At 36.1% G+C, this 288,358-nt stretch overlaps 1 protein-coding gene across 8 annotated transcripts; it reads left to right on the top strand.

Annotated features, from left to right (window-relative positions):
- The first annotated feature begins 27,225 nt into the window (after positions 1-27,225).
- CHL1 (cell adhesion molecule L1 like) lies at positions 27,226-232,920 on the top strand. Of its 8 annotated transcripts, XM_087923698.1 has the most exons (28): positions 28,044-28,182; positions 137,420-137,495; positions 147,383-147,563; positions 153,418-153,523; positions 157,485-157,675; positions 166,718-166,840; positions 168,683-168,853; positions 173,088-173,129; positions 174,127-174,244; positions 177,039-177,220; positions 190,140-190,271; positions 192,192-192,338; positions 194,215-194,326; positions 199,869-200,020; positions 201,250-201,415; positions 206,257-206,381; positions 208,318-208,419; positions 208,650-208,847; positions 211,113-211,183; positions 212,462-212,681; positions 215,119-215,234; positions 215,526-215,730; positions 216,951-217,073; positions 218,222-218,401; positions 225,909-226,067; positions 227,561-227,692; positions 230,428-230,500; positions 232,486-232,920. In XM_087923698.1, exons 2-28 carry the CDS (start codon positions 137,487-137,489, stop codon positions 232,700-232,702), a joined length of 3,753 nt encoding a protein of 1,250 aa, XP_087779824.1. In that variant the 5' UTR covers positions 28,044-28,182; positions 137,420-137,486; the 3' UTR covers positions 232,703-232,920. The 8 variants fall into 8 exon arrangements, with proteins under 8 accessions (XP_087779823.1, XP_087779825.1, XP_087779819.1 ...); XM_087923699.1 differs by lacking the exons at positions 28,044-28,182; positions 137,420-137,495 and adding an exon at positions 27,247-27,386; XM_087923693.1 differs by lacking the exon at positions 137,420-137,495 and having other exon boundaries at positions 28,016-28,182.
- Positions 232,921-288,358: the final 55,438 nt, after the last annotated feature.

Consider the following 288,358-nt stretch of genomic DNA (forward strand, 5'->3'; position numbering starts at 1 on the left):
TTTGGTGGGCATGGCTTGGTGGGAGTGCTTTGCGCACATGCACACACTTTGCGTGCATGCGTGTGCCAAACACACACTTTGTGAAGGCACAGAGGCGTTTGCACAGGTGCAGAGGCATTCTAACTCACCTCCTGCAAGCCTGCATGATCCCAGTCACTTCAGCAGCTGCTGCACGGCATTCTTCTGTGCCGCTCAAAGCAGCTGTGCTTCGAAGTCAGCAGATAAAAGTGAGTATAGGATCCTGGGTGGGCTGGTGGGCCCAAAAGCAGAGCAGCGGAGAGAACTGGTTCGGTCTCCGCTGGTCATCACTACTACCGGCTTGCCAGAACCGGGCTGAACTGGTCGAATACCACCACTGCATTGAGGGTTATCTGTAGGAGGAAAATTCCATCATTACTTTTTCATTCTGTGAAGCAGCAAAGAAAGTAATTAAGGAAATATTTATTCAACATGCCTACTGGTTGTATGTCTATTTTAGTCCAGTCTCAATATCTAACCAAGATATGGATAGTTCACATATTTGCTAGGTCTGTGTTTTTCAGTAATGCACCAACTTGTATGTATTATTTATAATGTTTATTTAAGCTTTTCATTATCCCCTTGAAGCATAGATAAGTTTATATCTTCAAGGCTGAATTTCAGGATGACACACCAAAGGTGAACCTCAGCATAGGTCTAGGAACCTATACCTCTTTTAGCATCTTCTGGGGATTTAATGTCATCATGCCCCGAATAACATATGCAAGTAGAAAATTTCAAGAATCAGAACAGAATCAGCCAATTCCTCACATTTAGAGCGCCTATATTCTTAGGGTTATTTTTTATTTAATTATTCATTAAATTTGTATTTCACCCATCGTGTACCATGCAACTCTGAGCGACTTGGTATTTATAAGCATATGTTGTTCTTTTATCATTGCCAGTGAATAAAATTGTAGTAATTATCTTGGAGTTCAATAATCCTGTGATATGAGCAGTTTTGGAGATGGCAACATCTTTCTGAGATGATTTATAATGACAAGGAGTCAATAAATACCATGGCAAGCATGTAAAGCATGTTCTCTCTTTGGTAGGATCATGCATATTGAAGAGCCAGCTAGCAGGTTATGAGAAACACTTCATTCTATCTAGTATCATCCCCAAAGATGATGGCCATTAAACCAAGCAAAATATCAGGTTTTAGCTAGTTAGAATGATGAAAAAACCATGAAAAAGCCAAATAGCAAAAGAAATAGCAATAGCACTTATATATCACTGCACAGTACTTTATAGCCTTCCTTAAGTGGTTTACAGAGTCAGCATATTGCCCCCAACAACAATCTGAGTCTCCATTTTACCAACCTCAGAAGGATAGAAGCTCAAGTCAACCTTGAGCTGATGAGAATCGAACTGCCAAACTTCTGGCAGCTGGCAGTCAGCAGAAGTAGCCTGCAGTAATGCATTCTAACCACTGTACCAGCAAGCTAATATCTAGGCTTCACAAATCTGGATAAACACTAGATAACAGGACAGAGTTAGTTTTGTGTATCTCCAGAATTTTGTAATCCAGATCTGGTACACCTGGGCAAGGCACATAGTACATAGAAGAAGCCATAACATAACTAAATTACAGGTGAACAGGTTCAAAATGTCATCCAGAGCATACACAGGGGGTGATATATGTCAACTACAAGTTTTTCGCCAGCTGTACAAGTATCTAAACCAGGGCTGTCAAACTTGTGACCTGCGGGCTGGATGCGTCACATGCTGACTACACCCACATTTGGTTTAGTAAAAGGGAAAAAAGTCATGATGTATTATGTGGTGATGCCATGATGATGAGAATTTGACACCCTGGAACTAAACAGATGCTGAATAAAGCTCTTTAAGTTTGTGCTATCATTGAGATGTAAGATGAAAATAAGAATATTTCCAGAAAATGATAAAACCTTTCACAGCCAGTTAATGCAACAATTAGAATCTGTTCAGTTAATCATTGTAATTACTGATTGTAGAATAGAAATCTAGGAGTAGATACAGATACAGATAATCAGAGTTGGAAAGGATCTTGTAGGTCATCTAGTCCAACCCCCCACCCAAGCAGGAGACCCTACACCATTTCTGACAAATGGCAGTCCAATCTCTTCTTGAAAGTCTCAACTGATGGCGCTCCCACAACTTCTGAGGGCAAGCTGTTCCATTGGTTGATTGTTCTCACTGTCAGAAAGTCTCTCCTTGTTTCCAGGTTAAATCTCTCCTTGTTCAGTTTCCATCCATCATTCCTTGTCTGGCCTACAGGAGCTTTAGAAAATAGCTTGACACCTTCCTCTTTGTGGCAGCCCCTCAAATATTGGAAGACCACTATCATGTCTCCCCTGGTCCTTCTCTTTACTAGACTAGCCAAGCCCAGTTCCTGCAACCGTTCGTTGTATGTTTTAGCCTCCAGTCTCTTAATCATCCTGGTTGCTCTTCTTTGTACTATTTCTAGAGTCTCAACAACTTTTTTATAATCTGGTGACCAAAACTGGATGCAGTAGTCTAGGTGTGGTCTTACTAAGGCTTTATAGAGTGGTATTAGTACGTCCCTTGATCTTGATTGTATCCCTCTGTTAATACAACTTAGAATTGCATTAGCTTTTTTGGCTGCTGCTGCACACTGCTGGCTCATATTTAGCTGGTTGTCCACTAAGACTCCAAGATCCCTCTCACAGTTGCTGCTATTGAGCCTGGATTCATCCAGTGTATATGGGTACTTTTTGTTTTGTTTTTTGTCTAAGTGTAGGACTTTACTTTTCTCTATACTGAGTTTCATTTTATTAGATATGGCCCAGTGTTCTAGTCTGTCAAGATCCATCTGGATCTTGAGCCTATGTCCTTGGGTGTTAGCTATTCCTGCCAGCTTAGTATCATCTGCAGATTTGGTAAATTCCCCTTCTATTCCCTCATTTAAGTCGTTAATGAAGATATTGAAGAGTACTGGGCCTAAGACGGAACCTTGTGGCACTCCACTGCTTACTTCCCTCCATGTAGACTTAGACCCATTAAGGACTACTCGTTGAGAACGGTTTGCCAGACAGGTGCGAATCCATCTAGTGGTGGTGCTATCTATTCAACCTTTTTCTAGCTTACTAAGAAGTAGGTTGTAATCTACTTTATCGAATGCCTTGCTGAAATCTAAATATATGATGTCCACAGTATTTTGCTGGTCTACTAATTTAGTCACTGTGTTGAAGAATGAAGTAAGATTCGTTTGGCATGTTCTATTTTTAACAAACCCGTGCTGACTGCTAGTTATTACTTTACTTGTTTCTAGATGTTGGCAGATCTGGTTTTTTATTATCTTTTCCAGTATCTTCCCGGGTATTGATGTTAGGCTGATTGGTCTATAGTTTCCTGGGTCTGTTTTTTTTTTTCCTTTTTTGAAGATGGGAGCCACATCAGCTCTTTTCCAGCCCTCTGATAGTTCCCTGGTGCTCCAAGATTTTTTAAAATATATGGTACAGTGGTTCTGAGACGACCTCTGCCAGCTCCTTTAAAACTCTGGGATGTAATCCATCAGGCCCCGGTGATTTGTTTTCAGCAAGATCAGACAGGTGTTCTCTTACTATTTTTTTGCTTATTTTAACTTTTATTTCTGGTCTGTCTTTTACAGTTATGTTTTTGGTGGGTTGAGCTGTACTTTCTTTTTGCGTGAAGACAGAGGCAAAGAATGAGTTAAGCAGTTCTGCTTTTCTCTGTTGCCTCTTACTTCCTTGCCATCTTCTCTCTTTAGTGGATTGACTGTTTCCTTGATTATTTTCTTGTTATTTATATGTTGGAAAAAACTTTTTTTTTATTATCGTTGACTTTTGTTGCAAGTCTTTGTTCATTCTGAGCCTTTGCTTTCCTGACTTCGTCTTTGCAGATTCTGGCTATCTGCTGATATTCTGCCTTAGTTGTATGTCCTTCTTTCCATTTTCTGTACTTGTCCTTTTTTTCTTTCAATTTGCCAAAGAGATCTTTGTGTAGCCATGCTGGTTTCTTCTTGGATTTCTTGTTTTTCTTTCTCAGTGGTATTATGCTGGTCTGGGCTTCTATGATCATACTTTTCAGTTTCCCAAGATTCTTGAGTTGTTTTCCCCTTTAGGATTTTCATCCATGGAATCTTTCCCAAGTTCTCTCTGAGTTTATTGAAATCAGCTCTTTTAAAATCCAAGACTCTGGTGTCATTATGTTCTGTTGCTTGTGTTTGTGTTACACCGAATTCTAGTATGACATGGTCACTCTCACCCAAGGTTCCTGCAGTTTCAACTCCCTCTATCACTTCTTCTCTGTTTGTAGGAATTAAGTCCAGTATGGCTGTCCCTCTCATTTCACCCTCTACCTTTTGGACAACAAAGTTGTCAGCTAGGTTGGTAAGGAACTTATTTGATTTCTCACTTGGTGCAGAATTAGTTTTCCAATTGATATCAAGATAATTGAAGTCTCCCATTTCTATTGTTGTGTGTTTCCTGCATATGTTTGTTAGTTGGCTGGCAAAAAGGACATCTATTTTTTCTGCTTGATTGGGTGGCCTATAATACACACCTATGGCCATGTCATTCTTTTTTTCTTTTATATTGACCCATATGCATTCTAGGAGGTTTTCATCTTTGGTTTCATGCATTTCTGTAGCAATATAGTGGTCCTTACATACAGTGCAACTCCACCTCCTCTTTTATCGGTTCTGGTTTTTTTGAATAGTTTGTATCCTTCTACCAGTATATTCCAGTCATGCGTTTCGTCCCACCGAGTTTCTGTTATTCTAACTATATCATATTTACCTTCATGTATTTGTAGTTCGCGTTCACCCTGCTTATTTCCCAGACTTTATGCATTTGTATATAGGCACTTGAGATCTTTATGTCTGACACTGTGTTTCCTGGCTACATAACCTGTGTTGTGCCTGCCTGTCTCTACTTTCTTGCCATCTGTTTGATTAGTGCACATGGTATGGCACTCATTATTAAATGCTTGGTTTTGGTTGGCATCAAGGTTGATAATCTTACCTGAATCTATTTTGCATGCACTGGTATCCTTATCAGTTTTATGTTGCTGGGGTCAGATATGTTTTGAATCCATTAATTCTCTGTCCATTAATTAATCCATTAATTCTCTGAGTAGCAAAGCCTTTTTTGGATATCATTTCCATCTACAAAAAAAAAAAAAAAAAAAAAAAAAAATCTAGCAAAACCTAAGATGGCACACTATATCTTTTCAAGGACAATTTTATTGCATTCAAAATTGTTAGATATAGTAAAATGACAAGAATCACATCTATTAGTTTCCATAGTCATAAGACCTATAGCTTTTATTTTGGCAATGTTTTTTAAAATTATTATTATTATGATAAAGTAGCAAAATATGACATTATGGTTTCCAGTTTCTCAGAAGGAGAAAGCTGCTATGTTAGATCATTTTGTCCATGTTGATTTCAATTAGGATAATAGAGATGTTTTAGTTTTTTGTGAAGACAGCCATAAGCCTATCAAGTTGGATGCTAATTGTCTTGATTGCTGATCAGAGGGTAGATGTTGAGCATTTCCAGGCATTGCCCAATACTCTGTGATCAAGTATAATCACATATTTGACAAATGAATAACCTTTTACATCTAGAGTCATAACTGATAAAAGAGGTGCAAGGATTAAAATCAGATATTTTACATCTGTTCCATTATGGTACAGGGAAGTTGAGGGTTTTTTTCTCCCAAATTTTTGATACTCTTACACAACCCAGTTGAGTTTTGCATTCTCCTCTGACTGTTTAAAGCATATTTCCCCACATGGTGACCACAATACTTTAAATTCTCCCTCTTTCCCCCCTCTCTCCCAATATGTTGCAAAGTAGGAAAATCAGAGTGAAGGTACAAAGTTTCAATGAATATGAGAATGTTATTTTTGCATTGATGAAGCATCAACATTTCCTTAATACAAATTTTCCAATTTTGAAGAGTAGGAATACTTGCTCCCTCTGAATTTATACTTAAGACTGACAAACTCCCAGCCCAGAGGCTGGATGCATCATGTGCTGGCCATGCCCACCCCCAGTTTAACAAAGGGGGGAAAAGTCCTGATACATCACGTGACGCTGCCATTGATGATGTGAGTTTGATACCCCTGACTTAAGGCATCAAAGCAATGATGATATAAAGAGGAAGGAGGTGGAAAGAAATGGTTAATTAATGTCAAAAAACAGAACCTTGGAAGAAGGAGTAAGAGCATGTATGCAAACACCTGAGAAAGTAAAGGAGAAATGTGGGAACTAATGAATATACTTATTTAGAGAAAGGAGGAGGAGAAGGAGGAGGAAGAAAGAAGAAAGAATTTATTGCTTCCATCTGTACCTCTAGTGTCTTCTCTAGCAAGTACTTCATTGTTAGTCAGTCGGTGCCTCAAGGCTTTTACAGAATTTAACCAGTAGTTCAAGTGCTCATAGTCTAGATAGTACCTTAGAGCTAAGAATAACCCCAGCATTGGAGAATATTCCTAGCCATGCACTGTAAACATTACTGGGAAGATAAGCCATAAGGTGAATAACACATACATCTAGGAGAATAATTCATTGCAAAATTATTCCAGATTTTTGTGCAAACATTCTTATTAATTGCTTATCCATGAAGTCTTCAGCAACTGGGAGGATGGATAACATAAAATCCATTGGAAATACTACCTAACATTGTGCAGGTAAAAGATGCCCAGTGTAAATCATTCTTGCTGGTTTTTAATTACTTCACTCAACATTAAACCAGGATTGGGCAATTTTTCTTCAAGTCAGCAGTTGAATTATTTTAAAGCTATTTCAAGGCCCCAGGGTGGGTGGAGATAATGTGATAAGGTCAGTGAAAGTAGCAAATTCAAACCCTTTTGCTCCTTGAAAAAAAAAGGGGGGGAGTAGTAGTAGTCTGAAGGAAGGTCACCACAAAAAATGTGTTAGATGAGTACCTGAAAAATCAGCAACATGCTGCTAAATTTTGGTGACATTGTTTTTGGAGGAATCAATGAGCTGCAATATTGGACCCAAGAAACTGGATATGGGCCTATGGGAAATCCAATCTGAATTAGAGTAACTTTTGTAGTGTTAGTTATGATGCCCTCTATCACCTCTGCCAAATTGCAGCAGTCAAAGAAAAATGAACAATTTATCCACCATGCCACGATTGCTGGCCATTTGTCTAGCAGCTGGACTGCATGGCTACTATTATTATGATTATCTCTGTATTTTCCCATACTTTTAGAATCATTTGGTCTCAGCATCTACTGGTGTAGAATAGAATGGGAAAGCCTTTCTACACAATAAGCAGATTGTCTATGGAATTTCTCAGTCATCCATGTCATGGACAATAAGCAGGATGCTTTCCTTATCACTCTTTTGCATTTTTAGCTAAACTATTTCTAATTCAGTGCTACTGTATATCAGATGACAGGGTCAAATTTTAAATGAATGGATTTAAAAAATGCTGTTTTTCTAAAAAAAATGTTTTGCAATTCCCACTAGTAATCAGATCGGCATTTTGTACTATGATTCCAGGACTTTAAGTTAATGAAGTGACTCTTGGCTTCCTTTGGCTTCATTGCTTAATGCAGACAGCAGAAGAGAGCTTGTGCTCATCCAAATTAGAAGCAGACACACACATGCAGGTGCATTAACACACATATTCTCTTTCTCTCTATTTCCCTATCCCTCCCATCATCTCTCTCTCTCTCTCTCTCTCTCTCTCACACACACACACACACACACACACACACACACACCTCCTCACAATTCTGTACTGTCGTACTTGGTGGGAATAAAAATCCATCATGAACCCCTCAGGCAATCAATTTATGCCCTGAAGCATGATATTTGATTAACCATGTTATTATCTCAGCTTGCATAGCTACAAATGTTATACACAGGCATAAAATTATCCAGCATTTGAAATGCACATTTTTTAAAAAAAAAATCCTGGAGTGTTTGAATCTCTGACCTCATGAGACTCTATTCCAAGAAACACAGACATATCTATAATCAATCAAACTGTTATTTGTAAAGTACGTTAAACGGGGGCGGGGGAATGAAAGGTGTTTGTTACTATTTTACAACAGGTGCTCAATGTTTTCATGTTGTCAAATGATATCAAGAACATGCTGATATTCCAGATTGAACATTTCAATAATCCAGCCAGCAATCAGTTAAACAAAGGTTTGTGTATCAAAATGTTATTTTCAAAATATTGTGGTTTATACAAATGCTACTTCACTTCTCCATTATAGATCTGCAATGTTATTTAAAGATCAGAGCAGTTGACAGATGCTATTCATGGTTTTAATTCTACTTAGTCTCAACACAAATCTGGTAAGCGCTTCTCTTGGGTAGGTTTTTGAGGCTTTCAAGGACCACTTCACATACAAATTATGAGTACTTGGAGCTTGAGACCTACAGTTCTGTTTTAAGTGGCCCTGACTGCTGTGTCGTTGGGCAGAAAAAGAAGAAAAAACCATTATCAGCCTCATGCACCCGTCTAGATGAACCCACCCACTGGTAAATTAGAGCATTTTAAGCATTTTAAGTGTGGAATGGAATTATGAAATGAACAATAACTGATTGCTACAACCAAAGAAGTGACTCTGTATTAATTCTGCTAGTTTTTTCAACAGTGATGTAAACTATGTTGCAACTTTTCCTAGATACTGCCAGTGAAGGCCAGCAAAAGTCTAGCATATGCCATTGTCCCAGTAAATATTGTTTATATCCGAGTTTCATGCACAATATTTCTAACATATATATTAATGTAATGTTCCTTAAATATAGATTTTAAGTGGAATTTAGCCCCAATATGCTAATTTAAATGTAACCTTCTCCTGAAGAGGCTACATTTTATGTAACTTGCTTGGTTTTTCTAGCTGACAGTGACAAATGAGAGTGGACTTAATAACATTATATGTGCTGCAATTGAGTCTGTTTGGATGGCTCGTGGATATTTTTATGTAAAAGAAATTGGTGATGGATTATTGTTTATTCATTTTGCGTCCACTTATTTGAGGATATCTTCAGATATTTCTTTGAATATTTCCAGCTTCTCAACCAATTTTTTCAAAGGTAGAATTTTGCCTTTAGCAGTGATAATAATTTTGCTATTGAAAAATCCAGTGGAAAAAAGTTCCATTATAACATCTTTCCCTGGGCTTTAATGGAAGAGATTATTCTACAATGGAAAGATGATTGTGCAGTGCAAAACACATGTTGCTCTGGGCTACGTCATAAACAAATAAAAACAAAATCTAATCTCATAATGGCTTTTTTTTTTCAAGTAACTTTTCTTCTTTGAAATAACTATTTAATTTTTTATCAAATTGATTGAAAGAAAGTTTCTCTACCTGGCATTGTTTACTTCACTGTGATCTAAGCAGAACCTTTGACACAAATGCGTGACAAACAAAACATACCTGAATTATGATTGTAGAAATCAACACTACCACTACAGTTTTACTACAATGTTCATATACCTCTCAGTCTGCAAAGAGATGCAGTATGTTTTTTTTTATTTCAGATGGCTTAGTCTTGAAGCAGAAAAGATAAACAAGAAAGACACAACCTTTATTGTCTGTATCAAAAATCCTATTTGATTTCAATAGCTGCCCAGTACATGACTCTGAGTGGGATACATCACAAGACAATTAAAACTATTAAAACTGTATAAAATAAATACATATATAGCCAAATAAAGCTATTACTGTGGAGGTCAACTAGGCAACAGGGCCTTTAACACACTTGGGCTCCCAGTCCTGAATGCACAACCAAGCCGTCCTGGTCTTGCAAAAAGCCAACTGGGACAGGGTCATCCTGTTGTCTAAAGGGAAAATGTTCCAGAGTGGAGGAGTTATGGCAGAAAAGACACATCTGCTGGTTCCTGCCAGCTAACATTGCTTAACTGATGGGACACAGAGCATCCCTACCCACCTGACTGAATTGGATGGGTATAGGCCAGTGGTGGGATTCAGCCAGTTTGCACCAGTTCAGGAGAACCGGTTGTTAACTTTCTGAGCAATTTGGTGAACTGGTTGTTGAAAGACACCATTAGGGCACAGAACCAGTTATTAAATTATTTGAATCCCACCACTGGTATAGGCACCTGGGATAAGCTGGCCCCTTAGGTAACCTACATCATAAGAAAATTCTAACAAACAAGGACAAGCCACAAGCAATAATTCTTCCTTTAAGATCAGAGGTTTATTGTTTCTAATAATTTGGAACAAAAGAGAAAAAAGCAAGAGAGATAATAGCCAAGAACTCACATTAACAAACCATTGCAATGAGGTCCAATGATATAGCAGTTCCTAGCAAGGACTGCTGGAGAGACATGGTAACTCAGTGGCTAAGATGCTGAACTTGTTGATCAGAAAGGTCGGCAGTTCGGCGGTTTGAATCCCTAGCACCGCATAATGGAATGACCTTCCGTTACTTGTCCCAGCTTCTGCCAACCAAGCAGTTCAAAAAAATGTAAACATGCAAGTAGAAAAATAAGGACCACTTTGGTTGGAAGGTAACAGTGTTCCGTGCACCTTCAGCATTTAGTCATGCTGCCCACATGACCACGGAGACATCTTCGGATGTCTTTGGTTTTGTAATGGAAATAAGCATCGCCCACTAGAGCCAAAAACAATTAGTGTGTATGTGCGAGGGGAACCTTTACCTTTACCTTTAGCAAGGACTGCTATTGGGCAAAGGACCCCATTCTCATCTCAAGCCACATTTCTTATACTTTCTTTTTTATTGACGTATGCATTCCACAGTTTCACTTCCTTGTTCTTTCTTTCTTTCTTTCTTTCTTTCTTTCTTTCTTTCTTTCTTTCTTTCTTTCTTTCTTTCTTTCTTTCTTTCTTTCTTTCTTTCTTTCTTTCTTCTTTCTTTCTTACCATCACTTTCTGTAAAACCCGTGTTTGAGCCACATTTGAAGCTCTCAGCTATTTGTCACTCTCAGTTCCTCAGTTTCCTTCTTCCTGTTCTAAATGTATTCACATGAGTACATACTTTACAATAACATATCACACAAGTTAGCACATTAGACATATCTCTAGCACATATTGCAATTGTGTTAAGTTTAAAACTTTGGTTCATCAAGGCCCACAAGTCTCCACCTAGGCCTTACTTTTTAAACTATTACCATCTGGCAGATGGTACAGAATAATAAAAACAAGGACAAATAGGCTGAAAAACAGCTTCTATCCCAGGGCAGTAGCTCTTTTGAATTCTGCCGTATAGTCCAGTGTTGGTGTGGTGTCTGGGATTTTTGGTTCAATGTGTGAAGGGTGAAGGATGTGTGTTCATGTTTATTTTCATGGTCATGGTCATGATGTGCACTGAAGATAGTGTTTGATTTCATTGTATGAGGTGCAATGACAATAAAAGTAAACTAATCTATTATCTACAACTTTCCAATGGATATATTCCTCCTGTCTCACCTGGCTCCAAGAAGAGATTTAAATGTGATAACCAGTTGAATTGTACCTGGAAAAAAAATTGACAACCAATACAGCTTACAAAACAGTGATGTGACACATGTCAAATACCTGATACCCTTTACTACCTATGCAGCTGCATTCTGCACCAATTGAAGCTTTCAAATACTTATGAAGGACAGCCTGGTGCACATTGCAGTAGTCCAGATATTAAGGGGCTGTGAACAAAGTCTTCCAGTTCAATTGTCAAACAGGGGGTTGTAATGTGGGTGGCAAGCCATATTTAAAATGCCAGCCATGTTTACCACAAGATTTTAGATTGTTCCTTTTAAAGAAACAAAAAACTACTACTTTAGAACAAAATTGTGCTTTACAATTATTGTATAAAGCAAAATACTTATTATAATGATAAGGGATTGTTAGCAAGGTTTAGAAGGGAAAGTCGCCACTTCCTTCAGATTTTGTTTAAGTACAAGTAGTTCGATCATTTCTCAGATTTCAGGGAATGATGAAAATGAACAAATGCTACAGACAGTATAATCAAGCTGAATATGAGAGAAAAAGAAAGACACAAGAGAAAAACATGGGCAGTTTGCTGTACTGAAATAACTGTTTTTCTCTCTTTCTTGAATTTCCTGGAAATTAAAAGAATAATATTACATTTTGAAATTAACAATGATTGCCACAAATTTACTTAGCAGAGTTATAATAAATTCTACATTTATTCTACACTTCTTTAATAGTTCTCTCCTCATTTTCATAAACAATATATTTTGCTTACTATTAATTTACTATGAAAAACAGCATAATGCATAATCAAATGAGAAACAATTGGATCAAGAGGAAAACCAATAATAGAATAGTAGGATGCTGCTGGTATAACCACCAAAATAATAGAAACTCTACTAAATGAGTTTCAGTAGAGACTTTGGATTGGTTTAGAATATTTTGTTGGACTTAAAAGTGTTACTGTAACCTGTGTAGTATAGTAGCTGAGAATAGGGCAATTTGAGGGCTAATACAGAGCTCACATCAGAAATCTATGTACCTGCTATGGATAAGAGATCTTTTGCACATGATTTTGAGTATAGAGCTATCATGGCAATGTTTCCACCAATGCAGCTGGTCCTCACTTACTGACCATTCAATCAGAGACTATTTGAGGTTATGACTGCACTGAAAAAGGAAACTTACTACTGATCCTCAGAGTTCCAGCCATTACAGTAGCCCCACAGTCATGTGATTCAGGCATTTGGCAACCAACTTACTGTGGTTGCAATGTCCTGTAGTCATGTGATCACCATTTTCAACGAGGAAGACCACAGAGAATGCTGTTATCAGGGTTCAGCAAACACACACAATGGAATCAAAACTCCAAGGCAGGAATATTTCTCAAAGTATAGATTTATTAGGCATGTCATTTGGCACATCTGGAGAAAACCTGACTCTGGAAGACCCACTCAAATCAAAACCTCAAAGTTCAAAACCGCCAGGTCACACATCCATCACATCAACCAACCAGGTCGCAGCCACCATCCCGGTTGGTTTTGGTCCACACCTCTCCAATGCCTGCTAGAACGTCCTTGGCTCCCACAGGAAAGAATGTTGTTTTGGCTACACATCCCAAACTGTATCTATCTCTCCCCTCTCTTTCCCACAGCTCCAACTGGCCTTGCTGTGGCAGCCCTGAAGATGCTCCCAAAATGGCTTCAGCCCAAAATGACTTCAGGGCTGACAGTTGTAAGTCACTTCACTAAGTCACTCACACTCTCCCCCACTGGGCAGCAGCCATCCTGGTTCTTCTACACTTGTACCATGTGCTGCTACTACTTACCTGCCTCCTGCAATGCTTGTAGCTACCTGAGATCCACTTAATGACCTGCAATCCTCACTTAATCTTGGCAGTTGGGAGTGCCTGTATTGCTGTTGCTAAATGATGTAATCATGTGATGTTGTGCTTTACTTCTGCATCGCTTAGCCACAAAAATTGTGGTTCCACTCTTAATCAAAGGTTATCTGTAGCAGATCTTGACATTCTAGATGTGTATTAGAAGTTAACATTAAGGGCAGATGCAACCAGGCATAGCGAAGGTGACAAAGAAAATATCAGTTGTTGAAACAAACAGCAAATATTAATTCATTAGCTTGTTCAGATAGGTAAGATGTCTTCTGAACTTTCCTATATATGGACAGTCACTTGTCTGATATGGTATAGGACAGTGATGGCTAACCTTTTCAGCACTGAGTGCCCAAAGCACAAACATGCATGCACATCCCCCAAATGCAATATGTGCACATCCCCTGTGCATGTACCCTGAGCATGTGCCTCATGGCCTCCATGCATACACGTGTCCCCTGTCCCTGCGCATTCGTCCTGTGCATGCACCCTGCCCTTGCACATGCATAGCAGAGACTCAAAGACCAACTGGCCTGTAGGAGGCATGCATGTCATATGTGGCACAGCTGAGTTGGGGCAACAGCTTGCTTGCCTACATAAAAGGCTCTCCGTGCCACACTGGCATGCATAGCATAGGTTCACTATCACAAGTATAGGATCTCCTGCTTGAACAGAGGGTTGGGCTAGAAGACCTTGATGATCCCTTCCAGCTCTATTCTGATTGATTGATTGACTGTAATTTTGAAGTATTCATTGATTAGAATTACAGGAAGTTACAGGACTATTAGGTAGCTACATTTTATCTGTTAGGTGGTGAATGTAGTGGAAAAATTGATAACAGAGAGCAATGGAACAGCCCCTGCAGATAGCAATGCTTTTCTTGCTGCTAATCCAGATTAGAACGAGTAGCACCAGTATCATTGTCTGCTGTAGTCATCATTTTGAACCATATCACTTGGTGTCTCTGTTAACTAGGACTCTAGGAAGGATGTCAGATGGTGTGGTTGATTGGAAGGATAGATGAGATATAAGCAAAGCAGAGTCACCTTTATTTAAATCTCAGTTTACACTTTTTACAGCTCTATCAATCTTTTTTTAATATACCAATCTGTAGCTGGGTGTGCTGTTTTATTAGACAAAGTCTTAAAGCAATAGTAACATAATGCAAATCAGAAATACAGTAGTGCAGTGACCCAGCTTTTTTAGATACCTCTGATGATAAATAAAACAAACAGAAATGCAGGGACCTGTATAACAATCAGTAAATGGAAAATAGAAGCTGTTCAGACCATTTATTTTTGGTAGGCTCTAGCAAACCACATCAGTATTTCAATTTATTACAAGTGCTCCTGGAACAAAGAAACAACAAAGGCTTATCTTTTTCAAATTATAGAATCTGGAAGTAGTCTGGATCTGTTGCTAATGTTAAACAGAACTCTGTACATGGGCTATTTATAAATCACGGAGAAAAACAAACATAAATGTGATAGTCCTTATATTAGGAACAAGATGTTAATGTGCAACTAAGTAAGAAGCAAGCATCTATTTTCTAATTGGTGAGGTGCAGGCAGGGGTGGGATTCTACCAGTTCGCACCTATTCGCTAGAATCAGTTGTTAACATTCTAAGCAGTTCGGAGAACTGGTTATTAGAAGAAATTACTGGCCTAATCCTGTAAGGAAGGCAGGAAAGAAACATTCTGGTGTTGCTTACAGAAACTCCCTCTCCATTAACCCTTATTACATTCTTGGCAGGACTAGACTTCCTGTGTCAGGAACGCCTCTGGAGTTTTTTTCACCTCCTTTGAATGATCACCACTTTGAATGATCTCTCCACACAAGCAAAGTACCAACTTTGCTTGTGTGGAGAGATCATTCAAAGTTACAATGGCACTAAAAAAAGTGACTTATGACCGTTTTTCACATTTATGACTGTTGCAGCATCCCCACAGTCATGAAAGGCAAGGCGAGGAGATGCGTACCTTGACGTGAGTGATATTGAGTTGGCCACACCCAGCAATAACATGACTACCAAGCCATGCCCACCACCTAAGCCATGCCCACAGAACTGGTTGTTAAAAAATTGAATCCCATCCCTGGGTGCAGGCAACACTAGATTGGTTTGCAATGTAGTCTCTAGAGTAGGGATTAGCTTGCCTATAAATCCTACCTTGCTATTTTATATCAATTTTATAGAATAGAATAATGGAGTTGGAAAGGACCTCAGAGGTCTTCTAGTCCCCCGGTCAAGCAGTAAACCCTATGCCATTTCAGACAAATGTTTGTCCAATCTCTTCTTAAAGTCTTCCAGTATTGGAGCATTGACAACTTCTCGAGGCAAGTTGTTCTGCTGATTAATTGTTCTGTCAGGAAATTTCTCCCTAGTTCTTCTAGGGAGAGGTTGCTTCTCTCAATCAGTTTCCATCCATTGCTTCTTCTTCTGCCTTTCAGGTGCTTTGGAGAATAGCCTGACTCCCTTTTCTTTGTAGCAACCCCTGAGATATTGGAACACTGCTATCATGTCACTTCTAGTCCTTCCTTTCATTAAACTAGACACATACAATTCCAGCAACTGTTCTTTATACGCTTTAGCCTCCAGACCCCTAATCATCTTTGTTGCTCTTCTCTGCACTCTTTCTAGAGTCTCAACATCTTTATTACATCGTGGTGACCAAAACTGAATGCAGTAAATCTTACTAAAACATTATAAAGTGGTATTAACCCTTCATGTGATCTTGATTCTATCCCTCTGTTAATGCAACCTAGAACTGTGTTGGGTTTTTTGGCAGCTGCAGCACTCTGTTGGCTCATATTTCAGTGATTGTCTACTAGGACACTAAGATCCTTCTCACAGTTACTATTATTGAGTGAGGTACTACATATACTGTACCTGTGCATTTTAGTTTTTCTTGCCTAAATGTAGAACCTTACTTTTTTCACCTTTGAATTTCATTTTGTTAGATAGAGCCTAATGTTCAAGTCTGTCAAGATCCTTCTGTATCTCTAGCCTATCTTCTGGAGTGTTGGCTATTCCTGCCAGCTTGGTGTCGTCTGAAAATTTGATGAGTTCCCCATTTATCCCCTTGTCCAAATCATCTATGAAGATGTTGAAAAGTACTGGCCCTAAAACAATTATACTTGGCATGAAATTAGATTTGGCTTTGGCTGCTTGTGTCTTACGGCCTTGTAGAATATTCAAAAGATGAGGAAATGGATGAAGAATTTTTGGATGCTAGTGCAAAGATGGTGGTATGTGATCTGTAATGAAACCTAATTGGAAAAATCACAGCATATGAGGTGCTCTTACTCTCTTTGATATATGGAAATGAGACACATCAAGGTTATCAGAATGCACTGGAAATAGCTATCCAAAATCTCTATCTGGCAGAAATGACAGTGAGCCACCCTGATTGCGTACCAGGTTCCAAACTTGGCCGCACATCCCCACAGCTTGAATAGTAGTTTAGCCAGGCCATCCTACTGTACCACAAAAGTGTATACTATGGAATGAGTCCTTTTCTTATATTAGTTGGCCATGGGAAAGGAATATTCTTCAGTTTTGTTCCCACTTGGCAGAGCTTTCAGAAAGTTACCACCTTGTCAAGATAAGCAAGCTATCATTTTGGTCTAGTTCAGCCTGGCCTCTTTGCTTTCTTGTCAGCTTTTTTCCTTGTCAGCAATTTATTTATTTTTTTCCTGTAATGTTCAGAGAAGTTATTACAGAATGACCAACTCTTCCTATGATCTTCCCCAGAGGATGAGAAGGCTAGTTTGTTGTTTTTGCCCTCATCACAGAAGGTTTGTCCTTCCTTTGTCCATTTTTCCATGTCTGGTAGGAGTCCTTACGATCACCAGTATTCGCAGTCAGCTGCTAAATCACTCTTCTTCTGCGTCATGTACAATGCCACCGTTGAACTGCCTTGCATCTATGTAAGTCACCATGGCCTAACAGAGCTCATAGGAATAAGATGACATAATGGTAAGAAAAAAGAATTAGTCCCTTAGACTGTCTAAAAAAAAATCCTGATCAATGCTTAGGCTACCAATGGATCACAAAAATATGTTTGCTTTTTCTTTCATCTCCTGCTTGCTGGAGAATATAATGCAACACATTTTGGCTTTGATTCTGGGTTGTTGTTTTTTTATAGGCTCAGGTGTTGTTTTGGATAGAACTCCCTCTGTGATTCCTAATAATTGAAGGAAGACAGTAATAGCAAATCCCTCTTATCCTTCCAAGATCCAGTTATCCCAATGGACAGATGAGTCATCCATTGGGATATCAAATCTCCAGATGCACATACAGATGGCTGCCAAATTCTCTTTTGCCACTTTTTGATTATAAGACTTGTTGGTCTATTTTGACAGCTCCTTAAATGGAAAAATGCCATGGCTGATTGACCAGTCTTTCCGGGACACATAATGATCCTGATAGAAAGAAGGGAACAAATGCCCTATCAACTTTGAAGATAAAGCAAATAAATATGAAATGAAATGTATAAAAGCGTTAACAACCCTGCAATCTGCTCTGCTTCTGATTCCTCCTTGAGAGCAAGAAACATTCCAGTTTTAAATTCTCACAATTGCCCCTAATTAAATCACACACCCTTGAGAAATATCTTCGGCCTTCTCTTCTCTTGGAGTGGGGTCTCAAGTGATGGGAATAGGGAGCCTCAGACTGTCTGCAAATTGATTTCTCCATTTGCTCTCCCTTCACTAGTTCTAAGCTAATCAGTCCATTCCTTGACAATGTTGAATGGTTCCCTAATGGATATTTTTCCTAGTGAAGTGTCCAGTCTCATTTTAATTAGCTTTAGATAATGGACTCTCAATGACTTCCCCTGGGAGTCTGTGGCAAGGTTGTAAAAATCATGCAGTTTGTAAGTTTCTACCCTTTGCTTTGTGAACGTGCTTTCCCTTGACATGATATCATGTTACGACTCTTAGATTGAGTACTCAAAAAGATAGTGATATTCCTATTCAAAATTACTTCCTAAATCTAAAACAATGAACAGAAAAGTGTTAATCATCTTTGCCTGGCAATCGCATTCGTGGCTGAAACTAATAATCTATTATACAACCTGAAAGAGTTAAGCTGCGGACCACAAACCACCAGCTTTTAATAAAGCATATCTCATAATAATTACTGCTGACAATTGTTCTGATTATTCCTTCTCAACGATGTTAGTAGAGATTTAAGAAGATTTGGAATGAGCAGGCAAATTGACCAAGAGGAAGAAAAAAAATCCATCAAAATTTGGCCTTCCGGAAATTAATTTTGGATGCAGTCCCAAGCCATTAAAATCAAATTAGTTTTGCCTTTACTGTTAGTGGAAGGTGTGTGCATTAACAGTGTTTGTTTTATTTCATTACATACACATGGCTTTTGCTTGACTCTTTTTTAGTTAGGATTCAAAATATTACAGCAATCATTGCAAACAAAAAAACTATGTAGGAAGGAAGCAGAGAAGGCATTGCAAGGACAAAAGGACAGGGGGAAATGAAATAAACATGTGTAGACCAATATCCTTGATTTTTTTTTTAATTACAGCAAAGCCTATTCTGATTTTTAAGAAGAGATTGGAGAACCATTTGTTCTGCTATTTTGTTATGTTCTGTTTTCTTTCATGAGGATAAGTAACTTGTGAGCTTTTTATTTTTAATTGACAATGCTAAATTTTGTACCTGCTGTGTCAATTACAGAAAGTCCTTTGATTGTGCTGATCATGTCAAGTTAAGGGATGTCTTTAGGAAAATGGGAATCCTAGAACATTTCAATTTCTCCTGCAGAACCAATAAACTGGCCAAGAAATCACAGTTTGGATACAATAAAATGTAGAAAAACTGAGAGGTTGCATCAGCAAGAAAATGTTTATTGAACCTATCATCTCCTAAAATATATATTAAGGGAAACTGAATTTGAAGAAGTTGAGCATGCAGCATCCACTTAACAATTATAGTGATTTGCTTAACAACCAGGCAAGAAAGGCTATTAAATGGGCCTGCCTTGCTGAGCAATAGAAATTTGGAACTGTAAATATAATTCAAAGACTACCTGTAACCTGGTAGGCTAGTCTAGCCTAGCCCTTATTAGATGAACAATGAAGGCTGAGAAAATATATTTAGGTACTATGGCAGGCTTATAAAGATTAGAATCATACAGTCAATAGTTTTCTGTATAAGACTATATGGAAGTAAAGGTTGGAGATATGTGGAAGCAGGATAGACAGTATGGCATTTTTGAACTTAAGTTGAACTTAAGTTAATACACTTTATAATGCTTTGGTAAAACCACACTTGGAATACTGCATCCAGTTTTGGTAACCACAAAGTGAAAAAAAAGATGTTGAGACTCTAGAAAGAGTGCAGAGAAGAGCAACAAAGATGATTGGGGGACTGGAGGCTAAAACATATAAAGAATGGTTGCTGGAATTGGGTGTGTCTAATTTAATGAAAAGAAGAACTAGGGGTAACATGTTAGCAATGTTCGAATATCTTAGGGGTTGCCACAAAGAATAAGGAGTCAAGTTATTCTCCAAAGCACCTGAGGGCAAGACAAGAAGCAATGGATGAAACTAATCAAGGAGAGAAGCAACCTAGAACTAAGAAAAAAAATTCCTGATAGTTAGAACTATTAATCAATGGAAGATCTAGAAGATCCCTTCTAGAAGGGATCTAGAAGACCTCTAAGTTCCCTTCTGACTGTTCTGTTCTGTTCTATTCTAAATTTTGATGTTGGACAAGACTACTAAGAATACCAAGAAGATAAACAATAGTCCAACGTATCAATTTACAGGCATAAATGACCAGACACAAATTATCCTGTTGTAGACCCATTATGTTAAGGCCCAGCCTCTAATGCTGGGAAAACTGGAAGAAAAAGGAGAAGAGGATGGCCAGCAGAAAGGTGGGATGAACTCAGTTACAGTAGTGATGAGTGTATTGTTGGAAGATATGAAATATCAAATTAGAGATGGTAAACAAAATCTATTAATATGGTCATTAAAAATTAACACCAATCTAATACCATATAATCAGAAAATTCAAGAAGATACTATATTTATGTATATTTTGAAACAGCATGTAGATATAATATTGACCTGATATGTACCTACATTATGTAATTTATATTGTGTTTTAATCCTTTGTACTAGTAGTATTTAAATAAAAAATAAGAAGTAGGCATTACATTCAAGCTAGAATTGAGAAACTCTTCCAATATGATTTGAAAATTATTTTGAATATCTTTAAAGACATTATTGAAAAATGATATTAAATGTTTAGATTACCATTTATTGTTCAAGGTACTATGGGAAACCATATTTTATGGCCATTTTAAATACTCAGTAGTTCTTCACTTTAGCAAAATGTCATTTAATAAAAATAAATAAATAAGCATACCAGATTAAGGTCTTGAAATGAAAAGACAAGAGAAGGCAACACAATGCAGGACAACACACACACACACACACACACACACACAGAGAGAGAGAGAGAGAGAGAGAGAGAGAGAGAGAGAGAGAGAGAGCCTATGGATTAAGTAGTGATTCTCAACCATATTTACAGGGAATTAGAATATTCCCAAAAACTTTAATCAAAGCTTTAAAACTTTCTGTAACTAATAAACATAATAGCAAAATGTCTGTGAAATATAAAACATCCTTGGGAAAAGTGGCATCTTTAGATTTGTATCATGATGGCATCATGGTTATCTCTTAACCCAGAGTGATTGATGGGGCTTACAATATGAAAGTTAACAGATAACAGATAATCAGAGTTGGAAGGGACCTTGTAGGTCATCTAATCCAACCCCCTGCTCAAGCAGGAGACCCTACACCATTTCTGACAGATGGGAGTTCAATCTCTTCTTGAAAGTCTCAAGTGATGAAATTCCTACAACTTCTGAAGGCAAGCTATTCCACTGGTTGGTTGTTCTCACTGTCAGAAAGTTTCTCCTTATTTCCAGGTTAAATATCTCCTTGCTCAGTTTCCATCCATTATTACTTGTCTGGTATTCGGGTGCTTTAGAAAATGGCTTGACCCCTTCCTCTGCAGACCCTCAAAATTGGAATACTACTATCATGTCTCCCCTGGTCCTTCTCTTCAGTAAACTAGCCATGCCCAGTTCCAGTAACCGTTCTTCATATGTTTTAGTCCCCAGTCCCCTAATCATCCTGCTTATTCTTCTCTATACTTTTTCTAGAGTCTCAATATCATTTTTATAGTGTGGTGACCAAAACTGGATGCAGTATTCTAGCTGTGGTCTTACTAAGGCTTTATAGAGTGGTATTAGTACCTCACTTGATCTTGATTGTATCCATCTGTTAATGCAACTTAAGATTGTATTAGCATTTTTGGTTGCTGCTGCACACTGTGGCACTCCAAGATTCCTCTCACACACTAAGATTCCAAGATCCCTCCCACAGTTATTGCTATTGAGCCTGGTTTCACCTAGTCTATTTGTGTACTTTTGGTTTTTCTTGCCTAAGTGTAGGACTTTATTTTTCTCTGCATTGAATTTCATTTTGTTAGGTATGGCCTAGTGTTCTAGTCTGTCAAGATTCATCTTCTTGGGTGTTAGCTATTCCTGCTACCTTAGTATCATCTGCAATTTTGGTAAGTTCCCCTTCTATTCCCTCATCTATGTCATTAATGAAGATATTGAAGAGTACTGGGCCTAAGATGGAACCTTGTGGCACCCCACTATTTACTTCCCTCCATATAGACTTAGACCCATTAAGGACTACTCATTGAGTACGGTTTGTCAGCTGAAAGAGTCTAGAACAATTTAAAGTGGGATATGAATTACTAATAGCCTTTCTGTGCTACCCCATGATTGGAGAAAAGAGCTAGTTTTGAAGCATGAAGCCTTTTCTTATATAGGACCCAGTTTTTGAAATGCCTCGCCTGAACTTGGATATTTTGAATTGGCATTTTCAAATATAATTACTGAGATTTTCTAAATGCTGGATTCAGAATCAGTGCTAGGCATAGATCAAAAGGAAAACAACTGGGCTTTTATTTCACCTTTAGGAAAATTCTTCCATCCATGAAGGCACCACTGGTTCAACTTCTCTCAAGTAATTTCTACTTTCTCCAGGATCAGCAAAAGTAACAGATCCTGTTGCTAAATTTTTTATTCCCTTCCATCTGCCACCAGTCTATTTGTCTCTCTTTTCCTCTTTTCCATTTTGAACTAGATGAACACTCAGAGGAAGAGACAGCAGGAAACTATTTATATCAATCCTACTTCACATATATATTCAGAACGCATGACTTGCAGTTTCTATCCGGAATGAATTCTGAGCTGGGCAAAACTCCTATTGGGAAGGAAAGAGTAAAGTATAAATTGGTTAGCTTTTAAAAATAAAACCTAATACTATTTATTTATTTCATTTTCAAATTTATATAGCCACCCATCTCATAAGATACAATAATCCATATATAATAAAAAGTGGACAGTAGACTATAAAAAGTAGACTATAAAAAGAGATATAATGAAAAGCTACCTCATCAATAGATACTACAGTGCACTAATCAAGTATCAATGCAGTGATAGATGCTTTCACTGCCTACCATTGTCAGCTACTGCTACCATTTCTGGCTTTTACAAGCTGTCATGGCAATATGCTCATCACTCCCAAGGGTCTGCTGAATCATGGCACTGCTGGTGTAATTTCATCTGATTCCCTGATGAATAGATTTGCAATATATAACTGTGATGGTTTTATAGAAGACTCTGTTCTTCAATCTTCTTAACAATGATAGTAATAGTTATATCAAAACTTGAAATGGAAATGGTGAGCGAAGGAGTCTTAAAATGATTAACAGAATCAATTTTCAGTGATCATTACAATTAGATCACCACTGGTTACCTTGATCACAAGACCTTGAATGGGGTGATCCTAGGGTGAAAAATCTTCATTTTACTACCTGTTCTATCTTCTCTCTCTCTCTCTCTCTCTCTCTCTCTCTCTCTCTCCTTCCTTCCTTCCTTCCTTCCTTCCTTCCTTCCTTCCTTCCTTCCTTCCTTCCGCAGTTGTATGTCAATAACAGCCATTTTCCAGTACAAGCATAATAATTGTTGTCTTTTGTGAAAAACAGTTGGCTTCTTATGGTTCTTTCACTCTTCAACCTTGAGAAACAACAACATCATATTCAAGAAATTGTATCATTATTCACTTCAACTGCCCTATCTTTGAACCAAAAAAATAATAATGATCTGCCTATATAAAATTGCTTTGAAAATCCCTCAGGATATGACCAATTTCACTGCAAATTTCATAATGTTCTCCCAAGTGTTTTTCCCATGTTAGCTAATGAGAAGTTTTGCTTCGTTTTAGTCTAGGAAGCAAGGCAGGAATCAACATAATAACCCAGGAAAATTCTATAACCTAGTTCTCCGAATTGATCAAATGGTGTCTGAAGTCTGAATTTTACCAAACTGCTACTCCTAATGCAGAATTGGTCAATTAAGAAGCTACAATATCACTTACATTCTAATTTTACCTGGCCTACCATGATACCTCCCAGTGATCAGCCTATTGTGGGAAAAGGTGTGGTGCCCAGAATTCTGCTGTGTATCCCATTAGCAGCTTCCAATTAAGCAGCAGGGGGAAGTCCAACTTACAGTTCAGTCTCCTATTTGCTGCTGGTCAGATTATAGAACAGAGATAATGACACATGTTTGGGGAGTGTTGTGTCTGAATATGTGAAGAAATCAATCCTAAAATTATCATAACCCCCACTCTGCCTCATCTCTCAGTCGTGGCCAAGACCTCTGTCGCTGCTAGGATGTGCCTCCAGATTTCTTTGATATCCTTCAAAGGAAAACATGTTTTTCTAGGAAAAAATATGCCTATTACCACAACAAGATTACAGAAGGGGCAATGGGATTTCCACTTTCCATTTGTAACAATCTGGTTCTTCGCGGGTTTGCCACAACAGTTGTAGTAGCACCCTGCTAACTGCAAGGCAGTTTTGTGGCAATTTACATGGCAACACATCTGTCTTTACATGAGGGATATTTTCCTCTCTGCTTTTCAACAGCCCTTTGGAATTTTCTGCATTTTGTGTACCTTCGTTTTTGAACAGCTTTACTTGGGGCTGTCAAAATAATGTACAGGGGTTCTAGGAAAGGAGTTCAAAGGGACATGTTAACATAGCCTATATTGATAGCTTACAGAATTACAGAATTTTATAATGGTTTGGGATGTCTGAGCTTCATTGAAGCCATAGTGGCAATCAAATATATGACATGGTGGTATTCCAATATTTGAGGGGCTGCCATAAAGAAGAGGGTAAGTTATTCTCCAAAGCATCAGAGGGCAGGACAAGAAGCAATGGATGGAAATTAAACAAGGAGAGAAGCAACCTGGAATTAAGGAGAAACTTCCGAACAGTGAGAACAATTAACCAGTGGAATGTCTTGCCTTCAGAAGTTGTAGGTGTTTCATCACTGGAGGTTTTTAAGAAGAGACTGGACAGCCACCTGTCTGAAATGATATAGGATCTCCTGCTTGAACAGGAGGCTGGACTAGAAAGCCTTCAGGGTCCCTTCCAGCCCTATTCTATGTTATGTTAAATGTAATGAGCTTTTATGACTTCATGGAATAATAAGACTTCCTATGAACCCTATGACAATTCTTCAAAACCTACAAAAATGACCGATGCACAGTTATGATCACTTGGAAACTTCTCTTTTAAGTAGCTGACAATAAACATGGTACATGATGGAAACAAATTAGCAAACTTTGAAACCTCTGCCAATGGGAATTTGGAAGGACGATCCTGGTCATCCGAAGATGATATTTACAGGATATAAGCATGCTGTCTCACTTGGCTTAATGCTTTCTATTGGCCATTCAAGAAAAACCAGTAAATTCTAGAATTAAACTCACCAATCCAAATGCTATTTAATTAATTCAGACTAGAAACTCTACATTTATTTCCCTTCAGTTGTTTAAAAGAGTTGCTTAATGTTTCCTAAGAAAAAGAGGGCCCCAGGTTAAATATTTCTCATATATATATATATTTTTTTCTGAGGTTCTCGCGGGTATTTGTATGTGGATCTTTGGTTGTTCGGGTTTTCTCCCGCGTAAGATTCGAAGTATCTAGGCAACGTTTCGATGAAGTCTCATTCATCATCTTCAGGCTTCTGTCTCCGGCTCTGTGCTTCTCAGAGTGATGTGAGATTGCAGCTGCTTCTTCCTTTTAACTGCTAGTGGGGGTGGGACTTGATTGGGTGGGGGCTTGGCTGTGTTCTGATTGGGTGGGGGTGTGTTCTCATTGGTAGGGGGTTTGGCTGTGTTCTGATTGGTTGGGGGGTTGGCCGTGTTCTGATTGGTTGGAGGCATGTTCTGTTCAGGTGGGGGCTTGGTTGTGCTCAGGTAAGTCTTAGTTGCTGGGGGATTTGAGTTGGTGAGCTGTGATCTTGCTGTTTGGCTTCGAGTTCGTGGTCGTGCTGCATCTTCATAGTGGGTGTCGGTTTGCTTCATGTATGGCTCGGAGGGGTTTGAAGTGGGTAGTGATGCAGCTGCAGTGCAGCTTCTGGTCCATGGTCGTGTCTCATCTTCTGAGTGGGTGTGAGTCTGTTTTCTACATGGAAGTGTGGTGGTGGCATGTTGTGTGGCTCTCATGGGTGTGGGTCTGGTGTCCTTCTTCATGTTAGGTACTCGTCTGTTCATGAGGGCGGGATTCCAAATGGCTGGAAGGCGGGAGGTGTCATCTCGTTTGTTCATGCTGTGTGGGCGTTTTTCTATCTCTATGGCTTCTCTGATTATTCTGCTGTTGAAGTGTTCGGTTTTGGTGATAGTTCTGGTATTTTTAAAATCAATTTCATGTCCTGTGGCTTTGAGGTGTTGGACCAGGGAAGAGGTCATTTCTTCTTTTTTGATTGAGTTCTTATAAGAACTCAATAAATTATAATTATAATTATTATTATTATTATAATTATTATTATTATTATTATTATTATTATTATTATTATTATTATTATTATTATTATTATTATTATTATTATAAGGACTAGCCTACTGCTGTGCCAGAATGGTTTTTTCTTCATCCAGATTGGTCAGGAGTCTTGGTCTGAGTCAGAGAAGCCATAGAGATTGAAAAAAGATCTGAAAGCATGAATAGAAGAGATGATTCCACCAGACCGTCAATTATTTGGAAGCCTGCACTCACAAACAAAAAAATCTCCACACCACTAGCCAGGCAAACACCTGGGCAAAAACAGATCCCCACTGATACCTCCAGCTCAAAGACACTCCAACCAGGCACCCAGATGAAACATAGCTTCCTAATAAATGATAGCCGTCTATTTACTCGGAGCCAAGCTGCACTAAAAGCCTCCAATACAGGAACACAATGTTGCCAGCCAATCAAGACACAAAAAAAGCCACAAAACAGACAGAAGATATTAGAAACACCAATCAAGCAGAACACAGCAAACTCCAAGACCAATAAACACAGACCAAGACTCCCAACCAATCAGGATGAAGAAAAAACCATTTTGGCACAGCAGTAGGCTAGTCCCAAATTTAAAACTGAAAAAACTGTAAAAGTCTGACTCACAGACGAACACAATACAGAAGCCTGATGATGGCAGATAAGATTCTGCTGAAAGTTGCTTCTCCATTTCCCATTCTTTCATAATGTCTCTTCTACCCAATTCTAGTGAACTTCCTAAATAACCCTTCCTTCTGTCTCTGTTCCTCAAGTGTGCTCAGCTGGCAGGGTGTGGCAGATACCTGAACATAGTATGAAGCATGAGAACATGTCAGGACTGGACTTTTTGCAGTACATTTGGTTTAGGGCAGCTGGGGGAGGGAGAAGGAAGGCTGGCATTTCATGATTTCCATCACAAATAGCTTGAAAAAAAGAGGGAAAGGGTGTGTATTGGTTTGTGTGACTGGAAACCAGCTGTGCAAAAGGAAGCATCTCTGCACCTTTGATTCCTGGCCTTCTCTAAGCTGGCTTTTCATTTTCGGCACTGCTACAACAAACAGCTGTTCTGGAGGCGCACAATTCCCCTGCTCCCCCCCTCCCCACTTCAAGGTATGCCACTCTCCCTAAGGAGGTTCTTGTTGCTGTTGGTAACGCCCGGTGGGTTTGGTGCGGCTAGGATATTTCTGCCTGGGTGTGCACGTGTGAAAGGAAAGGCCTTCTTTTTACAGAATATTCACCCAATTCTCGACTGAGAAAGATGCGGCCTGTGTGTGACTTTTCTCTCCCTCCCCTATGCTGTTGGTTCTGCCTCTTGTTTGCCAACCACACACCCCACACCCCCTCCATCCCCCCCCCCAAAAAAAACCCCTCTAGCCTCAAATCTCTTATCCCCTCTCTGGGTCTTAACCCTTCGGAGTTCAGAAAATGGTCCTTAGGAAGGAGGAGAACGGGAGAGAATTGGGAAGGTTTCTCTCCCTCTCCTTTGATTCTTGGGGAACCTTTGGAAGGAGATCCTAGCTAGGTGTTTCTGATCCGGTAGATAGGTAAGTAGGTAGGTAGGTAGGTAAGCGTGTATGTGTGCGTATGTCTCAGCCTCTCGCTTTCTCCCCGTTGCATTTTTCTTTGAGAAAGCAACCACTCTGCGTGCGTGTGTGTGTCTGTGCGTGCGCGGGTGTATAAAGAGATTGACACCTGGATGAACTGGAAAGTCGGCAGGATATAAAGCCCTCTTCTCTCCACCCACCCATCGCTAGCCCGCGCGTCTACAGCTCTCAGGTGTCTGCCAGCTTCTAACCGGGGAAGAGCCTCCGAAGCGGCTCAGGCCAGGTCAGCCTGGGGGCTTAACAGACAAGTCGCCCGGGTCTGGAGGGGGATACGCCCCCACCAGCCCTTCTCCAATTTCCAGGTAAGCGTCCGGAGACGCCCTTTTCCAGGTAGCCAGGCTTCAAGCAAGTTCCTAGTATAGCAGAAGGCCGAGGGAAGGGGAAGCGAGGGAGAATTCCCAGGGAATTCAGCTCATTCCCCGCTTTCGGTGTCTCTCCAACCTCGCAGAGGCGGAGGGATGGCGGCGGGGGTGGGGGGGAGTGGGTTGGGTGCAAAGAAGGGAGGGAGAGGAGGAGGCTGTCTTTTTTTCCCCCCCTTCCCAGAGCACCCAGCAGCAGGCACAGCAGCAACAGCAGTTTGTGTATGTATGTGTGTGCGTGTATGCCTGCGCGTGTGCCCTATGTAGCTGAGAAAGATTTGGGGAGGTTTAGGGGCTCGTTGCCATGACTCCCTTGAAGCTCCGCCGAAGGAGATATTGATGCCAGTCACGGAGGGACCTTCCTCTTTTCCCCAGGCTTGAGATTTTTCATCCCCTTCTCCCTCTCTCTTTCTCCTCCCTTTTGCCATCCTCTTCTATTCCTAGCTCCCTCCCCTCTCGCGGGGGGGGGGGAAGCAAAAGTGATTAATTTAGCAAGCTGGGACGGGCTCCCGAGCGCTCTTGCCCTGAGCCGAATTCCGTTGCAAACTCCAACCGCTTCCTTGAGGCACCACACACACACACACACACGAGAGAGAGAGAGAGAGAGAGAGAGACGCTGGCACCCCTCTCCCGCGCGTGCCCCTCAACCCGGCAGCGTTGCGAACAGCTCCCTTCAACACACCCCTCAAGTAGCAAGGTAAGATGGAGAAGGGAGGAAGGGGGAGGAGGTGCCCCTTTTCGCACCTGGATGGAGGTGAAATCTACAATCTACTACAAGGAGCGTTTTGGGGTACAAGGGGGGCAGATTTGGTGGTCCCAAGGGCTGAGAGATGCGGTGAAGAAGAAAATGTAACAAAATTGGACAGGACCTTTTCCCTAACAAAAGGCGCCTGTGTAAACTGGAGAAAAACCTAAGATTCTCCTGATAATCCACCTGCTGAGCTGGAAGGAAATCCCTGTGGACCCAACACTACCACCCCGCCCCCAGTGAGAAAGCTTCCTCGCCACAGAGCCCGTTGTTTCCTCCCTATCGCAGCTCCCGATCCTTCTGAGCCCCCAAAAGTAGCGAGGGAACTCGCTTCCCCTCACCCCAACCGTGCACGGGAATGCGCTTGGGAATCTTTTGTGGTGATGGGGTGTGTTTGTGTGTGTGGTGTTTCCCCGCGCGCGACCGAAGGGATCCACGACAGAGCAACAGCAAAACAATATACGCCAGTTCGGATGTTAGGGAGAGTTGACACCTCAAATTCAAGGAAATATTGTTTGTACTTCCTTCTGTTTTAAGTTGCCGCCTATTCGAATGCTTTTTTATGATATAATCTAGCGGAGATCGGTGGATTATACGGTCTCAGAAGTGTTTGGGGAGGGAAGTGGGGGAACAAATCAGTGTGACATTGTTGTCTGGTTAAAGTTTATTTGTCACAGTCTTTTGAAAGTATTGGGTGGGTGTCTTTCTGAGCCTGAGGAATTACAAGGAACTAGTGTGAGTCTTTGAGGAGAATTTGCAATGCTGAATTTGAGGATTATTGATTATCTAATCCCCCCCCCCCCCTTCTAATAGCATTGTTAGTTGGATTTAATCAAGTTTACAAAAATTGAATTTGATTTCTAATGGAGAAAAGGGCTTACTTATGATTTTAAAACCCACGTTTTTATTATAGATGGATAAATGATGAATTGTAGAAAAACAAATATCAATTATTTAAGAACATGCAATTTGGAATAAATGAAGGGTAAATTAGATGCTGTGTTATGGAACTGGCATGAATAAGGGACATACCAAATTCCCATTAATGTTGAGGTAGTTTAAAGCATATCATGATCACAACACAAATTTAAATAGTTCCTCCTAGATGTCTATGGAGATTCTCCGTCAACCAGATCGTGGTTGTCCCAAAGATAAGTTTTCAAAAGACAACTGGACTTTCTTGCTTATTTCTTGAAAATGTTTCACTTCTCATCCAAGAAGCTTCTTCAGTTCTACTTCAGTTAGAACTGAAAAAGCTTCTTGGATGAGAAGTGAAATGTCTTCCAGGGGGGGAAATAAGAAAATCCAGTTGCCTTTTGGAAAAGCACCTTTGGGATAGTTCATCCCAATTGTTTCTGTCTTCCTATCTCCCTATTTCATAACAAGGTAACAAAGGCATAAAGAGTTATAATCTCACAGAACTACTCAATGGCCCTCTCCCCAAAACACCTAACTGCCTCTTAGCACATTGATGTTCAAAAGTAGGCTTTTGTAAACCTTTTAGGTTATAAACATTTTAAAGGAAAAATGGGATCATGCATTTAAATGAATTAAATATGATCTATGTCACAGAATTGAACTCCATCAGACTACATATAGATTAAGATTGACTTCAATGGGATTTAAATCTGACAGTATGAAAACAAATGCCCCATTGATGTCCAAAGAACAAAATGCAACTATTCAGTCTTCATATAACTAATCAGAACCTGCCACTGAATCTGTGATATAACAAAGTAGGTAAAGGACTCGGACAGAATGGATTTGGTTATAAAATATAAACTTCATCAGAATAGAACTATTATTTTTAAAATAATTGAATTTGGAGAAAATTGTTAACAAAACTTGATGTGTTGCATTAGATTCAAATGCAGTATATAACATTTGCATTGGAATGAATGCCTTCCTTTTTAAATTTCATGCATTAGGATTGGTATTGAAACTATCTTCTAATTGATGATGCACATCTGTGTGTGTTCAGTCTTCAAAAAGGTTAGAACAGATGTATATGTGCATGCAATATCTCTGTCAGAGCTGAGGGGATTTTCAATAATTACCCTGGAGTGTTCCTAGCTATGCATTTGACTTTTAACATTTTTAGTTGTGCTCTCTATTCCCATTCTTCCCCTCCTCCTCTTTTAATATTTATCAAGCAGTGGCCCTTTTCTGGATTTTTATTTTAAAACTGAGGATTGCCCCTTGGGCAATCAGGTTTCAATATGGACTTAAGCCCAATTCACCTCCCTCCCCCGCTCCCTCCCTCCCTCCCCTCCCATCTATCTATCTATCTATCTATCTATCTATCTATCTATCTATCTATCTATCTATCTATCTATCTATCTATCATCTACCTATCCCAAGAAAATTCTTGGAAGCAATATCTGCCTGCTATATTCTGTTCCACATGAGTTCATTTTTCCGGTATCCCATTCCAGTTAAGCCAAGTTCATAGGCCTTTATGCTGGTTCAAACTGTCCTCAACTCCAGCAGTGCTACATTAGTCTCTTGGGGTGATTTTTAAATATTCTTATGGTTGATATCTACAACATGCAATACACTTCCTATCCTTACTCTGTTGTTAGCCCGTTACCATCAGATATTCTCTCCTCCCACAAATCAGTTTCCTATAGGGTAAACTAAAGGCAAACATCTTTTAAATCTTATAAGGCATGATGGGGTATTTTTTTAGGTGTGTGTGTGTGTGTGTGTGTGTGTGTGTGTGTGTATGTAGAACCTTGGTGGCATAGTGGTTAGAGTGCTGTACTGCAGGCCACTTCTTCTGACTATCATCTGCCTGCAATTTGGCAGTTCAAACCTAACCAGGCTCAAGATTGACTCAGCCTTCCATCCTTCTGAAGTGGGTAAAATGAGGACCCGGATTGTTTGGGGGCAATATGCTGACTCTGTAAACGGCTTAGAGAGGACTGTAGAGCGGTATATAAGTCTAAGTGCTGTTGCTATGTGTTTTGACATGCATGAATCTTCCAGAGCCTTCCCAAATAGGTAGTTATTAAATCTTGGATTATTTTATTTTTTTTAAAAAAAAAATAGGCTTTAGTATTTGGAAAAAAGAAAGAAGTGGCAGAGGAGGGGAGAGAGGATATGGATTCTTAGAATATAATTTCTGCTCAATGGCTTCATTAAAAATTATGGGGTGAATGGATCTATTTTGGATGGAAGAATGTAAATTTTAAATGTTAATGGAAAGTGAAATATTCAGATATTAGCCTTGGATTGTTTTCCACAAAGGTATCTTTGTGTTTTGAATGTGTGTGCTTATTAATACTTTGGGTCTCACAATTACAAATACACAGATGTACCATGAGTCTTGATGGAGCATTTACACTCTCCAGAGGCAGATGAATGGAGCATGTAGAAGATTCCCTTTATAACAGAGGCTGTCAGAGTGATCTGTAAATGCTGTAAAATTAAATAAAGGGATAAATATTGATAAGAGAAAAACTTGTACATCTGTTCACCATTCTATACAGCATCCATTCAATGTTCCAGGCTTTCAACAGACTCCTTAGCATCTGTTATGGAGAAGGCTCCACTAAACTTACTAATGGCATTCAATCTCCAGACCCTTTATTATCTTTTAGTGACTTCATTTGGATGTTAATGACCAAAGCCATCCCTAAAATAAAATTGTAATAATGTCCAGGATGCTGAGCAACAGTACCCAGCATTTCTGAGTAGATTATAGGAGCAGGATTGCTGCAAATCAGTGCCAATAAATCCCATAGAAGCCAAATATTCTAGAAAAAATACCATGATGGATTGTATCAAATTTGCTGGGAAGGGTGTAGCAAAACTAATCAGGATGGAATATTAATTAATCAATTAATCAGAATAGAGCTGGAAGGGACCTTGGAGGTCTTATAGTCCAGTCCCCTGCTCAAGCAGGAGAAACTATACCATCTCAGACTGTCCAGTTTCTCCTTAAAAACATCCAGTGATGGAGTGATGGAGCTGTTCCACTGGTTAAATGTTTTCACTGTTTTAGGAAGTTTCTCTTTAATTCCAGGTTGCTTCTCTCCTTGATTAGTTTCCATCCATTGGATCTTGCCTTCTGGGGCTTTGTGGCAGCTCCTCAAATACTGGAATACTGCTATTGTGTCATCCCTAGTCTTCTTTATACTTTATCTGTTTTTTTTAAGCACAGATCATTGACTACAGTAACCAAGATGGTTTTACATTGCAATGTATGTGTAAATAATCTTCACCCGTAGAATACTGAAATTGGATTTCCAACATTAACCCCAGGATCTTGCTTAAAAATGCTCCTAGTAAAGTTGCTTAGACATTACTCTTGTCTGCCACCGACCCAGACAGTGCCCCTCTGGCAGTTTTTACTAAGCAGGATGAACTGAGCAAAGATCTAGCAAACAAGTGTATGTTCTCATCCCTCCAAACAACTTGTCCAATACTCCACCTCAGGGTGAACAAAATGAAACTCATCCATCAAAACTGGGCAAGCGTCTCCCTCAGTCCCCTCACTAGAATCCACTCTCAATGCAGAACTGTCAAAATGAATGAAAGTAATTTTAGCAGAAAAATGGTTTATAGACTCATCCCACTGAGTTGCCTAATTGAGGGATCCAGTGACCACAATCTCTTTCCTTCTCAAAACAACTCATACAGACATATCTGTGATGGTGGGGGAGGGGGCGGAATCTGGTTGTCATCCTGAAATATATGGGAATATGGGAAAAGTATAGGAGTTGTAGTTCAACAGAGGTCTACCGAACATTAGTCTGGAACCTTTGTATATGTGTGCACATGTACATATACATACAATATTCCCATACACTAACAGCATCGTTGCAGTAAGAACATATGGTGATAAGCTTCCTCCATTGCAGTGGTGGGATTCAAAAAAAAATATTACCGGTGGCTTGGTGGGCATGGCAGAGGAAGGATACTGCATAATCCCCATTCCTTCCCCACTCTGGGGGAAGGATACTGCAAAATCCCCAGTCCCTCCCCACCCCACTAACCTGCTTTCCAGCTCTGTTCTCCTGTGCAGGGCAACGAAACAAGATCCAGCCCATCATCTGGGACTCGGAAGGCAGAGAATAGATGGGGGCAGGACCAGTCAGAGGTGGTATTTGCTGGTTCTCCAAACTACTCAAAATTTCTGCTACCGGTTCTCCAGAACTGGTCAGAACCTGCTGAATACCACCTCTGTTCCATTGTTATAAAAGATTATTTATAAACTGTATTTGAAGCAACAGAGACAAAGAGGAATCTGTGGTCACTACCAATGTAAACATTCATCTTCTCAGAACTATTTATGAGCTCTAAAATTCACCTTTGAAAAGCATTGAAATATTTTTAGCATTCATCATCTTGAAATAGCATGGTCAGTTTGGAAGAAAAATGTTTTGGCTTACTTGTGTGTGTATTCACAAATACTCAGTAACATGTATAGGCTTCATTTTTCAAAGAATAACCTTTGACTGTTGCTGATTGCAGTTACACAATAACAGAACATTTACATGGCTTGTTGTAAAAGGTCTCATTTTTCTATCTGGTTTGCCCCAAATGGGATAGCTTAGGTAAATAGAATGAGGATGACTTTTGCTGCTATTTGCTGCTATCACTTTCTGTTTTCCATCCAGCCAGGGAGATAGAAGCAGGACTAAAATATCCAAATGTCTCCCCTCTTTGTGTGTGTGTTTGTGTGTGTGTGTGTGTGTGTGTGTGTGTGTGTGTGTGTGTAAATAAAAACAAAGAATTTAGGCAAGGCTCTGAACACATCCAAACTGAAACTCAAATTCTATTGCACTCTAGCTCATGGGTGTCAAACTTGATTTCCTTGAGGGCCACATCAGGATTGAGTTTGACCTCAGGGGGAAGGGCTGGGGGGGTGTTGCCAGGGTGGGTGTGGTCAGCTTGACAGCACTTGTTTCAGGGTACCAGTGGTGGCCTGAGTGCTCTGCCAGTGAAAATGGAGCTCATGTGGCCCTCCCAACCTCCATTTTCTCTGGCAGAGGCACTGCTGGCCAGTCCTTCACTGTTTCCAGGGTGGCCCCCCAGGCCAGATCTAAGCACCCTGTGGGCTGGATTCAGCCCACGGGCTTTGAGTTTGACACCCCTGCTCTAGGTGATTATTTGTAGCTCCTAGAAATTTGTATGTAATTAAGGTGCTGCTACCCAGCCTTTTCCTTGGGAGCTCACTTACAAAGCAAAGTGAATCATAATACCAAAGAACATTACATTGTTGGATGGATTCTGTTTATCTTATTACAAAATTGGCTTTAGCTAGTGTAAGTATCAATCCCACTAGATAGAACAGACCAGGAAATCAAGTTATCAGAAAGTTAGAACTACCTTTTGCCAATTGGCTATAATAACAGAATCAGTCAAGTTTGATTAAGCTGTACATCCCTCCCTCCGTCCCCATCTCACCCTTACTTCTATACCCCAGAGCAAGAGTGTCAAACTTGCATCATTGTGGCGGCATCAGGTGACGTATCACGACTGTTTCCCCCTTTGTTAAACCGGGCATGGGCATGGCCAGCATGTGCCACAAGTTTGACAGCCCTGCCCCAGAGAATCAGGAAGGTATCTATCTGAATTATTTCTGATTACTATCCTGTCTCTCAGAGCTTAAAAAAAGTTGCAGTCCTCTTTGCCCGGGTAACAGTATATTCGTGTATATTTCCTTACTCTCCACAGTAAGTAAAAAAAAAAGAATAAAATAGAAATTATTTTATGTTTCACTCAGATTTAGTTCTAACATGTAGACATTTCAATGCAGTTCAACTTCCTTAGGAGTAAGACATTTATCACCCCATAAATTCCATAAATCCAGTATAAATTCAATTACCTCTGTCCAGCTCAAAGCTTTGCATCCCCATAGCTCTTCAACAGCTACTGTTTCATTGCCTTACATATTAGCAATGCAAAAAAGGCACCCAAACATTTAAGAATTGGAGGGAGACGTAATAGGACCAACAACTACAAGAGAATTCTTAAGGAAGGCTTAAATGTCACACCAGTCCAGATGAATATTAGCTTCTATTCCATCTGTAGAGTAGGAGTATTAAAATAGTAAAACAATAGAATAAAATTGAGAGTAGCCTTTCAGAGTGAGATGGGCAACATATAAATTAAAAAAAATAAATAAAATAAAAAAAACTAAAATAATAAATACAGTAGCAAAAACATAATAAAAACCATGGACAGAAATTTGAATTTGTGAAGTTTTTACAGCTATTCCTAAAACTCAACAAGGTGAGAAATAAATTGATCTCTGGCAGTGAGCTGTTCCAAATGAGACCCTTGCTCAAGCAGGAGATCCTATATCATTTCAGACAAGTGACAATCCAAATTCTTCTTAAGAATCTCCAATGATGAAGCACCCACAACTTCTGAAGCCAAGTCTTATGAAAAGACTTAACTCATTGGAATCTAGATTACACTCCTTTATGAGGTGGGACCCAGGGGAAGTTTTCTTAAGAGTTGGCTCCTATAAATATACAGGTCCCAAGGCATGTAGTGATTGTAACAATGATAGTTTGAATAGCCCTTGATTTCTCTCAGTATTTTTTTGTATCTGCCATACAGAAACCGAAGCTCAGAAAAACATATCCAGGCAGAGGGTGAATCCCGGCACTATCAGTTAGTGAGAAGCTACATACAGGATTCTCACTAGCAATGTTTGTCCAAAGCATTGGACTGTGAAATGGTCAGCCACAATTTACTCGCAACATTTTTAATAGACTGTAGTCATGTGCAATACAAACCCATAAGACTGAATTAATTGAATATATCACAATAAGCTGAATTATTATGTGGATAACTCCCTCCTACAGATTCGGCCACTGAAGTGTCAAAATCAGGGTTTTTCCCCTCAATTCTAAAAGTTTCAAATTTGAAATCTTTTTCACAAGTTTCATTACCAAGCCACATATCCTCCTGACACTAGCCTAGTGTATCTGATTTTTGTTTCCTAAATTATTATAATTTCATTTTTTTTAATTTATAATAAATAAATATAATTTATTTCTGTTACTTTTAATCATCCTCTCTAATCTCAAAACATTGTTTTCAGTATTATTTCTTTCCACTAATGTTGTGTTATCTGTAAATCAGATAAACATTACTTCCGTCTTTTTATCAATGTCATTAATGAAAATGTAATGCACAGAAATCAGGACTAAATTTTCTACCATATTAAAGTTTGATTATGAATGACTATATAGGTCTATTCTACATTACCATCAAGAAATAATCACTGGCATATGACATAATAGGTTGAAAATAAAATCGAGTTATTAAAAATGTGATGCATCTTTTGATTAAGTAGTTTGCATTAAGCTGAAAGGAATTCAATTATTATGGACATTTAGAATGTGTACTTTTATAATTAAACTGAATTAGTAAAAGCCTAACTATATATTCCAGAAGTCCCCAAGATAAATATTCTATAAATAATACATTATTTGCAAGCATTGTATGTTTATTTAGCAGTTTGAATTGCAGCCATTTTGTTTGCTATTGAATGAATCAGCTGCCATTGGCTGGCAGGGAGAAATCAAATCCTAGTTATAAGGAGAATCAAGGACCTTGTGAATAATTTGCATAATGATTCCTTCTTTTTCTTCTATCCTTCTGCCCTGCCATCCCTCTCCTCCATGGGGCAGGACACACTATAACAAAGTAGCACTAATTGCTCTTGTTTATATCACATATGTTACATTGGTGTAATTAACTGTTGCTTTTTCTATTAGCATTGTTTTAAAGAATAGTAGATTAATGTACCATATTCATCAAAAAGCATTTACAAAGTTTATTGAATGTGTTATTGTATACATGAAGTTTTTGAGATTTTCAGAGTAACAAAAATGTATGTGGATTTTTCTACAAGGTGCTTTAGACCTTGATATATGACTTGAATTGATCACCAAGGAGTGACACTGGAACTATTAGTTGCTAAGCAACCTGGTTAATTCTGCAATTTTGTCTTTATTTCTCTAGCAAGTAAGATTTGTGTGTGTGTGTGTGTGTGTGTGTGTGTGTGTGTTTATTAAAAGAATACTTTTTTATCAGAACAAAAGACTCCAGTCATAATAATAACAACAGTGGGATGATATTACCAAAAAGATTTATGTGTCATACATCATAAGATTAAATACTTTTTGTTTCAGACCCAGAACATTCTGAATTTATTATATTTTTTTTATAATTTGCCATAAGTTATAGTTTCATATCTGTTCTTTTTGTATCAGCTGCCTAGAGAAAGACGCATAATAGTGGGAGAAATAGGTCCCTATGGGGGGAATTCATCTACTTAGTGCTTGAAATGTTTTGTTCATGCTGCCTTTATGTATGAGGTCCTGTTAAGTCATGTTGAGTTACATCATGAATAAATGAAACATAGCATGGAGCATGCCATTCAATGATTGCCCAGATTATAACGGCAGCTTGGCACAGCTTGAGTTCACAGGCATTGAAATCTCCACTGGATCGTCTCAACGATTGAAGCTGATTTCATCAATGGCATTCTTTGTCTTGCTTTCCCTGAAGGTGTTAATGATTAGGATTAGTGTAAAATTGCTTAACAGTAATGATATGATACAATGATGGAATTTAAAGAAACTCTTGGGATTTTTAAACAATCTTGCAATATGATTTATTTAGAAATGGAACTACATTATGACAGTGTAAAATAATGACACTGTACTAAATGTGAAATTAACACAGTTCTTTAGTATAGGTGATGAGCTAAATGTTTTAAATAAACATTTTAAAAGTCTACTATTTGCAGCTTCATTTTAAAACTGGCACAGTATGACCTTAAGTAGATCAATGCTGTCCAAACATGTGTACCTCAAGGTCAAAAGTACAGAGGAGGTAACTACAACATGCCGCATAGTCTTTATCCCTTACCTCTCTGAAGCCAAGATTATATAAAGGGATGGTAACATCATGAAATAAGTTTATTTTCAATCATTCACTTTGTATTAAAAATGGAAAAATGGGTTGTAGAAATATTTTAAACAATGAAGGAATGATTGTAAAAATTCTGTGCAATTTGATTGCTTGAAGCAACCAGCAGGTGTAGTTCAGAGGGGGAAAAGGGGCTAACAAACCATGAGTTATATGTTTTGTGAAGAAGAGATGTAATGGGACCTTCAGCTGCAAATAATAGTTCTTCACAGTTCTTCAGTAATGGGATTCTTTAAAAATTATTTATGCATTAAGAGAGAAAGGACATTATATATTTATACTGGAAATACCTTGCACACATCTGGAGTATCATTGAAAAGAATTCTACTTATTTCTGAGTAGACATAGGATTGCAAAAGGAAAGTTTGGAGTGGAATTGATACAAGTTTTTTTTTTAATTCTGCAAAGTTCCCAAAACATTTAGGCAATTCTGTTAAATGGGTGTAGCTTTAAGACAAATAAAAGAAAATGCTTGCAGTTTATTCATTTAAAGTAAGCAGTCCATGGAACCATGTTAGTCAAAAGAGTTTTGCCCTTTATCAGTGGAAATATATAAGATATTAACACTTTGGGAGGCATGTTCTACATCAGGGGTGTCAAACTCGTGGCCTGCAGGCTGGATACGCCACATGCTAGCCATACCAACCCCTAGTTTATCAAAGGGGAAAAAAGCTGTGATACGTCATGTGATGACATGTCATTCCAAGTTTGACACCCCTGTTCTACATTCACAAATCTCTCAATCCCACCCAAAATCATTCTAAGCATGGTAAAGACTCTATTGTTTGTAACCCTTCAAGCATTGCACAAACACTTTTTCTGTCATATTTACTAGGCAGACCTCAACTTGTATGAGCACGTTCGTGATGTTCTGTTTCAAGCAAGAGAGCCATAGAAACTCGCAATTGCAAATGAAACAAACAAAATGTTAAAAAGTTTTGATATTTATGTAGTTATTAACCAAGCACCTCTACATTATATTAAAGTAACCCAAATATCTTTAAAATCCCCAAGGGCATGTCACAACTTTTGAGCACCCCTAATGTTTGGAAATTGAAAGTTGAAAAATTTGACATGCTCTATGTTGCAGTATACGTCATCTATGACTCTGCAATCAGTAGAAGGAATGACCTTGAGGAACAGAGGCAAGAGTAACTACAAAGACAATGATCGGATAAAAGAAATCCAAGTCTGCACCAGAACTGTTATCTGAGAAAGTGTCTCAGACCAAACCCTCCCCAAGTTCTCACAAAGATAAAGGGAAGGGGGGAACAATTCAAACTTGCAAGATTCTGTTACTGCAACCTTATAATAAAAAGAAGTATTAGCCTGCATGACTTAGGCTTTCTAGTAAGAGCTGCCTTTGCAATTGGTGCAAGATGAGGTGGTCTGTGCACAGCACAACATAGCAAGTTACAGGGATCCTGCAACACTTGAAATAAAAATCTATCCTGATTGCCTACTGGACACAAAGCTGCTGATGTTGGCTTTTAAATGGCTCAGGACCTGGTCATGTAATGGATCTGTTCTCCTACGGTCAACATGTCCAGTTATTATTATTTTGCATATGGCAATGGTACAATTAGCCAGGAGACTACAGTGTTAGTACAAAATAGTTATTTGGTTGTCAAAGAGCACTAAGTCCATTTAGTTCACACTTACAACTATCTAGGGTGCACCGGGGAAGAACAAGCTCTGTACCAGAAAGATAATCAGAACCCTGTGGCATCATTTAGGACCTCCTCTCAGTTCAGCATCACTTCCAGGCAGGTCCAGCACTACCAGGGGTTTGACAGCCTGCACAAAACACCACTATGTTTCACACCAAAGTGGTGTAGCATGTAACATGTAGCATGCTTTCAAACTGCTAGGTGAGCAGAAACTGAGTCAAGTGACAGGAGCTCACCTTGCCATGCAGTGCTAGGATTCGAACTGCCAGAGCAAAGACAGCAAACCAACATCTTTAAGCCACTGAGCCACCATAACATGTCCAGTTCCTGACATCAACAGGGAAGCCCTTTCTGAAGGTCACTGGAGGCTTTCTAGAAGAGACTGGACTGCCATCTGTCAGAAATGGTGTAGGGTCTCCTGCTCGGGTGGGGAATTAGTCTAGGTGTCCTACAAGGTCCTTTGCAACTCTGTTAATCTGAATCTAATCTGAAGATTCCTTAATTGCCAGGTTACCTTTCCAGATTACTCCTATATAGCCTCATCCAATTTCCAAAAGGTCTGATTAGCCCCTACTTGAAAACTAGTAAAAATCTATCTCTCTTCACCTAGTTTTTACTCATTACTTGTAGTATTGATTTTAATTTTGCCCTGGCTTTCATTGTATTGTTCTTACCCTTACATTTTAAATCTGGTTTTAAATTGCTGTCGGCCATTTTTTCTGGTTATTTGAAAAGAAAAACAAGATGTAAAATTATTTCTTTTTTAAAAAATAGACATCCCGTATTAATTTAACAGCCTGTTTAGTCTGCATTTGTTACCATAGAAACCAACTAAATGCAAAATAGGCACCACCAAAATAGAGTTGAAAAATACTCTGATGTCCATATTCTCAATAATTGACAGTAAGAGCCATTTAACATTTGATAATATAATAAAATATATTCATGAATAGCCTCTGTAAATTTATCCAGTCCTCTTTTAAAGCCATGTAACTTTAAATTGGTTTATTGATGGCTATTGCTACATCTATAGTGGAATCATGCTTACATAACAATTTTTCTTGCCATAAATAATATGACTTTCAATAAATATGTTGGTTAGTTTTGATATAATCATTGGCAGCAATTAGTACTTCCCAGATAGCTATCATTTTCCAACCCATAGCAACCAGCCAGAGTTATTTCTACCATTAAGCCTCACTGGCCAAATAAGTAGGCTATGCTGATGTACTTGCAGTTGCCTGCCCAGCTATTTAGTCTCTGATTTCACAATCAATCTTATTCCTGAAGCCTGTTTTCTTGCAAAATGCCACTCCCATCCTCAAACATAGACTGCCTGAAAAAATTTGCCAATGAGAACTTAAAAGCTAAACTATTATCACCTGGGATGAATACTTTTTAAGAGCAATGATACATAGAAATCTTTGCGATTGTGAAGTCAAAATATAACTAAGTCTAACTAACTCAGCATATTTGCATATTGTAATGCAAATAATAGGGGAGCGTGGTAGCCTAGCAGTTAAGATGTGGTGCTTGTTGACAGAGAAGTGGGTAGTTTGAAATTCAAGTCTCATGTGACATGGTGAGCTCCTTTTCTGTCCATCTCCTGCTATCCTAGCAGTTGGAAAGCATGCAGATGCAAGTAGATAAACAGGTACCACTTAGAGCAGGGGTATCAAACTCAAGGCCCACAGGGGGCTTAGATCTGGCCTATGGGGCCACTCTGGAAACAGTGAAGGACTGGCCTGTAGTGCCTCTCCCAGCGAAAACGGAGCTCAGGAGGGCCTCTCCCAGGCTCTGTTTTTGGCCATGATGGCCTCTTGCAGCCTCTTGCAGTGGTCTGAGGGAAGTCCTGCCTTAGTGCTTGACCACTACAAGTGCCCTGACATGAATGATGTTGAGCTGGTCACACTTACCTCAGCCACGCACACCCTGGCCCCCTGAGGTCAAACACAACCCTGATGCAGCCCTCAATGAAATAAAATTTGACACCCCTTAGAGGGAAATAAACAGTGTTCCATGCACTCAGTGTATAATCATGATAGCCACAAGACCTGCAGAAGTGTCTTCTGACAATACTATCTCACTTGCCTACAAAACAGAGATGATGAACACCCCTAGAGTCAATCACAAGTGAGCAGGGGAAACCTTTACCTTTTTTAAAGTTCAATATTTTTTATGTTGTCATAGGCACCATTATTACCACCATTATTACAAATAGAAGCATTTCAAGATTATGGATTTCTGTTTTAGGGAAATAACTGTTCTACCCATCAGAGTTTGAAGCTGCATCTCCAATTTTAGCATGGCATTAATGAACAATTTTCCACTTTGTTTGAATTAATTTCAGCTTGTTCTCACTCATTCAATTTATTATTGGGTTTCAGCAAGAATGTGCTATTGATTTGGTGCTTGGAATTTAATGACAAGTATCAATAGAGCTGGGTGGCATCAATATAATGATGACATTCTAAATCTTTAAATGTCCTAAATAATCAGTATTGTGGGGAAATTAAATAGTTTCATAAAGGGCAAAATGGCTCATTATAAGGTACCATCAGTTAATAGATTATGGTTGTTGAACCGTCCCCCAATGCACTTTCTAGAAATGGGCCAGCTGCAATAAACAGAATCATTGAAAATAACTGTTCAAGACAAATTGGTCAATGATATTGAAAGCAGATCTATAATTGGTATTTATCTATCTATGTATTTGCTTATTGTTTTTTAAAGCTTCCTAATTGATTATTTAATTCAAATTTGCAGAACACATTGCTCAAGCCAGAAAGAGGTCATCTACCAATAAAACCAAAACTACTTTAAAATAAGTATCTTGAAAAGACATCTGAGCCTGAGGTCTAGTGTTGAAGATAGCAGACTAAAAAGCAGGAGATCATGAGTCCCATCTTAGCTATGAAAACAGGGTGATTTGGGGCTAGTCGCCCTCTCAAGCTCAACCCACCTCACAGGGCTGCTGTTGTGGGAAAAATAGGAGGAAGGTGTGTTGGATATTGTTTGCTGTCTTGAGGTATTTTAAAAATAATAATAATAAAAGCAGGTTACAAATAAATGAAAACAAACTTGTAAAGATTTGAATCTATTTAGCCAGAAATGGAACACTAGAGTTAAGTCTGTTGTTACAGTGATCTCACAATTGGCATTTAATAATTGCCTCTTTAGGCATGTCACCCCAAGGCAGCATCAAAAACCTACTTAATCAAGAAATTATGGGTGATTTGAATATGCAGAAAGGACAAGGATTGAATAGAGAAACAATTGCCCTGATTCCACCCACTGTGCCCACATACTCAAGATTTATAAGCTGAAGCCAATTCAAATTAGCAGGGCAAACAGGTCCCAGGTTTATATCACCGCAACCTATCCAACACTGGGATGCCAGTTAATTAAGATCTGATTGGTATAATTCATTCAGATTTACATAAATATTCTTAGACTGTGCTATTGACTGTTCCACAATAGAGAAAACAAGACCAGACTAGTTTGTCTGAAGACAGAAAAGTAACTACTCTTTGCTGTCTGTACTGCCATTAAATATTTAATCTGATTTCTCCTGAAATTTCCTCCATTTGTATTCAAGCTATCATTTATTAATAAATCAGGAGCTGATTTAACTCTGAAGAAGTTATGAATGATACAAGATCTAAATTTTCCTATGTGTATTTTTTTTAAAGCCCCTTTACCATTTTTGCAATATTTTCCTCCAGGGTGAAATATATCCTTATCCCTTTCCTGATTTTTAGATATTGCATAAGAGACTGTAAGTGTTAGAGAGAAATTAAGTGTAGTGGATCAATCTCAAAAATTATTCATGCTGCATATCTAAACACTATTTGTTTCAAGAGCTCAATGAGCTGCAAGACACGTGAGAAAAACAGTCATTCTATCATAGAGTTTTTTTAATTAAAAAAATCATGAAACATGCACTAAAATTAGGGGATCAGCATAAAAAATACTGCTGGCATCAGTATTTTTGTAAAAAGGTTACAACTAATAAAGTGTTGGTACATTCTCAGTTTAATCACCTGAAACCTCTTCCTGCATTTTCTATGTATCACGCATGTCTCTGGCTGATTTGAATAAATGTTGCATATTTATAAAACTGAGATCCATTGAACTTCCATGCATCAGCTATATAATGCTGTCATCCAGTATTAATTATTCGTGGAAAGTAATTGAAAAGTCATTCAAGAGCTCTTTTGCTTTTGCAAGTGCTGGCCACACAACAGCCTGTATCTTCTGACTTCCCCACTTGTTAAACAAGGCATTAAAAAAATCTTGAGAAATTGAGAGATTGTCAATTTTTGTGGGATATCCATGTTCAGAAAAAGAATGCTGAAATCTCATGATAAATAATAGAATTAAATTTGTGAAGGGTTGACATTTGCCATCTTGTGAAAAATGGGAGAAATTTTTAAAGCTGTTATTGTACAAGCTTGTATGAATGAATATCCATGGCATAAGGAAGTAGAGTTTGCATTAAACATTGGCAAATATGGTCCATTGAAGATGCATAAACAAAAAAACACAGTAAAGTATCATAAATATTAACAAATCAGAGTCCTTTTCTGGAATATAATTGAACAGTTTATTTGAGCAAAGTAGACTAAGTTAGAGGGACATATATTGCTGTGCATTTGCTTGGAAATTTATAGAAATAATTATTAGTTTTCAAACACAAGCAATCATGTATGTACTTGCTGGTAGATATGCAAGAAAGCTTGCATAAAAAAGAACAATGCGAACATGTTTGTAAACAAATTATCATTGAACAACTTTCATGATAATATTGTGAATTGTCACATGTAATGAATCATCATCATCATCATCATCATCATCAACTATCCACTGCAGGATGAAGGGCTCTTTCACATGTTTCCAACCATATGTGGGCCTGAGCTTTCTTTTGTCAATTGGACCTGCAATACTTGCTGATATCATTGATCTATCTTGTTTTAGGTCTCTTTAACATATATTTTTTATCAAGTGGAATCTTTTCTATGATTGCCTTGATCCACCTGCCATAAGTCTTTCTTGCTATGTGATCAGCTCATTTCTATTTCAATTCTTTTATTCTCTTGATGATATTATATACTTTTGTTTATTCTCTAATTCTTCTGCAGGTATTTCTATCTTGTCTTATAATGCTGAGTATATATCTTTCCATGGCTCTTTGCACTACTCTTAGCTTTTGTACTGATTAATATTCATGTTCATATTATGAATACAATCTTTTAAATGTAGGCTGTCCAATGATGGAACTAGAATCATGGTTCATTAATTGAATAGTTGTTTTAATGATGATTCCTCTGAATTGAAGGAGACTGATTAAAAACAGGATGTTAATATCTTAAGGAATTCTATCTGTATTGTGAGAGTCTTAGCTGAAAATGAAGTTGTTTTGAAATAACATTACTAAAATGGCGAGAAAAGAAAATGTCTATTTTTATTGCTGATTGAAAATCCCTTATGAACTTTTTGCATAAAACAGAAAAAAATGAATTTACAATTTTGATGATGAGACGATAGATTATGGAAAGAAGAGAGTTATGTTGTAACCATAGAGTAAGAAATAAATTTAGAATTCTCCTTACAATTGCAGTAAAGAAGAAACCTATGAAATGTGCTTGAAGGATCTTATGTTTAAGGAAGGGAGATATGATAGCAGTCTTCCAACACATAAAGGGATGTCACCAGAAAGAGGGTGTGGATCTATTCTCCAGAATACCCGGGGATCAAAAAAATCCAGTGGGAGGAAGTTTTCAGTGTGAAAGATCTAAACTTGAAATAAAGAGAAATTTCCTAATTGGGAAAGGTGTTTAGCAATGGAACAGCCTACCTCCTGGATAGCAATAGCAATAGCATTTAGACTTATATACCTCTTCATAGTGCTTTATGAAGCACTATAGCACTCTCTGCTACAGTGTCAGCATATAGCCACCAATAATCATTTGGGGTCCTCATTTTACCAACCTCAGAAGAATGGAAGGCTGAGTCAACCATGAGCTGGTCAAGATTGAACTCCTGGCAGTGAGTGGTTAGCTTGTAATACTGCCTTCTAATCACTGCACCACCAATGCTCTATCATGGAAAGTTTTCAAGAAAAGATAGTAAAGCCATTTGTATAGGATGTTACTCTTACATTGGTTATGGTGATGAAGTAGAAGACCTCACAGACCCATTTCAACTCTATAATTCTATCATTTATATTTTACATACACCATAATTTATTTCTGCAAATATTAAATCATCATAATGAAATATTAATTAATATTAAGATTTATGAATCTATGGATGTTTTTGCTGATATGTTTTTTCCTCTTTTTGATTTAACTGGTCTCTTATTTCTTCCTTCCTTCTTTGTAACTTGATTACATTTTGATGGAGTACTCTGAACCAAATAAAAGGCTGAATGCAGCCAATATGCTACAGATATGTTTTTTATTACATTTTTAATTCAGGACAATAACAAGATCAGATTACAAAGCTGTGATTGTACATGCCTAAGTGCTTGAATATAGGGGGGCTGCAATAAGGAGAATAAGTCAGAAAAGGCTGATCAGTGCTAAAATAAATTCAATCAACATTGCCAATTATATTACTACTGCATAACAATTGTTGCATTTTTCTCTGATTTACATTAATTAATCTGTGACTGGTCAAAGGAGGCAATTGGCCCCATTTCAAGTTGTTTTCCTGCCAAATATTTTGTTCAGAGAACTCCCTGCCACTGGCAGTGGAAGACCATAAATGCAAATGTTATCATGCTTTTGACAAATTTAGGATTTCATACTCAGTTGATCCTGATTTTAGTTTCATGTTCATTTAAAAATATATTGTACTACCCCTGATTATCATCTGTGGAATTTCATTATCCATACTGTCTGGTTCTGTATAGCAAGCAAGCCAAATCTCTGCGTATTCTATTGAATGTAATTTTCTCGGACTACCTGTCCCAATCAGAGATCATGTGCAGTGGCTCAGTTTCCTTTACAGCCCAGTAAGAAAGAAAAACATAAAAAAAATATGGTGAAATAGATAATCCTGATTTCTAGGAGGGAGGGTGTGCATTTCAGAGGAGCAAAAGACAGTGAAGTTTAGATTGTTTGGATGGGAGAAAAAGAGTCAAGACAGCTCCTCTCTAGGCATTCTCAGAGTATATGTTTAATGACAAAGGTGGTTTGCTTTAGTTTGGCAAGATTTTTGTCCTGTAGTTGAAGAACAATAAAAGAACCCAGAAGAACTTTTTTTTAAAACAAATTTTATTAATTTTTAAAGACATATGAAACATAAAACGTAAGAACATAAAACCTCTTTTCTGAAAGTTAATTGTCAATTTTAACAAAACGAATAAAATATTTTATACACCATTGACACATCTCCTTATAAACACATACATATCCTTTCAAGTTTCTCATTATTTCTCCCTTTACTTTTATTCAATTGTATTTCTTTTCTATATTTATCTATATTTTATATGTTTTTATTCACTATACTTATTTTTTCTTCTGACTTGCTTTATTCTCTTCTATCTTTTATTCTCAATTATCTTCTTTTAACATTCCTCCAAGGTTTTATTAACTCAATCAAACATAAACACACAAAAACACAAAACATAGAAACATAAGAAACATCTTTTCTGAAAGTTGTTTAGTCCCGGGTTACAACTCTTCGTACAGACACAAATTCAAATTCATATTCATTTTGTATACCATTCCATATCTTATTACCATTTTCAATTCTCTATATAGCTTCTCATCTCTTTTAAATTTTCTTAGTTTTCTTAGTTTCCAGCTATCCATTTATCTTTCTTCTTTAAACAAAACTTCTCCTGTACACTAATTGGAGTATGAAACCTTTATCTCTTCCCCCTACATTTATAATACTTAATATAAAATACATAGCTTACATTGAGATTCTGTTTGGTACATTCTAAAATTATACAATATTATCAATGCCAATACAAATCTATTCGTTAATATTAATATTCATTTATATCTTAAACACTTAACACATTACTTTTCAGTTAAATATCATACTTTTATGGGAACACCTATTTTCCATAGTTATTTCCCCCCCACATCACATATTTTAAATCATCATTTCATTAGAATGTTCCCCCTTCTCCTACTTCAAATCTCTCATTTAGTTCATTGCCTTCTTTTCCTTCACATAAAAATTCACTGGGATAACACAATCTAATCATTAATATTAATATTCATTTATATCTTAAACACTTTACCCATTTCAATTAAACATCATGCCTTTATGGGAACACTATGCTTTCCATAGTTATTCCCCCCCCCCACATCACATATTTTAAATCATTGTTTCATTGAAATGTACCCCCTTCTCCTACTCCAATTCTCCCATTTATTTCATTGCTTTCTTTTTCTTGACAAAAATTTCACTAAGTTACACTAAATATTTTATCACATTTTAAATTACATATTGTTTCCAATTTTCTAAGATTATTTCTAAGTACAAACATAAAAATACAATCTTATGTACCTTTCCAGAATCCCTTTTTCAATAAAGTTTACCCATTATCTCTAAAAACTTTTGTTTCTTTGCATCTTGCTCCCCACCATTGAGGCTTCTCATCCCTTCCTTTCTCCCTTGCTTATTCTTCTCCTTGCCCTCTTTACCCCCTTGTCTCTCCACCTCCCTTTTGTTCTTCTGCTTTCCTCCTTTCTGTTGTTTTCTAACATAGTATCCACTTTTCACCTTATTCTTCTCTTTTTTGGTTGTTTTTCCAGATCTTAAAGTCCCCTTTTCCTTTTCCTCTGTCGCCTTTCCTTCCCCAACTAAAGTCACTTATTCATCAAAAATGGCTTCTTCTTCCTGTTGCGCATCCTGTTGCACAGTCAGCTTTTCATAAGTACAAACTGCCATTTCTAAAAATTGAAAAAGAGTGCCAAAAGAATCCTTCCCTTCTTGTTCTTTTTTATATTTTGGGTATTCAAGTTTCAATCCATCCACAAGTGATGCCATTATAGAGAGAAAAAGTTTTTCCAAACAACCACCCAAGTGCTTTTAATCAAAGATAGTTCTCAAAAGTTCCAAAATCACCAAGCAATCCAAATAAGCTGTTTCTTTTAAGTACTTTCTCCTTCTCCACTTTCTCTTTCTGGGGTTAGTATTTAGTCACAAAGTTCCATTTAAAATATATCTTTTAGAAGTCTTATTAATGTTTAATAACTCTTTGAAATTCTAGGCAATTTTCTCCTTATTTTCAAATTCTGCTCCAATTTTTTTTTCCTCTCCCTTCCCACTCACAGCAAAAAAGGTTTTTTAAAAATGTTCAGAAATCCTTATCCCTTCAGCATTTAATTACTTCCAATGCAGGTTTTCCAATTTCTCTTATAGTTCCATCCGCTGTCACGTTAGGAAGGAGAATGAAAAACAAAAACAAAAAAACTTTCCCTTTTAGAATTCCATTCGCCGCTTGTAACTCTCTCTGGAAACAATTTATCTTTGGCAACTTTCAAATTCCAGGGTACTTTCTCTTACTTTATCCCGGTTAAAAACCACTTTCATGACTCTTCCAACTTTCTTCCTCCTGCACAATCTTGTCCAGCTGCAGGTTTCTTTGTGGCGGCCATTACTGACCACCGCTCCTCCACCTTGGGAAAAGGGGGTTTTGCCGGCTGGGGAGGGGGTCTGTGATACCCCCAAACCCCTATCCGGATCCCCCCTGTCTTCAGCTGCCTCTACGGGGCAGCTATATCCCCCAAATCCAAATGGATCGGGGGCACCTTGGCAGCGAGCGCAGCAGGGATCGCGTGGTATCGTGAATCCCTGCCACTGCCGAAGCCTTGCAAACCGGGTTTTTTTCTGAACCCAGAAGAACTTCAGTGTGTTGTTGTTGCTGGTTTTTGATGCCTGTCAAAATACTCTGAATAATAATGTATCACAAAGCTTTTATCTTCAAATTTTAAGTAGTATATTAGCAACCAAAAGGAGGAGGAGGAGGAGGAGGAGGAGGAGGAGGAGGAGGAGGAGGAGGAGGGGAAGGGATCTAAGGTTTGTCATGGTATCTCTGAAATTGATAGGATTTCTTTGGTTTATTCCCAGCAAGCAACATTTACCTTATACAGATTTTGAAACTAATGGTGTCTGGGGTATGGTAGCTTTTATACATAGCAATGTAGTTGTCTCCTTTATTATAGTGCAATAGAAAATATGAATATTGCTACCCTGCTTTGTAAAAAGAGTTTAGTGAACAATACCAATCTCACATCAAGATGAAAAAATAATCATCTTTATGTTGTAAATAAGCCTGTTTGTCTTTCAAAATAACAACAGTAAGCTTATAAAAAAATGTGTTTTTCATTATGATGTCAAGTTCACCACCGTTTGATATAGTCATCCAATTAAGTGATCAACAAAAAGTCATATTCTAAATTGATTCACTAATCATCAGCTATGGTAGAAACTTATCTTGTCTTCCATGCCCACATCTTTCTAAATTAGCTCAAATTAAGACATTTAATTAATTCTGTGTTGTATGTACACACACACACACACAGAGAGAATGCAAGAGAGAACAAGAGAGAGGGAGAGAAATTTAAAAACAAAACAGATAGCTGGATTTTTTCCCCTTCAGAATTGAATAACATTTATATATTATTTGTGTTTGAGGATTATAAATTGTAATATTCATGAATTGGGTATCCATGATTTAATGCTCATGTTCATAACAAAGACACATGAATGTCTAGACTAATATTATAGAAATGGCAGCCAAAGTTTCAGAGAGACATATGATAATCAATGAATAATTTATTTTAAAGTTATTGATGAGATCAGTTAGCACTGATCCATTTATTGTTCTCAAATAGAGTTTCAGTTGTCCTTTCGTTGTCCTTCCTCAAGAAAACCTTCCCATATTTTAAGTTGCAAATTAAGAGGGAAATCAAACAGAAATCTCTGATGAGCATTAGTCCATTATATGTCTGTTCTCTTGAGGAAGCAGAGAAATTAAAAACTGCTTGATGACTGACACACAACTAATGTTTAAGTTAGCCTCTAGTACTAATATCATTGATGCTTAGCAGAGATTTGGAACCAATTAGTCTGCTGAATAAGATATTTGGTCCATTGGGTAAGAATATGAAGGCCATTTATATACAGAAGTAGATTAGGGTGTCAGAAATGAAGAGTACCACTTATGAATTTGATGATCTGTGTCATTCTGATATTAGATTAATAATAGAGTTGTTATACAAGTTAGCAAAAATAGTGATATAAGATAACATTTCCACATTTTTTACTTGGGGTGTGCACTTTTCCTAACTGCTTTTGAGTGTTTTGTTTTGAAGATTAACATGATAATTGTTTTCTGGTTCACATGCCATTTTAGAAACTAATAATTTAAAATTAAGATTAATGGAAGTTGAAGGAGTTGAAGTCCATTTTGCTCAGATACATTTCCTTCTACCTATACATCTATAGGCCAGTATTGCTTGTTAAAATTTGTTGCAGATATGTATTACATAAATATATGAGTCACATTTGTTGATGGTAATTCTATAGGATTTTCCATTTTTATTCTCTGCCAAGGACAAGAATTCTTTCCACCTGGAAAGGAGTGGGAGGTAGGGAATGTGATATCCTTAAATTATAAGACTGATACTTTTGGATGTTGAAAAATCATGACTAGACAATCCTCCCAGATAGTATGTTCTGGAGACAGGGGAGCTTGGTTATTGATGGCTTAAAGATCCGGTTGATTTTAAGTCTCTTACTCTACACACTTACTCTACACACAAACTTTTACAGAAGTTGTCAGCAGCATGTAAATTGAATAACCCAACTCCATGAATTTCATGATAAAATAAACTACATGTTAATCTTTAGTTCTCTCGTACTCTAATTGTTCAGGATGTTTCAATTGCTGGCTTCCAAAGTATTGTCTTCCTTTGCATACTTTTCTGACCTTTTAGAAAGCCCTTTAGAATTCAGAATCTCTGGATGACAAGCCACTTTGTCTTTAAGGAGGGAACTAAGAGATTTTTCCCACTTGCACCTAATTGCAGCCCAAATATTCCTGGTAACTCTTTCTTTTGAAAAAAATGTGTCCACATGATGTCTGATCTCAGAGCCATAAGTGAGGCAACCTCATAGCCAATGGGTAGCATTCAAATTTGATAAATAAATATAATAAATGTTAAAAATGATGGTCATGATGTTGTTGACGATAATAAATTAAATTCATATGCCATCCAACTCCAAGTAAATTTGGGCTGGGAGATATCACTTTGCTCTGGATACACTCTGATGTGCTAGTGTAGCAATCAGATAACACCCAGGGGCTGGGGTCAGCATGCCACCTAATAGCCACTTGTTTATTTATTGTATTTCTCCACTACTCCTGGTGACTCTGATCAGATAGGCTGATGAAAGCACATCTTTGCCTCCAACCCCAGGTACTATCTTATAGAATCATGTTTTAAGCAGATCAGGAGAATATTGTTTTTTCCCCATGGGCCAGTGATATTTGAAAGGAGAAAAGTGAAACAAAGCAGATAAATCCATCATTCCTTTCCCCCAACTTCCCCTGCTTATTGGAAATAGCAACAGTTTTCAGTAGCAGCCTTCCTGGGTCAGAAATGGGGCAATCAGTTTTATGCCAGTTATTTGTCTGCCAATTAGGGGGTGTTACTCAGCCGAGGGAAGATCTCAATCATATCACAAAAATATATTTGCACGTTTATAGTCTATGCAGATTAACAAAGAATGAGATCATTCTGGAGAACTGAAAAATCACTGTTTATTGATAGATGTAGAGATGATACAGCTATACAGGGATAGAGATGATACAGCTATATAGAGATGATAGAGATAGAGCAGATAGAAATTACAGAGAGGGAAGAGAAAGAGCCATAGAGAGCTAGATAGAGATCAAAGAGACAGATGATAGTAGAGATATGGTGATGATAGAGATAAAGATACAGGTGATAGAGAAGATAAAGATAATAGAGATCAACTAATTTTTCTGTTCTCCAGAATATATACTATTTCTGCACCCTAAATTCATAATGTTAGAATATTTATTCAACATTAGAACAATATTTGATTACCTCTAAGCACACCGTCTTCTTTCTTTGTGGCAGTCAGTGATGTGGAAAATGACAGAGAAAATCAGTGATGGTAGTTAGCCTGTTTCTCAAATAATCCTCTAAGATCAGAGATGATAAGCCATTGTAATATACAGATCAAGATGATGATGGTTTAAATAAATAAATGAAATATTGGAAATGCAAACACAACCTTTCTTTTCTGTAATAATATTGAAATACATTGTTCAAAGAAATCAATATTATATTTTTCTATGAAAAAGAAACAGCTGTAATTGTTGAAAACTAAATGATAAAATGCATAAATAAAAATATAAAAAGTAGTATGGATAAATACAAGGTTCGTTACATAAAATATTGTTACATAAAGATTATCCTGCATTTATTTAATAATTAAAATAAATTCCAGATATATTCTGAATTTCCTATTCTGTTTGTATGTTCATTTTAAAGTTTATGTTCATTTCAAGTTCCTTTTTCTATAAATTAAACATTAAAAAAAATAAACTGAAAAATGATTATAATTCAAGAGTCATGGACTATATATATATGTATGTATGTATATGTGTGTTTGTGTGTATGTGTGTGTATGTATGTATGTATGTATGTATGTATGTATGGCATTCAGCTTTGTTCGGGTATTTTCCCACGTCATTGTAGTGGTGCTTTTAAAGTTATAGCAATGTTTCAGCAGAATCTCATCTGCCATCATCAGGCTTCTGTATAGTGTTCATCTGATGATGAACACTATACAGAAGTGTTCTGTTCATCTGATGATGAATACGATACAGAAGCCTGATGATGGCAGATGAGATTCTGCCGAAACATTGCTACAACTTTAAAAGCATAACTATAATGACGTGGGAAATACCCAAACAAAGCTGAATACCATAATAAATACCAAAACTTAAGAATGTGTGTATATATATATATATATATATATATATATATATATAGAATTTGTTTCGAGGTTCTGGGTATTTGTATGGATCTTTGGTTGTTCGGGTTTCTCCCGCGTATTATATATAGAGGCCTGATGATGATGAATGAGACTTCATCGAACGTTGCCTAGACACTTATACCGAACAACCAAAGATCCATATATATATATATATCAATCATAGATTTTCACGGGTACAGGTATGCAGGTTTTCCCATGTAAGATTGAGAGTATCTTGCCAACATTTCAATGAGGTCCCACTTGCCATCTTCAGGCTGGTGCTTTTGGCTTTGTGCTTGCGTGAGCAAAGGTATGGCACCAGGTATTCTTGAGAAAAAAAACACATTCACACATAAGCATAAAAAGAGCCTGTGACATAGTTGAAGCTAGAATTCCATTAAGAACAGTATTTTTCCCTTTGATACCAAGAAGTAGTTCTTGTTTCTTCTATTTTAAATTAATAATTGCTTTATTTGTTGTTCATATGTTGTAGTGGAGTTTTGACAATTAAATTGGGGGAAATGTTATTTTCAAAGATCCAAGATGTGAATAGACTCTCCAGGGATCTCATTAAAGTGCTTGCTCCCTAATAGTGTCTAGCACAACAGCCGCTGTTACCATAATCCCTCACAGTGTATTTTTCAGTTATGTTAGTTGACACAAAATTAACAGTCTAATTTTGCAAGCAACTGAGGCAAAGAATATTGATTTCTTTTTTTTTTTCCCTGCGTAAGCCTCATTTCATTTTAAGGTAAATTCTCAGTGCTCATCAGAATGCCTGATACAACTTGTGTTATGCTAAAGATCAGGTCTTGTTTTACATACAGTTTCTTATATACTTATATTTGGGCACATATATACCCAGAAACCCACATTTTTCTTATTTTCTTGCTGGAGATATTCACAACAGGACAACTGACAACTATGTGTTTCCTGGGCTTTTGCAGTTTCAACTACAGCTCTTGTTTCTGAGTCAAGCATTTATCTGTGTGCTTCTTTTGAAAAGCTTCTATTTAAATGTTGGATTTAACCAAGGGAAGGAAACAAGCAAGTCAAAGTCCATCAGGACTGTGATGGGATTGTAAAACAAATTATTTTAGGGTATAAACTATAAATAGTATGCTTCAGAACAATGGAAATACATGCCATTTATTATTTTATACTTAAGATTGGCATATTTTAGGATTTAGGAATAACACGAACCTAAGGATTCTCAGGTTGTTTACCTCTGGTTTGGACAGAGTGATCAACTACAAATAATAGGATTTAAACAGTAGAATGATTGCAGGAGAGCAATAATTAATACTGTATATAGCAACAAACTATAACATTTCAACTTAAATAACAAAAGAAAAACCCAACCACAAAAAACTTCACTCAAGACCAGACTTATCCATGCTGGAAAGAATCTGCTCCCGCAAACTCTGTGCAGAACTCAAAACAGTCTAGAGTCTAGACAATGGAGAAAAGGACCCATACATTGACTACAGAGCTGATTGCATTGAAAGAAAGTCACAGAACCCCCAAGTCCGCATCAAACCCCTCCCCATCCAATGCAACATCACTCAAAACTAGGCACACACACCCCTAACTACCTCTATTCCAACTACAACTGGCCTTAAATGCAAGCTACTCAAGAAGCCTTGTAAATAAAATACCTGAATTTCTCCTCTTACTAAATACAGCTAAATTCGACGTATTTGTCTGTGAAACATGGCTCAATGCATCTCTCCCTGACTCCATTACCACAGTAAGAGACTATCATGTTTACCGATCAGATCATGAAATCTGTAGAGGAAGTGGTGTTGCTATCTTCTATAAACAGTCCCTACATCTAAAAAACATCCAAGTTACCCAGTTACTATTCCTGAGACCATCATCTGTGAACTGTCCTTAAATATCACATTTTGGTTCTTACTATGTTACAGAGCCCCTGAATATGACATCGAACATGCAAACAAGCTAAATACACTACTAACATGGGCAGCATCCTGCCCACATGCTTTTATCTTTCTTGGTGACTTCAATCTACTTCATATTAACTGGACCCTTAACGTATGTACAACTGAACCCACACATGCAACCTTCTACAATGCAATACCAAATCTGGGACGAGAACAACTAGTAACCAACAACACTAGACTTAACAACTGCCTCGATCTCATCTTCTTCAATAGTTTGAATTCAATTTACAGAATACAAATTGAAGAACCCTTTTCCAATAGTGACCACAACATGATTGACTTTTGTCTCAACATACGTCCACACAAAAATCATCACAACGATGGAATCCCCAATTATAACTTCAGAAAAGGCAATTATGATCTTATAAACAACGATCTCTCATCCCTTGATTGGCAATTTCTATTCTCTGGATGCAATACTGTAGAAGACCATTACAACATATTTTTACTTGAAGTAAAAAGAGTCATCAAACTATATATGTACTATTAACAACTCCCAAAACCAGAAAAAACAAATTATTCAAAACAATAAGGAAGCTTCAACCCAAAAAGAAATCACTTTGGCGGAAAAACAAATCTGGTCACATTGCCAAATTCAAAAGCTGATACAAAAATTTATGCCACCAGATAAAAACTGAAAGCACCAATCATCACATTAAACAAGAAGAAAACCTTCTACGCACCAATTCCACCCATGCTTTCTACAATTTTCTAAACAACAAACTAAAAGACTCAAGGTCCATCCCACCCCTGAAAAGACCTAATGTTAAAGACTGCAATGATGACACTATTAAAGCCAACCTCTTTAACACATTCTTTGGCTCAGTATTTGTAAACAGCAATGGATCATGCCCAATATTTCCTAGTTGAACCACAGACAACTACAATGATCTAATACATATCGATTTTACAGAAGACAATGTTGAAAAAGCACAATGCAATCTAAAACCATCTCTATCTATTGGACCGGACGGAATATGTGCCTACTTGTTTAAAAAGCTATCCACTGCCATAGCCGAACCTCTAAGCATAATCTTCAAAAAATCTTTCAGGACCAGCTCCTTGCCAAAACTATGGTCACAAGCCACGGTCATCCCCATATTCAAAAAGGGAAACCCCAGCCTGGTTGAAAATTACAGACCAATCTCCTTATGCTGCATCACCCGTAAAGTCATGGAATCAATTATTAACTAATCCATTATCCTCCACTTAGAGACAAACAGCCTACTCTCTAATAAACAATTTTGTTTCAGAAAAAAAACTATCCTGCAAAAACATATGGTCTACACAATTCTATCAGGGCAAAGCAATAGACCCAATTTATATAGACTTCTGTAAAGCCTTTGATTCAGTGGTACATGACAAACTACTCTTAAAACTAGAAAGTCCAGAAGAAAGTCCAGAAATATTTCACAAGAAGAGTTCTCCACTCCTCTACTCGTTGCAGAATACCTTATGCCACCAGACTCGAAATTCTAGACTCAGAAAACCTAGAACTATGCCACCTTCGGTCTGATCTAAGTATAGTATATAAAATCATACATTGCAATGTCCTACCTGTCAATGAATACTTCAGCTTCAACCATAACAACACAAGAGCAAACAATAGATACAAACTCAAGGTTAATTGCACCAAACTTGATTGCAGGAAATACGACTTCAGCAACAGAATGATCAATGTCTGGACTACTCTACCTGACTCTGGTTTCTTCCCCAACCCCCCAAAACTTTAACCTTAGACTTTCTACTATTGACCTCACCCCTTTTCTGAGAGGTCTGTGCGGGGCGTGCATAAGCGCACCAATGTGCCTACCATCCCTGTCCTATTGTTTCTTTTATTTTTATTTTTTATTTTTCTTATATGTATCCATGTATTCATAACTATGTTTTTACTTATACCTATTATTTTGTAAGCAATTGACAAAATAAATAAAATAAACTTTTAATTGCCTCTGAATGGTTTAGTTATTCTATCATTACTTCAAATGGATTTTGATTGGTTTCCTTTGCAATTTTTTTATTTGCAATCAGGAACACCAATTTCTGGAATTTATAAGCATCCTTGTTTATTGGATTTATTGTATTGCATATGAAGTGAGACTCTTGTCTATTTAAGATTATTTCTATTCCATATTTTATTGTAAAAAATCTGAAACAGGTTTACAAAATCTGAAAGAAGAAAAATAGTACATTTAAAGATACATTAGAAGTTAATTGCTGGGAAGCAACACAAACATTAATAAAGATTGTCTGAAAAATGTCTAGGCCAGGGTTGAAGTCAGGGGTGTCAAACAAATATGTTGCCATCAATCAGCCAATTGCAGATTGCAACAAAGAAAGTAGAGAACCTCTCCTGACGTTGGTGCACATCTCAGACGCTGTTGTCATTGAAACCATCAGTTTAGATAATTTGGTTTGGAGTTGTTGAATAGTATGCATTTACATACCAGCATTTGTCTAAATCATGAACCTCAGGTAGTAGGAATCTTTTAGGAAGAGATAATTTGCATGCATTAAGAGTCAGTTTGTTCTCATCATCTCTGCATACTGCATACTGCACTAAATGCAGCTTCCCCGTGTCCTATTGGGAAATTCCACATATAGTGCATTGTTATAATCTAATATTGAGATTAGCAGTGCATGAATGATGGGGGGCAACCTATCCTCATTCATTAATCAGACAAAGAGCTGTGCTTGAGTCTAAGTCAATATAAATACAGCTTCTCTTCAGACTACTTATGGGAATATCCCTGAGAGAACAAGGGATGGGACCAACGGACTAAGCAGTATGGCCACTATTATTCTCTCCCCTCAGGCCTTCAGATAAACATCTAAATAGAGCCTGTGAAATACAGGGGAAAAGGAAGTTTCAGGGGAAAAGGGAACAACGTCTGCACTGTTTTCTGAGCAATGATATGAGCAATCCAGCATGACAACCTTAATGTGAGATGGAAACTCCCTTTAGATTTTGTTCATCAAAATACTAAATTGCTTATAGAAATACAGTTAAGCATCTGAAAATGATAGGAGAAAAAAATGGATAGCTGATATGAAGCTGCCTTTTTGACAGATTGCTGGGATATAATGTGATGCTGCAGAAAAAGAAAATATCTGTTTCTGAATGGGCTGAATAATTTTGGCTGTTTAACACAAGAGTAGCAAGCCAAGGAAATCTGGTAAAACAACCAAGTATGGGATAGAGCTTAGACAATGATAGCCCAAACCATAGCCCATCTGGTCTCCAACAACTGCCACATGGTTTTATGTCATATTAAACAGGATCAATGTTGGAAACAGAACAAGGCAAAGCTACATAAAACAGGTTTTTTATTCCTAATGCATTCAGAGTAGCAATTGTTCAGAACTGCAGGAAAGACAGTAAAATAAATTATTATTCATCTCTTTTTGGAATGATGTTGAAACTGCTTTTGAAACTGGACCCAGACAAGCTCTGACATTATACCAAGCTAGGTGGTTTGTAGACCATACAGATGATCTTTGCCATTTTGGCTCTAGCCCTCTGGATTTATTCCTACAAGATGCAGGCTTTGTCAAGAGGTTGTGTTCTTTTCACAAACTCTTTTGTTACTCTTAATTAAACCCATTGTTCTCAGTGAAAATGAAACTAATCAAATTTATTTATATTATGTAGGTTGAAATAAATGAAAAAGAATTTGTTTTACTTGACAGTAACAGTAGTTAGACTACTTAGACCAATTAAAATAATTTGTAATAAATTGAATAATTCAAAGTTATGATGAAAATCCTGCCCTCGTGTACTTGTGTCAATTAATGCAGGCACATAATTAATGGTATTTTGTCAAGAAGTTACAATGTATATTTTGTCACTTGCTGTCTTGTACTTTACTCCATACAGTAGAAATTCTCAATTCCTTTACACCATATTTTCAGAAGACTTAATTTTTGGTAATGATAAGTTGGAATGGTTTGCTAGGTTTTTAAATGGTGTCTTTTTAAACTCATGGTAATTGTGACAGAAATATCAAGAAATAATATTAGTCATAGAAATAAAGAAATAAGAATAAGGAAAACAAAACAAAAGAGAGGCATATTACAGTAGCATAATTTGGTAGAGTTGTTTACCCATAAATTATGAAAGTTTAAAACAGAGCTGTATTGTGCATGCTCAGTTAGATGTAGAGTTATTAAATATAAAATAGTACAAGTAGCAGAAATAGTAGTCTCTGTGAGCTAAAACAGGAGATCTCTATTATTTAAATACACAGTTACACCAGTGATGGGATTCAAATTTTTTTACTACGGGTTCTGTGGGTGTGGCTTGGTGAATATGGCAGGGGAAGGATACTGTAAAATCTCCAGTCAGAGGTGGTATTTGCCTGTTCTCTGAACTACTCAAAATTTCCGCTACCAGTTTTCCAGAACTGGTCAGAACCTGCTGAATACCACCTCTGAGTTACACCAAGAAGATTGATGATTATGGTCAGCTTAAGCTAATAAAACAATGGTAGAAGGACTACTTATTTGTGCTGATATCCCTATCTCTGAAGAATTTCTATTCCTTTAGGGAAAGTATGATTTAAAAAACTTGCTCAGTTTACATAATATATGCCTTGCATTTATAAAATAAGCAGTGGGATTCCTTGTTTACTACAGTAAATTTTATATCATGTTTAATCATAAAAGCTATATATTATCTTTTGTTAGTACTGATAACTAAGTGCACAATAAAAACATGTCACTCATTGACTTTAAAAAACTTGCTATTCATGTATTGGGAGAGGCCAAAGTTCTGTTTTTTCCCCTTAGTTCTTTTATGTTCATTCTACTCTAATGTGGTCATGCTGTGGACTTTAAAAAAAACCTATGTATTAAACAAGAGACTAGTTCAATACAATCTGATCAAAGGGCGGGGAAGAACAGAAGAGCAGAAAGCATGTGTATCTTGAAAACCCTGGGAGAGTGATAAACTAAGTTCAAAGGCTTTGCATTTAAATTCTTATATCATTTGTCTTGAGCATTTCTGGACTTGCCAAACCATAAACTATGATTTGTTAAATTGTAAGCTCCAAAAACAGGCAGATCTTAACTTTCCACTCTGAACCATTTTAGATTCTTACCTTTGTGGTACATAGGCACTTATTCCTATCCTTGTTGTACTAGAAGCATTTGTCAGGATTCCAAGTAATAGACACATAGCAAGCAAAACTCCAAGGCAGGTAGATTCCTCAAAGAATAGTGTTGTAGTTGAGCAATGAGAGGCTAGACCAGGGCATGGATGCAACAAGACTTTATTGAAGCAATAAAGGACTGAACGTGTTAGCCCTGCCTGGAGCAGGCTCACAGCGATCAGCGGCTGGCCGGACGCTGCAGCTGGCTTTTATAGCCGGCCGTCGAGGGAGGCCAGCCAATGAGGGGCAGCAAACGCCCCGCAGCATGAACGGACCTGGGTGGGGACTTTGGCAAGTTCCAGGGACATAACACCCTTCCCCCAGATGCGGGAACACGCATAGTCATTTAAATAAGCGGGCGGTCTGTGCTGGGCCCCGAGCGTCATAACTCCAGTGAGTTACCAAGTGTCTCAGAGTTCAAGGAACCCAGTGGGGTTGGTGATGGGTGCAGCCTCGCTCTGAGGTTTGCGCAGGAACCGGTGCAGTGCTTCTGGTCGGTGATGTCGTGGCCCGTCTGCTGGTTCAGGTGGCAGACCCATCGGGCAGTCCCGGTCTACTGCCTGCTCCCTTGGTCCAGGTGGTGGCGAAGAGATTCTGGCATGGTCTTCGATGAGAGTTTGGTGTGGCACCTGGGGTCGACCTGAGCCCACGATCCGGCGCTAGCGAAGGTACCCTGTCGCTTCCTTAGCTGGTCCAGGTGTCTTCTCCAGATGCGGCCATCTTCCAGCTGGACTCGGTACGACCTGGGGCGGTGATGGCTACTATCACTCCTGGAATCCACAGTGGGTCTCCGGCATAGTTCCTTGCAAAGACATGTTCCTGCAAGACAAAATCTCTGACCCCCATCATTGAAGCGAGAGGGGTGTCAGGGCAATGGTGAGGGTGGAGCCTATCCAACACAGTTCTTAGGCATCTACCCATCAGAAGTTCAGCAGGGGATTTGTTGGTGACCATGCAAGGGGTTGAGTGTTGGCTTAGCAAGAGCGGGAGAGTCTGTGATGCCAATCTTCTTTGCTGAATCTAGCTAACGCTTCTTTTGTGGATCTAACGGCTCTCTCCGCCAGTCCGTTGCTGGCAGGATGGAAGGGGCCGTGAAGATGTGTCGGATGCCAAGATTTGTGGCAAAACGGCTAAATTCTGTTGAGGCAAACTGGGGGCCATTATCCGAAACTATGGTATCTGGTAGCCCGTGTGTTACGAATAGGCGGGTCAGAGCCTTGGTAACTGCTTGTGTGGTGGTCGTGGATAGTTGGGCCACATCGATCCATTTAGAGTATGAATCTACGACCACCAAGAAGGTTTTGCCGTGTATTGGACCCGCTAAGTCAATGTGTAGCCTTGACCAAGGCGCGTTGGCGCTCTCCCACTTTGTGGGGGTGGTGACTGGAGGGGATGGTCTGGATTCCTGACAGGGTTGGCATGAGCTTACCCACTTGGCGATGTCGTCTTCCAAGCCAGGCCACCAGGCGTAGCTCCGAGCCAACGCCTTCATCCGGACGATGCCGGGTGGCCCTCGTTTAGTGCCTCTAAGACTGGTGTGCGAAGTGAGGCCGGAATGACAACCCGGTGCCCCACAACAGGCAGCCCTGTATGCTAGACAGTTCCTGTTGACGGGTCTTAAAAGGTGTGAATTCGGCTGCGGGTTAGAGCCCGGCCACCCCTCCTCACCCAGTCCAGTACCTGGGCGATGGTTTTGTCCGTCTTGGATTTGGTGGTGATGTCAAGGGCGGTGACAGGAAGGTCGAGCTCGGTGACATTGAAGATGGCATGGACTGGGCGGGTCTTCAGCTGGAGCTGGCAGGGGCAGCAGCTGAGGGCGTCTGCGTGGCTTAATGTTTTTCCTGTGCGGTGGATGAGCTTGTACGAATAAGCCGCCAGGAACAAGGTCCACCTCATCATTCTGGGAGACAACACTTGGGGAGTCTGCTTGTCTCCAGAAAGAAGACCCAGGAGAGGCTTGTGGTCCGTGATTAGCTCGAAGTTGTGGCCAAACAGGAATTCATGAAATTTCTTAACCCAGGCCACTGCGGCTAAAGCCTCCTTGTCGATTTGACTATAGTTACGCTCTGTCGCTGAGAGCGTTCTGGAAAAGAAAGCGATTGGTGCCTCGGAGCTGTTGGGTAGTCTATGGCTTAATACGGCACCAATCCCAAAAGGGGATGCATATCATGACTAGTACCAATGGAAGATGTGGGTCAAATTGAATAAGGACCGCGTCTGATGTGAGCAGTGATTTGACTGCTGTGAGCGGTGTCTTCCTTGTGTCCCCAGTGCCAAGGTGATTTTTATCTAAGAGCCTGTGTAAAGGCTCTGCTACTGATGCTTGTGAGGTAGAAATGATGCATAAAAGTTCAATAATCCCAAAAAGGCTTGTAGCTCGGCTTTAGTGGTTGGCGTGGGTGCCTCATGAATTGCCTTGACCTTGGATTCTAGGGGTGAATGCCTGAGGCGTCAATTCTATAGCCCAGAAAGTCCACCTGTCTAGTGGCAATGGCACATTTCTCCCTTTTTAATTTGAGGCCATGCTGTCTGAACCTGTCTAACACTGCTCTGACTCTCTGGAAGAGTTGGGGCCTGTCCCTGGCCGAGACCAATATGTCGTCAGTAGGGCACGACGCCAGGGAGGCCCTGTAGTATACACGCTCCATGAGGATTGGAAGATGCCCGGGGCAACACTTACGCCAAACTGGAGACGCTTGCACCGGAAGGCACCCCTGTGGGTCACAATGGTCTGCAGTTCGGCTGTTTGGTTGTCAACAGGGAACTGTTGATACACTTGTGACATGTCCAATTTGGCAAAAATGTTGCCAGGCTCAAAGGTATGCAATAAATGTTGAATGGCCGGGACTGGGCAACGCTAACTTGTAGAAAGCGGTTAATTGTGGTTTTGTAATCTGAACAAATTCTCAGGCTGCCATCCTTTTTAGGGGTGTGACAATTGGCGTCTCCCATTTGGCGAAGTCTGTCGGCTCAATGACCCCTTGCTTTAATAATTTATCGAGCTCTGCGTCCAGTTTAGGCCGAATGGCGAATGGGACTCTACGCGGTTTCAGCGGACTGGAACCTCTTGGGGGTCAACTGCAAATGAGATGGGGTACCATTATAACACCCTAACTCATCGCTGAATACGTCTGAGAAGTCAGTGAATAAGGAGTCAGTGTCAGAAGCTGAGACAGCATGGACTCCTGTTAACCCTAGGCCAGGTAGGGGAACCAATCAAGCCCCAGAAGACTAGGGAGGTTGCCGTTAACTACCACTAGAGGCAGGTGGCCTTTGAAAACTTTAAAATTAACAAGGAACTTGCCTTTGCCGAGTACTGGAATGTCCTTTCCTGATAATCCCTCAAGGTGATCTGGCACTTCTGGAGCTGGTTTCTGGATAGTCTGGGCTGGATTTTCTTGAGGGTGCTCCAAGAGATGATTGAGAGCGCTGACCCGTGTCAACCTCCATATGACAAGGTTTACCTTCTAATAAAATGGAGAGTGTTATTTTACTAATAGAGTGACTGGTGTGGTTAGCATGGTAGCAAGTGTGACAATTTAGTACTTGCCTTTGGGGCCCAGAATGGGAAAAGGAAGGAACCTTTTGTGCTGAGTTGTGCGCGGCCTGGCAGACTCTGGCGATGTGGCCTTTTTGTGGCAATTGTTACAGATGGCACCCTTGAATTTGCACGAAGCTCTCGAGTGAGGTCCGCCACAGGATAGGCACAGGATGATGTGTTTGGGTGCGCTGTTGGTTTCTTGCCTGGCTCCTGCCTGTGGTTGTTTGGCATGGGTGAGGCGGTGGATGTCTGTTTGATCGTTGGGATCATCTTCGTTGACTACCTCTTCTGAATGAACGGTGGCGCAGCTTTGTTTGGGAATGGGACCTTGAATTTCGGTGGCTGACTGGGTTGCCAGTTCTGCTGCCAAGGCTTCCTCGACGGCCTGGGAGAGGTTGGGGTCCTTCCTGGCGAGTAGTCGCCTTTGGAGGTGAAGGTCTTTGACCCCGCAGACGAGCTGGTCGAGGAGCATGTCATCTAGATAGTTCCCGAACCCGCAGTGGAGAGCTGCAGTCCTCAAGGCGGCCATATCGGTGACGGTTTCTTTTTCCGCTTGCTTCCTCATCCGGAAGGTGAAACGCCTCCACGATTTGTGATGGTCTGGGGAGTAATGATTGGTGAGAATCTCTAGCAATTCTGCCCAGGGACATTCTTTAACTCACGTGGAGCAACGAGTGCTGTGGCGGTATCAAAAGCAGCGGCTCCGCAATAACTGAGGAAGAATGACTTTTTCTGTGCTCCCCAGCATCAGCCAGACCAATAAGCGTCGATGTAGTGGTTAAAATGATTCTTGTATGACTCCCACTTTTCTTCATCCGGCGAAGGTGGGAAGGCTGGGTTGGAGTTCATGATGAGGACTTCTGCAAGTTATGCTGTTGTGAAATCTCTCTGGGACAACAAAATGGCACTTTGTGCTCTTGTCAGGCTAGTGACTACAGCTCTGGAGAGGCTCCACAGTACCTCTCTGCTCTCTCTCTGGGCTAACAGTTGTGGCTAAGCTGCAACGGCTGTTGGCAGCGTTTGAATTTCGCGCTCCTGGAGGCGTGGCGGTAATGGCTAGCGCCTCTGATAGCGCTTCAAATTTCGCGCGCCTGCGTAGCGTCAGTGACTCGGAATAACAGCACCGCGCTGTATTCCGGCAAGAAATCAAACGACAGCCGTTTGAATTTCGCGCTCTTTGTGTTGAGCGACTGCGCTCGCAGCGCTTCACTTTCCCCCTGTAGCTTGCTAACCAAGCGGCTACAGACACTTATTACTTTCGCTCTTGCTGACCGAGCTCTCCGGCGGCGCGGCTGCGGCTCAGCGGTTTTAGTGATTTCAGCTGTTGCGGATTGCCTCTGGTACCCATCCCATCCTCGTCGCCAGTGTTGTGGTTGAGCAATGAGAGGCTAGACCAGGGCATGGATGCAACAAGACTTTATTGAAGCAATAAAGGACTGAAGCGTGTTAGCCCTGCCTGGAGCAGGCTCACAGCGATCAGCGGCTGGCCGGACGCTGCAGCTGGCTTTTATAGCCGGCCGTCGAGGGAGGCCAGCCAATGAGGGGCAGCAAATGCCCCCGCAGCATGAACGGACCTGGGTGGGGACTTTGGCAAGTTCCAGGGACATAACAAATAGCTTTACCGGATATTTCATATTGGCACAGATCTGGTGGAAATAGACTCTGAAGATTCCTGCAGTTTTCACCTAATTAAAAGTAAAAGTTTATCACTTTCTCAAAACAATCAGTCACATGGTCCAATCACAGCTCCGTCTAGTTTCTGGTGACATCACACATCCTTCCTCTGACCAGGTGTGAGAATGTCCTTGGTTCTCAAAAGAAAGTATTTTATTTTGACTACAAAGTCCCAGTTATCCCCCTTCCCTATCTCTCAGCTCCAGTGTGGCCACACCGAAGCTCCAAAATGGTTCCAGATGGGCCAGCTTCAGGGTTGACAGCATAATCAGCATGTCTAAGGTTAAAACAACATATATTGAATGAAGCCATAATGTGATTTTTTAAGAAAAAGTAGTATGATATTTGAAATTATTTATTTTTGTCTTACAGATTGCAAATATGAAAACATTTCATGTTCAGACTAATTCAGCTGACCATGGGAAGAGTAGCTAAAAAGGGGGAAAAAAGTTTAAATAAATGATGTATTAGTGTAAAGTGTGAACATAGCTACAAGTAATGCAAAAGAGGGTCTATAGAATTATGTTTTTACAGCAGAATAAAGAGATTTAGCCAGGGACTTTGAGCTTGCTTCAACTTCTAGTTATGTGTAAAACCATACTAGAAAATCATTACTTGCTGAAGTGGTTTGGTTTTTCTTGGTATTTTTCAGTTAGTTCAGTTAAGAACAATCATGACCTGAATAAATTCAAAAGGTAAATTAGGTGACTGTGTAAATTGTAAAGTGATAAATATCTGTGACCATTAGAACAGATTTTTTCAAAGCTGTAAGTTTGCTCACTTATTTTTAAGGTAAGCAAACTTACAGCTTTATGTGTTTTAATGTTCCATTATCTTAATAAATATAATCCTTTTCACATAGTGAGCAATATATATATATATAAATAGTGAGCAATATATATATATATATATATATATATATATATATATATATATATATATATATATATATAGATCTTTGGTTGTTCGGGTTTTCTCGCGTAAGATTCAAAGTGTCTGAGCAGCGTTTCAATGAAGTCTCATTCATCATCATCAGGCCTCTGTCTTTGGCTCTTGCTTTTCATCACTCTGAAAAGCAAGGCCAAGACGAGGCTGATGATGATGAATGAGACTTCATCGCGTTGCCTAGACACTGAATCTTACTGCGGGGCAACCCAACAACAAGATCCACATACAAATACCCGAGAACCTCAGAAAACAATATATATATATATATATATATATATATATATATATATATATATATATATATATATATATATATATATATATATAGACAGATAGATAGATAAATAAACTGGCATTCATATATCAGCTTAGTACTGTCCATTGAGAGGAATCAAAACAGGCAAGATGGCAGTTTCCTCAAGATGATTTAAGATTGTCCCTTTATAAATGTGTACAATGTTGATGCACTATAAAAGGGACAAGGTGCCTTAACCTTTACCTTTTGGTTGTGACCCTATGGATGCTGCTGCACATATCCAAAGATAAGGTGATCAGGAAATGGATGCTGCTGGACATATCCAAAGATAAGCTGATCAGGAAATGTTAGCTATGCTGGCATTGCCTCCAGAATTTCATGCAATATTGGTATTGGAGAATGTGCATAGAAGGTATTACTGTACTCATGGTCCACTTTGGGATTTTTTAGAGCAATAGCAATAGCACTTAGACTTATATACCACTTTACAGCACTCTCTAAGTGGTTTCATGGTCAGCATAGTGCCCCCAACAATCTGTGTCCTCATTTTACAAACCTCAGAAAGATGGAAGGGTGAGTCAGCCTTGAGCCAGTGAGACCTGGACTGCCAAACTACTGACAGCAGAAATAGCCTGCAGTACTCCATTCTAATTACTGCGCCATCACAGTTCTATAGAAAAAGGTTTTATAAATTGGCCACTGAAGGATTGGAATATTGTATTGATAAGCCTTTGATACGATTCAGCACAACTCTTTTTATGTTCTTGGATTTGTGTGCAAAACATGGATGGGGCTATGACAGCAGGCAAGGGACTGGATCATTTTTCAAATAACATAAATGCTAATCCTGACTTTCTTGATTTGGAGTGGCACTGATCTTTTAATGCTTTGGCCTTTCCTAGGGATTATCTAATATCACAAAGACCAGCCATTGTATTCTTCTGCTGCCTCCCATATTCCTTGCTCTATTCTTTCTTGCAAATCCAACTTCTGAGAAGGAAGGATTTGTGAACCTTGGGAAAACCATGTAGTCTGAAATTCCCTTGTTTAGAATATAGTGGCTGATAAAGGGCTGTAATTTAGACTTATAATACAACCTGCCATTACTTCACAAAGAAAAATAATCAGTGAAGCTACTGATTTTGCTATAATGATAGCAAAAACTAAAAACAACAAAAACAACAGTAGAGGAATAGGTTTCATGGAAACAAAGTTTTATACAACTGTCATGTCCATTTTTTTCCCCATTAAATCAGGATGAAAGTTGTTGATTAAAATTTATTTTGGGATGTGACAAGCAGAGTCTTTTTTAAAGTAAATTTGAAGAAAAATAGTCTTAAATAATTTGTAGCAAGTATATGTATACATGTGTATATGTATGTGTGTGTGTGTATGAGATCCATTTGTGTGTTTGTGTGTCCTTGTCTTAATAACTAATTTGTATTTACATTTAGTTAATAACTAGTATATTTTTAAAGAAAACGTGTGTAAAAATGTTCTTCCCTTCAAAATAATCCAGGACTCATGTATTTCTCTATCTATTATTTTAGTTTATTATGGAATAAATACATATAAACTGTTCTCTGTCTTGGTACTTTGCATGAGACTGTGTGGGAACAAAAATGAATAATAATGAATGAATTATTCAGTACCCATAATTATCACTGGAGTAATTGATTTTTATCACAATTCTAAATTACTTGTCAGGCCAAAATGATAGTAAAACATAAGCTCTTAATCCATGACTGAAGTCAGGTTTGATTAAGGATTTTACTATTCATTCCTGGAAAACATTTTTCAAGAGTAGTACTATAGTAAGCATGTGCTTGTATCTAAATTCCGACGTTAAATATGTGCATGGACTTTTTCTCTACTTTTGCCTCTAATATATAGCATCCAAGTTTATTTGTCACAATTAATATATTTCCTTAGAACTGAAGTTTAAAATGTACAGCAAGAATATTCATACTATAATGAGATTATGGATGACAAAGCTTCAACATATTTTCTTTTTATTACTCTTAAAAGATGTGCCCTGCATATCCAATACCAATCAACAATTCCAGGCAACTTTCAGTCTAACACATAAAAACCACAGGGCTATAAATTCATACTTAAAATTACCATATAGAGACTACAGCTGCACAAAATAAAATAAAAGCTCTCCAGGAAAGCTGTTTTCTTCTCCGGTTAAGGTTTGAAAGAGGCTTGGTGTTTTTTGTTTTTTGTTTAAATTGAAAGCCTGGTAAAATACAAATGTTTAGTTTAGTTTTGGAATGAAAATCAGGTAGAAACAAGCAAGACCTCCTGCGATAGAATGATTACAAGTGAAGGTGATCCTACCAAAACAATTCTCTCTTTGACTGACATCCACAGGCAGTCCTCTACTTGCAACCATTTGTTTAGTGACCATTTGACGTGACAGTGGCATTGAAAAAAGTGACTTTTGACCCTTTTTTACACTTAAGACTGCTGTAGTATCCCCATGGTCACATGTTCAAGATTCAGATGCTTGGTAATTGGCATGTATTTATCATGGTTGCTGTCCCCCTGGCTCATGCAACCGTCTTCTGATAAGAAGTCAATGGGGAAGCCATACTCACTTAACTGTTTTATTAACTTAACAGCTGCAGTGATCACTTAACGACTGTAGCAAGAAAGCTCATAAAATGAAGCAAAACTCACTTAACAACTGTCTTGCTTAACAATGGAAATTTTGGGCTCAGTTTTCATCATAAATCAAGAATTATCTGTAATGTAATTCTCATAAGATACCAGGTAAGAGTATTCAGTGATTTTTCTCAATAAGGTGGTCAGGCAATCAAGAGATGTTTCATGTGTCACCCAAGTGGCTTTCTCGTCCTCCTTCCCCTCTCCCTCCTGTTGCCAGATCTCTGTTGGGAATGAATTTATACTGCATTACTTTTTTTCTCCAACTATTCAAAATATTCATATTTCTTCAAATATTCTTTATGTATCTGGAAATAATTGTATTCTTTACCAACTCGGGTTTTCTACCAAAGTTTCAAGTTCCTTAATCTGAATGAGGGTACATGAAAGAAGAGAAATCACCTTTGATCACTGCCAAAATCCAAACATGATATGAGCTATCTGAAGAATAGAAGCACCATGTAGCAGCCATACATTTTGAGAATGAAGAAGACCAACCCACTATAAATGAAAAGAATGTGTTGCTTCGAAGGTTGGGGATACAGATGGCCTTACTTGTCCTTTAGCCAGCTTTCTGGAGATTAATCTTGGTGGGGGCCAAGAAAAATAAATAATTCAAAATCAGGACAAAAGCAAAAATTGATTCCATTTAAATGTAATATTAACTAAATATAAATACTGCCCATCGTTTGCTTCATACGAACTATTACAGCTTGAGGGACATTTTTGTAGGACAAAATCAAATGCATTCAGGCCTTCATGCAGCTTTTCAGTCACATTGTAGATCTCTGACGCACTTCTTCCAGCCATCTTTACAGTAATTTCTTCATAATCAAAAATCACACATAAAATAATTTCTTACAGCATTAAGTTGCTAATACTGAATAATGGTTTTTTTAACCTCCTAGTTTCCCAAGTCCTTATATGCCTCCTCACAAAAGTTGCAACAGATACAAATATAATAACTTATTTCTCTTTTTATCCAATTGAACACAAAGGTCATTAGGATCACAGAAAGCACACAAGATATTTTATCTTTCTTCTCTTGTATATGCTCTATTTTCCCCTGATTGGAAGACTAAATATATTCAGGTTTTTCTCTTCGTCAGCCTGATTTTTATAGGGTCTTCCTATCCTTTCCCATTTAATCAGTTCTAGCTTAACCACTGTCCCCCCTCTCTATTTTTAAAAAGAGCCTATTGTTTATTAATCAACATTTCATTGTTCTTTCACACACTTAATGCACACGTTTCACTCACCAAAGCTCCCAGGTGAACATGAGGAAAATTTAAGTACCCAGGGAAAGAAATGTAGCAGTTAAATACATATGTGCATTCTGCCCTATTTCAAATCAGTGATTTTCTCTATGCCAGGGAACTGTTGTGGAAACCCTTAGTACAACAGTTTCATCAGAAATAAGAGGCAGCAGCCATTGATTCAGATAAGGGGGTATTCTTCAGGCTATTTACTTGAGAGAGTAAAGTATAGCAAGCAAATCAGACAACAAGATTTGAGTCAACAAGGTTGGAAAACACTATTTTCAATTTGTTATAGGAAAATGTGGATATTTCATGTAGGCTGAAGGTGGGTAGAAGATAACTTCATCCATTTTTCCCTCTAGGAATGCTTGGTGATCCATACTAAAGTCAATGGGGATATTGCCTTAATGGGTCTGCTTAAAACACTTTAAAGGTTTTTAACTCACTTGAAGTTGGATGGATTCATCCTGTCTCCAGTTCAAAATTCTTCACAGATTACTAGCTAGAATATGCAGTAAAGTATTCTCTAAAGGGCAAGAAATCATGTTAAATGTCAAAAAAGGGAGCTAAAGGTCAGTGTGGTGTAATGATTTTAAACGAGTGAAACTGATGAGTTCTGTCAAGTGTCCTTCTAGCCCAAGCGATGCAAAAACTGTATAAAACCTGATTTTTACCAGCTCTTTAAAAAGTGGTGAAACTCGTTCATCCATCCTTATCAAAATGCTTCACCATGTATTATTTTCTTCTAATTTTAAAAATAATTTAAATCTACATTATTGTCTCTATCTGCCATCATGTGCATCATTTTCCCTATCCCTGTCTCTTTCTCTCTGTGTGCATTTGAGTGGTAGAACATTAGACATTGTCATCCTAGAAATTGGGGTTGGATGAAGATCTTAATTAAATTGCACTTGAAAAGAATTTTGGGGAATGCTGCAGAAGTGGCTTGACTAACAAACATATAATTTGAACACCTCTGAACTTATTTGTATTTTAAAAAATGTTATTTTTATGCCTATGCATCCACTTACAATTTAACTTTTCTGCAGCTGTCATACCATTCTGAAAAAGTCACTGTACTTTTTGATATTCACGATTTATGTAAACAGGAGAGCAAAGCTCCAAGTATCTTGATTTGACAGCACAGAATCCAGTGTGATTCAGAAACAGCTGCTATCTAGAGGACGGGTGTCAAACTCTCAGAGACAAGTTGCCATCACGTGACATTTCATGAGGTTTTTTCCCCTTTATGGAGCTGGGGTGGGCATGGCCTACACATGACACATCTGACCCGTGGGCTGCCAGTTTGACACCCTAACAATAGCTGACTGACAGTATTCTGGGGAATTCTGGAAGCTGAAGTCCACATATCTTAAAGTTGCCAAGGTTGAAAAATACTCTTCTGGAATTATGCATGCTGAATCTTCTTTACAGAATAACAGAGTTTGGAGGGACCTTGGAGGTCTTCTGGTCTTGGCTATGGGTCCAAATATAAAGTAAGTTGGTTGATACTTGCTGATATTTGGTACATAAATAAGGAAATAGACAGCAACAAATATCTTTTCCAATATTATCACAGTCTTTCCTAATAAATTTGATGAGGATAATGCTATAATATAGTAAACTATATTTTGCTAAGTCATTCCATTGATTCATTTTATCCTGAGGGATTGACACAAGAATTAAGACATAGGATATGTGAAATTTAACCAACTGATTTTAGGCTGGAGTTATGCTAACCATGGAATTAAACCTAATGCTTTCAGTATAAAAAGCAGCTGCTACGCTATTAAACTTGGTGCAAGGGCTTAATGTGTTGCTTTACAACAATCACGCAAGGAAAGCCTGTACATTTTCAAAAGAGAAGACAAGTTACATTGAGATAAAATATCTTGCTTGAAACCAATCATTTAATAACAGACGGGGTTTCCAGTGACAAACTTGCTGATTCATATCTCAGTCTCTTCCAGCATCATATCTCTTGGGCTGTCATTGATTCCTGCATTATTGTTGAACCTCTGAGAATATAGCTTTTTTAATTATTCCATACACTGAATTAAATGGATAAAAAAGAAAAAAAAGCAATAGGTAGCCAAGATGGTGCATTATAGTATTTAAGGTGTGGGACTGATCTCATGGAGATCCAGATTAAGGTTTATCTTTAGCCATGGAGGACACTTGTTGACTTTGGAGCAAACACTCTTATGTGTACTTACTAACAGTAAATGGAATAAATGTTAAGCTCATTATATTATTTATTTATCATGGTTAGTAACCAAGTGTGTGTCCCAGTTTGAGAAATCCCAGTTTGAGAAATGAGAAAGAAGTCTTAATTACTGGAAGATTACTGCTAAACAATAGCAAATGAATGGCAATGCAAATGTTTTAAAAGAGGGATAAAAAAAGATTGTTAGTCCAGAAAAATATGAAAATCTACCTCCATATTTATTTTACTTCTACTGAAATTTTCAATACCTGGGAGAGTTGACTCACTTTTAATTAATTTGAATGGGGCTACAACATGACTATTCTGAATATGGCTTAAGAATAATATGGCAGGCAAAAAAGGTTCACATGTGAAGATTCAATTTAACTGATTTATTGCTAAAAACCTATGCATAGGAATCTTCTCCACTAATGGCCAACATCTAAGTTAGATAAGGGTGAAAGAGTGCTGGACTTTGTGGCAACATAGAGATTCTAGGTGGATCCCTCTTTTCATCTCTCTCCTGGCTCTGCCAGTACTTCTTCTACATCTATGCTTTATTTCAGTGAGATCATTGTAGTATGGTATTATCAAAACCCTTTCATTATCCAAGATTTCAGACAAGAGTCTTTTCTAGCCTTCCAGACAATGATGGGATTTATATATACAAAGAGATGTAGTATCTTTGAGCCACAATCATTTACCAGGTCTAGCTAGGATGAACATATTTAACAGATTAACAGAGTTGGAAGGGACCTTTTAGGTCATCTAGTCCAATCCCACCCCCCCCAAGCAAGAGAGCCTACACCATTTCTGATAAATGGCAGTCCAACTTCTTCTTGAAAGATTCCAGTGATGAAGCTCCTGCAACTTCTGAAGACAAGTTGTTCCATTGGTTGATTATTCTCACTGTCAGAAAATTTCTGCTTACTTTTAGGTTGAATCTCTCCTTAATCAGCTTCCTTGTCTGCCTTTGGGTGCCTTGGAAATAGCTTGACCCCCTCCTCTCTGTGACAACCCCTCAAATACTGGAACACTATTATGCTATTATGTCTCCTCTGGTCCTTCTCATCACTAAACTAGCCATACTGAGTACTTCTATAATTTGTTCCAATTAATAAGAGAAATTGCTTTTTTTGGCCAGATCTTCTTATAGGCAAAGCCTGGTAAGAATGCTATCCTAGTGTCATGGGTGTATTACCTGAAAAACTGCTTAATTTGTATAGTGTGGTAGAAGAACAGTGCTTATCTGCTATTAAAAACCAAAGGGAGGTTTTTAATAGTAGGGAAGAGAATGGCAAAACGTTATACCATAACCAATCCTTTAAGGGTCATTGACATCAATGAGACTCATAGATGGATAGTAGGCTGGAATTAATATTTTTCCTCATTATACAAGTGCTGATTGAGTATTGGTATCCCTTGAACTTCAGCTTGTAATAAAGCAAAAGCTATGAGTTGTAACTCTTCTGATTCATGTCAATATAATTAGTGGTTATGTTCTTTTGTTTTCAAAGTCCCACTGCCATAAATAAGTAGTGGACTTAAAAGCACACTTTAACAAACCCATTACAAGTTACTGTATCTTTATTTTATTTTTGCTAGCAGGCATGTAAGTGATTTAGGCTATGTCATTATCATGTTAATTAAGTTAAGGTAGATGGCTCCTATGCTTTGCCTGCAGGAATAAACTTTTAAAAGCAAGCAGATCTGGATAAAATCTAACCTAAGCAGACCTAATTTGACAAGCACACTCGGCAAGTGACCTACTCAGTTTGTACTCCAAGCCACTTAAATTTCAAATCTGATTTCAATTAGAAACCTCTAGAAAACTTTTAATGATGGGAAGCTTCTGTTTCATTCCACCTTATATATACTGTATATAAAAAATTCAAAGCTTTTGTCTTCTGGTACACTTTTGCAGCATTTGAAGTTTCTGCCTTCCTGGGACCATTACAGTAAAATGGAGGATCAGTAGCTATATTTTAGTTTTGGAATTAAAATGAAAACGTCCGTTCCTTCATGGACCTGAAGGCAAACCACAGTTTTAGAAAACCTATATCGTACTAGCCATGTGGGTGGCAGGATAGCTTAGTGTCTAAGATTCTGGGCTTGTCAGCTGGAAAGCCAGCAACCTGGGTTCAAACCCTGAGCACCACATGATAAGGTGAGCTCCCAGTACTCAACCCAGGTCCTGTGCACTCAACAGTTTGAAAGGATGGAAGTGACAGTAGATAAATAGGTACTGCATTATGTATTTTCACACTGGCCATATGATGATGGAAACATTTTTCAGACAACACAGGCTCCCTTGGCTGAAAATTGGAGATGAGCACTGCCCTCTTGAGTCAATCACAACTGTAAGGGGAAACCTTTAAACCTGTATTAGTCATGTAGTAGTTGCACTAAGTATTGCATTAAGGAGGCTCAGATTTACCTTAGTCCAAGAAACTTACCGGGTGACTATGGACCAGTTAAAGTCTACTCTAAAGTTCATTGGGAAAGTAAGAGAAATAGAATGTTAGATGGGTCACCATAAGGTCTTGGAGGAAATAAATTAACAAAATACAGTATTTAATAGGAGCTACCTAAACCTGAAGCTTCTGGACCAGTCAATTCCCTCCTCCTCCCAAAAAAATTAGATATGAGAGTTGGCACTGTATTACAATTTTTCAAAAAAATAACATAGTCTAAGGGTGAACTATAAATACAAAAATCAAGTATAGGCATTGCTCACATATGGTGGTCCATACTGTTGTATATGTTGGGTAAACTAGAAATCCACAGGATCCACCACAACAAGTAGATTTGCAACTAAAAAAACCATGTAAAGTAATTCATATAACTGTCTCCATAGCTGAAAATTTGGAAAAAAACGATTTTTCATTGTGGGTATGCATGAAATGAATATTTTTTGTTTTGTTTTGAACCCACACAAAAATCAAATCTCAGTTATGGAAAATAGAATATTTTGGGTTATTTGGACAATATTTGACCCAAACAAAATCTGAGTGACTTTACAGGATAATAATATAAGTTGATGCCATCAACCTATCCCTTTCTTACTTAGAATCTTTGAGCACAAAATATCACACTGACCCATATATCTTATTCTCCACTCTTTCCTCAGCTACTTGTATCATTGATGATGGTCCAACATAGGATATTTTACTGGCTTGCTTGCCTGCCCAAATCTTCCCAATGACCTACTGACAATGTCCTCAGTTTCTGTTTGCTCTTATTCTCTTCTCATCCTCATTACTGCTATCCAGAAAACTCTGGTTCAGTCCATATCAGGAAGAAAACTATAATTTTTATTCCACATGCAGACCAAAGTGCAACTAGTATTTTGATTTGAATACAGAATATCTAAAACTCTACTTTCTACTCTCTTAGAAATACCATAGCACACATGGAAAATTATATCCCCCACATTCCTTTCAGAAATCCGGGCTGATGTACTATATGTGGTTGCTTTCTTTCCAGGACCCTCTTCAAGAAAATTTTATTTACATGTTCATGATGTCAGAGGATCTCTAATTGCCTTGAGTGAGGCAGGTTTCCTCGCTCTAAGATACTAGCAAAATATATCCAAATGGATTATATACTGGTAGAGAAATTTCTTGTCCAAGAAAGTGACAACTTGTAATGAATGGCCTTGAATTATTTCAAGAAACGAATTTAAAATGAATGTCATTTTTGAAAGTTATTTGTGTTGCTTCAAGTGTTTCATTAAACTCATCTCTGTTCGTTTCCATTTCTGCCCATTGTAAGCCATCTTATCTGTTGTTCTTGCTTTTGAAAATAATGCTGACATTTGCATAAATTTTGCACATTTCAGCCAACATTTAGAAAGCAGCTTTGCCTAACATTATGGAATAGAATTGGAAAGTACAATAGAATCTAGTTCTACCTTCTCCGCAGGGGAAAACTTCTTAGTCTATCTCAGATGACTGCCCAATTTTTTCTTGAAAACCTCTGATGATGAGCACCCAGGACTTCAGGACAGGATATTCCCTTTCATAATAGCTCTTACTACTATGTATTAAAAAAGTCCTCCTAATTTCATTTTTGGATTTTTCTCTGTAAACCTCTTATTATTAGTTTTTGTCTTATTGTTAGGTGCTCTAGAAAATGAATCTATTCCACTTCTTGGTGACATCCTTACATATATTGTAAATTATTATCATGTCTTCTTGAACCTTCTCTTCTTTAAGTTAAATATGCTAATTTTCCTCCAGCCGTCCTTTGTAGAGTTTAGTCTCTCAGCTTTTTACTATTGTTGCTGCTTTTCTCTGCAAGATAGATTTTATTACATTATTTTTACCAAACTAAATATACTTTCTGCTTGCTGACTTTCAATATTTGATATTGCAGTGGATCAGTGAACTGCTATTGAGAAATTTAGAGTTTGAATTTTAAATGACAGCAGTTACTTCTAAAATGAAAAAAAAATGGAGATGCAGATACATTAAATTGAAAATGTTATTTTGCACTCTTTGCATGAAATCATTTAATATCATATTATTAATAAAATTACATGCTATAATAACTTTTCATCCTGATATATAGAAAAAGAATTTCTACTTTAAGAAATCCTAATACATAACTTGGAGATTTGGAAATGAGGGAAATAACTTAGTTCCTGACCATCTCTTCTTTTCCCTTAGCCAAACTTGATAAACTAATAATTCAAAGAGTGGATAGTTTCATTTGGGGCAGGAGATGCTGATCGGATGGCTTACCAGTTTTGAGATGCTGCATGGTTTGGACCTTTTTCTCCTGTAGCTTTATGTTTATATTAAGCTACTGTGATAGACCGTATGTTCGTGTAAGTGTAGTATCACGATACCCAGTTGATGGTTCTCGGTTGTGCTTTACTACCCTTGGCTTGCTAATAATGCTATAGAAGTCTTGTTATCTTGAGACTTTGACTGTCTGGACAAGATTAAAAGGGTGAAACTGAACCTGAAGCAATTTTTGATATCCTTGCTTATGGTTTTATTCTAGAATTCGGCTCATTGGGAGCTTCAATTTTCTAAGATGTGGCAGAGTTGGCAATAGTGAGCATGTCTCAGTATGCTCAAGTAATATCCTTGCTTCACAAGTTGCACTGATTTCCACTATATCCTTGAGCCAAGGTGGTGCAGTGGTTGGAGTGCAGTACTGCAGGCTAGTTCTGCTGATTGCTGGCTGCCTGCAATTTGACAGTTCAAATCTCACCAGGCTCAAGGTTCACTCAGCCTTCCATCCTTCCCAGATGAGTAAAATAAGGACCCAAATTGTTGGGGGCAGTATGACTCTGTAAAGCACTGTAAAACAGTATATAAGTCTATGTGCTATTGCTAGTATGCTTCTTGGTGTGATTCAAGGTGCTGGTTATAACCTACAAAGCATATATGGCATAGAGGCTGATTATATGAAGGACTGCCTAACTCCCATGATTTCTGCCTGGTTGGGAAGAGCTGACAAAAATGAATGCACTCCAGCTCCCTCTCCTCCCTCCCTCCCCCTCAATGAAACAATACCATCAATCAAGGACCCAGGAAACCCAAGCCTTATTTTTCAAATGTAATCATCCCATGTTTTTGGATACATAGTGATTTTTCATAAGTATATTTAAAATTTTAAGTTCATTTCTATTTTTTTTCCACCATGAAGCTCTCTAGCAGTTTATTAATGCCTGAATCGTCATAATACTTTAAAAATATGGAAATCTCATCAGCAAAGTGGGAACTGTATAATTATAGATTGCATTCATAATGCAAATGTTGGATGATACCAGTTTCTGAAGTTGACCTTGTTCGTCTTTTGTTCTTTTCTCTTTAGAGATGCATGCTCTTATTTTGTTGTTTATACAAGTCTGGTGTGCTGTCTTTTAGGTAGAATATGCTTTGGATAGGATAATAGCCATGGCATTAATAATGATTATTGAAATAATCCTATTTTGTGAACCTTCAGTGTTGTTTTTTTAAAAAGCTGTCCCATTATTGCTTAATCCTAGCAAGTCTTAACTTTCTCTTAGTTTTCTCTTCCTAAAAAAAGCATTTATCAACATAGGCTTTTAAATTTCTAAGTACAAAATCATGCTTTAATTGGAAACTTTGGAAGCACCATTGCCTGTTTCTTTCAAATCATCTGATTTGACTGTTTGTTTGTTTGCATTTTGCTAGAAGTGACTTTGTAAAAAAAAAAATGATGACTCCTATCTATGATGTTTCATGGGACATTTCATATACTGTCTTTATTTAATTGTACCTAGATATTTATTTCCCAAATAAATTAAATCATGATGGATAAGCTATTTGCGATAACGCAGTGGTTAGGATGAAGTATTGCTGTTTGATCCTGACAGGCTGAAGGTTCATTTAGTTTTCCATTCTTCTGAGGTCAGCAAAATGAGCACTCAGATTGTTGGGGGCAATATGTTGATTCTGTAAACCACTTAGAGCATAGGTGTCAAACTCAATTGTGTCACATGATGCATTGTGATGTATCATGACATTTTTTGACCTTGTGGAGCTGGGGTGGGTGTGACCTGCACATGACTAATCCGGCCCACGAGCCTCCAGTTTCACAGGCCTGATTTAGAGAATGACATAAAGCACTATGAAGTGGTATATAGGCAGGGGTGGGATCCGACAGGGTTAACTACCAGTTTGGTCATTTACGAGGTTCGGTGATTTACGATGTGCTTCCCTGTATGCTGCCGGCAGGCGCCTGTAAATCGTCATCAGCATGCTGTGTGCAGAGAAGCAGCCTTTCAAAAAGCCCCTTTTTCCTGCTTTTTTAACTGCAGCTGTGCCTCGCATGGCAGCTGAAGTTAAAAAAATCAGGAAATAAAGGTCAGGTAAAAGCCCAGGTGGGCATGTGGACAAAAACATCAGCAGACATAGAACCAGTTCTATGTCTGCTGCTCTTCAGAGCTACTGGTTCTACAGAGGTGGACAGAACCAATAGAAATCCACCCCTGTATTTAGGTCTAAGTACTACTGCTATTGCAATAATCAGTAGTTTCATACAGCATATAAATTCATGCATTTTACCAACTTAAGCAGACTCCTAATGGGAAACAATGCTATTGTAAGTGTCCTTTCTATGAGGAGGAATGATTATCTGGACTGTAATATCAGACTGAAATATGGATGCTTTAGTCTGAAAATGACACACTGTGAATCATTCTTATATCAATTTTATTTTATCATAAGACAGTTATTTTTGGTTTTGCACTAATGGATGGCAGTCATAAACTGCTGAGTTGGGGATTAACTCTCTTCCCATTTTCATAAGGCCCACCTCCCAAGGTACTGTTTTGCATCCCATATATTTTTAATTGCTTTCATTCTCTGTACTGTTGGGCTTAATGAAATGTATGTATGCATTCAAGCCTTCTTAATTTTACTAAGCACAACCTTGACACTTTTGCATTTATCTCCTGCATGATATTTGCCATGATTCACTTGCTAGTATCCAACCCTCTACATCAGCTTTGTAAGCATTTGATGAAACATAGACTCCACCTCAGTGAGTACATCAAAATTAATAAGATTGTCTTAACCTCATCTGCTGACTGATTTAACCCTTTGACCCTTTAGAAAATTGAAGATGCAGTGAAGTGGTTCTAATAAAAACAAGTGTGAATGCAAAACATGGAACTAAAGAAGAAACAGCAAATCTCCATTTAACAGCACAACACAATGACTTGACAGCACAACACACTCAGATTTGTGTGTAAACTGTGTCAATCACTGCAGATTTTCTATCATATGGAAGTGGTATATTATAACCAAGAGATAAAAACAAAAATATAAGGCTTTTTTTCTCCCAGATAGCAGGAGGTTTCATCTTAGTTTTGGAAAAGTGTGAATAAGCTGCTATTGTTTTTATTGCAAATTGATAAATGTAGCTCTGAGATGTGGGAATGGAATTCCTTCCAGTTGCTAAAACACCTCAGCCTAGCATTCTCCATATGGGTATTTTTTCAAGACAATAGATGCCCACAGCAATAATCAAAAAGCCCTTTTCTTTCCCTACCATGTCAGAATAATGCTAATGCATCATAAGGAATCTTTCTGCATCATCTGTTTTCTGTTTGTGAAATAATTAGTGAGTGCCCTTGACTTTAGCAAATAGGTAGTTTTTATATTGCCATGGACCAATATTTCCATATTAAGTGCAATCAGTCGATCTTTTGTGTTAGATAGCCAGCCAATTCTAATAGCTGGGAGACATAGAACCTAATTTCAGCAAAAAGCATTTTTCTATTTCAAGATTGCAAACCAAACTTTGTTGTAATGCTAATATACCACTGATCTTTTTCTCTAGCAAAAAAAAAAAAGTGGAGAGGTCTGATGTCCTTTAGAATTGCTACCAAATGCTCTACAGCTACTGAAATTATCACCAATTTAGGACTATTATAACAATCATTCTCCCATATTGGTTATAGTAAATATAAACAAAGAGTGCACAGCTTTTTTATTTATGTATTTTCATTGAAAAGCCAGGTCTCACTTAAGGTATGCAGCTATATGCATCCTAGTACTTAAGAACATTTATTGCTATGTAATGACTGAAAGATATTCACTAACATCTTTCCTTGCTGCTCAAGAATAATACAAAACATTAGTGGAAAATAATTGTTTTTTTCTCCTGTTAACTTAAGATAGTTAAGCATATTAAAGACTGAGCTGGAAAGGATGGTCATGGCATAAAGGAATGTGAATCAACTGGTTTATCAGTTGCTGTTAAAAGTTTTCATTAATGACTTCTGAGAACACATCACTGGGTATTAATAATAATTAATTATTTTAATAATAATTAATTAATTAATTATTAATAACACCATTGGTTCTAGTCCTGCCTTAGGCGTGAAAGCTGGCTGCATGACTGGGGAAAAGATTCTCAGTCTAGCCTATCTCTCTGAGTTGTTGTTTTGGAGAAAATAAAAAAAAAAGGAAGGCGTATTAGGTATGCTTGCCACCTTGATTTATTTAAAAATATTAATAAATATGGGATGAAAATAAATACAGTGCATTATATATATAAAACACACAATGAAGTGTAAAAGTTTTAAAATTTATGCTGCAATGAAATGCTTTTGTGTGTGTGCTGAATCTAAAAAAGATTGAAATTATACAAAAGCTTGCTCTTCTGGAGACCATCGTCTGTGAACTGTCCTTAAATGCCTCAATCAGCTTCTTACTTTGCTATCGAGCCCCTGACTATGATATAATTCATGCAAACAAGCTAACTTCACTACTGACATGGGCTGCCTCTTGCCCACACCCTCTTATTTTTCTTGGTGGCCTCAACTTACCTCTTATAAATTGGACACTAAATAAATGTACATCTGAACCCATTCATACAACCCTGTACAATGCTGTTACCACTGGGGCTGGATCAATTAGTATATAACAACAGCAGACTAAACAACTGCCTTGACCTCATCTTTTGCAACAGCTCAAACCAATTTATGGCCTACAAATACAGGAACCATTTTCAAACAGTGACCATAGCATGATTGACTTTTGTCTAAATTTACACCCACTCAAAGAGAATCATAATGATGGATCTCCAAAGTACAATTTTAAAAAAGCCAATTATGAACTTATAGCTGCCGACTTATTTCTTGATTGGCACATTCTGCTCTCTGGCTGTGACTCTACAGAAGAACATTATAATGCCTTCTTGCTTGAACTTGAAAGAGTCATTAAACTATATATTCCATTAATAAACCCACCCCCCAAAAGAAAAAGAAAAAACAATTTACCCAAAATAATAAGAAAACTTCAATCTAAAAAAAAATCCTTATGGCATAAAAACAAAACTAAATATGTAGCTAACTTTAAAAACTGATACAACACCTTATGCTGACAGATAAAGGCAGAATGCACCGATTACCACTGCAAGCAAGAGGAAAATCTTCTGTGCACGAAGTCCACCTTCTATTTCTACTTCTATAACTTTGTAAACACCAAAGTTAAAGACTCAAAAACCATCCCACCCCTAAAAGGTCCTAATGGGAAAGACTATAGCAATGAAGCCATTAAGGCAAACCTCTTCAACACATTCTTCAGTTCAGTCTTTGTAAACAGTAATGGCTCATGCCCCACATTTCCTAATCGAACGACAACTAACTGCAACAATCTACAAATTGACTTTACTGAAGATAATGTAGAAAATGCACTACACTATCGAAAACTATCCTTATTTATTGGCCCTCATGGCTTATGTGAATTCTTCTTAAAAAAGCTCTCCACTACCACAGCAGAACCCCTAAGCATAATATATGAGGTATCATTCAGAACCAGCTCTTTACCAAACCTATGGTCTTTAGCAACGGTCATCCCTATTTTCAGAAAAGGTGACCACTGCCTGGTTGAAAACTACAAACTAATCTCATTGTGTTGTGTTAGGTGCAAAGTTATGGAATCAATTAATCAATGCATTGCTTTCCACCTAGAGTCAAACAACTTACTCTCCAATAAACAATTTGGTTTTAGAAAAAAAATGTCCTTCAATTTGCAACTTCTATACTGCAAAAATATATGGACTACACTACTTGCTCAGGGTAAAGCAATAGATGTAATTTACATTGACTTCTGCAAAGCCTTTTATTCAGTGGCACATGACAACTACTATTAAAATTAAATTCTTACGGCATTTCCGGATCCTTTTTTTTTTGTGGGTGCAACTTAATGTGCTGATTATCACCTTTAAAGTCCTACATAGCACAAAACCAGGGTATTTGTGGGACTGCCTCTTCCTGAGGATTTCTACAAGAGCACACTTCAAGGGTGAACACATTTCAAGTTCTTTGTCATAAATGTTCCTATTTATTAGGAAATAGGAAGTGTATCTTCTCCATAGCAAATCTGCCTTCCGGATACTCTTCCTTTTGAAATCTGGCAGGCTCCCATCCTCCTTGCTTTCAAAAAATATCCTAAAGCACTATCTCTTCTCCCAAATAGTTGGCATAGGGTGAGGTTGGAACCCAGGGATTAAATAGCACACATAGGACAAGCTTTGGAATTTTCAGGATAGAAAATAATTAAATATTGACATGGGTGTTATGAAGGCAATAATATATAATATTGTTAGTAAAAAAAAAACACTGGACAGAAGCAGGTGGGGATTGTACCTTTGCATTTTTCTAAATTGCACTTTTCAAAAAATCTAGAAAGTTGCTGAATGAACTGTGAGCAGCCTAATTAATATCTAGAAGCTCTGAGTTCACTGAAAAATTCTTTGCCAGTTTTTTCTATTTTCATTTTGTTATAAATTCTGGAGAAGAAAACTGCAAAGGACACATGTTGAACTTCTTTGAAGGCTAATGAAAGCTATTGATCATCATGCACCTTTCATTTTTTGAAGAGAAGGAAAATGCTAATTTTGTTTATAGTCTGTGTTCCATCAAATATTCCTTAAAAAAATAAAATGCCTCGATTGTTTGCAGAGGATTCAGTAGGAAAAATACTTTGTTATCTCTACTGTGCATTAATCCCAAGTGGGATTAATGGCAAGCATCTTTAATGGTTTTCATATGGAAACACTGAGTGACATTTTCTTTCATTTGAATATTTAAGATGCTTTGATTGGAATTAGTGAATTACACATTTCTCAGGAAGCTTCATTTCATGTTTAAAAGCCATTAGATACGAATGTCCTATAATATAAATGCCATTGCCAAAAACTAAATGAAAGAAGGGCTAAGACACCACCAAATTTATTCAGCTGTGTTTAATGCTAGGTTTTTTTGTTTGAGTTGGGGTTTGGTTTTGGGATACTTTGCCACAATAGTTGCAAATTTGTCTTGACTGCTTTACAATGGTAGCATCTATTAAAGATGGTCTTAAATATCTTTTCACTCTGTTTCTTGCTTTTGAAAGTATAGTGAGAATATTGACATAGTACAAAATGATATGCAAATTGTACTATTGCCAATGTTTATTTCTTGTTCCCTAACAAGAATGAAAAGTGTTGTAAAATCTCTGGAGATTAGTTATGCTGTAAGTTACATTTCACATGCTACTCATTGTATATTCCATTTTCCAACCACTGCTAATGGAAACAATAACTGTAAAGTAATTTGAGCCCCCAATGGCTGTTCTTTATGTCTCTGAACTTTATTTTCCCAACTTCAGTCCCTGAAGAAGATACTTGGAAACATTATTGTCCTGTGAAATAATTGCCCACCTGCTAGCTGAAAAAGACATCAATACAATAATTAAAGACTCTATGGAATTTAAATTATCACCCCAAAGAAAAAGCATGAGTAACTATTCTTCTCTTATATGCAATCATATTGTGCCAAGGATGAAATATTCTATTATTTTTGACCTTTTCAGAAGTACTAATGCTGTGTGCCATTACCCGTTATAAGAGATTTGCCAGAGATTGGATAGGATCTGAATTTAGCCATGTTTAGAGGAGACAGATCCAAATTGAAGGAATTTAATTTGTCATGGCTAATTTATCTCATTGGTTTCAATGGGTTTCTTCCAAGCATGAATAAATCTAGATCCAACTCAAGGGAGCTTATTTTTCTACTTCCACTATATCTACACAAATTAGGTTGACATTATATTCTGAATGGTGTAGTACTTTCTTCAACATAATATTGGAAAAGGGAAACTGCAATAGTTGGCAGCTTGATAAAAAACTATTTACATTTTTTGTTGTGCCTAAAGTTGATCAAATCTACCTTACTTGGATTCCAATATTGGAATATAATGCCAATGTTTGAAATTTTCATATTAATTTCTTTAACCTTATAGATTTTGAAAATTTGAAAAGACATATAGAGAGATGAGTGCTATTATTTTCCTTTTGCTTCAGTCCCTCCCATCTGATTCAACTGGCAAGAACAGGAATAGCCCATAATTAATAAAGTGATCAATGACCATTTCTGGATGGTATGTGTTTACTTCACCACATATACTGAATAACCCAGGAGTTTTGTAATAATTATAGACCAGACTGAAAAATTTATTTACTGAAAAAGTGGGTATATCATATTTATAGATGATTTCAAGTCCCATTTCAATCATGAAATTTGGTACTGAGATTGGTTGGGTCATTTGCATTGCTGACCTATGCTAAAAACTGACACAAGGAAGTATAATTCTAGGCCACATGCTGCTTTTTAATATGATGTGACAATATGCTTTTGGACATTGGAGGGATTTTTGTATAGTTGATCTGCTCCTTCCACTGAGGCCAATTCAAAAAACACTGGAAACCACAGTCCAACCCCTATGATATCTACAGAATTTCATTAGCATGCTCAGTACTGTTGCTTTTTGACATACTAATTAACTAATCTAAACAATTGTAAGTAAGCAGTTGGGATATTTAAATATTTCCTACATAAATAGTCCCTACAAATAACAATTCCCTTCTTCTCCACTTGGGTCTTGAATGTGGATGCTGTCTATTGCCAGCCAGGTCCTTTCCTCCCTTGAATTTTGGATGAAGATGTGCTTTTTCTCGATCTTCATTTCTTATATTCAACGGAATTGGCAGTTTTCTTCTCCTTGCCTAGGAAATTGCTCTGTATATTCACAAAATTTCACCTTCCAACTTTTTCTCTCCAGCCATTCCATTTCATACAGTTTCTCTCAAAACTATGAAATGGGTGCTTTAGTCCAAAATAAGGAATTTGATATTTACTTTTTAGACACAGGGCCCTAAATAGTTTAGTCAGGGGTGGGATCCGACAGGGTTAACTACCAGTTCAGTCATTTATGAGGTTTGGTGATTTACAATGTGCTTCCCTGTAAATCGTCATCAGCATGCTGTGCGCAGAGAAGCAGCCTTTCAAAAGCCCCTTTTCCCTGCTTTTTTAACTGCAGCTGTGCCTCGCACAGCAGCTGAAGTTGGAAAAATCAGGAAATAAAGGTCAGGTAACAGCCCAGGTGGGCAGGTGGGCACAAACATCACCAGACATAGAACCGGTTCTATGTCTGCTGCTCTTCAGAGCTACCAGTTCTACAGAGGTAGACAGAACCGGTAGAAACCCACCCCTGGGTTTAGTGTCTGTAGAACTATCTTCCCTATTTGTGTAATTTTACAGGACAGGTACTTGAGACTTGTCTTTCTGACACAAAGGAAAGGCTTTCTACTGCATAATTTTTATGCTTTAGAATTTATTCCCTTGAGAGTTCTGTTTATCCATCCCATTCTCTCTCATAGAGGAAGTCTGCTTATATATTGCAAGGAAGATGGGCAGTTTCAAAATTTGATAAATAAATAAACATTTTTTGCCAGACTGTTAAATATTCATTGGGAAGTGATGTTAATACCTAGTTTAATTTTTAGTTTTAAATGTTATGTGTACTATACTGCAATTATTTTAAGTCACCTTGAATACAGTTCTAATTTGAAGAGAAAAAGGGAGATAGTTTGAACAAATGTTAAATAAAATTGATTTTTGTTCATTGCTGCCTAGAGTGAAACAAAATATACCCAGCTCCCTGATTTCAATTTCAGTGTAAATTGTAGCCAAGGTTGTATATTTTCAATACTTATCATAGAAAATTACAGATATATTTTTCTCTGGCATTAAAAGTGCAACCATAATAAATTGAATTACTAGTCATTTTCTATCCAGGCTGCCTTTATATTTGTTTAGATACCAAATGAGGGACATTGTACTGTTAACCAGCTTTTTAAGATGTTAGATTTACTTGCAACTGATTTTTTTTCACCTGGTGCTGGTTTGGGTTTTCAAAGCTAGTAGTGTGCAATTTCACTGCATTTTGGAATAAATCAATTATATAGAGCAAGGGTAAGGAAGTCAGCTATAGTTCACATTTGGCTAAAATAGGGAAAGGCTCTTGATGAAGCATAAGCTTGGTCTCAAAGATACTGTATTGATCCTTGATTCAAGTCCATGTGTATGAAGAATGTCAGAATTTAGCACTGCAAAAAATTCTGGATTCTAAAAACCTTAGGAACATAGTGGGATATTTGCTTGTCAGAATATACAATGTGACTGTATGGGCCCTTAGGCTAGTCTCATTAATGGATTCTTTAGAAGAGATTTAAAAAGTCACAATTCCCTATTTCAGGTCTGCTATCTTCATTAATTTAATTAACTTTTAGAGCTCTGTAAGGTTTACTGAGTTAAACCATGCAAAAATGATTGCACACTTAGGAGTTTTGTTGCTAATTTACTTAGGGGAACCACAATATATGATATGGCCATTAGGTGAGTTGCCTTTATAAAGTAAATTATATACATCCACAATGATTTCAGTTTGCTAATCTGTTATAGCTGGATTGAATTTTCAAAATGCCATTGAATATAATTCAGTGGAGAAAAACTATGGAGCAGGCACTTTTGGAGACAAAATGTTCCTCTGGGAAGATATTTCTATATGACATCAGAAATTCTTTTATGTTCTTACATTCACAATAGCAACTGGAACTACAAAGAGAATTTTTGTAAAATAATCTTGTTCAAACTAGGAAAATGGTCTCATATTCCAAGCATTGAAAAGGAATACAAGTTTGAGTGAAAGAGCCTACAATAAATTGGTGTATATGCAGTCATGTGTTTGTATGTCTTTAAAGATAGCTTTGTTTTTCAAGCTAATTTCTTTCCTACCTAGCTCATTCACTTTGGAAAATATTTTGATCTCCCAATCTCTCTTGGTTTCTTGGCTTTCCCTTTTTGTGTTTTATATGCAAATTCTCACATCCAGCTAAATGAATTCTAATTGTCCAAACCTTTTTATGTGACCCATGCTTTCCCTGACCAGAGCATGAACTCTGGAACAACCATTCATATTAAGATTCCTTCCCTGGCCATGTAAATCAAATGTGTTAAAAGCTTAGTAGCCCATTGTTAAACCTGCACAGCCTTTTGTTAGAAAAGCCTTGATTTCTATTAATACTAGTGCAGCGAGTTACAAATTGCTGCCTGAAGTGAAATGAATTTTCAGAAATCGCTGTTTTTTATGTCTTTCTTTCACTCCTTTGTAGTGTGTGTGTGTGTGTGAGAGAGAGAAATATTTCAGCAAATATTTGTGATTGTGTTTTAAGTCGTAACATCTAAATCTGCACTGAAAAATCAAACCAAGCATATTTCATGTTGAAGAATCGTGAGGCATCCACATTTGCTTTGTCTGTTAAGAGGGGGAAAAAAACAATTTGGTTAAAGATGTGCCTTTGGTGCCCTTGGTGACTTTCCTTGACCTTCATCTATCTATCTATCTATCTATCTATCTATCTATCTATCTATCTATCTATCTATCTATCTATCTATATATATATCATAATGACAGTAATAATAAATGAACAATGAAAGGCAAGAGAACTTTAAGCAAATGTACTCAGCCCTGAAAAATTGAATTTTATTTTTTAGGAATGACTGATGATCTGTATTTTTTGCATGCCACCTATTTCCAGTCCTACTTGAAGAATCTGGATGGGCATTACATAATGTATGCCAATTGCACTTAGGAAAAGCTTAGCAAGAGAATACTGTGAACACAAGACAATGCTCAAACATCTGAACAGCCTGTAGCAATCCCTATAGTGTCCAAAGAGATTTCTGCCAGAATGATCAAGGATCTTGGCAAGAAGGAGCTTTTTATATTGGGCTTAGGAAGGGAATCTCCATGTGATGGCTTTATTATAATTCAGAATCAGCTTCTGACTTCTGCAATACAGGTTGTCCATTGGTTGTGAGATGAGAACCAATTCATATTTCTCTGAAGCTGAAGCAAAGCTAGTTTCTTCTCTGCCCCCAACACTGCCACTCTACAGATTTGTAGAATTCAATTCAATTTTGTAGGTTGGTAAGAATGTTTTAACATAATCTTCAGGCACCTTTCATTAACAAGTAAATTTACTTTCTCTTTTCCTTGGAGTATGGATGAAGGGATTTTGGGTATTGCATGATCTGAGGTAGTCAAGGAATTGATTGAACAACGGTTATGCTCTCCTACTGATTATGTGATGATGAATAATGATTAAATCATGGGGATATCTGTGTGTTCCGAACAGTTTTTGATTAGTAGAACTAAAAATGATCATAAGTCCACTTTGAATTGTTTTGGAGGAATTGGAAAGCAGAAACAGTTGTGATGTGGAAGGGCCCTAAACCCACAAATTTATAAATATTTACTTAGGAATAAGTAGACCTTATTTAAGTAGTCATGTATATAATTATTTGATTCCAATCATTTCTAGTTTCATTCTTTTCTCAATAGTCCATCTGGTAATCAGCATTACTATTACAATTTTTTGCTATGTTCCCAGTTCCCTTTTCAAGTATGCAAAGTAGTTTGCTTGTTTGTCTGCTTTATATCCCACCTTCTGTTCAGGAGATCAAAGCAGTAGTTATACTGAAATATCAGAGATAAATCTTCCAATAATTTCATTTAAATATAACAGAGGCTTAAGGAAGGTTCATTATGTAGTCAGAACCTTATTTGTGAGAGTCATGTCACATAATTTCAGCTATGGCTAAGCTTCAAAATCCATACTAAAATCTGTTCTGGCATCTAAAGTGTAAGGCACCTGTCAGCAAAGTATTACTTTAGTCTGTAAGTTGGCAGGAAAGGGAGCTGGATTCTTCTTGCCTGCAATTCATAGGCTACAGGGCGGAGAGGGGGAAATAAAATTGCTAAAATTGAGCAGTGATGCTTTCACATTAAATAATCCCCGTTCCTTGATTCACCTGAATGATTAGAACTGGAACTGCGAATTCTGAGTGACATGCTTGTTCCGATAAGGAATATTTCCTATTTAGATTAGTGCAAAAGGGACCTGTAATACATTATTACTGTGTGAGGATACTTTATTTAGGATTCCAGCTATTTCTGCTTTCTTCTGGGATGTTTCCTTCTATTTTTTCATTCTGTTTCATTGTTTCCCAATGGTAAATTAGCAGAGCTTATGACTACTTAGAAAGTACAATCCTCCTCCTAACATTTAACAAACTTTTAGTGTGTATGCATGTGTGTGTGCATGTATGGACACACACCTATTGTATTTTCTTTGATCAAAAACTTAAGGCAGTGCAATATGAATATACACACTAGTTTTATACCACATTCAGCTCCATGCATAATCCATAATTCGTATTTAGCCTGGAAGCACATAACTATAGGGCAAATGTAAGTGTAAAATTAATTAATTATTCTTGCCTTCTTTAAAAATGTTAATTCAAAAGTTTAATTTATACATTTTAGTTTTTATATATTGTTTTATATTTTGATATTTTATTGTACAATGCCCAGAGTCCTTCTTTGAGAATGATGGCCTGTTCAGAAATGTGAAAAATGAATAAATAAAGTGAATAGCAATCTAACCTAGCTGTAGCTCTAAGAAATATATGTAAGCTGCTAAATGGACAATAGGTTTTTAGATATTTGAAATTCAACATATGATTTCTTTGTATAACTGTTATCAGCCTGAATAAATCCACTGCAGAGTGTTACCCTTTCATGAAAGCTAATAGACTACCACTTTAATCTAAAATAGGTTGGAAATAAGAAAATTCACCAAGCTGGTTTCCATGTCTGACAGAAAACTACAACCTGGGTCTCTTCACTCTCCACTCCTAGTCCAGCATCTTAACTCTTACATTTGATAGGCATGTGTAGAAGTATATTCATACATCTGTTTAGTTATAGCAATACTTTTAACACATTTTTATACACGTCACTGCATTTAACTCATTCCTACATACAGGTCTTTTGAAATTACTCCTGGGAATATCATTTTTACCCAAACTAGCAAACATTTCCTCTCCTTTAACATGTACAGTACTATTCAAACGCCGTAGTTTATCTCTGTCACAAGAAAAGGTCAGTCCACACTTATCTTAGCAGTTAGTCCTTTATGTCCTTGAATAGCTTTATGGCAGTTCTCACAATTCATTTGGTGGAAAATGTTCCCTAAAAAGTACATCATCTAGAGTATTAAAGAAATTTTCAAAGCAAATATTGCATTTTATATTACTCAGAATTATGCATTAACAGCATCAGATACAAATAATATCCGGCTACCTTGTACATTTGGCCTTACAATCCAGTCTGTGTTGTCTCAGGTTACACATGCTGAACATCAAGAAGAAACAGCACTATACTAGACTGGACATATATATGAATACTCCTTTTGCATTTTGAGAACGAATAGAAAAACAGAAATGAAAATTAGGAAAATACATTTCTGAAGTGAGTATTCCAGGTGAAAAAGTTTGATCACCAAAATACAACAAAATTTAAGGATGTGGTAGAATTTGGCACCAAAATGCAGGAAGGAGGAGTGAAAAGGCAAGTCAGCACTGAATCATTGGTATGTAGAAGGAGATGTAGAAGGGATCCTCCCTAAATCTTCACAGTATTTGTAACAAACGTGGGACTGGAACAACTAGTAACCAAGAATACTAGACTTAACAACTGCCTCAATCTCATCTTCTGCAATAGTTTGAATTCAATTTATGGAATACAAATTAAAGAAACCTTTTCCAACAGTGACTACAGCATGATTGACTTTTGTCTCAACATACATCCACACAGAAATCAACACAACGATGTAATCCCCAATTATAACTTCAAAAAAGGAAACTATGATCTTATAGATAATGATCTCATCCCTTGATTGGCAATTTCTATTCACTGGATGCAATACTGTAGAAGACCATTACAACATATTTTTACTTGAAGTCAAAAGAGTCATCAAACTATATGTACCAATAACAACTCCAAAACCCAGAAAAAACAGATTACCCGTAACAATAAGGAAACTTTAATTCAAAAACAGATCACTTTGGCGGAAAAACAAATCTGGTCACGTTGCCAACTTCAAAAGCCAATACAAAAAATTATGTCACCAGATAAAGACTGAATGCACCAATTATCATATTAAACAAGAGGAAAACCTTCTACGCACCAATTCCACCCATGAGTTCCACAATTTTGTAAACAACAAACTAAAAGACTCAAGGTCCATCCCCCACTCCGAAAGGACCTAATGGTAAAGACTGTGGTGGTCTCTCATGAAAAGAAGACACTTCGCAAAGTTGTCTTGGGATGAGAGCGCAGAGAGAACTCCAAAACCCTCTTTTATTAGAAGCAATCTTTGTTAACGTAGCAATTTTGTTAATGTCCTATCACAAACGCATTACATCACACAACATGCACTGATCATTCGCATAAAGCATACAAGGCTGCAGAGTTTAAGTTTGCTACAGCTCTGGTTAAGAAATGGCAACAATTTGTCTTTGCTCCTTGCTTCGTGTTCCAGCCAACTACCAGAAGGCTCCGTTGTCCTAGCACGTACACAAAGAACAAAGAATCATAATTCCCACATCTCCCGTTTTTCCTTTTTAAGAGACAGGGAGTGTTTTAGTCCCAACAACAGTCTTTGTCAGGCCCGTAGGCAAGAGTGCTGTGCATGCTGATGTTATCCACGGCGTTCGTGACTTCTTCAACCATCACAAACATCTTGTCCTCGTCTGGGTCGTCACAGGTTGGCTCTCCTATCTCATCTTCGGATGGCAGTGGTTCATATGTGTTAGTTATTTGTTGATTCCAGAGAGCCATTACCTGCGCAGTGGCTTTTTTCTCAGCCAAGAGGGATAAACTGTTAGAAATAGTGCATACAAAGATGGGTAATACACAAGGCAATACAACACATCCCGCAGCAATCATACCAATGAGCGCTACAATAGCTTGCAAACCAGGCAATTTTGGGAACCAGGATCCAAACATGATATTGTACCCCCTTAGATTCAGGTGAGTGAGTGTAGAAGTAAATGGGATTACATTTGTCAGTGGTACATGAAGTAGAGCTTGATTTAACAGTGGTATTAATATTTTGAGGGCCTCTTACTTGAGCAGAGTCAATAGGTGGGGTGTACCAGTAGTTGTAAACAGTGGTGGCCCCCACGTTAGTCCTGGACACCTTTTGAAAGAGATATTTCTTTTCCTGTAGATAAGATCTCTGCCAGCTGTGTGAGCCGCAGGTAACTCCTGCAGCGTTGTTAGGACCTTGACCTTTGCTGATGGCAAGGCAAGCATCAAAGCATACTGAGGTGTTGGTACCCCCCCCAAGTGATATTATGGGTTATGTACCCATTTTTTGTTTGACTGGTAGAGAACATTCCTGCAAGATCAGAACTGGAGCCACCTTTGTATGCATAGACATATAGGGATGCTGTAATGGGTCCCACTGCCTTGGGCTCATAGCACTGAATGCCTTCAGCAGTGTAACATCGCGCATATTGAGTGTTGTTATGCAGACAAGGGGAGACCGTCGTGGAGTTGCACTCAGGCTTCAAGGTAGGATAGATCAGGGTGGATTGGGTTTTCGTTCCGCTGCGAGTAGTTTTGATGCAGGCGTCGCAGGAGGATGGGGTGGCTGTCGTGTCAGCAGGAACGATGTGGAAACCCAGGAGGCAAATGATGAATGCAGTGGGCAGCTTCATGATGCTGATGTAGGCAAGGGTGGTTTGGGTAGAAAAGGCCTCACTTGTCATCTGGGGACCCAGGTGGTGGCGTTGTTGTAGGAAACAGCTGCGTACCCTCGTCCCCAGGTTATAAGTTCAGCTGGCCCATGCCATGTGGGATCTGGCAACTGTCGAAAGTAGACTGGAGGTCTAGGAGCATCCTTGGATAGAGAGCAAAAGTGTCGAGAGGCAGCAGAAGAAGCAGGTGTGCCAGACTCATTCAGGAAATTCAGTGTAAATAAGCACAAGTTAAGCTTGTTTTGCAGCGTGGGTAGCCCTGGGGTGAGTTTCCCCATCGAGTTTTGAACTTTGTCAAGAGCATTCTTTAGGGTCAGATTGGCTCTTTCTACTATGGCCTGCCCTTGAGAATTGTATGGAATGCCAAATTTGTGCAAAATGCCCCATTGTTTACAAAAGGTAGCAAAGTTGGTACTAGTATAGGCGGGGCCATTATCAGTTTTTAATTCCGAGGGCTTTCCTAGGCACGCAAATGACCGGATGCAGTGGTTAATGACATGTTTTGTGGTCTCTCCTCTTTGCGGGGAGGCCATGATGAACCCTGAGTATGTGTCCACTGAAACATGGGTATATTTCCATGGTGCAAAAGGCGCATACTGGGTTACATCCATTTGCCAAATTTGGCAGGCTTTTAAGCCTCTGGGATTTACTCCCATTGGCAGGGCAGGGGCTTGCTTGCTGCAAGTAGGGCATTGTTAAATAATTGCAGCAGCCTCTTGGGCGGTGATTTGAAATTCCTTCATAAGAGCCCTTTTCTTTTGATGAAAATAGTTATGACTGTCCCAAGGGGTTAGGGGGGAAAGAGAGAAAGCAGATAGAATAGTATCAGTGGATGCGGCTTGTGCAGAAAGGTTAAGAGCATTAATAGGGCTATTATATTGAGCTGCGGGAGCAGCAAAGGCACCCTCTCCTGCCAGTTCATTTGCAGTAAGATTCAGATTTTGAGCTGCCAATAGGCGACAATGATGGAGAAACTCCGATTGCCATACAACAAATTGAGTCCCTGTTAGAGTCATATGAAAAAGGCTATGCCAATCAGCTGGGATCATTATATGGGCGTTAGCCATCATTCTAAATAATCCCATCGTAAATGGAGCCTGAATACCATACATTTGTACAGCTTGTTTGATATCCTTGATTGATTTAACAGAGATGGGTTCCCAGTGCGGGACGTTTTGTTCCTGCGCGTTCTGCGCATAAACTAACGGGAACACCGATGGGCAGTCAGAGTGATCTAACTCACCAGTTCTAACTCCTGCAGCGATGGCGGCATGAACCGCACCCATAGGAGGGGGTAAGGCAGGAGAGGAAGGCACAGAAGGGAAAGCAAGAGAAGAAGAAGAGGGATTGGGTGAGGGGGGGTCAGGAGAAGGGGGAGGAGGTTTACCAACCTCATTTGCCTCCAGGTGGGGCAGTCGGTTTAAGAGACACAGGCGCCACAGCAGGGGGAAAGAGTTGTACAGCAGGATTCACATAGGGAGGGGCTCCAGAAAGGGGGCCAAGTAGGGGTTGCTCTAGAGAGAAGAGAGACTCAAAAACCACCCTCCAAGCAATTAATATAGATGAAGGGGCCCTAGGACTTGCATGAAGGTATTTTCCAATCTCCTTCCATACTGTAGTTTTGATACTGCCTTTAGCCGGATAAGAAGGGCAGTGTTGCCAAATGTATTCTAGGAGTTCCTCAATAGAGGTTTTTGGGAGGGGGGCATGAAGGGAGCCCCCCTTTTTAAAGGTAAAAAAAAATCATTTGGTCAATTCTCTGATTTCCTGAATGTGAGCTGCCTGCTCCTTAGAGAATCTACCACCCATTCTCACGAGGGATCCGTTGTTGCCAGCGATTCAAGTGGATGAGGTGCACCAAGTCTACTCCAGACGATGAGAATGGGTGTGCCAAAGACGTATCTCTTTTGAGTGGATCACGTCGGGGTCACCAGTTGTGGTGGTCTCTCATGAAAAGAAGACACTTCACAAAGTTGTCTTGGGATGAGAGCGCAGAGAGAACTCCAAAACCCTCTTTTATTAGAAGCAATCTTTGTTAACGTAGCAATTTTGTTAATGTCCTATCACAAACACATTACATCACACAACATGCACTGATCATTCGTATAAAGCATACAAGGCTGCAGAGTTTAAGTTTGCTACAGCTCTGGTTAAGAAATGGCAACAATTTGTCTTTGCTCCTTGCTTCGTGTTCCAGCCAACTACCAGAAGGCTCTGTTGCCCTAGCACGTACACAAAGAATCATAGTTCCCACAAAAGACGGCAACGATGACACTATTAAAGCCAACCTCTTTAACACATTCTTTGGCTCAGTATTTGTAAACAGCAATGGGTCATGTCCAGTATTTCCTAGTCAAACCACAGACAACTGCAATGATCTAATACATATCGATTTTACAGTAGACAATGTTGAAAAAGCACTATGCAATCTAAAACCATCTCTATCTATTGGACTGGACGGAATATGTGCCTACTTGTTTAAAAAGCTATCCACTGCCATAGCCGAACCTCTAAGCATAAACTTCAAAAAATCTTTCAGGACCAGCTCCTTGCCAAAACTATGGTCACAAGCTACTGTCATCCCCATCTTCAAAAAGGGAGAGCCCAGCCTAGTTGAAAATTACACACCAATCTCTTTATGCTGTGTCACCTGTAAAGTCATGGAATCAATTATTAACCAATCCATTATCCTCCACTTAGAGACAAACAACCTACCCTCTAATAAACAATTTGGTTTCAGAAAAAAACTATCCTGCAATCTGCAACTCTTACACTACAAAAACATATGGACTACATAACTCGATCAGAGCAAAGCAATAGATGCAATCTATATAGACTTCTGTAAAGCCTTTGATTCAGTGGTACACGACAAACTACTCCTAAAGCTAAAATTTTATGATATCTCTGGACACCTGCATAACTGGATAAAAGCATTCCTGTCAAACAGACAACAAATGGTCAAAATTGGGAGCGTCCTATCAAATTCTGTACCTGTCAACAGTGGTGTCCCCCAAGGCGGTGTTCTAGGACCAACTCTCTTCATACTCTACATAAATGACCTCTGTAATCATATTAAGAGCAACTGTGTTCTCTTCGCTGATGATGTAAAGCTATTCAACACCATAGACAATACTGCTACCCTTCAAAAAGATCTCGACTATGTATCAGAATGGTCAAACAAATGGCAACTTCAAATCTCTGTCAAATAAATGCTCTGTCTTACATATTGAAAAAAAAATCAGAAAATAAAATACAGGCTGAATTGTCAAGACCTTGTTGATGATCCAAACTCTGTCAAGGATCTTGGAGTACTCATCTCTAATGACCTAAGGGCTAAATCTCACTGTAACTACCTAGCCAAAAAGGTGTTAAGAGTTGTTAACCTAATCTTACATAGCTTTTTCTCTGGTAATATTACACTAATAAGTAGAGCATACAAAACATTTGCTAAACCAATACTTGAATACAGCTCATCAGTCTGGAACCCACATTACGCATCTGATATTAACACAGTTGAGAAAGTCCAGAAATATTTCACAAGAAGAGTTCTACACTCCTCTACTTGATGCAGAATACCTTATGCCACCAGACTTGAAATTCTAGACCTAGAAAACTAGAACCACACCGCCTTCGGTCCAATCTAAGTATAGTATATAAAATCATACATTGCAATGTCCTACCTGTCAATGAATACTTCAGCTTCAACCATAACAACACAAGAGCTCACAAAGATACAAACTCAAGGTTAATCACACCAAATTTGATTGCAGGAAATACGACTTCAGCAACAGAGTGGTCAATGTCTGGAATACTCTACCTGACTCTGTGGTTTCTTCCCCAACCCCCAAAAACTTTAACAGACTTTCTACTATTGACCTCACCCCTTTCCTAAGAGGTCTGTAGGGGGCGTGCATAAGCATACCAACGTGCCTACCATCCCTGTTCTATTGTTTCTTTTATTTTTCTTATATGTATCCATGAATTCATAACTATGTTTTTACTTATACCTGTTATCTTGTAAGCAATTGACAAACCAAATAAAATAAAAAATAAAAAGTGTACTTTAATGTGACAAGATTAATGTCAGATCAAGAACATCACAATGAATTGCTCAAAGCAGTTTCTTTCTTGCTGTTTGTGCCTATAGACAGGAGTCCTGCCAAACTAAAGCACACTCTGCATAACTATCAGATACATAGTATGAAAATTAGGGAGGATACTTCTACATACCAATGATTCAATGTTAATTTGCCTCTTCACTCAAAATCTCCTGCAAATGAGCAGCAGACTCCACCACAAATTATAAGAGATGGCTCCGAGGAAAACTGAATAAATATTTTCATAGCAAACTTCATCACAGACAAGTTAATATCAATAATTATCTTAATAATTATAAATTTAGTAACAAATTGAAGAGAAGCCTAAACTGAAGAGGTACGGTAGTATTATAATTTAGCAATCCAAAGAGTAGTAGAGAACAAGAGCATTTTACTGATTACTTTGTGTTTCATTAATAATTGACAATATATAAATTATATCTATAGATCTATATTTTTACTATATAAGTAAATTGTTTCCGTATTTATTTTCAGAGCAATTTTATTATTTCAGTAATATCCATTGTTGTCAAAGTCTGCTGGGCTTTTTGCTGACTGAAATGTTTGTTTTTATTTCAGTCATGTCTTCTATATCATTATATATCTCCATCACAAAAAAAGCTACATAGGCTAAATTTCTACATGTCCTGAAGATCCTCCAGGGAAATAGAGGCAAAATCTTGCTTTAAGCAGCAGGATATTTTTTATAGAAGTTATAACATTAGCTGAATTTGCACTACCTCTCCAGAGCATGAATTTCTCCAGACTTTAATCAACTAGTTTAGTTCTTCTGTAGCAATGAAAGGAAGCAATCTCTAGTTTAGGAGTGAAATATTGCAGATGGAATCTTTACAGAGATTCAACCAAGGGGTCACTTTTGCATTAGTCCACAAATCCAAATGCATTTCTGTTTTCATATATTTTACAAACTGAATTTATGTAACTGCCAATCCTAGTACATGACTATAAGCATTGGTATCTGCATTTTTCAAAATGTGGAAGCAGTTTGCAATTTCATAAAGTGATCACCGCTCCACAAAAAGAAACCCCAACCCCAAGCAAATTTGGTCCACTTTATGCAAATCAGTGGATATCTTCTAGAATACAGAAAGCAGGAAGTTTCTTTATTTTGCATAAATGTTTCTAGAAGTTTGAGATTCTAGATTGAAAAGAATCTTCTTGCCTTGTATGCCTCATGAGAGGAAAGTTGACCAATAGGAGACCTTCTATAGGAAGAGCCTTGTAGATAGCCTATTCAGTGATTTACAGGGCACCACTGGCAGCTAAACATTAAAACAAATTAGGTAGGGTTAGTCACCAATGACATATTTGCTTTTATAGCATTCATGAATAACTATCCTGTCTTTCTAATGTGAACTGAAGATGGGTCCAACCCCAACCCTTTGAACCTCATGTTGCACAAAATGTAAACAAAATAGATGAATAGTTTTTTAAGCCAAACATTTTCCTTCCAAATTTGCAAACTAATATAGAAAACATTTCATATAAAGGTATACGGATAAAAATTAGATGCTTTGAAAAATCATGGCTGAAATGACCTGACCTGATTGTAACTCAGCATTGACAACCTCATAAGTATACAAATAACAAATAGAACAAACCATGTATACTATCTAAGGTTTGCAACTCTTGCACCAATATTAAAATTCAGCTGTATTCACAAATGTCCTCTCCAAATGAGAAAACAAACCACCTATTTTAATAATAGATCATAGGATTTTCATAAAGGATTGAGGACATTTAAATCCTATTAATCCTTAATTGTCTGGCATCACTGATATAACAGGGATATTTAAAGCAAAATAACTTAAAATTAAAAATTCACCATCTTGATTTTTTCTCTACATATCTAGTTATTGACTAGATCAATGGTTCTCAAACATTTTGGTTTCAGTACTCCTTAAAATGATTGTGTGTTGCTTTTTGTGGGTTATACTACTAATATTTACTTATTAGTAATTAAAACTGAGAAAATCATTTACTTATTTGATTTCACAGATATCCTGATAGGTTCTTGTGATTCCCAGGGGTTCGCAGATCACATTGTTGTGGCCCATTGACTGCTAGCAGAGTTAGCAGCAGAGTCAGACAAGGAGGAGGTTAGGGGAGAGCCTGGGGCAGCTTTAGAGCCTTTGGAAGGATCTGATAAGGAAACAGCATCAGAGACAAAGGCAGAGTTTTCAGTCCTCTGGAGAAACATCAGAGACAAAGGCAGAGTTTTCTGTCCTCTGGAGAGACAGATGTCTCCAGGGCCTGAGCTGAGTAAGGGGGAGGAAGATGGAGCCCATACCAGATGTGCATATGCATAGAGAGGAAAGGAGAGGAAAGCAAAGGAAAGCAATAAGCCGGCTCTCAGGGAAAAGCAGACTTAGAAGCTAGCCAACTCCTCCCTGGCTGGGAAATAAATAGTAGGGGTTTGGGAGTTGTCTGTGACAACCATTTGTTTTCTAATGTACAGCAAGCAATTCAGATTCCTTGGTCAGAACCAGGTTTGTTGGGACTAATCACGTTTGGTTTTTATTTATCCATGTGAATAAAAGACTGCCCCTGCCCTGTTTTGAAAAGGGGCTTGTTTTACTTGCAAGTAAGCTGCTTATCATTACTTGTGAAGGCTGGGTCAGAATACGTACTTTGAGAACCATTGGATCAGAATAACATAATAAAAGCATTCATTATATAAGAATTGTAAAAGAGATATTTACATCAGGAATAATCACAATATGCCTTCAAAACAGAGAAGATAAAGTATGAGAATCTTATTACTGGGTATAAATCAATATATTTGTATTTAAGAAAGGGAGAAAATCTAATCAGATCAACACACATTTTCCAGGTGATTCCAGGTATGATTAGTCAGGTGTGATTTGGCAGGTATTTGACAGACATGCTGAGAAAATATTTTTTCATTAGTAAAATCCAGAATGTGTAATGTCTCTGGAGGATATTGGAAGAAATACTTTAATGTCAAGTAATTTCTCTATTAGATATTTTGGGCACCTAGTAAAGCCTATTTCTAGTCCATTTTGTTGTTCTCAAAGTTGTCTGATTCTGTGAATATTCTCAGTCATCCAGGTCATAGTTGTCTCACAGGTGCTTTTTGCTTCTCATCCAAGAAGCTTTGTCCATTCTGGCCAGAACTGATGAAGTTTCTTGAATGAGAAGCAAAATGTCTTCTCCTTTCTTCCTCAAGGGGAAAAAACGCAATCCAGTTGCCTTTTGAAAAAGTACCTTTGAGATAAGCTGTCTGATTCTGTTGCTTCTTTTTTCTTATGGCCTTGACAAGTATTGTGCTTCCTATTCACCCTTCCATTTTTCCATGGGCCATAGCTGAGAGAAGAAAAGATAAGTGAAAGAAATCTTCAGAGGATATTTTTATTTATTTACTTATTTATTAAACAAATTTATTTGGCCACCCAACTCACACATAAGTAACTTTACAGCATTAAAAATCATAAAATAAAACCCTATAGAAACATATAACCCATTGCTATTGTGTGCAATAGCAACATAATCAAATTAATTACTTGACCAACTCCATCTCTGTTTGGGATCCCGATATATTCTCCATGACATTACCCAGAAACAAAATAATATTTCTCTAAATCTTTTATAGAATCTGTTTTATTCAGATAATACCATGCTTTTTGCTGCTATGAGGTTTTAATGAAGATTTTTCTTATTGTTAAATATTGTGCAAGGAAATTCAAGGGGGAAAATGTGAAAAGAGGGAACAAACTTGGATCATATCCATACAAAGAGCTAACAATAAAGGAGACAGTTTTGTGAGGTTCATTTGCTGACATAAGCAAATGGGATCACAAAGTCAAGGTCCATTCCAAAGTGATTTTCTCTTTTTATTACCCATGGCTGCATTTGAATAGATAACCTTGAGATAAAATGATCCTATTTTTGCATTACTGATATTTCAGGCCATCAGGCCTTCAATGCTCCATGTAAAATCAATTTCCATATGATACTTCTTTGGATACAATAATTTCCTGAATTAATTAATATTAATAACAGCAATCATCTTGATGAATATACTCATTATTATCAGTGTACTTAAGTGTGTCATTTGTCTTATCATATTTCCACAGTTTTGCTTAATAGATAAAGATTTGATAGAAGAAAAAAATGGAGCTAAACTAATTAGATAACAAAGCTAGTTTTCTTTCACCTGGCTAGATGAATCATTTAAGACAATGGCAAAGAAACATGCCATCTAACAGTTTAAATAAATAAATCAGTAAATAAATAATAAAAAAGTAAGAAGGGAATATAATTCCCTCAAAGGATTATTTATTTCGAGTAAATTATAATTTGAAGTCCTGTTTCAATGATGAAATAAGCCTGAGTACAGACTATTGTGTAAAAATGTTTTAAAAGATGACTTAAAGCAAAATTAGTGTGAGTATGCAATATAGCTACATAAATCACCAGAGGGGAAAGGAAAAAAAATAATAATACGGGGAGACAGGAAAATTACATGTCCTGAGTGTAATGTCTTTTTGCCCCAAGGAAATAGAAAGCAGGTCAAATTAATAGAAAGTGGGGGTAAGACAGAAGGAATTTTAGAGTGCATTTATTCATATCCAAGCCTCTTCTAAATTCATAAATATTTCTTATGGAATAAAGAACATTATTAGAATCAAATCTTAGTCTGCAGCTTTTAAAAAAAATCCAGCAAGAAAAATACGCAGTCAAGAAATTTAAAATAAATAATACTCTACCATGCAGACATACGCTGAAGTAACTAACAGGTTATGTAGTAAACATCATCAATCATAGCTTTTCATAGAAATGGCTCACAAAGCCTGAATCTATAACCATCAAAGTCCAGTCACCAGCTTTAGACTAGAAAATGATTTGAATAAGCTAAAATTATATCAAAGCTAGATTTGATAAGCATAGAGCACTGACCACTTTCTGAACTATGTTACATTGTGGAAATTAAGCAATTTAAGGCCCACTGAGGTCAGTGGGGGAAGGAAGATTTGGACAACAAATTCTTTGTGTGTCCAATCACACTTGGCCAATAAAGTATTCTATTCTATTCTATTCTATTCTATTCTATTCTATTCTATTCTATTCTATTCTATTCTATTCTATTCTATTCTTCCAGCATTCTAGATATCAACCAAGTATCTTCTTAAAATGTATATTGCCAGGTCGTAATATTTTGTGATTATTATTATTATTGTTATCATCATCATCATCATCATCATCACAATTGTCATTGTCATCATTATAATCAAATTTATTTATTAAACCAATTTATATAACCACCGATCTCACAAGCAAGTGACTCTGGCAATGTACAACAATGCTAAAATAGTTAATAAATCCTTTAAATCCTTAAAAAGTATAAAAACAAGCTAAAACAAAGAGCAATAGACATTGCAATGTTAAAAATAGCAAATCCACTTCACTAATTTACCCATCCCTTAGAGCCTCAAGGCCTGCTGCTTATTCAGGTCTTGAGGAACCTCCAGAAACTCAACAGTGATGAGGCCAACCTCACTTCAATAGGCAGAAGATTCCATAGTATGGGCACCCCAGCCAAAAATGACTACCATTTAGGACCCACCAAATGTAGCTCCCTTGGCAATGTAACCTGTAACATGTGAGCTCTGCTTGGATCTGATAGAATGAGCAGATGAAATCAGGAAGAATCAGTCCCTCAAATAACCCACTCCTATACCATTAAGATATTACTTTTACACATGTCAGATTAGGTATGATTTCCAGTATGCTTAATGTGAATAATTATTTCTATCATCCAGTAGTATGATTTCTGTTCCTTAGGAACATACAACTCTTTAAAATGAAGCTGCAACATTTCTGACAATTGTAACTGTTAGTTCTCTCATTCTACCCTCCCCTTTCTGGCTCTTGTAAGAGGAATATGTAAGCTTTAAGTATAATATATGCAAATCCTTTAGCATTACCTGTGTTTGTTTTCCATCTGTCAATTGCCTGGAAAGGTAATGTGACATGGTGGTTAGAAAGATTGGTTACCTGTGATGTTATAATGGGCCATTATTTAGTAAACTGCTAATAGCTACATAAGAGATAAGTAAACAAGACAGCTGGAGTTAGGCCATTGGTCTATCTTTCTTTAAATTATCTGCAGAGAAAACAGTAGCTCCAGGGTATTAAGATAGGAAGCTTTTTCAGGCCTGGTTGGAGCTATCAGGAAATGAAACTTGATTGTCTTTAGCTTTAAGCTACAGTTGTTTCTCAGGTCTAATGAAGAATTATCCATAGGTTGTTCATTCTGCTCCTAAAGCTTTACTAAATAATTAGAAAAGTGGAAATGGTTATTTTTCCATTAATAAATGAAGATAGATACTTTTTTTGTGGGTAGGCCTTCTGCTGCCAAACTGTTTTCTAAATGTAATTCCAGGGGCAGGTTATTCAATACCTTTTGGGCAAATGTATTCAGTGATGTCTATTAACAAGATATCCAATATCTGAAAATGTCTTCTACAGACTCTGAATGCAGCTGAAAAACATCCCTAAAATGTGGAAAATCAGATTTTGGCCATGTGCTAGGATTCTGTAATAGGACAATAATTAGATTCTCATTGTTAATAATCTTTGATATAGAGGAGCAGTGCTGCTCTGATAAAAGCCATTTTAGTTCATGAAGTTAATCATTTGTTTTAGAAATCCTTCTGGCAGTTGTAAGATCTCAGAGTGATAAACCCCAAATACAATAGAAAATACAATACATAAGCTGTAAAAGAATAGATAAGATTTAAATAGCAAGAAATATCAAATACAAAGGAACAGATAAAGTATAGACAGTACAATAGACAACTCGTTTAAAAAAAACAGAGCCACAGAAATGTTACCACTGATATGAAAAGCAGCAGCAAGATTTTATCTAGTATTAGTCTTTAGAATGATAAATAAGATGGTTGTGTAAACATTTATTTGATGAAAGTTTGAAGTTTGTTTTGTAAAAGAGATGAAAATACAAGAAGTCAGTGTTAGAATATTACAAACTTTCTGTTTAATTTTATATGCGATTGTCACTTTCTAGAAAGTAATAATTAATTAGTAAACCTAATCTTACGAAGCTTCTCCTCTGGTAATAGAATTGCTAATTAGGGCATCCTAATGCTAGACTAATACTCAAATACAGACCAGTTGCTAGACCAATACTCGAATATAGCTCATCTGTCTGGAATCTGCACTGTATATTGGACATTAATACAATTGAGTGAGTCCAGAAGTATTTCATGAGAAGAGTACTACACTCCTCTGCTTGAAACACCCTACACCACCAGACTTGAAATTTTGGGCTAAGACAACCTAGAACTATGCCGCCTGCAGTTGGACTTAAGCATAGTACACAAAATTATCTGCTACAGTGTCCTACCAGCCAATGACTACTTTAGCTTCGACCACAACAATACAAGAGCACACAACAGATACAAACTCAATGTAAACCACTCCAGACTTAATTGTAGAAAGTACAACTTCAGCAACAAAGAAGTCAGTGCCTGGAATACACTACCTGACTCTGTTGTTACATCCTATTGTCACATCCTCAAATCCCCACTCCTTTAACCTTAAACTATCCACTATTGACCTCATCCCATTTCTAAGAGGTCTATAAGGGGCGTGCATAAGTGCACCATCGTGCCTACCATCCCTGTCCCATTGTCCCAATTTTTCCATACCTATTTCCTGTATTCATACTCATGTTTATTCTTATACCTATCAACTTGTAAGCAACTGACAAATCAAGTAAATTAAATTAAATTAAAATAATCCTTAATTATATGTTTTGTCGAGTCCTTGGTACTCTCTGAACTTGGTTGTTTGCTTGTTTATTTGTTTCACTATCCAACTAAATAACATTATAAGAGCACTGGCACTAATTTTAAAGTATTTGTTGTATGTTGCCCAAAATCACTTTATGTGAGATGTGCAGCTATATAAATTTGATAAAATAAATAAGTATGTAAATGAGAAGGTAAATAAATATACCTTTAATGAAATACATTCACTAAATGATATTTTCCTTTGGTGATAATAGGGTGAGATTATCCAAAAATAATATCCATTTAAAAAAACTTTTTAAAAATGTTAACTATGATTTTAGTTTATAGTAAAGTTATAAAAAGATTCAGCTATTTAAAATCAAGCATGGGGGCACCAATCTATAAGCCACTAACTGTTTTTCCCCCTGAAGGGAAGGCTTGGTAGACTTTCCTTCTTTCTTAGAGTTAATTCAATAGGGCAATCCATCAATTGTTTCCAGTGGCAATGGCATCTATCTGTATCAATACATATGCTGTTCCACTTGTTTTTCTTCCATTCAATCAAGTCTGATTCTCAGAAACTACTTGGCAATGTTTTTTAGAAGTAGTTTGCCTCTTCCTCCTTCCTAGGATTAAGAGAAAGTATCTGGCTCAAGATCACCCAATTGGCTACATCATGCCTAAGGCAGGACTAGAACTCATGGTCGTCCAATTTACAACCTGATAACTTAACCAATGCACCAAACTCATTCTCAGTTGTAGAAAGATAGCATTTCTATTCATTAAAATGGCTTGTTTTTCAGTTGTTCTCCTAGCTAAACATGCCCGTTAATATGTATATTAAAAATGTAAATTTAGTTACAAAACTAGTTATAGAGAAGAAAATATCTCATTATTTCTTATTACCATAATAATTGAAATGTTTGGATTTATTGCTTTGTTTGTATATAAACTTTGAACAAACTTTTATTTGAAATAACTTTAAAGCAATTGTGAATTTTGCTGATTGTCCAGTTATTAGAAACTTGCTGTCTTTGCTTCAATATATTTAGTCTTCCATTTCCCAGTATGGAATTATATTATATCTCCCATAAAAAAAACTTGTAAATATAAATATGTACCATAGAAACTTCCTTTATAGCTCTTTGAAAGTACAGCCTGAACAAATTTGTGCTTGGTGATTTCTGTGCGTGTATGTATGTGTGTGTTCATTGATTCTTAATGGCTAACTCTCATACACACACATGAAAGTAGAGAGGAGAGGTCATGATACTTTAGAAAGCCTAATTCCTGTTGAGTATTTTTATTCTGTAGTGACCAACTGGATGTTCAAGACATAAAGGAAATTTCAACTTTGCTCCTTTTTCTGTGTATTTATATTGCTAGTCAGCTGTCACTATGTTTTCATGTTTCATAATAATTTCATTTTCTAGTCATAAAAGTCAAGGATGAAAGGAAAACCTATCAGTTCTGTTTCACAGTAATTGTTGAAGGCAGTACAAAATATGGGAAAGCAACTCTATGTTTAGTTCACTCCCTTCTTCCTTCTCTTTCATTAGCTAGCAGAAACATGAAAGGAAAAGCTAAAAAGCTATCATCTCATGAGATAAATTTGATTAGATATTAAAGGGCTGTTATGAATAGCTTGGTCATAGTCACCATTTCTTTTGATTTTCACCATCTGCTCTGGCTGCAAAATCCCACTATTAACTGAATCAATGGTAAATCAGACTACAGATTCAAAGCACTCTGAGGTACAACAGAAAACACACATAAGGAGGTGTAATTCCAGCAGCCCTGAGTAAATCTGTTTTTAACAGGTTTCTACTTACATCTCTACTAAGAAAAAGAAAGTAGAATGAATATGCAAGGAGAAAGTGGTACCATAATTGTTCCCAATTATGAAGGTATAGTATCTTCAGAAGTTAAAGCAGTGTTGATGTGTATATGTTTATGGTGCACTATAAAGAACAAGAGATGCATTAAACATTCTTGAATTAAGATAGGATCTAGTGATTAAAGCAATGGTTGAAGATTTCTTTCTTTTTTTCAACTAGGTAAAACTTATTTTACTACTTATTCTTCAGGTTTGCATGTGCGTTTCCACCTCAGAACTATAGGAAATAATGAACACAAATTTCATTTATGTATTGGAAGAAGCTCTGATAAACAGGGAGGGAAGGAGGGAGAAAAGGAGGAAGGAAGTTTATGAAGGCCCATCCAATTTGTTGCACAGTCCTGGTTTATGTAATAACGGTAGTTGAGTCAGTTGTCAAATAAAATATACACTCACCATTGTTGGATCAGATTTTGAAGATATATAAACACACCAATAATTAGCATCTCAAGGTAATAGCTAGAAAAGTACACTGATGAAAGTATTGATCTGGCATAGGAAGGCCCAATTCAGGTCAAGCTCAGCCATGGAAGTTCATGAAATGATTTTGGGCCAATTCTCCTTGTCTCAGCTTTTAACCAACATAGATTTGTTGTTGTGGGGAAAAAATAGGAAGAAGGGTACACTGGCTTTGCTCCTAAACAAAAAGCAAGATTTGAATCTAACAAACCAATGCAATTGAGGTAGAAAATGGTTCGAAAATTTTTTATCTAAGGAAATAGCAACAGCATGCCATACTCTATTTATGTTTAAACATAGTATTAACCTTAAGATATTTATTTTAAGATTTATTTTAATTTTGAATTTCTAATTTCAGTTTTAATCGGTAGATATTTTCGATGACCTCTGATCTCCTTTGGATATGTCTCTAACACTATTATAAGGGGTCTTTGTAAACTGATGATTGTTGCCTTTGAGAATGCCATTCTCAAAAGGCAGTCACACATTTTGTCTAAGAAAATAATAATCCTCTTCTTTGAATTACCATTTTAATATACAGTCACTTTATCCAAAGTCACATTTACTAGGTCTTCCAGATAAAACACTGTACTTCTATTGTGTTACTTGGCAGTGAATGACATCATTTTCTTTCTTGAAGACCATTATAAATTTGAAAATATGTATATGATTTTGCTATTTGTCCTCTTAGCTGTATATCATTAGACAGATTTTTTTTAAATGCCCCTCTTTACTGTGAAGGGGAAATACATAATTAAATGCAACTAGTTCTAATCAGTGTGCATATCAATGCCCATCTAATTATGAATAATGCAAAAATTGCTTTGATATTCTGGATAATTGCTGGGCTGTATTGTCAAAAGTCCCACTTGCATTGTTGTGACATTGTATGACATGGATAAACCCCAGGTCTGTAATTGCATTTGGGGAAAAAAAATAATTCCTGAAAATAGAAGAACATGCATATTATTACAACAAAGTAGATAATGTAACCTTTCCATAATTATATAAGCTTATAGCTGTATAGCGTTTCCCTGAAAACTGTGTGAATATGTAGAATATAGGATGCAACATTATTAAGTTCTTATTATTAAGAACTTTAAATGCCTATCTGACAGTGTATTCATTCAAACCAAAACAACATGATTTAATTATTCACAATAACATTGTTTATCATCAGAGAATTAGAAAAAAAATTACATTTATTTCGGTATTCATGTAGATATTATGATCAAAGTTAATTTAAAATGGAAAATATATTTAGAGGGCTAGCAAATAGCCCCACCAGTCCAATATACCCAATACATAGAAAAATCTGCATCAAACAATAGGAAGGTGAAAAAATAAATAAAACACACTTTTTACAGTGAACATAGCAAGATTTCATAGACACAGATGTCCCCAAAATTGATAATTCAGTTGAAAAGCTTAATTCTTCCACATATTTTCTGCATTTAACACAGGCTCAAATCATACAGAATAATATAACTTTCTTTCAATATGCATTTCACTCTGAATATAGCAAGCATTTCAGATGATCAGTCTTGTGTTTCTTTGGCATTTATCTGCGTAACCAGTTATATCCCATAAGTATTGTTATGCAGATTGATTCAGAGTCAGTTGTTAAACATTTATACAGATATTTCTGGATTGTTGACAGTGCTAAATTTCTAATCACTTGTATACAAGATTAGATAACTGGAATTTAATTATTGTACTCTCCAATATTTGGGGTTATGAACAGTTGACAAGTAACTAATGGTCAATCCTTTGTGTGAGGATTTTGAATAAAACATGGATTTTTTTTTATTAGGAGTTAGCAAATATTTATTTCCACTTCTTAAGTTTGACTTTGATAAGCAGAGAAAACAGAGAATTGTAGGTTTCCAAAGAATCTTAGAGGTTGTCTAGTCCAAATCCCACTAGAACACAAAATGGAAGTAATCAGAACCCTACACTAGGCTGAAAGTGTGCTTACCAGCAAAGAAGGAAAAGAAAAAAAACTAAAAACATATAAAGGAAGACCTCAGAAGTTGTGGTTATCTCAACTGGACCTTCAGCAATCCAGGAAAAAGATCCAGCAGGAATTTGTCCATAACAGAGAAAGAAGAGAACAGCAAATAAAGCAACGTTCTTATTCTATACATTGCAAAAATATCTGAAAAGCTCAGGAGGCATAACATACGTGCATACTTTAAACCCAAGAATACACTAAGGCAGAAGCTTTTCCACCCTGAGGATAAAACACTCAGATATAAACTAAGTAATGTGGCATATGCTGTGTATATTCTGGAGCATGGTTTGAAAGAGGTGTCAAAGAGATCACCTATATTAAAATTGAAAAGCCCTCTCTCAATAGAAGGGGAGGGATACAACACACCCATCTCCTGTCTACAATACGGTCCTTTCAGCAGTCACAACCTAGTTGCACTGTAATTTAGCTGAAGCTGAGGGTTCAGATAAATCCCCTAGTGGCCTCAACAACTTTCTGAGTGCTAACAACCAGATTCTTCAACATAGTGACTAAATTAGTAGAGCAGCAAAACACTGTAGACATAATATATTTAGATTTCAGCAAGGCATTCAACAAAGTAGACCACAACCTACTTCTTAGTAAGCTAGAAAAAAGTAGAATAGATAGCACCACCACTAGATGGACTAGATGGACACCAGATGCAACTAGCTGGCAAACAGTACTCAACGAGTAGTCCTTAATGGGTCTAAGTCTACATGGAGGGAAGTAAGCAGAGAGGTGCCACAAGGTTCCATCTTAGGCCCAGTATTCTTCAATATCTTCATTAACAACTTAGATGAGGGAATAGAAGGGGAACTTATCAAATTTGCAGATGATACTAAGCTGGCAGGAATAACTAACACCCAAGAAGATAGGCTCAAGATCCAGATGGATCTTGACAGACTAGAACACTGGGCCGTATCTAACAAAATGAAATTCAATGTAAAGAAAAGTAAAGTCCTAAACTTAGGCAAGAAAAACCAAAAGTACACATATAGACTGGGTGAAACCAGGCTCAATAGCAGTATCTGTGGGAGGGATCTTGGAGTCTTAGTGGACACCAGCTAAATATGAGCAAGCAGTGTGCAGCAGTAGTCAAAAACGCTAATGCAATCCTAAATTGCGTTAACAGGGATACAATCAAGATCAAGGGAAATACTAATACCACTCTATAAAGCCTTAGTAAGACCACACCTACAGTACTGCATACAGTTTTGGTCACCACATTATAAGAAAGATGTTGAGATTCTAGAAAAAGTACAGAGAAGAGCAACCAGGATGATTAGGGGACTGGAGGCTAAAACATACAATGAACGATTGCAGGAACTGGGCTTGGCTAGTCTTGTGAAGAGAAGGACCAGGGGAGACATGATAGTAGTCTTCCAATATTTGAGGGGCTGCCACAGGGAGGAAGGGGTCAAGCTATTTTCTAAAGCACCTGTAGACCAGACAAGGAATAATGGATGCAAACTGAACAAGGAGAGATTTAACCTGGAAATAAGGAGAAACTTTCTGACAGATCAATCAACCAATGGAACACCTTGCCCTCAGAAGTTGTGGGAGCATCATCACTTGAGACTTTCAAGAAGAGATTGGACTGCCATTTGTCAGAAATGGTGTAGGGTCTCCTGCTTGGGTGGGGGTTGGACTAAATGATCTACAAGGTCCCTTCCAACTATGATTATTTGTTATCTGACTGCTAAGGAATATAAATCCTTTTATTCCACACCATTCAGCCAGAACTAAAGAAGCTTTTTGAATGGGAATGGAAACATTTTCAAGGAAAACAAAAGCAAGAAAGTCCAGTTGTATTTTGAAAACCACCTTTGGGACAATCATGACCTGGATGATTGAGAATTTCCATAGACATTTCTATGGGGTCTATTCCTTTTGAATAACTTGTAGTCTTTCAGTGTTCTTTGCATATTATGAGTATCATCCCAAAAGTTTCACTGATGTCTGTCCCATCATATTCATCTTCCTGAGTTAGACCTCCAGTTTTTATTGTTTATTTCCACACTCTTCCTCTGCTTTATTCAGCCCCCGTCTTTTACTGCATTATTTACTTCTGAGCCTTTGACACAGTCCCCATTTTGGTCTAGTTTAGTGCTCTGATACTTTTCTTCATAATTATTGGCAGATATTTCCTTCATGAAAGTAGAACGGGTCACTGTCACAGAATCTAAACCTTTATAAGTGACAGTTGCTGACTTCCTTGATCCTGTTTGTCTTTTATTATGGCCCCAAACTGGACAGCTGGTGTAAAAAATCATAATCTTTCTGAATTATTGTCAAGAAAACTGCAGGGCTAGTCTAGGCAGTTGTCAGGAGTTAAAAAAAAACTGAGTAGAAGGTCCCGCCCTCATATACTGTCAGACATAACTGAGAATAAGTCAGTTTAATTAAATAGAACACTACTTACGAGTGGACAATCAGTAGGGACCAGCAAAAGAAAAAGAAAAAAAAGATGAATTCTGAACTTATTGAAATTCAGAAATGATTTGTTAGCTATTGCCATATTTATAAAAATGACCTTAATATAAATATTACCAATCAATCAAAGTTTTAAAACTTGCCATTTTAAATGTTTAATCCTTTTAGTGTCTCTTATAGCTTCTCCTTTGTGTAATTTGTTAGCTGCTGCTTTCTCTTCAATTTCTGGGTAAGTTTCCTAAAATGCTAATTTGAGATCTAGATATGCAGCCTAGATGTAACAAAAGAAAATACTAATTTTTTTTTCTCATAATAAATTAGAAACCATTAATATGTAATCTGAGTTAAATATGTCAGTAAAGATTAGTGGTTTCATGTTTTTCAATGAGCTTTTATGTTTCTTTTAGACTTTCATTTACAATCACTAGTATTAATCAGTGAATCTCTCAAGAGATATCTTTGGCCAAATTAGTCTATAATCTGTAATAATTCTTTCTCTAGAGACTCTTATTATGAATGTTTTTGCTAAGTAGTATGCAAACTAGGTCTGTATTCTCATGGCATGAATTAACAATTGTAGGTGGTGTGACAGCTCCATTATACAGAATGTGGGCATGGTAAATTTTTAGATTTATGTTTTAGAGCTGAAAGACATTCTTTTCTTAAAAACACAATGCTTTTTCACAACTTGTGCTTTTTACTAGTGTTTTGTTTCCTTTAATTCTAAGGGTACACCATCAACATTATTCTTTTGGGAATCTTATAAAACAAATTTTTGAATAAGGCAAATCCACAGGCAACTTGAAGAACTCAGTAGAGATTTTTGTTTCTCAACAGAGAAAAACATCATTATATTCATTGTTTGATAAGCAGTTTCCAAAATATAACGAAGCTCACTAAAATTGTACAATAAAAATGAGAAGAATTTCAAATTTGAAACAAAAGAGGATAGAGGAAAGACTTAGTTTTTCAAAGTCTAAGTTTAATTTCAGAGTATCTTTGGTGATTAAGGTGGCAGATGGATGGATGGATGGATGGATGGATGGATGGATGGATGGATAGATAGATAGATAGATGAAGTGATGAGTGAGTGATAAAGTGATAGAGCAATAGATAGATAGATGATACATGGACTGATTTCTGGTGCTACATTATAGCCACCACTTCTTTGTTTTCCAACAAATTTTTCATTTTTACCAACCAGGCATCTGGTCTATGTAAGAATACATGCTGTTGTATTTAGTTGATGCAGGTTATTTTCCTAGCCACTAAATCTCTATTATGACAGATTACACTATACTTTACACTATACATTATACTTTTCTCCAACTTTTTCTGCTATGTCATCTGTCTTTTTATCCACACTACCACCAGAGATGCAATTTTATTCAACCCATTTTTGGGGAATTGCATTTTATTAGATTGGGGCTGTTGTAAGGTTCATTGTCTTTAGTTTGATCCACCTTATAACTGGTTTTCAGGATGCAGAATATGAGCAAGAAGAAGGACATATGACAAACACCTGAGAAGAACTTGGGCTACTTGGGAGTAGGTAGCATATACTTTGTGTTGTGCCAAATGGAAGTACAGCATAGTTCCTATATGGCTCAGTGCAATATTTCAGAATATGGATCCTTCTTTGCAAAATTTCAGCACATTGTTAAATTTTGGTACAAAGAGAAAATATTTTAATGCAGAGTCCTTGGTGCTCTTGCTTTCTGCTTGTTTGTCTGGTGTTAATCCTGGTTTATCAGGGTATTGATTGCGGGACATGACATGTTCAAGTCTTTTCTTTTTTTCTTAATTTTTTTTTATTATTGCTTGAATGGTCTATATGATTTATCTCATTGTATCTATTGATGGCTGATTTATCTTAATGCCAAGCTTCCAAGAACTCTGGGTGTTTTTGAATTTGGTTTGGATTGGATGCTCAGTTTCCAGTTAAAATGTGTAGAGTCTGTCCATTGGTTGTGAGATTAAGGACTTTAATTGTGATTTCTCACTGCTACTTGGTGTTTATGGATGTGCTTTGCTAGTCTTCTGACTGACTGTCATACCTAGCAGCTGCTATAGTCCTCATATTATAGATGACTCCTGTTTTTTCTTCTCACGCTATTGATTGTTTTGGTTTACTTAAGATGTTTTGGAGGACTTTAGTTTGTTTGTGTGATACAGTGATGCTATGTGTTGATTATGCTGTAGTGGATTGAGTGGTTAGACACTTTTTGATAAAGATTGGTGGTATGATTCTGGGGAAAGAATTGGTCAATGTTTAAAGTTCATCAAGGAAAAATGAAAAAGAAATATTGAATATTACAAACTATTATACAATACATCCAAATATAGATTTAAATACACATCCTATTGAAAAGAAAAAGGAAGACAGAGTCCTTGTTCATATCTATCAGATCAGTGTAAAAGTTGCAATGACCATTCATTTAAATATATTTTTTTTTCCAATCTTCTTTCTCTGAAGCTGCAGAAGAAACAGTAGGACTAATAAAAAAGAGGTAATATAATAAAAAACAAATCTGTGTTACTCTAAATATGATGATAATACGTAAGTTGTTGCATTCATTTTGTTGGCTAGGAGTATATTCCAAGTGCTAAATCACCTTTAATGGTTCTCACGCTCTCCAAGTTAACTCATACGCTGAGCAGAGAGTTAATTAATCTTTTTGCCAAGAGAATCCCCACTGCTATTGTCCAAGGTACTGCAGTGCATCAAGTTAATGGCTATTGAAGAATGACTTATGCATAGATCTCTAAGACACTGAGAATATTTCCACTTGCCAGTGTATGTTTTAGTTCATGCTTTGGTGCTTCCAAAAAACAGCTTTCATTCTTTTAAAAAGAATCTTTTAGGTAAAACTGCTTCATTCTTTCCTTGCAACATTTGCCAACCCAATACTATTATGCAATCCTTCTTTTTATTTATTTTTTTACATTCCTGAAAAGAGACTAGGAAGAAAATATGGCTCTGAGTTCATACAAAGAGAATCTGCAGCATTCTGAATGATACATAATTTCTACTTGCTAAACACCAGCTTCAGATATTTTGCGGGAAAGACTTTTTCAGATGAGGGGCCATTAGAGTTTGATGCACTACTCCTTTCCAATCAAGACAGGTTTATCATATCCAATCAAGAAATGGTAAATTCTCTATGTATTGCTTTGGCAGTGCAAGTGCTTTCATGTAATATTTGTCAGTCAGATATCACCGTCCAGACTGGCACTATTCAGATCCATTGACCATGTTTGCCTAGGAAGAAAAGGAGATTTGATTTCTATTTGTTTGGGAAGTGCCAGGTTACGGATAGTTGGTCTGGTGCTCTTCTATCAGAGCAGAATTCTCCATAAATAGCAGATTCTTATGCTATTATAGAATCCGGAATTTGTATATCATTGTGCTGCTGTATTTTTTTTTCTTTCGTCTATTAATAAATGAATGTAAAGATAAAATGAATGAATATCATCATCATCTGAATTGTATACCACCCAATTCCCAATGTTTCTAGACAGTTCACATTGGAAGGATTAAAAAAATATAATGACAAAAAAGAACAAGGGATAAATGATAGCGACCGCATCAATCGTGTTTACCATCCCTGTCCTATTGTTTCTTTTTATTTTTCTTATAAGTATCTATCTCATGTATTCAAAACTATGTTTATTCTTATACCTGTATCTTGTAAGCGATTGACAAATCAAATAAATACTAAATACTAGTGTCTTTCTTTTTCTTAAGAGGGAAATAATCCAGATAACATTCTTGGAACAATAAAATCATTTTATTTAGATGAACACAGAGATAGCAGCCCATAAAGTTTCCACCACATTTGTAATGGGCTTTGTGTAAAATTGAGCATCCAGAAAACAGAAGGAACGTGTATCAGATTATTCAGATGCTTTTTGATAGCACATTTAATGATTGTGTCACTTTGATAAAGAGGATAGTTTAAAAGCCCAAAGCCCAGAGAAAGGTGATAGAAGGAAGATTTATTGTTGATGTCCAAATGTTTGGGTTTTGCTTTTAGCCAATTTCTTCAAAAGAAACATTGATATTGCTGGGTTTGTGTAGGCTTTTGTTGAGGCTTATTTCATGGTAATCTTTCTAAAGAAGAATTAAAAAGTTAGATACACATAGCATTATAAAGATTATTAAGACCACAGTAATTCAATCATGCATTAACACAAATGACTTTCACCCCAATCAGTGTATTCTGAAATTATGTGATTATGTGTCTATAAATGAAATGACAAAGATAAGACATTTTTCAATTTTTAATTATAATGGGCTTACTTGTTGGAATGATTGGTGGAATTATGCAAGATAAAACATATACATACAATATGAGTTAGTTTAAAATAGTAATTATTAATACTATAATCTAAGTCCCCCACATTTCACTAAATCATTTTAGCTGACATTTTTCAAAGTATTTTAACAATTGCTGCTGTTTGTAGAAAAATTTTATTGCAGTGCAGAAAGAGAAAAAGTTTCAAAGATATAAAGGCATTGCTGGAAATGATACTGTTGAGAAGGAAAAGCAAATCCTTTTTTAGAATGCCAGACTTAATTTTGCCTTTCATGGGAATTCATGTATGTAAATATGTATGGATATGGATATAGATATGCAGATCACTAAAATTAAAATTGTTATTCTATCACAACTACTGAGCTAAAATGCACAAAGAATCATAATTACTTACAGGCTACAACAGAACTTTTGAGGGGGAAACATGAAATTATTTCACTCATAATACAGTATATTGTTATATAATTATCAGACAGTTTGTATCTGTTTTCTGTTACAGCCTGGTCATTAGATAAGTATTAAATATTCTCATGTAACATATGAAAGCTCAGATTCAATCCACCAATAGCCACTAAAGTCACAGGATGACTTTTGACCAATCACACTCTTTCATTCCAACATACTTTCCAGAGCTGTTGGCGGGGTAGGTGAAGGAAGAAGCATTGTATGTGCTACTTCGAGCTAAAAGAAAATTCAGGATATAAATCTAATGAAAAAAACTTATCATGGGACTGCTAGCTTAGAGCAACAGAAGCAAACTTTAGCATGTTGATGTCTCACCATCAGATGATAAAGGATAGTACCTCTATAGCTACAAAGAGATACCATTTCATTTTAAGAAATACATCTAGAAATCATAAGAGCTTTGGTTAGCCCAGTGGTTAAAATGCAGTATTGCAAGCTAACTCTGCCTCTGCCAGGGGTTCAATCCTAACCAGCTTGAGGTTGATTTAAACCTTCCATCCTTCCATGGTTGGCAAAAATAAGGCCACAGATTGCTGGGCACAATATGCTGACCTTGTGAACTGCTTAGAGAGGGCTGTAAAGCACTAAGAAGCAGTGTGTAGGTCTAAGGGCTATTGCTGTTGCTATATCTTAACAATGACATATAAGATAAAGAGGTTTCAATATTTTTTTCAGGCTGCTGGTATCATCTCTTCATGTACCAGAAATTGGTAATGGGGTAAAGATCATAACTTAATTGTATTCTACTTTGCTTGAAACTCTGGAAAATATACGGAGATGTCTTTTGTGATAACTTTGGATACTGTAAGTTAGGAAAGCTCAAATCCTGTAAAAGAATTTATACCACTTACTTTTTTTTTCAGTATAAAAACATCATATGCAATGTTTATAATCAGAAAGGAGGAATAAGGAATCCTTTCTGAACTGGATTGCATGCAGATGTTGGTTCCTAGTTACTCTGAAACCAAACCATTGTTCATGATGTTGCCTATAATATATGTAATAAGGAGTTGAGTGTATATGGTATTTGATCATTTAGTTTCCTTGTCCCTCCTGCAGAATCTTATAGACAACCACATTAATAAAAAAAATAGTACTATCTTTTAACAATACATAAAATCTTTTAATAAGGCCCACCCTTATCAACTCTTTCACAGGAGATTGTCAGGATGAACCATATTAAGAGACATTGTCATCACAAAACAGGCTTTAATCATTTTGGGATTCCTCCCAAAGTGGATTTGTTAGCTGCTCAGAGTTATTATTATTTATTTTATTTTATTTATTTATTAATTTGTCAAAAGCTTACAATACAAAAGAAACAAGAATAAACATAAATTTAAATACAAGAAATAGGAACTAATAATTGGGGACAATAGGACAGGGATTTTAGGCACGATTGTGCACTTATGCACACCCCTTACAGACCTCTTAGGAATGGGGTGAAGTCAATAGAGGTTAGTTTGAGGGTAAAGGAGTGGGGGTTTGAGCAGGTGACAACAGAATCAGGTAGTGAGTTCCAGACATTGACCACTCTGTTGCTGAAATCATACTTTCTGCAATTGAGATTGGATTGGTTTACATTTAGTTTATATATGTTGTGTGCTCTTGTGTTGTTGTGGTTAAAGCTGGAATATTCATTAACTGGTAAGATGATGTGACATGATTTTATGTACTATGCTTAAGTCCAATCTCAGTTGACACAGTTGTCGAAACCTAGAATTTCATGTCTGGTGGTGTAGGGTATTCTGTTGTGAACAGAGGAATGTGGTACCCTTCTATTAAAATACTTATGGACTCGCTCAATTGTGTACGTGTCAGATATACAGTGTGGATTTCGGACAGTAGAGCTGAATTCAAATACTGGTCTAGCAAAAGTTTTGAATGCCCTAGTTTCCAAATCAGTATTACCAGAGCAGAAGGTTCGTAAAATTAAATTTACAACTCTTAAAGCCTTTTTCGCAATACTGTTGCTGTGAGCTTTGGCACTTAGGTCATTCGATATGAGAACTCCAAGGTCCTTGACAAAGTGAGGGCATCAACAAGGTCATATCTGCCTAGCTTGTATTTGGTGTGTGTGTGTTTGTGTGTGTTATTTAAGTTTCTTCGGGTATTTTCCCACGTCTTAATATTTGTGCTTTTATTATAGTGACATTTTGGCAGAATCTCACCTGTCATCCTCAGGTTTGTGTAGTGGGTTCTTTTTAATCTTATGTGTCAGGCTTAGCACCTTTTTTTGTGTTTGAATTTAGTGCTGGCTTTCTGCTTTATTTGAATGGTTTTTTCCTCATCTTGATTGGCTGGAAGTCTAGGTCTGTTTTGATTGGTCTTCGAGTTGCTGTGTTCTTGATTGGTTGGAAACATTGTGTTTTGTGCATTGGGATTTCTTAGTGCAGCTTGGTTTCTTGTGAATGGCCAATAATTATTTATTAGGAAGCTAGGTTTTATTTGGGTAGCTGGCTGGGACGTGTTTGGGCTGGAGGTATTTGGGGGGTGGTGTTGTTTGTGTCCAGGTGCTTGCCTGGATTGTGGTATAGAGATTTGTTTTGTTTGTGAGTGCAGGGTTCCAGATGATTGATAGTCTGGTGGAGTTATCTCTTCTATTCATTCTATTAGGTCTTTTATCAATTTCTATGGCTTCTCTGATGATTCTGTAACCTGCGCATCATGCCCTGCCACATACATAGGACAAACCAATGTATGTATATGTATGTGTGTGTGTGTGTGTGTGTGTGTGTGTGTGTGTGTAGTATTTGGCTTTGTTCGGGTATTTTCTCACCTCATTATAGTTGTGCTTTTAAAGTTGTAGCAACGTTTCGGCAGAATCTCATCTGCCATCATCAGACTTCTGTATTGTGTTCGTCTGATGTTGTGCACTGTTCGTTTCATGTGTGGATGTGAGGGGGGAGGAGTTTGTTTCTGGCGTAAAAACCCACCATCTGACCAGGACTTATGAAAAACTTTTAAGTCCAAAGAGCTTCCATTTTATGTGACCTCGCATTCCTACGCAATTGCCAAGATCACAATTTAATTCCCATAAGCTTCCAATTGAAATTCCACACCAACATAGCAGCCACCAAATGCATTCTAAAAAAACAGAATTGGCCCTAATCAGAAATGAACTTCACACAAAAAGATTCCTCCTAGACTAAATCAACAAAGATCTCCTCACACTTCACCTCATACTCAGCAACAAAATTCACCCCGCACTTTAGGACAACTTGCTGTCTGGAGAGCCGAAACACAGACCACCCTCAAGACAGACACGCACACCAACAAACTCAGAAAACTACAACAACGCCAGAAACAAACTCCTCCCCCCTCACATCCACACATGAAACAAACAGTGCACAACATCTCAAACAAGATCCTCACCGAAGCCGAAACCAATGTCCTTTCGAAAGGATTCAACTTTGATGTCACTCCCAAACACATCCCCACAGAAACCATCATATGCGGAGTTGAAACCAGCCTGACCAAAACTAACCCTGATGATGCTAACAGAATCAGACTTGAAATCACCAACATCCGCTGCACCAGCAAACCACCCAAAAGCAACTTATCCAAAGAAGAACAAACTGCACTACTTTACCTGAAATAAGACACCAGCATAATAATCCTACCAGCAGACAAGTGCAACGCAACAGTGTTTATGAACTCATCTGACTACCAAACCAAGTTAACCAACCTACTCCAAGACCCCACATACAAACCCCTAAACACAGACCCCACCACCTACCTAGAAAAAATCACCAGATCCAAAATAAAAACCTCCCCCATCAGTGAAGAAATCCAGCAAAGAATCATACCCAGAGAGAAATCATCCAGATGCCCTAAGCTTTATGGTCTCCCCAAGATACACAAAGAAGGAACCCCACTTAGACCAATAGTCAGCTCCATAGGCTCACCTCTAGAAAACCTAGCCAAATTTCTTGCCAAACAAACTACAGCCCTATGCAGAATCCATCAATTCACACATAAGAAACTCATTCCAGTTCATTGAGATCATAAAGAAACAAAACTTACAGCCCAGTGACCTGCTAGTAAGCTTCGATACCATATCCCTCTTCACCCAAGTGCCTATAAAAGAAGCCTTGACAGCCATCCAAAACAAATACAACCCCCCAAGCACATTCTAGATCTGACCAACCCCTGCCTATCCAATACATACTTCACCTACAACAGACAAAAATACAAACAAATAGAAGGAGCACCCATGGGATCACCCCTCTCACCTGTCATCGCAAACCTCTACATGGAACACTTTGAAACACAAGCTCTAGAAAAATATGATCACAAACCCAAACTCTGGCTCAGATATGTAGATGACACCTTCATAATCTGGCCACATGGGAAAGAAAAACTGAACACACACACCTCAAAACTGAACACACACACCTGAACAGCCTACACCCAAAAGTACAATTCACCATGGAAACAGAAGCCAACAATCAACTTCCCTTCCTAGATGTCTTGGTATACAAAAAATCCAATGGCTCCCTAGGACACACCATCTACCAGAAGAAAACACATACAAACCACTATCTACATGCACTCTCACACCACCACCCAGCACAGATCAACTCCCATCTCCAGAACAAAATGCTTAGCCGACGAACAACACCTAAAAACCGAACTACACACTCTCACTATCATACTAACAGCCAATGGATTCCAAAGAAAGATTACCCACCTAATCCAAAAACAAACCCCAACCAAAATCCAAGACAGAAAACAAGAGAACAGCAAACACCTCCTCCCATATATAAAAACCACTACAGACAAAATCAGGAAGATCCTCCAAAAACACAACATTAAGACAGCATTCTGCACAAACAGAAAAATATCCACCATCCTAAGAAACCCTAAAGACAGAATTGAGTTAGAAAACCAAGGAGTATACGAAATCTCACGCACCGCCTGCCCCAACACATACATCGGACAAACCAACAGAAGAATTAGCGCATGCATTAAAGAACACAAGAACTCAATAAAAAAAGAACCGATTTCTTTCCTGGTCCAGCACCTCAAAGCCACAGGACATGAGATTGACTTTAAAAATACCAGAACTACTGCCAAAACTGAACACTTCAACAACAAAATAATCAGAGAAGCCATAGAGATAGAAAAACGCCCACACAGCATGAATAAATGAGATGATACCTCCCACCTACCAGTCATTTGGAAACCTGCCCTCATTAACAAATGAGTACCTAACATGAAGAATGACACCAGACCCACACCCACGAGGGCCACACAAGATGCTATCACCACACTTCCACATAGAAAACAGACTCACACCCACACAGATGATGAGACACGACCACGGACCAAAAGCCGTACCACAGGTACATCACTACCTGCTTCAAACTCCTCTGACCCATACATGAAGCGAACTGACGCCCAACATGAAGATGTGGCACAACCATGAACGCGAAGCCAAACAACAGGATCACAGCTCACCAGCTCAAATCCCCCGACAACTAAGACAAACCTGAGCACAGCCAAGCCCCCACCTGAACAGAACACACCCCCAGCCAATCAGAACACAGCCAAGCCCCCACCCAGTCAAGTCGCACTCCCACTGGCAGTTAAAAGGAAGAAGCAGCTGCAAGTTCACATTACCCCAAGAAGCACAAAGCCGAAGACACAAGCCTGAAGATGACGAATGAGATTTAGTCGAAATGTCACCAAAATACTTCCAATTTTACGCGGGAGAAAACCCGAATAACCAAATATCCATACACACACACACACACACACACACACACACACACACACACACATTCTTAAGTTTTCGCGGGTACTTACATGTATGGTATTCAGCTTTGTTCGGGTATTTTCCCACGTCATTGTGATTGTGCTTTTAAAGTTGTAGCAACATTTTGGCAGAATCTCATCTGCCATCATCAGGCTTCTGTATTGTGTCTGTCTGTGAGTCAGGCCCCCACAGTTGTTTCAGTTTTAAATTTTGGGCAGGCTATTGCTGTGCCAGAATGGTTTTTTCTTCATCCTGATTGGTTGGGAATCTTGGTCTGTGTTTATTGGTCTTGGAGTTTGCTGTGTTCTGCTTGATTGGTGTTTCTAATATTTTCTGTCTGTTTTGTGGCTCTTTTTGTATCTTGATTGGCTGGCAACATTGTGTTTCTTTATTGGAGGCCTTTTGTGCAGCTTGGCTCCAGGTAAATGGACAGCTATCATTTGTTAGGAAGCTAGGTTTCATCTGGGTGCCTGGTTGGGGTGTGTTTGAGCTGGAGGTGTCAAGGGGGATCTGTTTGTGCCCAGGTGTTTGCCTGGCTAGTGGTGTGGAGATTTTTTTGTTTGTGAGTGCAGGCTTCCAAATGATTGACAGTCTGGTGGAATCATCTCTTCTATTCATGCTTTCAGGTCTTTTTTCAATCTCTATGGCTTCTCTGATGATTCTTTGGCTAGGGTTTTCTATAGTGGCTAGGGTTTTGGTGCCATTGAAGTTGATACTATGACCTGTGGCTTTCATGTATTGGACTAGTGAGGAAGTGTGTTCCAGCTTTTTGACTGCATTTTTGTGTTCATCCAGGCGGGTACTTATTCTTCTATTGGTCTGTCCAATATATGTGGCCGGGCATGATGCACAGGGGACTTCGTATATGCCTCGGTTTTACAGGTCAATTTTATCTTTGGGGTTTCTAAGGATGGCTGCTATTTTTCTGTCTGTTTTGAAGGCAGTCTTGATGTGATGTCTGTGCAGTATCTTACTAATTTTGTCTGTAGTACCTCTTATGTAGGGCAGGGCAGCTGTTCCATAGGTCTGTTCATCTTCTGGGTCTCTATTATGTCTCAGTGTGTTTTTGTGGATCAAGCCGGTGAATTTGCTTTTGTGGAAGCTGTTGGCTGTCAGTACTTTAGTCAGGGTGCATAGTTCATTCTTTATGTGTGTCTTGTCTGCCAGGCATTTGGTTCTAGCAATTAGTGTTTTAGCCACGGAGTTTATCTGTGCTGGGTAGTAGTGGGATTGGGCATTGGGCATTGAGGTAGCGGTTAGTGTGTGTTTTCTTCTGGTATACGTTGTGTCCTAGTGTGCCATCTGTTTTTTTGTAGATTAGTACATCTAGGAATGGTAGTTGTTTGTTTCCATTTCCATGGTGAACTTGATTTTGGTGTGTGTGCTGTTTAGGTGTGTTAGGAAATTGTTTAGGTTTTCTTTTCCATGGGGCCGAATCACAAATGTGTCATCGATGTATCTTAACCAGTTTGGGTTTGTGGATGGAGCCCTGGCCAATGCCATCCACAACCCCCCCAAAAAAAAAAAAACACAACCACAATGACGTGGGAAAATGCCAGAACAAAGCTGAATATACATACATACATACATGCATACATACATACATACATACATACATACATACATACATACATACATATGTTGTGACTGGAAGGTTTGAGCCTGCTGTGAGCTTTGAGTCTGATGTATCAGAAGACACAGGTTCGAGTGATGAGGAAGGTTTGGCATTAGAATTGGAGCCTGCTCTAATGAGAGATGCAGACGAGAGCCAGGAGGATGAGGGAGTGTCAAAAACACCATCCTCTCCAGAACCTTCTACTTCAATCATGCCTCAGGTATCAGCAGCTGATGCACAGAACATACCAGAGTCCTTGAGTGATGACAAATGTTGGGTTGATGCAAGGACTAGACGCAGGTTGAGACATCAAGCACAATTTGAAAAGAAATGTCAAGTCAGAGACTAATTAGAGAGACTGACATGCTCCTTCAAGGAATATAAGGAGGCGTGCTAGTTAACTGTCCTTGTCCGGATCAAACTTTGTTAATTACTGCGCAGCTTTGAAGAAGCCTCTGTTCCTGTACCTGATTTATCTTGCAGCTCATTATCTTGGCTTGAAGACAGTTTCTGGGAAAGCTGCCAACGACGATTACAGAGACAAGTTAACTCTGTGGTTTCTGGTATAGAGTGTAAAGAGTGTGGGTCCTAGAACACTCCCTTGGGAGACGACATACTTTCAACATTATGACTGGAGTGGTATGGAAGCTAGAGTGAAGAAAGAAAGAAATGCATGGCAGACCTCACGTTGCATTGTGAATTGTTAATCAGAAAAAGAGCAGCAAATTGTTGAATGGCCACATAAAAAAGTAGGAAGGAACTCTTTAATATTGTAATACAAAATAATCACTCTTCTGAAAGCGCAAAGGAAGGTAATTTCACTTTTCTGATTAGTCCTTTTTTCCTTTGAATGTGGCCGGAACTCTTAAGAGGAGCACAGCTTATTGAAATAAGTATATGTCTTTGCTATTTCATTCATTGAATTATTTTTTTGAGGAGGATTGTGGTTTCTTGTGTTCCCTTAACAGCAACATAAAAATTATAAACCTTAAAAAGCTAAATGCAGGAATGTATTCTTTCTGAATCATACAAAAGTTCTTATACATATTATACATTTTTGCCCCTGAGATAAGGCAAGGTTTATTCATTGGGTTTGGTTTTTTTTAATTGATTAATTTTATTATTTCATATCAATTGTACAAAGGTAGGGTGTCAAAAAAAGAGATGCAAGAAGTAAAATATAGTGTAATTAAAAAAAAATGCAAAAAAAAGTTCAGTTGTGCACTCTGGCCTTTTTCATTTTTCCCCAACCACTACTTACTATAAATATTTATACTTTTAACTCAGCTTTTACAGTTGTTGTTTATAGCTTGTTACACCTTCTACAAAAGCCATATTCTAAAATGTCTTAGCTTGCCTTTCTCTGTAACATATTGTATGTAAGGGAGCCATTCTTCCTTGAATTTACTGAGACTTCTATTGCAAATATGTCCAATCAATTTTTCATTGTTGAATATTTTTCAACATTGGTTTCCCAATCTTGTATCATTGGCAAGTCTTTCATTGGATTTGTTAGGCCCTAGCAACTTCCTCCATGCATTTACATTCTTATTCAGGTATCTGAATAAGAGTTCAAAACAGCTATTTTGAACTCTTGCTATTGCTTCTTGTTATTATATTATATTATTTAATATTTATTATTTCCTGCCATTATTATTTTTACAAACAACTCAAGGTGGTCAACATATTCTACACACCATTCTCCTCTGATTTCTCCACAACAATCACTGTAGGGATAGACTGAGCTGAGACAGAGTGACTAGCTCAAAGTTACTGTTTATTTTCTTTCAGAGGCTTCAGAAACTGTGGAAATTTCTTTTCACAATTTTTGAAAGTCATACATTTCACTATGAATCTTTATAGCAGGGTAAAATTTCTAACTTTGATAAGATCTTGCCCAGGACATGACAATATCTTGCTACTTTGGGGGAAAGTGAAATGGCAGTAGGATTGGACAAATGATGTAACTAATATTACATTGCCTAAAAATTAGGAGGATATTTTACATATTAATATTTAAGTATCTCTTTAAGACAGTATGGTCGTTTAGTGGTGAAGATGTAGCCTCCCACACATAAGATTGAGATTTGACTCCAAGGTAGTGGCAGATGCTTTTCTCTTAGGACGCAAAGAAAAATACTGTATATGCTGTGAACTCTGCATAGGCATCAGGACAGGCATCTAGCCAGCAAATGCTCAGCTTCATTCATATAAGCAGAACTCATATGAATTATATTTATAACCATACCACATACCACGTACAGATTGAAGAAAATCAAGAAGCAAGAACTCACAAGAAACCTAGAATTGAAAAGCTTGCTTATTAGAGAAAGTTCTGAAAATTCAGATCACACTGGCTCTGTTTATTGCCACAGAGAGAATCACCCAGTGCTTAGCTACTAATGAAAAAACAATTAATGATTAAATATTTTTTTTCTTCTGACATTTGAATTCTATTATCAGGTAGTTGGTGACAGATGCTAGTTTTTTTGGGAAAAACTGGCACTTTGAAAGTTGCAGATGTTTTCTAAAATTTAATATCTGCCTTAATGCATATTTCCATAGTTAAATTCTAGATTTTAAAAAGGAACATGCTGATAATGAAAGCAGGAAAAGAAAAATAAGCTTTCTAAAAAAGTTTCTGTTTATACAATCAATAGTTTTCTCTAAATAACAATTCTAATAATGAGGCTCCAAAAAGAGAGTTACATAAGATATACATATACATATACATATACACATACATGTATGGCATTCAGCTTTGTTCGGGTATTTTCCCACGTCATTGTAGTTGTGCTTTTAAAGATGTGGGAAATATCCGAACAAAGCTGAATGCCATACATGTAAGTACCGGCGAAAACTTAAGAAAACACACACACACACACACACACACACACACACACACACACACACACAATATATATATATATATATATATATATATATATATATATATATATATATATATATATATATATATATATCAAATAGTTGTGCAGCATACATAGCTATATTAAACAGTCGATTTTCATAATTCTGCATTACAGATAGCAAAAACTCAGAGGGTTATGTTTTATGAAGCTAGTTACAAGTTGTACAATCCTAAAAAAAGAGCTTGTAAAAATTGGTGTACATTTCCCAGAGAGAATATCCAGTAATTATGTATTGGGAAAGGAGGTAGCAAGCTAGAAACTCTACATGAAAATTATAATTGCTTTTTAATGAATTTACAATGCAGTCCATTGTTCGGTTTTGTCTATTTTCTTAACTATTGTTGTGCAGTCAGCTATCAATCTAACAAATTCTAGGCTGTTTCCAGAATTTACAGAGCAATACTACACACACACACAGACACACACACACACACACACACACAAATATAATTAAAATAATAAAAGCTACACTCTAATCCCTTAAATTAGGTACTAAATTAATAAACTAAAATGTCTTTAGCAGAGTGCCTTGGGTGATAATCCCTAGAGTTTTTGCTGCTTCTGTAAGGATCCAATGTTTGGGACAATCTTTTCTGAGGCAAACTATTCCAAAGAAGGAATCTGTTACTGAGAACACCTGCTCTTGGCTTTTCTTCCTGGATCCTGGAAGGTGCGAAGTTTAGCAGGCAGTCCCTGATTTTCCCAATAGAAGTAACTATTGGGAAAGCACCCTAAACTACATAGGATTTTATAGGTAGTGGTCCGCAATTTTAATTGTACTTGAAAACCTACTGGTAACCAATGCAGCTCCTATAGAAAGATATACCATGGCAGTCTCATGACTGACAGTAAGTACCCCTGCATCCTGGACCAGCTGAAGTTCCTGAGTGATCTTAAGGGCAACCCCATATAGAGTGAATTAATCTATTCAATTATAGAATAATCTAATCCAAAATTGACAAGAATTTGACTAACAGTCTTCACTGCATCCTGTTCCTGGTAAAGACATAAAAGCTTTACTGGCCATAATTTCTATCAGTTCTTTGTTCAGAAACCATGAGTCCAGGAAAAAGAAACATATTGTTAAGCCTATTTTTTTTTTTTTTATGGGGGAACATAACTTAATGAAACTCAAAGATGAAAATGCCTTGGAATCAGTCAGATTCTGAATATAGTCATATAGTTTTCCTCGGGTTGAATCTGAGTCTTTTTTTTTTTAATTCAGATACTATCAGTTTTCTTATGTAATTCCACCCGCCACCCCCCACATGAAAGGAGAGTCTACAACCGATCTTCTGGCTGCTTTTATTAGCCAGGTGAGACAGGAGTCTAGGCTACAATTGGCAGAGCAAAGATCACACTATATTCACTTTCTTGAAATCCATGGGTTTGAAGTTTCCTGGATGACAGCACAAAGGATCACTCTTGTCATCTCAGTAGCTTCTGTCCATCTGACTTGCAATTTGGAATGAATGAATGTGGTTTCTCCCCCCTCTCCCCCATGAAATGTTCTGTCAGATAAATAAAGCTTACAGTGACTGGATCTTCCAGCCCAATGCTCTCCCAAAAGGGTCAAAGTCACTCTAAGGGTGCAGCTGGTCAACATGTGAGTAAAATTAGGTGTTGTTGCCCTTTTTGTCACAGAATAAGTTTAGATCTGGGTTCTTATTCTTGTTTGGTCATATTTGCCTTTTTTTTCTGCTTGCATTACTCTACCTAAATTAATAGATATTAAATTAATATTATACTACATAACATTGCCACACTTACAATATTTTGAGTTAAAATATGATGAAGTCTGCCAATAACCATTTTAACCCACACATTATGTTACAGCTAGAGAAAAGGTGATACGTGTTCCTGTCTGAATTTATACGTTATTAGCTCAATCTTTGACTAGCTCTAGTCTGAATTTAGATTTCTCAATCCCAGAAACACAATAGATACTTCTCTCTTTTCTTGGGGACAGAGACCAGGAGTTTAGAGGGAATAAGAATAAAATTTTGGCAGACATTTATGCCGTTGTATATAATTTGTATGGATGTTGCTATTTTTCCTCAATGTGTAAAGAAAATGGCTGTTTTGGCTATTGGGTCTTAGTCTTTGTACTAATGTGTAATTTCTTACCAAACTCAGAATAATCCCTATTCATAAGCAAATTGAGATATTTCCTTACCTTAAGCACATGAGTGGAGGGTGGTGTTAGGAATTAGTGAGGCAACCAGTACCTGTTCTCAGAGTAGTAAGAATATTATATGTTATAAACCCTAGCTGAGCTCTACATCCTTGAAGAAAAAAAAGAAGCAAATACTATTAACTCAACAAGTCAAGAGTAAACCTCTAGAATTTAATCTCAGAAAAATGAACGCCCACCCACACACACACACACACACTGTGATTACAGTATACTGCAGTAGTTATACCTTCTAACGTTTATCTTGTTTGCAATAAAGTGTCAAAACTAACTGAGCTGTGTCCAGAAGACTTTTGCCAGATAAGCTGATTTCAGAACAAGGGGATAAGAGTCCGAGGAGCCATGATTTATGGCCATGTCTGGTATGAAGCTTGACAGATTGAAACTGACTGAAATCCTCTATAGGCCTGTAAATTAGCTTGCTATTCTCCAGGTTAGGAGAATGGAAAAGGATTCCATGAGAAATCTGTGGATTAGGTTCCTACTAATCATCCTGTAAAGTGTACACAGGAAGATTGCTTCCATAGAGAACAGAAAATCAGAGAAACATTAACAAGTGATTCTCTTCTATTTTGTAAAGAAGTGGAAGAGCTTGCATAAAGGAATTAATGATTGATGTTTGGACACATTGTAGAGGTGGAATAGAAATAAAGTTGCAAGATTTCTTATTTGTGCTGGAGCCCATTTTTGTTCCCGGAAGATGGGCTTCAGCACAAGACTGAAAGCTTGGAAGAATGAATCTCTGATCCTGGTGACTGACCCAGATTATCCTTGGACACATCTATTTGCCTTCATTTGTGAGAGATGGTATCGTTACCTTAAATCTTTCTCAACCTTGAGAAATTTAAGAGGTGTGGACTTCAACTCCCATGCTGACTGGCAAATCCTAGGAACTGAAGTCCATACATCTTAAAGTAGTATAGCTTGAGAAATATTAATTTAATCCAAAACCCTGGACCAAGTTTCACTGTTGCATATCACTTACTTGCTCAATTCACCTCAATATACATAGCCATTAGATGATATTAAATTGAGCCCCCCACCCTGGCCTATTTTTTTTCATGTTTCTCCTATTTTCTTTGCCTTTATTACAAATTCAGTTCTAAAGACATTGCTTTTTTGCTTGGCTTATTGTATACACTTACCATGTTTTTAATCAGAGAATTTGTAGACTTTGCATCCCGTTTATTTTAAACAACATACAGAAATGTTATTTAAACATTTTTAACTTAAAAACAAATATATAAATAAACTTATACTGTAGTTAGATCAGAAAGCTTGAGTTTCTGGTGATTCTGTGGATGTAAACATGCAGTTGAACAGATGCTGTTTGTCATTACCTTGCTTGGAGATTGTTTTTCAGATTATTTGCATATCAATAGCTTTTGAATTTACTGGTGCTACAAATACTAACAAGTCCCAATTCTTATTTTAAAGCTCAAATAAGGTCCATTAGATGCAGCCAATAGATGAGCAAACTATGTTTTTCTTTTTGTTTTACACTAGCCATTTTAAGAGCATCCTCACATTCTTAAATGAATTGATTCCAGCGGAATAATTGGGGGTGGGGGGAGAGAAAATCTCCTTATTTTCCCCAAATATTTTAACCATGTATTCATTCATTCATTCATTCATTCATTCATTCATTTGAAAATGAAATGAGAGGAAGAGAAAAAAAAGGAAATGACTTTGTAATAATCTATGCCTTTGAGGCAGAATAATTGTTTTAAAGGTCTACCATTGTGAGTGACATATTATATGATTATAGCAGGGATTTAAGCCCAATTGTTTCTATGAGGCAGTACAATTGCAAATTAAATGAAGTATAATTTACTGACTTAACCACTAATTACAGAATATTATGAAATCCTCTGGGCACATAATTACTACAAAACTTTCCCATTTTTATGACTTTTTCACATAATCATAATGTAACTTCTTGGGCATTTTACCCTATAAAAAGAGGTAATGATTTTGTGGATATGATGGGGAAATTAAGAATGAGCAGTGAATTGACCAAGTGTGATGGTACTAAATTGTTTCAGATAATAATGATTAAAAATTAGAAAAGTATAGGAAAGAGCATAAAAAGACTGTTTCCACAACTGGGAAACAGACATTAAAGGGCTCAAATTTGTCACTGAATTAATATATCTTAACTTTATGGATTCTCTTGAAGTTTGAATTAGTAGGAACCAATCAAGAATTGGAATTTGGGGATACCTGAACCAGTAGAATAACTGAGGGAAAATGCTGCAGGTTAATAGTTCAGACCTCAAAAGGACAAAGAAAAATGGAGGTAACTAAAATGGATAAACTTAAGCAAGGAAACAAAAATCTTTTTTTATGAAATCTCCTAAAATGTCTGGCAAGTGAGAGAGTGAAAGAGAAAAGGGAGGGTTAGAATGAGGAAATTAGGAAAAAAATGGTCTGGATAGAGAAGGGAAAATGTTTGGGTTCCATTTAAGGACTTTGGGAAGAAGGCAACAGGAATTCACTTCCATACTTTTGACAAGAAAAGAAATTGCCAAGAGCAGGGGTGTCAAACTCATGGTCCATGGGCCAGATGTGTCACGCGCTGGCCACCCCATTTTAGCAAAGGGGAAAAAGTCACAATACATCACATGATGACAATGTGACGACACGAGTTTGACACTCCTGACCAAGAGGGTCCATAAGGAGGGGAGGTAAGATGACCACTATGCAATCAAAACCCACCCATTTTTGCATGCATTTCAATGCAATAAAAAAAAAGTGGGGATTGATTGAATGGATGTGGTCACCATTTTGATTTTTAAAAAAATCATCTTGTGGATATTCCTGCGTATTGTCCATGACTTAAAGAAACTAATATCTCTTCTGAGTTATCCCTGAAATCATGTGGGAGGGAGAAAAATCCCTATTTTGTAGCTATACCAAGCACAGAACGTTTGTGTACATCTTGATAGTCTCTTCATATTCTCTATTGGATTTATAATAAAACAGTCACCAGTGCAAACAGAGCTAAATAATTGAAGATGATGAACTTTCAAAACAGATTCTGAAGAAATAGATTTTTTTTCCAGCTGGTTAAGAGATTGCCATATAAAATTCAATGCATGGTAAATCCCACATTAAATTTTCTCCAATTTCAAGCTTACACATATTTATACCCTATACAAACAAAATTCATCTAATGATGTTTACCTAAGGGATAAATATGTATTTCATGGTCTGTTATCAAACCCATTACAGTGTAAAGGCAGAACACAGTATAATGTTTGGAACTGTAGAAAATTCAGAAGAAAAAAAAACATACAAAGAAAAGTCATGGTAAATCTCCAGTGACTTTTATGTATTTTAATCATATATATTCTGATTATCTCTTTCCAATATTGCAGAATTAAAATTTACTTTGGGATTATAATCTGTTTTATAATTATTCAGGAAAAACTATTGAAAGTGATATACTTACATATTGTCAGAAAAAATAATTTATGGTTCCAACTCAAGCTGGGGTTGTGCAGGAATAAATAAAAATCCAGACAATTTTTAAAAGTTTGCCTTTAGGGTCAGCTTCAGAGAAATGGGGTACAGCAACCATACTTTTATAGGGGAGCTTGTCCAGGGTGTAGAAGTGTCTACGTACTGATTCTAGGGTTTATTCTTGTCAACATGCAGTTCCGCTAGGAGACCTAATTTATATTTTAAAAAATCATATCTCCTTCTAGGAAAGATGGCATCAGAGATTCAGGTTCGCTGGAAATGTATAACTCCAAGTGAATTGAAATAATAATATTATGCTTGCTTATGCAATTGTTAACAAAAAGCATTTATTTTTCTTTGTAAAATGTATTGTTGTAATGTTACAATCGTTTCAGAATAAAGTTGAACCTATTGTGACATTGACAGAGCTGGCAAAAAGTAGAGCCTTTAAGGCAAAGAAAGTAAGTCTTTAAAAACCTCTTATATTTGCAAGAAAAAATGCTTTCTTATAGAGATGTTCAGAGAAGAAAAGAACAGCAGCAAATATTTAATTAAAAAACCCCTGCTTGAGCTAGAGTATTCTGGTAGCAGCTGCTTAAACAGAGTTCTGGTTTTTAAATAAGGTGTAAAAATGTCAGCTGCAAGGGGAAAAAAACAGAGCAATGAAAGAGTTCAGTGACCATGTGATGTATTAGCAAACTGAAAATGCTATCCTCTAGTCTGCTGCTCATATAAGAGACTTCAGGCTGTTTATATATGACTTGGCCTTACAATTGGAAACAATAACTGAAGCTGATTGCATTTAGCATACTACCTTTTTGATTCTTGACAAATGTATCTTTTCTTTTAAGTTCATTGAGAGCATATGCATCAAGACAAAGTCCTTGTGTGTCCAATCTCACTTGGCCAATGAAGAATTCTATTCTATTCTATTTTTGAGAAGCAATGAGAGTGAGAAGTGCCCAAATAATGCTAGAAAAATATTTTGACATTTTATTTTGTATTTGTTATTGATAAGGGAAATTATATGTTCTAGACAGTTCTTACAATCTGGAGAATATTAGAGTATAAGAAAAGCCCTGAGAATGGATCAGGCCTTAGACTTATCTAATCCAGCATTATATGTGTCTGTTACCAACTTCATCTTCATGCATTTGGCAAACTCAGAAGTGTGGAATGGAGAACCACTATTTCTACTTTTCTTCCCTAGTAACCAATGCAGGTAGTCCTAAATTTACAACCATCCATTTAGTGAGCATTTGAAGTTACAACGGCACTGGAAAAAGTGAATTATGACCAGTTTTTACATTTATGACCATTGCAACATCCCCATGGTCATGTGATCAAATATCAGGCACTTTACAATTGGCCTGTATTTATGACTATTGAACTGTCCTGGAGTCATGTGATCAAAGTCAATGAGGGAAGCTTAACAACCACATGATTCACTTAACAACTGTACCAAAAAGGTTGTAAAATGGAGCACAGCTCACTTAACAGCTGTCTTGCTTAGCCACTGAAATTTTAGTTTCCATTATTTAAGGCATGCTGACTGTGATTCAGGGAAGTAAAAAACAGCCATCAATGTTAATAGCCATTTATAGTCCAATTCTTCATAAATTTGTCCAATTTCGGGCAAAGTCAAATTTGTTGTTACATACTTTACATACTTTGTAAAGATATTTTGGTTACTTTAATATAATTTAGATGTGCTTGGTAGGCATTACATAAATATCGTAACTTGTTGACATTTTGTTTGGTTCATTCTCTTTTAGCTGCGTTTAACTTTAACTCAAATGGTGGCAAAATCCATTGTAAATATGTGATGTGTTAAAAAGTACCTCACTCTGTCGGTTCCAGCACTGAATTCTAGTGGATCAGCTTTAACATTGTGAAAAGGGTAGAGAAGATTTCTATCTACCCGTTATCCAACCGTACATTATATATTTCTAACCATATGAACAATGCATATTTCTCTTATGTTTCATCTTTTGTTCAAATCATCAATGTGCCATCAATTTCTATAGTCTTTCCTAAGGGTGGTGGTGGGGGACATTTACTTTATTTGTTTCATTTCTTCTTCACTTTGTATTACTTTTTATTTAATTTGTATCTTGCCTTTATTATTCAATACGCCTTCCCTCCTCCTATTTCACCCACAGCAACAACCCTGTGAAAGGAGTTGGACTGAGAGAGAGTAACAGGCCAAAAGTCATCCAACTGGTTTTAATGGCTAAGGTGGGATTTGAACTCATAGTCTCCTGTTTTCTAGTCTGATGCCTTAAACCATAAGAATGAACTGACAAACTAGACTTTCGGTTCGGTTGTCCCGTTCGTGCATTTTCTAGCTTTATATTGCATATTCTTTATAAGATGTGATAGCCAAAACTGTATACAATGTTCCACCAAATGTAAACAAAGAATTGTAAACAATGTTCCGCCATAGATTTGTGTAAAGACCTTATTATATATACAACTCTATTTTTAGCCCCTTTAGCACCCAACTCTAATTTCAATATCGCTTTCCTGTCAATCATTATCACTAAAACTTCAAATTTGAAGTTTTCTGGCAAAATTCACCACTTTACGCATGTTCACACATTTTTTAGACTTTACCATCCTATTAGATCACATTTTAAATAGTTTGGTATCATCAGCAAATATAGCTTTTCCACTGTTCATCCCCAAACTCAAGTTGACTTAAGGTAAAGGTAAAGGTTCCCCTTGCACATATGTGCTAGTCATTTCCAAGCTCTAGGGGGCGGTATTTATCTCCATTACAAAGCTGAAGAGCCAGCACTGTCGAAAGACTTCTCCGTGGTCATGTGGCTGACATGACTAGGGCTTCAGTTTCAACAGAAATCCATGAATGAACCTACTTTGCACATCCTGTGTAAACAATATTCATTCTCAACCCAATTTCCAGCTTCTGAACTTGTTCCCAATCTATAAGAACCATTTTTTTTTTCTTAATCTTGTAGTACCCGAGATTTCTCAGGAGCCCTTGGTGAAAGATTTTGCCACATCTTTTTAAAAATCAAACATACAACAACCTAGTGAAACAAGAGAATAAGAACAGTGTTTTCAAATTGATCAAGCAGAGAATTATATAACCTGTTCTTCTTCAAAATATTATCCAGTGCTCTAGAAAAAAATCCAAACTAAAAAATTGAGAGGTTATTTATTTATTTGATGGCTGTGGTAGTAATAAATTTAAAGAAATCTCCCCTGTATACAAGGCTAGGATTTTTTAAAAGAATATATAACACTAATAATTTAATAATACTAAAGAAGAAAGCAAATTCGAAATTGAATACGTCTGACTATAGCAGCAATATGCTGTTAGAGCAAATTACTCCCCTCATTTCAACAAATTTTAGTATTCCATGCTGTCTGTCTTTATCTATCTATCTATCTATCTATCTATCTATCTATCTATCTATCTATCTATCTATCTATCCATCCATCCAACCATCCATCCATCCATCCATCCATCCATCCATCCATCCATCTATCCATCATCTATCATCTCTCTCATCCTTTATTGCATTGAGGCCATATAGTTGGTGACATGTGCCTATAAATTGAACATGTCTGTTAAGTCATGCTCATAACTAATTTTCAATTTAATGTATTATGGATTTAGTTCCCTTGAAAGTTTGGATTAGGAGGAGCTACTGAAATAAAACAATGATTTGATAAATGCTAATATTATCTTAAATGATGCAGTATTAGACTCATCTATTAAAAGAATATATTTCCACTCCACTTCGATCTCAGAAAAATTACACCATTATAACTTTTAGATGAATTTATATGAAAAAGAAATCAATATCATCCATCATACATATGAAAGGTTGGTTTATGAGACATTGCTGTCTATGTTTTTTGGCTTAAACATAGTACAGATAATAAATAAATGTGCATTCAGTATCTGAACTTATGTTCAGTGATAGCATCTCTATTCAGTGAAATTACATTTCCGAGGGAAAAAGATTGGAGACTGGTATCTATAAAAAATAGAATGGTCACCATAAGTATCAATTAAATCAAACCTTTATTTGCTTCAGTTACTCAAGTTTTTATTACATGCTAATTTCTGTCCTGTGATATTTGATTGGCAGCCATTTCCAATTCTAGTTTTGCATTCAATTTCTTCTATTATACCAAAATTCAGAAGGTTTAACTCCTGGGTAAATTTATCTGAAGTTGAGTTGGATCGTGATAACATTAATGAAAAGAAGGATCTCCTTTCATCATATTATATAATTCATATTTCTAACATTACTAATACTTTCTGTTGTTGGAAGAAATGTCCATCTGGGTTTGGTTCCAAGTGGGAAGAAAGACACTTTAAACATGGAGGCTGCTTGGAAGGATGGTTTAATGGTGAAGCAGAACCACCAAGCACGTGTGATTCCTGGGTAGCAGACCACATGGAGTGGAGAGAGAGATTTATATCCTCTCTTGGGCTTTGAACTGAGCTCCCTGTTTCTGTGAAATAAATGTATCCTATTTGTTAAGTATTACCAAATATGGTCACAGGAATGGAGTCCGATGTCAGACTCCAATCATTGGACCTTCCACTGGTAGGAGAAATAAAGTCCCATTGGTGGCTGAAACATTGGACAGCGCCGGCTTATATAGCCACGGCTAAGTGGGTTTTTACTTCCAGCAACTCAATAAGGGGTTTTACCTGCTCCTGCCATGTCTTGCCTCTTCATTCCCCAAGCCCATTTAACACTATTGGTTGTTAGACTGCCAGGAGGCAGGGGTCTTAGCTAACTTTGTGGGTTGTCTATGTCCCAGGCTTGGTTGAATCTTGCTGGATGATGAAGTAATGAAAAGGGTTGTGTTCTAAAAAGTTGTTGGACAATTCCTATTATGGCATAATGGCTTTGTCCTGGTTTGGATCTTAAATGAGGGCTAATCCTATCACACTGGAGCTGTCTTTTGACTTGTAGAAATGATGGCCCAGTCTTTCGGGGTCTATTAACAAAGGTGGGGGGTGCTTTGCAAGACCATTTTCTTCCTTTTCTCATCCAGGGAGATATAATATTCTACCTTTTTAATATTTCCTAGAATATTTCATTCTTCTAGGAGAAGGATGGGTGCTAACTTTCTACACTGTGTATTCTTATTGTACATTGTGTTGCAATTAAGATTCTGAAGTTCTGCAGATTTTCCAGGAAACATCTTAAGGTGCTGACCTAGAAATAGGAGACTGTGAACTCTTGTCCCACCTTAGGCATGAAGTGACTGGAGGACTTTGGGCCAGACATTCTTTCTCAGTCCAACCCTCCTTGTTCTGGGGAAAATAGGAGGGAAAGTAGTAAAAGCAGGCGGAAAATCTAACAAATAAATATGTAATAAATAAATAATAGCCACAGTTTCTCAAGGGAAATCCACCCCTCTACATTATTTTACATATAGTAGACATTCAGCTTAATCTAGTTGCCCTGACTCTACCCCGAATTAAAAGACTACAGGGTGCTAAAAGGGGGGGAGGTTGTTTGTTTGTTTGTTTGACTGCACTCTGAGAAAATAAGGGAGTTATAAAATACTTGAAAAGACAACAAACAAGCAGAAGTAATTATTTGCATCTGTCCTCACTGCAGAATATGTATGACATATGTTCATATATAAAGTGAAACCATAACAATGAAGTAAAAGGAAAATCTAAATGTTACAAAATATTGTGAACAAAGGTGTTACCCATCTGAACATTTTTAAGAATTCAGGTGTGAGATGATTCATGTTCTATTAAAAATAAATAAAAAGGTATTCATTAAAACCTATGTCCAAAGTGACATAGGTGCTGTTCAGTTACTTGCAAGGGTATGGAAATTATCTGCTTCACTTTGCTGAGTTAGTTTTATGAAACAATTTGGATAGCCTTGAACCACTTATAGCCAATAATACAGAGGTAGGTGGACATTTTTACATTCAGATCTTGCTTGTAAACTACACAAAGACATGCATTTGGCCATTATGGGATCAGAATGCTAGATTGGAAAGTTTGATTCAATGTGCCTTTTCTGGGAGTAGAGATCTGTATACAACATAATTGACAATCAGTTGTTCTGGGTCAAAAAAACAGATCTGAAATAAAATTTTAAGTAATATCATGAGCCCTGATATAAATGCTTAAAGTTTTACACAGGAAATCCTGGTTATTAGTGTGCGATTATAGGATTATATAGTAAAATATAAATAGACTATACAATAGTAATTTCTGAAAGACTTGAATTTCAAAGAATTGAATGGATTAATAGGGCTCAGAATTAAACCAGAAAGATTTACAAAATGTAAATTCAAGACTACAGGACAAGGTCATTATTTTTCCCTTTTATACAGAAAATTATCTTATAATTATTCATATTTTCCTTTAACTACTTGAAAAATAAGCATAATTAGATTGAATATCTACTCAAATAAGAAGATAACTCATATGAGTTTCCTTTTCTGTCAGATATTGACTGTATGTATCAAATACAAGTATACTGATATTTGTGTATTATACGTGTGTGTGTGCGTGTGTGTGTATTTTTAGAGAATATATCTGCTTTCTATAGTGTGCATTATTAACTTTTTTAACTGAAGAAAGTTACTGAATGACCCAATTAAAGGATAAGTAAGCTTTCAATTTGCTGTTCTATGCATACATCTTTTAAAATGAAAATCTATGTATTGGACAGTTTTTTTTAATATTCTATCTGCTTTTACCTTTTATTGTTGCTGATATTGAGAAATTCCAATAGCTTTTTGTAGACAGCATGCTAAATAAGTAGCATGTCAAAGTCAATTGCCAAAAAGCTAAAAACTGTCATTAGTGACAATTATATATCTTATTTTCTGGGTCAGTTAACAATATTCTAAAACAAGCAAATATGCTTGAGAAATAGCCCCTTGAAATGTCCTTTCACAGGACAGCTATTTTGCATCAAATTAGATGCAGAATGGTAAACTGTCACATTCTTTGACAGCAAAACAATGGCTTCAGAGAAAAGAGCGATCTTTTTAATATGCATTTTTAGAGAAACAAAAAAGGACAATTTAAATGTCATAATAGAACAACATTTTAGATCTGTTGTAGAATGCTTAAAATGTATACTGGACAGAAATAAGGATAGACAATCAATTCTGCATATGAATAAGCAACAAATGTGAGCTTCTGTTTCTATCCATGCTATACTGTAATTGAGAAAGTAATTAGCAATGTTGAAGTGACAGATAAAAGGAAAACTTAATTGTGAGTGATGATAATAAGTATAAAATAACACTAGGCTGAGTTGAAAATTTGGTAAAACAGTTTCTATCACTTGTCTTGGGTTGGAAATTGACCTGTTCATATTATTAAGGTATATTTGAATTCCCAAATTCTAAAATATTCATAATTTAAAGAATTTAATACGGTAGCAAAATTGCAAATGCCACCGAGAAACTCCAGTCAAGTACAATCTAATTACATCTTGTATCACAAAATACTAAAACTATGAAATTAATATTTTTCCTCTCTGATGACAGAGAGCTGCATCCCAGGCCTATGATTTACTGATCTTAATTATTATAGTAAGAAATAAAACTACCCATTATATTGCACTCAAATCTATTTCAGCACCTGATCTCCAATTTTGTTGACCATGAGAGGCAAGTTAGATGAGTTATTTTTAGACAGGACATCTGGCTTCTCAGTAGGTTTGGCAGTCAGACTAAATATCAGAGTATTTAGAGACCTGAAGTCACGGTGAGTGTACTTAAACAGCCACCATACGTTGAGTTCAGAACATGTTATATTGCTCCCCATGATGGCTCCCTCTATACTGCAAGCTGTTCCTAAGCAATAGTTACACTATCAAAGATGGAAAAAGCTGAGGGAAAGAAGGTTTTTACAGTGCTATAGAGAAAATTGTACAAGCTATTTTATGGGGAAATGTTGTCCTAATGACCCTAACACACAGGAGAAGAAACTCTCAGGAAATCTTGTAGTAGCTTCTCCACAGCATCTGTTTCATGATATGCACAAAGCCATCTTGTTATTTAAATATTGCTCTGATCTAAAATTGGTCTAATGGTCTATTAGCATTATACATTATACCCTATGAGATTGGAAAATAAGAACAAATTGAGTTCAAACTAGAACTAAGGATAAATTTCCTGATAGAACAATTAATGAGAACAACGTGTCTCCAGAAATTGTGAATGTTCCAATACTGGATGTTTTTAAGAAGAGATTGGACAACCATTTGCTTCCTGACTGAGAGGAGTTTGGATTGGTCGTCTTCCAAGGTCTCTTCCAACTCTGTCATTCTATTCTATTCTATTCTATTCTATTCTATTCTATTCCATTCCAGTCCATAGTATTATTATCAGTACTTTTCACATGAGCAAAAACATTTGCAGTGGAAAATATTTCTTATCCGTTTAGGCTCCCTACAGAGTTTTAATTTTTCATCATTATAAATCTGGAAATAAGACTCCATTAACACAACAGGTTCCTTGTTATAGTTTATTCTGTAACAAGTAGGTGATATTATCCTTTTCTATTTCTCAGCTATTACAAATGACCTGTGTTTTCAGGATTTCATTCAGAGCTTCTGCTGTTTCCTGACCTGTTTTAATCATTTCAGAGTAGGGTTGTCTCCAATGTTTCTCTTCATTCTAATTCCATTCCCAGCTTTGATTGGCTGCAATGCTTTTCTATGGTCGGCCATTTCATCCTGGTTTTCCAGGGAGCAATGTGTTCTGTGGGTTGGCAATTGCTTTAAAAATCACCATCACCATGATCATCCATACAACCCAATGATGGCCTTAGAAGGAGAAAATGAAAACCGAGCATCTAGATAAATATAAAAGAAACTGTAGAATAGGAGTGTTAAACTTGCATTATCATGGCATCATCACATGAAGTATCGTGACTCCCACCCCTTTGCTAAACCAAGCATAGGTGTGGCCAGCACATGACCCGTCCAATCTGTGGGTCATGAGTTTGATACTCCTGCTGTAGAGGAACAGGGAAACATATATCCCAGCAAATTTTGAGAAAAGAGAAATGAAACATTTTCCCTAAAAGAAAATGAAACATTTTCCAAGCAATTGTAGGGTTATTTAAGGGACGCTGTTTTGCATATATTTTCTAAAAATGTAATTAAATACAATTTAAAATTTGTTACTCTTTCTGCTTCAGACTGTTACAAAATTATTTCCCAGCTTTCAGATGACAATTTAAACCATCAGTAAAAGTGAACACTCTCCCTTTTCTCCCTGCTTCTATCAAGAATGAAGGTCCTCCTGCTGTCATACCATGTTGCTGCTGTTAAATCGCTCTGTTACATGACCTGCTACATTGACCCCTGATGTCAGTCCCATAACTACTTATTTTCCACTATTCATTTTCACTTTGGAGGAAAGTGCAGGGAAATCATTTCTGTGAATCACTAAGAGGTCAACATTTTCTTTGATCTTGTATAGGTCTAATATTGGGTATAGGTTCTTAGAAATCAAAATGGCATTTGATTGAAGTAAATCTGGTTTGAAAGGAGATATGTTTACTGTGCTTACAAGAGACATGAAATGTCTTCTACAATATATACTTCTGTGAATGGAAATAGAAAACTACTAGCCATTTGATGGAACACTACCATGTTCAAATATGATAAATAGTAAGACAATAGTAAGACATTGTTGAAACACATTTCTGGAGCAATATTTTGGGTATAGATTATCATATGTTTTTTTGGGGGGGGAAATAGAGATGATAGATAGATAGATAGATAGATAGATAGATAGATAGAATTAGATTAGATTAGATTAGATTAGATTAGATTAGATTAGATTGATTAGTAGAGGGACTATGATAAGACGGGTGTTCAAAGCCTTTGATACCAATGGTGAATTTAGTACAACCAGGTATTGAAATACATCTGTTGAATATATCCAGAAGAGATGTAGGGAAAGGAACAAAAGGAGAAGGAAAAGATTTGGAGATAAAGTATTCAATGAACTTGTATTGCTATTTAGGCCCTATTTACTAAAATATAGTGTCAATGTTCTGATTGATGGACCCAACCAAAAGCAACCATGGCTAAGACAATCCAATCTCTTAATGCAAAACTTTAATTAGTACATCATATCAGCAAAGATAAGGGCAAAACTAGATCTGACTGTTTCCTGCACAAACTCACATAGTTAAATGCAGGCGTGGGATGCTACTGGTTTGGCCCAGCTCTATATAACCTGTAGCTGCAAAGAGCAACTGACACTGAACCGGTTCAGTGTTTGGCCCACCCGCTTGCCCGGGCTCTAAGCTGTCCTTTATTCCCTGCTTTTCCCTCCTCAGCTGCTTTGCGTGGCACAGCTAAAGTTGAAAAAGCAAGAAAAGAGGATTTTCAAACGCACCCAAGCGCAGCAGTTGTCACCTGTCCATGCAGCACAGCTGATGATTTCTTGCAAATGCTGCACAAACATGTGTTATGATTGTGCGCAGTTTGGAGAACTGGCAAATCGCTCCACTGGCTGGCCTCACCCCTGCCCGCCCACTCACTCCTTACTAGCATGCATGCCATCCAACTTGCCTGGTTTGGTAAGTTGCTATTTTTCTTTTTTTCCCCTGATCATCAGCTATTCTGCTCTGCTGGGATATTTAGATTAGCTAGAAAGCAGGAAATCCTTGGATTTCTTGCTTTCTAGCTAATCTAAAAACAGAGCTGAACCTTCCTCTAAAGTCCAATGGCAGTATAATGATGAAGAAAACAGCAACATACACATGGAAAAATTAGACAATGAAGGGCAGGATGAGGTAGAGGTAGAGCACCTTACTGAATATGGGTGAGATGGCCCTAACACAACCGTTATGTCAGTTATTTATGCTTGATACATGATGAATTACTTAAGTGATAGAATATTGCAGTAGGCTGTGAGTTTATGGAGATATCAAGAGCTACCAAAGCCTACCACATTAGCTTTGAGACTGGATGACATTTTTAATGTAACACTTCCTAAATCTAATCATTTGTAGATGTATTTAATTTGGATTGAAATATTGCTTGAATATGCTCCATCTCCAGTTTAACTTCTATTCGTTTTCAGTTTTATTTAAGAGAGACCACGGAAAGGAGAACAACCCTGAATATAAATCGCCACCAAAACCCCTCTGCTTTAATTCCTGTATTGAGTAAATAAATACACCCCCCTCCCAAATCTCCATAATTTCTATCCAGTTATAAACCAATGGCCTGTAACACCCTCTGAATAACTGCTGGTCAGCCAGCTGTTTCTCATTGTCTCTCTGGGGTTTTCTAAGTGTCACTTCCTGGCTGACTGCCTTCGCTCTGTCAGATATAACTGGAAGATAGCTGGCTTTTCTGAAGTACAAATTACAATCCAGAACATTTCTTTTGAGATAAATGGTCACCTGATTTCCATCAGTGTAGCAGCTGGTTGCCAAACTACTAGTTTCCACCTTGGTCAGTGAGCTGCGGGCAAAATGATATATAGACTTTTGGTTCTTTATTACATTTTATACCTTCCAGCTTCTGTTCTTCCAATGTCTTTTACAATAGCTATAAAAGTAATGGTGTCTTTGTATCAACCTTAAATTATTGACTCTCAGTTTAAGGTACCCATGGTAGACAATATTAACTGTGAATGTGCCTGGATAGAAAGTACATTTTCTATCCAGAGGTGTTTAATTGTTAATAAAATTCTAAGATGTGGTTGCTAGAACGTTGGGGGAATAGTAAAATAATTCTAGCCTCTATTACAAAATAAAATAAATGAAATGCCATGAGAATATCTTATTTTTTTAAACTTCTTTCACTCTCTACATCTCTATTAAAAAGAAAATGAATAGAAGGTTAGAAGTGTGACAAATATGTTAGTCATTTTTTTCCCCTTGTATACAAGCAGGAAAGTAATTAGATTTGTTTGGGGTAATTGATTTTGTTTTCCCCCCTCCCTTTCTGAATATGAGAACAGGAGGCTAAAAGAATAAATTACAATCTATATATTGCTATGATTTATGCTTCTGCTTATAAATCTTGCCTATTTCTTCATTTTCTTAACACAATTACAGCTGAACCATTGCCTTAAGTTTATTTTGGTGACTGTCTCTGCTTCATTTCCAGATTTTTCTCTCTGGGACTGTATTCAGTGCAAAACAGAAAGATTGTGAGGCATCTTTCAGTCTGTTTGGACTTCATGTTTACAGAAGAGAGATGGAGATACCATTAGAAACAAAAAAGATTTCTGTGTGCCTGATTCTTTTTGTATTAAATTTGGCAGAAGCTATTGAAATCCCTCTTACTGGTAAGTTATAGCTATTTGCTGAATGTTCCTCTACTGGTGATTAGGTTAGATCTTACGGATGTGTTATTTTCATTTTGAGCTTTATTTTTTTCCCTAGTGTGGTCTCTTGAGAATTTCCATGTGACAGAATTGCAAATTTTGTTTTCTTTCCTTATGATTCATGCAAAAGCATCAAAGGACATATATAGCACAAAGATAGGTGACTGAACCTCCTTATGAATCAGTCACTAAAGCTGTGATTTCCAAATTTAGACTGGACTTTTACTAGAATTTTTAGGTATCCAGACATGACAGAAAAATTCAAAGTGAATATCAAAAAAATTGGTGGAAATAAATATCATTCAATGTTTCTTTGAATATTTATTCCAGAAAAATATCAGCGAAGAGTATTTAATGAGACAATTCTTTTGTTGCTTTGCATATATTATTTACATATTTATAATACTGTATATATTAGCTACCATTCAATACTGCATTGGCTTGCAATATATAAAACTAAACCTTTCAAAAAAAGCAGCTCATGTATCATTTGTCTATGAAGAGGAAAAAACTGCAAATAAAGGAACAATACAGTTTTTTTTTTAAAGGAACGAAGCATGTATGGGATTGGATTTTCTAAAACAGTGCTTTGTGCACATTGCAGATAAATAATTTTATTTTTATTTTCCATTACATCATTTGTCTCACTTTCTCACTTTTATCTTATTAATGACAGAATGTGTAGAAGTTATTAAAGATTTGTTCCATACTCATCTATTTTTATGTGAAAAGCTGCTGTTGCTTGTCATATACTGGATATCTCACAAGTTTCTCTAATGAGAACTTTTGAGATGATTTTTTTCTATGGACAGATGAAAAAATAAGTCTTGATACTTCCTCAACTTATTAGTCCTTCCTTCCTTCCTTCCTTCCTTCCTTCCTTCCTTCCTTCCTTCCTTCCTTCCTTCCTTCCTTCCTTCCTTCCTTCTATATTATTAATAATTGCATTGTCATTGTCAATCAAAATATGATACACTTCAGGTCTGTGGTTATCTACAGCCAACACTTATTAATATTTATGCTTATTAAAATTGACCCAATCAAAGTATCTGAAATGAAGAAGTCAGTGCTGAAGAATAGAAGTTAATAGTATCTTAGTAAGAAAAAGATGTCAAAACAATTATTGTATGATCCTCGTAGTTCCCATCTGCCTGCACTTTTCTCAAGTTCTGCTGAGAGAGAGAGAGAGAGAGGGGCACTCATGTTTTCACAAAGCAGATTAATGTACCTCTATGAGTAGAATGCTTCCTCCCCCCAATCTTATATCAGTCAATTTTCTGTCTTAGCATTAGGCATCCCATGGTAGCAGGAACCTATTTTGTCTAATTTGATTGTAGATTGCCATTATTAGGCAAAGAGGACAACGTTGAGTACAAAGAAGTATTGTCCCATAGAGAACACTATTATCAGAAAGCTAGATGTGAGTATTATACAGAAATCTTTTGTTTGTTATGTGTAGGAGAGCATATGAAAAACCTTGCCTTGAATTGTTAAAGCAGCCAAGTCTTTTTTTCCAGATTTGTGGACCTTCCAGCTAATATTTATTCATTCATAGAGACTTGTTTGTTTAGGATTTGCATAGCTCTAGTGGCTGTGAAAAAATAATAATTATTTTTTTGGTGTTGAGTTCTCAGTAAATTAATTACCTTTTCAGAGCTGGTGGTTGAATTCTCTTATAAATTGCAAATTTGGATTCCAGATCACCCATTACTTAGAATCATCTCCTCAAATTACATGACCTTGCTTTGACCCCATTTTTTTTCATCTGAATTCTTAATTTCTGTTAATGGAGGTTTTAGTGGCTTTAATAAACATGAATCATATTTGGCTATAAACAAGATAGCCAAAGCCTGGTTCCATTGCCGGTATAGATGAAGGGGTACCATATGGTGCAGCAAGATACCACATACTCTTTGAGTAGTGAGTTTTCCAGTTCACTAGGTTTAAAGACTTTCTAGTCAGTTCTCTAATATTCATTCCTGTAATTTATAACAAAGTGGTAATTCTATTACGGTCAATTACTCTTCAGGGTCCAATTTCCATTTTTATAGTTTGGTTATGTGAAGATTCACAACACTTTAATTTCTTCAGCATAATAAAAGAATGTAAATCTATGAAATAGATGATTTGCATAGTTGTGAGTCCATCTATTCTGCTTCTGAGGGTATATGGTTTTGAATAAAGATACCACTGTTTGGCCGTGGTCGGTGGATTCTATGGAGATATACTAAATCACACCAAGACTTAGATGTAACATCTTCCATTTTAAAAGTGTACAACTGTATATTTTAAATTTTAAGCAGTTTAATTCCAGTGACAGATTTATTCTCAGTTTTTTTGAGTTATATTACAAATCTAGCAAAAATACTTTGTAATTTGTAGAGAGTCTGGAAGGATTTTGATATAATTTGATCTAACTTATACTCATTGTGCAATAGCTTTCATACTTATGGAAGAATGACTTTTATCCTTATATCTTGATAAAATTCTTGTTTTTTAAAAAAATATTTTAGTTTAGAAATCTGTATTTAGGGAGGTAATCTGCTTAAAAATATGTACTTAAATAATACTTAAATTAAGTAGGATTTTGGATTCTAAAAATAGATATTCACAAATCAGAGCTGAGACATGATGGGAAAGGATTTTATTCTCTTTTACTATACAAATACATAATTTACTACAGGGCATGCATGCTTAGTTATGAATCATTTTTGTTTACATCCAAAAATGCACTACCAGGATTGATCTGAGCCACTAGAAGAATGGCTGTATTTTTTCCTCTAAAACTTTAATGTTCATAAAGAACATAATAATGGTCTACACACACACACACACACACACAAACACACACACACACCCATAAAGAGCCCTTTACCCAGAGAAAGAAAGAGGGAGAGGAAGCCCCATCCAAAGTATGCTGGCATTTGGAATTATGATATGGACATTGCAATAATGGGTCCTATGAAACCATGCTATTGAAAACCAAAAAAGAAAATGAAAACATTGGCTTATTAAAGCTCTAACCATATAGATGCTGAGCTGAGCTTGAACTCTGACCTCAGAAAGACAAATATAAGGAATAAGTGCCATAGTAAATGGATATAGCAAGTCCAAATTATAACTTATTTAAAAATCACATTGTAGTATTCAACCTTAAGGTTAGTGACCCATGCATCATAAACATCAGAACTTCCCATGTGGACAGAAGCACAACTTTTTATCCTGCAAAAGCTGATAAAGGGCTCTCCTTCCTACTGATAAAGGGCTCTCCTTCCTACTGTTACTGTTATTGTTAGTATTAGTATTACCATAGTATTAGTATGTGGCTATCCGGTAGCAAATCCTCAGAATGCAAACTTGTTCCTTAAGGGAGAGTACAACCCCCATTCAGTAAAGGCACATCACCTGAGCCTCAGAGCCCAACCCCAGGAATCAGCAACAACTCTGCCTTGTCCAAATTTCATTTCAGATCTTTTTCTCACATCTGGTCCTTTACAATAAGGAGGCTTATGCAGAGGATCTCAAAACATCCAAGAAGGGAAATGTACAAGTGATTTTCATCGGTACATAGAATGCAGTTAAAACCAAACCTTCCTCCTACTCTTGCTTCATGGTCATGTAACATGGAAGAGAGAATACAAACTTTGAGACCTCTGAGATAATCCCAAAGAGACCAAACTTTGTAAATGTTTCTTTGTATCATCTTCTGTTAGGGCACAAACACATAAAAATGGAATAACTTAAAAGTCTTTAAAGAAGGATTCAGAGAAACCAGAACAGTTCAGAGTAGAGCAATAAGAATGATCAGGGGACTAGAAAGCTTATTTATTGAACATCGGATAAGATTAAAAAATATATATTTCACTGACAAAAGTGGGGGGGAGCAAGAACAACATATTTATCTAATAGAAAGAGCATAATTTCCAGAAGCCACATGAATCAATACCATATTTTGATTTAATAGCACAGATAGTCCAAAATGTACTGAAATGGTGGATATACACAACCAAAAAAAAAGGATAAGCTAAATAGCTTGATGTTGGAATCTCTCTTTCTCTGTGTTTAAATAATCAAGAATTGAAGTAATGCAACACTGATAAAGTTATAGGGAAAAAAATGTTGGTTGGTATGGAGTATATCATTCATGGGATCAAAGTTTTAAAGCCATAGTACTAAAGTCTGAAGTTGATAATTAATGTTCTTTCAGCAGAGAATGTAGTTGCAGTTGAGATATGTAATAAGACTGAATGAAAATGGAAAGGCTAAATGTATTAACCTCACAATTAATGTTAAAATTAATTTCTCAGATTAATGTCCCCATTTTTCTTTTTCTTTTTTCTCAGTTACAAAAGATTAAGATGTAACTCTTGAGCTCATTCCCTTCAGTGAAATTCCTTTTGAATAACACTGCTGGGAACTTCTTCTGATCAAGCCAAAGCAAAGTAAATTGGAAGATAAGCAAGATCTCTTAGGAAGCATAGCATATTTATATCTGAAATAATTGCCAAAAATATCTGTTTTCCAACATTGTGTCCTTTCCTATAAGATAATGTGCTATCTTACTGTATTATATCTTTTTTTAAAAAATAGCATTGCTGTTATAGTGCTTCAGATATTTTGAGTAGCATATTTATTTCTAATTATTTCTTAGGTTCAGGTTTTATATTCTTGTCTTGAAACTAAAAAGTACATAAAAAACATTAAAAAATAATAAAGTAAGGCTACTGTGAACTTCGAATTATAAGGGGGGGAAAGCTTACAAATTCAAATCCTAGATAGCCAATCGTAATGTTGCCATTAATTCTATATTCTACTTTTTTGCTTTATTGTAGAAGCTACAATATGAGAAGTTAAAAATGTCTCGCAAAAATGGTGGTTGCATTATACAAAAGGTCTACCAGATGTAGGCTGCATAAATCTGGATAACTACAAGATAGAGATTTTAGTATCTCTTCACTAAAGTCATTTGGATTTTTGCAATTTTGCTGTAGAAGCACTATTATAAAGACATTTGAGCATGTGCTCATACTTAATAATAGATGGTTATTGGAAGGTAGTTTAGATATTCTTCACGGATATACAGTGTTGTTCTTTGATTTCTCAAAATTCTGGTGTTCACCAAGAAAAATTTTCTGTAGAATGATTCTGCCAAAGAATGGAAGTTTAGATAAGTAAACAATGTAGATACTGTATAAATACCCATCCTTCCTGCCAAGGTGGCTTCCTGCCATTTTATTTGATAGCAACAATTTTGTCAGTTCAATTGGGCTGAGATAGAGCAACTGAACTGAATTTACCCAGTGAACAATGAATAAGGTGTCTGACTACAAAGGTAGACTTTATCCAGGCAATTCTCTCCCCAACCTGGTATCCACTGCTGTAATTAAGTTCATTCATCACACTGCTATCTGTCCTCTTTTTCTTGTTTTTTCCATCTTTCTTAGCAATGTGAATTTTGAAATAATCTAGGTCTTTACATAATGTGTTAAAAATATGCTGATTTAAGCCAGATCATTTGTGCCTCTGGTGAGAAATCAGAATTAAGTTGTTTTCTTGGTTATTCATAATGTTTTCAAGAGTCTTCTCCAGGATCAAAGTATCTCAATCCCATTTTATCCACTACAGTACCTTCACTCTCCTGTAAAATGATTGCTGAACTTTTCGATCAGTGGAGATATTTTTACTAACTGCTCTTGTTCCGGGTGAATTTCCTGTTAAAGTCAGGCTGGCTTTCTCTATGATAAAAAGTCAAGGCATAAGCACATAGGGTTTCCAGGTTTCATTTGTTCAATCATTTTACCTTTGTTTATTTCAGTGCAACAGCTCCCAACAATAACAACACAGCCAACAGATCAGGTTGCTTTCCCTTTTGATGATGAATTTTCAATCAAGTGTGAAGCTAAAGGAAACCCCCAACCAATGTAAGTGTTACTGAGTTTGGGACAGTCTGCACATTTATTTCTCATTTAGTGCTTTTTTTAACCTTTATTTTTCACCTTTTTCCTTTTAAAAAAGTTTATCTCTCTCCCTCCCTCTTGTAATTATTTATATATATTTATATACAGCCTTTATTTTTATAAATAGAGCAGTGAACATACCTAATACTCCTTCTTCTTCCTAAGACATATCTCCACAACAAAAACCCTGTGGGATAACTTAGACTTAGACTGGCCCAAAGTCACCTACCAAGTTTTCATGCCTAAAATGGAAATAGAACTCATGGTATCCCAGTTTCTAGCCTGGTGCCTTAACCATTAGACCAATCAACTACCCTGTATTATTGGATGGCCAAAAGTACCACTCACAAATAAAATATAAAATCAGCCTAAAAGGATTTGCGCAGTGTCTTAATTTTATTATCTGTGCTTAACAGCACCCCCATTCACCTCAGGATTGAAGTATGTAACAGCATGACATGCTAATGTAGAATTCGAGTTGTACTAACCACTTCCTGTTTTTAATTTTAAGTTGGAAACAATCAGATTGTAATTAAATTCCTGTAATCCAAACATTTTTCAATTTTTATCATAGAACATTCTTTCCACATATACCTCAAAGTGCAGAAGCAACATAAATTTGGGAAAGGGAAAAACAGTGAGAATCCTATTGGGTCCCATTTAGACCGTTCATTATGTTCCCCATTCATTCAGGACACTTTTATCAAAACAAGAAGGAACTTGGCCTGTCATGAAATACAAGTAAATACAAGTAGTTTCATAAAGTCATGAAACACAGGTCATTACAGGGGAAGGAAGAAACTGTTTGAAAAACAGGGAACTTAGACAAGGATGAGAATACCTAGATTCTTTTAGCCTGCTATCTGTATAGCTTCAAAGACAGCCAATATATTTTATTTGATAAAGAACTGATGGATAATGCAAGACATTATTTATATTATGCACCCAGCAAATTATGTGAAATATGCAACATCTAGAAGGAGATATTTTTGCTTTTTGCATGACTTTGCTTGCATATCCAGTCCATACATAAATAAAAACATGTTTATTTTCATATGTACTTTTTATTAAAACCATGAAAGGATTATATATTTTGAATGTATTAAATTTTCTAGGCTAATGAATGCAGACTCTTTGGCGATCCAGATCTGATTTAAGGAGGACTCAAACTGGCAAGATTTAAGACCAAACCTTTCTTAGGCAGCACTTTATCAACTAAAGAAAATTAAATTACTTTAATTACAGTAATCCAAAAGTATGCAAACTAAACTCTATAAACTAGATGCTATAGAGCACTGCACACCAGAAAAACTAGACACAAGAACAGTTTTTCCCGAAAGCCATTACTCTGTTAAACAAATAATTCCCTCAACACTGTTCAACTATTTACAAAGTGTACACTATTATTACTGTTAATCTTCTCACCACTCCTTCTCACCCATCCTCTCCCACTTGACTGTTTTCAAGTATGATTTTATTGTTGATTGTACCCTATGACTATCATTAAGTGTTGTACGTTATGATTCTTGATTCTTAACGAATGTACCTTTTCTTTATGTATACTGAGAGTATTTACACCAAGACAAAATCCTTGTGTGTCCAATCACACTTGAACAATGAAGTATTCTATTCTATTCTATTCTATTCTATTCTATTCTATTCTATTCTATGGGAAAGGAAGGAGAACTAAAATAGCAAAAAGGAACCAATAAAAAAGATAAAGGATGAATAAGATAAAGAAAAAAGAAATATATAAAGAAGTTACTTCCAATCTTCATCATAAGTAAACGCAAGCTTGATAGTTTTTCACTCTGTATAACGTACAGATAAGGTCTGTATAACGTACAGATAAGGTATACCCTCTATACGAAGAGATATCTCTTTTTCCCATAACCCATTTCTTATCTATAAGCTAGTCCATAAATCATTAGCTTTTCAATCCTGGTGTCAGCAAAAAGGCTGCAAAGGCTTGCATGCATTTTATAAAAAACATATTTTAATCCTGATCGGATTATCCTTCTTACATGTCTTCCTTTTACTTCTGAAAACCTTAACTTTAATTCATCTAAACATTGAATTGGGATTTGATCTCTCTTCAGTCTGTTTTATCGTATATTGTCTTGGTTTATTTTCTGTTTATTTTTAAAAATTTCAGTCCGTTTCCTATGAGTTCTTATTCATGTTATGCTCTTGGCCTGAAACATGAATTTCTAATTTAAATGCCTTTTCTGTTTTACAATTTTTTAAAAAATCTAATATATCAACAAGGTTTGCTTCACATAGACCATTCTTTCAGGGAACTATGAAAAAAAAATTAAGGGGTACATTGATTTGTCCATTATTCTCAATCATCCTCTTTTTCAAAATAATGTAATATTTGCAAAGTTAGACAATTTTTGAACATCATTGGGTTTTTTTTTTTTCAAAAATAAAGATTTGCAAGCCTATATAAAGAATTTCTGCAATTCCCAGATAATTTGGATTGGGGAAGAAAAGGAGGGAAGAGGAAGATGTCTTTGTACCAATATATGTATAAAATTTCAAAAGAAAATGGAAGAGCTGAGATAGATTAGGTGAAACCTGGCTCAAAAACAGTAATTCTGAGAGGGACTTTGGAGTCCTAATTAATGTTCACTTAAATATGATTGTGTGGGGCAGCAGTCAAAAAAGCTATTATTATTATTATTATTATTATTATTATTATTATTATTATTATTATTATTATTATTATTAACACAATATAATAGAAATAAGAATAAACATAAGTATAAATACTATACATAAAATAGGTACAAATAATTGGGGACAACAGGACAGGGATGGTAGGCACAATTGTGTGCTTATGCATGATGTGGTTGTATAAACAGGAGGCATAAAATTAAAACCACATGAAGTATTAGTATTGTTTTACAAAGCCTTAGTAAGACCACAACTGGAATACTGCATCCAGTTTTGTTCACCACATTACAAAAAAGATATTGAGAATTTGGAAAAAGTGCAGAGAAGAGCAACTAAGATGATTAAAGGCCTAAAACATATGAAGAACAGTTGGAGGATTTGGGTTTGGCTGGTATAGAGAAAATAAGGACTATGAGGATGACATGATAAGAGTATTCTAGTATTTAAGAGGCTGCCACAAAGAAGAGGTCAATTATTTTCCAAAGCACCAGAGGGTAGGACAAGAAACAATGGATGGAACTAATCAAGGAGAAAAGCAACCTGGAATTAAGGAGAAACTTCCTAAAGAGAGAACAATTAACCAGTGGAGAGAACAATTAACCAGTGGAACAGCTTGCCTTCAAAAGTTGTGGTGCTTCATCATTGGAGGTTTTGAAGAAGAGAGTGGTCAACCACTTGTCTGAAGTTATATAGGGTCTGGTGCTTGAGGAGGGGGTTGTATTAGAAGACAACCAAGGTCCCTTCCAACTCTATTCTGACACTTGGAATTATACATTAAAATGTTGAATAGGTAAACAACAACATTTTAATATTTCACATGGTCATCCAAGGACACAGAGGGAAAATTTATGAAGGCTACTGGCTATTTTTTAATTTATGTTAGCACTATGTAGTCTCTCGATAAGCATTAGATCTGATCTTCTATTCTTTTGTATAGGAATTTTTCTAAATAGTGTATTATATGTAATATGTGCCTCTCAAGGCATACACTGAAAAACTACTGAAATATTTATCCTTTAACTTGAGGTTTTGAGTGGCCCAGTATAGAACACAACATTATATTTCAGTTAATTTTATCAAAATGTATTATATGAAATATATCTACTATGTAATTATTCTAATTTATTCATGCATAGATGAGAAAAGGCAAGACAAAAATGATTAAGATCTCTGGTATTTAATGTATACAATATTGATGCATTATAACTGTTTCAAAATTATTTAATGCTATTTAATGTCATTTTAGCTTTAACTGGACAAAAGATGGGAAACCATTTAGTCTGTTGGGTGACTCACGGATAACTACATTTAATAATTCAGGAACATTTGTAGTTAAAAATCGTGGGAACATAGCCTTTTTCCAAGGAAAATATCGCTGCTATGCATCCAACGTGTTGGGAACTTCTATGTCACAAGAAATTGAGCTAATAGTTCCAGGTGAGTATTTGTGATGATAATTATCGTTATTGTTTTGTAATAATTATTATAAATATATAAATATGTAATTATTGTTGATTCAAAGTACTTTCTCTAAACAGCTAATTGTAAGATTCTGAACATTTTGTTTATTCTACTATGTATACTACTAGTATAGTTCATACTACTTGTATGAACTACTATGGTAGTTCATTGCTTTAATTGTACTTAACTTGAAGTGGGATTTATAAGAACCACTCGGGAGATAGAAGATCCTTGAACAATGCAGGTGTTTGTTTTGGAGAATTGTGACAAGCATTTCCTGTGTTCTTGTTGAGCCTTAAGTGTTCCTTCTGGATTCTTCCTTTTCATCCACTTTCTCAATGATACATTTAGGAATACATCAAATGGCAATAATGTAGTGAGACTTCTTCGAAGAATAAAAATAAGGAGTTGGGAAAGTTAATTATGAATTCTTTTTCTTTGAGCAAATCTATTCAGCATTTTTAATTGGAGATATTAGAGTTTAATTTAAATGTAAACCTTAAATGTAAGAAGCCTATAATCTACATTAGTAAAATCTTCTTTAAACCCAGCTTGACTCCTGATGATTTTATGGATATATTCCCTTAACATTTGTAGCAGCAGTTGAGGTTTTGCCATAGCCTTATTTCAGAATGTTTTTCTATTTCAAATCTAAAGTTCCATGTATGTCATGGATCTGGTGGTCTCTCATCCGAACAGTAATCAGGATTGATTACGGTTAGCTTACAAGCTGAGGTGCTGCTATCAGCTAAAATTGGTGATCTGCAGTAATAGGTTTAATTCCCTGTGCTGCTGCATTATAGATCCATTGCAGCTTTCACCCAGTTCTTAAATGTAGCCCCATATAGAACATTACAGTATTCTGTTTAACCAAGGCATAAATTATTATGAATAATGTCTCCCATTCCAGAAAAAGCAGCAATTGGCACACTAAAAAAGATGTGTGAAAGCTGTCTTCACCATGAACTGAATGATGAATTAAATGATTTGTAATTTAATGTCTTTTTAAAAATGACTTGTAATTAATCTAAGACAAAAATAAAAGTTGCTTTTTTTGGCTTGGGACCATGATTTCAGTGCTTTTATTTTATTACAGCATAGCAATAAGCCAGTAATGGCACTTGGAGGTGGCAAAATATTATAAACAATCAAGGCATGAATGGTGGTTATGTCCATAAAAGAATGTAGGTAACTGGGATACTCTGGATACCTTAAGAGATGGGCAACAGGCCAAAGCGAGTTGCAAGCTAGCTTAGCAAGACCACCTCACTCTGTGCTGTTTAGGAGTTACAGAGATGAAGCAAAATGTCTTTGCTGGAACTTAACAGCTGTCAAAGTTATTGCAGCCAGATCAAGTAGACTCAGTGCTGTGATAACCAACTGTGCTGCTCCTCTATCCTGAAAAGATTGAAACACCACCACTGCAATTTTTCTCTCTAAAAGTGCTGCATTCAAGCTAGAACATCATAACAGGTCTTCTTCCTTGAACAAAGCCACTAGCTCATTAACTGAAAGATTTGCCCTGTGGCCAAGAGTACTACTTATCTCCCCTGGGCAGAATGTTCAGCTTTGAAGGATTTTTGTACTTCTTTGTTGAATGTTAAAAGAAAATAAAAGCACCAGGCCCTGCTTTTTATCACAAAGGTGCTTTTTCAGGAGGCAACTGGACTTTCTTGTTTTTTCCTTGAAAATATTTAACTTCTCATCCAAGAAGCTTCTTCAGCTCTGACAGGATAGTGGGGAATGGAAGGATTTATATTCCTTGTAGATAGCTGGTCATTTGCATCCTTTTAGACAGTCACTGAAGCACTTGGAGGTTTATCTGTGTCCTCAAGTTCACCTGAGTAGTGCTCCTGGTTCCTGTAGTCTAGAATTTTTTTCTGGAAATCCCACATCATTCAAAGGGTTTTCTTCCCAAATTGTATAGCAACAGTCTGTAGAGGTTCCCAGTCATCCAGATCATGGTTGTTACAAAGATGCTTTTTCAGGAGGCAAATGTAATTGTCAAAAGCTCATTTTGAAGTGTGAGTGTGAGGTTAGAGCCACTCCTATGCTTTTAGGCCTCTGAAAATAATTGAAGACATGGCTATAACAACTATCCTGGGGCCCAATGGGAGTGTGGCATGTTGGAGATGGCTAATGGACTAGAGAACACCTCCTGTCTGTGCATGCTTTGCTTCCTCCCTCTCCATCCTGATTAGTTTTATTTTAACTGATCTTTTTTAAAGTAAGATCTTTATTGTTTTAATGTTTTATTTTGTATTTTATTCAATTTCTGTAAGCTCACCTAGATGAGTGGCATACAAGTTTGATAAACAAACTTCAAGTGCTTTAGCTTAGAGTTAAACCACGTATGCTAAACATCAGAGAATAATGACATCTTTTTGAGTTTTCCTTCGCCACACATAAGTACAGAGATTCGCTTCTCTCTTCCTCCTCTACCTTTGTTTTTTTTTAAATCTAATCTAAGTATTGACAGTGAATTTAAGCCTTCTCCAGAAACAAAGACAATGTTCTTGCTCTATTATAAATAAAATCCAGAAGGCAATCATGCATTACATCTTTAATGTATTGAATAGTTTAGCCCTAAGTTACATGGAATGTGGCTGAATTTATGCATACATATATTATCAGGGCTGTGCAAAATTTATTTGCTGACTTTCACCATGCCTCTTTTTTTCCAGGAATGAGCTAGCAGGCATATTAATATACAACCAATTTAAAGAGTACTCAGGAGAATAATGTTATCAGTGTCAGACAGTGATTTGATTTGGGTAGACAGTGTTTAATGTTGAATCCCTTCTTTTTCTCTGGAGAATTATTTTAGTGCTCCACAAACTTTTACATAAAATTATAATTGATGCCTTAAAACATTTTTCAACAAATATTAATAGATGTTTTTTAAAATAAGAGCAAAAACTTTCTGGTAATTAGAAAATCTAAAAATCGTAGAAATGAAGAGAAAACGTGCATATATTTTTCAACTTTTTCCTCTCTTAATTGCCATTATTTTATTATTGCTATTATTATTACGTATTGTAGATGCATGTCTTATTTTGCAGTAGTAGTACAAGGTAATGTGTATAACATTCCCTCATTCAAATTATCCATACCACAGCTAAGTTTTTGTTTTTCTATTTTGGCTGATATGCTATTCAGTTCCAGGTAACAAAATATAAAAAGCAAAAACATTAAAATCATGATAAACAAAACAATATTCCCTTCCCAGACAAATCTATCTTGCTCATCAGTAAATACAAGTTCTGGTATTAATTGGGGTTTATATATAACAACTCTACCTTTTCTGTTCTTGCTGAAAAAAAATTATTCCCCCAATTTTTTATCAATCAAGTATTTTATATTTTATTTCAAATATATGTTTCTTGTCAGTAAATTATATTTTTTATCTTTTTCAAATATTTTCTTTCTCGAGGAGAATTTGCTTCAGTTATATTTCACATTAAACATTTTTAATCCTAAATCAGGCTCAACATTTAGAGAAAAATAAGATATCTCTAGTGCCTAGTTCAGTATAATCCATTTTAGTTTCCCACATTACCTGATGGAGTTTTTTATTAGTCTCATCTAACATCTCCATTTGAATCTCTCCTCTTCAATATTTTGTATAAATTCCCTTGCTTTCTGGACAGCTCAATCAAAATCTCTGCTATTTAAAAATAAAATAACACCTTCCATTTTTTACAACTGAAATTGATTTTTTTCCTGCTTTTACTTCTCACTCAAAAAGAATATTCTATTGGCTAATAGAATTTATTTTAAAATCAATTATGTATGTATTGTAAGTTTTTAATAGGGCTCCTGTAAAATTGTTCACTTATCTTCTTCCTGACATAATGTACCAATTCCTTCCTTCTAGTGAGGATTCATGGTGAATTAGGTATCTCTAGTGGGAACACTACTGAAATGAAGATGGGAAGTCAGACAACAAATTCTGTCTGTTGCACTTTCTATAGAAAAAAGAGAGATTGCCCACTCTGGATAACTACCCCTCTTAGGAGCTGAGGTTTTGGTTGGTTGGTTGGTTTGTTGGTTGGTTTATTGGGTGACTGAAAGTTGAAGAATTTCAAACAACCTCACAGCTTCAATGCAGCTGACATGGACATATGATTCAAATGAGCATCATACTTAAACATTTTCAAATATAATTAATTTACAGCTAAAGAGCGATTTTCTGAGTAACAGGAAAAGAAAATTCCATTTAATAAATCAAAATTCTTTCTGAATTATGAAGCGGGGGAAAAGTTTAGTTTTTTAAGATGTAAGAACTTTTGGTGAAAAGATTATCGACAAATGGCTACAAGAAAGTTTAATACAGATAAAAGGGATAGTAATTTTCAAAGGTTATTTCTTGGTAAAAGTGCTCTTAAGCAAACTTTTTAATATAGACAACAGAACCTGTTTTTTGTTTACAGTTAAAGAGCAGGCAATTGGTAGAGTTTACAAAACAAAAGATAAAGATTATATGAATACTAGATTGTGTTATTGAATGTAGCTATAAAGATGCTGACTATGATGTTTGGCTATAACTATGGAGTGTCATTTGAGCAAAAGTATTAAGAGCAGAGGAAGGCAAAATAGCAAGCCTAAAGGATACCATAATATCATAAAGATAATTAAAGCAGCTACTTCAAGATACACTCACTGTTCTAGAACAACTGCTTTCTTAAGCTTCTTTATACATAAATAAGTGAAAAGCCACATATGTATCTATAATTGTATATAAATGGATTTTTGTGCAAAGATAAAGGAAAATTCCCCTTTCCTCATAGTACTTCATGGCCAAATACAGATGGCATTTTGAACAACTATAAAGAAGTGGTATGACACTGAGTTATTCCTAATTTCTTCCCTGTATAGTCTTAGCCCCAGTATTATTTGTTGGTTTTCTCATTCAATAACAATCTTGTATGTAGCTGTTCAAGGTCAGCTTGCTGGCTTAGATGTGAAAGAACAAATAATCAAATTTATTTATTTTATTTATTACTTAAATTTGCATACCACTCATCTCTGTTTAAACCTGATGTGTTTGGGAAGAAAGAAAATGTATTTATTCATTTCCAATATCTATATGCTTTATATATGACCTGTATGCTCAATGTATGATCCATCAACCAAAAGTGACAATGGGTGTATATTGATATGATATGTATATACTAAAGATAAGGAAAAAGAAATAAAAGAAAACTTCTAACATTTTTAAGAGGATATACAGTATGTATGGGAAGAAGTGATGTAAAAAAGAGTGAGATTATATTAGATTGTATTAAAAAATAGTGTTGTACAGTATGTGCTAGTTTATACCTCACCACCCTTTAAATCCAAACACATGGACTTTTGATTATCACAGAGAAACCTTAGCATCTTTGAAAGGTCCATCTTTTCTCCCCTTCCTCCTCTTTGGCTGAGTTAGTATCTAAACAGTGCTATTCTGCATGGCCAAATTTGATAAGTGGGGTTGTAGAGGACCTTAAAATAAATCAATTCCTTTTATGTACAAACACAATCAAAGCATAGCCTGATAAATATGACATCATGATAATAGCATGGTTCTTGGCAGGCATCTCTCCACAATTTTGAAAGAAGATACTAGGTGCCTGGCAACTCACCATCCAAATAAAAAGTGAACAGAGAAAGAAATCACACCAAGTCATGCTTTTCAACATCAATTATGCCAAGGAAACCACTGAGTGGTTTTCACTTTGCTCAGTGACAGCGGGATTTCAAAGTCAAACAAGGACCCTGCTGAAGGAGAAAATAAAAGTCTTGTTTACACATTCCAGTTATTCCAACAACACAATGAAAATGCAAATGTATAAAAAGGGCTATTAACACAAATTTTAAGTCTGAATAGCCCTACACTATTATAGGGATGAAAATAGGGAAGCTGAAATAAATAAGAGTTTACGCACTTTCAACTGAGTGAACATTCAAAATTATTTTACATAAATACAGAGGGAAGTATTGGAGTACAATTCCAATAATTATATTCTAATGCATAATGGAAGACTGTTAGGAAGCTGAAGGCACTAATAACTAAGCTGTGTAATTGAAACATCCTGTAACTTTTAATTTTCAACCTATTCCTGTAGCCAAAAGGAGGAGAGATTGTTTGGAGTTTGGTGCTGATCATGACATTTGAAGCATACAGAAATGGCAACTGGTAGCAAAATGTGATAACCAGGCTGCTAGCCAGCATGAGTCCAGCTTGTAATAATGAGAGATCTGTATTAGTTGCCAATGGCTTCCCACAGTTTATGATGGTGGTCTTTAAATCTATGATACACTTAGAATTCTATTTTCCCCATTAGTCTTAGATCTCATTCTTCCAATTCAGCATTATGATATGGCTTCTACAATTGTGAGCCAAGGGCTAAGTGCACCACTTCTTCTTTACCTTCCCAGTGTGAATGTTCTTGAGATCTTTCCCATACTCAACATTGTTCATCTTGGAAAGGGATCAATAAGAACCAATCAAATGATTTTGTTGGTCCCAATAGCAGGTAGCTAAAGATACATACATATACACATGTACATGTGTGCACGCACGCACATACACTAAAAGGTTGAGGGGGAATTTCTGGTCTTTCAAGTTATGGCACTCGACAGATATAAAGAAAAGAGGTTTATTTTGGTTTTTTTTGAAAGAGGACTATTCACATTACAACCTTCCTAAAATGTATTGCTAGATTTTGTTTAGCTTTAACATCTTTTTAAAATAAAAACACTCAACTTTTTGGTAATGTGACACTTCAGTTTTGTGGGCCAAACTTTCCTGATTAATTTTCCCTATCCAGTTCCTTCCCATTGCTGATCTCTTATTGTCCAATTATATTTGAATACATTGTTTTGGGAACTGTCTCTTCAACGGCCAGCTGATTGGTGGGTCATTGCATTCCATTTCCAGCTCTTTGACCTTGAGATGGTGTCTCTGGAAGGTATGAGTAGCTAGCCTTCTCCCTTTTCCTACCAGTTCCCTTTCCCCATCGTTCATGGCAAACTGGCAGCTAGCGAATATGAAGCTCAAGCATATGATGGAAGTTCTGACAGTGTGGTTGGGAGATTTGCAGCAAAGATATAAAACAAGGTTTAATTTGACTCTACATGGAGTCTTTTTGGGTTTTTTTGTTTTCTTTCCATAAATGCTTAATGAGAGGCATAACACTCTACAAGAGCAGTTGCCAACCAGTGGGCCGTGGCCCACTGGTGGGCCATGAGAAAATATTGGTGGGCCGCAGAGAAATCTCACCCCCAGAGCACCCCCACAAAGCAATTAATTAATTAACAAGGCTGCTCCGCCCACATGGCCTGCAGGAACCCTCCCTGCCCACTCACTCCTTACCCAATAAACTTGTCTGCTAAGTTGCTAGTTTTCCTTTTTCTGACCATCATCTGTTCTGCTGTGCCGGCAGATTTAGATTAGCTAGGAAGCAGGAAATGGTTGGATTCCTTGCTTTCTAGCTAAGCACAGCCGAACCTCCCTTAGGACTGAAGGTTTGCTTGCAAGCAAATTCAGTGCAGACTCATGGCAAGAAAATTTGAGTCTGAGCTAGCTGATAGCAGATAGATAGATCACTGAGTGATTCTGTGAGCAACTCAATCTGCCTGCTTTGCCTGATTTTGGATAAAAGTTGCTTTTTTATATAAAAAATCCAATATTTACATACATGGTGTGTTGTGAGTTAATTTTGTGAGTTTGCTTGCAAGCAAATTTTATATGACAGACTGAGCTAACCAATGGCAGATAGATTTCTGAGTGAATCTGTGATTCTTTGAGCAACTCAATCTGCCTGCCTGCTTTGCCTGCTTTGGGGTAAAAGTTGCTCTTTTTTATAAAAAAATTCAATATTTATATAAATATTTATAATATTTACATACAAGCCATGCCCAGCCAGTCACAGGACCACCAAGCCACACCCACAAATTAGGCCATGCCCACAGAACCAGTTAGTGGTCCCTGGAATCTAAAATTATGAGTTTGGTGGTATCTGAGGTCCGAAAGGTTGGCGACCCCTGCTCTAGAACCCTTGTTTTAAAAATAAAAAATAAAACAATGTAATGAGATTCATCCTTGGTATACCATTATTTGTTTTAATGCTGCCATTAACTCTTTATCTACAGTTAGAAGTCTGTGTTGAAAAATACCGGGAATTATAGAATGTCAATAAAGGCATACTCTGGAAATAATTTGATTATTTGATAAAGCTTAGGGCTGTAAAATTATACTGTATTTCTACTTATTTATTTACAAGTCATATTTACACATTAACTAGTTGGGTTTCAATACCAATACAATTTTAAAGTACAATATAACCATCAACCAAAAACAACAGACTGAAACATAATTTAAAATATTTAAATATTAGGAAAGGAAAACATGATGTTAGGGAAAATAATTCATGAGGATGTTTTAGAATTAAAATAATTCTGTTTATCTGCTATAGCAACTTTGGGAAATTCAGAAGGGCAACTTGGAAGATAATCCAAGTATGGTAATTGCATGAGAATAGGGCTTGTGACATTAATTATTTTCATATAACTGATTAAATGTAATTAGCAGACTTTAAAGCTCAACCAGATTTTGAAGTGGAGAAAGATTAGATATTAGTGATATAAATAAATAATTTAATAAAATTAAATTCCATGAAAGTGCTAAAGGACCTGATTACCTGACTTTAGCAAATCCCTTTCATTTGTAAAATAAAACCAAATCTACATCTATATAGTGGGAAGGAAGAATGTAAACCTGATCAATAAAAATATATATATACATCACTGTTAGCGTCTCTGCTATGCCTGAAATTGCCACTGGATAGTTATCCAGAGAAAAAACATGTCAAAATAGTTTTCCCTCAATAATTTTTGTTTTACCACCTGAATAAAAAGGACACAGGCAAAAACAAAACATGGCAGGTAACATTGAATTAAAAAAATGCCAGGAATAGGAAAAGATTAACAAGTGCTATTTAGCTTCTTCTTATGGTGCTTCTATTACAATAGGTATTCCTAAATTTCCTAAGGAGAAGATTGACCCTATTGACATAGAACATGGTGATGCAATGGTTTTGCACTGCAATCCTCCCAAAGGCATCCCACCACTGCACATTTATTGGATGAATATTGGTAAGTATCCATCCTTTCTTTCTGACATCATTACAAATGGAATCTCTCTGCAAAAGTATTTCTATAATTTGAATTTAATTAAAATTGCATGCGGTTGATTAATGGCATTTTCTTTGGTTAACAGAATGCAGCAATAAACTGAAAATTACAGATAATGAATTAGAAAATGTTAATGCTAAACTTAAAAGGCAGCTGCAAAGATTAATGCTATTCATTAAAACACTTACTAATCTTACATCGTGGAAAAGGAAAATATAATGAATTATATTTGGATTTCATTCAGTGAGTCACATTTCTGTATGTATCCAGTCCTGTCTCAAAGCAAATGAAGTTCTTGGTTTGAATGTTGATTTTCTGTGAAATTCCTAAGTGGAATTTTTTTTTAGTTCTTTTGTACTATATTTTAAAAAGAATTCATTTTCTCCCTTCTCCCTGGGAAATCTAACAAATAATAACAACCCAGCTTGTTAATATGAAAAAGGTTTACTACAAATAATAAAACAATTTGTGGTAAAATCAGAAAAGTTTTGATACAGAACATTGGAATAAGAATAGTGTGAAAGATGCTCATCATCATTGAACATCCTAAAACCCTTATCTTTTAAGTGGCCCATCCAGATAAGGGAAGCTGGCCCTTTGAAAGGATGTTGCTATTTCAGTTAAATGGGTTTTGGGTGAAGAAGGAGGAATCAGCATAAGGTGTTGTTTGATGAAACAGAAGAATCAGCATGTATAGCTTATCACACAGCAGAGGGATGAAATCACCAAAGAAACCTTGATAAGAAGAGAAGAGAAGAGAAGAGAAGAGAAGAGAAGAGAAGAGAAGAGAAGAGAAGAGAATTCTTTATTGGCCAAGTGTGGTTGGAATTTGTCTTGGAAGGAAGGAATTTGTCTTGGAGCAAATGCTCTCAATGTACATAAAAGATACATTCATCAAGAATCATAAGGTTCAACACTTAATAATAGTCATAGGGTACAATAAGCAATTAAATCATACTAAGAAACAATCAATAAAAAATCATAAGGATTCAAGCGACAAAGTTACAGTTATACAGTCATAAGTGGGAGGAGATGGGTGAAAGGAAGGATGGGAGGATTAATAGTAACAGTAATGCAGACTTATTTAACAATTTAACAGTGTTGAGAGAATTATTTATTTAGCAGAATGATGGCGTTCGGAAAAAAACTGTCCTCGTGTCTAGTTGTTCTGATGTGTAGTGCTCTATAGTGTCATTCTGAGGGTAGGAGTTGAAACAGTTTATGTCTAGGATGTAAGGGGTTTGTAAATATTTTCACAGCTCTCTTTTTGACTTGTGCAGTATACAGGTCCTTGATTGAAGGCAGGTTGGTAGTAATTGTTTTTTCTGCAGTCCTAATTATTATTTGAAACCTGTGTCTGTCAGGAGGAGCCAGGCCACACCCATATATAGGGGATAGACATTATACTTTTGTATTATGTGCCATCCAAGCCTATTCTAAGTGACAAGATAAGTGGCTTCTTGACAGCCATGATATGTAGAGTACAGGCCTGGCTTGAATAATTCTTTAACAAATATACAATGAAAATGGTGCATTGTTTTGCAAAAAAAATTGCATTCTGTCACAGAACAATGTATGCAATATCAAACTTGCAATACATATGCAGTATATATTTCATGGTTGAAAAGAGAGTATCCAGGCAGTTTGTTCTACTGGTGATTTTTCCCTAGATAGCATAGTGGAAGACTAGCAAATATCCTTTACATTATTTCAAGTCACATGTATTATTAATATCCAAGAGCTTTTTCCTTACCTGGGATCAAGGATCAGATACTGAACCATTACCATTTTTTTCTTTTTCAGATTTGCAGCATATCCCACAAGATGAAAGGGTCTCCATGGGCCTTAATGGGGATCTTTACTTCGCAAACGTGGATGAAAATGACAGCCGTAGTGATTATTGCTGCTTTGCTGCATTTCCAAAACTAAGAACTATTGTACAGAAAATGCCAATGACATTGACAGTTACACGTTGTAAGTATGGAAATTGTTCTCTTCTTTTTTTCTTTTTTCCCTCTTCTATCTTCCATCTGCCTTAATGTCTGCTTCCAACCTTTGGTTCTTTTGGTAATTCTTACATGTGACATGTTTTTTTTTTAATCATCATTTTTGCTGAAGAAATATATGCAAATGTATTCAATACCGCACTGCTGTCTTAGTGATGACAGCGAGACCCAATTCATAAAACTGCTGCAGCTGCTAGCTTGCCAAAATATTTCTCTTGTTTTGTTCTGAACCTCAAAACTATAAAAATCTAACCCTGACTGGGATGGAAATCAAATTCTTTTCAGAGCCACCAAATGATAATTTCCCTTTAATATAAATGGAAACTGAGAATAATGGGTGCTTTCTTGTTGAACTAGCACAGGGTATATTTATTGGAGGCATTTGTCAGCAATATATTTTTATTTTATTTATTTATTTATTTTTGTCAATTGCTTACAAGATAATAGGTATAAGTAAAAACATAGTTATGAATACATGGGTACAAATAAGAAAAATTTAAAAAATATAAAAGAAACAATAGGACAGAGACGGTAGGCATGTTGGTGCACTTAAGCACACCCCCTACAGACCTCTTAGGAAAAGGGTGAGGTCAATAGGTTAAAGTGTTTGGGGAAAAAAAACCAGAGTCAGGTAGAGTATTCCAGACATTGACCACTCTGTTGCTGAAGTCGTATTTCCTGCAATCAAGTTTGGTGTGATTAACCTTGAGTTTGTATCTATTGTTTGTTCTTGTGTTGTTATGTTGAAGCTGAAGTATTCATTGATAGCTAGGACATTGCAATGTATGATTTTATATACTATACTTAGATCGGACCAAAAGCGGCATAGATCTAGATTTTCTAGGTCTAGAATTTTGAGTTTGATGGCATAAGGTATTCTGCAATGAGTAGAGGAGTGGAGAACTCTTCTTGTGAAATATTTCTGGACTTTCTCAACTGTGTTAATATCAGAAACGTAATCTGGGTTCCAGACTGATGAGCTGTATTTGAGTATTGGTCTAGCAAATCTTTTGTATGCTCTAGTTATTAGTGTAATATTACCAGAGAAAAAGCTACGTAAGATTAGGTTAACAACTCTTAACGCCTTTTTGGCTATGTAGTTACAGTGGGCTCTAGCATTTAGGACATTTGAGATGAGTACTCCAAGATCCTTGACAGAGTTTGGATCATCAACAAGGTTAATTTTATTTTATAACAATTTTATTTTCTCTTGAGTGGAAAAAAATCCCACCAAAATGAGAAGATAGAATGATTTGTAGGGATGTAGCTACTGAGGGCCACTAGCAAAGTTGAGGGACTTCATTTGTACCTTCTTTCTTTTTTCTTCTTGATTCTAACATATAAATTGATTGGTCTCCTCCTTCTTATGTAATTATTACAGGACAAATAAGGACCTAAGTTCCTTTCTGAATGATTTGTCATTTGACTAATCACCTTGGGAGAATTGTTAAAGTAAGGTCAAATCTTGGTGATCACTGAATCTCCCCTGTTTTGTTTTTTTGTTTGTTCAATATGGAATTAGTGGTAGTATATAGACTTACATACCATAGTGCTTTACAGCCCCCTCTAAGCAGTTTACAGAGTCAGCCTATTGCCCCCAACAATCTGGGTCCTCATTTTACCCACCTTGGAAGGATGGAAGGCTGAGTCAACCTTGAGCAGGTCAGGATCGAACTCCTGGCAGTTGGCAGAATTAGCCTGCAATACTGCATTCTAAACATTGTGCCACCACAGCTCCTTTTATTTCCTAGTCTAGTCTATAACTCTGGGATTTCCTGATGATATACAGAAATTACTTTGTTGTTACCTTCTGGGATTTTTTTTTTCACTTCTTTTTTTTTATTTCCTAGTCTAGTCCATAACTCTGGGATTTCCTGATGATATATCATCTGAGTACTAACCAAGTTTCTCTGCTTATCTTCTATGAGCTCAGTGAAGTTTAGCTAGGAGCTACTACATGTGACCTAAAAACTGTCAGAATATGCTTTATGTTGCTGAAAAATGCTTTGATTATGTCTGGTGTCTTGCCAAATTGGACTCTGTAGAAACATAAGATTGCCTTGGGTGGTAGTTTTAATATTACTACGATACCAGCTACTTTCTTAGGTGGTTCATGACAGTTGACCCATATAATCCGCAAATGTTCTTAAGATTCTGCCTCACTACGTCTTTCAATGTCTTATTTATTGCCAAAGCAACACATGAACTTGGTCACAACTAAGAAAATGTTATATAAATGTTGTATAACCATATTTGAACAATATGATGGGGGTAAGATTTTTTGACATGAAACAATTTCTAACTAAACAGAAGAAGCTTAAACTTATTATTTCTAGTTTTTTTTTTCAGTTGCTGCTATCCATGCATGTTTAGATTTAGCCCAGCTCAACTAAATGGGGTTTTCATTTTAATAATCACTTATAGGGTTGTACAAAATGTTGACATATACATAAAATATTGAAAAGACTAAGCCACAATGTGAAAATAAATAGGTTCTCCACTTATCTCAAAAAAGATAGGATTAAATTATTTCCTTAGTAATTATTTTTAATGCAGAATAAAATTCATTTTCCCCACAGAACAATTCACCTAAGTCAGAGATAAACTTTTTTGTTTTATTATAATTCAGGATAAAATTTACATTATTTTATCATTGTCAGTCTTGTTTCTTCTACCTATTGCAATTGGGGAAAAAATCTAAAAAATAAGGAGACATAGTTTGTTTAACACATCTGTATGTTACTGCAATGGAAAAAGTACTGAGAGATTCACACATAGGATAAAAACTAATACAAAAAAATCCACGTAGCAATAGCACTTAGATTTATATCCTGCTTCATAGTGCTTTAGAGCCCTCTCTAAGCAGTTTATTTTATTTTAAATCTCTTTAGAGCCCTCTCTAAGCAGTTTATTTTATTTTATTTTTAAAAAATCTCTAAGCAATTTAAAGAGACAGCATATTGCCCCCAACAATTTTGGTCCTCATTTTGCCAACCTTGGAAGGATAGAAGGCTGAGTCAACCTGGGGCCAGTGAGAATCGAACTGCTGGTAGTCAGCAGAATTAGCCTGCAATACTGCATTTCAACCACTGTATCACCACGGCTCTTCTAAACAAAATAGTTATGTTATTAGAAAGAAAATAAACTATGGCAGCATGAAACCATATCACAATAAAAGCATCATCACCAAAAGCAAAACAGATTTAACATTAGCATCTCATTAATTAACTGGAGCTTCGATTTTTGCTGTCCCACTACTAATTCCCATGGTGTCATAAGCAAACTGCTGCCAAATGATAGTATCCTTATGTACTGAATGCAAGGCGTGTTACAGAAGGAGACTGGGGGATTCCCCTGGCTTTGTTTTCTTTCCCTCCCTTCAAACAACAGTGGATCCTGGAGAAACATCTACTACTTTGTCTCCTTAAAATGGATTGGAAGTGGAGAAGTGAGATGAGATGTGATGGATGGCTATAGACTGAAGGTTCATCACAAGCTTGTAGAACTGTTTATCTTTCATGGGCCAAAGGAATATTACTATTACTAATAATAGTAATAGCATTCAGGCTTGCATATTGCCCACTGTCTATGACAATGTAAGTAGTGATAAGTAGGGGAGCAGCAGCAAAAAGTGAAGCTCCAGTTAATTGGTTGTGAGATGTATATGTTGAATTTGTGAATTTTGGTGATGATGGTTGTTTTTTTGGTTTGGTTTCACAAGAGCCTCCTGAGAGTGGAAGTCTTTAAATATTGATTGATTGATGGATCAATACAATCTTCTGCCTGCTGAAGGATTGGCGGAAAGGGCCATGATGGAAAAGCATTTTAAAATATTAGCTAAATATGAGATCTTTTGGTATTTACGTCATTTGTACTTGTGTTCATTATCACTATGCATGCTTGCATTGCATCTTCAGCAATTATGGAATTTGTTTTAGGTGGGAATAACATGATTTCAGTCCAGGAGATCTGCAGAATAATCTAATTGTATTCAAATAGCATTCCTCCCCATCCCAACTTTACAGAGGAGGATAATTTTAACAATTTCAGTTTCATGAGACATGGATAGAAGTTCACCTTGCAAATGGGCCTATGTCAGCGTAATCTGGATTCTTTACTCAGTCTGATTATATCCATCATTTATTTGATAAATTTCATCACCATTCATGTTTCCATTTGGTCTCCATTTCTGTCTGTTGCAGTAAAATATACTAATGATTCCAGATCATCTAATGCGGCTAAGGGTAAGTTGTTACTGTTTAACATTTCATACCTCAGTTCAGATTAAAATGAATAAAATATCCTACTTAAAATATATTGCATTTTACACAGAGACATGCAAATGACAGGATGTGTGTGTGTGAGAGAGAGAGAGACGGAGAGAGGGAGAAAGAGAAAGATTATCTCCAAATAGATGAAAACAGTAATTTGTTATGATTACCCAATAAAACAGAAATAGAAAACTCCATCTTTTGGATCTAGTCCAAGCTACCCAGATTCCCCATTTAGTCCACCTTTCACCAAGTTGTTTTGAATTTCTAATGACCACATAGATTTCCTCCAAAATCTCTAATGAGAAGCTGAACCCAAAAGACATTTTGAATTTTCCCAACCTCTCCCTGCTTATAATTTCCATGTTCCATATTCATAGGAGAAAACAATTTAAGTGGAACTTAAGTAAGTTAGCTAATTGGAAAGATGAATATAACTTTTCTTTTTCTAAAGGTTCTATCTTAATCTTTAGTGGGCCAGATGACACTGAGCAGTAGAGTCTCAGGAAGAGGAAAGCCTTTCTTCTCCACTATCTCCAAACCCTGAAATTATCCAATATTTCTTTCTCCTTCTAAACCTCCCTATCATAGGAGTCCATTTAAGATGTTGCCATTTTCTCTCATTTTCAAAGCTTGTACTTTGTAACTTGGGACCCACAAATTTTACAATTAATTCTAATTGTACTATTCCTACAATGTCAAGAATGTGTTACCACTCATACATGTTATCCACAAATTACAATTAATGTACCACATTCTATTGTATAGTTGTTTGCTTGCAAATTTTAGAAGTATATTCTAAAGCAGATGGAAAAAAATTGACGTAGCAGGAAAGAATATTCCATTATAATATGTAGAACATATGTGAATGAATTAGCACTGATATTTTTACTGACCATAACTGATAGAATAAAGAAGAGTGGAATCCATCTTATTTCAAGAGTTCTGAAATTACTTTTCTCCCTTTTAGCAAATTTAATCAAAGAAAGAAAACCCAAGCTACTTATTCCTGAATCTTCTGGTCCCAGTTCAGAAGTGACGTTTATGAAAGGAATGGATCTTTTTCTGGAATGCATTGCTGAAGGACTGTGAGTATTTGCATTTTAGAACTGATTTTGAAAAATAATAGCAAAGCAGAAAAAAAAACAATAATACAGATACTCCTCAGCTTATAACAAGTCTCTGACTGTTCAAAATTACAACAGCACTGAGGAAAGTGAGGTATTGCCATTGAAGCATCCCTATGATCAGGTGATCAAAATTCAGCTGGTTGGCAAGATTAACTTTTGCAATCTTCTGACAAGCAAAGTCTCACTGAACAGAAATTTTGATCTCAGTTGTGGTTGAGAGCTATCTGTAATTACAACAAAGAAGCAAAAGTAATTGATTTTTTTTTAAATAGATACTTAAAGTTACAGAAAGATATTATAAATATTTGGGCTTTGTCTGCCATATTATATTTTTATATACTTGGAACTAATAGTAACCTGACCCTTGGCATGCTGCCATCCCAGCAGATGGACACAAGAATAAGCTGACATGATTTTGCTCTGCTTATGCCACGCACAGTGTTGGCAATAGCAAGGCCAGCTGGAAATGCTAAGTTAGCAGCCTGACCTGAACATCTCTCTTTCTTGTTATGAGAGTTCACAGTAATTCTGCAAAACTCAAAGTTCTTTTTATATTTAATTGTCTGGAGAATTTGTGCTGTCTAGGAAGACAATTGATTATTGCCCTTGCAGCAAAATCTTTAACCCCATTTATGATTATAAAGCCATTGTGGGCTAGATGAAATAAGTTCAACTTCTCAATGGCATTCCAGACTATTTTTAATCTATAGTAGCAATTAGATACTGTTGTATATATATTTTACTTACTTTGGAGAAAAGGCAGTACAACTTCCAAAAAATACAAATCTCATAGGTTTTTGCAGGAAAATAGGCATATGATTATATGGCTGGTGATATACTTAGTGTGATAGCCAAAGTCAGTCAATTTGCTTAGAATAGCAAATATGTTACCATTATGCTACCAGCATGATTCAGAATTCAAAGACATATTCATAAAGGGATCTTTAAATATTGGTCAATTTTACTGAACTGAACTCAGTTACCACATATACAATAGTTTCTTCCATTGTTTTTTCTCTCTTAATATACACAAAGAATCCAAGTGTTTCAGCTATCTCCTCAGAGGAGAGCAATGACAACAGATTTTAATTATTTAGCTAGGCAAAATTAGTAATTCTATTCAAAATACAAAATGAAGACTACAGTAGAAATTAAATGAAGCCTCCAATTAACTGTAACTGCATATTTGGTATCTTAGGCTTTGCTGTTCCTGAGATCATGGAAAATAGGAACTACATTTTGCTGGGAGACCTGCTTTAGCTAAAGGGGAAGGGAGATGAGAGAAGATTTAAACATGAATGTAGAGCAATAAAAAGATTGCTAAAAGGCATATTGGGGGAAAAATGGCATCTCAGATAATTTGTGGAGCTTGATTCTTTAACTTAAGCAGAATATGCAAATAAAAGGAAAAGGAAAACCAAGCAGGAAAGAGTCAAGTACACTCTATATACTATTTGTGTTTTTTTTTTGTTTATCCATTTATAAAACATCTTCCTCACAGACCTGTCTTGTCTGTTCTCAAGAGAACATTTCCCTCAGTTTTATCTTAATCCATGAAGAAAAGAAAAGAGGTTTCACATTTTAGAATAATTCTCTGCTTGTCCTTTTCTTTGTGGCATCCATTTTGTCTTAAGTACAGTGGAAAATTTTGTTTGTTTATTTATTTATTTGTCAAGCAATTATATGATTGTTGAAAGCATCACCAGTAACTTTCTGCATTTCCAATACACTTCAATTCTGGTGGGCCTAAGATTATTCTTTAAAAAAAACTGTCATTGCTCAACTAAACCCAAGAGGGTGTAGCAGTTTGCTAAAAAAAAATGTTGCAGTTAGCTCTGTGGTCCTCAAATCTATAGTCTGACAGTGTAGAATTAAACAACAGACTATGTGGCCCTCAGCTCTATGGTTTGCAGTGCAGTAATGCTCACCTTTTCTGTTAACAAGCTAGCAGAATCCAAATCTTTGAATGACTAAATGCGGATGTTGTTGCAGACAAATTCAGTTCATTTCTGATACCTCATGCTCTTTATGATACAAGAGGTGAACTGTGTTTATTATAGAATTAGCAAAACCTTAGCATATTGCTAAGGTTACTCTCTATAACATGTGTAGATTCAATACCAACTTCTTCACAGATAACTCTGTTTTCATAAAATATATTTCTTGACTCCCAATATTCAGCTTTTTTGCCTTTTACTATCCTTTTCCAAAGTCAGATTAGAGAAAAAATCTTTTTAAAATCCAAATCCTTGTGTAAATACCATACACAGCAGAGAAAGAGATTCTCTGCAATGCAAATTTAAAATAATGATTAGTTGTTAACTAACAGATGGCAAATGTGGAATAAGAGAGATATGGGGAAACAAGCAGACTTTAGTTGTGCTTTCCTGGGTAATTCCTAATCAGTGTTTAAGCTTCATTTCATGTCCAGTTCTTTTACGCACAAGACAAGAAAAAATAAAATAAGGTAGAAATCAGAGCATTTGTAAAACAAGCAATTATTTTATTGGTCTCCAAAACCATTGCAGCTTTTAAGGAATATATTCAACAAATCAAAGCTTACTGTGATATATTAAACATCATAACATTTATTTCCTTAATGGAAAGATCTATATGGTCATTCATCTTAAGCAACATTAGTCTATATGAGCATTAGTTGGAATCTACGTAAGATAGAACTGTTGACTGGCAGATAAAGAACCATGGTACTTTATAATATAAATATTTTCTTTCTTTTTTTAATTCAATCTAGTCCAACACCCCATTTAACATGGAGGAGGATTAACAGAGGCAGTATTTTCAGAGGAGTTACTGAAAATTTTGGAAAAGTTTTGAAGATAGAACAAGTTACTAGAGATGATGAAGGAACTTATGAATGTGTAGCCTCAAATGATTTAGGAGAAACAAAGCATGAGTTCAAAGTTGGTGTTGAAGGTAGGTTCAATGATCCCATAAATGACTATATTAGAGATGTGTATGTGTGTGTGTATGTTGTGTTTGTGTGTATCTTTTCAGATAGATATATTATTTTTATTCATATCCAAATCCCACCTGGTGCTGGCTTTGTAACCTGGCAATCCAAACTCTAGGTAATTTTCTTATCTAATAAATAGTATTCTTGCTTTTCAAAATAATGTTAATAATAAAATAGAATATTTATTTAAAAGCCTGATGGCCTAATATGAAATTATTTTAACATGATTGTACATTATAAGTATTTAAGACCATTTTGAGTAGAATATATGCAGTATAAGATAATTAAATATTAGAAAACAAGTTCTAATTGTTCATTTCTAGTATTGAATGAATTTTTTTTCCTTACTCCTTATACAAATGCAATTCAATATAGGGTGTATATTCTGTATGGTTATTTCAGTTCATGTAATATTTAAGATTTTTTTATAGGAAACTATTCTGAAAGCTAACAAATTAAAATCTTCTGAAATGGTTCCCTACATTGGTCAGTATACATCAAATCAAATAGTAATTAAAGTCAAAGACCAGCATAATGATCAGTACATATTTGATTCTTGGCTAAAATCAATCATTTTTCCCCACACATATATCTTTTCTATGGAACAAATCATGCACAACTTATATCTTAAATTATGCTGTCTCAATTGAAACAAATCATGTTGACTATGAAAATTTTCTCCTCACATCAGTTGTTTTGCGCACAAATATTTGTTGGGGGAAAACATAGGTGCTCTCTTCATATGTTCTGATATGCAAAATAAATGATTATGTCTATTCTCCAAACATGACTTATTTTAAAGGACCATGGGAAATACAACTTTGTGAAGATACTTCAAAATAGTTATTAAATATATATAGCTTCCTCAACTGCAAGCAACAACTGGAAAAGGGATTATACAATTTGTTGTGGAAATGCAACATCATTACCAAGGAATTCCAAAGTCAATACAGCAACATGTGAATGAACATGCATTTGGGATATAATGAAATTGAAATAAATCATTCTAATGAAGAGCTTTTATGCTAAAATTATTATAGATTAATTACTGATGCATAAAAGCTTCACAAATATACTGCATATGTATTTTTTGTGCTTCTCTTTTCCTATGACAAATTGTACTATATTGAAATTTTCTTGCACAGCTTTTTAACCATTCACATTTTTCCTTTCCCCCTAAACAGAAGAAAAATGCTCATAATAATGTCAAGGATTGTGGTTTGTACTATAGTTGAAGACATGTAACTATTTCAATACATTCATTTCACTAGAGATTTTCACTAAATAGATTTTGGCACAGTATTGCCTTGCTTTATTGAATAGAATAATTCTGTGATCTATCATGCTTTATTTTTAAATTCCTCACCTTCTTAATTTAGGTGATTCTTTTCTTATAAATTCTTGAGAAATGGCCTAGTATTAGATTAAATATATATTGTAGGATTTTCTGATCTAATTCTAATTCTTTCTTTCTTCAATGACCAACACTGTTCCACACATTAAGAAAGCCTTGTCTTTCCCCAATGTTACATTCAGTGTAATGGACTAATGAGGTAATAAGTGTTTGATAAAGTTGAACATCTGTTAAATATGAATAGGATTCTATGCATGCATATTTTACATAATTCTATATGTGCAAAATGATAAACTGGACATATTTTCATTTATTTATTAAACATCTACAGGGTCCCTCTCATGTAAGTAACTCTGGGCTGTTATGCCTGAATAGACGGTTGTGAATAGACAGTTGTCAGTCACATTTAAAACAAATTATACAAGGTTCATTAAATGGAAATATTGCTACATAGCACTGAATAAGTCAATTGCCACGGTAGGTACATCATGCTAAGACACTTTGTCTAGGTTAGCACAATATGTCCTAACAAAGAAAAACACATGGTTCAGTTTAATGTGTGAATTCGGTTAGATTCAGCATGCTGAAAATACAGCTTTTGGAGATAGGGAGTAGGACAGATAAGGTAGCAGGCATAAGAATGATTAAGCACCTGCACTTTGTCATTATTTTTTCCAGCTTGTGAGGTTTATGGCTGGCCACTGAGGATTTTTTACACACATTTGCAGCCATTATGCAGCTGGCATTTTGTGCAAATTTTCCATAATAATTAGAGATACATCTTAGTTTTTCTTGACATAATCAACTGTTTGACCTAAGAAAAATGAACAAAACATTAAAATGAACATGTATGTTTCTTATTTGGTTGTGATATATAAGCCTTCTTTTCCTACCCTCTCACTAGTAGAGGGAACTTGTAGATTAAAGAAAGCTTTTGAAATTATTTCTTCTTATTTAAAAAAGGCCACTTTTGAAGCACATGCACAATAAAATTACTTATGCCTGTTTATTGGACTTCATGGAGTTTTGCTCATCCTGAAGTATGTGTGTGTGTATATATTGGTGTTGGCAGGCATGTATGTGCCCAAGAAAATTAAATATACTGTATAGGGTGTGAAAATGTCTCTATAATTCAAATTGCTACTAGATATAATTCTAGTTGACTTAAATATATATCTACAATAGTTGTCTATTTTAACAATCTGAAAGAAGTGTAAGAAAATGTACTGAAAACATAAAGCTTTCAAAGTAAATGCAAGACCTGCAAAATTTATCAAAAAACTAAAGAAATCAGTATAATTAAGCTGCATAGAATTCTAATTCAGTCAAAAAAACCATTTCTCTATTAAATAGGATACAGCAGATGTATGTACATCTGCATTTCCATAATGCAAGCATAGGGCAATGTCATGAGCAATAAAATCTTCTAAACCAGCTTAGTGTGACTGACAAGATTTCTAGTTATCCTCATAAGTTTTCTAAGCAACCTCTTCCACTCCCGCCCCCCCATGTTTGACTCCTTTCCATTTCTTACATTTGTGGATTGCAAAATGTCAACACCATTAATCAGAGGAGACATCTCCATCTATTTCTCTCATAATCTAAGAGCTTGTGCTTGTTGGGTGGAAGTATTTCACATTGTCAACTTTATAGGCTATAATTGACTCCATTGGATCTGAGTAAAATTATAACCAAGTTTAAATGTTTTTGCTGTTCTCCTCTAAGCATATAGCCCTAGGTAAAATATAAGTCAGTCTAGAAACAACTGGCTGTATAGATGTTCATTGTTCCTGCTTTCATTTGGTAGTAGGCTGAAGAAAATGTCTGTACTAGAAATTAGGAATTTGTAGAAATGTAAACAGGAAATTTCAATTGGAAATTTATCTAATTCATTTTATGTATCCCAGAAACAAAAAATGATTCTTTCAATACTTTCCTATTTTTTTTCCAATGCAAATTGATATGGATGTATTAAGCAACAGCATGAACTAAATAAACCTAAAATCAGGACAAAAATGAAAATAAACTTGAAATGTGACAGACTTGACAAATCCCTTCTCTGGAATTTGCTTCCCCTTGCACAGGAAGATTAGAAAATAATTTGAAGATAGAAAATGGTTGACTATGCTTTCAGATAAGGAGTGATGACAGGGATATTTACTTTCTATCACTTTTATTCTTATTTAAAAACTAGCACATACTCGGGCACCTGGGAAAAATGGTCTTACTGTTTTCAGGGAAAGAAAACCTGTATATTACAGGTTACATGTAAGACCATGCTTTTTCTATCAAAGGACATTTCAAAAAGGAAAGAATATTTAGATCAGAATCGGGTTAATTACAGGACTGATGAGTTACTATGAACATGTTCTATTGGTTTTTTTGCATTTAGTTCAGAGGTGCTATTCAGCAGGTTCTGACCAGTTCTGGAGAACCGGTAGTGGAAATTTTGAGTAGTTCGGAGAACCGGCAAATATCACCTCTGACTGGAGATTTTACACTATCCTTCCCCTGCCACACCTACCAAGCCATGCCCACAGAACAGGTAGTAAAAAAATTTGAATCGCACCACTGATTTAGTTGTATATTTCTACTAGCTTTGTATGGGTAGTCCTCAACTTACAACAGTTCATTCAGTGCCCATTCAAAGTTACAATGGTACTGAAAAAAGTGACTTGTGACCATTTTTCAGAGTTGTGATGCTTGCAGCATCCCCATGGTCACATGATTTATATTTGGATGCTTGAAGTGGTTCATATTTATGATGGTTGCAGTGATCTCCTTTTGCGACCTTCTGCCAAGCAAAATCAATGGGAAAACAAGATTCACATAATGATGGTGTTACTAATTTAACAACTGCAGGGATTCGCTTAACAAATTTGGCAAGAAAAGTCATAAAATGGGACAAAACTCACTTAACAAATTGCTCACTTGGGAATGTAAATTTTGGGCTCAATTGTGGTCGTAAGTCAAGAACTACCTGCACTTTTGATATGGTCAAATAGAATAGAATAGAATTCTTTATTAACCAAGTGTGATTGGACACACAAAGAATTTGTCTTGCTGCAAATGCTCTCAATGTACATAAAAGAAAAGATACATTTGTCGAGAATCATAACATACAACACTTAATGATAGTCATAGGGTACAATCAGTGATTAAATCATACTAGGAAACAGTCAATATAAATTGTAAGGATACAAGCGACAAAGTTATAGTCATACAGTCACAGGTAGGAGGGGATGACTGATAAGGAGTGGTGAGAAGATTAATGGTAATAGTAATTAATAAATGACTAATCAATAAAGTTTCTATTGTCTTTTACCATTTTCAGTTTCCCCACAACTTTTGCTAATGCTATTTAAGTTATAGTCTTTGAAGATAATTGTGGATTTTTTATCTGAGGGTACAAGGATTATTTTTTATACTTAATTCCTCTGGAAGCAAAGTAATATTACTTTAGAAAGTGAAAATGCCTGGAAGGCTATAATAAGGAAGGGAGGGAAGGTAAAGGGGGAATGGGGAAAGGATCTTTCTCACTTGTACTACTAATTAAATTTCCAAAGGATTACTTAACTTACCATTACGTGTGTCCTAGGTGGAGGAAAGCAGTCTAGGTAAAAGAATTTAAAAGGAAAAATGCCTTCTGGGAAAATTAATTTTTTCTCTTTCTATCTAATATTGTGAATCTGTAGCTGATCACTCTTTGTCTGTGTATGCGGTGTGTGCATGTGTGTCTGTACATCCATGTTTCAATAGATCCTACAGTTCTAAATTAGAATAACCTACATATTAGGGAACAGAACGTAGAAAGTAATTTTTGACATTCATTAGAATTTTTCATTCTGAATTATTGCAACGTAATTGTGCATCTTCAAAGAATCAGACTGAGAAGCATAGACAGATGGCTGCACTATATTGCTACCTAACAGTCCTTGAGCTAGCAAGAAAGTATGCCAACATAACATTTTCTGCCCTGAATAAAATTTTGAGCCCTATTCTGCTGGAAGAAAAAAAAAATCAGGCTGCTGACACAAGCTGTCCTTGCTATTTTAACATGAGGAAAGTTGAAGAAAGCAACTTCTTCCGATTTAATTTGTCTTTGCATTAATCAACACTTCCCAACAGGAAAGCAGCCACTGACTGCACCCTCTAATAGAGGTGGGATGGACAAGGTTATTTAGATGTTCGGAATGGTGTGTTTTTCCACCTTCAAATTGTCAGGCTATCAGCCAGTGGTAGTATTCAGCCAGTTCACACCAGTTCAGGCAAACCAGTTGTTAAATTAACCCACCCACCCAACCCCACTATCAAAATGGATCCTGGGCACTGTGCTGCACTGCAATAGAGAAGCGGGCAAGGGAGCAGCCATGTGAGGAAAGGAAAAGGCCACTTTCCTTTTCTTCTCCCTGCTCTTCCGCCGTCCCTCGTGCTGATTTGTCAAAGGTCAGGTTGGCCATTATGGGAGGCTCGCCCCACATGTGCGGTGGAGCTGGAAGATGGGAATGGGCCATGCCTCCCACAACAGTCAACTTGACCCTGGGAGAACTGGTTGATAAATTATTTGAATCCCACCACTGCTAACAGCTTATTATGACCTATCAGTTGAGTTAGTTCTGATCATGTGCCTAATGCTTTTCTGAATCTCATTGCCAAACTAGACACTAAGAGTTTGAAGGCATAGAAGTGGTGTATAGAATATAATAGGTGGAACAATGGTTAATGAGCTAGCTCAGGCCAAGATTAGTGCTGCAAAGGAATGAAAATTCCAGCAGCAAATCCAATAATCTGCAAACACCCCAAGATCTAAAATAGAACAATCAAAGTGCAATCATAAAATTGCTTATTGGAAGAAGCAGAGAGAAAAATGATAATCTAGGATTTATCTTGATGCCCAGGAGATGCTGACTCAGATGCCATCTATCTTGTACTGTTGTTTTCCTAAATGTTGAACCTTAAATTTCCCACCATTGTATCACATATTTGAGTATAGGACCCAATTTTCATGTCTATCAAGCTTCTAACCTGAAATTCTTTTCTGAAGTGTTAGCAATCCTCCCAAGTTTTGCATCATGTGCAAATTGGAACAGCACTACTTGTATCTGCTCATCTTCATCATTTATAGAAATGTTGAAAAGCAGTGGACCAGGACAGAGCGCTAAGGGAAACTTCTGCCTGCCTCCCTCTATCTAGACCTGGGGTATCAAACTCACATCGTCATGGTGGCGTCACATGATGTATCATGATTTTCCCCCTTTTGCAAAACCGGATGTGGGTGTGGCCAGTATGTGACACAACTAGCCCATAGGCTGCAAGTTTGACAGCCCTGATCTAGACATAGATCTATTAAGTACCAAGTTGAACCAGAACCTGGTAAAGTTGCTCAACCAATCAAGAATCAGGTCCAACCATCCCACATTATTCAATTTTATGAACAAAGGGGCTTTGATCAATAGAATACATCCATAGAAATTCAAATGCACTATATTCACAAAATTTCCTTGGTCTATTAATGTAATCTTGTTGTTGAAAAAAAAAAAAAATGCAAGTTTGTCCAGCATGACTATTTTTAAGAATCCCATGCTGGTTTTTAACTTTGTTCCTTTCTAAGTGCTTACAAATCCACTGTTAAATTATCCTTTTCAGGGTTTCTCAAGTGCTGATATCAAACTGGTTGATCTGTAGTTTCTTGGGTTCTACCCCTAGTCTGGTTTTTAACAAATGGAATAATGTTAACCGTTCTTCAATATTTTGATATATTCCTTGCCCTTCAGAAATTCTCAAGTTGACTAAAGATTATAGTCAGTGATTCTGAGATCATTTCCACTTGTTCCTTTAGCACTTTGATCACATAATCAAAAGCAGCTAGTCAGTATCTCTCCTTACCTACTTTGGCTTGCATTTCTCTTCAGCTCCCCATGGTGTGATTTCTGACAGGTTCTGATATTTTTTTCTCATTTTGTAATCACATTATCATTAGTGTGACAGCTAAGAGATTAAGATGTCATTCAATTTGTTCTGTGCTGTAGAGTTTTTTCAAAGTTCTTTGTTGCTAATTTTACTCCCAGAAAAAAAAGCTCACATTTTTAAATATAAGCAATCAAATTAAAAATGCATTTTAGCTTTCTACTGCTTTACAATATTAAATCAGGCAGTTAATAACGTGAATGGAATATGTAAGAAAAATGAGATGAGTAACAGGTGGGCATACGTATCCAGCAATTTCCAAGAAAAATTATTTGCTGTGCTTTTCTCTTCTGACTTTATCTGAGCATATAATTTATCAGGATAAAACTGAGAAGGATAAGCTTGCATTAGTTTGACCACTATCACTGCCTTCTTTGGGAAAATCCCTTCAAATTAGATTTATCTTTGATCTGAGTCTATTCTGACTTTCAGAAAACTGTGCTATTTTTTGTAAAGTTCAAACAACCATAGCATCGGCAGAAGAGAATTCAGGGTTGAACTGTGGAGTCTTTGATGTTCCCTGAGCTTGGAATTTTCTTGCAGACACTATTCTTGCAGACACTATCAGTTAGATCAGTGGCCCCCAACCTTTTTTGTACCATGGCCCGGTACCGGCATCACAAAATGATCCACGGACCGGTACCGGCATCAGCACGCATGACCAAGGCAAGGCGAGCCAAGCAACCGGCCAGCCAGCCGTCCCCCGCTTCTCCCCGCCACCTTCAGCTCCTCCTTTGTACCTTTTTTGGGCTTTTGGGGCTCTTTCTTAATCTCCTCCTGAGTAACGCGAGACTCCACCGCCATCGGGACGGCTCTTCGTTCGAAGCCGCCGCCCCCCTTTGACAAAACTAAGGCACAAGGATTCCTTCAGCACCCAAATGCTGCTTTCCAACAACCGATGACCAACAAGCTCACCCAGAAGCACTTTCTCAAGTGCCGTCGAAACAAGATGGCGGTGCCCAAGCAAAATAGGCAGCCCGGTACAAAATGATCCACAGACCGGTACCAGTCTGGGGCCCGGTGGTTGGGGACCACTGAGTTAGATAAAATCCTCAGTGCTAGAAGATAGTGGGGTTTGCTCTCTCTTTATCTCCGTGAATGCCACTCACATAAAAACAGAGAACAAATCTCATACCCTTCTAGCACAGATGAATAATTGGGTAATGAAACTTCTGGGAAAAAACAACCAACTTAGACTCTACAATGGTAGCCCTTTCCTAATTTTGATCATTTGTGGACGGGGTAAAAATTACACTGTGAGCAGAAATGTTCTAAAGAAGATATATCTCCAAAGTAATAGCTCTTTTCAGCTCCCTCTTTATCACTACTTAGTACCCATATTTCTATACACTGGAATTATTTAAACTTCTGTTCAGTTATATTGCAATTCACAAGGTTACTTTGTGTATTTATAAATACAGAATTACTATCTAGTTCACCTGAAGGAGACTTGATTCATTCCACCATCTAGTCATAGAGTGACACCCTATACATCCCTCCTCTTTTTTTAGTGTGCACTTAACATGTCTGAATTCTTCACCCTGAAAATGTAATGCATGAAACAGCCACACATATATACAATAGCAATTTCCCAGGCAGTTATTTCCAAAATCAATTTGAATTATAAATTCAGCCTCTCTCACTATCATGTGGAAAATTTCTGAAATAATCCAAGGAGAGGTCGCCATGAAAGTTACACTGGGTTGCTGTTGTTCTAAAGTATCTCTTCTATTAAAATAGACAACCTTGTACCCTGTATCTTTCCTGGACTTTGTGAAATTATACAAGACAAATTTATTGTGACTTTGCTTAGTTAATATACCAACAAGATCAGACATTTAGAACAAGGAATATTTTGAATTGCTTCTTGAGCTCCATTTTATTTAGCTATTTTTAATGGGTATAAAGAAATGACCACTACAAAGCACAAATAAATATGCTGTGAGCTTCCTGGGATAATTAATAATTAACCCAATATAAAAAAAAGAATTCTCTGTCATACTATTTATAGTATGACATACTATCACACCATGCTATCTACATACTATCTAGGAATTCTGAAAGTAGAGGTGCAGGATGCTAACCAGTGGTGGGATTCAGCCAGTTTGCACCAGTTCGGGAGAACCAGTTAACTTTCTGAGCAATTTGGTGAACTGGTTGTTGGAAGAAACCATTAGGGCAGAGAACCAGTTGTTGAATTATTTGAATCCCACCACTGATGCCAACTCACAAGATCCTAATTCTATACCTGCCAGAAGCCTTAAAACAGGAGATTTAAAATAGAGATTTTGATTTAAAATAGAGTTCCAGCAAATATTTATTTAACAAATCATTTATGGAAGAGAACTCAAACTCACCTTAGGTTACTTATTTTATTGTATTGGCAATGCTTTTGTAGTGTCATTCACCCTAACAATTATACTCTTATTATATTTACTCTTCTACTAAAGAAACTTGCTGGGTTTGCATGTTCTTTGTAGATAACGTCTTCTATTCTGCTGCTTTCTGAAAATATCTCTAATTCTCTGAAAATTTCACTAAAAGTTTGCCATCCAAAGAGACAGCGGAATTGAACAGCCTATACATTTAATAAACAAATAGCTATAATGGATTATTCTTTTGGTTTGTGGCCCAGTCATCTTTGATATTTAGACTGGATTTGGTATTGTTATCCATCTACTTGAGTGTTTCCTAAGAACCTGGGATAGGCAGATGCTGTTGTCTGCTGGTGTTAAAGATACTATAACAGAAAGTAAACTGTTCCAAGTAAAGCCGCCTTAGTGCCAGCAGTACACAAGGAAATCAAAATAGAAATATAGTCAGCATTTAATCAGGTGTCAAAATGATTAGGCAGATCAAACTATCTGGAGCAACAAGACACAATGTTGCAATCATATACTACAATTTGCCAAGTAAGCTGTGTTTCTGTTTTCACTCTAGGTGGCAAAATTCCAGCCAAGATATCTCAGTGTATGATTGGCTCACATCTGGCACCAATCGTTCTCAAGACTGTTGGCTTTATTATCTTGCAGCTCTGCCTTTTTGGCTAACTGGGCTTCCACACAATAGCATCATTGTTCCTGTAAGGCTTATAATTTGAGTTCAGATTCCATTGACAGAGGGGAAAAAAGTTTTACTATATATCAGAGCTTGATGGCAGGTGGGATGTGTTCTCAGCGGGCTTTCAATTGTGATTCAGGTTCACCTATGGAGCCCTACCTGGATTACAGCAGGCTATTTGTAGGATCACCATCTCCAATTGTCTATGCTCACCCCACCAATTCCAGCAGGGAGGATATACTCCATTAAATCTTGCATTAAACAAATGACATTTTGTGGCATCCCGAAGTTGTGCCTGCGTTGTGGCAGTACTTTCCCTATGGAATAGTATCCTCTTAAAGATCTTGATGGCCCAAAATCTTTAATGCTAGCCATAAATGATTTAGGTGTTCCTCCAGGCATCTGAGCAAGGTCGCTAGGCAAACTCTGAAGTTGTTCTGTTCTTTTTTGGGTGTGTCAGGTTGTTTTTGTGCCCTACGGTTGTAGTTAAATTGTTGCATTTAATTCTTGTATACTGTCCAGAGTTAATGTTCTGTAATGATCAGTAATCTTTCTTGTGTTTTGTTTATACCCCATCTTTATTCTATTTATAAAAAATTCAAGGCAGTGAATATACCTAATACTCTTTCCTCTTCCTATTTTCCCAACAAAAATACTGGGAAGTGGGGTGGATTGAGAGAGAAAGAATGATTGATCCAAAGTCACTCAGCTGGCTTTCATGACTGAAGCAGAACTAGAACTCACAGTTTCTAATCTGATGCATCAACCATTGATAAATCACAGACTAATAGAAAGAATAGATTTCATGTTGCAGAAAATCCTACTTTAACTAAGCAGAAATTGGCAATAGTAGCTATTACAGTAACTGAGAGGTTGAAAACTTCTCAAAGGACTATGGGGAACTCATTTCCTCTTTTCCTTTTCCAGTATATATAGAAATCTTGAAAAAAATCATCAATAAATTGTAGACATGGTGTAATTAGTGAAGTTCTGAAGAGGGGTTCGTGGTGGAGGGGGAAAATGAATAGCCTAGTTAAACAAAACAGAAGGATTGGTGAACTTGGTCTTGCTGACCTGTTTTTTCCTCAATTGCATGAGTGCCATCTGCTGGTTAATGGAAATATAGTCACATACTGTATGATGCTTCCTTTGTTTTTCCTTGCTTCTCTTTTACTCTGACAGATTCAGCTATGTTGAACATTTCTTCTGCAGTTTTTGAAATATTCTCATTCAGTGTGATAACACAATTCCTTTTTTAAAAAAAATCCCTAGAAATAACATTCGCATAATAATAAACTCTTCCATTTCCTTTGTTATACTGTAGTTGATGAAGTGCAACTATTTTTTTGTCATTCGTGGTACATTCAGTTCACCTTCCTTGAAACTTTTTCTGATCAGCCCTCATAAGAAAGACATGCCAGACAGGTTGCAAAATGAGGAAATGAGGATGAAGTTGGGGAAATTGGGAGATATAACATCTCTTTCACCGGGGGAGGGGCGAAGGGGAAGACCAAACTATTAGGAAAGCAGAATAGATTTTAGTACAATGTTGCCAGAGTAGAGTAGGGTAGGGTAGAGTAGAATAATTTTATTAAGGTTTGCAACCTGCTATACTTTTATTTATTTATTTATTTATTTATTTATTTATTTATTTACTTGCTTGCTTACTTGCTTACTTGCTTACTTGCTTACTTTTCTTGCTTTAGTTCTTTCTCAGTGAAATATTTATAGTTAAGATTTCTACCCTCTTTTACATCATCTCCTTCGTTTTAACTTTAGATATGCATAGAGCTCAGTTTCTGATTTTGTAAAAAAAAAATTCTTTACAACTCTTTTTTCACATTATGTTTTCTTCGTTTTATCTAGTTACTAAACATAGCATTTGTAATTATATCTTCTACACATCTAGAATTTTAAAAATATCATGAAACTGGATACATAAAAGCAAACAGCATGTCAAGCAAACACAATGTGAGACAGATTTTTTTTAATTAAAATGAAAAAAAAAGTATACAACTTTCTATAGCACTGAAACTCTGATGGTATCAGATATTCTTTACTACTTGCCTAAAGTAGAAAGAAACCATCTCATTTCCCTTTAGTTTAGAATTCTTCAATTGCAATTTTGCTATAAAATACAGGAACAAATAATTTGGTTTCAAATTAACTAGAGCTTTATAGGTCAAAACGAACATTTTGAACAGTATGCAAACAAAACCTGAAAGCAAAAAGTAAAAAAGTAAAATAATCTAAAAAGTACAGTTATGCAAAAGTCTAGCCTCTGCATTTTGCATTCTTCATTGTTTCCAGTAGTCTTATTTATAGTGTATAAATAGGAGTTAATTAAAGCATGATTCATATGAATAGATTATCTTTATTCAAGGAAAAATGCAGTTAGCAATATTGCCATATCAATATTGTTGCATCAGGGTTATGGGTGTGCATGTTTATGGTAGTTTTCCCAACAGTGACTAAAATGGTATTGACTTTTTCAACAGAGCCACCCACTTGGATAAGCAAACCAAAAAGTGGAGTTTTCAGTGTTGGTGGAAGTTTTGTACTGTTTTGTGAAGCTATTGGCTTTCCTGAGCCAACTATAAAATGGAAAAAGAATGGCATTCCTCTTGAAGGTAAGCATAATAGTAGACAGCTATATAAATTCCGCCTTTTCCAATGTGATGCTTCCAGATACGTAAGATTTCAGTTTCCATTATCGCTAGTTATTGGTCCTATGTTTCTTAAAATCCAACACCACCAAATGAGAGAATGCTAGTATGAAAGAAACCCAGCGAGATTGCTTAAATGTAAGCAATCTCAATTGCTTAAAGTTTATCTAATAGTCAATCAGTCACAATATCTCTATTACTAGATATTGTGATTGATTGACTATTAGATAAAGTTGTCTGGATTCCTTTCGATCTTATAGATAATAAGCTATGTCACTCCAACCATAATGCACATAATACCAACTGATCTGCAATTTAGAATCCAATTCCATCTAATCATTAACCACAGCTAAGACCCATAATTTTTGGCATGGTGGGCTTGTTTAGATGGATGCTGTTGCATAATAGCCATTGAGGAGATGTCCATTCAAAAAATAGCTTGCACAACCATTTCAAAATATTTGTTCTTAAATATTCATATCTCCCTGGAAAAACAACAATAAGACAAGGGGTAAAAATAAATGTCCCAGAGAACTAGAAAAGATATCAGGGACCAATTTCACCAGTCCTATAGTAGCCATTTTTTCTGAGTATCCATGTTCTCAAAATATGATATGTATCAATTAACCCTTTTCCAAATTCATACATTTGTACTTCCCTATAAACAAAGTAAAGAACAATAATACAAAGAAAACACTACTAAAGAAGGTTACCATATAAAGTGGTGAAGTCGCCACCATCAGTGGTCTTCCAAACGAGACTGAATGGTCCTTGTTCAGAGACACTCTACTACATCCTGCCATAAACAAGGGATGGAGTTGATAATTTCAAAGTAACTTCCAGCTCTTTAGTTGCATAATTCTAAGAATCTTGGTTAAGAAGATTATTGTATTTAGTATAGGAATTAATCAGATGCCTAACTAGCCCAAGGTGAAAAGTGAAATACAAGTAGTCCTCAATTTACAACCATAATTGGGAATTTAATTTCTGTTCTAACAAGATCGTTGTCAAATGAGTTGTGCACAATTTTATAAACTTTTTTTTGCCATGGCTGTTAAATTACTACAATTATTAAATCTCTATAGTTATTAAATGAATCATGCAATTGTTAAGATAATTAGGCTTTCCTCATTGAAATTTTGGTGGGAATGTTTATACTTTCAAGTGGAATTTATAATTCTACTTGATGTTACTCATTGATGGTCTTCTATTTAAGTATTAGTCAGACATGGTCATATTTAGCTTCCAAGTTCAAATAGGTTGAGATAACTGAAATGTTGAACTAGAAGACCTCCAAGGTCCCTTCCAACTCTGTTATTCTATTCTATTCTATTCTATTCTATCCTATCCTATCCTATCCTATCCTATCCTATCCTATCCTATCCTATCCTATTCTATTCTATTCTATTCTATTCTATTCTATTCTAACTAGATTTGAAATGGAAGGTTAATACAGAATAACTTACCACTAGAGCAAAACAAAGCTAAGTTTAGACAGTTTGCCATTATACTATATTACTAGGAAAATAGATATTTGCTGTTCATTTTAAGCTTTAAAGAGTAACCATGTGTCACCAGCATGGCATTTATAGGTACAGCTAACTCATAAACATGCCTAAAACAAACAATTTATGAGTAATTGCATCTAGAAATGTTAAGCTTAAAGCAAAATAAGTCTTGTTCATGATGTCGTTGTTTAACACTAATTGTTATTTGCATAGTTAAATTTGTTTTTAATGCAGCACATAATATAAAGATTAATGATTAATTAGTCTCTACCCATTCTCACCTTTTCTATACGACTAATATTTGTCAGAGGAAAAGTTAGTGCTAGGGAAGAATGGAAAGTCTCCTTTAAATAACATTTTCTTATCCTATTGGCAGATAACGAAATAAAATCCAGCAGAGCTGTTTTTTCGACAAGGGAGATCAGCATCACTGACTTGGAGTTGAGTGACACTGCAGTGTACCAGTGTGAGGCTACCAACAAGCATGGCACTATCCTGGCCACAGCAAATATTGATGTTCTCAGTAAGTTACTCTTACGGGGAATAGCAGGTTCATTTTTGCCTATACCTGCCATGCACAAGGATCAGAAAAGATTTTGGTTTGAAGAGATCCACTTCCTCTCACAGGGAAAAGTGCTGAGCTACATGGATCTAATTGCATCTATCTTTGTATGCAAGATATGATATTAATTATCATCAATTAACAAGGAGGCTAAAACATATGAAGAATGGTTACAGGAATTGGGCATGGCTAGTCTAGTGAAGAAAAGGACCAGGGAGACATGATAGCAGTCTTCCAATATTTGAGGGCTGCCACGGAGAGAAAGGGGTCAACCTGTTGTCCAAAGCACATGAAACAAGGAATATGGATGGAAACTGATCAAGGAGTGATTCAACCTAGAAATAAGAAGAAATTTTCTGACTGAGAGCAATTAACCAAGGGGCTTCTTACAGTTATGATTCCTGGCCATCTTAAACATTTGAGACAGATGTGTAAATCAATAAAGAAGAATGTTTGAAGGGTCCTTGATGCTCCCTGAGCTTGCTTGTTTTTTTGCAGATATTTCATTACCCAAACTAAGTAACACCATCAGTGGCACTAGCACTAGCACAAGCTCAGAGAGATTCAATCTGGAAATAAGGAGAAATTTTCTGACAATGAGAGCAATCAACCAATGGAACAGCTTGCCTTCCGAAGTTGTGGGAGCTTCATTACTGTAAACTTTCAAGAAGAGACTGCCATCTTTCAGAAATGGTGTAGGGTCTCTTGCTTGGGCAGGGGGTTGGACTAGGTGACCTACAAGGTTCCTTCCAACTCTGTTAATCTGTTAAGAACAAGGTAACTAAGTATCTGAAAGACAGAGTTAGGGTACATTATGTTTAGGATGGTAGTTAGAATTGATCCATTTTTTTTAGATTAGAATGATCCATTAAAATTATCATAGTGAGTCACTAAAACTTTTTAATGTCTATATTTCTGCTCAGAATATCATTGATACAAATAATGCTAATCTAGTAGGAAAAGCACTATTCATACAGCTGAGAGGTATAAAGGTAGATGGAAATATAAGATATCCTTCAGTGTAAAGTTTTAAAAGTTAATTATTGCTGAACCAATTTTTTCAATCAAAAATTTTCCACATTTTAAAATCCCATCGATCCACTAAAAGATGTTTTATAATTTTACAATAAGAACCTTAGCTGCTAAGAATATTATTGTATGTGTTTAGAAAAAATGGAAAATAGGTCAATAAAACAAAACAAAAAAAAGCATCTTTGAGCCAAATGGGTATTGCCACCAAAGATGACATATCTGTAAAGTTGCTTGTTATACTTCCCAACAAACCCTGGAAGGGTTACAATTAATACAGTGTAATTTTGATGAAGTGTGAATCCATCTCTGAATTCATGGTTTGTATTCTAATCAATAGCATAAATCAAAGCTAAATATTGTTGCAAAGTGCAGTGCCTTCGAAACGTCTGTTTCATGGTCAGAGCTTCCTCTTATGATTATGTCTCTGAAATTTGTAAATGAATTACTAAATATAGATGGAAATTGGGAAAGTAAAAAAAGTGTTTTAAATCCTCAGAAAAGCTTTAGCATATCTTAAACTGTCAAAAACTCTTATAGCATCTAGACTTTTCAGAGTCTGAAAGATCAGGGGTGTTCACCTCTAACTCTTTTCTACTAAAATTTCATTTGCATTGTTTACAATTGTGAAAAAGTATTTTTTTTTAAAAAAGGAAAAAAAATAAGTATAGCTCAAAATTACAAAATTTGCCCTAGGATGAAGGCTACAAAATTTGCCCTAGGATGGAGGCTACTTCTTTTTTTTTTTAATCATTGTTGGCAGTCGTACCTTGACTCTTTCTTTCCTAATTTACATTTGCTTTTTCAGATATTCCCCCAGAAATATTAACTCCAGATGGGGAAGAATATGTGGCAGTAATGGGTTATTCAAGTCACTTGTACTGTCAGTTTTTTGCAATACCCACACCAGATATTTCTTGGTAAGCTTTATTTTACTTCCTTAGTAAGCTCTTTTGTCATAAATTATTGTTGATGTCTTTTAATCCATTTATATTTGATTGCTAGGAAAAAAATGCATTTTTACATCACAAAAGTGCACTTATAAAAAAAGCTGTACCTAACAATTACTGATTACAGAGCACCAATAAGTTACCTTTGTTTTAAATATTCCAAGCGTTAATGTGACAGTGTTAATGAAGCTGTATATTGTTAGTCATAAAATGATAAGCTCTCAATTTGCTCAGAGGGTTTCCTTTGTAATAAATTAGATGAATCCCACTGTAATTTTGAAAAGATACCATTGTATTTCCTCAGATGGCAAAAAAAATTGTCTCGGACTTAGCTTTATTTGTTTGACAATATATCTGAAGTTAAACTAGACGCCCTCCGTATATTGTCTCATTATTCTTTTATCAATTTCTCTGATAAAATAATTATAAGCATTCTTTTGTTTATAAAATAATTTTATAAACTTTTATAATTTTATAAATTTTATATTTGTTTATAAATTTTATAAATTTTGTTGATAAAATAATTCTAAACACTGTTTTGCATCTTTTTTTTTGGCCTTATAACACTAGCCAGCATTTATCCTGCACATTGCATAGACAGAACATTCCAGAAACTGTAAGCAAACAATTGTCAGTTACCAAATCTTTACAATCTGCAAGATTTGTCCTTATTTTTCCATTACACACACAGAGAGAAGAAAAACTTTACATGACCAAGTCTGTATTATCAATTGCAATTGATTTTATAGGAGCCATGGTTGCACAGTAGTTAAGAATGCAGTATTACAGGCAACTCTGTCCACTGTCAGGAGTTTGATCCTGATCTGCTTAAGGTTGATTCAGCCTGCCAAAATCAGAAAAATGAGGACCCAGATTGTTGGGAGCAATATTCTGACTCTGTAAACCATTCAGAGAGTGCTGTAAAGTATTGTGGAACAGCATATAAGTTTACTGTTATTGCTATTATCCATATTTCCTGAATTATGGATCAGAGAGTCATGTTCCTGTTGATTTCATTGGATACAGATTAGAACCATCTACTAAGCTGTTTCTTTAACAGTACAGAATAAAAGTGGAATCAACTGTTTCCATCTTTTCCACCTCTATGTACATAACAGGGTTAAAGCTGTAATATTCAAAGGTCACTCTCTTTAGGGTGTCCATGCTAATTATCCTTAATATTGTTTCTTGCAGCTTTGGAAAGTTATGCACCTTTTGAAGAATACCTATAGAGATATCTATATTTTATAGAGAAATAAATGCATCTCTATCTTCATTTAAATATATCTATATCTGTACTATCTTTTTATAATATGCAGTCTAACTCTAGAATAACTTTATTGTCACTCTAAATCAGTGGTTCCCAACCTTTTTTTCGCCCTACACCCCTAAAGAAATTTCACTCGAACCTCGCACCCTTGAAATTTAGACTTTAGGAACTACTGAACGCGTTAAATATATGGTAGGGTTGAATCTTTTCAGCTATGTATGTGACAGCCATTAAATAATGATACTTAACTCTAAAATGAAAACAAAGTTAATCCATCGCATAATAAATAAATAAATAAATAAAAATAAATAAAAATTACCTGGACTTTTCTCACACCCCCTGGAATATTGTCTTGTACCCCCAGGGGTACCCCAGGTTGGGAACCCCTGCTCTAAATGTACACTAATTGGCATATATTAAAATGAAATTTTGTTGCATATAGCTCTCAAAGAGTCACCACCTCCAATATACACTACAGAAACATGACAAACAAACAAATAAATACATAAGCATATACAGTACCTACACACCCACATATATTATATGACACAGAGAAACAACACAGTCCAGTTCAGATGTATACATGTACATGGAAATAAAAACAAATATTGCAAATTTACCAGATGGATGGCATAGGAACAAAGCTTTTACATAGGTTTTTCATGTCCATTTCCTGTTTTTATTTTTCAGACTTTTAAAAAAAAATTCTTAGATTTTTCTTTTTATATTTTTTAACATTTTATGTAATTTTAGTTTTGCAGTTTTATGATTTTTTTTTTAAATGTTGGTACCTCACCCTTCTTATGAAGTGCACCAATTACACCCACTCTTGTACCAGGAGGTCTGACTCCTGATCGCTCATGCCCTGGTCTTTTCTTGGTTCAATTACTGCAACATGTTCTACAGGGGGCTGCCCTTGAAAACTATTTGGAAATTACAACTGGTCCAGAAGGCAGTGGCATGCAGAGCATCCCACACTTTGCCCATATTAACCACTACATTGACTTCCACTTTCTTTCCAGGTGCAATTCAAATTGCTGGTAAAGGAATTTTACATCTTTAAAGCCTTAAGTAGTAGTGAGATGAGCCTCAAAGGTGCTTTTTCAAAAGGCAGATGGACTTTCTTTGTTTTTCCTTAAAGACAGTTCACTTCTCATCCAAGGAGCTTCTTCAGAGAACTGAAGAAACTTCTTGGATGAGAAGTTAAACATCTTCAAGAAAAACAACAAGAGTCCAGTTGCCTTTTGAAAAGGCACCTTTGGGACAATCATAATCTTCATTTAACAACTCCCATAATCCCTTGTGGGGTGCAGTCTGGGCAACTGAATGGAGCTAGCAGAGTGTTTTGGTGGTTGGATGCCCTTCATGATGCTAATGCAGAGTTATATTCAGCAGATATATTCTCATCATGCCCAGAGAGAGAAATATCTGCCTCTACCTAGGTTTGAACTCACAACCTCCTGATTGTGAGGTAAGAGCTCCACCTCTAGGCCACTGCACCACTCTACTTTTGGGATAATCATGACCTGAATAATTGAGAATCTCCATAGACACTAAGCTGAGAATTTGCAGAATTAGTTTAGTTTACTTTACTTTACTTTATTGTCATTGCACCTCATACAACTAAATTAAATGCATCTTCAGTGTACACTATAACTATAAAAATAAAACACAAACACACAGCCTTCACATTCTACACAGTTGAATTGAATCACTATCCTTGAGGGCAGTGGTCTCCAACTGGTAGGCCGTGGCCTACTGGTAGTCTGCAAGAAAAATTTTGGTGGTCCGTAGAGAAATGTCACCCCCAGCCCAAAGCAATTAATCCAGGCTGTGTAGGAACACAAGGTTGCGCTGCTCACATGGCCTGCGGGAACCCTCCCCGACCACTCCTTACCTGGCAAACTTGCCTGCTAAGTTGTTATTTTTTTTTTCCTTTTTCTGACCACCAGCTGTTCTGCTGTACAGGGAGATTTAGATTAGCTAGAAAGCAAGAAATTGTTGGATTTCTTGCTTTCTAGCTATTCTTTAGATCTTCAGCTCTGCTTTTAAGCAGAGCCAAATTTTGCCCAGGACTGAAGCTTCTATTATTCAGTACAGGTAGTCAATGGCAGAATCATTGATCTCTAAGTGAATCTGTGATTCTGTGAGCAACTCAATCTGCCTGCCTGCTTTGCCTGATTTTGGGTAATAGTTGATTTTTTTAAATAAAAAAATTCAATATTTACATACATGGTGTGTTGTGAGTTAATTTTGTGAGTTTGCTTGCAAGCAAATTTTATGCAACAGACACAGATAGCCAATGTCAGAAAGATAGATCTCTGAATCTGTGATTTTGTGAGCAACTCAATCTGCCTGCCTGCTTTGCCTGATTTTGGGTAATAGTTTATTTTTTTTATAAAAAATTCAATATTTACATAACTATTTATAATATTTACATACAAGCCATGCCCAGCCAGTCACATGACCACCAAGCCACACCCACAAATTAGGCCCCGCCTAATAACCAGTTGTTAAGAAATTTGAATACCACCCCTGCCTCTGTGTGTTTCTGTGTGTGTGTGTGAGAGAGAGAGAGACAGAGACAGAGAGAGAGACAGAGAGAGGGAGGGAGGGAGGGAGGGAAGGAGAGGGAGAAAGAAGGGTTAGATCAGATCTCTCTCTCTCCCACCAATGTCAGCAAGCCACCATCAGGCAAAATTCATATTAGTGGTCCCCGGGATTTAAAATTATGAGTTTGGTGGTCTCTGAGGTCCAAAGGGTTGGAAACCCCTGCTTGAGGGTATCTACCTGCTCCCCTAGATGTCACAGAATGGACAAACTGCAAGTCATTTCTTTAAGTGTTTCTTCTATCAGAACCTAGAAGCATGCCTTTTCTGAAGCTTCCCTACCTCCTCTCTGAGATCCAGTAAGCCTCTACCTTCTGAGCCTTCCAAAAAGCTTTAAAGATCTGACCTTTCTCACAAGTCATGGAAAAAGCTCTACAGTTTGTTTAGATACATGGGATATGTTGTATTTGGGGCACTGGGGAGGTGCCTGCTAGTGTTTGTGTTTTGTGTTTTTTTTAAACTGTTTGGTTTTATTGTTTGGTATTAGCCATACAGAGATGTGCCATATAAGATGGGTGGCTACATAAATAAATTCACACCTTCCTTTTTCAGTCCCACAAAAACTTGTGGAGATCAAAGGGAAAGGAGATAGACATCTCTATTCTTCCAAAAAACCAAATACCTGCCTCCAGTCCTTGAGTCTTCCTTTGTGATTTGTTGTATAGCTTGTCATAAATTAAAACTGCGTTCTATAATGTTCAAGAAGAAGACTAAGAGAACAAGCCCTACCTTCCTCCTCCTCCTCCTCTTCCCCCCCCCCTTCCTCCTCCTTCTTCCATATCCATCATTGGACATTGGCAGTCATGTTGGTGATCCTATTTTTATCAACAACCACATGAAAGGGTGCTGTTGGGTTTTGCCCAAACCAGTCCAAGCCCTATCTGCAATGGCTTAATGGAGATCAAGATAAAGCAGAGCTATCTCTGCAAACAGAATGGAGTTCTGTGCATAGACTGATCTTTGGGGTCTTTATTCTCTTCTTTCAGACTGATCTATGGATGCAGATCATGACCGTTGAAGTTTTCACTGGCAATTATAATAGGCCTTAAAATGGGAGTGGCCTGAATTACATCGAATCAGATTTAAATAATTTTCATTTTCTCAGAGTGTCAGTTTACCTTCTCTATTCAAGCTTGGAAAAAAGCATCTCTAACTTTATTTCACTTTGAGAGCAAAGGAAAGATAGCAATGTGCCATATAAAGAAAAGGGCTCATATCTTCTACCTGGGTTTCCCTCCATCCCTCTTTAGAATGGCACAAAATTTGGGTCTCTTAAGGAAAGTGTATTCTTACTTCTATGCAATATCCTTGTTTTGCTGGTTTTTCCTTCAGCTGTCAAATTAAAACTAGTTTGCTATTACTTCCCTCTAGCCACTAACAACAGGACTGAAAATAACTTTTCTATAAAACAGTTTGAAAAAGATACCACAGAACACTTTTGATCTTGGAAGTTGGTCTTACTGCTTCTGGGTTAGCGCCATTGAATTATTTCTCAATACCTGGCTGTGATTCCAACATGGCTTGTTCCAGGATTTTTCTCTCTCTCAGATGATTTTCTGTTAAAGGAAAATTTAAAAATTATGTTTATAAATAAGTAATAAATGCATACATCTGGTTGCAAATTCCTTGCTAGGACTAAAGATGACAGTATGCAACTTCTTGAAGTGGATCAAAATGGAACCCTGGAGATTAGAGAAACAAGGAAGGAAGATGCTGGATTTTATACCTGCCTGGTGAAAAATTCTGTTGGGAAGCGTGCCATCACTGCCACTCTCACTGTCAGAGGTGATATAAATATGAACATAAACAATAGTTAAACAGTCAGTTAATTTTATTGCATGCAATAAAACACTTACACTTGGCTGTAAGGGCAAGGAGAAGAATTGCTTTTTGCCATTTACGGATCTCTCTTGAGCTTGCTTGTTTTCTTGCAGACTTTTCATTACCCAAATTAGGTAACATCATCAGTGCTAGTGCCACTGTTGATGTTACTTAGTTTGGGTAATGAAACATCTGCAAGAAAACAAGAAAGCTCAGAGACCACGAAGGACTCCTCATTTCAACCCTGAGCTACAAACATTCTTCTTTATTGATCTACACATCTGTCTCAAATGATTAAGATGGCCAGGAATCATAACTGTAAGGAACACCTTAGGTACCCTGGTAAAAAGCAGAGGCGATAAATAGTTTTGCTGAAGTTGAATGGAGTTACAACTTGTTCTTTATTTATAACTCTTCATCATCATTTTAATTTTTAAACCAGTTGTGCCCTTTGTATATCAATGGTGATAATGATGAAGATGATTAATTTTTGTGCATACCTTACCATATGGAAGTGTCAATGCTAAAAGCATTTTGAAATGCATGTACTGTTCTCCAATAATATTTTGTTAGATGCACAATTTGTATTTTGGTAAAGCAAAATACTTTTAACCCCATATATTTTATGGGTATGTACCACGGGTGGATTTCTACCGGTTCTGTCCACCTCTGTAGAACCAGTAGCTCTGAAGAGCAGCAGACATAGAACCAGTTCTATGTCTGCTGATGTTTTTGCCCACCCGGGCTCTGACCTTTATTTCCTGCTTTTTCAACTTCAGCTGCTGTGCGAGGCACAGCTGCAGTTAAAAAAGCAGGGAAAAAGGGCTTTTTCAAAGGCTGCTTCTCTGCATGCAGCATGCTGATGATGATTTACAGGCACGCTCATGCAGCATGCAGGGAAGCACATTGTAAATCACCGAACCTCATAAATCACCGAACCGATAGTTAACCCTGTCGGATCCCACCCATGGTATGTACATACATTTCTCTTACATGAAAAACAGGAATTATAGATAATTATAAATATAATATTTTGTATTCTGTAAATTCCAATAAATACTCCTTATTTATAGATAAAAAGAAGACAAAATTTGTAAATCAAATTTCAAAAGAACTTGCTATATATTTTGCCATTGAAACGTAATTTTACAACAAAATGATACTGTCATGCATTTTTTAAATCACTTTCTTAGATGCTACCAAAATTTCAATTATACCTAAGAATCCACAAGTTTTGAAATCACATTCAGTTTTATTGAAATGTCATTCTGAATGTGACCCACATTTGAAACACCAGTTTAAAATTTCTTGGAAAAAGAATGGAGAGGAATTGGAGATGAATGACACTGAAGATGGAAGGTAATAAGAGAATGCTTTGTCTTTATTCTTTTCTTTTTATATAACCAATTTGCATTTTACAGAAATAATATCGTATCTTATGGGTAGTGCCCAATAGTGAGTCACTTTCATTTTTAGAAAGATATATAATTTAAAGCAAATATATTGATGTCTTATTTGCTGATAACATCGCTAATGGAAGGATAATGTTCACTTGGTTCATTAGAAAATATCAAATACATAATGAAGTTCAAAGATGTTGGTGTAAAAATAATATGAGAGATATAACATTGTAAAGTATTATACAATAAATAAAATATATACTTCAAAAGAGCTTTAATTTATTTCTGGTCTAACAGAGAATGTAATAAGCATAAGAAACACTCAATTTTTAATGAGGAAAAATTAAAATATTTTCCCTTCAGCATGAAGATTAGATATAGTAATAATAATTGAAGACCTGGAATTAATCCCTTCCCCTTACTTTGGTAATACTTTAAAGTAACTTTTAGTTCTGGAATAGAATAGGAGTTCCTTTGTGATCCTAGACCGACCTCTAGTGGTGAAATATTAGAATTCATATATCAAAGTGGAAATTTGGAATTTGGGAAAATTGAAAAGTTTAAAAGCTACATATCTTGATTATCAAGAAATTATATTATATTATATTATATATATATTATATTTTATATATATATATATATATATATATATATATATATATATATATATATATATATATATATATATATATATATTTAAACATTAGCTTTGAAAAATTATTTAAAGATTTTTTTAAAAAAAGATTCTCAATTGGCAGCCATTTGTGCTCCCTGAAATAAAAATAATTCTATGCAAGTTCTCCATCAAAATTGTTTAAAAAAGGCGATTCTACTCCAATTTTATAACTGTTTTGTGTAGCACATAACATATAAAAGCATATACTTTTGTGAAAATAATGTACAAGATTGCATGTCTTGAAACCATCACAGAATCATTCCAGTATTGACATGTATATCTGACATTTGACTTTTAAAATGGTGATATTTACAATATTCAGGAGTCATTTATATCGTGATTTAGAAAACTGAATATATTTGTATGGAAAGTGAAAGATTCCATTTATTTTTTGCCAGTACTGAATGTGAATTTTAGTGTATTCCTGCTTGCATATACAGCTTTTCTTCAATTTAATTACAGCAGCACAATGCAAAAAAAAAAAAAAAAAAAGTATTTCTCCTTTCATTAGACTACTTTGATGGAGAAAAAAGACAGTTTTAATTTTTCTCCATGTTAGGTTATTAGAGACCCGGGGGGAGAACTAATCACTGAATTGACCCAAAGAAGGCTGCATCAGGATCTTGGATCTGGTTGCATAGCAGGCTGGGTGGGCCTTTTAAACCATGTTAATTATTTTCAGTTTCTATGAATGGGGTACAGATAAAATATTAAAACATCAAAACAGTATATAAAATTTGAAATTTAAAAAGACAGTGATGAATACTTCACACAGTTTGAGTCACCCTGATACAAAAAAGATGCTGAGACTCTAGAAAAAATGCAGAGAAGAGCAACAAAGATAATTAGGGACTGGAAGATAAAAAAAAAACTAGTTGGAGGAATGTCTATGGAGATTCTCAATCATGATTCACTTCTCATCCAAAAAACTTCTTCAGCTTCTTCAGCAGCTTCTTGGATGACAAGTGAATTGTCTTCAAAGAAAAACCAGAAAGTCCAGTTGCCTCTTGAAAAAGCACCTTTGGGACTAGTTGAAGAAATTGAATATGTCTAGAGATCCGGTTTAAGCTTCTTCGGCAACAGACCAAAATCTGTGATTGTGTGCAGTTTTGATCTGTACTCACTGCTAGAATGCCCCAAGCCAGCTGGTTTTGCGGCTAAGCCACCCCATAGAGGTGGTGAAGAGGGGGGAGACTGCCAGCAGGGTCAAGGAGAACCGCATCTCTCCTCCTCAGCTGGCCATTACTCCCTTTCCTGAAGGAGATGGTAGTGGTGGTCAGAAATGGCCACCTCAAAGAAGAACTTGACCGAAAAAGAATGTGCAGGAGGAAGATAAGAAGAGAAAGTTTTTGGCTGACTGGGTCGAACTGAAAAAACAACAATACAAGGTACCCTGGAATTTGAATCATAAAAAACAACATTGTTCCAAAGAAGACTTTGAAACTGAGAATGAGAGAGGGAAGGGAAAGGATTTGTTTTTTTTTTCCTTTCTTTTCTTCCCTATATTGACAACTAAGAGATTTAAGCAAGGAATTGGCAAAAATCCCCTTTGACAGTAACAGGTATTTAAGCTGAAAATAAAATGTCAAAGGCATAATAAAGATTTCTGGATTTTCAAAAACTTTTACAAGAAGGAAAAAAAAACAAAAGGGTGGGATCTGGAAAAAGGGAGGAGACCACCTGGAAGTGAAAGGAATTAACAGTGAAACTTTAACAAGATTCCTAAAAGATACATTTTAACTGAAACTTTGTAACAAGTTAAGTGAACCCCAGGAAGAGAAAGTGGAAAAACGAAGCAAGAAGAAACAGCTTTGGATTATTTGGATTACTTGGTGATTTTTGGATTTTTGGCTATTGGATATAAAGGACTAAAATTAATCGGGTGGTTGTTTAAAAGTTTTTAAAATGGTATCACTCTTGGAAGAATTGAGAATGGAACTTTAAAAACAGAAAGAAGATGCACAAGAAGGAAGAGGTTCTTTTGGCTTAGTATTTCAATTTTTAGAAATGGAGATCCTGAACTATGAGAAACAAGAAATGCCTGTAGAACAAAAAGGGTGGGACAAAGAAGAAGCCATATTCAATGACTAAGTATTTTTATGTGGTGAAAGGAAAGAAAGGGGGGGAAGAGAGTGAAAAATTTAAGATCCGAAAAAACAATCCCCCAAAAGAATAGTTTGAAAAGTAATTATAACATTAGGAAGAAAGAGAAGAGAGGATTACAGAGAGAGAATCAGAATTAGAGAGAGAAGGGATCAAAAGGGAAGGGAGAAGAAGAGGAAGAAGAGGGAAAGGAAAAGAAATTATAAAGGACAGAACCAGGACATAGAGAAACAGGGAAAACATACAAGACACAGAGATAATGGGTGAAAACTTAATCGAAAGGGTACATAAGATAGTATTGTTATATTAGAAATAGAAATGAACTTTGAAAATATGAAACAAGTATGATTAAAATGATAGATAAAATACTCATTGTAATGTAATGGAATGTTTAATAAATAAATGAAATAAAGAGAATGAGAGAATGAAAATAGGAAAGGAGGGGAACATTTTAATTATTATAAAAGTGTTATAAAAATTTAAGTGAAGAGGAATATGAAAGGAACATGAAAAAGTTATGGAAATATTATATGTTTTCCTAGAAGTATGATATCCTGTTGAAAAGAAAAGTTAAAGATGTCAAAGATTATAACTAACATTAATGATAGAGCTGAATTGGAATAGAATAAATATTTTATTTATTATTGTTATATGTATATTTTCTCTTTAAGAACTTAGTGCGTATTTTAAGAATGAACCAAGCAGAATTCGACTGGAAGTTATGTGTTATATTGAATGTTATAATTTTAAAGGCATAAATTAAAGTTTAAATAAGAGTTGAATGGATAAAAATTAAAAGCTACAAAGGTGTCATACTCCAATTAGTAACGACAGGGGAAAAATTTGTTTAATGAGAAAAGAAAATATGAAATTGAAACAGGACAGACAAAAATATAAATATAATGACTAGAAAGGTATTGAAACTTAGAATATATGTCTGTGTGTGTGTGTTTTCTTAAGTTTTCACGGGTACTTACATGTATGGTATTCAGCTTTGTTTGGGTATTTTCCCATGTCATTATAGTTGTGCTTTTAAAGTTGTAGCAACGTTTCGGCAGAATCTCATCTGCCATCATCAGGCTTCTGTATCGCATTTGTCTGTGAGTCAGACTTTCACAGCCATTTCTGTTTTAAATTTGGTGCTAGCCTACGCCTTGCCAGAATGTTTTTGTCTTCATCCTGATTGGTTGGGAGTCTTGTTTATTGGTCTTGGAGTTTGCTGTGTTCTGCTTGATATCAGTGGTGCAGTAGCTAAGGCGTTGCCATAAAACGCTTGAAGGTTGGGCAAGAAGCAATGAATAGAAACTAATCAAGGGGAGAACCAATCTAAAAATAAGAACAATTAACCAATGGAACAACTTGCCTCCAAAAATTGTGGGTGTTCCTTCACAGAAGATTTTAAAGAAGAGATTGGACAGCAATTTGTCCAGAATGATATCGGGTGTACTGCTTGAGCATGGCGTTGGACTAGACGACCTCCAAGGTCCCTTTTAACTCGGATACTCTATTCTATTAATTAAAAATCACAGTGAAAACCAATTAAAAATCAGGAAGACGGCTTTCAGGGTGCTAGCCAGCCCCAAGGCTGCTTGCTTTGATGTAAGCCACAGGCAAAGATCAAACATGGAAGAGCCATGTTTTTTACACATTTCTAAAAGGCCAGAAGACCGGAGGCCTGCTTCACCTATGGGGGTAGAAAATTAGTTCTATATTGTAGTTTTATATCACAGTGTATTATTTCTGTGTTAACATGAGTTGATAAATTCCACTTTGCAAAGCTTTTAAATTCTCTTGGAAAGTGATGATGGTAATATTTCTCTTAAGTTTCTTCCTCCTTTCCATCTTCCACTTTCACTCTGCATATACATACATATATATATATACACACATACATACATATATTATGCAAATTGGATGAAAGATGTACTGATTCTTGAAAGACTGCTTCACAAGCAAAAACCTGCATATCTAAAATATGTAGTTCTGGTTTATAGCTGTACAATTTGTATTTTCCCTTACAGAATAATTATTAAAAAGGATACATTGGTTATACAAAATGTGGGCCCAGACGATGAGGGGGTGTACACTTGTGAAGGAACTTCATTGCTTGATAGTGCCACAGATGATTCCCACCTAATTGTCCTGGGTAAGTGAATTTTGTTCTTCTGTTCACAAACTATTTAATATTGCCAGTTTAAATCCCTTTGGATTTAGGGGAAGCCTATTCTTAGTGCATCTCTGAAAATTAATGGATTCAATTCCCAATACTGGGCCCAATAACAATATTACTTTGATGCATTAGCGTGAAATTCCCTAAGTTCTCACATAAACTTCAGATTTTCCCCAAACTCCTTCTTTTGACTGGATGTAAAAGTAATGAAGATGTTAAGATTACATGTATTACATAAATAGAGATATTAAAACACTTTGATTTTTGAATTTACTGTATTTCTTTAGCCAGTTCCTATATGTAATTATATTTCTTTAGTCATGTAATTCAAGGCAGTGCACATAATGTTCCCATCTGTCAGCTCTCCAGGGTAAACCAGAAAAGAGACATGACTAAATGAGCTAAATCTCATTTATTGGGAGGTTACATTAACAGAATCTTGAAAATTTGAAACTACAGACTTCGCCCATCACTTTTTACTGCTTTATCCCTAGGACAGGTCCTTTCTAAGTTTCTTTCTCTGGTGGTTAAGCCATTGGGAGTTCCTGCCTCTCTTGCAGCATCTCTTCCCTTTGTCCTCCCAAGGTCATTCCAACATGCCATTACACCATCCAAGGCATTTATTAGATCCAGGCTGACTTGGCTTCAGCAAATTGAATCTTCACAGTACACTGAAGGACACCAGATTGAAGATGTCTAGTGTTTTTATTTTTTGATGGTTTATGTGGTTTCTTCTGAAAAAAGATGTAGCTACTGTTTTAAAGCACAGTTTCTTCTGAGTTTGAGAAACTAGCTTCTCTGAGATTCTTAAGGTGAACTTGTCAAGCCCTTTTGAAGTTTATTCTAAATCAAACATAGGGGCTTCAGCTGATAATAAAGAGGGACCTAGTGGCAGTAATTTTGAAACAACCTTACTACTTTACCACTGGTAGTAAAAAACAGCTTTTGTATTTGAAACAAAGAAGCAACATCCATAAAGTTTGACAGATAGCATCATATAAGCCCAAGTTATTCAACTTTGTGGGATGAATCTTCTTTTTTCTTGTAGAGACTCTTGTTGAGAGCTTTTGTACATAACAGGCTAACCAATCAGTTTTAAACATATAGCATATATTTAGATGATCCAAATGCCATCCCCACCCCACCATAGCAACAAAGGGGATGTTAGAGGTTTTCTAACTGGTGTCTACTTGTTCCTGGATTGAATTCTTTCTAGCCAGTTGATCTGTTTTGAATCTTCTACTGCTCCTTTTTTTAGCCTTGCAAGCCTTGCAAGTAAATAAGCCCCCACTTATTTACTTGGTAATTTCTTGACTGGTGAGGCATATAGACTCTCTGTCTTTCATTGGGCAAATCTCCGTTTCACCCCAAAGTTGACCCCATTTTTTGTTAGCTGTACATAATAGAACCCCTGCTGGGCAAAGTGAATCAGCAAAACAGGACTGCTGAGATATAACTACTTTCAGATAGCTTCAATCAAGTAAATCTAAGTATTTTAGACTTTTATCTCTTTACATTCATTTCTTCCTTGGGAATACAAGCCCTCCTACTTATGAAGCCTAAACCTAACTCTGATCATGCTATTTTGAATCGTGGGGTCAAAAAGGACCTTGGAGGTCTTCTAGGTACCCTGATTTCTTCTGCTTCTTAATGATAAACTAGTTATAGGACTATGAAAGGTGGTCTGGAAGGAATCTTGGAGGTCTTGTACTCCAATTCCCTAATTTCCTCTAATTCTTAAAGATCACTAGTTACAAGCCTGTGAAACAGGAGTTAACTTTGGTATTTCTCAACTTGAATGCAACCTTCTGGGTTGCACAGAACTTTGTTGATAAATATCATTATGGTTTGCTGAGTTCAAAATTGCATACTGTAGTTAAAAGTTATTCTTGCATTTCTTTCCTATTTTTAGATGTCCCTGACCCACCAGGGGACCTCCAACTCTCTGAAAAACAGGCAAGAAATATTAGATTATCTTGGAGTCCTGGAAGTATTAACAATAGCCCAATTAATGGTAAGAAGAATTCTTCTGCCAAGCTCTGGCTTTTATAGTGACAGTAAATAATTAGGCTTGAATTAACCATATATCCTAAATGAAAGCACCACTGAATTCATTTGTTGTTGAAGGTCTTTGTTGTTAATCGTCTTTTTTCAATTCTCATCCACCTGGTTCCAGGGTAGTTTGCTTCTTTAATTCATAGGCTTTCTTTATTGTGTCCCCGCCCCCCTCCTTGTCCTTTCTAGAATCCATTGTGGAATTTGAAGAAAACCGATGGGAGCCCAGAAAGTGGCAGGAATTAATTAGGCTTCCGGGAAATGATACTACAGTTGTTTTACCACTGATCCCTTATGTAAATTACCAGTTCCGTGTTATATCTGTCAATGCAGTTGGGAGAAGTAAGCCAAGTGCACCATCAGAACGATATGAGACACCTCCAGCTGGTATGTATTGTTAATTGCTTTTTTTGTACATAATTATATACTACAAATGGGAAAGAAGGTATACTGACGTGCAACACACCTAATATATTATCTGAATGATTATCTTGCATTTAAAAATTTGTGTGGGGGGTGTAAACTAAATACATAATAGAAGATTATAACCACCTGATTTGTTGGTTTTTGAAACTTTTATTTTTCTTACTTTCTTGTGTATTCTCTTAATTATTTTAATTAACTATATTAATTAACTATGAATCTAGGGTTGAATGTGTTTGAATTTTTAAAAAAATTCTGGTTGTCATTCTTGGAAAAAGTTATGATTGAGCTGGAAAGGAACATTAAAAGGTAAGTACAAATGAAAGACTAGTCCTTCCTGGATGATCTAAGGAAGGATCTCATATAAAACATAATTGTACCAGAAAGAAGTAGGAAACATTTTATAGACTAGATAGATTTTCAGTCATTCTGGTTATGGTTGTCCCAAAAATGTTTTTTTCAAGAAACAACTGGACTGTCTTTGTTTTTCCTTGAAGACTTTTCACCTCTCATCCAAGAAACTTCAGCCAGAAATGAAGAAGCTTCTTGGATAAGAAGTGAAATGCCTTCAAGGAAAAACAAAGAAAGTTCAGCTGCTTCTTAAAAATACACTTTTGGGATCTTATAGACTACATATCCAGCCACAGTAAATTTGTTATAATTTTGAAGTTTAGATAAAGGGATATAATTTAAAAAGCGAGTCGCCTTTTTCTGGAAAATGATAATTTCTAAGTAGACTTAATTACTGCTACTATTCATCCTGCTATGAACCTGAAAAAGCAAACCGTGCTAAAAATTCATTTCCATTACGATTGTGACATAATTTATTTTAATCTTCACTTGAGATTCTTGTTTTATATATACAAAGAATTCTAATGAAACAAACAAGAAACTGTTCTTTTCTTTCTGTTCTATACATTTCCATGAATTTATCTGCTTTGAAGGGGTCTTAGGTTGTTATGGATAGAATTCTCAATTAACTTAAACAATCTTCCTGCAAGATTTAATGTGTTATATTTCAAATTCAGTCCCACCTTTCTTTATACAGGCATGATTTTTAATAGGACTTATCAGATCATAAATTATTTTTATTAGATCATGAGTCTCCAAATTTTTTCTGTTCACAACCAATTTTTCTTGCTATAACATGAAATAACTGGTTGCTGAAACAAATGTTTTGAGTGACTCTATCTATCTATCTATCTATCTACACACACACACACACACACACAGACACACACACACACGTCAGGACTCCTACAAATTCACCCCCCATCCAAATCATAAATCTCTAACCACATCTCAGAGAAAAGAAAATTGATTTATTAGAAGTGGACATGTTGGTGTTAGCTGGATGCAGCTGATACTAAAATATATCATTCATTTCCCCCTTAACCCCGGTCTTCCCCCCATTCCCTGGATATGTATTCTCTAATGAGATACATCCATCACCAAGAGTCATCAATCAAGCTCTCCAATAATTTTCTTGCACTCTGACAACTTTTGGCTGCCAGGGTGATTATCTAGGCACTTAAGGAATGCACTATTTTCCCCCACTCCCTTTTCCAGGCAGCTAAAAAGACCAAAGGAGTTTCTTTTTAGTTGAGAACTCTCTCCCTCCCTCCCTCTCCCTTTCCGTTTTCCTCTCCCTTTCCTTTTTCCTCTCCCTTCCCCCCCCCCTCTACATACATACATACGTACATACATACATACATACATACATACATACATATGAAGGTAGGCAAGTAAACATGTAGGTACTTCACTTGCATAAGTACCTACTTTAGAAAAAGGAAGTTCAAAATATAACCATTGGATTAAAAGTATGGGAATTGTAATTTACAAACTGGTTTCTTGAAGAAAGAATCTCTCTCTTTCCCCCTCCTTCCCTTCCTCCCTCTCTTAAAACTGCCAGTATTTTAAAGGCAATTAATTTTAGTTATTAATTTAATTTTTCTCCTATGGTATGCTTGTTTATCACAAATATATTTATAAGATGAGGGAAGTATTCAAGATTAGTTGTTATTGGAATTGTCAAATCAATTATGATACATCATAAAGACAATAAATAAAACAAGAATATATAGCTCAACATTATGTATGATTTTTCTGTTTTTTTTTAAATCTTCATTTTGACAGAATCATCTTAAATGTTGCACTGCTCTTGGATATATTTGTAATAGGGAGATTAAGTAAAAATTGCTTAATTGAATTATTCTTTCAATGCAGCTCCAGACAAGAACCCAGAAAACATCAGAATTGAAGCTTCCAAACCACATGAAATGAACATGACATGGGAGGTAAAAACTTTATATAAACATTATGGACCCATTTGTTATGTTATGTCGCACAACTTTTGAATAAGCTCTAGTGTGCACAATGGGGTAGCAATGGACAATATATAAATCATGATTAAAGAAAATTCTTTGATAGTGTAGTGAGGGTAAAGTAGGAAATTGTCACATTTTAAAATTCATGCTAAAATTCTTCCTTGCCTCTTCTTCGTTATTATTTTTTGACCAACAATTATAAATTGTAATTTTTTCTTAAAATTATCTGGAAGTCACTAAGAATAAGTGAAAAGAATGCTACTTTGGATTTTCTCTTCCCCCAATGTAAATACTGTAAATAATTTTACAGTATGCCTCATTAAATATAACAATTCCAGGTTGAAAATTTAGAAAGAAAACTCATAATATAGTGCTGTGTGCCTCATTAGTATGATTCTTCAACTGTCCTGTCAGCCAAGTACATGCCTTCTAGCCTGTGAATTGCAAAAACAGGTTAACTATTTTGCATTTATTCTCTTAGTTTGGTATTTTCCTGAGTTTCCTGATTGAAGTTACAATGCTGGTTATTCATACAAAGTTCCAACGAGTCTGTAAAAGCCTTCATTTTGTCTCAGGCCTAGGGTTATTGTGTTGGTGGGGGAGAGGCTGGCATGCTTTATTTAAATGGCTGCTGTCTTGTTTCATGTTCTTTCTATTTTTCATTATTTAAATTAGTATTATATTTTATAAATCACCAAGAGTCCACTATATTAAATAACAATAATAATATCATAATTGTACTTTGCCATTCATTGAGTAAGGCAAACAAACACTAATAGGTTTGGATAGTGAGATGGACAGCATATAGATAAATAAATACATTTGCCTCGTTACAGTATCCCTTTTCGAATTTCACTTTTGGAAGAATTTAGGAAAGTAAGAAGTTAATTACATTTCATTCTTTTGATATGTAGATATATATATATATATATATATATATATATATATATATATATATATATATATATATATATAATTGCTTTTTGCATATGTGCATTTAAAAAGGTGGGATTTCATTTACTCATCTCCCATCTATTTTGACATAATTAACTGCCCTGCAGATAACTTATTTACAGTGAGTTTTGTGATATAAGTTAAGGTTTCTTCCTTGAAGGATTGTACTCTAGGTAGTATTGGTTTTGCAACATCTGATTCACCTTAACAGAATAACAGAGTTGGAAGGGGCTTTGGAAGTCTTCTAATACAACTTCTGGAGGCAAATTGTTCTAATTTTTACTTCATTTGCAGCCACTAAAGCCCATGGAGCATAATGGACCGGGTCTGGAATACAAAGTGAACTGGAAACAGCAGGATACCAATGAATGGGAAGAAGAAACAGTGCAAAAACATTTCCTAGTATTGCAGAACACCCCTACTTTTGTGCCTTATGATATCAAAGTCCAGGCAGTGAACAAGTATGGCTCTGGCCCTGAACCTAATACACTAACTGGATATTCAAGTGAAGACAGTAAGTAATTTGAGATGGGAAGAGATACAAACAATCTCATCAGTGGTGATATGCTACCGGTTCGGACCAGTTCGGCTGAATCGGTAGTAAAAAAAAAAAAAGGACAATCAGTTGAGAGGATAAAGAAGAGAAAAGCACAGGATCGGCTCTCCCACCCACCCCTACACTTTTCTCTTCTTTATCTTTTCAGCTGATTGGCACTGCAGGCCTCAGCTGGTGTGGGAAAAGCTGTGTGCACACGTTAGGTGTGTGTGCACATGCGTGTGATCACCGAACCAGTAGTGGAACAGGTAGAACACACTGCTGAATCTCATATGTATGTTTTTTCAAACTCAAAAGGTGCTAAAAGGTGAACTGACTGGTGGAAATTATATTATGGGTAAATATTCTGCAATAGTATATTTTCACAGATCTGCTGTGCTCTGATAATATTAGTAACCTTGGGGAGTTGTTTGAAATCTGTATTTTTCTGGGTGTATGGTCAGAACCGCCAGACACTGATCTTTAGAACATAAAGCATAACAAGAGATCCAATGAGTCATGAAACAGGCCCATCTAATGCAGTATTAAGAGTCTGTCTCTGGAGATTCTCAGTCATCCAGGTCATGGTTGTCCCAAAGATGCTTTTTCAAGAGGCAACTGGACTTTTTGGTTCTTCTTTGAAGATGTTTTGTTTCTTATCTTGGATGAGAAGCGAAATGTCTTCAAAGAAAAGCAAGAAAGTCTAGTTGCCTCTTGAAAAAGCACTTTTGGTAGTATTCTGGGTCACACAATATTCAACTAGATGTATTTGAGAGCTCACAAAGCTGGAATGGAAGGTGAAATCTCTTCCACTAGGGTTACCAGCAACCATTTTACACACATTGCTCATGATTCAATAGTAGTGAATTGCCATCAATATTAGTATAACCTGAACTTGTTTAGCCTATTATAAAACTTTTGATTGGCATTATTGTCAAAAAAAGTATACAATTTCCTTCTCCTTTCATTGCACATATACCCATGCACACAAACAGCTATACTCCTACAAGAGCTGGAGAAATGGCAAAGAACCTGAAGATATATAAAATATAGATATATGTAAGATTTCCCATACAATGTCATAGCTTGACTCAGAGAAATAACATTAGATAGTCTAACATAGTTTACCTACCAAGGATTTTTGAGAAATAAAAAAATGATTGCCTTCTTTTTTTCCCATCATAAGGAATAAAAGAAGATGGCTGTAAGGAAATTAAATGAATATGCAACCAATAGTCTGAAAGTATTTTTATTTCATTTATTTATTTGTATTTATTTTTAGAAATAATTCAAGGCAGCAAACATATCAACACATCTTCCTCCTCCTATTTTCCCCACAACAACAACCCTGTGAGATGGGATGGGCCAAGAGAGAATGGCTAGCCCAAGTTCCCTCAGCTGGCTTCCACAGCTAAGGTGGGACGTGAACTTCCAGACTCCCACTTTCTAGCCTAGTACATTCTGACAAATAGGGGAACATATAAAAACACAAAATTAATGACCTAGCTATTTTCAAGAGTATGACCAATAGTTAGAAACAAATATATAGGATCTTGAGAATGACTGTACCTGCTTAGAAAGTGCATAAATCTGATTAGTGACTGGCAAAGAAAGGGACTGGAAGAAACAAGAGTTGGTTGACTTGAACTGAATGCCAGACTTGGATTTCTGTTGAAGGTCCTATTTGTAGTTCATAAACCCCAATTCTGATTGGATTTGTTCCAAGGTATGTCCCTCTAATTTCAATTTGAGTAAATCCCAGTAAATCCCAGTTTGAGTAAATCCCAGTTAATCCCAGTTTAATGCATCTAGCTCAGAGGTGGTATTCAGCAGGTTCTGAACAGTTCTGGAGAACCAGTAGTGGGAATTTTGAGTTGTTTGGAGAACCGGCAAATCCCACCTCTGACTGGAGATTTTACAGTATCCTTCCCCTGTCATGCCCACCAAGCCACGCCCACAGAACCAGTAGTAAAAAAATTTGAATCCCACCATTGACCAGGCTCAAATATACAGCCATAGATTAAGGCTTAGATGAGATACTATCAGATATATTACACTACTATTACTGACATATGATTATATGTGTGGCTTTTCATTATACTGCCCATCATTTTAAACCCAGGTTATCAATTGGCTGTCACAAGCCTAAATCTAAACCCAGAGGAGTCCCTGCTCCATTTATTAATGTGCTAATGAAGTGTGAGGAAGATGCCATATCTGTCATCTCAGAATTGCCTGGAGTACTGTTTGAAATTCTAGTTCATTAACTCTCATTCACTTCCAAAAGAGATCCTCTGAGATTGAGGGTGGTTGAATGTTATACTGAATTTACAGTTCATATAAGCACAAAGTAAAAACCTACTACTGTCTGCTGAATATAGGATATCATATAGATGTTTTCTTCCTCTGCGTTTAGTTCCAGAAGCTGCTCCTTCAAACGTAATTGTGCAAGTCATCAATAGCAGTCTGGCAAAAGTCATCTGGTCCACAATTCCAAAAGATCGGGTTCGTGGACATCTTAGAGGATATAAGGTAGATATTATTCTCCCTGCTTTCCCACCTTGACCCTTGAATTATTAATACACTTTTATAGAATGCTTGTTAAACATTAGTTTACCCAGCTCAGCAAAAGAACTAGATGAAGCCTTTCTATAAAATGCAAGCCTGTCTTCTAATTGTAACCTTTGACTAGGTTATGCATGTGTGTGCTTGTGTGTCTCTCTCTGTGTGTGCATGTGTGTTGGTTATTTAATGATGTGAATGCTGTCAAAGAGTCACATTTGGTCTCTGCTTCAAAACCTCAAGCAAATATCTCTTCTGCAGGTCAACTGGTGGAAAATCCGAAACCATCTGGATGAAAAAAACCATCACCCAGAGAAACACTCCTTGACATTTAAAGCAGACCGAAATGATGGAATGATTCCTGGTTTAGAGCCTTTTAGCATGTACCACTTAACTGTCTTGGCTTTTAATTCCAAAGGAAATGGACCTGAAAGCATTGCATATGAATTCAAAACTCCAGAGGGAGGTAAAGTTGGAGAATGGAAGGAGGGAGGGGAGTAGAAAAGAAAGAATAGTAAACTTTTGTAACTGTATTTTTCCCTTTGCAGCTGACTTGGTTGTGTGTTCATTGTTCCCTTATCTGGGCATTTTCACAGCTGGAGATATCAAATTAATATCGGATTATTAAAAAAGGAGCTTTTACTGTTGGTCACTGCAATTATTTATTATACATACTAGAGTTGTTATTACAAGCCACGGTGGCACAGTGGTTAGAGTGCAGTACTGCAGGCTACTTCTGCTGACTGTTGGCTGCCTGCAATTTTGCAATTCAAATCTCATCAGGCTCAAGGTTGATTCAGCCTTGCATCCTTCTGAGGTCAGTAAAATGAGGACCCAGATGGGGCAATATGCTGACTTTGTAAACCACTTAGAAAGGGCTGTAAAAGCACTGTGAAGAGGTATACAAGTCTAAGTGCTGTTACTATTGCTGTTGTACTTGATAAAAATGTATTGTTTATTATTCTGCCTTGGAATTTTTTAAGAACCTAAAGGGTTCATATTAATTAGAAATTAGATAAGATATCCAGTGAGTTACAAAAACTGTCACTGAAGTCAAGTATTTACTGTTAGAAGCAGGGAAGTACTACTGAAAGCATATGCCCTACTTTCTTGCAGTTTACTTAATACCTTTAATACAAGACATTCCTTCTCAAGACCGCTTAAGCCCATGCTGATGAATGGCAGGATTTACAAAGAATGACTAAGTTAATTTCAAATAGGAGAACTGGGGAAAGAGAAAACTACAAATCTCTCATGTTTTCTTCATTTCTTAGAATTCCCCAAAACTACATACATTCTACAAAAATGGTTAATGAAATCCTCTGATAAAATAATATTAATCTTTCCAAAGCTGAATACTTAGCTACCATAACTCTTAAACAAACAAAGAGTAGACTATTAAAATGTTCCAAGCTACTCCAATTGAGTTTTAGAAACCTGAAAAAAGTCATGTTCATTTTAGAGAATTAGTTTACAGAATTTAACCAATAAGGTATATTTTGAAAAGTTTTCTGTATTTTTGGTAATAGATGAAATGAGTGACTAATGTTTACTTACCTTGTTTTTATATTCTTATTTTATTCTATATCTAAATAGATTTCCCATATTGCTCAGCTGGATAAATTTTGTAAGAACAAATGAATAAAAGTGAATTCATTATCATTTTTTTACATATGTATTTTACAGTCCCAGAAAAACCACATTTTCTAAAAATACTAAATTTTGAAAAAGACTCAGTAACATTGTCATGGGGACCACCGAAGAAACCTAATGGATTCATTACTGGATACACATTGCAATACCAAATGAGTAAGTAAATAAATATTTTACTTTGGGTTTAGGATTTAAAAAACATTTTCTTAAGGGAGATCATTCTTAGCTGATGTCAAAATATGATGGAAAGGATTTTGTCCTTTATTTTTTCAATAGCAAAACCCTTTCCTAGCTATTGTTTCTTTAAAAAAATACAAAAAAATAAATAAACCATGATTCAATTCTAATTGCGCAGAAACATTAAGCTGCCCTAACATTCCTGCCATAAATCTTTATTGTCTTTAAGGATTATCAGGCTGACTGTTTGAAGTCATGACTTGAAAATATATGTTTTAACCTCATAGAGCTAGGTATGTTTTGCTTTTTTAAAATATTGCATTAAAATTATCTTACTGCAACCCTGTACCCACTTTATAGGGTTAATTTTATTAGTCACAAATAATTTCTTTTTTTCTTCCAAACGCACAGTTTGGCTACTAACAAAGGAAGATGCAAACAGATAGTTGACAGTGTGATTTGAGGGAAGAATGATAGAATATAGTGTTAAGTGTATTAATTATGCTTAGTATAAACCATATTATAAAGCCTCTGTTGTAGTAACCTTCCAAGAGTTCCCAAAATTACATGATCTCACTCTTAATGATAGAACATTGACTGACAGATCAAATTAATCTGTTTTTTTTTTAATGGAATATAGTTGCAACTCCATGACTGGAAAAATGCATAGATATGCAAATCAAGGATAATGCATATTTGATATATTTTCCTTTTGTATTTGCTGGTGGAAGTTTATTGAATATAAATTAAAATATAAGCAAACTGTGGAGAGATAAATATATCATGACCTTGGATTCTGATTGCCTATTATTTTTGGCAGATATTCCAGGTTCAACATGCAAGTTTCCAGAATTATTTGCTATGAGATGATCAGTAAATAAATTCAATAAATAAATGTTCCCAGAAACTGTGTCATGATTTTTAATAACATTTTTACATGTAAATTTTACTTAGGTTCATGTTCTGTTTACAGCAAAAGTTTCATTTGATATTTTAGTGCAGTTAAAGTATTTTATGTTGTACATTGGTGAAATATAAAGTTGGCATATGAGATACATTTTAACAAGTGAACTGATTTCTAATGTTGATGTCTGACTAAATAGTCTGCTCCTTCTTTTATTTTTCAGTTAATGAGACTGATAACATTGGTCCTTTGCATGAAATCAGTATTACCAATTCATCATCATTAAGCTTCAGATTGTCTAATCTAAGCCTCAGCACAAAGTATAAATTCTATGCAAGGGCTTGTACAGTGCAAGGATGTGGAAAACCTATTACAGATGAAGGAGTAACAGTAAACCATGGCAGTAAGTTAAAAGCAGAGTTGAATGCCTGCAAATCTAATCTTAATCATAACATCTGAGTATTGGACCTAAGGAAAATTAATCAGAAGGAAAGATAAGAGTGCTTATCATTAAAAGGCTGACACTTAAGGCTTCAGAAGGTTTCATATCATGATCTACTAAACTTATTCCTCACCAACCATTTTGTCTTTTTCTTTTCTCTGAATATTACTGTATATTTGCAAAATATAATGCTGTGAAGACATGGATTTATTTTGACTTGCAAACTTGTTAATATAAGTAGTTCAATACAATGAATATTAGGCTGTGCAAAACTTCCATGCAGTGTTTCATTTCAACAAAATGACAAATGAAACACTCCTCAAAAATCCTTCATACAGTAATGACCTTGTCACTTACATAAGACCCAAGAGAAGCATCCTATTGTTTCACTATATTGTGGCATCATACTACTAAAGTCCAGGTAAGTACTTATATTGCTTCACTGCTTTTTGTTTTAGAGGTACTCTCATTTTTCCTCCACGTGTTAAAGGAGAAGGCTGAGAACAGTCTTCTTCAGCAAATGCTACAGGAGAAGTCTGAAAGAGCTTTCTCCTGAAGAGTTAGCCACAGAGTTTCCAAGGTTGAAAAGTTCTGGTAAGACTTGAATTTTCTGGAAACCGAAGAAAATTGCATCCCAAAGATTTTCCAGAATGGGTGGCTCCAGAAGTCCAATGGTACATGCTAAAGGCGGCCCAGTCGAAATGTTTACAGCCTTCATATAGGAATCTTTCAGTTGATGACTTCTACGATGGGTTACAAGATATCCTCCACAGACCATTTATCCACTTGAGAATAGTCAGTGGTGCAGAGTACCTCTTTTGGTGGTACTCAATTGTTCCAAATGTTTGCTGGGTGATGAGCAATTGAGGAAAACTAGCAGTATGGAAGTCCCAAAGGTACTTTTTTAGGAGGCAACGGGACATTCTTGTTTTTCCTTTTAAAGACCTTTCGTTTCTCATCCTGGATGAGAAGCAAAATGTCTTCAAAAGAAAAAAAAACAAGAAAGTCCCATTGCCTCCTGAAAAAGCACCTTTGGGACAACCATGACCTAGATGACTGAGTATCTTTACAGACTTTTAGCAGCATGACAGAATACATATTTTCATGACTCTTTCTTTCTTCCAAACATAGATAGCAGAAAAAAAAAACCAGTAGTATGGAAAAACTCCTTTGATTCACTTGATTTGATTCAGTAAATTAGATTAGATCATCACCACAATTCATATCATTCCTTTAAACAAATCTGTGTAAACTTATGCAATCTTACTGAGCCAAGGAATCTTGGTTATAAATGAGAAAAATATACCACATAGGTCTATTGTTATAATAATCAAAAATATAATTATATTTAATTTGATTATGTTTGCTGCAACAGAGCACTGCTTTAATATACACATGAACAAATTTGAAGCCCATATTTAATTGCAACTCTTTAAACTGTAACATTCAGGTGTTCACTAGATGAACCATTTAATTTCCAATTAAAGCCCCATCAGCACAATTACATCCATCATTCAGCTGAAATATGATCAGATGGGGGACTTACAACTCTGTCTCTATAGCTGTAGAACCAACTAGATATTAATTGATAAAATTAAGTGAGATTGGCACACCAATTTGCCAGCTGGAATGAGCTAAGTAGAAAATGCCCAAGTTCATCAGTGTAAATAACTTACAATAACAGTGTTGACAGGGAACAGTCAAATATTTTTTTCTTGCACTTAATATGTTACCTTATTAGAACAGGAGTGCATTCCATTAAAATCAGAAACTGGGACTGTGGAAAACCCATCAACATTGCTTTAAAGAAGAGAGCATGAATGCCTTTGAAGTTCTGTTGAAAAACACAATGCTGCTTCTTTTTTCCTATGGAAGATGTAGTTGAATCTTTCAAGCAGAATCAAAATATCAATGTTAGCACATAACAATGATTGCTTTTGGTTTGGCTGATTTGACTGGACTATGATTTGTTTTTCTACAGCCCAGACAAGCATGTGATATTCTGGGCTAGATTAACTTGTAGTATGATAATTCAATAGTGTGGCAATAGTGTGAGGCAGCCACTGGTAAGGCAAATGCCACTTTAAGATGTTTTAACAGGGACACAGTAATGCTCCTGTTAAATTTCACCGTAACTTTCCCACTCTACTTTGACTTGGTCTGGCCATATTTGAAATACCGTGTCCAATTCTTGACACCACACTTTTAACAGGTTGTTAGCAATACAGAACAAATTGAGAGCAGGCTACATGAAGGGACAAGTCATGTGAGGAATGGTTAAAAGTACTGAATTTATTTAGCCTTCAAAAGAGAAGTTCAAGAGCAGGTACAATCTCTATCTTCAGACATTTGAACCCAGGCAGTTGGTAAGCTCTGTTGGAGATGTGAGTTTTGTTTTGAGGGTTACCGTTTAACTGAGCATGATGGTTATATATTGTTATGATAGTTTTAATTTTTGTACATCACCCAATCACTGCTGTGAAATCAATCTTCATATATGAGATGGATGGATGGATAGTAGATAGATGATAGACTTCCAATTGTTGTATTAAGTTATTGCTTATTACTTTTTTGTTATAAAGATGAATCTTAACTGACTTATCTTGGGGAAATAGTAAAATTGTTCATTGTTGGATTAATCAATTATCTCCAAAGTATCAATCATTTTTTTAAAGGTCCAAACTCAAGAGAAATCTGGACTTACAATTCAGTATTTAATGTTTATATGGGTTCTTTGACATAGAAGAAGAAAGCTGAGGGCCTGTTGATTTTATTCTCAGTTCTTACCTTCTGGATAATAAAAACAAAAATTAGCCCAACTGCTTGTGGATTTCTTAAGTTAATAACTAGACTTCAGTGACCTTTAATATATTACCTAAAATATTTTGTTACTAATGTATTATGTATTTTCCTTTACTTCTTAAAGTTCTTAATTTTTTTTATCTTTTCAAATTACTACTGAGATAAATCCTTTATCTCCTTCAGGTACCAAATGTAGCTCTAAAATGAACTCCCAGACTATCCTTAGTGGATTTATACACTAACCAAATCTTTGCAGAGATCTTACAGAGGGAAATATGCCTGAATATTCATGTGAAATTTTTATAAAAACCCAAAAGCTGTATCAAAATCTCCTTATCCAGCAGTTAATATTAATTGGATATCTGTGGTGCAGCAAACTCATTTCTATTTTATTAAGTCTTTAAACAGCTTTATGATATCTTTTTATTTGCTTTTTGTTTGACTTGCCCCTGGTGGAGACTGACTCTGAGGGAGAGGAGGAACAGCCAACAGGGAGTGGAAGTGTAGCTCTGGAAGTTGTGGAGGAGGCTGGGGAAGGGCAGAGGCCGGCTGAGCAGTTAAAGGAGATCCAGGCCCATCCCCTATCCATTCTAATGCACGCAGGGAGGAGATGATAAGGGAAAGACACATGGTCTAGAGGGCCTTGGGAGGAGAGGGCCTTGATCCTCTTCATGGGCTGCAGGTGTGAGATCTGCATAAAAGTTTGGACCTGAATTCTGGCAAACGCTGGAGAAAAAGCGTGTTTTATTTTGGTTTGATTTTGGTTGGCATCCTTCCAACAGATTGTGCCTTGTTATCTCCTTGAATTTGCTAAATACTTCTATTCCGTTGTGGAAATTTCATCATTGCAGTTTGGTTTTTATTTTTGCCTCTATCTGCTCATTAAATTCAGACTGTATTGCTTTCTTTTGAAGACTATTTTTGAGTATGTTTTATCTCCAACTGAGAATTATTGAACAGTTGGGCCAAGTTGGAGGCATTAAAGGACATTTATGGATTTTGTTACGTTTGTGTTACACTCTGGGTCATCACAACTTCATTACAACTTTACTAAAATTGAGGCAAGGAAAGCTCAAATCATTGTGGCTTTTTTTCTTTTTGAGACATTTCAAACCAAACACTTCACTGACACTGATGGATGATAGATGGATAGATGGAGATAGATAGATAGATAGATAGATAGATAGATAGATAGATAGATAGATAGATAGATAGATAGATAGATGGTTTCTTCTCCAAATCTGCGAAAAAAAGGTTTGCTGGAATGTAACAGCATAAATATTAAGATTAAAGCAATAAGATTATGCATAGAGCAGCATGCACATACACAAACAGATCCCAAGGCATCACAATATTTGTTTCTTGAAAATTCAAGATCAGCAAGGTTAAAAATAATGTACAAAATGTATTTGCCTTACTAAAGCTCAGCAAACAATCCATAATCAAAATACTTTTTGCAAACTAATTATAAGAGTGTGCAGAAAATAACATCACACCAGTAGTCTTTAGATTTTCATACACTAGATAAACAGTTTTTAGATTTGCCTTTTAAAAAAGAAGAAACAGCAATAACTGACAGATATGCAGACGTGAGATAACTTCTACAGGTGGCCCTTGACCTATGTTCATTCATTCAGCAAACTACAACAGCACTATACAAATGCTCTTGGAGATCTAGACATCCTAGCACTCCATGATCATGTGATCATGATCTGAATGTTTGGTAACCAGTTCACATTTAACAACCAGTTGCAAGGATTTGCGGCTATATGACCTCCATTTGCAACCTTCCCTCCTGGCTTCCCAGAAAATCAATTGAGAAGATGGCAAGGAAAGTCACAAGTCATAGGGTATGTCCTTCTGTGCTCATGCCACACCAGCCACTCATATCCCGACTATCACTGTGACTCCTCACACTTCTCTGCACCTCCCTAATCTACACTGCATCTTCATGAACATTCCTCGCATGACTGTTCTTCCAACAGTCTGCTCCCTCTCTGACTATCCCTTGTATCCTCATGCACCCCCAGGGCCTACTGGGCACCCCCTCATCCACATAGCACCAACAATTTGGCCCCAATGCCATCATCATTGAGGACTACCTGCTCTTCCCAGTTTCCTTCATCTCCACATCAACCCATCAACATCAGGAGAGTCTCTGCTATAGTGGCTAAGCTACAAAATGTCTCAAAAGATTAAAAGTAACTCAAACATAAAAAGACAACCATTGCTCAATCTTAGTGCTCGGACCAGTAAGAAAAATTTGAAATAGACAATCTTCTAAATCTATAGCATTGATTCTAAGATTGAAACAAAACATTCCATTTTGCCTTGACCATGAAACTACCTTGAATTACAGAAAAGAGTCGAAATGTTTCAAGGTCAAAATGCTTTGAACATCTGTAAGGAATGTTATCACAGAAATATTATTATTAGAAATGTCTGTGGAAACTTGATGTCTTAAGCAATTGATGGAACATGCTTAATTTCCAGGTATTTCAGCAGCTGAAATACGCCTGACAAAGTGATTTCAGAATTGGAGGGAGCCTCCTGTTCCTTTCAATTTGTAATCCTGTATATCTGACAGCTTTAAATAGTTTGGATTATTTGAAATGACAGAAATTGACATAATATATTTTCCCCTTGTTACCTTTCAGAAAACATTTATGTTAAGTGTACTACTTTGTGCATTTATAGGGAAAAAATAACTTGCAATGATCTGCTGTTTAATTTGTAGTTTGATTAGAAAATGGAATTAATTTAGCAATATCAATTCTGCCAGATAGTTTTAATTATGTTAAACCCATCTCATCAAATGTTGAACACACCAATCAAGATACGGTATTCTCTTTAATTCTCTCTGGCACTATTATAATTAAAGCACAGGCTGTAATTGATAAATAATTGTCATATTCTGCTGTTTTTGTCTATATACAACCATTTTTAATCCTTTCTCTTTTTCCCTTTCGGTTATCTTCTGAGTGTTAATCTCTTGAAGTTGCTATTTGCTTGCTTGCTTGCTTATTCCAGAACTAATAATCATTGATTCTGTATCGCACATGCAAATTATCTAAGAGTTAGCAAGCTCCATTATATCTATGAACTAATAACTATCTGTTCTAATAGATACCTTGTACTTCAAGTTGTAATAATAGACTGAGCAAATAAAGCAAAATAAATTATTCCTTTAAAAATTACTTAAAATATTTTTGAAATCTTATTTAAGAGAAGATTAAAGAGTTAAATAATATGCAAGTTTCCTATCTAGGATTTAAATATTCATCTTTTTTTGTTTCCTCTGAAATAATTAGTGTCCAAATATAGTCTAAAACAGATTAAAATCATCAAAAGAATAAAATTAAATCCTCACTTTTCATTTGATTTATGAAACAGAAATAAAATAATTATTTAGTGAGGTAACCACTACTCTGTCAGAGCAGAAACCAGAAAGAGCCTTATGATACTTTAAAAATTAACAAATGTCCTATGACATAAATCCAAGATTTTGAATGCTTCTTGGATTGATGACTGTGCTCCACCTTTGAATGGTGTATTGGGACCAGACAACAGGAGATATAACCAAGGCAAAAATGTAGGCAAGATTGAGAGAGAGAATTTGATTTAATTTACATTGCATTAGAATCTAATTTGTATTAAATTAAATAAAAAAAATCATGCATTTTTCTTTTCCTCCACATTAATAAGACAATTTGATGGTAACTTTTTGAAGTCATTCCTTAGGCTGAAATGTAGTCCTGAAACTTCAATTATGTACTCTGAGGTTGACATGAGGGGTCCTTGGTGTTCTCTGAGCTTGCTTGTTTTCTTGCAGATGTTTCATTACCCAAACTAAGATAACATCAGTGATGCTACCTGATTTGGGTAATGAAATGTCTGCAAGAAAACAAGCAAGCTCAGAGAGCACTAAGGATCTCTCAGTTATGTACTCTCCTATAAAAGATTATTTTGGTCTTAACCCCAGGAAACACTTGCTTTTGTTCAAGTGATGATAATTTTATAAGAGGGATTTCTGACTCATTATTTGGATACTTGTTTTAATAGAGAATTGTAGTTCAGTTAACCAAGGTGAACCAAGCCTTATAACTTTTTAATTTCTATTTTAATAATATAATTAATTATACCAATTAATATTTCAATAAAGCACTATCATATTATTATGTTAATTGGACTTCTTTCATGTAAAATATTTTATAGTATTCAATTATAGATTTGATTCTGGTGGTAATTTTATATCAATCATTTGATTTCTTTTTTCCCAACAAAGTTGGAACAATTTTGGTAATTGAGTTTTTAAAGGAAAAAATGCATATTCTAGTATTGATTGACTAGCATATAGGTTTAGATGTAACTGCTTTATTGAAATTCTGTACAACATTAATTATTCTATTTATTTATATAAACATAATCTATTTGGATATTTAATTATGATCAATAAATCATAATAGGAGCTATTAAAATAAATAACATTTAGAACATACACTACATGAATATTAATGTGTCATATACGGTCCTTTGTTATAATTGCACAATTCTCTAAGGATAAATGCTCAACCTATTAATATTAACTGGTACTGATTCTGTAATTTTATATTCTGAGGCCCTCATGCAATTCACCTATTTTGACTTGACTCTGTGCATTCTATAGGTAAAGCTGTTGGGAAGATTACTGAAGTTAAGCCCACCCCAAAAAGTCAGCCTGTTGAGCCACTTGATCCTGGAACTGCAAATACAATTCGACTAATGACTAAGAATTGGGTTGATAATAATAGCATTTCTGCAGATGTAATAGAGACCAGGGGGAGAGGTGAGAAATTCTTAAGGCCTCTAAGATGACTGCGATTCTCACAAAAACAAGACTTTAGCAACTGCATATTAAAATTATATACTGCATACTTGTAACATGAAACCGTTATATATCCAGAACTTACTGCACCTATTTTAATTGGATTTTTACTGTTGATTTCAACATAAAAAAGTAGTTTCCCAGTTCATAATCCTCCAACACCACAATTTTCAGAAATACTGCTGGGGCCAAATCTGGTACAGGAAATGTAGAGTTCTCTTAATATTTTGAATGTTAAACTGACAATTGCAAATTATCTTTGCAATAAATATTAATATGAATTTAATCAACCCCATTCCAAGTTTTTTTCATTTAACTTTAGTAACAAGTTTCCATTAATAATTCCAAATCTATATATGTAGAAAAAATAAAGAGTAATTAGGACTACTAGGCTTGGTTGGACTGCAAAATTTAGCAGCTAAGAGTTACTTTTCTGTGTAGTTTTCTGCAAACTGAATTCTTATCTAGATTTTTGCAATCCAGGTGTGATAACTCTTAGATAAGTTGGCATAAAGTTGTTCCAGCATTTTACTGTTGAAAACAGAAAACCATTGTGCAAATAATGTTTGCATACCAGGAATAGATTGTGCTCTCAGTTTTTGCAAGTGCTGTTGACCAAAATTAAAATTTTATGGGAGATTAAAATAATAAGAACAGGGAAAATATTTCTCCCAATACAATTCTGGTGTGAAAGGTAGATATCAGACAATATGTCAAATTTCTGAATGGGTCTTCATTTTTCTCCAAAGAGACAGCTTGAAAGCCTTTGGCCTTAAGTAATTATCCCATATCAGTGGAAGATGCAGCTCACAAACCTACCCTTTTTCCTTTGTGCTTGGCTAGTGTTTTAGCCTAGACACATTTCTTCTATTTCTGGGATTATGCTGCTGATGTCCCATTAGGACACTGGCACATTACTCTTCAAAATTCCCCACTTCCTCTTCATTGATAGTTCCTGTTAAGGAATTGCCTTTATTGCATAATCTCCTGCACAATTTGAGTTTACTATAGGTGAGCCTGATCCTAAGATATCTCTCCATTTTTCTCTATAATCTATAATATAAATTTAAAATTCAGCTTCCAAGGCAAAAATGAAAATGACAGTTTGTACTACTTAGATATTAATTACTTTGCTAGGCCCTTTCTTCTTGCATTTTATATGCAGTATGCTATGCATTTGTCTCTATTCTATACACTTTTTAACCCTCTCTAACTTTTGCATGACAATCTGGTTTAAGAACTGTATTTTTGTTTGCTTAATTAAAATCTGCAATGATTTCAAACCAATAATAATGTGTCTTGCAGACTTGATTTTAATATAGATATTCATTCCCCTCCCCCAATGCATACTGCTAGACCCTGATAATCTGTTCTAAAACATTCTTTAAAATAACATTTTTATTTTTTTCTTATACCTTCATATATACATATATATATATTTTTCCCATTCAAAGCTTACACTGGAATTTATGAAAGAATCTCTACACAAGGTTGGTTTATTGGACTGATGGGTGCCATCGCTTTGCTTACCTTATTGTTGCTTACTATCTGCTTTGTTAAAAGGAACAAAGGAGGAAAATATTCAGGTAAGGACAAATGTGTTCTCCAAATTGAATATACTTTTATAATGATGTACAAGCCTTTCCTGGGTTATCACCAAATTAGAGTTTTAAGTCTTCTTGGAGGTCGAAAAGTTACATAAACCCCATGATCCACAGCAGCAAATGATGCCCCCCTTGTGATCAAGAGCTGATTACAGGCCTTTGGGAGCTTCCAGAAATTACCTCTTGCTATCCCTTATGAAGAAAAAAAAAGCTTTTTTGCCTAGGGAAAATGCAGTAAGGTAGCATGAAAATGACAAGACTACCAATTCTGTTTTAAGTTAGAATTGGCTGAAAGAAAACAGGATCCTTTCTAAAATACAGCCGTACTTGAGTGAAATGGAAAAGGGTCCAGAAATACATTCACAGCTAAGATGTTTCCATTTAATAATGTCAGCTAATTAACAGTATTACCCAAATGAACAAAAATGTACACTACATAGCTTACCTTATATTTTTGAAAAATAAAGATCCTATCACTTGTCAGTTGTCAATTTCTCTATCATCTTAAATTTAGGATTTATTTATTTATGTACTTACCTACCTACCTACCTACTTACTTATTTAATTTATAGAATTGTAGAACTGGAAGGGACTTTGGAGGTCTTCTAGTCCAATCTCCTGACTAAGGCAAAATACCTTATTCCATCCTAGACTTTTTTATTTTTTATTTCCTTTTTTTTTTTTGCAAACCTCCTATAGGTGGTATGTACCTTCTTCAATCACAGTTCATGCAAGGTTGCAATTTCTCCTCAATATCTCAGCTGTTCCTAACACTGTCTGTCTTTTCCAGACAGAGAGCTCTGAAGTTATTTCTAGGATCTGCTGGAGTCACTATCCCAGCTAAAGTGTGACTGGGAGATGTTGCTATATAGATCCCAGTTGTAATTGTATTTGGTTGATTATGGCATGGATTTCTAGCTGTCACAGCAATCTTATCTGGTCTTTTTCAATGTTGTGTCAACTATCTCATGGCTCAAGATAATGATTCCTTACCCAAGCTCACCAATTGAGACAATGTTAGAGAACAAGAACCAAAGATCCAAAGAACATGAAGCCATTCCAATAGAAAGATTTAAAAAATGTATTTCATCCTGAATTTTGGCTCTCTATAGGATTCCAGTTTTTATTTAAAATTGTTGTGCCCTTTATTTGTTGATTAAAACATGCAAGGAAAAGTTGAAGGAGCTGAAAATAGTTTTAAGCGGGTATAAAATAGTTCAAGTGAGATAGTTCAATTCACATCGAATTAAGTTAAAAATTTAAATTGCTGGTGTTTTTATTGTTATTTTAAAAATCATGATTCATACATACATGCTGATTTATATTTATTATACATTTCTTTAAACATGCACTGTGTTATTGTGAGAATACCTTTAAAAGTAGCCCATTAATATCGGAAGCAAAGAGAAACCTTGACACAACATTGGAAGGCTAAGGCACTCACCATAGAATTTTACTGTTAGGCCTAAATTAAAAATGCCATCCTTCAATACAGGACTATGCCTATGTTTGCCACAGATAAGGCAGTTGTAATAAAAAACAAACAAACCAGCAAATCACATTGGTTAGTTTGCTTCCAAAACTTACATAAATTAGGAAACTAGGATTACACAGCCAAGTGATTTAGTTTCATCTAAACTAAATTAATCAATTGCAATTCAGTTAGCGGTATTAACAACATGGTATTATTGTGAATAATTCAATTCTGGCAACAAAGATGATGAGGACCTGGAGGTTCAAACATATGAAGAACAGTTGCAGGAACTGGACATGACTAGTCTAGTGAAGGGAAGGATCAGGAGTGACATAATAACAGCATACCAATATTTGAGAGGCTGTTACAGAGACAAGACACCTGAAGGCCAAACAGGAAAAAATGTATGGAAGCTAATCAAGGAGAGATTCAACCTAGAAATAAGGAGAAATTTTCTGACTGTGAGAGCAATCAACCAATGGAATAGCTTGCCTTCAGAAGTTGTGGGAGCTTCATCACTGGAAGCTTTCAAGCTATTTGTCAGTAATGGTATAAGGTCTCCTGCTTAAGTAGAAGGTTAGACTTGATGATCTGCTACATCCCTTCCAACTCTGTTATTCTGTTAGTACAAGAGCTTTAAATGATGGTCATCATCATCATCATCATCATCACCATCATCATCATCATGTGACAGAGTCAGGAGACAACAGTGATATTTCAGAATAGTAGTTTGACTTGTCCGGGTACCAGCCCTGTTATAGGACATGCTTATATGCTTCCCAAAGTTTGCCAATGAGGGTGAGCTGGCTTTGCATCAGAGAGAAAAATGAGTGGCTCTTCCTACAATGCCACCCAAAACCCCATCCCTTCCTGGAGTTGCTTGAAAATGGGCAGTACAATCAGGAAGGTTCAGAGCCATCAGGAATCTGATTGCCTGCACAGAGCACCAGCTCATCTCCCCACCAAATTGCTACCTATCTATTTGCATAGAACATGCTTTCAAACTATTAGATGGACAGAAGCTGAGGTGAGTGGCAGGAGCTCATTCTGCTAACAGTGCTGGTCTCAAACTGCTGGAGCTGAGACCATCTCCAGCATCATTAAGCCACTGAATCACCACACCTCTTTTAAAATATGGTCATACAATAAGATAACTGGTTTTAAGTAGAGTGTTTTGTTTCCTATTAAATGGAAGCAAATGCCTAAAAATATCTGAATAATAGACTTTTTTATGTATGTGCAGTAAAAGAAAAAGAGGACCTGCATCCGGATCCTGAAGGCCAGTCCATAAAAGATGAAATCTTTGGTGAATATAGGTTAGTGAGACATATCCTTCATTGCAATGTTTGGGATAAATAATGATTTTGTAAGATATTCTAATAATATTGCAAGCACTAAGACTTTCCCATTGCCAAATGAAATTTCAAGGGGATAATATGAAATATTATATAGAATACTTTAGTGGAATGAATTCATTTTTTATTAGTTTCTTGTGGATAGTTTTGTAAATATTTTGGTAAAATAAGAATAGATTCTTAGGCCATTTGGTGCAGTTATTTCATTAAATAGTCAGATTGCTCATCTAACCTGGAGTGTAATTACATATGCTGATATTATTTTTCTGAAAATGCAGAAATAATTCATATAGCTCTATATAATCAATGTACCCTATATATGAAACAAATGAAATGTCTTTGTTTGACTGGAAATACATTATAAACAAAACAATTTCAAAACATTTCATGATATTTCTCAAACATCTTTCTGGATCCTTAGTTAGTTTTAATAATAATATTATATTTGCATGTGGGAGACGTTTGGACATAGCTAGAGATAGCAATAATATTTATATACCACTTCATAGTGCTTTACAGGCCTCTATAAGTGGTTTACAAGGTCAGCATATTGCCCCCAGCAATCTTGGGTCCTCATTTCACTAACCTTGGAAGGATGAAAAGTTGAGTCAACCTTGAGTCGATAAGGATTAAACTTCTGGCGGTGAACTGAATTAGCCTGCAATATTGCTGCATTCTAACCACTGCACCACCATGGCTCTTAGATATTTCCCATTCCTTCCTCCACCTAAAAAACCCCTGCTAATAAACCATAAAGTGGTCTGAAATTACTTGTCTGAAGTTCAAGGTTGAAGCCATTTTTCAAAGTTTAGGATTGCTTCCTAGAAACTTTCGTTCTCATTCCCATCTGTAAAAAAATACCTCTGAAAAGGGTAAAAAGTTTGGGGAAAAAAAGTTTCTTTTTGGAGATTAGATATTTCAAGTTATTTCTATTTTCATACCTGTCTTTTTATACAATAATGTGCATATTTTGTGTATCCTTTCTCTAACATATTTCACCCAGAAAAAGTGTGACTTAATTTGTATCTGAGATTGAATTTGTAAGAGTATCCTGAAATCCAAATGGAATGAATTTCTCTCTCACTCCTGATCCCTACTAATCTGTTTGTAGAAGTTCTTCCAATAAATGAAATTAGCATAAATGCAAGATTTTGCTACAAATTTTGCCAGTAGTGTGTACTATACTTGCTTGCAATGGATGTCTTCATGTTTGGAAAAGAATTACCAGCTCTTTGCCTTTAAGTCTGTAATTTACACCATATAATTCATTTCAGAAGCAAAACAAATAAATGGAAAAGTATATTTTCTACAAGAAAGATATAAAGAACCTTTTTTTCTCACTGCTATTTTCATCCCAACCTAAAAGTAACATCAAGCTGTTGATATATGTATCCTCCATGAATTTATTCAATCCCCTTTTAGACCCATCTAAGATTTGGATGTAACCCATCTACACTTTAATCATCTACTGTGCGGTCTTTTATCTGGTCTAAATCTTTTTTCAGTCAGATTCTTTCTGTGACTCCAGTGTCGTTGCTTTGAAACAGGGAGAAAAACATGTCCCATCACTTTTATATTAGCCTCAATTATGTGTATTCTCAGCTAATAAATATAATGTTACTCTGGTTTTTCCACTTCCAACTCTACTGGTAGCCTTACTGATCCCACCAGGAGATTTTGTTCCTGTCAATATTGCTACCAGAAGCTCTAAAACCCCTGAGCCTCCCAAGTGGTAATTGGCTTAGAATCAAATGTTTTGGAATGTTTCACTATAGAGGTACTTCTATCAGAAGTCCTAAAACCTCTGAGCCCCTCACTCCAAGGTGGTAATTGGCTTAGAATCAAATGCTGTCCCTAAATAGAATTTTCCAGTGTCTCTTGTCTTAATTTTTCTGTATGATCGAACGTGCCCTTCTGCTCCTCACAAGTTTTTTTCCCTCTTTCAGTGACAGTGATGAAAAGCCGCTCAAAGGAAGCTTGCGGTCTCTTAACATGGATATTAAAAGTGCAGAAAGTGCTGATAGCTTAGTGGATTATGGCGACGGGGACCACAGGATGTTCAATGAAGACGGTTCATTTATTGGTGCTTACGCTGGATGCAAAGAAAAAGCCTCGGTTGAAAGCATTGGGAGTTCCACAGCAACCTTTCCTCTCCACGCATAAAATATTAGCATGAATTATTCATTTCAGATCATCGTATTTATCTTTACTTCTCAATCAAATATTGTACAAGGCAGAAATAGGCTGCAGAAAAATTAAAGACCTGGACATGCAGCAGGTACAGAAACAGGCAGATGACTTTAAAAGTTGATTTTTTTTTTGAAACTTAATTCTTTTTTCAAGACACGGACATTTTCAACCCATTAAAAAAATTAAAATGACTCCGAACTAAAGTTTTTTCATACACATGTCATTTAGTCTGACCAAAACCATACCTTCTTCAGTATTATATATGTATTTTGGGATCTAATTTCCTCCAGGTCTTTTACAATCCAGTTTTAGAAACATCTGTAACTGGAACAGCAGTCGAAGAGTTGACATTAAATGAGTAACTGCTATAACTCTATCTTTGATTTGGGTTTGGCAGGCTATAGAAAGTTATAACCAAATATTATGGAGAGAAGGTTATGCTGGCATGACTGATACCGTGCCAGCCAATGGTGCTGGAAAGCTTCAGAAGCCAAGTAGTTCTTATGTCTCTACAGTATCCTTTTTCTTGGTCAGTTCTGTGTTGCACAAGGATACAATGTTAAGCCAACACATCATGTCTGCCAATAGTCATTTTTGCCGGTGTGCTTAGTCAGCGATAATAGTACATTATCTTTCTGTTGGGAATAACAGACGGTGTGATATATTCGACTGCATGTACTACATTCTGTACTACATTCTTGTTAGGTTGTAACTAGTAGCAATGGGCCCTAGGTTAGCATTTCCACTTAATTACACATTTCTGCTTCTCTATGTTTCAAACCTCATTCATAATAATCCCATATTTTCATTGTTACAGGGATCTCCAGGCAAAAAAACCGTGTAGCAGCAACAAATACATTAGCTAGGGATACTAGTGCAAAGAGTGCACTCCGTGACATGTCCTATTTTGAAAAGATATGAAAAATGTGCCAGTGATTTGAGAATTTGTATTCTGTACAGATAGCAAGGCCTTCAAATGTGGTATGGTTAGATGATATTTTATGTTTTGCCCACTAGCTGGCACCCTTTCTTTATGCAAGCAAATTCAAAACTTTCTTTGGGCTATAGAAAGTATATGGCTCTTTCAAAATTGTGGAGTTTTACTCCATCCAAACAAGAAAAAAAAATCAGGAAAGAGCTGGCTTTTAAAGGAAATAGGATTTTTCACCACTTCATATTTGAATGCCCACATATCTTTTCCGAATGTTTGTATATATTAAGTTTATTCTGATACTTTCAGGGGAAGTCATGCTAATTTTTATTTTGTCAAGGTGCAATGGCAGCATATCATTGGCAATTTAATTCTTTCCCGGAAGTTACATTTATGTGGTTACAATTCATTTTCTCAAGCAAAACGTATTCAGAAACATTTCTAAATCTCCAACTATGAATATTGTGTCTCACTTGTTAAAGCAAAGCAAATGTGATTATTGAAAAGAGTTTCTATCAAAGGTTTTTCAGTCCCTGTGAGTGTATAATAGAGTTGCTATTCAAAGTTTAAACATTTCTGGTGTACATTACAGAAAGAAAAACATATTTGTTATAACAATATAGATACTGTTGTATGCAAAGCTATCTTGGAATAATATACTTCCCCATTTTCTTATGTCATTGCCTTGTTACTCAGCCCTCTTTCTTATCTTGGTAGGCTTTTACATGGCCATTTTGTTAATTTTGAGACATGCAGATTATCTATTATTTACATTATCCAATATTCCTTTTTCCCAACCCCCAACCCTAGATAATAAGGATGCAATTATCTTCAGCTCAGATCCATTCATTTTGGCTAGGACTTCATATTTTGGAAATGTTAAACACTATGTTATATAGAAAGTAACCATTGTCTGTTTATCAGAGTCTTAATTACTTATTGCAGCATTTGGACCCAGAACTGTGTCAAAAGATAATTTCAGTTCTTAGTCCATACTAATGGCTGCTAGATAAGATACCATTGCTCAAGTGGTTAGGTGATATAAGCTGTATAAACTTGTGATGTATCAAAGGAACTTGTTTTCTTCCCTTTGAGGCACTGGTAGTAATAGGTATAAGTACTTCTTGGAGACAAAGCAGCCCTATTATCACCTTCCATCTTCCCAAACCACACTAACATTAGCCATTTTGCTTCCAAAGTTTGATGGCATGGTTTCAGTCTTCAGGGAGTGGGGGGCAGGATTTCAAGAGGCCATGTGCATTCCTCAATATTCAGGTCCAACTATATTTGAAATATAATTTCCCTACCTTTATCTTTAAGAATAAAGCTAAAAGAAAAGCAACTCTCCTTTGAATCAGAGTTGCCGCTGGAGACTGGTCAACTTGGGTATCCCTCCCCAGTCCTTCTTCTTGCACTGCTGTTTTTAGACCTTCCTGTCATTTCCATACAAAAGAGTTAAAACAGCAAGGGATAGAAGCATCAGAGAAGAAGGATGACCTAGAACAGGGGTCTGCAACCTGTGGCTTTGGAGCCACATGCAGCTCTTTCAGCCCTCTGCTGTGGCTCCCTGTTGGCTGATCCCACCACTAGCTGGCCCCTTTCCTCCCCATCACTCCTTGCCTGGCCTGAGAAGGTAAGGATGATAGCGGGAGATGGAGACTCATTCCATATTCCAGAGCAGGAGGTGACTGGATGGGAGTGAGTAACCTCGAGTTGGCTACGCCCACCCAGTCACACCGGTTGTTAAATTATTGGCTCCCGGGGTTTTCTTTTCTGTGGTAAATGGGTCCAAATGTTTTTTTTTTTTTTTTTTTGAGTATTTAAGGTTGCAGGCCTCTGACCTAGAACATCTCATTTGAAAAGTACTTCTGAAAGTTTCTTCCTTTACGCCATTTTTTTTTGCATATAATTGAACCAGAAGATGCAGTGTCACAATTTGCTAGTAGGACAATCCTCCTTTTAAAATAAGTGCTTGCTTTATGTGGAGATTTGTTGACAAAGTTGATCAGATTTTTATTCCTTAGAATCACAGCTGTCTCTCCATTTCTTTCACAAAGTTCAGCCTAGGAATCATCACCCAATAAGAGTGTTCCTGGATGAACTGAGAACGAAGGAAGGGGAATGAACAGTTCACTGTAGCTAATCAACTAGTCATCAGGGAGATATTTCTGTTCCTGATACTTTGATAGACAACTATTTTTTAATCAATAGAATCTCTCTTAAATTGTGAGGAAGAATAAATATGACATTTTGTGCCAAAACAGAAGTGTTGCAGCTACCCTGCATTTTTTCCCTATTATGGATAATGGGATGTTTGTTTAATTCAGATGTACATGGATATTAGATGTTTAATGTTTCATAGTCTGAGGAGATATTATTCCAGTAGACTGTGAAAACCTACTATAATTTTTAGCTTCAGAAGCAGCATGAAGGATTTCTGAAGAAAAACCTTTTCTTAAGAAACATTCTTAAGAAACATTTTATATTCAATACACACAGAGAGACATACAGAACCATACACCAACACCTACACTAGGAACAAAGACCACTGAAGACATTGTAATACTCAACATCTGAAAAATGGCAGTATCTATGAACCTGTAAAAGAACTGATTTCTGACAGATCTGCAGCATTCTCTTTCATTTCTCACTAAATTTCTTCTACCTATGGCAATGTCTCCTTCAGAATTTACAACAGAGGTGTCAAACACAATTTCATTGAGGGCTGCATCAGGGCTATAGTTGACCTCGGGGGTGGGGTGGCTGACTAGGAGAATATGGTTGACTGGGTGGGCATGGCCAGCTTGATGCCACTCCCTAAATTGCTGACAGGTTTCTTCTTCGTATTGGGTAGATTGGGCTGAAGCCATGCTGGCCTAATTGGCTGGACTGCACCGAATCTACATTGGACTGGTCTTTCCTCTTCACACTGGGTAGACTGGGTCGAAGCAACACAGATAGACCAGGACGGCCCCATGGGCCAGATCTAACCACACCACAGGCTGAATCTGACCCATGGTCCTTGAGTTTGACACCCCTGATGTAGAATTCAATATTACAGCTCTCAAGTTTTAAACCATGCATTGAAAAGTACAATCTAGTTTTTAAAGTCTTCATTGGATTCTTAAATAGATGCTCCTGAGACATTAATGGTTTTATCCCAAAAGGAACATCATCTTTGAACTGATGAATCACTTTCAACATGAAATATCTGCATATTCCTACAGAAGTAATTAGTTACATTGTTGTTTTGGAGAGAGAGGTGAAAAAAGTTTATATATAAATTTAATTGCTTGTACCAGGATATGTATTTTGATTCCCAACAGAGATCCTCCTTTTTCTATTAATGTGAATTTTAGATGACTGCAATATGATCATAAAAATGGGAATAATGCCAAGGCTTTTTGTCAACGTGGAGCAGAAAAAGTCTAATAATATTTGCCACTTTATAAACTGAATTGATAAATTGTCTATCAGGAATTTGAACTCACATTCTAGTTTTTTCAGCTCAAGTGATTTCTTGCGGTATCTCTGAAGGAAGGTCTGTTAAAAAAAAATTAAGGTCAAAGTAAATTCAACTATATCTAGTTTATAGCCAAAACCATCAAGCTATGATTGTTGGTACTGTACACAATCAAGATGTACCATTTCCTGGCATAGCAGAAAATATGACTAGCTGCTACTCTCTGTCAACAATTTGCACTGACCTCTGATCTTGTAATCAATTAAAGATAATCATTTCAAAGACTGTAGGAAGCATGTGTAATATGCCGCCAGAAGATCTAAAAGATAAGTTCTATGATGACAACTCTGTAAACTTACCAGGGAGGAAATCCTATTTCATGTACTGTAATTTTGATTACATTTCAGTAGAGAGATGGCAGATAGAAAAAATTATTTAAAAGTTACAATGACAGAGCTGAGAAATGATTAGAAGACAGAGAGGAAAAAGAGGGGCAATTTGTATGATGAGGCAATTATACCAGTGGTGACCTAAAAACTTTTAGTTAGTATGACTAAATGCAGAATGTGGGAGAGTGTAAGGGGAAAACAGGTACTAAAGCACTATGGCAAATTAGAGCTGGGGTGAATCTTCTACTGCGATCCCAAATGTCAGAGGTGGCCTAGGCCCACCCTGGACACTTTCATTTTCTATAAAGTTATAGATGGTGATGAAGTAGTAGCAATAGTAATAGTTTTCAGTGCCTTCTCTCCCTTGTGGCATTTCTCATTCATGGCATTGAATCTTCTCATTCAGTGATCTGTTCAATTTCTAAAGGAAAGAGCAATCAGCTGTATGTTCAGTTTCCACTATTTGCACTGACATTGATTTGTTAGTCTAACCTAGACTTTCTCAACCTGGGCAACTTAAAAATGTGTGGATTTCATGGCTGGATTGAGAATTTTGAGGGTCGAAGTTCACACATGTTCAAGTTACCAAGGTTGAAAAACATTGGCCTAACCTAATATAGATTTGTGAGTGAAGTTGCCAAATTTACATATAACACCAAATCAACCCAGGTCTCCGTTAAGGGAAAAAATAATCTCTGAATATTGCTACAAATCATTTCAATCGATTCAATTTTCTTTGCAAGGAATTAGCAAGTGCTCTGAACTTGGCCATCTCCTCTACTCATCCCCATCTTAAACCTCATGGTATAGGGCAGTGGTGGATAACCTTTTTGAGCTTGCCTGCCAAAAATTGTGTGCCAGCACCCAGAAGGCAATGCATGAGTGGGCCCCCATGCCCCCTGTGCATATGTGCATGACTCCCTGTGTAAGCCATGCATCTCTGCATATGCGCACGCATCTCCCGCGCACCCCTGCCCCCACGCGTGTGTGCCAGATACCTGACATTCAGCTGTGGGGCAGGTGACGCGCACACATGCTCAGTGGGGCTCGTCCAGGTGACCTCTCAGTTGCTGGCAGAAGTTGCTCTGTGTGTCATTTCCAGCATGTATGCCATAGGTTCGCCATCATGGATATAGGGTTTCCTGTCTAAGCAGGGGCTTGAACTAGAAGACCTCCAAAATCCCTTCCAACTTTGTAATTCTGCTAATCCTTTGCTATTCAGTTTGTGGCATGGTATACCTGATCACAGCCAAAGTTTCAGATAGGAGTAATGTTTAGCTTCCGCACAATGAAATCTGTTATTTAAATGATAATTTCTTTTGTTGCATTACTGATAACACATTTGAATAATATGCTTCATATATTGTATACTCTACATGGAAAGAAATGTGTTCATTTAATTGAGTTTAAACAATTGGAAGTGAGATCCTCGATCCCTTTCATTAAATTAAACAAAAATAAGATACATAATACAGGGAAAATCTATTCTTGTGCTGATAAAACTTCTATTGATTTAGCAGAAAAACCAATGTTTGCTAATCAGAACATCAAACCCTTCCCTCCTTCCAAATTAAATATTTAATTTAAAATTGTCAGGACTACCAAATTCTGTGGAACAAGTGGGACTTATTCCTTATTAAGCATGCATACCACTGTCCTGTTAATCTGCCTTTCCAAATCTTAAATAGCTTGTTTACATGTTAGCGCCATTCATAACCTATCAAGCATTCATCTTTGTAATCGTAGATAAATTTCAGCCTTTGCACAGAATTGGTCAGAGCCAAAGCAATTTTTTTTAATGTTACTTTATGGAAGAAGAAAAAAATATGAGACCTGAGTACTAGGTTCTGGCTATTCCTTTTTGAAATGAATGTCCATGAAAATTTCTTATGGCTTAGAAAAATGTGTTTGTATGTAGTTGCTGTTTGTATCATGCCTATGTATATGTATGGTTTTTAAAAAAATATTTTCATTCTACATGAAATTTCAACTTTGCTAATAAAAGTTTGACTTGGTGTAATCTTCACAAGCCTAAATTGAAATGAAAGAATATTCTTGTTTCCTTTTTGCCATACAAATCATAATAAAGGAAAAGAGAGTAACTATGCTAATTATGTTTCAACTGCAGCACACAATTCTATTTATGATAAAGAATCACTATGTAGAATTTTTTAGGTTGATGTACAGTATCTTCTGAATTAAACACTGGCCTCACAACAGTCAACCACTATGCCTAGAATTTATACTACCTTAAAAAAAATACTCAGGGAGTTTCATATCTTGATTTAATCCAGATTTTGCGCCTCATAAAAGCTGCCAAGGTTGGTTTTTTTTACTCTAAAAAGTCAGTGAAAAATAATTTTCATCTCTGTAGGCAGGGCAAAAAATGGTTTGAATGAACATGGTCAATTAAAATGGAAAACTTTACAAGGAATGGACATTTGTAAATTCAGTAATTGGATGGATAAAAAATCAAGAGGTAGGATATTTAACTTGGAAAGCAAAACAAGAGATTATGGTTGGCAGTTTCCATCAGTTACTTTTCCCCCAAAGGATATTTTTTATAATTCTTCATGTTTGGAGTCTATTCATCCAAGTTATCCAATCCTTTATATTACACCAATATTTTACACCTTTGTCAATTTTAATATGTATAGACTTTAAACTCCAGAAATCCTCAGCCAGAAATCCTCAGCCAGAAATCTTAGAGTTGATGTCCACACATCTTAAAATTGCCAAGGTTGAAAATCCATATATTGAACCAATCTTCTAATAACTCTCTTACCTTTCTAATGTAAGTATGTCTCTAATTGTTTGGTGCAAATTCAAATGCATCTTGGAAACATGCTATACTTTTAGGGAGGATTCAAGGATACCTGAAATGTTACCGTTATTATTCATGATGCATATATGATAAGAAGGAGCAGGGTAACTTTCACAATCATGTGCTCCACTGGTCTGAAAATCAAGATGCTTCTGCCACCTCTAGATACAGAAGGTAGTGACATTCATTTGAGTTATACAAGCCAAGAGTTGGGTCAGTGAAGGCTAAAATGCAAGGTAAAAGCATAAGTTACATGTGCCATCTGGAAAGAGAAGGTCCAAAAGAAGGGAATTAGAAAGGGAAAAAAATCCAGAAGGTTGCTTTTTCAGCAAAGGAATCCAGTATGACTTTTTTTGAAATGTTATAATAAAATTCTAAGAAGACTAAACACAGTTTAATGAGAGACTACAACATGAAGTGCACCTTTTTCCATGACCATAATATGGTGCTAAGTTTTTTCTACCCATAGTTCTATTTTTAAGTTGTCCTAATATATAGTAGTATTTCCTTCCTAATCCTTCTCAATCAATCAATTGATTTTCTAGGAGAGAGGGGGAGGGAGAAGGAGAGACTGGTCCAAGGTCAGCCAGCTGCCTAAGTGCCTAAGGCCAGACTAAATCCTAATTTTCAAGTTTCTAACATGGTATCTTAACCACCAATAATTTAGCAAGTTTAAACATATTACTTTGTTTCATTCTCATATGCAATTTTATGTTCTGCCATCTAATAGATGGAGAGAGAGAGAGAGAGATAGCCTGATTGTGACCAATATGATCCTCTTGTCACTGATATGACTGAAATAGTGATGTAACAGACCCTTGTAGCAATAAGTTCATGGATATTGTTTTTGGCTACTAAACTCCCTGAGCCTATTTTTATTTCAATTTTAAAAAAGGAAAGTGGGGTGGAAAATTGGCATACTTTGGCTAAAGCCTCTGGCATAGTTTTATCTCCAAAACTATCATTGGCTATAAATAGTCTCTAGATGTTGTTGAAAATAAAAAGGATGATTAGTGTTTATATGTCTGCATGCTTGAAACTACAAAGGTGCCCTTTATTTGGCAATATGTGCACTGCAATGTGTGCAGTGATTCAGAATAAAAATTCCTGGTCCCCAAAGAGTAGAGTGGAACAGTGGAAGACATGTGTAAATGAGGATATGACATCATGCCATATTTGTATCTTCTTGCTGCATGATTAAGGGAAGGCAAACCATATGTAAGATTCTGATAGATACATATTACCAGTTATGTACATATTACATGTACATAATACAATATAAATTGGGATACTAGAAATGCCTCCCTCCCAAATGTGGGGTTGATGGGTACATTGAAATCTATTATGAATGCTTAGCAACATGGCTACTGTGTGGTAGAAATAGACAAAACAAAAGATTTGCTATGCTTGTTAACTGTTTAATCCACTCACCTCCCATAAATTGTTTCCTCCAACACCTGCTTCTTCTTTCTGCTTCTTTTATTTTTGCATATTACAGAATCTTGTGTGGTGTTTTTAACTGATGTTGACCAACTGGGAAACGATAGGTCCCTAATTTTCCATTTGAATCATCAGATAATGTGTTAGAACTGAGGATCATACTCTCATATATGCAAATTACCTTGCAGCATGTAAGCAGATAACAATAAACTTGAAATAAAAATACAATTTCTTTTCTAAGACATGCTGCAAATAAAAACAATAGTTTTGAAGTTATGTACAGTATGATAATATTCATGGAAATTCTTCATTTACTACAATATCCTATATTCAGCAAATTTGATTTTATCATATCATTATCATACAAATAGATAAATTGCAATGTGCTTATTATTTTGGCAATGGTACTGTCCATAAATCAACTGAGTTAAATAAATGTACCATCTTTTTCCCTTTCTGTACCCTTTCACAATTAACACCTGCTAGTTCTATAGATCACATAGCTGTAGTACAAACTACTTGTAATCAAAAATTAGAAAATAGTCCACGCTACTAAAATCCACATCCCATAATTCATTACAGTGTCTGTATGAAACTGTAATCTATGTAAATCAAATTCAATAAAACAACTATACACACATTTTAATGCCAATGCCAAAACTATTTCATAATTTTATAAATTTATTAAATTTATATGGCTGCCTGTCACACACATGATGATTCTGAGTGGCATACAATAAAACCAACAATTTGCATATATTATAAAATCCATTAAATTAACTGTTAAGATCCAAAGATAGCATGGATATGAAAATTATTATTATACAACGTGAAATCACAGCTGCCAGTCCTTTGGCTGGTATTGGCCTTCATACACATTGAGTTCTTCCTAAGAAGTTAGGATGTTGTAAGCTGTTGGCATAGTATATATGTAGATCTCAGCAAATTTGGTAATGTGGAACTGAAGAAATGTTGTCAATGTGCCGATTTTATGCTGTCCAATATATTTGGTATTGCCAATTTATACCATAAACATAAAAGCTTGGTCACATAGTAAGACAGATATTTAGGCTGGATTTGAATTTTTGTCCATCTATTAAGTCTTTCCAAAAGACTTGGAATAGGCAGGTTCTATTGCTTGATGGCATTAAAAGTCCCAGATGTCTTTAATACCACGAAATAACATTATTGTCATTTCTACAATCACCCTATTTATTTATTTATTTTCATTTCACTAACCAACAGATATAAGAGATGTAATATACAAATGCCAGCTTTTATCTGTTTTGTTTATTTTTTCTTAACATAATACACATGTTACCTTTTGAACTCTTCATCCCCTGGGTCAAGTTGACATGCATAAATGAAATCAGACTTTCATTGATCTAACATTCAGTTTCAGAAAAGAGATCAAACACTTAATTCTTGCTATTATTACTGAGCAGCGAAGAATTCTCTTTTTCCTTGACTTTCCACAAATATTGCTCATAAATACAATTATGAATTTTACTTGAAAAATATTTTAAATGCCATTGTTACAAGGCTGTCTGGCAAGAGACTGTTATTAGAGAAAATATAGGATTGATGGTGAAAAGATACAGGGAAAACCAATCTTTTACTCCCAATAGAAATGGAAAAAGGGGGTAACTTGTGAAAATCCAAACTTGTGGAAAATTGCATCACTTGTGAAATTTTATATTTGTGAAAATATGTAGTTATCATAGAGTGTAAGGTCTGTAACAACCACTATGTTACAAATTGTCAGATGACTAGCAGATCACTTCCATGAGCACCTACTGGTTATCGGAAAACATGTTGAAAAGTCTTTAATCTCACAACACATGGACAGGGTGTTTCAAGTGGGGACACTGTGAGCATTGTAGACTAAGGTAAATTCAAAAGCGTTAAGGAAATCCCGGAACCTTGGCATTCAGACAAATAAGCCATCAACAGACACATAGAGATAAATCACATTTTCACACCATTGGTGAAAAAAACAATAAAAAGCTAAAAAGAAATGAAACTCCAATTACCACTCCAACTACCAAAACCCAAATAATCAAGGTTTATCACCTGACAAAACAATGGAGTGGTGCAGTGGCCTAGAGGTGGAGCTCTTACCTTACAATCAGGAGGCTCTGAGTTTGATCCTAGATACAGGCAGATATTTCTTTCTCTAGGCAGCCTAAGAATGTATCTGCTGAACAAAACTCCACATTGGCGACAGCAAGGGCATCTGGCCATTAGTACACTCGGTTAACCCCATACAGTTGCCCAAACTCCACTCCATAAGGGATTATGGGATCATTAAAAGATGGATAATAATCACCTGACAAAAACAATCAACCTGAAAACAATACCCTAATCAAGAAATGATCAAAATAAAAACAACACCCACCAACTGGCAAGGCAAGCAGTCAGCAAACTCATATTCAACTGCATTGGTGATATTACCTAGTTGAGTAATGAAATACCTGCAACTAAACATTAAGATCAGAGATCACCAAGGATTTCACAGTGGTGAAAATTTACATCGTTATTTATTTTCTGAAAGCTAGGAGGGTTCAAAATTTTTATCTGACCAAATAAATTGATTCTTTTCTCCCTTCCAGAGAAAGAAAGAGAATGTGAGAGAGGCAGGCAAGCAAGAATGATGCCTTTTCTAAAGCAACCTGAAAGATGTCATGTTCACATCTCTGCAGAGTTGTGGACCAGTGATCACATGATGGATTATATGCCAGTTTCACAACAGTGCAGAAAACGTTTGCCTTTTCAATCTGAGGTCTCTGGATCTAAAAACAGAGTTTTATTTTCTCTATGTTGTTGTTAGCATTATGCATCTGTGTTTTTTTAAAAATAGAAGTAGGATTATTTTCAACTATACATACATATACTTACAACATTATTACAGATTCAAATAATGTATGTGTGTATGTATGCATGCATACATACATATACAATTAAATACAGTATACAAGTATAGTAGATTTCTATCTAAATAATTACAGGCACTAGAGATAAGCACCCTCATTTGAATATTGTTTACCAATGAGGAGAAGATCATCTTTAGTTTTTCACTCATCTGTCATATTCTAACTACAATTATAACTCCCTTTTTCTCTTGCCCCACATTATAAAGCTTGAAGTTTTAAGAGAAACATTGCCTTAAAGTGCATTTATTTCTTTTGTGGCTTTGTGGATTCTCCTATCAGTGCGGAATGAAGAACTAAGAATTGTGTTTCATACATTGAGACATACAGAAATGAACAAACCCACTTCACAATGTGCCTTCTACCTCTTCATAGAAGAAGACCAGATCTATGCCCCACTGAACATGGGCTGAAAATAGAATAGTGGCCTTGAGTTAGTAGAAAACAGATTCTGGTTGAACATTAGCAAAAGTTTCCTATTGAGGGTCCCATTCATTGGATGTCCAAACAGAGATCCATTTAAGAGGATCCTTCAATTAAGATTCCTGCACTGAACAGGGAACTGAACATGATGGCCTTAACACTCTCTTCTTATTAAATTAATCTTTAGAACATAGTTATTTGCAATGATGTTCAAACTTACCAAGCAGTATTTTATTATAATGTTTTCATATAAATAATGAGATTTTAATGTAGATGGCTTATGAGAATGTGGGATATCAAAAGCATTGCAATATGCATTGCTAGTTTTAGACCTTTAAATTTATAAGTTCAAAGAAAATAAATATTTTGGCAGTAATTGCAATACTAGAAGCAGTAGAAGTTTTAGTAGTATAGTTGTTTATTTCTATTCCTCCCAAGGTTCTTGGAACAGGATACAAAAAGAACAATTAAGAAAACTTCCATGAAATTATTAAAACATTCAAGACTACAAGCACTTATCCAAAAATAAGACAGTGAAAACAATAAGATTATAGGTATTAAGCTATATATGTACATACCTAGGTAAAGTAGCTCTTTCTTTGATGCTTTTTTAAATTAAATCTTCGGCCTTTAGAAATTAGTATTAATCAACCTAGAAAAAATAGTGATATTACATTAGTGGGATCTGATTATAATTTTTATTCACTGATTTTTGGGGGCAACTTTGGGTAATGATTCTGCTTTATTGCCTAACATGATATGAATGGTTCAATAATTGGAAAATATCCAGTTAGTAGGTTTAAGTTGGGAAAAAGTCTGATTTATTAACTTTAGGATGTAATATTTCAACAGAATACCATACAATATTGCAATATGGATAATAATAATATCCACTAAGGATATTATTATGACTGAGATAATCTCAGATAATCTTTTGTTGTAGGTGGTTTTAATTTATCAGACTTTCAAAAGATTATTGGGCATTTATTTTATAATGTATATTTATGTAGAATGAGCATTATGATTTTTACTGGAAACTTACTACTTGGTCTTTTTTGTTAAGTTCTTGGAAACACTCAGATCATCATCATCATCATCATCATCATCATCATCATCATCATCATCTTCATCTTATATTTTATGGTTTGAGAGAGCCTATCTATATATTTGAGATCAGGATTTGATTTAGATGCTTACTATCAAGAACAGTTAATGGAATAATTTTGCTTCAAAAGTAGATGGTAAGGTCTTCTGTTGGAAAACATGAACAGAAACTTTAAATGAATTGTTTCATAATGACTGTTTTAGGGAATTCCAATTAGTGGACAGATAATGTCAGATAACATTTACATCAATAGTGGCAGTATAATCAACATAAGTATGTTTTGATAGCTCTATATGGATCAGCCACCACAGGGTCACCACATATGCCTGGAAGAAGCTTATGATGCTATCATTTCTGACTTGGTCTGCTACTGAAATCAATTTGCCTTCATCTTAATATCAGAAGTTTAAAAATAAGTTCAAACCCCAAGTTATTTCATTTTCTCTATTCTTGTTTTCTTTTTCTAATAATATTGTAAAATATAGATTTGTGAATTTAAAGGCACATTTTTTATATTAAAGATGGTTATGCTGTTTTGAATTATATTATATTCTAAATATGTGTAATTTGACTCTTTGGGAGCTTCTCAATGGTCTCTTTTCACTTTTACCATTAATGATTTCCAGTCACCGTATCTTTGAAACTATAGAACATGACATTGATTCATCTGAAAGGCATTGGGTTGGGAAACCTGAACTGGTTTACCTTTCCATTGATTCTTTCCCCAGTATGAAAGAAATTTAGATAGAACTAAAGTTACAAATAATTGTGTCTGCGCTGTAGACCATAATAATATTGGAAGTGGTACCATGTGATTTCTGTGGTACTAATGAGAGTTGCTTGCCATCACATCTGGAAATTTTGTAATCCTGGGCTCTTAAAAAAGAAATGAACAAACATTTATTGAGGATGGTGATGAATTTACATTGCACAATTACATTGCACAATTTTATTATGAATATGTTTGAAAAAAATTGCTTTATGATTTTTAGAAAAAAAAAGTATCTTTTTTGATCCAGAAACTAGCAGGATTTTCAATTTGGGATAGGGAAAAAAGAAAGAAAAAAGAAAGGACAAGATGAATAGGAGATCCAAGCAGCAAAAGAATAGATTTTTTTTCCCCCCATGAAACCCTAATGAAATAACTTTTAAAAATTCTTGAATCAACCTGAGCAGCAGCCTCTGTAAGTTTGCCAGCTGCCTAGGAGCTAAACATCACTTGAAGTAAGGATGCTTTAAAGCTAATAATGAAGATTCATGCCTGTATTTCTAAGACAATGCAGTGAATAACTAAAATAAATCTGACAGCAGGGAGATTATAATTGTGTGCAATTATTCTTTAAAAATTCAATTATGCCAACAATTTAAGGGTATTTTCCATTGTGGTGTAAGCTATCAATTTTTAAGAATTCTTATCTTGATTATAAAAATGAAAGATTCACCTTTCATTTGTCAAGCTGTCTAACATCCTGAAATATACTTGAAAAACAGGTTGAATCAGTCAAAGAAGAAAGCTCATTTACCAAGAAAGGAGTTATATTAGAACTATGAGAATGTCTAAATATGCAGATTGCAATACAGAAATCTTGCTAAGAGCAAATTCCATTAATCTAAATATGAATAATTTCTAAGCAAGTATACACATCTAGTAAAATGGGGGAAATAAAAAGGAAGAACCTTTCTTTCCTTTTCTTTCTCTCCATTTCTCCATTTGTGTTGGAGTTCAATCTAGGAGACTTGGCAAGAAAGCAATATAAACAGCAAAGAAGTATCACTGTGACCTACAGAGCTTGTGCAGTATTTATTTTTGCCTGAAGAGGACTCAACTGACACCCACTATATTTGCAAGTTTATTTCCTTATTGGAAGGAAAAGTGAAGTTGAGTTAAAGAAAAAGTTGCTATTTTGAAATGAATTGGGAAGAAAAGACACTCTTGGGAAAGACATCTGAAATTGTCCAGAAGAGCAGTGAAGTGAAGAGAAACCAAAGTACGATGGAAAAACAACATTTGGTATAAACATGGAAGAATGTGACCTAAAGATGCCAAAGGTTTAGGAGGTCCTCAATGAATACCATAAGAACTCAGAAGTTCTTCCTCTAGAGGACAATTAAGTGTCCCCTGAGCAAACCATGCTACAAACACTGCAGAAGATATTTGAGCTCCCTTAGATTTAAGAAATCCAAGAGGTCTCCTAAGTAAGAAGAGACAGGTCATTACAGAAATGGGTGATTTCGTGTTATGGGGAACTAAGACTGCTATCTGTAGATTCAACATGCTGCTATGGAGAGATGCTGTCTTTCAAGTATCCCTATAGAGGATGTGATACTGAGGTTACTAAGATTATTAAAACCTGCTGACAACTAGCCTTTCCTCTTGAGATTTAAAATGGCATTTAACAATTTAACAACCAATAACTTGGTTGAGGGAGGTGGGGAGACATGTCTTAAGTTTTCAGATGACACAATGCTGGGAGGATAGGCTAATACTTTAGATGAAAAAGAAAAGCTTAAAAAAGGACTGATGTAGTACATTGAAGGAGGATAACTATCTTAAACTCAAACAACAGATTGTGACAGACTTGGCAAAATGGGAAAATTAACAATTATCATTGACTGGGAGAATATCTACAATTAAGATGAATGTATTGCCTGGAATTTTATACTTATTCCAGACAATTCCAATTAGATTAGGGAAAGAGTTTTTTGAAGACTTAAATAAAATTGTGTTGAAATACATCTGGCAGGGCAAGAAAGTGACAATAAAACTTAAACTGCTACAAGATGCAAGAATAAGGGGAGGGTTCGCTTTGCCAAACTGGGAATTATATTATCAGGCGACAAATCTGATGTGGGTAAAGGAATGGATAACATTAAGAAACAGTAGATTATTGACTTTAGAAGGACATGACCTGCTGTTGGGATGGCATGCTTTCCCCTAGTATAAGGGAACTAAAACACAGGGGTATTTTAGAAGACATTATATTCGAGAGGCATTGTTTTTAAATTGGGAGAAGATAAAAAAGCAATATTGTTTAAAGATTCCATTGTGGATATCTGACACTGAAGCTTTTTCCTATCCAATAATATATAAAAAGGAACAAACAGTCTTCCGGTTTGTCGGCTTCGGTGACAGCAGGGATTCGCTTTTCTCCGCGATCCCTGCTGTGCTAGCTGCCTTGGTGCCTCCGATCCTGACGGATTTGGAGGCTAAGGCTGCCCTGTTGGGGCAGCTGAAGAAAGGGGGGATCTGGACAGGGGTTGAGGGGTATCGCAAACCCCCTCCCCAGCCGGCAATAACCCCCTTCTCTCAAGACGGTGGAGCGACGGTCTTTATGGCCACCATAAAGGAGCCGGCAACTGGATAAAGAATGTGCAGGAGGAAGAAGAAGGAGTTTTAAAACGAAAGTTTTTTTCTTGGTCGAACTTGGGACCTTAAGGACATATTTAACACCTGGGAAAGTATTGACTTTTTTCTGGATGCTACAATGTTCCCAATTGATGTTTTCAGCGGCGAAGAAAAGTGATGAAAAGGGGAAGTTACTCTCCTTCCCTTATGGAATTAACAAATGGACAAGGGAAACCTGCCTTTTAATAGAAGGTAAAACCTAAACTCCTTTGTTATAAGTGGGAAGGGAGAGGCTTGGAAAATTTTTTTTTACTCTAAGACTTTGCTGGAGGAGATGCCTTGAAGATAAAGAGAATAGAAATTAATTCTAAAAAAGATTTAAAGCACAGACTGGACGTTTTTTCTTTCCATAATTTGACTTCACCCCTAGAAGAGAAATTGTAAAAAGAAGAAGTTTGTACTCTGCCTGGACTGTTTGATGATTGCGGGATTTTGGGACTTTTGGGAACTGTTTTAAGTTTGGAAATAATTGATTGGCTTAATAATAATAAGAGGATACAGAAAAAGAAGAAGAAACAGTTCAAAATGGCTTTATCTCTTGATGAACTAAAAAAACAATATTTAAAAATAAGGAAAGAAGGCAAAGATGTTATGGGAGAAGCCCTTTGTTTCCTAGATATGGCGCTTGTCATGTGTAAGCAAATTAAACAACAGCTGGAAGAAGCCGAGGAAGAAGAAGCCATTTTTAATGAACTAAATGGTGTGACTAAGAAAGAAAGGAGAAAGAGAGGAGCGAAAAGGAAGGACTTAAGAAATAAAAAAAATATTTATGAAAGAGAAAAAGAAGATGCAAAAACAACAGAATGCTAGAAAGCAAAAGGAAAGAGGAATGCAACAGAAAGGGGAAACCAAGAAGGCAGAGGTTTGGAGAGGAGGGGGTAAAAAGTTTAGGCGGGCTAAGAAGGAAAGGGAAAAGGGGAAAAAAGTTACAAAGGTATAAAACAAGATGGAGAAAAGAAAATTTTTTTTAGGATAATGGGTAATGTATGGGTTTTTTTAAAAAAGGGGATTCTGCAAAGTACACATGAGTATTGTAATAGTGGTATTTGTATTATAAGTAGATAATCAGAACTTTTTAAGATCTAATAAAAGACTAAAATATTAAGGTATAACTTTAAAATGTTTAATAATGAATGATATTAAGTTTTAATAAAATACTAAAGGGAATGTTTAAAATATTAGTTTAAATATAGAGTTTAATGGATTAATGTGTTGACTGTTATGGATTTATTATTGTAGTATTGGTTTCTGAAATAGTAGAATGTACTAAGCAGAATCTGATTGGGATTTAGCTGTTATTTTAAATTTAAATTTAGGGGAATGATAGAAAGGCATCATACTCTGATTAGTGATTCCAGGGGAAACTATTCTTTTTTATATTGGAAATGAGACAGATGTAAATGGAGAAATGGACAAAAGATATAAAAATATTTTTCTTTAAAGCAAGATTAAATATATAAAACAGAATTAAGATGAGGCAAAAGTGGAGAGGAGTTATATAATAGATATAGAATGGTAAACAAGATAGGTAATGGTATATAGAAGAGCATGAATTCAATTGAAGTCCATACAAAAAGAGGTAATCTGGGGCCAAGTTACTTTCCAAAAGAAAGTTTTATGTTTTTATGTTTATGTCTTATGTGTGTGTGTTCAATTAAGAATTAAATAATAAAATCTCGGAGGAAGACTAGATGAGAATAATTATAAACAAGCCAGAGGAAAATATAAATGTGATGATTGAATAGCAGATAAATTAGAAAGGAAATATGATTGAATAATGATTGAAGAGAAACAATGTGGAATTTGGTAAAGGGAATTTACGTGTTTATATGGAAATGGGATAAATTATAAGTATGTGATATAAAGCAATGTGTTACCTGCTTTGTAAAGATTTACAATGGAAAGAGGTTTTATGTTTTTAATGTTTAATGATGTTTTGTTTTGTTTGTTTGTTTGTAAAATCAATAAAACTTGTTTTTTAAAAAAAGGAACAAACAGTCAGATATGGTGAGATATTGAATGAAAAGGTGAACTTAAATCTATACAAGCGTTGGAAGAACATGGTAGAAAAATGAATTGGTTTTTATATTTGGAAGTACAATCTAGATTTGATAAAGATATTAAATTAGAAGGTATTTATTATAAATTGATTGGTTTAGATAAAATCTTGATAGGTACTGGTGAAAATGTAATTAAAAAACTTTATGGACATTTACTAGAATTTAAATTGGATGAGGAACAAATTAAAGAAATGATGATTGCTTTAGGGAAAATTTTGGATATGGGATTGATTTAGAGAAATGGCAAAAATTATGATCTCAAAATTTTAAAATGACAATGTCAACTGTTTACAAAGAAAATTTTTATAAGATGTTTTACAGGTGGCACTTACCTCCGACAAGAATTGCGAGAATGTTTAAGGATAAATTGAATAAATGTTGGAAATGTCATCAGATACCTGGTTCGTATTACCATATGTGGTGGATGTGCTTGGATGCAAAAAGATATTGGACTAAAATCCACACATGGTTGGAAAAAATGATAAAACAACATATAGACTTTAAGCCAGAGATATTTTGGGTGGGAATTATACCGGAAATGTACAATAAATAATTGAAATATTTGATTGTAAATGTTTTGACAATGGCTAGGATTGTATGTGCTAAGAATTGGAAAAATGAAAAAATACCTATGCAGGAGGAAGTTATTAAGAAAATTATGGACTATGCTGAAATGAGTAAATTGACATTTGAAATCAGAGAACAAGAAGATGAATAATTTTACATGATATGGGATTTGTTTTATCAATGGTTGGCTGAAAAGATATGGTAATGCAATAGACTAGGAAATCTTGTAATAGATGTTTAATGGATAGATATAAAATATAATACAAATATATATATATAGATAGATAGATAGATAGATAGATAGATAGATAGATAGATCGATCTTTGGTTGTTCGGGTTTTCTCCCGCGTAAGATTCAAAGTATCTAGGCAACGTTTCGATGAAGTCTCATTTATCATCATCAGGCCTCTGTCTTCGGCTCTTGCTTCTCGGAGTGATGTGAGATTGCAGCTGCTTCTTCCTTCCAACTGCCAGTGGGGGTGGGACTTGATTGGGTGGGGGCTTGGCTGTGTTCTGATTGGGTGGGGTGTCTTCTCATTGGTAGGGGGCCTGGCTGTGTTTTGATTGGTTGGGGGGTTGGCCGTGTTCTGATTGGCTGGATTTCCTGCTGCCCGGCTTCGAGTTCGTGGTCGCGCTGCATCTCCATAGTGGGTGTCGGCCTGCTTCATGTATGGCTCGGAGGGGTTTGAAGTGGGCAGTGATGCAGCTGCAGTGTAGCTTCTGGTCCATGGTCGTGTCTCATCTTCTGAGTGGGTGTGAGTCTGTTTTCTACATGGAAGTGTGGTGGTGGCATCTTGTGTGGCTCTCATGGGTGTGGGTCTGGTGTCATTCTTCATGTTAGGTACTCGTCTGTTCATGAGGGCGGGTTTCCAAATGGCTGGAAGGCGGGAGGTGTCATCTCGTTTTTTCATGCTGTGTGGGCGTTTTTCTATCTCTATGGCTTCTCTGATTATTCTGCTGTTGAAGTGTTCAGTTTTGGCGATAGTTCTGGTATTTTTAAAATCAATTTCATGTCTTGTGGCTTTGAGGTGTTGGACCAGGGAAGAGGTCGTTTCTTCTTTTTTGATTGAGTTCTTATGTTCTTCAATGCGTGCACTTATTCTTCTGTTAGTTTGTCCAATGTATGTGGTAGGGCAGGCAGTGCAGGGGATTTCGTATACTCCTTGGTTTTTTAATTCGATTTTGTCTTTGGGGTTTCTTAGGATGGTGGATATTTTTCTGTTTGTGCAGAATGCTGTTTTGATGTTGTGTTTTTGGAGGATCTTGCTGATTTTGTCTGTAGTGCCTTTTATATATGGGAGGAGGGCTTTGCCGTTTTCTTGTTCTCTGTCTTGGATTTTGGTTGGGGTTTCTTTTTGGATTAGGTGGGTAATCTTCTTTCTTTGGAATCCATTGGCTGTAAGTACGTTGGTGAGAGTGTGTAGTTCGGTTTTTTGGTGTTGTTCATCGGCTAAGCATTTTGTTCTGGAGATGAGTGTCTTGGCTACGGAATTGATCTGTGCTGGGTGGTGGTGTGAGAGTGCATGTAGATAGCGGTTTGTATGTGTTTTCTTCTGGTAGATGGTGTGTCCTAGGGAGCCATTGGATCTTTTGTATACCAAGACATCTAGGAAAGGAAGTTGATTGTTGGCTTCTGTTTCCATGGTGAATTGTATTTTGGGGTGTAGGCTGTTGAGGTGTGTGAGGAAGTTGTTCAGTTTTTCTTTCCCGTGTGGCCAGATTATGAAGGTGTCATCTACGTATCTGAGCCAGAGTTTGGGTTTGTGGTCGTATTTTTCTAGAGCTTGTGTTTCAAAGTGTTCCATGTAGAGGTTTGCGATGACAGGTGAGAGAGGTGATCCCATGGGTGCTCCTTCTATTTGTTTGTATTTTTGTCCATTGTAGGTGAAGTATGTATTGGATAGGCAGTGGTTGGTCAGATCTAGGATGTGCTTGGGGGGGTTGTATTTGTTTTGGATGGCTGTCAAGGCTTCTTTTATTGGCACTTGGGTGAAGAGGGATATGACATCGAAGCTTACTAGTAGGTCGCTAGGTTGTAAGTTTTGTTTCTTTATGATCTCGATGAACTGGAATGAGTTTCTTACGTGTGAGTTGATGGATTCTGCATAGGGTTGTAGTTGTTTGGCGAGAAATTTGGCCAGGTTTTGTAGAGGTGAGCCTATGGAGCTGACTATTGGTCTGAGTGGGGTTCCTTCTTTGTGTATCTTGGGGAGACCATAAAGCTTGGGGCATCTGGATGATTTCTCTCTGGGTATGATTCTTTGCTGGATTTCTTCACTGATGGGGGTGGCTTTTATTTTGGATTTGGTAGTTTTTTCTAGGTAGGTGGTGGGGTCTGTCTTTAGGGGTTTGTATGTGGGGTCTTGGAGTAGGTTGGTTAACTTGGTTTGGTAGTCAGATGTGTTCATAACCACTGTCGCGTTGCCCTTGTCTGCTGGTAGGATTATTATGCTGGTGTCTTCTTTCAGGTTAAGTAGTGCAGTTTGTTCTTCTTTGGATAAGTTGCTTTTGGGTGATTTGCTAGTGCAGAGGATATTGGTGATTTCGAGTCTGATTTTGTTAGCATCATCAGGGTTGGTTTTGGTCAGGCTGGTTTCAACTCCGCATATGATGGTTTCTGTGGGGATGTGTTTGGGAGCGACAGCAAAGTTGAATCCTTTTGAAAGGACCTTGGTTTCAGCTTCAGTGAGGATCTTGTCTGAGATGTTGTGCACTGTTTGTTTCATGTGTGGCTGTGGGGGGGGGGAGGAGTTCTGGCGTTGTTGTAGTTTCCTGAGTTTGTTGGTGTGTGTGTCTGTCTTGAGGGTGGTCTGTGTTTCGGCTCTCCAGACAGCGAGTTGTTTGATTTGTCCCAAAGTAGGGGTGAATCTTGTTGCTGAGTCTGAGGTGGAGTGTGAGGAGATCTTTGTTGATTTGGTCTAGGAGAAACCTTTTTGTGTGAAGTTCATTTCTAATTAGGGCCAGTTCTGTTCTTTTTAGGATGCGTTATATATATATATATTCTTAAGTTTTCGCGGGTACTTACATGTATGGCATTCAGCTTTGTTCGGGTATTTTCCCATATCATTGTAGTTGTGCTTTAAATATATATATATATATATATATATATATATATATATATATATATATATATATATATATATATATATATATATATAACCATTGGATGAAATTATAATAGAAATTTTATAATAAAATCTAGAAATCTCATATAAATGATGGAATAAATAGTTTAGTCATGAATGATTAATAACTAATAAATATATAAGCATATGTTAGATTGACAATGTGAGAATTTATATAAATTGTGAGTGATGACTACGAAAGGATAGCACAAAAGATTTGTAACCAACTGACACACTGTATGTATATAAAATGGAAGATGGTTTTATGTTTTTTATGTTTTGTTTGTACATGTTCGTCCTAAAAAATAAAAATGATTTTTTTTGAAGAAAGAAATATGGCAGATCAAATTAACCATCCCAGACTTCACAATAAAATTGCAAAAAGAAAAAAAAAAGAAAAGGACTGAGCAGTGGGCTAAAATGAATCAGATGGAAATTAGCAAGAAGAAATATGAAGTAATCCAACTAGGTATTATACTCTATTATTCCTTGATGAGACTTTGGAATTCTGTGTCCAGTTATGGATTCCACACCATCAAAAAAGGATGGACAAAATGAAACAAGTTTAGAGGAGAGTTACCAAAATGGTTAAATGTTTAGAAAGCAATTCCTGTTTGAAGGGATTAAAGGATAGGAATAGGTGATGTGAAGATTCTTGGTGTCCCATTTCCATTCTCTAAGGAATATACTCTCCCCACCGCTTTCTCCTTCCCTCCCTCCCACCCACCCATCTTTCTCTTTCTGTGCCTCTGTGTGTGTCTGTGTCTGTGTCTGTGTAAAATTGTTGCTACAACTCATTTATTTAAATCTTTAGATTTTAAAAAAGTCCTTGTGTGTGTGTGTGTGTGTGTGTGTGTTTTGTTGTCTTACTGCAAATAAATAAAATAATAACAATAGAGTAGAGTAGGGTAGAATAGAATAGAATAGAATAGAATAGTTGGAAGGGACCTTGGAGGTCTTCTAGTCCAACCCTCTGCTTAGGTAGAGGGTTTCAAGCAAATGGTTGTCCAATCTCTTCTTAAAAATTTCCAGTGTTGGAGCATTCACAACTTAGGGAGGCAAGTTGTTACACTGTTTAATTGTTCTAACCGTCAGGAAATTTCTCCTTGGTTCTAGATTGCTTCTGTTCTCGATTAGTTTCCATCCATTGCTTCTTGTCCTGCCCTCAGATGCTTTGGAGCATAGCATAGCATAGCATAGCATAGCATAGCATAGCATAGCATAGCATAGCATAGCATAGCATAGCATAGCATAGCATAGCATGTTTTGGGGTTGTTTCACAATACTTACATAACTCCAATAACTATTTATAAAGCTGAATATGATCCTTTAAGTCAGGAAAGAGCTCAAAGAATGAAGAAAAAAAATCAGCAGTGATTTAACAATCTGATAAATCCTCATCAGCATTCCTTTTTATTTTTAGATATTAAACTTCTGTGATACTTTGTCACATCTTCATATAAGTTCTCCTCTATGTGAGAACCCAAAGCAGAGTGGTCTCATATACCCATCTAGTTTCTCAACTACTTCATAATGGACGTGGAGGAAAAGACCTTGCCTCTCCTTGTACAATTGACTTTCATACTGTGTCTATTGAGTTCACTACTTTCTTTTCCAAGAGATGCTAGCTGTATACAGCACCTCTTACAAGCCAATTGATTCTTTAATAAAATCAAAATCATAGTTGATTTTAAGTATCATTTAAGTATCTCAACCTTCTTAGGTTTTGTCTATGGAAATTCTCAATTATTCAGATGATGATTGACCAAAAGATGCTTTTTTTCAAGAAGCAATTGGATTCTGTTTTTTTTTTAATGTTTTGCTTCTCATCCAAGAAGCTTCTTCAGAACTGAAGAAGCTTCTTGGATGAGAAGCAAAACATCTTCAAAGAAAAAACCAGAAAGTCCAGTTGCCTCTTGAAAAAGCACTTTTGGGGTTTCTTTGACTTTCTGAAGACCTTCCCATGTTTCCCCCTAATACTTGTGTTACCCAGATTATCAATAATGTTTTTGACATAGTTTCTAATGAAAGAACATCAATATTAGACATCTGCCAAATTACAAATGAAAAGAAAGACACCAAAGAAAAGTAAATGCTCAGAGAAAGCAAAAAGATATACAAGTTTATTTAGGATTAACATGGTAATTTACCCATTCTGAAACGCTGGGCCAAAATTCAAATTTGCATAGCATGAAGCACCATCTAACTCACAGGGGGGTTTTGTGGAAGAAAATTGGAAGGGCATTGTAAATGTTGGTTTGAGCTCCTAGGGGAAAGAGGGCATATGTATATTATAGAACAGCATTAATAGAAAAAGATTTCTTGTGCCAATGAGTTGTTTGTGCATTTTCCAGGAGTGTTTTCTGAGTCGCTGTGGGAAATAAAGATGCCGTAAAAATTAGTTCGATTCCACTTTTTAAATTACTTAATTTCAGAATAATTACACAAACTAAACTAAATTATTTTTTTCTGAATTGACAAACTAAATTTAATACTTCTCTAAATTTGTATAGAGAGATAGACACTGTAGAAAAGTCAGCCTAATAATGAATTACATTGGAATTTGAATGGGGAAAGGGAAGAGATCAAACTTAAGACTGAAATAAAAAAACCCTGAAATTGACAGATTCATCCCATGAGAAATTAAACAAAATAAATTCATCTTTATAATGAAGTATGACCCTGGATTTTGCTTTGATCGATGTAAGTATTGCTTATATAAAAACCTAAATAACACTTATATAGATCTAACCAAAATCCAGGGTAATGGTTCATAAAATATATTTAAATATAATATAATAAATAATATAAAATATATTCCCCACTCCTTTCAGAATATATTTGAGATGCACACCAATGAGAAAGAAGGACATTAAAAGATCTTTGCTGTGGTTTAAGAACTGTTCTCTTTTTATTTATCAACATTTGTTGTGGTTATTTAATTGGGAAGGTAATTGTCTTTAGCCACATGTTTGAACACACACACACATAATTAAAGCGCCAAGTATCTTATTTCACTATATTGTCAAATGAATCATTTGCTTAATGTTCTCTTTATTCCAAGCTGGGCTTGCATTAACTTAGCATGTTTATCAGCAATAATTAGTTAAGGTGCAGACTTTGTTGTAACTGGCTTACGGTATATTGTGATAGTTTGAATAGCTTAGGGAATGTTATTTTTTTTTTTAAGAAAAAAACTTAAATTGCTAATAAATGCACTGAGAGATAAGCACCTGAGGTAATTTTTACACATAAAGTAATCGCTTTATAAATATGACTCAACAAATACAGTGTAGACATTTGTAATTGTTTAATGAATGGTTTCATAATATGTTATGTCTGATGCAGCTATGAGTTAGTACGATGTTCCTGACCATTTTTAGAAAGTAGTACGATTTTACATTTTACTTACCTTACTACCTACCTATGTACCTCCCTATGTCAATCTATCCGTTCATTGATCAATCTAAATAGATCTATCAATAGATAAATGATAGATAAACATAGGTTTATATTGAAAATGTATTCATTTTACAACCTGTTGTTACTGAGGGGAAAAAATTTCTTTCAACCATAGTTTTTAGAAATTCTGCTGTTGCTTTCACAATTCAAAGATAAAAGGTAGGAGATAAAACAGCAAAAAAAACCTGCATGACTTTCCTTCTTTTTCACATCTCTGTTTTCCTGCAAAGCTATGTGGTTCTTGACTAATGTTTTTAGGTAAAAGTTATATATATGGAATTGGCCAGAACTGGGTGGCCACTTATTCAGCTTTCTGTACAATATGCCTCTGTGATGCAGAATAACAGAGTTGGGAGGGACCTTGGAGGTCTTCTCATCCAGCCAAATGCAACACCAGGTCTTTTAGTAGAAAATATGCATTTAATGTTTTATTATCCAATTGAAGACAGTGAAGCTGGCAAGGAATGAGTTGCCAGTGTGATGTGATGATTACCAGATACTCACCTTCAAATCTGATCAAATAGATGGGACACTTTGGTTCAGACCCTCTTTTTTAGCCTAATCAATCTGTTTTAGATTTCTGGTGGAAATGTGGGATAAAAACAAAATAGGCTTGCTCTTTTATGTTTTTGTTTTAATAACTTCTGATCAGAGAGCCGTAGTGGCACAGTGGTTAGAATTCAGTACTGTAAGCTACTTCTGCTGATCACCAGCTGCCAGCAGTTTGGCAGTTCGGGCCTCACTGGCTCAAGGATGACTCATCCTTCCATCATTCTGAGGTCAGTAAAATGAGGACTCAGATTGTTAGGGGCAATTATGCTGACTCTGTAAACTTAGAGAAGGCTGTAAAAGCACTGTGAAGTGGTGTATAAGTTTAAGTGCTATTGCTATCTCTGTTTTTTCAGCTTTAAGCTTCTAATCCAGTACTACCATTCTTGACAATATAAACATCTTTCCTCCTCCCTCCTCCTCCTCCTCCTCCTCCTCCTCCTCCTCCTCCTCCTCCTCCTCCTCCTCCTCCTCCTCCTCCTCCTCCTCCTCCTCCTCCTCCTCCTCCTCCTCCTCCTCCTTCTTCTTCTTCTTCTTCTTCTTCTTCTTCTTCTTCTTCTTCTTCTTCTTCTTCTTCTTCTTCTTCTTCTTCTTCTCTTATTTCCTGTGTAAACCTCTTGTCCTTGACATTTTCAGTAAAAATAACAGAAATGAGATATGAAGTAATGCAACGCTTGAAGTTTGAAAATATTTGGCATTGATGGGCTTCAGGGTTTAGTGCCTGTGGTCTAGAGAATAAATTCTGAAGATGTGTCAGCCATAGTTGCCAAGAAATGTGTTTTCTATACCACAGCCATTAAACTCTGAAGACCAATAGTTATTAGACATGAAGTATATTCAGTTTATTTACCATATATTTCCAAATGTTGCTTGCCATGGATTGAGGCCTTCAAACATTGTTCATAAGTAAGAAGAGGGTTCTAAATCAAAATTAACTTTTTATCAATCAAGGTCTATTTTCTATTTTCAAATAATACTGTGTAATTTGGACTGATTAGATGTCATGGACATTTGGACGTTCTTGGACATTTACATAAGGTATATCAGATTGCCTTGATAGGTATATTTAATTCCACAATTGTGTATTTGGCTTACTTTAATTTGGTTGCCTATCAGAATAGATTACCCTCAGAGATGAGAACTGTTGAGCCTGGCTAAAATGGGATTGCTTGAGGTTTTGGTGTAACTCAAAGACCTTCCTCATTAGTTGCTGAAAATCAGTGGTGAGGTACCTAGCTCCTGAGTTGTTACAGCAAACAACTTAAAGTTTAAGAAATTTGAAGTTACCATTGCTTCCTTGTAAACTGAGAAGTATTAACAGAACTATACATACAGTAGATGAGAGAACTGTACAGACAGGGCCCCCACTAAAAAAGTCAGCCAAGCAAAGGGCTAGGTTAACATGGCAATGATACGTGAGAATTTTTAAGCAAGCTAGTAACATTATTTAGACATTAAGCCACAGTTGGTTGCATAGTTCAATTGTAATTAGGGATGGGTGAACTTTCCTTGGTTCAGCAAGCTGCATTACATTATTATATTTCCCCAAATGGGTAATGTTAATATTAGAATTTATTTCTATGCTTCCTTTCAGCCAAAAAAGCCCACTAGGACAGTTTGCAAAGGTTTAAGAAATTATACAGTACATATGAACATAATATTAAAAGTAATTTACACATTTTCTAAAATAATAAATCATTCAGAGTCTCTCTTTTTTTGCCTTTTTAAAATTCTTGCTATTTTCTTATTGATGTCACCTCACTAGGAAAAAAACTGTTTGCAAATTACTAGTCCTGTGTCAAACACATTTTCCTGATTCTTGTTCTACCACTTTCTTTTCTCTCACATTGTATTTGTTGCAGTCAGTCTGAAACAAAGTGAATATCTCTGTCCAAGGTACTTATTCATAATAGTTCCATGAGATGTGAATGTGGTAGAACATGAAGTCTCCAGTCCAGATTATTGCTATTTTACAGAGATCTTTCAATCTACACATCACAGAAATTTCTTCTGATTGGCATAATTTGGGTTTAGATCAATCCAACCTCCTTTGTTATTATTTTGTGGGATAATTTTCTGGATAAGCATTATTTAATTAAATGTGTAGAAAAAGGTTTCAAGCAATGTTGAGATTTGATATTATATTTGAATATTATATATTCCAGCGCTCTTGATTCCCCTTCCTTTAATAGCAAAAATGTTTTCAATAGGGCTGAGGTTTTTTTGAAGATGGGTCGTTCTTTGCAAGATTATCTGGAAGGACTGCAAGAGTTCGTACATAAACAAATCCATGGGTTTCTCATTCCTGAAATAAAACTTTAGTTTATTAATCTAGGCTTCCTTTATGAGTAAAACATAATATTTCTTTGTGTCCTTATGAATACTATATTGCTGCTATATGTTGAGGATCTGTATATACATTATACTATAAGTTGAGGGACTGTACATAAACTCAACAGATTTGTATATATTGCTAAAAATAGAAAAAAATGATCTCTTAACAAAGATAAAGGTATTCCAACATACTTGATGCCATATTTCAGTTGTCGCTCCATTACTTCTATCTCTGCAGCAGCTAATTTATGAAGTTACACTCCATACACTGAAAGATAAGGTGGACAGCAGTAAGGAAATATCCCCACAATTTGTATGAGTCTGGTGAAACTAAAAAAAAAAGAAAGGTAAAGGGATCCTGAAAATGAATAAATAGAAAAGCAAAAATCATTTGGTCATACCAAAGCTTAAAGAGAAACTTTGGGGATAGACAAAGATGAGGGAGAGCTAAGAAATAAGAATTGGTTGGACCATATTGTTTTAATGTAGCAAAATGGCAGACTCATTTCTCAATAAACCAATTGTTGTGGCCTTTCTTAGCTGAATGGTTAAGGATTAAGGATTAGTAATGAAAGGGATTCATGTAACAGCTTGCAGTGGTAATCCATCTGTCATTTTACAGTGACTCCAAAAATAATTCCTAAAGAGTTGCGTTTAAGATCCTGAATTAGTTTAAAATTTATCTGCTTACTTTAGATGGGGATCTAGGGTAATTTTCATGCCTTGAGTAATCCTACTGGAAGTCTACACTCATGTTGTCCTTCATTCGTCCTTTCCAAGAATACCTTCCACCACAATGAGGCAGCATAGTAAGATTTGCTTCTTACTCTTCTCTTTATATTAAACTAAATATCATCATCTTATAACTCTTCTTCTTACAGGTTGGTTTTTCTGGTTATTGTAACCCAAATGTAGTCTAACCAATAGCAGAATAAAATGGAGCTATTTTTTTAAAGTGTATTTATTTTGTTTTATCATAAAAGATAAAATACAAAACAGAAAAATGAACAAAAAAAACATACATGTAGCACTAACATTATGTCATTTAAGAATAAATATTAAATAGCATTGAGTCAAGTATGAACCCATGGAGGATTCCATTCAATATCTCCATCCAGGTTGATGCAGATGCGTTTAAAAGGATTCTCAACTCTTCATTATATTTTGGACTCCTCAGTAATCTTTTCCCATTGTGATATTAACCTTCTTGATTCCACCCATACAGGGCCAAATTATTAGTCTATGCTTCTCTTTACCAGCCCCTTAGTTATTCTATACATTTTTATTTGCCTTTCAATTTCTCTATGAGCTTGTTTATTAATCCATCCATACTCCTGCTTTCCTCATATTACTTACTCATGAATATAATTTTTGTCTTATTTTTTTAGGATCTTCCATTCCTTTTGGATTTATTTATTGTTTGGATTTTGAAATATGGCATAAAGCTCACATTTCAATTGAGATCATTAAAGTTTTTCTTCCTGTAGCTGAGGTGAGAGACTGAATATTCTCAGATTGTTACATTATCTTGATGTGGCTGCTTTCCATCACAGCGCCTGTAATTTCAGTCCATCAACATATTATTCTGTATTGGTGAGGATTTAATCCAATATAACTGATTCCCCTTGTTTATTTTTCAACTTCTGAAACAAAAAAATTATCAGCAAGAGAGCTCAGAAATCTGATGTCTCTTTCAGTCCTGATTGAACTAGTTTTTGAGAAAGTATTAGGATAGTTGAACTCTGATAGTAGCTGGGCCCCTTGAATATTGATGATTTTTTTAAGAGGTGTTTTTTCTTATTCCTTGCCTGGATAAGCAATCTGTAGTAAATTCTCATGATGATATCAGTTGCTTTTCTTACTCATTTTTAGTTTTATCTAGATTTTCAGATGATTTTTCAGATGACATATTCCAGGTCATTAATTTCTTTGTAGAACATGGTTTATTTGTATATGAAACTATTTCACCTCTCATTTTGTTATATCTTACCTGCATTACGTATCTGATATTAATATAGTTGAGAAAGTCCAGAAATATTTCACAACTCCTCTACTAATTGCAGAATACCTTATGCCACCAGACTTGAAATTCTAGACCTAGAAAATCTAGAACTATGACCCCTTTGGTCTGATCTAAGTATAGTAAATAAAATTATATATTGCAATGTCCTACCTGTCAATGAATACTTCAGTTTCAACCATAATAATACAAGAGCATACAATAGATACAAACTTAAGGTAAACCGCACCAAACTTGATTGCAGGAAATACGACTTCAGCAACAGAGCAGTCAATGTCTGGAATACTCTAACTGACTCAGTGGTTTCTTCCCCAAATCCCAAAAACTTTAACCTTAGACTGTCTACTATTGACCTCACCCCTTTCCTAAGAGGTCTGTAGGGGGCGTGCATAAGCGCACCAACGTGCCTACTGTCCCTGTCTTATTGTTTCTTTTATTTTTCTTATATGTATCCATTTCATGTATTCATAACTATGTTTATGCTTATACTTGTTATCTTATAATTACTTGACAAAAAAATAAAATAATAAATATATATATAAATATTTGCTTTCCATATTTGATTTCTAGCTCCTCCTGTTTGTGCATTGGCATACATCGATTGGAAATGAGATAGGTCACTATTCACTGTTCAAAAATTAAACCATGAGTCCCACTGAAGTTTTTTTTTTAAGATTTGTCTAACCACTTATTAGATTTTTATAAGTAACATTTGTTTAGAATTCCTTGATATTTTTGTGGCCCAAACACATTCTCATCCTAAACTACATTTTTTATTAAAAAGCCCCTCTGGTTTTATTTTCTATTTCAAGATTATCATAATTAGGACCAGGGAATGATAGCACATCTCCACTAATGAACTGTTGTGACATCTTGTTTAGATGCTACAGTAAATTTTTAATACTTTTTTTTCATTCCTAGGTTAACTCTGTATTCTTTGATATATCGAAAAACAACATACCCTTTCCGCTTTTCTCCTGGAATTTATCTTCAAAGTTAAGGTTAGCTAACCCCACCAGGTCTTCAAATGCCACCACATTGTTGTTCTGATCAATATTGTTCTTTTTTAAATCAATCCCTTCAATCTTGTGCAGACATTTTTAATATATGTAAAGAAACATCTATGTAACTTAGTGTTTCTTGCATCTCCCACTATCTTCCTTTGGCCTTTTTAATGAGCAACATTCATGTTGGGTTGTACAAATGTGAAGATACAGATACCTGCAAAATGCAAAACTAGATTAAAACTGTGCCAAATATTCTCAGGGTCCTGCCTTGATGTTAAGTGCCAACAGTATAGTTTCATGCTTTACACTGATACAGCTTATCTCAAACTGTTCCTTAATTTGACAAGCTTAAAACACTATTTCTTACACATACCATCTTATTTTATTCATTTACTTAATTCTTTTTGTAGATACTCATAGAACTTCCTTACAGAAGAGTCTTTTAATTACTTGTCCGTCTACTTTACTTCCACAACCTCATGTTCACATTTCCTCATGTCTTGGTTCTCCATGACCATATTTAAAATGATAGAAGCTGACCGTTTTTTCCAAGCTTATCATTTTCTTCAAACGTGTCGTTCCTATGCATTGAATTTTTAAATATAGATTTAAAATGTGAGGTGCCTGTTTAAAAATGCAATGGGCAGCCAAATGGCTTTTTGAAATTCAGCATTGTCTCTACATTTCTGCATCATTTTAAGAACAAGACAAGACACTGTTCTTTTCTGTAAAATATAAACAAGAGTTATAAAATATGTGACATGGGACTGTCAAGACAAATTTAGGAGAACAATTTTTGATGCTACACATGCAATTCCTTTCTCAGCAAAAAATAAAGAAAAAAGAACCAAATGTGTTTTTCAATTCTCAGTGTATACAACTTTCCAATGACTTAGCTTTTGGTTGACTGTTATAAAATTGCAGGTTTTTTTTTTTCCTGGATATTAATTTATTGCTTTTTGTCTCAATCTACAGCTTCCTCACACAGCTACAGTAGTGAGATCCTAAGTCACGAGTATAGGTAGTTATTGACTTATGACCACAATTGGAACTGGAATTTCTATTGCTAAACGATGCAGTTGGTAAATTGTACCCAATTTTATGACTTATTTTGCCACTGGACATTAAATTAACCATACAATTGTAAAGCAAATCTGGTTCCCCCAATTGAGTTTGCTTGCCAGAAACCTTCTGCGAAGGTCACAAATGGCAATAAAGAAACCCCAGGATGCTGCAACCATCATAAATATATGCCAGGTGCTAGGCGCCTGAATTTTAATCATATGAGAGATGCTGTAACAGTCTTAAGGATGAGGGCAAGACATAAGTCACTTTTCCAGCACCATCATAACTTCCAATGGTCACTGAATATGTGGTTTCATATGGTCATTTGAATGCATAGTTTCAGGGCAGTATTTGGTAACTCGTGTTCCTCTTTCCACCAAGTACCATTACCTATGCAAAAATAAACTGTAGAAATAGGAATAGAGGAGCAAGAAAGTTCTGTACTGTACTTGAAACAAGAATGTTCATTATTAGAAGATATTGTGATTATTGATCTTTCATTTAATGGGTAACAACTCTAATTTTACTTTACCAAAACAAAGTTGCACTAAATCAAGGGTGAGAACATTCATAGCTATTTTAATTCAGCTTGGAATCCTACAAGAATAGCCATTTTTCTTCTTCCTGAGACTGAAAATCATTGTTAATATTTCAAGGGATAGAACTTTTTAAAAAAAAAACAACTGTTATATGATTTCCAATCCCTCAAAGGGAACTTCCACAATGAAGATAATTAAAAACAAAGAGGAGAAAGAGGCTATAGAAACCTACAAATATGTGTTCAATTACATTCATCATCACTTTCTGTATTATAATTGATTTCTTTCTAGAAAATGAAGATTACTTTTCCCCTTAAAAATAGTAATGGATAGCAGGTTACTGTGTATGTATGTTCACACTGGATCCCTCAGTTTATATGTTCTTTTACTTTGCTCTCACAGAAAAGTAACAATAAGGTTTTTTGTTGTTCATACAAACAAAATACATTAGTGAAAAAGCAAAGATATGTAAGAGGAGGCCTACACAACTTACGATACCAACTTCTACTTTCTAAAGTATATGGCTTGGCAACTGCAGTCCTCATTCACAACATAAGGTCTTCTGAAACCCTGCTGGATCAGCCTGAATGGTTATTAAATCACTTTACTTTATGTGGTCTTATTTATTTATTTTATATAATTATTTTATTCTTTCTTTGTTTAATTTTGGATTTTTTTATCCCACCTTTATTATTTTTATAAATTACTCAAGGTGATCAATATATCTAATACTTCTTCCTTCTGTTTTCACCACAACAACAACCTTGTGAGATGATTTGGGCTGAGTGTGACTGGCCCAAAGTCATCCAGCTGCCTTTCATGCATAAGGTGGGACTAGAACTCAGAGTTTTCTGGTTTATAAAAGTAGTATTCAAATCAATTACAATTTTATTAAGAACTTGATAAAATGTATAAATATATGCTTGTCTTCAAACAAATCAAACCAGACAATCTGTTTTTTAACTAGGCCTTATATATGTGAAAGTAAATAAGTATTCTTCATCTCTTTATTCTATAAAAATACTGAATCAATAATGAATGTTTCTGCATGATATTTAACAATAAGTGAAATACACATGATATTGCTGAAGAATTGATGCAGACCTATTCTCCTACTATTAATTCTTTTCTTGTCATCTTACACATAAACACACACACACACACACACACACACACATTGTATAAGGTGTAATATGGTGAACAGCCATGAGTCCATTCAGCCATGATTGATTGATTGATGAGAATATATATGGCCACTCTCAGCTTACAAAGATAATGGAGGGAGAGAGAAGGTTTGTAAATCATATCTATCAGAATTTTCCCAGCATTCTTTCTTCAAAGTATGTTGTCTTCTCCCAGTCTTGTTTCTTTTCCCAACCTTGTCTTCCAGCTTAGTTTCTTCATAGTACAATCAATTATAATAACTCATTATTGATTTTGGTATTTTTTATAATTTTCTAAATCTAAATAAGCATGGATTAACAACAAACAACAAACAAGCAGAAAAAAAAAACCACTAAAGCTCTCACCAACTGATAGGTCAAGCTACTGAAAAATAACTAGGGGACAAACTCCACATTCACACTGATCGTATACTTTATTGGGAAATTAAACATCTGCAAACAAAAAACCAAGCACAGAGAGCACCAAGAACTCCACATTTCAATCTTGAACTACAAATGTTCTCTTCTATCTTATCTTTCAAATCCTGTAGCAACCAAATATGAGATTTGTAGTTATATCAATTTGAAGGGTGACAGGTGAGAGAACTCTGAGTAGATTAAAAAAGGAATGAACACAAAGAAGTAATTGCTTAATACCTATTAGGTTTTGGATGAATGAGATTATATTATACATTCATTATATAGTATATCCCACCATATTCTGGTGCCAATAATTCATGAATTATACCATTAAAAGAAGCTTCACCTTATTCCTAACTGGGACAATTTAGTAGTATTTCAATTGCTTTAATTGAAATACTTGGTTCTTCTCAATTATCTTAATCATTTTTCTTATGTTATGGAGACTTTATCTTAGATCTTGGGCATCATCATTTTATCTTTGAAAAAAAGAAATGAAATTCTATCTGATAATATAGTTTCTCTCTTCCTCTTAAAATATCTAAGGCTTCATGCTGCTTCTGAATGCATAGAACAGCCATGGATGAATAAATAAAACCTATGATCCTTGAACTAACTAACCTTACAATTATGGAAGTGTTATTGTGAATGGTTATTTATGGAATAGTAAATGTGCCTTACATTCATTGCTTATTTTTATCTAGGACACTACTGATTAAAAAGCAAACATTTCTATCCCCTTCTATTTACTTTAGTGCATCTTAGTGTTTCCCAATCTTCAAACATCCATTTTGTAGCTACAGTTCTATCTGACAAGTAACATTATTTGGCAGACCACAATTTTTCTACCATGTCACAATAACACTTCTTGGAGACATCCCAATTCTTTTCTTCATTTTTAAGTACAAGTAGCAGTGACAGACTGATGTGTTTTGGGAATCAAATGGCTCATGTGCATGCTACTACTAGCAAGAAAGTGGATTTGATGGGCAATGACATTTCAAACCTTCATACAGAAACTGCATGTGTGACATGTCAATCATTTGCTTTTCAGCAATTCTAAATGTGCTAACATCTAACAGTTTCATCTGTCTTCCCTCTCAAAGAAATTACAGAATCAGTATTGGGGCCTCTAGATAAAGGTGGAGTATATATCACCAACATGTATAATGAAGGGGGAAAGAAAAAATGATCACATAGTCAAAGATATGTATTTATAGGTGAATAGCACAGGGGAGCTATATGATGAGGACCTGCATGATTAATTCGTTGTAAGTAAGGTTATGCTACAAGATAAGAGGCCACGAGGAAGAGAAAAAGAACCTTCCTTTTTTGATATTCAAAGAATGAAAGTGAGGTTTTTCCAGATTTTACATTCAATATTTTGTTCTTTCTCTCTCTCTCTATGTTGAGCATAATGTGATAAATAATCACAATGGCTTAGATTATAGGACAAAACAAAACCAATCCTGAATCACAAATCAGCCAGACAGGTCCAGTATACCTCTAGATCAAAGGATTTCTCAAGAACATTTTGATTCCAAATCAAATTCCTAAAGCTTTATTAATTGCTTGGAATTTCAAGCTAGTCATTGAAGGAAAAACCCAATGTGGGAAGAGCAGGAAGTCCATCTTGCTAAAGGATCTTCAAATGTTCTGGGGAAAAGCTGTTGAAGGAATCTATTGCATGGTTATTTTATTGTGTAGCACATTTGCCAGTCTTTTTCCTCCCAGTCAGAGATGGTTACAAAAGATAATTTTGGTGGCATAGAAAAACTAGAGCATGTAGCATTGAGTTCTTTATTGGTTATTATTGCATCAACCTTATTTATTGCATAATATTATTCATTATTGAACTTTCAGTAATAAACAAAAACAAAAAACAAAACCACAACCATCCCTCAGACCTTCTCCCAAACATACTGGGTTTCATTCAATGGAGTTGAAATAAGAACACTAAGATGAAGTGGCTAAAAGTGCAATAGTGAATAGTGGTTAGGCAACAAATAACATCAAAGCTGCTAATAACTAAAACATAGCACACTGGTTGTTTTTTTCAATTATAAAAAGTAAAAAAAAATTAAGGTTAAAAAATAATCCCAATTACCGGGATAAAAAATAATAATTAATAATTAATTTCAATTACAAAGGTAAAAAATAATTAACACATAATTAATCCCAATTACCAATCTTAGCTGTTTTGACTTCAAAAAATATGTTCCAGAATTCTACTAGAAATAATGAAACTGAAATATACTGGCTTGGTTTCAATTATTTCTTAGGAATTTCATAACTAATGTAGCAGAAAGAAACACACACAAGCACAAACACATGCATACAAAATATGCTAAACTTCTATTGTACATTGTTGTGGCAATTATTTCTATATACCTGTATTTTTCTGTAGTATCTCTCTTTTCTATTGTATATTTTGAACTTCAAAGTTCTTCAAAGCAGAATTATGAAAAGTGCAGAATTCAATATGTTTATATATTTCTGGTTATTCTATATATTTACAAATCTGCTTCTTATCTGAAGGGCCATCTTTAGTTTCACTACAAATACTAAACATTTCTTTTTCATCATTTCAATTTTGTTAAAAAGGTGATTTTTCAGCATTTAACTCAGATTCCAGATGTTTGAGGACAGAAGCCAGTCATACATACTAGCTGTCCATTTGATCTAAAAAGGTAAAAATTTATACATTAATTTTTACTATAAATAATAAGGGTTTTTTGAAGCAGACTTGTTCAGAATATTGTATATTGACAAAGTGCTCCAATGATAAATAACATACAAATATGCTAGGTGTGTATCCTTATCTGAAGTAGTAAAATTATTGGGAAAATTAATATTCTGGTCACAGGAACTGCTGTACTCCCCAAAGATTATTAAGGTTTGAATCCTTGGCCAATAGCCAATGGGAACATGCCATATTATCTTTCTGAAACATGTTTAATATTTCCCTGGAAGAAGTTCATTCAGCTGAGCACCATACATACAAGACATTCCTAAATAACAAGAATGTAAAATTGCTGGCCTGAGAATTTTTTTTACCTTTGAAAGAGCTTTCCAATTAATCAACTTCCTCCATTGAGCATGGTTCTAACATACGTGCATTTCCCATTGCTGCAAAAGTCTGACACAAAGGGACTTTAATAAGCTGAGAGATTTCAGAGACTTCATTTTTAATCTCTATTTTATCTATTTTTATGATGAACTTGGTAATCAACAATCAGAACAGGGACCTTCACAATGATTAGTGCTCTCCCTCCCTCCCTCCCTCTTTCTCGTTTTAAGAGTAGCTAATCTCTCAGAAAGCAAGAAATGGCTGTGCTAATTTTATTTTTAAATTTCTTCTGGTCATTCCCTTAAAGTAGCAGGAGCATTGTTGAAGGCACTGTTGGAAGAAAAATCCATCTGGTTCAGTTCCAAGCTGAAAAGAAAGGCACAGGAAATAAAATGGAGGCTGGAGGCATATTGGAAAGAAAGTGTTCTGACCCAGCCTTAGCAGAACCAATAAACAGATTCCTGGTCCCCCAAAACACCACTTTATTTAGCTACTGTGAATTATTGTCATTCATACACTGAAAAGTCCAGGCAATAATCCTTCCAAGGGTTAACTGAAGTACAGACCTTATCAGTTCCTTGGGATAATTGCCAAGCTGAGAGCTTCCAGCTACAAAGCTGTAAATTAAATTCTGGCAAGCAACTCTGAGGCATGAACCACAATGACCAAATCTTCCAACCAAAATCCAAATGGTTGTCTCCCACAACCACTTTTCCTTCAATTTATTCCCCAGCCAGGGAGAAACCATTCAGTGTCCACTTGTGCTTTGCTTCCTGAGTCGAACCCTAGTCCTCAGTTGTTCTCCTCTCCTCAAAGCTCTACACATTCATGCACCTGGAACAGGCCCTAGCTATTCTTCCTCCCTGCTTATGTTAGCCTCCAAAGGCAGCTGCTCTCCAGTGGCTGGGAAACGTCGAACAGCCCTGCTCTATCTCTGCTTCTGACACAGAGCATCTATCAGAGTCTCCCCCAGACTCCAGAACTGCCCCAAGTTCCTCCCCAACCTCCTCATCATCCGAGTCTGCTGCCAGCTTCCAGAGGAGCACAACAGAAAAGTTCCATTTATTGATGAAGCAAAACCAGAGGTGGTATACAGTAGGTTCTGACCAGTTCTAGAGAACCAGTAGTACAAATTTTGAGTAGTTCGGAGAACCGGCAAATACCACCTCTGACTGGAGATTGTACAGTATCCTTCCCCTGCCACACCCACTAAGCCATGCCCACAGAACCGGTAATAAAATTTTTTTGAATCCCACCACTGAGCAAAACCACCAACCACATGCAATTTTGGGACAACTGACAAAGTGGAGTTGGGAGTGGGTAGGTTTTTATACCTTCTTTAGGCTTTGTATTTGAGGTTCCTGTTCCTAGGCAAGAACATGTCCTTTAATATTCTATTGTCAGATTCCTACGGGGTCATGTAGGGGTTATATAGGGGTGATAGCTAGCTCTATAGGTAAAAAAGGAAATGCAAATCCTAGATGTTTGTCTCAGCTAATTTTGTCACCCTTTGTTTTGTTGCTTATCTGAGTTTCTGTCTTGACCCAGTGTTTTGGAATGGATTACCAAATCTGCATTTCTAAAAACTGGCCTCCTCAGTTTCTGCTTGGGGGCAGGGAGGCTGGTGCTGGTTTCTAGGGGAAATATTCTATTCTGCCTTTTTAATATTTCCCAAAATATTTCATTTTTCTGGGGGGCAGAGGAAATTCCACAGCAAAAAACACAAAAATAGAGGAATGAATCCCTCCTTTTTAACAGCCTTTGTGATCATGCTTATCCCATGGTTTCTTACAGCCCCAAACCATTGTTAATAAACATAATAAGAAACAGAGAGGAAGGTAAGAGGGGAAAAAAAGGAAATGCTTTTTCCTTCTTCCATTCACATCATAGATGGAACAGAATTCAAAATGGATGTCAATGCTGAAATAGGCCCTTTATAGTTTTTCAAAAGCTTTCTATTACTGCAAAGTAAATTTTATTCTTCTATTTTAGTCACAGGGAGTTGGAGACTTTGTACCGAATTCCCTTTTTATAAAGGTGTTGGAGAGGGCTAATTCCAGGACCAAGGTCCAGTGGGAGGAGTTCTCACATAATTCTCTTAGGCTGAACTGAAACCAGGAACTTTAAAGGAGAATGGATATCTTATAACAGAATAAGGGAAAAAATACAATGCTTCACGCCAAGGAAAATGTAACCAAAATAAATTTGCCCCTTGAAAACAATTTAAAAATTGTAAACAAATGAGACCTTGTAGAAAGAAAACATAGGACAAATTTTCTGTGATATATTAGATGTCAAGAACCCTTGAAGGATGTAGAAGGGAGTGGTACCAATTCATAGTATCATGGGATCTTGGAGGTCTTCTAATCAAACTGCCTGCCTAACACAAGTGTCCTTGTTCCAGAAAACCCTTTTTTTAAAAAAAAGCCTGTCAGTGATTGAGCACCCACAACTCCAGGAGACAAGCTGTTTCATTGTTTAATTGTTCTTACCATCAGGAATTTTCTCCTTAGTCCCGGGTAGGAACTCTCTTTTATCCATTGCTTCTTGTCCTACCCTCAGATGTTTGGGAGAATAAACTGAATCCTGTTCTCTATGACAGCCCCTGAAGTATAGAAGATAGCTATCATGTTACCCCTAATTTTTCTCTTTGTTAGGCTAGACTTACCTAATTCCTTTAACTATTTATCATACTGTTTAGCCTCTTAGCCAGAGAAGGACAACAAAAATGACCCCCTATCATCTGTTGCTCTTCTGTGCATTCTTTCTAGGGTCTTAGCATAACCTTGTAATGATCCCTTCAGTTCTGAATTGGGCTTATATCTCCCTCTTTCCAAATAAATTTCTTCCCTTGGCTTAGAATAGTTTCATCAGTACTTCTATTGTTTAAATAAAAAAAGACGTGGGGGGTTGAGGAGAGAACAAGAGTAAAAGAAAAATATTCCTGACTGAGTTCAGGTTGAAAGGCTAGCTTACAAAATGTTGCAGTCATAAAATGGTAATTCAGAATGGTTTGATGGATTGATTAGAGTACTGCCTGACCTTTAAACTGATTTTACTCAAAGGAAAATTGCAAGAGTCATAGGGCATACTAGGATAAAAAAAACAACAATCAGACTATTTTTTTTGAAAGATGTAAATGTCCCTAGATGTCTAAATATGCTGTTTTTATATCTGCAATTCTCCATATAATACCACTTTATTGTGAAGTTCTTTATAGTAAAGATATTGAAATCACAAAAATGTGCTATTCTGTGGCTTTATTAACAATAATTATGACAATATAAAGGAGAATATTGGGACTCTTCCAATATAACTAATTGATTATAGGACCCAAATTGTTGGGGGCAATATACTGATTCTGTAAAAAAAATCACTTAGAGAGGGCTGTAAAGCACTGTAAAGTGGTATAAAAGTCTAAATACTATTGCTATTGTGTTACTTATTTCAGATCAAAATGTAAAACCCATGGGTTTGTCTTATTGTCAGATTAAAGTGCTTTTCTTCCATTCTCAGGTCAGCAGGAAGTTATTTTAAGATTAGTTGCTTTGTTCCCTTAGACTATCTGTGATTCAGAAATGTGGGTCGAGTGGAGTTATCCCCATACTAAGTGATGAGAAGTAATTCTTTCTAGCAATTGTTGGATTCCCTGTCATTCCTTCTGCTCCCATTTGCTATCACCTTTTAGAGGGAAACCAATCAGCAATGTTCTACAGTGAGTGGTAGGAAACAATTGTGGAATTCCAAGCCCCCCCTTTAGAGTTGACATTCAATATTTTGCATTGGTCGGTTGGTTACGTAGAATCATGTGGAGAAGGAATCCCGAGATACAGCTGGAATAGGAGGGAGTTCTCTAGATCTCTTATGCTCCAGTCATGAGCTTACAGGACATGTGACTTTCTGAAGGGCCTCCTGATCCCGAAAGGAGCACAACTGGCACACCAGATGAAGCTGTGCAAAGTCTCCCTTGGCCACAGCTGTCACCTGCTCTTTGAGCAGGATCTCCAGGATCTCCAGATTGCACACCACTTTGATATTTTTCCATCCAAGCATGTTTTCCCATCTGAGTTTGATTTCCCATCCAACTATTTTCCACAGACAGAAACTCAGTCTTGGTGGAGTTGAATCAAAGTTGCTTCCTTCCCGTTGAAGCCTACACAGCAGAGAAACTCAACAGTTTTACTTGGCTGCTCTGGGATCAAAAGCTATTTGGATATCATCAGCATTTGAATGGCACCAAACTCTAAAGTGATGAGTGATCTTACCTGGCTTTTTCATGTAGGTATTAAACAGGAGATGGAAAGAGTGTTGAAACATGTGACACACCACATTACAGGACTTCTTCCAATGCCCATTGGAAATGGAGGAAGAGAACTATTGTGAAACAATTTCATTTTCAACTTCCAAGAGCAGGTCCAGAAAGATAGTGCAGTTAACAATACTGAAGGCTATTGGTAACTCAAGAACATGGATGATTCACCACCTCAACCTTGGTTGCACCACTGATCATCAATAAGCACAGCCACAGCTTTCTCAGTACTGAATCTTGATTGAAATCAAGATTATCTTCTTCTTCCAGGTTGTCTGCAACTGCAGGCTGAACACCTGCTCAACAACTTTTCCTGCAAAGGAAGACAGGAAGGTAATTATTGGGTCCAAACCTACCAAACCTAGCCTCTTGAAGAGCGGGCACACTACCTCCTTGAACTTCTAAAGTTTAAGCCATGGGAATATCCATCTCTTGATCTGGAGAATATGTAAGACTGGGTTATCAATATTCCCACATCAGAGGATATTTGAAATTCTCTAGATTTAAAAGGTCTAATATTTAACATTGTACTGCTTACATATTTCAGATGAAAAGTATCTTTGAAGAAAAACATGCCATGAAGATATGGTCTAACCCATATTCATGCTGCCTTTCTCCAGCAAAGCAATATGGAAAGGAATTTCTATGTAAATCTGCTTAAATATGAAACTTATTTAGTTTAACTTAATTTAAGATAAGATTTATCAAGATTTGATAAAATTAATATCCTCTTAGATTGGTTTACCACCACCACCACCACCACCCCGGAAAAAAAGAATATTTAACCAGGTGCTTGACTTTTCTCACATCAGCCCAGATAAAAAGATACCCTTGCAATTCCCAGCAATGGAGAGGGGAGACCCATTCCCTCAGCAGAGGTTATAGGAAATTTGGAGTGAAACAGACAACTAATCCTTGCTAGGGTTGTTTATTGGCTACTCTCAAAGATACCTTGAGTTGTCTGCATGAGAAGTCTTGGATACCTAAAGCTGACTGGGGATGAGATGAAAGTGACATAATGAGAAGATGTCCCTGAGAAACAACCATGTCGTCAAGGCTCAGCAAGAATGTCATGATGAGACTGAAGTGGAGGAATGATAACTCTACTGATAATAATATAATGGCTTCAATCAGTTGTATTTAGAATAACTCTTCAAACCATGAACTACTGAATTGAGAGAAACTATTCTCATCATTAAATAGCTTCAAATACTTCCAATCTAATAATACTAGCACGTTCATTTTAATTGGTTAATTAATCATATGATAAATGAGAAAATGAATCAATCTGAACTATTAAACTAAACCAGAAACATTTCCATGGGCATACTTTCTAATGATTTTTAAGATTAATATTTACTGATATCTAATACAATTTCTGAAACATGAACCAGACATATAAAATAATCTTCTGTTTCTGATTGGTAAGTCAATACAAGGAGGACCTTAACAAATCTCACAGGAGTTTGATCTCATGCAGCTAAGGAAGAATGTTATATATTGCAAGCCTTTCAAACTAATAAGCAGTATTTCAAGGTAGAAAGGTTTTTATTGGTTATAGCATATTAAATGAATTTTCAAGCATACACTTCCCATATTTCTTTTTCTTACGTTTCTCAGAGATGCCACAGTTGTTTATTAAGAGGAGAAACTTTTGGTCAACTACTTCACAATTTGTTAATTGTAACAGATAACAGGTAATCAGAGTTGGAAGGGAGCTCTAGTCCAACACACACACCCCAAGACACATCTAATTTCCTTCATCGTTCATATGGTTTAGCCCACAGACCCCTTATCATCTTTGTTGCTCTTAACAGATAACAGATAATCAGAGTTGGAAGGGACCTTGTAGGTCAAGTCCAAACCCCCCACACACAAGCAGGAGACCCTACACCATTTCTGACAAATGGCAGTCCAATCTCTTCTTGAAAGTCTCAAAGGATGGTGCTCCCACTACTTCTGAGGGCAAGCTGTTCCACTGATTGATTGTTCTCATTGTCAGACAGTTTCTCCTTATTTCCAGGTTATATCTGTCCTTGTTCAGTTTCCATCCATTATTCCTTGTCTAGCCTACAGGTGCTTTAGAAAATAGCTTGACCCCTTCCTCTCTGTGGCAGCCCCTCAAATATTGAAAGACTGCTATCATGTCTCCCCTGGTTCTTCTCTTCACTAGACTAGCCAAGCCCAGTTCCTGTAACTGTTCTTGATGTTTTAGTCTCCAGTCCCCTAATCATCCTAGTTGCTCTTCTCTGTACTTTTTCTAGAGTCTCAACATCTTTTTTATCATGTGGTAAACAAAACTGGATGCAGTACTCTAGGTATGGTCTTGCTAAGGCTTTATAGAGTGGTATTAGTACCTCGCTTGATCTCGATTGAATCCCTCTGTTAATGCAATTTAGGTTTGCATTAGCTTTTCTGGCTGCTGCTGCACAGTGCTGGCTCATATTTATTTATTTTTTAATAAAAGTTTTATTTAAGTTTTCACAAAACATATAAATACAAATAAAATATCTTTTTTTGAGAACAGTGTGACTCCGGGTTATCCATACAGACATAAATTCAATACATATTTATCTTATACATTCTAGTCCATATCTTATAACTATTTTCACAATTTTTTCAATAGCTTTTCCCTTTCTTTATTTCCTATAGCCTTATTTTAAATTATCTCGTTCCTTTCTTAATTCAATTACATATCTTTTTCTAATTTTTAAAATCTTTCCAATCAATGTTTTTATACTTTTGTCTGTCCTGTTTACAATTTCATATTATCTTTTCAAATAAAACCATTTTTCCCCTGTAATTACTAGACTGGAGTGTAACATCTTTGTATCTTTTTTCAAATCTTGTTTAAAATTTTAAGTTACACCTTTACAGTTATAACATTCATTTTTTTAACCTCTATTTTATAACACATACCTATTTTCAATCAAATTCTGCTTGGTACATTCCCTTAAAAATACACACTAAATTCTTAAAAGAAAAAAGTATATATGTACATATATCTGTGTATATATGTATAACAGCAGTAAATGGAATATTATTCTATTCAAGTACAGCTCTGCCATTAATATTAATAACAATCTTTTACATTTCTATTTCTTTTAACAAACATTACCTAGTAATATCAGTTGCCTTTCACTTTAATCATCTATATTTTGTATTTTACTTATTACTGTCTTTAAATAAAAAAAAAAAAACAATAGTTATTAACAGTAGTCAATAAAATTATTATTGTTATTCAAATTCATCTTGTCAAATGATAAAAGTTTTTCATGTTTCTTTTCAGTTTTTTTAACTTTCTTTTTAAATCATTGAGAACCTTATTCTCTTTACAAACAAATATTCCATTATACATCAATACAAACTTTTTTCTATCACTTTAATCATCTAAACATATTTTCTAACCCTTTTCTATTTCTAATATAACAATGCTATCCCATGCACCCTTGCAAAATCCTCTCCTTAAGTTAAATTTTAACCATTGTCTCTGTGTCTTTTAAATAGGTTTATAGCTTTAATTCTTGTATGCTTTTCCTGTACCTTTATGTCTTGTTTCTTTCCTTTGTAGCTTCTTTTCCTTTCCCTCTTTCCTCTCTTCTTTTCGCTCCACTTTTTATTCCCTTTTCTAATTCTCCCTTCTGTGTTCCTCCCTTCTGCATATTATGATTGCTTTTCAAATTATTCTTTTTTTTGTTGTTGCTTCAATGCTTATGTTTTTAACTCTTTCCCCCTTTCCCTTTTTTACCCTACTTAAAGTTACTTGGTCATTAAAGATGGCTTCTTCTTTATCCCAGCCTTCTTGTTCTGCCAGCGTTTCTTGTTGTTTTTCATAGTTCAAAATCTCCATTTCTAAAAATTGAAACATGAAGCCAAAAGATCCTCTTCTGTTTTGTGTTTCTTCTTTTTGTTCTTTAAGTCTCATTTTTAACCCTTCAAGGAGTGATGCCATTTTTTAAAAAAATTAAACAACCCCCAATTGATTTTATTTTGTTTCATTAGGATCCACCATCCAAAATTCCAGGAATCATCCAATAATCCAAAACTGTTTCATGCTTCTTTTCTCACTTTCTCTTTCCAGGAGCTTTGTTCTCTTGTAACAAAGTTTCAGCTATAATGTATCTTTTGCAAGCCTTGTTAAAATTCCACTATCGATTTTTTTTAAGTTCCAGGTAGTCTCCTCCATTTTCCAGATTCTACCATCTTGTTTCTTTTTCCCTCCCCTGCTTTCTTTCTTTTTTTAAAAGAAAATTTTTAAATTATCTAAGAATCTTTATTCCTTTGACACTTTATTTTCAGCTAGAAATAGCCTATTAATGTCAAAGTGGATTAGTATCAATTTCTTATTCGAATCTCTTCTTAACATTCCAAGGCAATTAAAACTGTCAATATGAGAGGGAAAAAAAGCCTATTCCATTTCCTTTCCCTTTCTCTTTCACCGCTTAAGATCTTTTTTAGGAATAGTATTAGTCTTTAAAATTCAGGTTCCAGGTACCTTAAATAGATGTTCTCCATTCAACCCGGTCAGTCAAACTTTCTCCTTTAAACTTCCTCCTGCACAATCTTGTCTGGTCAGGTTCTTCTTTGAGGTGGCCATTTCTGACCACCGCTGCAACCACCTTTGGGAAAGGGAGTAATGGCCAGCCAAGGAGGAGAGATGCGGCTCTCCTCAACCCCACTGTCAGCTCCCCCTTCTTCACCACAACTACAGGGTGGCTTCAGCCCCAAATCTGCGTGGCTCGGGGCATTCCAGCAGTGGGCACAGATCAAAACTGCACACGATCATGGATTTTGGTCTGTCGCCGAAGAAGCCCGAACCAGAAGTCCACTGCTGGCTCATATTTAGATGGTTGTCCACTAAGACTCCAAGATCCCTCTCACAGTGTCTGCTATTGAGCCTGGTTTCACCCAGTCTATATGTGTACTTTTGGTTTTTCTTGCCTAAGTGTAGGACTTTATTTTTCTCTACATTGAATTTCATTTTTTTTTATATGGCCCAGTGTTCAGTCTGTCAAAATCCATCTGAATCTTGAGCCTATCTTCTTGGGTGTTAGCTATTCCTACCAGTTTAATATCATCTGCAAATTTGGTAAGTTCTGCTTCTATTCCCTTATCTAAGTTGTTAATGAAGATATTGAAGAGTACTGGGCCTGACAGAACCTTGTGGCACCCCACTGCTTACTTCCCTCCATGTAGACTTAGACCCATTAAGGATTATTCATTGAGTATGGTTTGTCAGCCAGTAGTGAATCCATCTAGTGGTGGTGCCATCTATTCCACTTTTTTCCAGCTTACTAAGAAGTAGGTCTAATTTGTCGAATGCCTTGCTAAAAATCCAGATATGTCCACAGTATTTTGCTGGTCTACTAATTTAGTCACTATGTTGAAGAATGAAATAAGATTGGTTTGGCATGATCTGTTTTTAACAAACCCATGCTGATTGCTAGTTATTACTTTACTTGTTTCTAGATGTTAGAAAATCTGTTTTTTTATTATCTTTTTCAGTATCTTCCCTGGTATTGATGTTAGGCTGATTGGTCTATAGTTTCCTGGATCTGTCTTTTTTCCCTTTTTTGAAGGTGGGAACCACATCATATCTTTTCTAGTCCTCTGGTAGTTCCCCATTGCTCCAGGATTTTTGAAAGATATGGTGCAGTGGTTCTGAGATGACCTCTGCCAGCTCCTTTAAAACTCTGGGATGTAATCCATTAGGCCCCAGTGATTTGTGTTTGTCAAGATCAGACAGGTGTTCTCTTACTAATTTTTTGCTTATTTTAACTTTTATTTCTGGTCTGTCTTTTACAGTTATGTTTTTGGTGGGTTGAGCTATAGTTTCTTTTTGCGTGAAGATAGAGGCAAAGAATGAGTTAAGCACTTCTGCTTTCTCTCTGTTGCCTGTTACTTCCTTGCCATCTTCTCTTTTTAGTGGACCAACTGTTTCCTTGATTTTTTTCTTGTTATTTACATGTTGGAAGAAACTTTTTTTATTATCTTTGACTTTTGTTGCAAGTCTTTGTTAGTTCTGAGCCTTTGCTTTCCTGACTTTGTCTTTGCAGATTCTGGCTATCTGCTGATATTCTGCCTTAGTTGTATGTCCTTCTTTCCATTTTTTGTACTTGTCCTTTTTTTTTTCCTTTCAATTTGCCAGAGAGATCTTTGTGCAGCCATGCTGGTTTCTTCTTGGATTTCTTGTTTTTCTTTCTCAGTGGTATTATGCTGGTCTGGGCTTCTATGATCATACTTTTCAGTTTCCCAAGAGTCTTGAGTTGTTTTCTCCTTTAGGATTTTCATCCATGGAATCTTTCCCAAGTTCTCTCTGAGTTTAATTTTCAATTTTGCTTTTGCTAAATGCAATGCTTAGTACAGAAAAGCAAATGCTTATGTTTATATTATATGCCACGCTTTGCACTAGGAAATGCCCACCAAAGGAATTTTTTAAAAAAGTGACTTGGAATGTGATTTTATAAACAACAGATTAGGATTAAAGCAACAAGATATATTTTTGTAGTACAGGTTGTACATGCCAGAATTTATTTTCTATATTTGTATGTTGTATAAAAAGTCTCACATAGTTCTTTTAGTTGCCAATTTGCTAGACTATATGATAGCACAGCTCCTTATTGCATTGTGCGTGACCTCTACGACTAAATTTTAAGATGCAAAGGAGGAATTGACACTTTTATCCTTGGTGTGATTCCCTCCTATCACTAATCTGAGCTTTGATTTGAAGGGTATTCAATCAATTTGCTCCTTTAAATTGAATTCTCAAATTGAATAATGAAATTGATTAACTGTGTTGGATGTTCTGAATAATTTTGATCCAATATCTGCTATCAATTTGATAGTCTGAATCATGAGGTATTTGCATAGCCTTATTGTGTGCTTCAAGTTTACAGCTCTGATTTACTTTTTTTCCCCATACAACCATAAACAGAACAGAAGCTTCCACCATCTCTTTTAAATTAACTCAAGGTCCTGTGACATTCAATGTGGGAAACCTTAGTTAATTAAAGTGTGGTTTATTATTTGCTTGTTCCTCGGGTTTCAAGGCTTCCCAAGTCCCCCAGGATACTTTGCAGGGTTTACAATTTTAAAAGAATATATAGCATTAAAAAGTGAAACATGAATGCCCAGACAGAGTGACATGAATAACAGCTTTAAAAAAAATCACCAAGGATTCCACAATCAGCATAACCTCAGAACTGGGAGTAGAGCAAGATATTCAGAGACTTACTGAACATTTGAGGCATTTTCATTTGAACATTGAGCATGCAAATTTGATTAGGATCAGTTGTGTAGATTATTACACAGATAGTCCATGACTTACAACAGTTCGATTAGTGACCATTTGAAGTTATAACAGCACTGATAAAAGTGACATATGACCATTTTTCACACTTATGATGCAGCAACCCATAGTCATGTGATTCAAAATTTGGATGCTTGACAACTGGCATGTATATTTGATGATTGCAATGTCCTGAGATCACATGTTATCTTTTGTGATCTTCTGTAAAGCAAAGTCAATGGGAAAGTCAGATTCCCTTAACAATCATGTTACTAAGCTAATAACTGCAGTGATTCTCTTAACAAATAAATAAAATACTTATTCTATTCCAATTCAACTCTATCATTAATGTTAATTATAATCTTTGACATCTTTAACATTCCTTTTCAATAGGATATCATACTTCTAGGAAAACATATAATATTTCCATATTTTTTTTCATGTTTCTTTCATATTCCTCTTCACTTAAATTTTTATAACACATTTATAATAATTAAAATGTTCCCTTCCTTTCCTAATTTCATTCTCTCATTCTCTTTATTTCATTTATTTCTTAAACATTCCATTCCAATTAAACATTACAATGAGTATTTGTATCTATCATTTTAATCACACTTTTTTCATATTTTCAAAGTTCATTTCTATTTCTAATATAACAATACTATCTTATGTACCCTTGCAGAATCCCCCTTTCAATTAAATTTTCACCCATTATCTCTGTGTCTTGTACATTTTCCCTGTTTCTCTGTCCTTTATAATTTCTTTTCCTTTCCCTCTTCCCCCTCTTCTTCTCCCTTCCCTTTTTGACCCCTTCTCTCTCTAATTCTGATTCTCTATTCTGTAATCCTCTATTCTGTTTCTTCCTAATGTTATAATTACTTTTCAAACTATTCTTTTTGGGGGGAGTTGTTTTTCGGATCTTAAATTTTTCACTCTCTTTCCCTCCTTTCCTTTCTTTTCCCCACATAGAAATACTTGGTCATTGAAGATGGCTTCTTTGTCTCACCTTTCTTGTTCTACAGGCATTTCTTGTTTCTCGTAGTTCAGGATCTCCATTTCTGAAAATTGAAATACGAAGCCAAAAGAACCTCTTCCTTCTGTTTTTAAAGTTCCATTCTCAATTCTTCCAAGATACCATTTTAAAAACTTTTAAAGAACCACTCAATTAATTTTAGTCCTTTAGATCCAATAGCCAAAAATCCAAAAATCACCAAGTAATCCAAATAGTCCAAAGCTGTTTCTTCTTGCTTCTTTTTTTCACTTTCTCTTCCTGGGGTGTCTTATCTTGTTACAAAGTTTCAGTTAAAATGTATCTTTTAGGAATCTTGTTAAAATTTCACTGTTAATTCCTTTCACTTCCAGCTGGTCTCCTCCCTTTTTCCAGATCCCACCCTTTTGTTTTTTTTCCTTCTTTTAAAAGTTTTTGAAAATCCAGAAATCTTTATTATCCCTTTGACATTTTATTTTCAGCTTAAATACCTGTTACTTCCAAAGTGGATTTTTGCTGATTTCTTGCTTAAATCTCTTAGTTGTCAATATAGGGAAGAAAAAAAAAAAACCAAATCCTTTCCCTTCCCTCTCTCATTCTCAGCTTCAAAATCTTCTTTGGGAACAATGTTCTTTATAATTCAAATACCAGGGTACCTTGTATTGTTGTTTTTTCAGTTCAACCTGGTCAGCCAAAAACTTTCTCTTCTTATCTTTCTCCTGCACATTCTTTTCTGGTTGAGTTCTTCTTTGAGGTGGCCATTTCTGACCACTGCTGCAATCGCCTGCAGGAAAGGGAGTAATGGCCAGCTGAGGAGGAGAGATGTGGCTCTCATTGACCCTGCTGGCAGTCTCCTCTCTCTTCACCACCTCTACGGGGTGGCTTAGCCCTGAAACCAGCTGGCTCGGGGCGCTCCAGTGGTGAGCACAGATCAAAACTGCACACAATCGCAGATTTCAGTCTGTCACCGAAGAAGCTCAAACTGGATCTCCAACACTGAACATTTTAAAGAAGAGATTGGCTAACCATTTGTCTGAAGTGGTATAGGGTTTCCTGCCTAAGCAGGGGGTTAGACTAGAAGACCTCCAATGTCCCTTCCAACTCTGTTATTTTATGCTATTCTAACAATGGTCATAAAATGGGGTAACACTCACTTAACATCTGTTTTACCTAAGAACTGAAATTTTGGGCTCAACTGTGGTTGTAAGTCAACTACCTCAACTTACTGTATTCAGGAAATGAAAATATATTTTATAACAACCAAATACAATTTTGAAATAATATTTGAGACTCATGGCATGCAAGATAACCTAGTAAAACATTTATTATTAATCCAGGAAGACATCCTCTGGGTAGAGAACTTTCTCTACATTGTCCTTGCCTTTATCCAATTTTTGAGTGGGCCCTCCTCATGCTTCCAGCTTACAGAAAGAGTGCTAAGACTTGGCCCTGCAAAGTAGCTGGGGGGGCGGGGAGGTTTCAAAGAATGATATGCAACTTTGGCAATGGTTGGTATAAGGATGTTCTTTGCCCCTTTTTAACTTCTTAATGTTCAATGTCTGATCCTAATCATTTAAATGCTGGTTTTAACTTTGCTCTTATTTGTGCTTTTATATTTCAATATATTTTTTATCATAAACCACCTAGAGTCAAATAGATGAGATGGGTGGTGGAGAAATGTAATGAATGAATGAATGAATGCATGAATGATTCAATCATTCCTATCAACACTTTGTACATACAGAGATCTTCCTAAATGAGTCTTCTATGGGGAAATGCACTAATTGAATAAGTGAAAGACAAAACAAAAATTCAAGCAACCTTAAGTTAAGGGATGGGAGATAGAGGAATATCTTCTTGGTGAGAGTCGCAGTACTATGAGATAGTTGATCCCTAAAATATAGGAAATTCTCCACTTTTCTTGCATGTTTTCAAAGTCATGAAAACCATCCTGTTTTTGTCACCAGTTCTGGGATGTACTTGTAATTTGTCCTATGAAATTTTGTTGTGTTACTTCCTCTCACCTTTTGCAGCAGATGTCCAACATGACAGTGAAGAAGATCCAATGATAGTAGCTTTGGGGTGCCTTTCCAGCAAGCAACCGGTTAAGAAGCTTTCAGAACTGCCTGTCTGCCAAAGATAACCTCCCAGTGCAGCTGCAGTAGGAGATGATTTGCTGTTCAAATGAAAAAAAAACTACCAATTGTTCTATTGCTTTCCATCTTCTAGCTAGTTCCTTACAGCATTTGGTGCTGCAGTATTTTAGAGGGTAATAGCAAGATGACTATAAAAGAACTATTCCCTTCATTTCAAATGCTAACATTAAGGCTTCAGCCATCTTCATTTCAAAAAATATCAAACACAAAAAGCCATGTTCTGCAAAGTAATTGAACTAGGGCAAACAAAGACAAAGTTCATTTCATTTCTGTTTAAATGTAATTAAAATTAAAAATAGTTAATATAGTGATTATAAAACCATGTGTTATTTGCTAACAAATTGCAAAAGTCTTTGGAATGCACAGGATGTACCCCTCTATATATAATGATTTAGGAAACATTGGTTAGGAAGACCCTTTTGTTTCCTCACATCAATTAAGTTTTCTAAGGTAAAAGTAGTATCATAGCTAGTCTGATGTGGTGGTTAAGGTGCTAGCCCAGGAACCAGGAGACTGTAAGTTCTAGCCCTGCCTTAGGTATGAAAACAAGATGCATGATTTTGAGCCAGTCTCTCTCAGCTCAACATATCTCACAGAGGTGTTGTTGTGGGTAAAATAGAAAGAGGAATATTAATTTTGTTTGCTGCCTTAAGTTAAAGTAATAATGACAGGATTAAAACAAAATCTTAAAAAAATGGAATAAGAGTTCTGTTTTCCAAAATTAATCATTTATTTTTCAAGGGTTGGTAGAGTGCCATGTTCTCTTTCTAGTACATGGGAATTTACTAGGTTTGCAGGATGTAAAAAAAAAAAAGGCAAGGTAGCAATAAAAGGGATCATTTTACCATGTTTAGAGCATGCAGAAAAAAGTGACATGATTTTGAGTGCAAAGGCATACATTGATTTGGGGGATTTTGAAGATTAATATACTACTGAAACCAGAATTTTTTCCTTTTAGGACTGGCGGATAAACAGTTGACAAAATGTCATGAAACTTTGTATTTATGCACAATAACTGTGATGAGATTATTGTAGGTGCAAGGACTGAAAGATTTGGCAATACCTATACCAGAGAAACGATGAATGGAAATGATAGAACTTATTGAGATGCCCAGATTGATTTGTTTAATTAGAGAAAAGACAATATCTGTGTTTATTGCTGATTAGAAACTCTTTATTGGTTTTTGCATAAAAGAAAAGAAAAGGAACTTATCAATTATGGTTTTGACAATTAGATTTTCTTCTTTCTTTTTGGACTTTAGCTTTCTTCCTTTTTCTTTTTTATTCTTAATTTATTTTAGTTTGTATTAAATTTTGCTCTAATTAAAAAAGTTTAATAAAATTGTATTTTTTTAAAAAAGAAAAGCCATGGTAATATGGTGGAGGCAATGGAAGGATTCAAATTTTTTACTACCGGTTCTGTGGGCGTGGCTTGGTGGGCATGGCAAGAGAAGGATACTGTAAAATCTCCAATCAGAGGTGGTATTTACTGGTTCTCCGAATTATTCAAAATTTCCGCTACTGGTTCTCCAGAACTGGTCAGAACCTGCTGAATACCACCTCTGGGTGGTGGCTTCTCTTTGTCTCTCTCTCTCTCTCTGTCTCTCTCAGCATCATTGCTTTAGAGCTACATAATCTCAGTATGTTCTCTTTCAAAATGACAGAAATAAGAATACGGCACTGAGATTTATTTCTCTATGCACTCCTTCCCCCTGAATCTCTCTTAAGATTGCTTAGAAATGACCACCTACCCCAAATCTGCTCAGAGCTATTCATGACTTCAAGGTTATGACTGTTCCACTAACAGCAGGAAGCTACAAAATTTAATGTAGTCCACATAACACAGCCAGTGAGATTATTCCTTCCTGATGATCATTTAAATGAACTGCTTGGAAAACCTAGAATATTTCGGCAATATATTTATGTGGCTTTCCTGCTGTTTCTGCTGTGTGCACTAAAAGCAATCACCCTATGTGTACATGTGCACATACAGAAGCAAACCCTCCCAGAATGAAATAGCATAGAGGAATGACAATTTGTGGTCTGATTTAATCATTTAGTAGGTGAAGTCTCAGTTAATTGAAAATAATCCCTAACCATCCTAATTGTAACTCAGGGTGGCATTATTAAAGACCATCACTCACTTTTTTGATTTTTTCACTTTTATACATCCAATGCACAGAACTTTTCCTCCCAACCTCATCATCAGGATAGAGGTAACTGAGGAATGGAGAACTGCATGACAAGATAAGAATAAATAAATACTAATCAGATATGCAGCTGGGGTCTTGCTATAAAGAAAACAGGGATTTCTTCAGGCTTAACCTCCCTGATCGGTGGGGTGGACTATCAGTTACATAAGCTTCCTTCATTTATGGCACACTGTTTCAAAGCTTCAAATCCCCACAAATATGAATCAAATTCAAAGACTTTTAATCCATAAAACAGTCAATTTTCATTGTATTTCTTCTAATGGTAATAGTGGCAGAACATGACTTAGCATACAAAGTGTTGCACTTTTTATATGTTGCTCTTCCAGTTCATCTTTGAAAGCAAGACCTTTGAGCACTCTGTTTTTTATAGTAATTTTATGTAA

This window comes from Pseudonaja textilis, chromosome 2 (genome assembly GCF_049901715.1).
Source record: "Pseudonaja textilis isolate UNSWEBS1 chromosome 2, rPseTex1.2, whole genome shotgun sequence".
In the NCBI taxonomy this organism is placed as follows: domain Eukaryota; kingdom Metazoa; phylum Chordata; class Lepidosauria; order Squamata; family Elapidae; genus Pseudonaja; species Pseudonaja textilis.

What these genes read in the sequence shown, in the direction of transcription:
- CHL1 (XM_087923698.1), top strand. An exon ending in TGGATATTCAAGTGAAGACA is followed by an intron (nt 212,682 to 215,118) that starts GTAAGTAATTTG and finishes CTCTGCGTTTAG; the next exon opens with TTCCAGAAGCTGCTCCTTCA. An exon ending in ATTCAAAACTCCAGAGGGAG is followed by an intron (nt 215,731 to 216,950) that starts GTAAAGTTGGAG and finishes TGTATTTTACAG; the next exon opens with TCCCAGAAAAACCACATTTT.